Source organism: Ovis aries, chromosome 1 (assembly GCF_016772045.2).
Source record: "Ovis aries strain OAR_USU_Benz2616 breed Rambouillet chromosome 1, ARS-UI_Ramb_v3.0, whole genome shotgun sequence".
Classification (NCBI taxonomy): domain Eukaryota; kingdom Metazoa; phylum Chordata; class Mammalia; order Artiodactyla; family Bovidae; genus Ovis; species Ovis aries.
In genome coordinates, this window is record NC_056054.1 from 124,125,702 (window position 1) to 124,414,059 (window position 288,358).

Sequence of the window (288,358 nt, forward strand, 5' to 3'; positions counted from 1 at the left end):
GTTTTGCTAGAAAAATACGGTTTTTAGCCTTCTATGCTGAAGCTGAAACTCCAGTACTTTGGCCACCTCATGCGAAGAGTTGACTCATTGGAAAAGACCCGGATGCTGGGAGGGATTGGGGGCAGGAGGAGAAGGGGACGACTCAGGATGAGATGGCTGGATGGCATCACGGACTCGATGGACGTGCGTCTGAGTGAACTCCGGGAGATGGTGATGGACAGGGAGGCCTGGCGTGCTGAGATTCATGGGGTCGCAAAGAGTCAGACAGTCAGACACGACTGAGCGACTGAACTGGCTGACCCACTGACTGACTGATTCTGGCATACTATTATACAGTGTTCTTTTATCCTTTCTTTAAAAAAAAAAATCTATTTGCAGGGCAGGAATAGAGACTCCGACAGAGGACAGACTTGAGGGAAGGAGAGGGTGGGGTGAATTGAGATGTTGTCCAGTTGCCCAGTCATATCTGACTCTTTGCAACCCCATGGACTGCAGCAGGACAGTCCTCCCTGTCCCTCACCGTCTCCTGGAGTTTGCCTCAGTTCATGTTCATTGCGTCCATGATGCTATCCAGCCATCTCATCCTCTGACACTGTCTTCTCCTCTGCCCTCAATCTTTCCTACCATCAGGGACTTTTCCAATGAGTTGTCTTTTTCCATCAGATGACCAAAATACTGGAGCTTCAGCTTCAGCATCAGTCCTTCCAGTGAATATTCAGGGTTGATCTCCCTTAAGATTGACTGGCTTGATCTCCTTGCAGTCCAGGGGACTTTTAGGAGTCCAGCACCACAGTTCAAAGGCATCAATTCTTTGGCATCCTGCCTTCTTTATGGCCCAGCTCTCACACCCGTGTGTGACCACTGGGAAGACCATAGCCCTGACCATACAGCCCTTTGTCAGCAGACTAATGTCTCTGATTTTCAACACACTGTTTGAAAGGCTTGTCATCACTTTCCTGCCAAGCAACCATTTTCTGATTTCATGGCTGCAGTGATTTTGGAGCCCAGGAAGGGGAAACCTGTCACTTCTTCCACCCCTTCCCCTTCTATTTGCCATGCAGTAATGGGGCCGGATGCCATGATCTTAGTTTTTTTATATTTAGTCTTAAACCAGATTTTTCACTCGTCTCCTTCACCCTCATCAGGAGGTTCTTTAGTTCCTCTTTGCTTTCTGCCATTGAATGGTATCATCCTCCTATCTGAGGTTGTTGATGTTTTTCCTCCTATCTTGATTCCAGCTTGTAACTCCTCCAGCCCGTCATTTCTCATGATGTGCTCAGCAAATAGGTTAAACAAACAGGGTGACAACAGAGAGCCCTCTTGGACTCCTTTCTCGATCTTGAACCAATCAGTTGTTCCATGCAGGGTTCTGTTGCTTCTTGATCAGCATACAGGTTTCTTAGGAGACAGGTAAGATGGCCTGCTATTCCCGTCTCTCTATAAGCTTTCTACAGTTTATCATGATCCACACAATCAAAGGCTTTAGCATAGTCGATGAAACAGAGATAGATGCTTTTCTGAAATTCCCTTGCTTTCTCTATAATCCAGCAAATGTTGGCAGTTTGTTCGTCTTCCTTTTCTAAACCCAGCTTGGACATCTGGAAGTTCTTGGTTCCCATAATGCTGAAGACTAGCATGCAAGATTTTAAGTAAGACCTTACTAGCTTGGGACGTGTGTGCAATTGTCTGATGGTAAGCACAGTTTTTGGTACTACCCTTCTTGAGATCTGGGAGGAAGACTGACATTTTCCAGTGCTGTGGCCACTGCTGGGTCTTCAAAATTTGTTGACATAATGAATGCAAAACCCTGATGGCATCACCCTTTAGGGATGTGAATAGTTTTGCTGGAATTTCATCACATACACTAGCTTTATTAACAGCAGTACTTCTTAAGGCACACTTGACTTCACACTCCAGAATGTGTGGCTCTGGGTGACTAACCACCCCATCACAGTAATCTGGTTGGTTAAGATCTACACATTAAGATTCAGTTCATTAAGATCTTTACACATTACAGTATGTAACATAGACAGCTAGTGGGAAGATGCTGGGTAACACAGAGTGCTCAACCTAGTGCTCTGTGACAACCTAGAGGGCTGGGGTTGGGGATGGGGTTGAAAGGAGGTTCAAGAAGGACGGGACATACATATACTTATGGCAGAAACCAACACAACATTATAAAGCCATTATCCTCCAATGGGAAAAAAAAAAAAAAGTCTTTCCAACTGCTTGCCTTTCATGGAAGGATAGAAAGTACATCATTTCTGGAGGGACTTTGTAAATGATTTAATATCTTAGATGAAAGCAAATTTATGTCAGATAGATGCAAAGCTAATACTGATTTTTTAAAATTTTATTTTGGCCCAACTCTGCCTGGCCGCAGAGATCTCAAGTGAGAAACTGGTCTTTCAGCTCGAGTGTTCCATGGTGATGCATTCACGGCTCGCCAAGCGAGAAGCAGCTGTCAGGAGTCAGTTTGTCAGTAGAGGTGGGTGAGAAGAGGGTGGAGCAAGGCTTTGATCCAGGGCTTTCTGAGCTTGGAGTGTGTGGAGACAGAGCAGGACGGAGCACCACAGAAGCTGGTGAACTGTTTGGAGGGCTCATCCTGGGAGCTCAGGCTGGGAGAGCTGAACAGGAGGGACTTGCATGCCTGCCTCCCTTCCTTCCCTCTGTGACTCAAGACCTTTGCCTGCCCCTCCGCCTTCTTCAGCAGGACTATAGGGGGCTGGGGAGCCAACCCAGCAAAACTTAGTGACTTAGGATAACAACCAACACCTTTGCTCAGAGTTCTGCAGACTGGGTTGGACCTCGTTGGGAACCTCTGCTGTCACGCCTAGGGTCACTCACGCAGTTATCGTCAGATATCTGGGGACACCACCAGGGCTCCCTGATGGATTTGCTTGTATCTCACCTCCAGTTAAGAATGATTGGCTGGTGAAGATCTCTCCATGTCAAATGGGTGTGCGTGCTAAGTCACTTCAGTTGTGTCCAACTCTGGGCTACCCTATGGACCGCTTGCTCAAATGTATGGAACAAAACACACCTACCGGGAATATGAATGGCCAAGAAAACACAGCATAGTTAGAGTAAGAAAACAGACCTTCAGTAATCAACATGGAAAAAGCGCAAATCAGTGAACTGCCTTCAAACGTATTAAAAACAATCATGGTCCAACAAAGCAAGACGATCATCTCCCAAGGCTTGGACTCCAAGGAGATAATAATACACTGTATAGCATTTCCTCATTTTCAGATCATATCACAGGGGTTTCCTCAATTCAGACCCAATTTTCATCAACTCCACTTTAAGGAGGAAAGAGGGCCCAGGTCAGGGTGCCTAGTGTCCTGGAGAGGACTCCAAGTTGGGCTTCCTGCTTCCTGTCCATGTCCATCCCTGCGCTGGCTGCACTGAGCATCATCCTCAAGAAACCCTTGGGCAGGGGCTCTGTGCCCATGCCCAACACTAGGGAGCCCAGAGTGGGTGAGTAACCTCCCTGTAACCCAGCTGGATGGCGGGAGCCTGTGGGTCCACCCTCCCGGGCTCTGCCGCAGCTCACCTGACTCCTCCCAGAGTCCACCACAGGCCTGCCCACCCTCGCATGCCTTGTTTTACTGCCTGCTTGTGCACCCATTCTCCAGGCAAGAACACTGGAATGGCTTGCCATGCCTTCCTCCAAGGACCTTCCTTACCCAGGGATCGAACCTGTGTTTCTTGTTTCCTGCATTGGCAGGTGGGTTCTTTACCACTAGCACCACCGGGGAAGCCCTGCTGACTTGCTTACAACATCTCATTTTATTGAGGCCCGGTGACCAGTCCAAAGACATCTGTCAAGTTCTTGGAGTGGATCACAAAGACAGGGTCCCTTCAGCATCTTCCAGTGCCAGCCCAGGGCGCTTCTCCCACCCACGGGGACTGGTGGCACACTCAGTTTGGTCTGTGTTACAGTGACAGGAGCTGAAAGCTCATCAGTCCTATGCTTATTGCCGTGATCTGAAGCTGAGACGAGGGATGCTGAAGACATCCTTGAGCATGTCCGTGAGCTGAAGACAAGGGGTGGAGCTACTGGGAAAGACCTGAGGTCCACTGAAGAATGGTCCAAGGACGGGGAAGGTGGGAGTCAGCTCCTCTTTCTGCTGTTGCTGCTAAGTTGCTTCAGTCGTGTCCAACTCTGTGTGACCCCATAGACGGCAGCCCACCAGGCTCCCCCGTCCCTGGGATTCTCCAGGCAAGAACACTGGATTGGGTTGCCATTTCCTTCTCCGTTCCTCTTTCTGGATGTATTCAAGCTCAGAGGGGACAGTCACCGCCCTGGGTGTGGGAGGTGGTCCATCAGCAGAAGGCAGACCACCTTTACCTCCGAGCTCTTCTCTACACAGAGAGGAAACGGGGGTTGTCTCCCATGAGCTTTGAAACTCAGCTGTGAGTGGACCCAATACTGCCCCCTCCTTATGGAAAAGCCAGCTGTTTTGGGTTAAATTGTTTCTGTCTCCCTCAAATTCACATGCAGAAGCCCTAACCTCCAGGACTCCAGAATGTGACCAATGCGTGGACCTAGGGTTGTTGCGGATGGAGTTAGTTACAATGAGGTCAGACTGGAGTAGGAAGGCCCCCCATCCAGTGTGACTATCTTTGTAAAATGGGGAAGTTAGGATGCAGACATGCACACGGGGAGAAGGCCGCATGAAGATGAAGGCAGGGGTGCATCTCCAAGCCGAGGACACCGAAGAGAGCCCAGAAAGCTAGAGGAGGGGCCTGGAGCAGCTTCTCCCTCCCCGCTGCCAGGAGGCAGTGATACTGCCAACCCTTGGACTTCCTCATCTCAGCCTCCAGACTCGTGGGACGATGCCTGGGAGTGGTGGTCCTCCATTAGGATGGCCTGAGCTGACTCCAACTCCAATGCAGGGCTGCTTTTCCAGCCCCCTGGGGAGAGGCGCCTTAGTCACCTTCAACAACAGCCCGCTTTGCTGCCCTGTTACGCCAAAGCATTCAAGGGCCTGGCTGCCAAAGGGCTGACGGCCAGAGACAAAGCCATTCTCCAATGATCAGTGGTGGGGCAGCTGCCTCCTCGGGGCCCTCTGTGCGAAGGCAGCCCTCCTAGGCCCAGGAGTCTCTGGCTCTCCTTATGTTTTGCATGATCACCAGGCCTGCGGTGGGCAGCCACCTCCCGGTCAGAGGTCAGAGGCCCTCTGCTCAGATGAAAGCGCCCACAGAGCCACAGGGACAGAGGGAGGGAGTAGACAAAGAGGCACCTGGGGGACCAGAAGCCCTGCTCCTGCCTTCAAAGGGCTGGCCTTTACAGCTGGGCTCCCTTTATCCAGGCGAGGGTTTCATTCAAGCCACCAGGTCTCTGACTTCGACCCAGATTCACACCAGTAGTGCGGCAGCTGAATGCACTTTAGAAGCCAGGACCCACAGATTTCAGCATCCGGGGGTTGAGCCCCACCTGGGGAAGGCCCGGGATTGGAAGGCCAGGAGTCACGGCCACCATCATCTCCCAGAGCCTCTGTAGTGACAACTCACGTCCCTCCAGTGCTCACTGCATGAGGCACTTCGTGTGTGTGGCATTTTCCATCTAATCCCTGCTGGAAGTGTGGGGGGAGGGGGACCATTAGCACATCATTAGTACACCTTAGGACTTCCCTGATGGCTCAGTGATAAAGAATCCACCAGCAAAGTGGGAAATGCAGGAGACGCAGGTTTGATCTCTGGGTCAGGAAGGTCCCCTGGAGGAGGGCATGGCAATATTCTTGCCTGGAGAATCCCATGGACAGAGGAGACTGGAGGGTTCCTGTCCTTAGAATTGCAAAGAGTCAGACGCGACAGAAGCAACTGTGCAGGCGTGCTGCATCTCACAGAAAGAAGGAAAGTGAGGCCCAGAGGGATTAAGGAACTTGCCCGAGGCTGCAGAGCTCTAGAGCGTGGAGCCAATCTCTGAGCTTGTAACCACGGTGCTAAACAGCCTCATCGTGGCTGTGTCCAACCCACTGGGAGTGTCCTCGGCAGAGGGCGGGCTAGAGTCCCCTGAGTCATGAAGGTCAAGGTCGAGGGCCTGGTTTCCAGACATTTTGTCTCCCTCTGGAGCCTGCTGATCTTGGCATTGGTACAGTCCCCATTTTTTTTTTTTTTTTTTTTTGCAAAGAGGCTGAGGTCTAGTGAGGTGAAGTGACTAGCCCCCAAATCCCAGAGCAAATCAGTGGCAGAACCAGGCCAGGAGTGGATGTCCTGGTTTCCAACCCAGCAATCTTTGTTAAATACCATGTTCCATCTTAGCAAGAGGGAGTCATTTTCTCCCACCACCTGAGAGATTCATAAAGGATGCCGCAAAATTGTTTCTGATCCCTAAGGCCGTGATGTACTTGGTCAGGTCTGCCGTGGCAGATATTCCATGGGGGAGTTTGAGAAATGGGGCAGATACAGCTGCTTTCAATTGAGACAAGTACCCAACCTGTGCTAGGCAGAATCCCCTGAGGAGGAGCAAACCCAGGCTGGATCTCCCGGAACCATATTTTAGGAGTGAGTTAACCTTTTGGTGAAAGTCCATCACTCCTCCTATGCTTATTGTGCTGATCACTGATTCATGTGAGCTGAAGAAAAGGGAATCATTTTAGCACCATATTCAAAGACCACTCAGAGAGAGACAGCAAGTGTTGGTAGTCGTTGAGGCAAGTCTACAAACTTTTTCCATCCATCCTTCTATTCACCTCTCTGTTCACCTCTCCACCCACCCATACATCCACTCATCTTTCCATCCATCCATCCGTCTGTCCATCTATCCATCTGTCCATCCAACCATTGGCACATTCATCCCTCCATTTATTCCCTCTTCCTTACTCTGTGAAAAGCATTCTTCTAGACCTTAGGATTTACGAAAGAACAAGTCTTAATTCCTGCTCTTAGAGGACCTGGGATGCTATTTAGAGATGAAGTCATATAATAAACCTGTAACTACAACTTCATGTATTCCATGAGGGAAATAATTGAAAACCTGAGGAGCCTGGAGAGAGCTTCTTGGAGGGAGTGACATTTAGCTGAGTAGCTAAAGCTACAAAGACGGCCTCTGAATTGCTCTCAGATAAGCAGACAGGCTCTCCCCAGGAGAGGCTGTGAATTGTGTGACAGGCAAAGCAAGCCCCAGGCCCAGGAAAGATGCCACTTCTTCCGAGCAGTCAGAAGTTACTTGTTCCCCAGGGCCCACTCCCCTTTCCCTCCCCTCTCCAGATGGATTTTATAAACAAGATAAAATCAGAACTTAAAAAGCTAAACAGACTCCGCACAGCCTCTTTCATTGGCTAGAGCAGCCCAGGACTGTTTTTCCAGACGTTTTCCCAGCCTGTTTGTAGGAGAGGCCAGAGGTAAGGAGTGTCAAGAGGGAGCAAGTGCTGGAAGGGAAAGGGGGCCTCAGTACCGTCTGGGGGCCAGCCTGGGAGATCTCCGTCACCTGAAAAAACACGGAGCCTCCTACCTTCATGTTTTATGACCACCCCATCCCCACTCTCCTCCCTGCTCTGCCCCAGAAACCCAGCCTGCACCCCCATCACTCCCTTCCCAGGAGAGACTTTAATCCAGCTCCAGGGCAACGTTAGGTCAGCCCTATTCATCACTCGCAAACGCAGGCCAGCAGCATCTGCTGAGAACACCACACCCCGAGGTTTGGCAGCAACGGGCCAACCCCTCTGCTGGAAGAGGGGCAAAGCTACCCTGCATGCAGCCAGGGGGTTGGGGAGTAGTGCGCTGATCATGGGAAGGAAAGTCCCAGGCTGGTGGCGGCTGTTGGGCCAGTGCCTGGCACAAGTCCTGGGTCCCTTTCTGTCTTGCTCAGTGAGGTTTGCAGCATAAAGTAAGGCTTTAGCTTATAGGTCAATATCAAACTGTGAACCGCCCCCCTAAACTTTGGATCGTAGGGGGAAGACCGAAAGGGCCACTGGATTGGCAAGTTAAGCAAGTGCACTCTGTTGTACCTCAAGTGTGGGGGAAGAGAAATCAGCTGATGTAGCTATAAAAATAGTTGTAAAGAAGAAGAAGGTAGAGGAGGAGGAGGGGAAGAAGAAGACTCAGTAAGAGACCAAGCTGGGATCTGAACCCAAGGCAGTCTGGTCTAAGAGTCCATAAGATTAATGGCTCTGCTGTGGAAGCCACAGAGCCCAGCCTTTGCTTTCCCCGATTGTAAGTACTTGGATGTCAGGTACTTAAACAGGCACAGTCAGAACACTAAACCTGTCCAGAGACCCAGAGGGTTGAAAGCTACATCCCCTGCTCCCAGCTTTGGAACTGGAGGGGCTGATGAGGAAGTCCTGCGAGTGAAGGCCAGACTCCAGTCTGGTCTGGGGCTTGGAGGCCATCCTGTAAACTCTGCTTCTCAAAGGGTCACCTGCTGTAGAATCAACCTGAGGGATTGTTCAAAGGCAGGGGTCTGAGCCCAGACCCATAGATTTAGAACTTTGGGAGGTGGGTCTGCATTTTAAACAAACCCTCCTGACCCCTCACCTGCTGCAATGGCCTCAGGGAGACCACCGCTTGAGAAAGCTCGAGGAACACCCAGGTGACTGCCTCCCGGCTCCCCGTTCTGAGCTCACATCTCTCCTCCCAGGGGCCAGGAGCTCTGAGCATGGGGTGTGCATAAGCAGGTGGCATTTGACAGCCGATTGTTCGTTTTTTAGGGAGCGACTGTCACCCATATGGATCGCTGGCTTCTTTGGGCTGTGTATCATTCAGGGTTCTTCAAAAGAAATAAAGTCAATGGGAGATACACGCAGATGGATGGGTGGATTCATAGGTAAATAGATGGATGGCTAGATCAATCGATTGACAGGTAGATAAATCCAGATCTATCTTTGGATTGATCAGCGGATCTATCCATTCACCAATCTATCCATTTAAGGTATTTATTTTTGAAAAGCTCAGATGGTAAAGCGTCTGCCTACAATGTGAGGGAACCGGGTTTGACCCCTGGGTTGGGAAGATCCCCTGGAGAAGGAAATGGCAACCGACTCCAGTACTCTTGCCAGGAGAATCCCATGGATGGAGGAGCCTGGTGGGCTATAGTCTGTAGGGTCGCAAAGAATCAGACACAACTGAGCGACTTCACTTTCATGCAGTTCCGAGGGCTGTCAGGTCCAAAGCTGATAGGTCTTCCTGGGAGGCTGGATATTCTGGCAGAATTTCTTTTTCTCAGTTTTTTACTCCTAAGGGCTTTCCGTTCACTGGATGGGGCTCATCCATCTTATCAAGGGTAATTCACTTAAAATCAGCTTATGTAGATATTAACCACTTCTACAAATACCTTCCCAGAAACACCTAGATTAATATTTGATTAAGTAATTGGACACCCAGTGGGAATTTGCTATATGATACAGGGAGCTCAGACCTGGTGCTCTGTGACCACTAGAGGGGTGGGATGGGGTGGGAGGTTGGAAGGAGTTTCATGATGGAGGGAACATAGGTAAACCTATGGCTGTTTCATGTTGATGTATGATAGAAACTAACACAATATCGTAAACAAATGATCATCCAATTTAAAAAAAACTTTTAAAAATGATGACATGAATAAAAACAAAAACCTGGGCACCAGAGCCTGGCAAAGTTGACATATAAAACTGACCATCACCAGGTATTTCTTAATTGAACATTCGCTGAATAACACACAGTAATATAACTCTACAGTTTATGGTGAAAGCTGACTTCAAAGAGGAAGCAAATACCCACATCTGCTGCCAGGAAGAATCTTTTGAAACTTACCCAAGGCAAAGGGTCACTTCAGGGCTAAGCATCCTAGGTTCAGCGAGCAATGACTTTTCATAATCCCTGTCTCATCCTGTCTCCTGGCAGCCCTGAGCTCTAGTCTCATTAAAGCACTTTAATTAAGATGAATGTTTATAAGCACCAAGGAAAAGTAAAATTGTGCCTTAATTACTTTGCCTCCAACCAAATAATTTTCCTAGGTATTCTTTCTCTCTGACCAAGAATTTTAAAAGAGACGCAAAGGTGGGACCAGGCAGGCACAGCTAAGGGAGGATTAACCTGTTGAGATTGGGGTTCTCAACCTGGGGTTTATAGGTTTCCTGAGGATCCCTGCTTATTATATATAAAAGGTGCATGCATGTTTGTGTATAAGTTCCTTTTTATGAGGAGAGAATCCATACTATCTTCAGAGTCTCAAAATGGTAAATGACTCCCACATGGGTTCAGAAGTTTCTTACAGAGTTTGGAAAGATAACTCCATCCCACTTAGGGGACAGTGAGGTGGCTGATCAACCGAGAACCATTATTTTTTTTTTTAATAAACTTTCTGTCTTAGAGCAACTTTGTGTTCATTGCAAAATTGAATGGGGGGTACAGAGATTTCCTATATACTTCCCACCCCCCTAAATACACAGCTTCCTTCATTATCCACACACTCCAATATTATGGTGCTTTTGTTACCATCAACGAACTTACATTGACAAATGATTATTACTCAAAGTCCATAGTTTATGTTAGGGTTTATTCTCTGTGTTTGGACCAATGTAGGGCCGGTATCCATCATTATAGCGTCATACAGAGTACTTTCACGGCTCCAAGAATCCTGTGTTCTGCCCATTCACCCCTCCTTTCCTTCTATCCACCCATAAGCACTGATATTTTTACCATCTCCATAGTTTTGCATCTTTCAGAAAGTCATACGGTTGGAATCTTACAGTATGCAGAATTTCTAGATTGGTTTCTTTCACTTAGTAATATGCACTTAAGTTTCCTTCATGTCTTTTCATGCCTTGATGGCTCATTTCTCATTAGTGCTGAATAATATTCCACTCTCTACAAGCAAAACAGTTTATGCACTCACCCACTGAAGGGCATCTAGTTGCTTCTGCTGCTGCTGCTGCTGCTAAGTCACTTCAGTTGTGTCCGACTCTGTGTGACCCCATAGACGGCAGCCCAGCAGGCTCCCCCATCCCTGGGATTCTCCAGGCAAGAACACTGGATTGGGTTGCCATTTCCTTCTCCAGTGCATGAAAGTGAAAAGTGAAAGTGAAGTAGCTCAGTCGTGTCCGACCCTTAGCGACTCCATGGACTGCAGCCCACCAGGCTCTTCTGTCCATGGGATTCTCCAGGCAGGAGCACTGGAGTGGGGTGCCATTGCCTTCTCTGTCTGGTTGCTTCTACCTTTTGGTGATTATAAACAAAGCTGCTATAAACATCTTCATGAAAGTTTTTGTGTAGATGTAACTTTTCAGCTCTTTTTGGTGAAAAAGCATGTTTGTGGGGGTAATATGAATTTTATAGATGAATGAGGTTTTCTTTAAGCTCATGACTTAAACTCTAATTAGCCCAGTAAATTGAAAAGCCATTCCTGAGAGTAGAATGACTTATCTGCCTGAGACAGCAGGTTCTCAAACTGGCTGGACAGAGGTTTCTGGAACTGTGCAGTCTGGATTCAGAGATCAGCCACTTATGAGCTGTGTGGCCAGAGCAAGTTACCCACCTTCTCTGTGCCAGTTTCCTCATGTGTGAAAGGGGAACAATAATCGCAGCATCTGCCTCATAGGGTTGTCAGGTCTGAGTGAATTAACACGTGTAAAGTGCAGAGGGTCATTCTTGGCACCAAGTAAGGGTTAGATTTGATCAAGCTTCCGAGTATGTGGGGTCAGCCCTAGAATCGGCCTGTTTAACCAGCTCCCCTGGAGATTCTGTTTGCAGATTACAGTTAACCTCACAGCCGTGGACACAGGACTCAACTGAACGTGCCTATTCACAGAGCAGGCCCTGTTTTGCAAATCAGCACACATGTTGCACAGAATACCTGGGGAGCCTCTGAGCCCTGATGGTGGTGTCGGCTGGTGGTCCTGGCTCAGATGGGCCCTCTCCACTGGGGAGGTGTGAGAGGTGACTCACAGCAGCAGAGTCTGCTTCTGGATGCCGCAGGGAGGCAGAATGCTATCCACGTTTCCTGGCAACAGGGAGGGAGCCAAGATGGCAGGCAGAGCATCCTGAGGAAGACCTGGCGTGTAGCCAGTGGCTCCCTCCAGCCCACAACCACATGAGAACCATCCACGTGGGGGCACCCCCTGCTCATGTGTGCAAGGGCACCCTCCCCAGGTGCCCTCTCCCACCCTCTGCTCCTCTCTCAGGCGGTGCTTCTCTCTCTTTGGCTTTTCACTGTGGTCCCCACTGTGGTGCCAAAGTTATAGAGCACCCAGGGGCATCTCAGCTCAGTTCAGTCGCTCACTTGTGTCCGACTCTTTGGACCCCATGAACCACAGCGCGCCAGGCCTCCCTGTCCATCACCAACTCCTGAAGTTTACTCAAACTCATGCCCATCGAGTCGGTGATGCCATCCAACCAGCCCATCCTCTGTCATCCCCTTCTCTCCCGCCTTCAATCTTTCCCAGCATCAGGGTCTTTTCAAATGAGTCAGCTCTTTGCCTCAGGTGGCCAAAGTAGTGGAGTTTCAGCTTCAGAATCAGTCCTTCCAATGAATATTCAGGACTGATTTCTTTAGGATTGACTGGCTGGATCTCCTTGCAGTCCAAGGGACTCTCAAGACTCTTCTCCAACACCACAGTTTAAAAGCATCAGTTTTTAGGCGCTCAACTTTCTTTATAGTCCAACTCTCACATCCATACATGACCAATGGAAAAACCATAGCCTTGACTAAACAGACCTTTGCTGGCAAAGTAATGTCTCTGCTTTTCAATGTCTAGGCTGGTCATAACTTTTCTTCCAAGGGGGCATTTAGATTCCAAATTATCCTAGAAGGCGATTTCCTCAGCTCTGGTTATAGGGGACCTATAGGCATGTGATGCTTCCAGACAAATTGGCCAGGCTCGGGCCCAGTCACTGAGTTGATGCCCAGCAGAAGGGGAAGCGGAGAGGAGGAAGCGCCTCGACGCCCAGGCCGGCGTGAGTGTGGTCAGAGAAGCCCCTGCACCGGGTTTTGACGTGCTGGCAGGACACGGCCCGAGGTGGCACCAGACTGGAAGGACAGAGACAAGCAGAAAGGGGAGGGGGCCCTGCAGGAAGGGCATTAACTCAAAGGCAAAGAGATGAAGTCTTTGCCCTTCTGGTGGGGCTGGCCCTCAGCTCAGCCTTGCCCACAAAAATAAAGTGGAAATGAAAGTGACAGTCGCTCAGTAGTGTCCGACTCTTCGCGACCCCATAGACAGTAGCCCCTCAGGCTCCTCTGTCCGTGGAAGTCTCCAGGCAAGAATACTGAAGTGGGTTGCCATGCCCTTCTCCGGCGGGGGTGGGGTGGGGGGGTGGGGTCTTCCTGACCTGGGGAATCGAACCCAGGTCTCCTGCATTGCAGGCAGATTCTTTACCATCTGAGCCTCTCAGGAAAATAGGTGGACATCTAGTGACCTAAGCTGTGATGGGGAGACACAGGCCCCCATCAGGACACTGCCTGGGGACATCCAGACAGTAAGTCACAAATCCCAGCCCTAATCACCACCACTGCTACAATTCAGGGCCTGCGTAGGAGCCAGGCCTGCTTGGGGACTCTTGACAACAACCCCGTAAACTAAGCCTTAGTGTTAGAAGCGCCAAAAATCAGGAGTGGGGACTCCAGAGCCAGGAAGCCGGGTTCAAACCCCAGCTCTGCCGCTGACTAGCTATGTGATTTTGAACTAGTTTCTTAATGTCTCCGATCCTCAGTTTCCCAATCTGTAAAGCTGGCATGACCAAAGGAGTTCCTGCCTCTGTGAGCTGCCGTGAAGGTTAAATGGAACGGCCCACATACAGCGTCCAGCAGAGTGCCGGGAGCCCGGGGACTGGAATGGCAGTTGGTTACACAATGTTCCTGTTATATTATGGCTCCATTTAGGTGGATTCTCAGACCTGTGCGCACGTGGCTGCATTAGGGAAAGAAGAAGGGCAGAGAGGTAGGCAGACTGACACTCTCTGAACAAAGGGATCTGGATCCACCAAAAAGAACATGCTTTTAAAAATGCGCTTACGTGTTTTCCCCTGCACACACTTTAAGGACAGTAACTACAACTGCAAACAACCTTCCACGTGACCATGGAGATGCAGACATCGAACTGTGCAGTAGAAGCGCCCCAACTTTCCTCCTTGCAGGGAGACTGTCTGCAGAGGACAAGAGTTTTTCTTTGGTGAAAAAAACAATCATCCATTCAGAATGTCAATAATAATTATACTGAGGGAGGGAGGAAAGTAGGGGAGAAAGAAAAGCAAAATCCTTCAAAGCTTATTACGATGCTAAAGGGTGAATTTCTGTGTGTGTGGCCTCTCTCCCCGGCATGTCTTCTGCACACGGTTGATGGAGCTTTACGATAAAAGCCACCATACCCTAGTATGTATATACTATGCTTGCACCCTTTGGGTTGAGAGTCAAAGCATCCTATACAAAGGTCGTCATTTTGCTATGTAGTTGTAGAAAGAGTAGGAGTCATCTGGACATGGGGGCAAGCAGATATGCTGGTGGATGCAAGCAGGAAGCAAGAGAACTTCCCTGGAGGTCCAGTGGTTAAGAACCCACCTTCTTATGCAGGGGACACAGGTTCGATCCCTGGTCTCAAAACTAGGATGCAGTATGCTGAAGGGCAACTGAGTCCACGTGCCACAACTGCTGAGCCCACGTGCCCCAGAGCCTGCACGCCACAACTAGAGAAGCCCATGGGCCCCAGCAGTGATCCTGCATGATGCAACTAAGACCCAGCGCAGACAAATAAATAAGTTTTTTTAAAGGACAAAACTGAAAGGAAAGAGAAGTAACCCGAATGGGATCCTATACTATCCACATTATTTTGTATCATACAAGATAATACTGATGTAGATACTGACACAGTTCATCTTATAAGCAGATGACAGAAATGTATGATGTGAATAAATACAGTATATGACTGTAAATGTATTTTTTATTCCTTATGATTTTCTTTTCTCTTTATTTTTTAAAAGATTTGTTATTATAGTTGATCTACAGCACTGTGTTAGTTTCACATGTACAGAAAGTGAATCAGTTATACACATACCTATATCCATTCTTTTTTCAATTTTTTTTCCCATATAGGCTACTACAGAGTATTGAGAAGAGTTCCTATGCTACACAGGGTCCTTGGTTAGAACTCTTGTTAGGTCCTTATTGGTTATTTATTTTCTTACGATTGTCTTAACAACATTTTCTTTTCTCTAGCTTACCGTATTGTAATACAGTATATAATACATATTAATATAATGTGCAAAAAAGTGTGACTTGACTATGTTATTGGTAAGGCTTCCATTTAACAGAAGGCTCTTGGTTGTTAAGTTGTGAGGGGAGTTAAAAGTTATATGTGGAATTTTGGCTGCGACCCTGACTCTTTGCTATTCAAGGGTCAACTGTAACATGTTTATATGTACTCAAAAGCAAGTGTATTTGTAATTATAACAATGTTTGTACATATATGAATATATTTATTTAAAATGCATCTGCACAGCCTTCCTCCAGTGGCTAGTGTCCAGGTACCTCGGAGGCACTCCAGAAACACTGGTTGAGTAAGTGTCTGTAGGTTTAGCTGTGGGTTTAGGATCGCAGTCCCAAGCACGGAGCTCCCTGCCTGTCATCCTTAAGGCCCAGGTAGCAGTGAAATGCCTCTTGGCCACATGCTATTCAGACTGTGAGTTCCTAGAGGGCAATGCTTGCTAAGTTGCTTCAGTCATGTCAGACTGTCTTGCAACCCCATGGACTATAGCCCACCTAGCTCCTCTGTCCATGGGATTACCCAGGTAAGAGTTCTGCAGTGGACTGCTATTTCCTCCTCCAAGTGATCTTCCTGACCCAGGTATCAAACCTGAGTCTTTTACTTCTCCTGCATCAGGAGGCAGGTTCTTTTACCACTAGTGCCACCTGCGAAGCCCAGTCCTAGAGGGTCGTTCAGTTCAGTCGCTCAGCCATGTCTAACTCTTTGCGACCCCATGGTCTGTAGCACTCCAGGCTTCCCTGCCCATCACCAACTCCTGGAGCTCACTCAAACTCATGTCCATTGAGTTGGTGATGCCATCCAACCATCTCAACCTCTGGTGTCCCCTTCTCTTCCCGCTTTCAATCTTTCCCAGCATCAGGGTCTTTTCCAATGAGTCAGTTCTTTGCATCAGGTGGCCAGAGTATTAGAGTTTCAGCTTCAGCATCAGTCCTTCCAATGAATATTCAGGACTGATTTCCTTTAGGATGGACTGGTTGGATTTCCTTGTTGTATGTGGCAAATAGTCCACATTGTCTACATGGTAAATTTTTAGACAAATAACGCAGCAAGGGGAGCTCATGACTAGCCAACAGGTGGTCAAGGACATAGTCTCCAGGAGACAGATGACCAGATAGATGAATCTCTGAAAGCCCCAGGGTCATGGGATACACATATATATTACACTTGGGAGAGGAGCCCGGAGGGCAAGGTGGGTCTTCATTGGACAGTCACTTCCATCCCTCAACAAAGCACGCTGGTGACCACATGAATGCCTGAGATGGACACGCCATTCCCCAGGCTCTGGTTGATAATTCAGCATCAGACAAAGTTGCATCAGAGACCTCGGATTGGGGACCAGGGCTGGAGATGGCCTCTGTCACTGCTGTTGCTCCTGGCTGAGAAATGCTGCTCTGTGCAGGGGACAAAAGTCCCCCATCCTCACCCCAGGACTTACCAGGCAGCTTTAGTCAGGGGTGGGTGGGGGGAGCTCAGAGAATCTCCATCTCTTTATCTTCCTTCTTCCTTCCCCTTCCTGCTTCCTCACCCCCAAGACAGCAGGGTGGGAGAAAGTCATGCATTAAATGTTTGGAAAGGATTAGTTCGTAAAGACAGATCAGATGGTTAGCTTTGGGGAAGGGGGAGGAGGACAAAGCTGGATCCTTCTCTTTAACCTAGACTAAAATTAATTCCAGATGGCTTAAAGAATTAAACATAAAACATGGAGTCATTAAAAAAAAAAAAACACTTCAAAGTTGCAGCGGGTTAGAGGATGATCCCACAGATGAATTTCCCAAACATAAAAGGAAGGGAAGGAGTCACAAAGAAAGAATTGTTGGATATGAATACGTAAAGGTACATAAAACTTCTCCACACCAAAAAGTTACCCCCCAAAAATTAAAGGGCAAGTTGCAAAATATCAGCAAGATGTAGGACGTAACATAACAATAGGGTTACTAATATTAGTGTTTACAGAATTCTTACAAAAAAATAAGAAAATAGAAAAAATAGCAAAATGGGTAAGACATGCAAATATATATTTCACAAAAGAAATGCAAATGGATAATATACGCATGAAAATGGTAAGAAAAAACAGCTAGAAATCAAATTAATATGATTTAATTCAACAACAAAACAGCATTTTACTTAGCAAAATTTGGAAAACTTTGTTGTTCTAAGGATATATTTCTGATCATACAAGTACATTACCATAAATGAGTGCAACTTCTCTGGAAAAGCAAGTAGCGATAAGTATTGCTGTTGTTTAGTTGCTATGTCATATCTGACTCTTTTGCAACCCTATGGACCATAGACCACCAGTCTCCTCTGTCCATGGGATTTCCCAGGCAAGAATACTGGAGTGGGTAGCCATTTCCCTCTCTAGGAGATCTTTCCAGCCCGGGGATCAAACCCACGTCTCCTGCTTGGCAGGCGGATTCTTTACCAGTGAGCCACCAGGGAAGGCCAAATACATGCCTACTCTTTGAAAAACAGTTCCTGCTTTTGGAATCTATTGTAAGGAGATAATAGGCTAAAAACGTGGATGAAGACTTATACAACATATTCTGTGTGGCATTTATAACACTGGGAAATTGAGAAAAGCCCAAATGTCTATCGGCTGGGAATTCACTTGAAAAAGGCTCATCCATGTGATGTGGTATCATCTAATCAAGGACACCCATTGCTCAACACTAAATGAATAAAACTATCCCTTTAGAACCCTGTATCATGGGAAATAGATGGGGAAACAGTGGAAACAGTGTCAGACTTTATTTTTTTAAGGCTCCAAAATCACTGCAGATGGTGACTGCAGCCATGAAATTAAAAGACGCTTACTCCTTGGAAGAAAAGTTATGACCAACCTAGATAGCATATTCAAAAGCAGAGATATTACTTTGCCGACTAAGGTCCGTCTAGTCAAGGTTATGATTTTTCCAGTGGTCATGTATGGATGTGAGAGTTGGACTGTGAAGAAGGCTGAGTGCCAAAGAATTGATGCTTTTGAACTGTGGTGTTGGAGAAGACTCTTGAGAGTCCCTTGGACTGCAAGAAGATCCAGCCAGTCCATTCTGAAGGAGATCAGCCCTGGATGTTCTTTGGAAGGAATGATGCTAAAGCTGAAACTCCAGTACTTTGGCCACCTCATTCGAAGAGTTGATTCATTGGAAAAGACTCTGATGCTGGGAGGGGTCGGGGGCAGGAGGAGAAGGGGACGACAGAGGATGAGATGGCTGGATGGCATCATGGACTCGATGGACGTGAGTCTGAGTGAACTCCGGGAGTTGGTGATGGACAGGGAGGCCTGGCGTGCTGCGATTCATGGGGTTGCAAAGAGTTGGACATGACTGAGCGACTGAACTGAACTGAACTGATACAAAGGAGATCCCAGTTTTGGAGTGTCTGTCTCTTTCTTCCTCATTTCTCTCTCTGTCTCTGTCTATCCTTCCATCTCTCTGTCTGTCTCCATTTTTCTGTCTCTCTCTCAGACACACACAACTACAAGGAAATTAACCAAGATATTAATAGAGGTTGTCTCTGATGGGTGGGGCTTTCCTGGTGGTTCCGATGGCAAAGAACCCACCTGCAATGCAGGAGAGCCAGGTTCAATCCCTGGGTTGGGAAGATCCCCTGGAAAAGGGAATGGCCACCCATTCCAGTATTCTTGCCTGGAGAATCCTATGGACAGAGGAGCCTAGCGGGCTACGGTCTATAGGGGTAGCAAAGGGTTGGACATGACTGAGGGACTAACACCCTTTCTGATAGGCAAGTGTGTTAATAATTTTTCTACTTCTTAAAACAAGTATATAATACTTCTATGATCAGAAAAGTAAGCCAGCATACCTATTATAAAGAATATGTATAAAGAAAGCATACATGTTATAAAGAAATATATAAAGAAAAAATATAAAGAAAACATACGTATTATAAATTACACAGTGAGAAAGAAGCCTACCTCTTAACAGTGTGCTGACGGCATGAGTTCTGCTAGCTGTCTGAGTGCACACGTACATGACCGTGGACGTAGCCACCTGGATACCAGAGCCACGGCTGGAGTATTTTAATAGACCACAGAAAATGACGGCAATCTAGGATTCCAGAAAATTCTTCCACGGGGGACTTTTGTAGAAAACGTCATCCTGAGAGTTACCCTATGTAGACTCACATCCCTGACCTTTGAAAAACTGTCAGAGGAAGTGCCTCAGGCTTGAGAAATGACAGTCTAGAGCAGCGGTCAGCAAACTGTGGCCCAAAGGTCAAATCCAGCCCACCTTCTGCTTGGCACCACCACAAGCTAAGAACCATCTTCATATTTTTCAGTGATGATGTAAGTATCTCCATAATATTCTCACAGTCTGACTCACAAAGCCTAAAATATTTACTATCTTGCTCTTCTCCTGACCTTCACCCCTCCCATGGTGCTTGGCTTACCTGCAGTTGGAACCTATGGACAATTTGGTCAAATATTAGAAGCAATTTTCAAATAGTAGTGCCTTTTTTGAAAACTAACAAGAGTGACAATACCCATGGTTTGGAAGAACATGTATGCAGGGAAAATTATCCTCTGGTACTATTGGGAATGGCGGAACTTTTGCATCTCTTTCTTTATGGTAATTTGAAATTACACAGCAAAAAGCCTCCACTAATGCAAGCTCATTTATTTAGCAAATCCATATATCAGAATTTATTCTAAGAAATATTGTATATGTGCACAGAGATCTAGCTATACCAGTGTTCACCGAAGCCTTCCCTGTGGAACTGAAAAATTGCAACCAGTCTCAATGTCCCACAATCAGAAATTTGTTAGACATCCATTGATGTAAAATTAAGTGGCCCTAATTGATAGATATGAACATGTGTTTATGATAAAGCATAGAGTGAAACAAAATAGATTGGAGTGATTGCACAATATAAGCCCACATTTTACCCTCATTAGCACATGTAAAAAATCCTCTAGAAGAATATAAACAAAAATGCTAAGAGTGTCATCTCTGTGTGATGTGACTGTGGATACTTTTTATTTTCTCCTTTTTTGTATATCTGGCCTTCAGGATTTTTATACAAGGATCACAGATTATTTGTGCCTCTGCTCCCTTCCAAATCCCACACCATGACAAAGTAGACCCAAAACTCATAAACATACTGTAACTGAGCAGAACCCTATGGGGCCTTTCCAGAATAGACAACCCCCACCTGCCACATGCTCCACCTGCCTCTTGTGGAGGTAACCTACCTCATTGGGAGATAAACTTAGCCTCCTAAGCCTTCCCTGAGTTCCAAAGAGTAAATTTAACCAGAGAAATGAGAAAAGGCAGAAGGAAAGGAAAAGTCAAGCAAGACAAAATAGTAATAGTTTAGCCATTAAACAAAGTCAAGGACCTTCAGTCCTTGACTAAAGATAGAGATAACATCTTGAATCATATCCTTTGAACAGTTTTGCAAACACTGAAACTCCCACCAGCTGGTAGAGGTTAATGGCATACTGTCTCTAAGCATGTAGATCCCAGACTGGTTGGAACCAGAAGGTTGATAATGTTGATTCCTCATTTCCTCACCACCAACCAATCAAAAGAATGTCCATGAGCTGATTACACATCCCACAAGCCCCCCTTCTCACATCCTATCTTTAAAATCTTTCTCCGGAAGCCTTTAGGGAGTTTAGGCTTTTTAAGCACTAGCTACCTGGGCTCCTTGCTTGGAGTCAGCAATATATGTTGCATTTTCCTTGACCACAACCTGGTGTAGATTGGCTTTATTGCATGTAGGTAAATGGATTCAAGTTTGGTTCGCTAACAATATAATCTTACCAACATTTTGTATAACGTTTTACAGAAGTGTTGATACCATTCAGAATTGACTTTCGTCTGGGTTGAAGTGAAGGATCTGACTTTATCCCGCTCATCACTACCCAAGGCCAACCAACTGCTCTGATCCTTTGCAAACATTTACTGTGCATGTCTTCCTTCCATTCTGTGTGATTTAAGTTTACAAGAAAGCTCCAAGATTCTATTTTCTTTTGCTGCAAAATAATATACCTGAAATTTAGCAGCTTAAAATAGCACTGTTTTATTATGCGCTCAAGATTTTGCAAATTGGATAGAGTTTGAGTGGGGAGTTTGTCGCTGCTCCATGTGGCACCCACTTGGTAGCCTGAGAAGCTAGGGCTGTCTGACATGGTTCAGCTTGGTTCATATGTCCAGGGCCTCAGCTGTCACACTTGGGATCAGGGGTGGCCCCTAATTTCCATGTGGCTTCTTCACATAGTTAGCTTGGCCTTCCTTCTGACGTATTTATCTCTGGGCATTTGGCCCTCTTACATGGTAACTGACTTCCTCAGAGCACAAAAGCTGGAGCTACTTTACTTTTAAAAGATAGAGACCTAGAACTGGCTCATGTTCTAGGTCTAGAGACCTAGAACTATCATGCCTGACACACTTTATTTTTTCACCTTTTTAAAGAAGGTCCAGGCCAACCCAGACTCAAAGGAAGGGGACACTGGGAGGGACCTGTATTCATTAGAAGCCACCAAAGAAACAATCTCCCACACTCAGCAATTACAGGAATATTTTAGCAAGTTCTCTGGAAATGTGTACTGACTGATTACTAATAATTCCTATTACCATATGTAGGAATTTTTAAACTCAGCAATACTGGGAAAGGATAATTTGTTACGTATTTTACTACTAATCTGCATGTCTCATTTGACATAGCGTGTGTTTGATTGGTTCAAATATCTTAAACCAACTACTTTTATATATGCCACTCAACAAGGTAACTGTCATTAAAATATAAACACCTACTTATCATTTCCTTAAAAGCAAATAATGGCATCAATAAATTTGAGTTTACATACTGCTTAGGGGCCAGACTTTTTCAGTGAGGTTCAAGTTAGGCTAAGTATTATGTTGACCAAAAAATTCATTCCAGTTTTCCACAAGGTGCTATGGAAAAGCCAGAATGAACCTGTTGTCCAACCCAATATTTTGGATAAGGTTCCAAAAACTTTTCCACCTAGATCGACATTTATCACAGATTATTAGGAAGGACTAACGGAGGCTATGGACTTTCTAGATGGTTCAGTGGGTAAAGAATCCACCTGCAATGCAGGAGATGCAGGAGACATGGGTTCAATCCCTGGGTCGGGAAGATCCCCTGGAGGAGGGCATGATGACCCACTCTAGTGTTCTGGCCTGGAGAATCCCACGGACAGAGGAGCCTGGCAGGTTACCGTCCATGGGATCGCCAAGAGTCGGACACAACTGAAGAGACCGAACACACACACAAGGGAGGCTATAGATATTCAGCTGAAGTTGAATGTCTGGTTGTGGTGAGCAGGGGACATGTAGTGAGTGGAAGGAAGTGTGGAAAACTGGAGGGTCAACAGTGAAATCTCTTGACCTCCCCACCCCCATCATCTGCACCATCTCCTCCAGGATCTTTTTTTCTTTTTTTAAAAACGTTTATTTCCAATTTAAGGATAATTGCTTTACAATTCCTTCAAGTAAACCCTTCAATTACTCAAATGCTTTCTTTTTATGGCTGAGTAATATTCCATTGTGTATACGTACCACAACTTCTTTATCCATTCATCTGTTGATGGACATCTAGGTTGCTTCCATGTCCTAGCCATTGTAAACAGTGCTGCAATGAACAATAGGATGCATGTGTCTTTTTTGCTTATGGTTTTCTCAGAGTATATGCCCAGCAGTGGAATTGTTGGGTCATACGGTAGAAACGGCAACCAACTCCAGTACTCTTGCCTGAAAAATCCCATGGATGGAGGGGTGTGGTGGTCTACAATCCATGGAGTCACAAAGAGTTGGACATGACTGAGCGACTCCACTTTCACTTTCCTTTCATGGTAGTTTTATTCCTAGTTTTTTAAAGGATCTCCATAATGTCCTCCATAGTAGCTATGTCAATTTACATTCCCAGCAACAGTGCAAGAGGGTTCCTTTTCCTATACACCTTCTCCAGCATTTATTGTTTGTGGATTTTTTGATGAGGGCCACTCTGACCAGTGTGAAATGATATCTCATTGTAGTTTTGATTTGCATTTCTCTAATAGTGAATGATGTTGAGTATCTTTTCATGTGTTTTTTAGCCTTTTTTGGGGCTCCAAAATCACTGCAGATGGTGACTGCAGCCATGAAATTAAAAGACGCTTACTCCTTGGAAGAAAAGTTATGACCAACCTAGACAGCAAATTGAAAAGCGGAGACATTACTTTGCCGACTAAGGTCCGTCTAGTCAAGGCTATGGTTTTTCCAGTGGTCATGCATGGATGTGAGAGTTGGACTGTGAAGAAAGCTGAGCACCGAAGAATTGATGCTTTTGAACTGTGGTGTTGGAGAAGACTCTTGAGAGTCCCTTGGACTGCAAGGAGATCCAAGCAGTCCATTCTAAAGGAGATCAGCCCTGGATGTTCTTTGGAAGGAATGATGCTAAAGCTGAAACTCTAATACTTTGGCCACCTCATGTGAAGAGTTGACTCATTGGAAAAGACTCTGATGCTGGGAGGGATTGAGGGCAGGAGGAAAAGGAGACGACAGAGGATGAGATGGCTGGATGGCATCACTAATCTGATGGACGTGAGTGTGAGTGAACTCCAGGAGCTGGTGATGGACAGGGAGGTACTGCAATTCATGGGGTTGCAAAGAGTCGGACACGACTGAACGACTGAACTGAACTGAACTGATATCTTTGGAGAAATGTCTGTTTAGGTCTCCTACCCACTTTTTGACTGGGTTGTTTTTCTGGTATTGAGCTACATGAAACACTTGTATATTTTGGAGATTAATCTTTAATCAGTTGTCTCGCTTGTTATTATTTTCTCCCATTCTAAAGCTTGTCTTTTCGCTTTGTTTATAGTTTTCTTTGCTGTGGAAAAGCTTTTAAATTTAATTAGGTCCTATTTGTTTATTTTTGTCTTTTATTTCCGTTATTCTAGGAGGTAGGTCATAGAGGATCTTGCTCTGATTTATGTCATGGAGTGTTCTACCTATGTTTTGCTCTAAGAGTTTTATAGTTTCTCAGGACCAGAATCTTGCACCTCAGCTTCCTCTGCTCCTCGCTGCTGTATTTGTGACCTCTCTTTGTCTGTTATTCATCGTCAAAATATAAAACTCAAGTCCATCTCAGATTAAGACTATACCAGCAACACATACTCAGTGATCCTCAACTCCTTGTATCCAACCAAAACTATTGCCATGGCTTTCTTCTTTTGTCACGGCCAACCCCGGACAGAAGAGCCTGCACCCGCTGTCTGCCTTCCCCACCTCCAGCCCTCACCTAGTCTCCAGTTCCCCCAAGAGCTCCAGACAGAGCTCACCCATGACCACTGCCCGTGCATCCCCGATGGGCTCTCTTCAGCCAAGTGGCTGAACCTCTCTAAGGCACAGAACACCTTGAACCTCCAATCTCTTCTTCTTGGGCTTAGTTTTTAGAGCTTGGTTCTCTTCCCATCTGTCAGACCAGCTTCCGTCACAGGCTCTTTTTTTTTTTTTTCTTTTCCTTTGCCCACATCTCTAATATTGATGTTATACTTGACCTTCTTTTTGCCCTTGTTTGTTCCAGAACAGAAGTTCTTAAACTTGAGTCCCAGACTTCATTATGATTCTGGAACCAGAAACCCCCATGAAGAATATTGAGTGTGTTCTCTTTCCCTCTGGAAGGCCAAAGCTTTTAGTAGATTCCCCAAGAGTGCTGTGACCTGTAAACAGGGGCAAAAAATAGACATTGTCTTAGGTCATTTCACTTGCTGTCCTGAGTTCATCCACCCTCTGCTGGATGAAGGTTTGTGAATCTTCATCTCCAGCCCTACATCTTTCTTAAGCCCCAGTCCTGTGTGTCCAACCTAGATTTTGGTGGTCGTTTTTCCATCATTCAGTCGTGTCTGACTCTTTGCAGCCTCATGGACTGCAGCGCTCCAGGCTTCCATGTCCTTTGTTATCTCCCAGAATTACAGTTTATAGTTATTTTATGTCACTCATATTTGACTCTATCTATCCAAAACCCAATCCATTATCTCCCCCTGAAACCTGAATCCTTTTTCCCTCTTATCAAAGCTCCCAAGCTAGATAATGCTCTCTTTCATATTACCATAGTCAATTGGTGATCAGGCCATCAATTCTACTCCTTTTATATAATTACCAGGCCTGTGTCTTTTTGCCATCTCCACCTTATTGCCTTGGTTGAAGCCAGGAGTTGATAAACTTTTTCTATAAGGAGCCAAATAGTAAACAATTTAGGCTTTGTGGGCTGTGCGATCTCTGTCAAAACTACTTGATGATCTCACTGTAGCTCAAAGGGCATCCTAAATAATAGGAAAATAGGGAAATAAATGTGCTGTGTCCCAAAGCAACTACTCTTGGATACTGAAACTTGAATTTAATATAAGTTTTACATCTGACAATATAGTATTCATCTTTTGATTTTTCTCAGCCATTGAAAAATGTAAAATCCATTCCACCTCTTGCACAGATGGTGAGCCAGATTTGGACCGTGGACAATAGTTTGTGAGCTCCTAGCTTGGGCCATCACATCTCTTTCCCGAAGCAATCTTTCTTTGTCCAGGACTCCTGCCTCAGGTCTGCTTTCTATGGTGTTCCTAGGAAGGTCTCTGTGTGTGCCACTCTCCAGCTCAAAACCCTCCGACAGGTCCCCATTAACCTAAGAATTGGGTTTCTCAGCCTTAGCATTACTGATACTCGTGTGTGTGCTCGCTAAGTTGCTTCAGTCGTGTCTGACTCTTTGTGACCCCATGGTCTGTAGTCCACAAGGCTCATCTGTCCATGGAAATTCTCCAGGCAAGAACACTGGAATGGGTTGCCGTGCCCTCCTCCAGGGGGTCTTCCTGACCTAGGGATCGAACCTGTGTCTCTTAGGTCTCCTGCATTGACAGGCAGGTTCTTTGCCACTAGCCCCACCTGGAAAGTTGGGGCTGGATAATTCTTTGGTGGGCAGGGGAGGAGAGCACTGCCCTGAGCATTCAGGATGCTCAGCTTCATCCCTAGCTCCCACCCGGCACATGGCAGTAGCACCCCTACCTCCCTGGCGGTGACAATCAAGAATGCCTTCAGGGACTTCCCTGGTGGTCCAGTGGCTAAGACTCTGCATTCCCAATGCAGGGGGCCTGGGGTTTGATCCCTGAGCAGGGAATTGATCCCACATGCTGCAACTAAAAAATTCTTCTTAGATGTCTGCAGATACTGGGAAACACCCCTAGTGAGAACCCAGACCCTGGGGACAAAGCCGGAGCCGAGCACACAGGTCTTTCCCGGCTCAGCCCTCCCTTGCTGCCCATGCTCTAACTACGTTAGGCTGCCTTTCATTCCCCAGGATGCCAGGCTTCCCATCCCTCTGCTCTCTCCACAATCCCCGCCTTCTTGCCCCGTGGGGTAAATGCCCACTCACATTCCACATTTGGTGCCACCTTGGCATCTTGACATCACGGGAGACTTGAGCTTTTCCTCTATTGTGTCCACATGGCCAGCCCTACATAGTTCTGTCAAAGCCCCTGAAGTGCGTTGTCCAGCCCTGGGTTTTCAACTTGGTCTCCCACCTTAGACTGTGAGCCCCTGTGGGGGCCTGATTCCTTTCTGTAGCCTCAGCAGGTGACTGAATGCATACATGGGTAAACTGAGGCTCACTCAGCACCCGTGATGGGAGAGCCTAAGGTCATGGGTTTTCATGGTAGTGTCGGAGCCAGAAGACGCGCCTCTACCCTCACCCTGCCAGGTCGACCCCCTGAGCCTCGGCTGTGGGTTTAGATAGCTGAAGACTTTGTGCTTTGGAGAAGGCAATGGCAACCCTCTCCAGTATTCTTGCCTGGAAAATCCCATGGACAGAGGAGCCTGGTAGGCTACAGTCCATGGGGTCGCAAAGAGTCGGACACGACTGAGCGACTTCACTTTCTTTCTTTGCACTTACAAATGAATAGGAATGATTTCAGATGAAAAGGATACACGGGGGAAGACAGTTTGGGCAAGTGTTGCTGCGCCCAAGACCATTGACCCGCTATGAAAGCTCTGGGATTCCCAAGCTGTGGCGGTGGGTGAGGACACGAGGGCTGACGGCATGTGACAGGTCTCTGCAGACCAAGGTGACCTTAGGCTCATGGAGGACCGGTATGTCGAGGCAAATGGGAACAGAAACACAGGGTGCATACAGATCCCAGGAACCTGGATCGTCGGCTGTCACAGAAGATTTTCTAGCTCCTGTGAGCTGAGAAAAATTACTATAATTAACCTATGCTAAAGAATAACATTATGACACATGATTTTTGCAGCAGGCTCTTGAGCACTTCAGAGCCACGGGCAGACACTGCCTGCGGCCATCGTGGACTCCTGAGATGAGCGGCTCCAAAGGAGTTCTAGAAAAGCGTTTGCAGTGCCGAGGCATTGAGCATCTGGTTTTTATTTCAGAAACCCGAAACTTAATAAGGCATGGAAGTTGCCCAGAGGATTATAAAACAAAGGCAAGAAAGTGACTAGTGGCCTGGACCCTATGGGGCCCGAGGAGAGTCCTGCTTGTGCTTCTGAGGGGGGTAGAGCCTCGGGCAGAGGGCATCTAGCTGCAATTTTCCTCCACCCAACACCCTAAGCCCCTGATGTGGACACGACAGATGGAGCTCATTCAGGATGCTCCTTCTGCTTGAGTCAGAACCCCCTATCTTCTCCTGAGCGTCCCTCCCATGTGTGCAAACCACCATCAGTCTGTGCCCAGGGAAGGAATCAGGGAAGACGGAGTGCCGTCTCCATTCCCCAGACTCTCCCTGGAAAGTGCACAGCGGAAGGGGCAGACCAGACCTTGACGCCTGGTAGCTGGAAGTCAGGTGGCAACCATCTCGCCACTGCCCACCCTACAGAGGAGGCACCTGAACTCAGGGACAGAAACCACCCTGCCAGAGAAGTCACCTCCTAGAATGGGACTGAGTGGATTCTAAGGCTCTGCTTTCTCTCAAATGTGCAGCAATAGACGGCGGGTCCCTTAAATTATGGTATTTCCCCAAAGTGGAGAACCAAGCAACCTTCGCGAGAACAAGGCGACATGTGAACGGCTGGTATGGAACAATCTTCGAGACACGCTGCAAAGTGAAAAAAGAAAGCAAAGGGCAGAACTTCCACGAGCAAAGAAAGGCTGAAACACAAGAATTTGCTGGGATGCTATAGCAGGTTGAATTGTATTCCCACCAAAGATATGTCCAAGTGCTAACCCCCAGTATCTATGAATGTGACCTATTTGGACATAAGGTCTTTGCAGATGATATCAAATTGAGGATCTTGAGATAAGATCATCCTGGGTTCAGAATGGGCCCCAAATCTTAGTTCCCCAGCCCTTGGCAGTGAAAGCATGGAATCAGAACCACTGGACCACCAGAAAGTTCCCAGGGAGGGAACTTTTTTTTTTTTTTAAGAGAAAGTGAGACTTTGAAAAATTATTTTATTTTGCCTGAGCTGGGTCTGCATTGTCACAGAACGTGGGCTCTAGAGCCCAGACTCAGTAGCTGTGGTGCCCCAGCTTAGCTGATACTCCACACACGGGATCCTCCCAGACCAGGATCAAACCCATGCTCCCTGCACTTGCAGGTGGATTCTTTTTTTTTTTTAAGCCTCCCCCCCTTTCTTTTTTTTTTAAAGAAATTACTTAGTTTTAATTGGAGGATAATTACTGTACAATGTTGTGTTGGTTTCTGCCATACATCAGCATAAATCAGCCATAGGTATACGTTCGGAGTTCCCTGGTAGCTCATCTTGTAAAGAATCCACCTGCAATGTGGGAGATCCCGGTTTGATTCCTTGGTTGGGAAGATCCCCTGGAGAAGGGATAGGCTACCTACTCCAGTATTCTTGGGCTTTCCTGGTGGCTCAGACAGTAAAGAATCTGCCTGCAATGTGGCAGACCTGGGTTCAACCCCTGGGTTGGGAAGATCCCCTGGAGAAGAGCATGGCAACCCACTCCAGTATTCTTTCCTCGACAACCCCCACGGACAGCGGAGCCTGGCAGGATACAGTCCCAGGCATCCCAAAGAGTTGGACATGGCTGAGCAACTAAGCACAGCTCAGCATGCCTATGTTCCCCCCTCCTTGAACCTCCCTCCCACCTCCCCACCCTCCATCCCACCCCTCCAGGGTGTCACAAGGCGCCAGGTTGAGCTCCTTGTGCTATAGAGCAACTTCCTGTTAGCTCTCTATTTGCATATGGTAATGTATGTATTCAGTACTGTTCTTTCAATAGTCCCACCCACTCCTTTCCCTGCTGTGCCCGTAAGTCCACAATTCTCTTCATCAGCATCTCTATTTCTGCTCTGCAAATAGTTTCACCAGTACCATTTCCCTAGATTTCATACATATGCATTAATATATGACATTTGCTTTTATCTTTCTGACTTACATCACTCTGTATAATAGGCTCTAGGTTCATCGACCTCAGTAGAACTGACTTTATTCCTTTTCATGGCCGAGTAATATTCCATTGTGTATATGTTTCACAACTTTTTTATCCATTCATCCACTGACAGACATCTAAGTTGCTTCCACATCCTAACTATTTTAAATAGTGCTGGCAGGCAGATTCTTACCCAGTGAGCCACCAGGGAAGTCCAAGAGGGACCTTTGAGACACATAGAGAGAAGACATGTGAAAACAGGGGCAGAGATTGGAATTATGTTGCCACACGCCAAAGAACCAAAAGCTGATAAGGGCAAGGAACGATGTTCCCCTAGAGACTTCATAGGGAGTGAAGCCCTGATGACGTCTTATATTTAGACTTCTGGCCTCCAGAACTTGTGAGAGAATAAATTTGTGCTGTTTTAAGTCACTAAGTTTGTGTTCATTGTTTATGGCAGCCCTGGGAAACAAATACTGATGCTAACTGATAAGAATATTTTTAGAAGTTAATTTAGATTTTACTGAATACAAGATCAACATGAGAATGATAATCAACAAATAATTAGAAAATAAAAGACTTAAACTCTATCATTTATAATAGGATCAGCCAAGTTAAATACTTAAGAATAAATATAACAGAAGATATGCAGGACTTCCACACAGAAAAAATAAAATACTCAGAAAAATAAAACACTCAGTAAATTTAATTACAAGTTTAAGTAAAGATTTGACAAATGAAGGTATATATTAAGTTTATGGATTGGAAGGTTCAGGAATGTAAAGATATCATGGGTGTGTGCTAAGTCACTTCAGTCATTCCCACTCTTTGCGACCCTGTGGACTGTAGCCCAACAGGCTCCTCTGTCCATGGGGATTCTCCAGGCAAGAACACTGGAGTGGGGTGCCATGCCCTCCTCCAGGGGATCTTCCCAACCCAGGGATCGAACCCAAGTCTCTTACGTCTCCTGCATTGGCAGACATGTTCTTTACCACTAAGACCACCTGGGAAACCCACGAAGATATCAGTTCTCTCCAAATGGATTAATGCAGTCACAATGTAGGTTAAATGAAACCACAATCAAACTCTATGTAGATACTTGTGAAAAGTGTTAAGTTGATTCTAAAATATGTGTGAAAGTTCAAACGCCCAGGAACAGCCAAAACCATCCTGAAGAACTACAAAACAGCTAGAACACTTGCCCTCCCTGGACAAGCAAGACTTGGACTCCCTGGACAGCATGACGTTTTACCAAGCTACTCATTGAAATAGTATGTTATCAGCAAAAAGACAGCCAAACAGACCAATGGAACAGAATAGAGCACCCAGCAACAGAACCACACACCAAAGAACACTTTTGTTTTTTATTTATAACAAAAGATTTGCACCATGAAACTGAGGGGAAACGGGGGCTTTTCAATAGATGGTTCGTGGTCAGTTAGCTATCTGTAGGGAAAAATATTTCTCTTGCCAACCTCCTCACACCATACAAAGAAATCAATTCCAGATCAGGTTTAAGTGATAACAATAACAATTTTGGAAATGCAACTGGGGAATGTCTTCATGACATTGGAGTCAGCACAGATTTATTCAAGACACATAAAACAACAAACATCGTAGAAAATATTGATTTACTAGATTTCACCAAAGTAGAGAGCTTCCGTTCATCAAAGACACTATTAACTATTTAGGGACTTCCCTGGCGGTCCAGTGGGTAAGAATCCGCCTGCCATCACAGGAGCACGGGTTCAGTCTACAGCCTGGGAAGACCCCACATGCCGAGGAGCAACTAAACGCATGCGTCCGAATAACTGAGGCTTGTGTTCCAGCACCTGTGCTCTACAACAATAGAATCCAGGGCGCTGAGAAGCCTGCACGCTGCAACTAGAGAGCAGCCCCTACTCATCACTCACAACTAGAGAAAGCCCAGGCACAGCAACGGAGACCCAGGGCAGCCAAAAGCAGGGAAATAAAACATTTATAAGGTCCCTACTAATTCAACAAGAGCAAAAGGCAACCCAGAGGAAACGAGGAGTAAGAGTCTTGAACAGGCAGGCACATCATAGAAGAGCCTATTCTAAGAAGCAGTATGTTTGGGAATGCATGTAAGAATTAAAGATTTTAAAATTTAAAAAATAAAAAACTAAAATTAAAAAAAAAATATATCGATAAAAAAATAACTTCGTGGTAATTTGCTATGGCAATCCTGGGGAACTAACGTAGATGGCCAAGACATTTTGGAAACAAGTTTAGATCTGAAATTCCCTGTCATGGATCTGCTGCTGAGACCACAGCCAGAAGACTTCAATTAGGTAAAAAAGTAAAGTAAAATGAGTGAAAATAAATCACTAGTGGTAAGGAATCTGCCTGCCTGTGCAGGAGACTCAGGTTTCAAGCCTGGGTCCTGAAGATCCCCTGAAGGAGGGCGTGGCAAGCCACTCCAGTATTCTTGCCTGGAGAATCCCATGGACAGAGGAGCCTGGCGGGCTATAGTCCACGGGGTCACAAAGAGTTGGACACGATTGAGCATCTGAACACACATACTGTTTACCCCAAGACATGAACAAGAATGTTCATAGCCACATTGTTAGTAATTACTCAAAAATGAAACCACCCAGATGTCTGAAAACAAGAGGATGAGTACATTACCATATCTTCATATGATGAAACCCTAGCTAAGAATGAAGGAAAGCAGCACACCTGGACGCAAAACCAAACTGCAGAGGGAAAGAGACCCAGCTCAAAAGAAAACAAGTGTGAAGCATTGAAGCACTAACCAACCTATGGCATTAGAATTAGAGTAGAGGGGAGGAGGTGGCATGGGGAGGAAGCCTGAAGACCTTGCTAAGGACCCCTTTCTTGCCCTGGGGTGTGGTTACGTTCATGCGTCCATTTGTGATCATTCGTCAGACTGTACATTTCTGATGTCTCTGTGTGTAAAGTACAATTTCATGTATGTATCTTAGATAGCAATTAACATTTTCTTTTAAAAGATTTCATCCAATAAAATTAATTTTTAAAAAACTTTAGAAAAGACCAGAAAAGCACCAACATTCAAAAACATAACAAATTTCAAAGGCTTGGGAAAAAATGTTACTATTGGAGGTTACTTTACTGATAAAGATCCATGTAGTCAAAATTATGGTTTTTCCAGTAGTCCTATATGGATGTGAGAGTTGGACTATTAAAGAAAGCTGAGCACTGAAGAATCGATGCTTTTGAACTGTGCTATTGGAGAAGACTGTTAAGAGTCCCCTGGACTGCAAGGAGGTCAAACCAGTGAATCTTAAAAGAAATCAGTCCTGAATATTCATTGGAAGGATACCGAAACTGATATTCCAATATTTTAACCACCTGATGTGAAGAACTGACTCATTGGAAAAGACCCTGATGCTGGGAAAGATTGAAGGCGGGAGAAGGGGATGACAGAGGAGGAGACAGTTGGATGGCATCACCAACTCGATGGACATGAGTTTGATTAAGCTCCAGGAGTTGGTGATGGACCGGGAGGCCTGGTGTGCTGCAGCCCATGGGGTCACAAAGAGTTGGACATGACTGAGTGACTGAACTGAACTGATGGAAGGAGGTAGAAATGAAAGGGCAGTGTGATTTTTTTAAGGGAAATGTTTGTTACACCCCTTTCTTTGTCTTTTCCTCCTTGCTATACAACTTTAGGGAACAGGAACTCCTTCAGTGGGGAGAGAGGAGGGGTTGGAGAGAAGGAGAGAAGGGAAAGATGGGGAGAAAAGATGAGCGGGAGATATGGGAATCAGGAAGAACACCTCTTGCACTTCCTCAAACCCGAGTCCTTTTGCTACCAGGCATCATTTTTTAAAATACAAATGTTCCCAAGAGTCATCAGCCTTTCAGAGTACAGTGTGGATCCATCTTGGATTTTAATCCAAGATTAAAATCTTCATCTCATGCCGAGCTGACAAGTATTCAGGAATGGATCCATGTGAGTGAAAGAGAGGGAAGAAAGTGTGAATTTTAAATAGATCCAGTAGGGAAAGTTCAGGCTTAGAGGCATGATCATCGTTAGGAGTGAGCCAAAGGTCAGGGTGGAAGATCCAAGCACGTTGGGAAGGAGGAAAAAGAGAAAAGCTTTTTTTTTAAAAAAAGAAAAAAAAGCTCAGAAAAAAGAACCCACAGGCTTCACAGTGTGCCAAGTGTCCGCCCAGCTGTAAGTGTCTCAGGCTCACCCTTCTTGGTTCCCCCAACCCCATGAAGGTCATTAGAGAATGGGCTTCATGTTCAGTGCGCCCGTAGGTACCCACTTCTACAGATGATGAGGGTGGTGCCCGCCCAGCTCTGACCCATAGAGCAATGTAACCTACAGGCTCAGCCTGGCCCCACCCTTGAGGGCCTGAGGGTGGATTATTGGAGGTGCTGGAGTCCCAGGGCTCGGTGGGTCTTGGTGGCTTCCTTGTGGCCACCTTAGCCTCCTGGGGACCTGCACCCTGAGCACCCAGCCTCCCCACTGCCGTCATGCCCTGCTCAGCCAGCCCAGGCCAGGCTGGCTGCACCTCCTGCGTCCTCATCCTCCAGCTGGATCCGTACGCACCTGCCTCACTGTGGATGGCTTGCTTGCCTTCCAGGCCTGGCTCAGCCCATCACTTCGGGGCTCCATTTGGTCCAGGGGGAAACTGCTGCTGCTGCTGCTGCTGCTGCTGCTCCTCCCGGTGTATATAGGTTCTGCTGTGTGTGTCAAGCATCGTAATAAGCACGCACAGCGTTATCACGTGACCTCACACCCACCATACGTACTATTTATTAGCATTCTTATTTTACAGATGAGACACTGAGGCACAGAGAGGTTAAGAGACTTGGCCAAAGACACACAGCCGTCACGTGGTGGTACCCACAGTCAGCCTCTTAACCACCATGCTCGGCTGAGTTGGGCAGTGAGGAGGCTGGATCCAGCCACAAAAAAACACCCCCAAAAGGGGAAGTGAGTACTTCCAGAAAGAACTGTTAGGGGCTCCCAAAGGTGGAGCTGGCGTGTTCCTTCCGCTCTGGCTACTGCTGCTCTGGCAGGAGCCCTGCCTCTGCACGCCAGCCTGGGGCCCCAGCCCCCAGCGAGGAAGAAGGCAGGCAACAGGCTCAGCCCTGGGGCCAGCAGGCTGCATGCTGGGCTGTGAAAACTGCTGCCCAGAAGGGTTCTGCTGAGGTCAGGCCCTGCCAAGACCACAGCCCGAAGGCCCCTGCAGAGGGCAGAGGGGGCCAGCCCAGCTACGGCCGCAAGCCGGGGATCTCGTCATTTCCTCCTCGTCCACCATCACCTCTTGTGCTTCCTTCATATTATCTGACCTTGCCTCTCATTAGAATGTTAGTTCTGTGGGTCCACAGGCCTCATGTGGCTTTTCCATCAGCTGGATCCTGAGCACCTAGAACAGTGCTGCGGGCATCGTAGCGGCTCAGAAGATGTGTACTCAAGAAATGAGCGAGAATAAACGCAACACAGCACACACACACTTTCAAACAGGCTCAGATCTCCAGGTCACTCTCCAAGTTCACCTGAGCCCTTTCCTGGCCTGCTCTGTAGCAGGAGGTGGGCTCCCCGCCAACACCACCCAGGCCCTCTTGGCAGGTGGCTGCTGTCACTGCAGCAGTAAAGAAAACCTCGGGAGTGCAGGGGGTGGGGGCCAGTTGTTCTCCTTCCCTTGACCAGGTGACACACCTGCCCTCCCTCCAGGCCTGGAGAGGGAACTGTGTCCTCTCTCATCAGCCTCTGGGACCCACACCCCCCACATCCCGCCCCACTCCCATCCTTGGTCCTTCCTTCATCCCTCCACGACTCAGGAAGCTGAAACTTCACGACAGTCTCTCCATCTGCACCATTTGGGATGAAGTATTGCTCGAATCCCATCTGATAAACCAGTCAACTCTCCTATTCAGTGTATTTGTTGCTGTTTAGTTGCTAAGCTGTGTCGGACTCGTTCGCGACCCCATGGACTGTAGCCTGCCAGGCTCCTCTGTCCATGGGATCTGCCAGGCTCCTCTGTCCATGGGATCTGCCAGGCTCCTCTGTCCATGGGATCTGCCAGGCTCCTCTGTCCATGGGATCTCCCAGGCAAGAACACTGGAGTGGGGTTGCCATTTCAGTATGTTGGACTGGCCAAAAAGTTTGTTTGGATTTTCCATAACATCTTACACAAAAGCACAAAGTTTTTGGCTAACTCATATATGCATTAGGGTATCTTTTATGTATATGCAGTGTGAGCATGAATTTTCTTTCTCTTTTTCTTTAAATGTTTTTTTTTTTTTTAATTTCAAGCATGCTCTGTTAATGACATACAAACTAAAAGTGCCTTGTTTCTACATTGTGGTTGTATGTGTGTGTGTTTGCCATCCAGGGAAATCTTTTATTATAATTATACAAAATTTAGAGCTATCTAAAAAGCAATGTCTTCAACAAGACAAAAAAGCTTTAAAAAATGACAAAATAAGAAAAAAATTGTTGCAAAACGCTAACTCTTCAAAATTTAACCTATGAATTTAGGACTAACCTAATAAAAATATGTTAAGCTTGAATTGAGTGTCATGTAGGGTTTTTTCCCAATTGTTTTTTAAAAAATTAATCAAAATTTATTCAGATAAATGTTACTTGTACAGACTTCTAATAACATTCATGGCATACAAAACCATCTTTATTGTTTTAAGTATATCCGTGTTAAACTTCAGTGATGATCAGAATAATAATGGGCTTTTTTTTTGAATCAAAATTCTATGGCAATACATATTCTAGAGGGTTGGATATTGTGAAAATGATATTCTAATGAGTGTGTCTGTGCTAAGTCACTTCAGTTGTGTCCAACTCTGTGCGACCCTATGGACTACAGCTGGCCAGGCTCCTCTGTCCAGGGGATTCTCCAGGCAAGAAGACCAGAGTGGGTTGCCATGCCCTCCTCCAGGGGGTCTTCCTGACCCAGGGATCCTACCTGCATCTCCTGCACTGCAGGTGGTTTCTCTACGGCTGAGCCACCAGGGAAGCTCAATATACTCATAAGAATTAAGTTAAGAATATACGAAGAAAAGGAATAAATAAGAATTATATTACATAAATCTTTATTTTAAAATACTAGAATATCTCCTTGAATAAGACCAATTGTGGCATCAGTTAAATATTAGTCGCTAAACTAAAAAGAGAGACATCAAAATTTCTTTAAAGGGAAAGCATATGCAGATGCTGAGCTGCGGTTATGGGGATTCAGAACCTGGCTTCTGGGGAAGCTGAGTCAAACCTGCAGGTGACCTCAGACCCTGGAACGCTCACCGCATGACCCTCCTGCTCCCTGGGGAGCCTGGCGACCTGGAGGGGGTTGCCCTGACCCTTTGGGACCTCTCTGGGCTGCGGGTGGAGCAGCAGCAGGAGCACGAGGGCCCCTTGGGAAAGGCTGGAACTTGCAGTGGAGCTTGGCCAGCATCTGCCTCGTGTGGTCGCTTTCTCTCCTTAGCTCCCTGAGCCTCCTCTCAGTAGACACAGCTGCCATCCCCAGTGCTTGAGCCCGTTTCTCATGGACACAGATCTGCTTTTGATGGTAGCGGTTGGTTCTCTCCCGCTCTTTGCCCAGCTCCTCCGCCATCTTCTTATAGAGGTCGCGATCCTCGCTCAAGGATTTCACAGTTTTACACACCCTGGCAAGCTTCTTCTCCGTGTCTAAGCAGCGCAGGTCCTCCTCAAGACATTTTTTCTGAAGTTGTGCTACCTGATCTTCAAACGTTTGGGGCAGAACTTGAAGCTGCAGCCTTAGCCGCCGGATCTCTCTTTCTACCTCTGAATTCTTATCCCGCAGAGATGCTTCTTCCGCTTCAAGACTTGATATCTGTCCTGAAAGCTCTTCATTCCTTTGCCTTTTTTCCCACAGTGGTTGGGCTATTTCTTTAGGACTCCAAAGGGACCCACTGAAGTCACCATCACCGATGACACCTTTCAGATCAGCTTCTGATCGATGGATGGGTGGAGGACCATATTCTGCTTCCTTCTTTCGTGAGACCTTGGGGTTCCCATCCTCCACGTGATGTCTGAGGGGGTCAAGCAAGGGAATAATCTTCAGCATGTGCTCAGCCATCGGTGTCAGTAGGCTGAGCTTACCATTCAGGACCTGTTCTGTCTGTGACTTGGACCGCTCCAACCTGTTTTTCTCCTTCATTTGCTGGACTCTCATCTTCCATCTAGCAATTCCTTGGGCAAGCAGAGCTGAACTTTCTGGAAAACGAGTGATCTTCTTCGAATCAACCATTTTCTTCTGAGATTCTTCTCCACCCTTCTTTGATGCTTTTGAGATGGGTTTTCCATCAGTCACTTGGGAAAACTGCGGAGCCTGACTCTCTTGTGCCTTTTTCAGAAAGTCAACATTGCCCCAAAATGAGGACTCGCTCTGCGTGGCTCCCAACCGACACAGGGTTTGTAAGTTGGGAGGACTGGCCTCCACCCCAGGGGACCTGAGGACTTCATCAGCTTGTGCCGTTGGTCTAGCCTTCTCATCCTCACTACATAGTCCACAGACTTCATCGTGGGCAGAACCCTTTTGGCCCAGCAATTTCGCACTTTTTAAAGTGTATCGCCTCTTCACTATCACAACTATCATCACAGCACATACCAGGATCTCCCAGAGAAAGGCAGTGGGACCCAGGACATCGGTCAAGATTTCAGAAACCACCAGAAGAGCAGCCTGCAGATGCTCCAGGATCAACCAGAAAGTGGATTCAGAGGCAGGCAGCAGGCTTTCCATGGCTTCACAGCTCCACGACTGAGAGCCAGTGGTCCTGTGAACCACAACTGACCGCTCAGAACTGCGGGGTGTCCTGTCTCCAAGGTGAGCAATCGCTCTGTAACCAGGGTAGTTGGGTGGGGGAGGGGGGGCACCAGCCAGGTTCTAGGAAACAGTTCTCCCTAACTGCTCTCAAACAGGAAGAGATCTCGTTTATGCAGGTCCTGGGGGGAGGTGGCAGGGTCTGATCGGAGCCTGGAGGTGGGCCACTGTAAGCCCCACCTGGACCTACAGCAAGCCCAGGGGGTCCAAGCAGGGCCAGGCTGTATCTTTTTCCATAAAGGAGAGCACACTGGGGCAGGTGGGTGGACCTCTGTCCCCAGGTAAAGTCTGTTCTCCTCATTTAAAGTTTCTTATGCAGAGAAGCCTGGTCCTGACCCCTAAAGGTCCCAGGGATCTCTCTTTTCTGTGGCTCCCTCTCTCTCTTGTCTGCAGTCACTGTGGACGGACAGGCAGGGCCACCAGATCGAAAGGTAGTAATGAAAATTCCAATCCTAACAGCTCAGGAGGAATCAATTGCAACTGGCAAGGTCTTCGTTTTTTGTTTTTGTTTTTTAATTGGGGGCTAATTACTTTACAATATTGTGGTGGTTTTCGCCATACATTGACATGAATCAGCTGGGTGTACATGTGTTCCCCATCCTGAGCCCCCGCCCACCTCCCTTCCCTTCCCATCCCTCAGGGTCATTCCAGGGCACCAGCCCTGAGCACCCGGTCTCATGCATCATTTGCAACTGCAGGGTCTTATGAGGTCAGAGATTTCCTTTGGCATCAGTTTTGTGCAATCCAAGTGTTCCTGGGAGGAGTGGATAGGGGGAAATGACTCAACTCCAGGAGTGAGACAGGGACTGGAAGTCTTCATTTTCTTTCATCAAAGTGGCCCCAAGGAGTCTCCAACCCACTGAGTCCTCTTCAGAAGTGGGCTTCTGGGGAGGGAGGAGCCCTCCTTCTGGCTGAATTGCCCCCTTTTCTTTCATTAAACCACATCTCACTTGCCTAACATCTCTCTGGAAGACCAGAGAGGGGACTCGGGTTCCCCTTGTGTATCCCTGGGACTCTGTCATGAGCCTCTTGTCCCCAGTCCCTCTGTCCAAGACGGACACAACAGAACTGTCAGCAGAGGCTGGGGATCCTGACGGGTGTCATAGGGTGTTCCGTTCTCAGGGGCTCCATGGATGGAGAGAGGCGAGGCTCTGATCAGGCTTGGTGATGGGGGGAGGAGAGGGCCAAGTGCTCACAGTGAGTGTTGTTTCATTTTTAAAATTTTAAATTTAAACTGTTTTTAAAGAGCAGGTATAAGATCAAAGAAAAATTGATCAGAAAGTACATAGATTTTACAAATATGCCTTTGTCTCCCTGCAAAATGTCCCCTACTACTAATATCTTATGTTGGTGTGGTACATTTGTGCAACTGGTGAACCAAACTGATTTATTATTATTGACTACAGACCATTATTTACATCAGGGTTCACTCTTTGTCCTGTCCAGTTCTATAAGTTTTGGCAAATAGGTAACGTCCCGTATAGTTCTACAGGTTTTGGCAAACGCATAACGCCTTTTATCCACCAATAGAGCATCATCTATAGTAGTGCCACAGCCCTAAAAATCCACTGTCCCCGCTTATTCATCCCGCTCTCTCTCCTCTGGAACTGGTAGGAACCACTGATTACTTCCTTGCTCTCAAGTTTGCTTTGTCTGATATTTTTATAGCTACTCTTGGCTTTCTTTTAATTAATGTTAGCACAGTGTATCTTCCTTCATACTCTTTGTTGTTGTTTAGTTGCTAAGTCATGTCCGACTCTACAATCCCATGGACTGTAGCCCACCAGGCTCCTCTATCCATGGAATTTCCCAGGCAAGAACACTGGAGTGGGTGGCCATTTCCTTTTCCCTTATTCAGGGGGTCTTCCTGACCCAGGGATCGAACCCGCATCTCTTGCACTGGCAGGCCACCAGGAAAGCCCTTTACTTTTCATCTAATGCCTTTAAAAAAACACAGTATTTCTTTATTTGGCTGCATCGGGTCTTAGTTTCGGCTTGCAGAATATTTGGTTGCAGCATGTTCGCTCTTAGTTGTGAGGCATGGGATCTAGCTCTCTGACCTGGGATTGAACCCACGCTCCCTGCATTGGGAACACAGAGTCTTAGCCACTGGACCACCAGGGAAGGCCCTCTGATTATGTCTATAAAGTAGGTTTCCTGTAGACCATGAATAGTTGGGTGTTGTTTTTTGATTCACACTGATGATGTTGGTCATTTAATTCATGTATTTGGACCTTAGATTTTAAAACGATTATTATTATATTTAGACAAATATATTTGTTGCTATTTTCTGCTCATTGTCTTTTACTACATTTTTGGTCTTTCATTCTCTTTTGCCTTCTCGAGGTTTTCACTGAGCATTTTATAGGATCTCATTTTGTCTCCACTCTTAGCATATCAATTCTACTTCTTTTTAAAAGGTGTTTAGCAGTTGCCCTTGAGTTGCAATATACATTTATAGCTAATCTAGGTCCAACTTGAAATAACATTACGCCACTCTATGTGTAGTACAAGCACCTTAGTGACACAGTATTCCCAATTCCTCTTTTCCACCTCTTATAACACTACTGTCACTCATATCACTTATCCATAAGTTGTAATCATATGATACACTGTTGCTGTTATCATTTTGAACAAACCTAGGTCTTCTTCATTTCAGGCAGATTCTTTACCAGCTGAGTCACAAGGGAAGCCCAAGAATACTGGAGTGGGTAACCTATCCCTTCTCCAGCGGATCTTCCCAACCAAGGAATCAAATCGGGGTCTCCTGCATCACAGGCAGATTCTTTACCAAGTGAACTATCAGGGAAGCCCATTATCAATCAAGAATAAAAAAGTAAAATATTTTATTTTACTTTCGTTTATTCCTTCTTAACGCTCTTCCTCTCTTGTGTGGATGGGTTTTTAACCTATATCATTTTCCTTCCCTCTGAAGAAATTCTTACAACAGTTCTTACCAGGCAGGTAAGTGTGCAGTAAGTGGCAGCTGTCACTGAACGGCCAAGTGTGGGCAAGACAGCCTGACACACAGCCGACCAGACAACAAGCATATCTTACAGTCTTCAAAGTAAGCGTCTGAGCACGACACGCATAGCCAGTGGCTTCTTTGTGTGACCCAGTTGTACGTTTATTAATAAAGCAGGTGTAAACCCCTTTGGCTGGAGGATGAATCAACTCTTAGAAACCACAATAGACTGCTCACATTTCGAGGCAGAACGAACTCAACTCTTTTTCGATGTCTGTTCTTGACACGAGGCACTGAACTCTACTGTGACTTTATCTGAAGGCAGCCCAAACTTGGCTTTCTTATAAGAAGCAAAGCCAAAAACATTAAATCAAGAGTTTCTGTGACCACAAAGAGCAGAATATATTCTGTGGGTGGTAATAAGAGGATAAAAAACGGTCAGGGGGACCCAGTCCTGGGTATGATGTGGCAGACTCTGCTGGCTGAATCACTGGTACTCTTTCCAGTTACTTCTTTGCTGGGGAAAAATAAAAAAATGTTTTCCAGGGTGAGTGGCTGGGGGCAGGGGCATGTACGAACACTCTCCCTACAGGGTGTCACAACTGGCTCAGCCTCTCTGGCAATCACCTCCCCTTTGACCAGTGATTGGTCTGAGTGAGCATGTGACTGACCCAGGGCCAACCAATGAGACATAAGGAAGGATCTACTGAGGACTTTTGGAAAAGCTATTTCAGTTCAGTTCAGTCGCTTAGTTGTGTCTGACTCTTTGCAACCCATAGACTGCAGCACGCCAGGCTTCCCTGTCCATCACCAACTCCTGGAGCTTGCTCAAACTCATGTTCATCACGTTGATGATGCCATCCAACCATCTCATCCTCTGTTGGGAAAGTTTACTTCCTGATCAAAAGTGAGGCAGGGAGAGCTCCTCTTCTACCTTGAGGCATTCACTCTCTCCTCTGTCCAGTCATTTGTGGGACATCTCCAGTCCCACGTGCCAAGCTTCAAGAGAACAGCGGTGATGTCTTAGTCGTAGCTTTACCCGTCCAGTTCCTGATTCAGTTGAGATGAATAAATCATGAGGTATCACAGACCTGTGCAACACATATCTGAGGTTTGAATAAAATCATTCTGCAGTTGCGCCCTCGGTTGGGGCTGATTTTGCCCCACCCACACCCCCAGGAGATGTTTGGCAATGTCTGGAGATGTTTTTGGTTGCCATGACTGGTGGAGGGGATGGACCCTACTGGCATCTGGTGTGGCGAGGCCAGGGATGCTGCTAAGTGCCCTGCAAGGCACAGGACCAACCTGAGAACAAAGAGTGATCCAACCAGGGCATCAGTAGTGCCCAGGCTGAGAGACTCTCCTCTGTAGACAAATCAGCTAGCGAGGTTTCCTCTTGACTGTCAAAACAAGATAAATATTTGAAAGCAAGATTTTTTCTAAAGGGTGGAATCTTTTTTTAATTGAAGCTCATAATATTGTGCTAGTGTCAAGTGTGTAGCAAAGTAATATGTGTGTGTGTATATATATATATGGAATCTAAAAAATGATACAAATGAATTTATTTATAAAACAGAAGGAGTCACAGATGTAGAAGGCAAACTTGCTCTCTCTCTATATATATATATGTGTGTGTGTGTGTGTGTGCGTATATGTATGTGTATATATATATACCTGTGGCTTCCCAGGTGGCTCAGAGGGTAAAGAATCTGCCTGCAATGCAGGAGACACAGAAGATGCAGGTTTGATCCCTGGGTTGGAAAGATCCCCTGGGAGAGGGCATGACAACCCACTCCAGTATTCTTGCCTAGACAGAGGAGTCTGGGGTCCATGGGTCACAAAGAGTCAGACCCAACTGAAGCAACTGAGTATGCACACACACATAGTCTATAGTATACAGGTTATATATATATATATATATATAGTATAATTTGTACCTGTTAATCCTATACTTTTGCTTTGTCCCTTCCCCTCTACCTCCCCCATCAGTTCAGTTCCGTCACTCAGTTGTGTCCGACTCTTTGCAACCCCATGAATCGCAGCACACCAGGCCTCCCTGTCCATCACCAACTCCCGCAGTTCACTCAGACTCACATCCATCGACTCAGTGATGCCATCCAGCCATCTCACCCTCGGTCATCCCGTTCTTCTCCTGCCCCAATCCCTCCCATCATCAGAGTCTTTTCCAATGAGTCAACTCTTCGCGTGAGGTGGCCAAAGTACTGGAGTTTCAGCTTTAGCATCATTCCTTCCAAAGAAAAGCCAGGGCTGATCTCCTTCAGAATGGACTGGTTGGATCTCCTTGAGGTCCAAGGGACTCTCAAGAGTCTTCTCCAACATTACAGTTCAAAAGCATCAATTCTTCAGCATTCAGCCTTCTTCACAAGCCAACTGTCACATCCATACATGGCCACTGGAAAAACCATAGCCTTGACTAGATGGACCTTAGTTGGCAAAGTTATGTCTCTGCTTTTGAATATACTATCTAGGTTGGTCATAACTTTTCTTCCAAGGAGTAAGCATCTTTTAACTTCATGGCTGCAGTCACCATCTGCAGTGATTTTGGAGCCTCCCCAAAATAAAGTCAGCCACTGTTTCCACTGTTTCCCCATCTATTTCCCATGAAGTGATGGGACCGGATGCCATGATCTTCGTTTTCTGAATGTTGAGCTTTAGGCCAACTTTTTCACTCTCCTCTTTCACTTTCATCAAGAGGCCTTTTAGTTCCTCTTCATTTTCTGCCACAAGGGTGGTGTCATCTGCATATCTGAGGTTATTGATATTTCTCCTGGCAATCTTGATTCCAGCTTGTGTTTCTTCCAGTCCAGTGTTTCTCATGATGTACTCTGCATAGAAGTTAAATAAGTGGGGTCATAAATTTGTTTCTATGTCTGTAAGTCTGTTTTTGTTCTGTAAGTTCATTTGTTTCATTGAGTTAGACAAGGATCTGGTCCTAGTGTGATTAGATTGATTAGTTTTCTGTGAGTATGGTTTCAGTGTGTCTGCCCTCTGATGCCCTCTTGCAACACCTACCATCTTACTTGGGTTTCTCTTACCGACGGGCAGGTCATTGTGGAGAGGTCTGACAGAATGTGGTCCACTGGAGAAGGGAATGGCAAGCCACTTCAGTATTCTTGCCTTGAGAACCCCATGAACAGTATGAAAAGGCAAAATGATAGGATACCAAAAGAGGACCTCCCCAGGTCATTAGGTGCCCAATATGCTACTGGAGATCAGTGGAGAAATAACTCCAGAAAGAAGGAAGGGATGGAGCCAAAACAAAAACAATACCCAGCTGTGGATGTGACTGGTGATAGAAGTAAGATCCGATGCTGTAAAGAGCAATATTGCATAGGAACCTGGAATGTCAGGTCCATGAATCAAGGCAAATTGGAAGTGGTCAAACAAGAGATGACAAGGGTGAATGTCGACATTCTAGGAATCAGCGAACTAAATGGACTGGAATGGGTGAATTTAACTCAGATGACCATTATATCTACTACTGTGGGCAGGAATCCCTCAGAAGAAATGGAGTAGCCATCATGGTCAACAAAAGAGTCCAAAATGCAGTACTCGGATGCAATCTCAAAAATGACAGAATGATCTCTGTTCGTCTCCAAGGCAAACCATTCAATATCACAGTTATCCAAGTCTATGCCCCAACCAGAAATGCTGAAGAAGCTGAAGTTGAACGGTTTTATGAAGACCTACAAGACCTTTTAGAACTAACACCCAAAAAAGATGTCCTTTTCATTATAGGGGACTGGAATGCAAAAGTAGAAAGTCAGGAAACACCTGGAGAAACAGGCAAATTTGGCCTTGGAATGCGGAATGAAGCAGGGCAAAGACTAATAGAGTTTTGCCAAGAAAATGCACTGGTCATAGCAAACACCCTCTTCCAACAACACAAGAGAAGACTCTACACATGGACATCACCAGATGGTCAACACCGAAATCAGATTGATTATATTCTTTGTAGCCAAATATGGAGAAGCTCTATACAGTCAACAAAAACAAGACCAGGAGCTGACTGTGGCTCAGATCATGAACTCCTTATTACCAAATTCAGACTTAAATTGAAGAAAATAGGGAAAACCGCTAGACCATTCAGATATGACCTCAATCAAATCCCTTATGATTATACAGTGGAAGTGAGAAATAGATTTAAGGGCCTAGATCTGAGATAGAGTGCCTGATGAACTATGGAATGAGGTTCATACATTGTACAGGAGACAGGAATCAAGACCATCCCCATGGAAAATAAATGCAAAAAAGCAAAATGACTGTCTGGGGAGACCTTACACATAGCTGTGAAAAGAAGAGAGGCGAAAAGCAAAGGACAAAAGGAAAGATATAAGCATCTGAATGCAGAGTTCCAAAGAATAGCAAGAAGAGATAAGAAAGCCTTCTTCAGTGATGAATGCAAAGAAATAGAGGAAAAGAACAAAATGGGAAAGACTAGAGATCTCCTCAAGAAAATTAGAGATACCAAGGGAACATTTCATGCAAAGATGGGCTCAATAAAGGACAGAAATGGTATGGACCTCACAGAAGCAGAAGATATTAAGAAGAGGTGGCAAGAATACACAGAAGAACTGTACAAAAAAGATCTTCACGACCCAGATAATCATGATGATGTGATCACTAATCTAGAGCCAGACATCTTGGAATGTGAAGTCAAGTGGGCCTTAGAAAGCATCACTACAAACAAAGCTAGTGGAGGTGATGGAATTCCAGTTGAGCTGTTTCAAATCCTGAAAGATGATGCTGTGAAAGTGCTGCTCTCAATATGCCAGCAAATTTGGACAACTCAGCAGTGGCCACAGGACTGGAAAAGGTCCGTTTTCATTCCAATTCCAAAGAAAGGCAATGCAAAAGAATGCCGCACAATTGCACTCATCTCACATGCTAGTAAAGTAATGCTCAAAATTCTCCACACCAGTCTTCAGCAATATGTGAACCGTGAATTTCCTGATGTTCAAGCTGGTTTTAGAAAAGGCAGAGGAACCAGAGATCAAATTGCCAACATCCGCTGGATCATGGAAAAAGCAAGAGAGTTCCAGAAAAACATCTATTTCTGCTTTATTGACTATGCCAAAGCCTTTGACTGTGTGGATCACAATAAACTGTGGAAAATTCTGAAAGAGATGGGAATACCAGACCACCTAACCTGCCTCCTGAGAAATCTATATGCAGGTCAGTTAGAACTGGACATGGAACAACAGACTGGTTCCAAATAGGAAAAGGAGTACGTCAAGGCTATATATTGTCACCCTGCTTATTTAACTTATATGCAGAGTACATCATGAGAAACGCTGGACTGGATGAAACACAAGCTGGAATCAAGATTGCCAGGAGAAATATCAATAACCTCAGATATGCAAATGACACCACCCTTATGGCAGAGAGTGAAGAGGAACTAAAAAGCCTCTTGATGAAAGTGAAAGAGGAGAGTGAAAAAGTTGGCTTAAAGCTCAACATTCAGAAAACAAAGATCATGGCATCCAGTCCCATCACTTCATGGGAAATAGATGGGGAAACAGTGGAAACAGTGTCAGACTTTATTTTGGGGGGCTCCAAAATCACTGCAGATGGTGACTGCAGCCATGAAATTAAAAGACGCTTACTCCTTGGAAGAAAAGTTATGACCAACCTAGATAGTATATTCAGAAGCAGAGACATTACTTTGCCGACTACGGTCTGTCTTGTCAAGGCTATGGTTTTTCCTGTGGTCATGTATGGATGTGAGAGTTGGACTGTGAAGAAGGCTGAGCACCAAAGAATTGATGCTTTTGAACTGTGGTGTTGGAGACTCTTGAGAGTCCCTTGGACCTCAAGGAGATCCAACCAGTCCATTCTGAAGAAGATCAACCCTGGGATTTCTTTGGAAGGAATGATGCTAAAGCTGAAACTCCAGTACTTTGGCCACCTCATGCGAAGAGTTGATTCATTAGAAAAGACTCTGATGCTGGGAGGGATTGGGGGCAGGAGAAGAAGGGGACAACAGAGGATGAGATGGCTGGATGGCATCACTGACTCGATGGATATGAGTCTGAGTGAACTCCAGGAGATGGTGATGGACAGGGAGGCCTGGTGTGCTGCGATTCATGGGGTCACAAAGAGTCAGACACGACTGAGCCACTGAACTGAACTGAACTGAAGTTCATTTGTACTATTTTTTAGATTCCACATATAATTAATATCCTACTCTACTTCTCTTTGTCTGTCTGAGTTACTTCACTTAATATGATAAAAATCTCTAGGTTCATCCATGATGCTGCAAATGGCAATAAACCATTCTTTCTTATAGCTGAGTCATATTCCTGAAGGGAGGGATCTTAAGGTACTAGACTGCAGACCATCATCACTGATTAATGTACAGCCCGCATCAAGAGTTCTCTGTTAGTAGGGAGACCCTGTTCACTTCAGAATTAGTCTATAGCTTCTCAACAGACTGGCAGCCTCGAACAGCCAGAGGGCCAAGGTTTTCCTTTTTAGTTTTAAATTTTAATTAATTTTTTTTTAATTACAGCATTGTGTTAGTTTCCTGTGTATAGTGAAGTGAGTCAGTTATACATATACATGTATCCCTTCTATTTTCGATTCTTTTTCCACGCAGGCCATTACAGAGTACTGAGTAGAGTTCTGTGTGCTATACAATAGGTCCTTATTAGTTATTTACATATAGTGGTGCATATATGTCAATAGCAATCTCCCAATTTATCTCTCCCTCTCTTCCCTTCTGGTAACTATAAGCTTGTTTTCTATATCTGTGACTCTATTTCTGTTTTATAAATAGGTTCATTTGTACCATTTCTTTCGATTCCACATATGAATAATATCATATAATATTGTCTTTCTCTGCTTACTTTACTCAATATGACAATCTCTGTATGTATGGAATGTTACTCAGCCATAAAAAAAAGAATGAAATAATGCCATTTCCAAGCTTGTTCTTTGATCGAGGGGCCAGTGTGACTGGGATCTCCTCACCTTGAGGTCAAGTTCTGTAGCATCCAGGTGAGGTGCGTAGTGGCAGCCAAGTCCGTGGGGTGGAATAGCCAGGGAGGCGGATGGTGGTAACTCAGACCCTTTTCTTCATTTCCCAGGGAAAAGATCTCCCAGCTGGAAAAGTAGAGCCTGGAAGAAGCTCCCTTCATGTGGCTTTTAAAGCAAAGACGGTCCAGAGGAACAAGTTGGAGTGACTGTCCCAAGCTTGCGGGGCCTCCAGTCTGGTAGGACAGTGGCTTGGGGGCTGGTTGCAGTAGATCAGAAGGTGGTGTGGCTGCTTCGTGCTGAGCAGGACCCAAGGCCCAGCCTCAGGCAGCAGAGAGAATCCTCAAGGGGCCTGAGGATGCAGATCCCGTGAGGTCTTCCCACCATCCTTGCCTCTTCCATCCGCATCCCACTTTGTATGGGTGGCTTGTTTTTGCTTGTTTGTTTCATTTCCAGGAAAACTGCCCTTTGCTGTCTCTTTCCCCTGATTTCACGGTGTAGGCTGATTGTTGAGCCGCTACACTGGCCCTTCCAGAAATTGCATCTCTGGCCTGTGCTATACCAACAGAATTTCTCCTGGAAGCCCCTTTCTACCTGTGGCTTCTCTCCCTTCCCATTGGCCAGCCTGCAGTGGTTTCACTCACAGGTGGGGTGCAGGGGGGCTATGTCTTCCAAGGTATGTAGCCCATACGTCCTTCTCCTCCAGAAGAAGGGGCCTGGGAGGGAGGGGGGGCAAGAGTTCCCACTCTGCTCCAATCGGAGGTAGAAATGCAAGGGGAATTCATACTCTTTTTAGAGAAGACCCCCAGGAGGAATTCACACCTGGGCCTTCTGTGGAGTTCATGCTTTGTTTAGAATTTCAGGGACCACTGCTGGGGTTAGATGAAAGTCCAGAACACTGGAGAATCCCCAAGGACCCTTCGCCCTCCCTGTCTCCTCTCCCAGTCTGGCCCCTGGCTCGCCTGCTGCAAAACCAGCTCCTGGGAGGCAGGTTCCTGATGAACTCATTCCTAGGGTGACAGTCGTGACATCATGCTGCCTTCTCAGGGATTTGCAAAGCAGCGCAGGGCATCTAAGAGGGAAATTCTAGACTCTGCAGTCAGAGTGGAGATTCTGTGTTTTAGGTTCTGGGAAACATTCCTTAACTTTTCCTCTCACTGAGTTCTCAGTTCATCCAACCAGCAGCTCCCTCTTCATACAACCTGAGTTCCCCCAACACCAGATTGAGAACCCCAAAGATCATATAAGGTCCAATAAGTGAAGGTCTTACTTTTACACTTTAGGAGGAGAAAGGAGAGAAAGGCTTCAGCTACACTTGGTGCTAAGCTGTGGAAGGACCCTTTGGTAAGACATTTGTGGCTCTTATACAGGGACCGTGGACCGAGGATACACACACACTCACACATACACACACACACACACACACACACGCACGCACACGCACACCCCACAAAGCTGGAACTACAGGCCATACAGCAGGGTGGGAAGAAATGAGTCATCTGAGCTAATGATTTGGAAGAATTCCGTGGCATGTCTTAGCCTTCTCTCCACCCAGGGACAGCCCTGGATGGGCCAGGCAAGGGATGCTCAGGGGAAAGTTCTCTGTAGCTACAAGAGGTTTGCAGCTGCTTTGTCTATGAGGTGAAGGGGCAGAGGGAAGGCACATGGAGGCCTGGGCTTACAAACCCTTACCCAGGGCATGGTCTCCTGGAATGTGCCTTGAGAGATGGACAGGCCTGATGTTTCTCGTTTGCCTCTGCCCTTCCCCACTCTTCTCTTCCCACTGCGAGGCTGGCCCACATGCACTGTGTTGCCAGCCTCCCCCCAGCTGGTGTTGGCCAGTGGGAGGCAGCACCGGAGTTAGGCGAAAGGATGGAGCGTGGGCCTCGGATGTTCATTCTCCCGGGTCCCTTTCCACTGCGGGGCTCTGGTTTGGCTCCATTGGTCATCGCTCTTTCTCAGTCGTGTCTGACTCTTTGCGATCCCATGGACCATAGCCCACAAGGCTCCTCGGTTCCTGAGATTCTCCAGGCAAGAATACTGGAGTGGGTTGCCATTTCCTCCTCCAGGGGACCTTCCTGACTCAGGGATCGAACCCGCGAGTCTTGTATCTCCTGCATTGGCAGGCGATTCTTTACTTTTGTGCACCTATGGCTCTGTCCATCTAGCAAATGTCACTGCCCCGTCTAGAGTTCCTGCTGCTCCACTGTCTCTTCGCCTGGAGGTGACCACTCCCTGCCCCTCCCTACGGGCACAGAAGGCAACGGCTTCCCACTGATGCTGCCTCCTAGGGTTCTTTTTCTAAATCAGCCCACACCTTGGAGGCTGTCCTTTCAGTAAACATCCCTCAGTGACCCAGCCTGAGAATGCTTGTTTCCTACCAGGATCCTGATGCCACAGAGAGAGGAAATGAGCCACTGGCATTCAGACTGTCCATGGAGTCTGGTGTGAACCATCTCTGATTAAAATGATGGAGAGGTTTTCACCCTTCTAGCTTATCACCTGATGCTGACTTGGTCAGCAAAGCCCCCTGCCCATCGTAATTCTGTCTTCTCCTCCTAACTGGACTATCCATACTCATTTAAGAAACAGGCAGGGTGTATACTCTCTGTCGTGGGTGAAGATAGAATTCCAACTTCTCACATGTCAAGCAAGAACCTTTGCTTTGTAGAGGCAAAAGGTTGTAGAATAAGGGGAAAGATTTTTACAGAGAGGAAAAACAGTCCATAGAAAATTCTATTTCACTCCTAGGGAGGATATCTTCCCCACAGGTCTGTGCCCTGAAATTGTTATGGTCTCAGTGGCCTTGGCCTGCAGTGGCTTGAAGCAGGATTTTGGTTCCTGGCCAGAGATTGAAGTTGGGCTGAAGAGATGGGAGCGCTGAATCCTAGCCGCTAGACCAGTGGCCAATGACAAGGCTCTGGTCTGTCAGCTGCGCAGAAATGAATTTCTACATAGAGACCGGAAGTAGTAAGACAAGTGAAGTGGAGGGAAAAGGGTACGTGTGGCTAGGCACACAGGCAGGCTCAGAGAGAGAGAGTTGCATGCACCCTCATGGCATTTTAAATCACTTATATGGGGCATTTCTTCTGGGTTTCCTTTGGCTAATCATCTTGTTCTGCCTGATTCTGAGTCTGTATTTGGCTATCTAAGGGTTCTTCCCTTTGTGCACATGCATCTTGTAGCCAAGATGGATCCTAGCGAAGTGGCCTATGAGTAAGTTGACATCACCTATGATGAGGTGCTGCTCCTTCCCTTTTTGACCTTCGAGGAGCCTTTCTCATGTATGGTCAGGAAGATCTCCTTGACCTTGAGAATGAGAAATATGTGGTCTCCTATCGGGCCAGGCTCAGCTCCTTCTCCTCTTCATCTTGGAGTATCTGTCTACGGGGACAGACTCTCATTGTCCATCCTGTGTGCCGGTTGCTCAGTCTGCAAAAAAGAAAATTCATATGGTTGAACTTGACATTTCACTTGAATGGCTGAACTTGACATTTCATTTGAATGGTTTTGCTTCTCTTTAATTAATATCTGTGTTTGCTTGTCAGAGATAAAAGCACCTGAACTCAAATGAAACCTAGGCAGTACTGATTTGGGACACAAAATGAGATATATTTAAAAATGAGCTGGTCCTGATTCAGAAAGGGCACGGAGACCCTGCCTTTCATGGGTGATGACTGAATGGAAGCTCCAAGGGGCTTACTCTTCTGTTTGGGCCAAATCATGAACTAATTCTTCACTAAATAACAGATAAAAGATGCTAATCTGAGTCTGCTTTTCTAATTCCCCCTGTAACGTAGGAAAGGCTTAACTGGATTCATGTCTGCTGCTGCTGCTGCTGCTGCTGCTGCTGCTGCTGCTGCTGCTAAGTCGCTTCAGTTGTGTCCGACTCTGTGCGACCGCACAGACGGCAGCCCACCAGGCTCCTCTGTCCCTGGGATTCTCCAGGCAAGAACACTGGAGTGGGGAGCCATTGCCTTCTCTGGGTTCATGTGTGAAATCCTTGGAACTCCATGAAGGTAAGTGCGCTTCAGTCATTTCTACTTCTTCATTGGTAACTGGAGATCTGGCCCCAGTGGGCACCGGTGCAGGGCCAGCAGGAGGAAGGGAAGGGGATGATGGAGGAGGCAAGATGCACAGTTAGTCACAAGGGAAGAATTAAGCTTCCATCCTGTTTCCTCCCACTATTAGCTGGTCTTTGCTTGTGAAGCTGTGAAGGCTGGGAGCTGTGTACCGAGAGCCTTCACCTCTGCACCAAGACCCAAGTTCAGAGGGCACAGTCCCCACCCTGAGGTTTGATAACTCATTAGGAGAACTTACAGAACATACTGAACTTTTATGCTCATGGTTACAGTTTTTAACAGTGAAAGGATACAGATTAAAACCAGGCAAGGGAAGAGAAGCATAGGGTGGAGACCGAGAAAGATGCAAAGGCAGGGACTTCCCTGGTGGTACAGTGGATAAGAATCTGCCTGCCAGTGTAAGGGACATGGGTTTAATCCCTGGTCCAGGAAGATTCCACATGACTCAGAGCAACAAAGCCTGTGAGCCACAACTACTGAAGCCCATGCATCTTAAGAGCCTGTGCTCTGTAAGAAGAGAAGCCACTGCGAAGGGAAGCCCGCACACCACACTGAAGAATAACCCTTGCTTGCCGCAGCTAGAGAAAGCCTGCGTCCAGTGTTGGGACCTAACAAACGCCATGATAGGCTTCAGGGACTAAGGTAGGACTCACGGGAAAGGCTGAGTCATTGCCCAGTGAGGTCATCCCTGCGGATGCCAGGACTTGTCTAATCAGCATACTCCCCGTAACCTGGTTTGAGTTTATCAGGATGTAAAAGACATCCCCCTGCAGCCAATAGCCAATTAGTAAATACAAAACCCCTGCAGCCAATAAAGATTAGCCAATTAGTAAATACTAGGAAACTCCTGCGGCCAATCAGCCCTTGCCAACGCTCTGTTCTAAAACCTATAAATACTGCTGTAAATCTGGGCTGGGGGCTCCTTGCTCCACTCCACTGCGTTGGATGTGGCAGGAGCCCTAGCTCGAGCTATAAATAAAACCCCTTCATGCTTTTGCATTGCTGTGGACGTCTTATTCTCTCAGTTTTGGGGACTCGGACTCTGGGCATAACATCCAGCAACAAAGACCCAGTGTAGCCAAAAATAAGCAAGATTTTAAAGAAAGGGGAAGAGCCAGATGCAAAGTTGCAGCTGTTATCTCCCAGCAGAGTCAGGCCAGCACCACTCTCCCAGCACAGATGTGTGACAATCCGCAGTACTGCCAACCAAGAAAGCTCACCAAGCCTCGGAATCCATAGCCTTTACGGGGGCTCCATCATTTAAACCTGGTCGGCGCCCCCACAGATTGATTTGTCTCCAGCTCCTCCAGAGGTTAACTGATAACCGTGCCATGGAAAGCCCCCACCCTAAATCACATTGTTGGTGTGACTCGGCAAACCAAAGAAGCTCCCATCAAGCATGACATCCCAAGGGCTTAGAAGTCTCCCCCAAGAAGCTGAGGAAAAAGGCCAGACTCTCTCTGGGCAAGGCTGAATTCTTTACACACATCCTGCCACTCGTTCCAGCCATTTCTCTTCCCTGGGCCCCGTCAGTCTCTGTGTATGTGTGTTAGTCCGGCAGTCGTGTCCAACTCTTTGCGACCCCATGAACTGTAGCCCGCCAGGCTCCTCTGTCCATGGAATTCTCCAGGCTAGAATACTGGAGTGGGTTGCCATTTCCTACTCCAGGGGATCTTCCTGACCCCAGGATCGAACCTGGGTCTCCTGCATTGCAGGCAGTTTCCTACCGTTTGAGCCACCAGGGAAGCCCATCAATCTGGACAGACTCAATTCCTCAGCCCATTTGTCTTTTCTTGATCAGATGCCACTTCCAAACCCTAATCTAGATAAGCCCTGAGTCCTTAGAGTCCACCAGTGATGTGGGTGGGGGTTAGCAGAAACAGGGTTAGTGTACCTCTCTGAAATCTTCCACGTAGGTGGTGTCTAGACGCCTTAAGTACGAGACAAACCTGATTCACTGTTTCTTTTCAGATAATCATGAGATTTTGTCATCTAAAATGCAGGTCACGAGCAGATATAACATGAATCTGTCGTATTATTTTGAGGATGTTCAAAGTGAGAGTGAGACCATAAAGAAAGCTGAGCACCAAAGAATGGATGCTTTGAACTGTGGTGCTGGAGAAGACTCTTGAGAGTCCCTTGGACTGCAGGGAGATCCAACCAGTCCATCCTAAAGGAAGTCAACTATAAATACTCATTGAACACCCAGACCTGAGGCTGAAGCGGAAGCTCCAATACTCTGGCCACCTGATGCGAAGAGCCGACTCATTTGAAAAGACTCTGATGCTGGGAAAGATTGAGGACAGGAGGGGAAGGGGATGACAGAGGATGAGATGGTTGGAGAGTATCACTGACTCAGTGGACATGAATTGAAGCAAATTCCGGGAGATGGTAGAGGAGAGAGGTGTGCTGCAGTCCGCGGGGTCACCAAAAGAGTCGGACATGACTCAGCAACTAAACAACTTCTCCTTAATATTCTCCAAAATTCTAAGATGGTTCCAAGAGAGAGTTAAGGAAAGAGACGAGGACCAGATGCTCTGGGAAAAATTAAAATGACAAAAAAAAAAAAAAAAGGATGTTCAACCTCACTAGGAACTGCAGAAACAGAAATTAAAAACAACAATACAGTTTCCTAGGAGGGTTTTGAACAACTCAGGGAGGTGGTCTCCACTCATTTCAAGTGAGGAAACCTTTTCACTTATAACTCCCAGGGTTTACCTCAAAATGGACATGATTCTGATTTGGTGTTTTTTTTGTTTTTTTTTTAATGATAGCAAAATAAGACCATTATACCAACAAAAGTGGCAGGTATTGGGGGATTTAATAAAAGCGTGGTACCCAGGGTTTATTGAAATCATAACTCATGGCAGTCTTAAGAGATGACAGTCACTTTTTCTTTGCCATTGGTCACATGGAGATTTCATTTGGAGAAATCAGAGCCAACAACCAGCACCGAGTTTTGCAAGAGGAAATTATTCCATCTCCATATCACCCAGACCCTTACCGCTCTTCCTTCCTTGGGTTCCCCTCCCCTCTGCCCACACCCAGACCTGCCTGTTCACATAACCACTGAAGTTGGGCAATAGAACTTAAAAGCTGTCAAAACCTGGGTACCTATTTATTAGCAGACCTTCCACCTTTGCTGCCCAGAGAAAACTCAGATTTGGAGGTTCAGTGAAGAACTTCATGGCTGGATTGCCCTCTGAAATGAAGCTGAAACCACCTAGCATCACCTATGAACACACATAGGCAAGATGGAATGTCCTAGGCATCTTTACCTTTTACCTGTTGAAGGACATGTTTTTATTCCATACACCAGAGGCCATTTTCTATCTCCTTCCCTTCTCAGTGTCCTCCTATTCCCCCAGGAAAGAGGAAAGTTCAGAACTGAACTTGAAACTTCCAGCATTGCAGAAACACCATAAGGCAGTTCGTTCCCTTGTGAATTGGTCTATCCAGAGCTTACCTCCCAAAGTCACAGCTCTGCAAAACGTCAGGGATGCAGGGTGAGCAAGGGCTACCGTCTGCCGGAAATCCAGGAGATCCCTTGGAAGGTTCTGCAGTCATTCTGAATGAGATGAAAAGGTGGAAATGCTTGCATTGGGATCCTTAAGACTTCTGGACCCATTTCCCAGAACTAATGCAAGATTTGATAACATTTCCCTGGCCAACACCACTGTTGTTCTGTCGCTAAGTAGTGTCCAACTCTTTGCGACCCCACAGCCTACAGAGCTCCAAACTTCCCTGTCCTTCACTATCTCCCAGAGTTCATGCAAATTTATGTCCGCTGAGTCAGTGATGTGATCCAACCGTCTCATCATCGGCCACCCCTTTCTCCATTTGCCTTCAATCTTTCCCAGCATCAGGGTCTTTTCCAAGTGTTCTCTCTTCGCATCAGGTGGCCAAAATATTGGAGCTTCAGCATCAGTCCTTCCAATAAGTATTCAGGGTTGATTTCCTTCAGGATTGACTGGTTTGATCTCCTTACTGTCCAAAGGGACTTTCAAGAGTTTTCTCCAGCACCACAGTTCGAAAGCATCAATTCTTCAGTGCTCAGCCTTCCTTATGGTCCAACTCTCACATCCATACATGACTACTGGAAAATCCACAGCTTTGACTAGATGGCAAACACCGTCTTGACCATCAAAGAAGTTCACCAAAACATTTTAATCAAACAGCAAGTCGATGTGAAACAGAAATGCTGGCAAAACCTCCTATGTGGAGCTTCTTTTGTAAATGGGTCTAACTCATTACAATGGTATGTTTTGCCCCAAGTCTCTGAAACTAACAAGCTGGGTCTGTGGCTGGCAGGGAGGACCACTGACACAGACTTTGCCGTGAATTCCTGTCCATGTCCTCCTGGGAGCTGTTTGACCCCACATGGATGGGGACAGGCTGGGCGCCACTGCCGCATGCCTATCCCAGCACAGATGAGGATGTCTGAGATGCTGCCTTTCATCCACAGTTTCCCTGCCCTTTGCCAACGTGAGGTCCTCTGGGAACCTCCACACCCATCACGCTGAAAAGAGCAATGCCTGGGCTCCTCCTGACATTCACACTCCTGGCTCAGACTCGCTGAGGCTGCTGTCAGCTGCCAAAGAGAGAGGTCAGGCTGGGGGAAATACACAGGGGGATCCTGGAAAACCCCAACCCCTCAGCCACAGTGCCAGGTGCATTTGAGGCTGCCAAGGTAGGGGTCCCCCATCATCCATGCAAGCACAGAGGCAGGAGGAGGCTGCCTTCCAGGCTTGTGTGTCTTGCAAATGTATTTGGTGACCAGTCTTCATGGAGGATGTTACAGATTCCTCAAATCTATGCTGAAGCCCTAACCCCCATGTGACTGTGTTTGGAGACGGGCCCCCTAGAAGGTAATTAAGGTTAAATGAGGTCATAAGGGGCTTCCCAGGTAGCTCAGTGGTAAAGAATCCACCTGCCAAGTAGCAGATGTGTGCTCTATCCCTGGGTCAGGAAGATCCCTGGGTCAGGAAGATCCCTGGGTCAGGAAGATCCCTGGAGAAGGAAATGGCAACTCACTCCAATATTTTTGCCTGGAGAATTCCATGGACAGAGGAGGCTGGTAGGCTAACAAACAAGTCTATGGGGTCAAAAAGAGTCGGATATAACTTAGTGATTAAACAACAAGAGCAAAGTGAGCTTTGGTTATGGACACTGATTTCAGACTTCTGGCTTCCAGAACTGTAGGAGAGTAACTTTTTGCTGTTCTGAGCCACTGTTTGTGGTCTTTTTTTATGGAAGCTACAGGAAGCTAAGCCAGGAGGAATATGTAATTACGGGGCAGAGATGTAAGGGCCCCAAGCAGTTAGGGCTGTTTCATCCAGCGGGAACAGCAAGGGCAGCTGCCGATGTCCTGAGGTCTAAGTGCCCTGGATTTAATGTAGGGGCCAAACAGTCGCTACGAGAGTAGCTCTTCTTCTGCAATCAACCATTGCTAGCTTGACCCTCACTCAGACCAAAGCAAAGCTCCAGCTTCTGTCTTCCCTTTTGAGCCTCAAGACCACATGTTGAAGGCTTCCTATGGACCTGCTATCGCGATATTTCCAAGTCTGGTGGCTTACTGCACCAATAAGCTGAAAAAGAGCCATCACACACCAAGTCTCATTTTCCCATTCAACGGCCGCACGCCTGGTCATCAGGCTCAAGGAGTCACTCAGGACACAGGAGACCCAGTGACCTGCTGGCCTCACAGGCTGGCCAGTCCACTCATGGCAGGGAAACCACAGCCCCTCCAAGGAGCAGGAAACTGCCAAAGATAATGGTATTTATGGAGAGGTTTTAGTGACAGGGCCAAATGCTTTTGTTATGTATCTGTATTTTGTTAAGTAAACAAAGCTGGGGGCCACAAAAGATTGCATATGCAATTAAAAAGAAAAAGAAGATTAAAAAACTCATATATCTTGTTAACTGTGCTGTGGTTATAGAAGATGTTATCAGTGGGTACAACCATTAGGATGGCTCTTATGAAAAAGACAAAATATAGCGCGTGTTGACGAGGACGTGGAGAAATTAGAACCTTGTGTTTTGCTGCTGGGAGTATAAAATGGTGCAGCCCCTGTGGCAAACAGCATGGCAGTGTGTCAGAGAACTAAACAGAGAATGACCATGTGATCCAGCAATTCCACTTCTGGGTGTGTACCCAAAAGAAGTGATAGCTGGATCTTGAAGAGAGATTTATACACCCACATTTATAACAGCATCATTCACAATAGCCAAGAGGTAAAGAAAGTGCCCATCAGCAAATGAATAAAGAAAATGCAGTACAGTCATACAACCTCAAAAAAGGAAGGAAATTCTGACACAGGCTCCGACACAGACGAACCTCGACGCCATTGTGATAAGTGACACAAGCCAGTCTCAGAAGGGTGAATACTGTATGCTTCCTCTTATGTGAGATCCTTAGCAGAGCTGATTCAGAGACGGAAAGTAGAACGGCTACAAGCAAGGGCTTGGAGGAAGGAAGACGGGCGTTCTGACTTAATGAGTCTGGTGTTGTAGTTTTGCAAGATGAAAGAATTTCCAAAGATGGACAGCAGGGATGGTTGCACAACAATGTGGATGTATGTAACAACACTGAGTGGGACACTTAAGATGATGCAAAATTTATGTTGTATTTATTTTACATGACTTTTTAAAAATAAGGGAATTCTCTTGGTTAGGTAGCCCAGGGGTTAGGACTTGGCGCTTTCACTGCCTTGGCCAGGATTCAATCCCTGGTTGGGCAACTAAGATCCTGTAAGCTTTGCAGTGTGGCCCAAAAGTAAAAATAAATAAAAGTGATATCGTCATGGGAAAACTGAGGGAAGGTAATTGAGAACTCTCCATACTAGCTTTGCAACTTGCATGAGCCTAAAATTATTTCCAGATAAAAAGTTTAAAAATAATAGTAAAATAAGCAAACCCTGTGAAGGGTAAAAAATGTGTTTATAAGTGCATAGGAATGAATTACAAATGTTTTTAGGCATGGGAGCTGGGGAAAACATTTTTTTCCTTTTTTTTCTAACCTTCTAGGCTGTATTATTATAATTAGGGGGGAAAACTCTCAGTTTTAAAAAGCCTTCTGCTACTTTTCCAGTTAAATATAGAAATGTGAGTCTCTTTTGATATTTAAGGGCCAAAGCAGAGCCTCATTGTTAGATCTCTAGCAACGCACTTTTTAATAAACAAATATGTATAGATTTATGTCTATAAACACAAATTTGTATTGAAGGAATTATTAATATAATCACCATCCCTTTAATCAGTGGTGAGATGAAAACCAGAGCAATGGCTGAAAAGAAAACAAAGGCATCAGTCTCAGCCCAAGCTAAGGACAGGATGGTCTGTTCTGAACTGTTCTATCAATGTCATGAGCTAGTAGCCTTGTCATTGATGATCAGCAAGCTTTTCTATGAAGTTCAATCACAACATGGGAGATCTGGTATCTTTCATCAGACTCCTCTGTCCCTTTCTACCCACAGCAACCCACCCCACAAAATGCAGAGAACGTTCTTCTGCAGAAGAAATGTCATTTTGAGCAAAATTCTCATTTCCAGTTGACTGGCTATTGTAGGTTAAATTTGACCCCTCTCCCCCTAAAAGATAAAAGCCACCCCCAGGACTTCAGAATGTGACTTTATTTGGAGATTATGAGAGTTCCCAGAGAGATAATTAAGTTAAGATGGGGTTGTTAGGATGGGCCTTAATCCAAACCGATTGGTGTTCTTAAAAGAGGGAATTTGGGTACAAGGACAGACATGCACAGAGGGGAGGCGATGTGAAGATGGAGGGTGACAGCCGACTGCAAGCCAAGGAGCGCCTGAGGCCACCAGAAACTGGGAGAGAGGCCTGGAGCGGGTTCTCTGCCAGAGCCTCCAGAGGAAACGAAACCTGCTGCCACCATGAACTCAGACTTGTGGCCTCCAGAACTGTAAGACAGTATATGCCTGTTGTTTAAGCCTCCCAGCCCGGGGTATACACGAGAGCCTTTGAAAACTCACACACTGGCCTTCGTTGCATTTTCCAAGCCAGCTGCTTTCCTGACAAGCCCACATCAGGCCACCAAAGGGTAAGCTCTGCATTTGGATCGGCCGTTGTGAAACCCTCCTTTCCAGACCCAAATCTAAAACAGCTGTTTACAAGTTTGTCATTTGTGTCCCTCCAGCCCTTTTGCCTTATTATTTTCCAGTCTGATGAACTGCTCATGAAAAAACTGACTTATAACACTAATACCTACCCAGAAGGCCCCTCCCCAAATTCTACCTTGCTGCAGCCCAGAACAAGGACCACAGGGCCCGATGACCTTCAGGATCTGAGATGCTGGCCACACTGGGAGGCTAAAGGCAGGACATGTGACCTTGTGGTAACCTTGCTAACCCAGAGTCATACAGCTTTACATCTCCTAGGTCAGTGGGGTCACAGGCATGGCTCTGGATCAGGGCTCCAGGTTACCACTGTGGGAGAGCTGGATGGTGGCTTCAAACCCACAGCTGTGGCTTGGCCCAGAATCAGGGGAATTCACAGCCCATTCACCACAGTGGGGAGGGTGGTTGGTGGGTCCAAATCAGATCACAAAGTCCAACTCTGTGTGGTTTGGCAACATGCAAAACTGGCAATACGAATACATCCAAACCTCATACCTCCCCTGTGTAGGGAGGAAGGACCTTCAGGGAGCTGAACGGCTGCCTGGACACCCCCAACCTCTAGCTCTTTGAAAATGGTGCCTGTTGCTTCTCTGGGCTTGGAGGGATGGGTACAGGAGAGGGAAACAACTTACTGTGCCCTTTCCTCTCTGAACTACTACATTCTTGGACAATCTCAATATACGTCAAGTCCAGCCAAAGGTCCGATCTTAAAATCAGGGTGAGATCTCCATTCATTACATTATTCAACAAATGTTTGCTGAGCGCCTATTATGTTCCAGGCACAGTTGGTATGGGCAATACAAGGTGAGAAAGATAAGATTCCAAAGCTTGAAGAACAGCTGGGGTGAGAAGGGCAAGATACATGCAGAAGTAGACGCCTACAGACTAACAAAATTTAAGTGATGAGGATATGCACCACAGTTACAGGAGAATCAGAGCAGGGCATTATGGTTGAATATGGATGTGAGAGTTGGACTGTGAAGAAAGCTGAGCGCCAAAGAGTTGATGCTTTTGAACTGTGGTGTTGGAGAAGACTCTTGAGAGTCCTTTGGACTGCAAGGAGATCCAACCAGTCCATTCTAAAAATTGGCCCTGGGCGTTCTTTGGAAGGAATGATGCTGAAGCTGAAATTCCAGTACTTTGGCCACCTCATGCGAAGAGTTGACTCATTGGGAAAGACCCTGATGCTGGGAGGGATTGAGGGCAGGAGGAGAAGGGGACGACAGAGGATGAGATGGCTGGATGGCATCACTGACTCGATGGATGTGAGTTTGAGTGAACTCCGGGAGTTGATGATGAACAGGGAGGCCTGACATGCTGCGATTCATGGGGTCACAAAGAGTCGGACACGGCTGAGCAACTGAACTGAACTGAATGTCCCTCCCCAAGATATCCATATCCTAACCTTCAGAACCTATGAATGTTACTCTGTAGGGCAAAGAACTTTACAGATGTGTTTAAATTAAGGATGTAAGGATGTTATCAAGGGGAGAGTGTCCTGGATTATCTAGATGGGCCCAGTCTAATCACAACAGTTCTTCCAAATGGAATGGAAGCTTAGAGTGAGAAAAAGGGGGTGTGGTGAAGGAAGCAGAGATAAGAGACATGTACTTTGAAGTGGCCCCAAGCCAAGGAATCCAGGCAACCACTAAAAGCTGAAAAGGCAGGCAAACAGCGCCTCCAGAATTTCATTCAGTCCTGACAACACCTTGATTTTAGGGGTTGCTCCTGGCCACAGGACACATGGTCCTTCTAAGGAGAGTGTATGAGTCAGGCTTCTTCAGAGAAGAGCATCAGTAGAATGTTTATACTTATGTGTGCTAAGTTCCTTCAGTCGTGTCTGACTATTTGCGACCCTATGGACTGTAGCCCGCCAGGCTCCTCTGTCCATGGGATTCTCCAGGCAAGAATGCTGGAGTGGGTTGCCATTTCCTACTCCAGGGGATCTTCCCAACTCAAAGATCAAACCCACGTCTCCTGTGTCTCCTACACTGGCAGGCAGGTTCTTTACCTCTAGAGCCACCTGGGAAACCCCCATATACCTATGGGGTTGCAGAGAGTCAGACACGACTAAGCAACTAACACACACACACACACACACAAACACACACACACACACACACCTATATAGAGAGAAACTGAGGGAGAGAGATTTATCATAAGGAATTGGGGACTGAGAAATTCCACAGTTTGCCCTCTGCAAGCTGAAAACCCAGGAAAGCTACTGATATAAGTTAGTCTAAGTCCAAAGACAGGAGAACCAGGGACCATCTCGTATATAAACCCCAATTCAAAGGCCAGAGAAGATGAAATGGGATGTCGCACTCTGGCACTTAGGCAGGGATGAAAGGGGAGACTCTCTCCTTCCTCGACCTGTTGTTCTATTTGGGATTGGATAATGCCCACCCATTTCAGGGAGGACCATCTGCTTCACTGAGTCCACTCCCATTTCAATGGGAATCTCATCTGGAACCACCCTCACAGACACACTCCAAATAAAACTGAATCTGGACACCCAATGGCCAGACAGGTTGACAGGTAAAATTAATCACATAGACAAGACAGACTCTTTGCACTGTGAATATCTGTCCATCCACTGTAGTGGATTTCTGTGTATCCAAAGGAGTGGCCCAAGAGACTTGCGGAAGTCAGAAACTGATTTTTAAAGGGACTTGCTGTAACCTGCTTCTGCCTGGCACCAGCAGGATTTCCCACACCACGCAGGCAGGTCTGTGCCAGGGGGCTGCAGAGGACGTGCATGTCTCTTCAAGCCTGAGTAAAAGTGAGGGCAGTTTTTAAAAGCAAAGAGTCTCCAACTTCCTATAAAATAGAACAATGGGCAAGTTAGACATGTGACATTAAAAAAAAAAAAAAAAAGCATTTGGAGCAAAAGCCAAGAACAGATGGCAAAGAAGAGAGTTCTTGATTGTCACGAAAGGCTTAAGAAAGGAAGGAGGTTGTTCAGCAATGGAGAATGGGGAGTTGCCTTGTCACTCAAAAGAGCAGTGGAAATGTTGAAAGATCTGCACGCTGGACAATTAATTGTGAGCATGATGGCTGAAGTGTTACAGTCAGATGGAAGTGGACTTGAATGCCAGGGAAATTTCTGTGAAAACTTGCCAAGAATTTTGATTGATGAACTTAAAGCTAAAAAGCCTTGGCATTTGCTCAGATTGTTCAAGGGGGGTTTGAAGAAATGAAAGAGCACACATGTTTTTGAGAAAAATAGTGACTGATCATGGAACATGGTGTTTCTATTATGATCCAGAAGCTAAGTGTCAATATTCATGGTAGAAAACTTCAACATCCCTAAGATTTAGGAAAAATGCCCTGTTTCCAAAGCAAAAGGGAAGTGTTCATTTCTTTCTTTCACATCAGTGTCATCGTTCTTGCTCAGTGCAGCCCACAAAAGCTGAGAGTTGATCATGTTTTTTCATGCACAAACACAAAAGTCATTGGGAAGTGTCAAATACTTCTTTAATAAGACTGACTGTGATTTGCTTCTCAACTATGCCATTGCCTTGGTTCAGTCCTTACTTTGTTCTGTCTCATAGTTTCCGATGAAAGAGGTTATTTAACTCCTTCATTACCAATCTGTGTCACCAGATAAAATAGCAAATGGTGTTTGGTTATTAAAATACCTTTTCAGCATTTATTGTTTTATTTTTTGGCTGCGCTGGGTCTTCATTGCTGCACGTGAGCTTTCTCTTGTTGTGGAGCACGGGCTCTAAGGGCTCAGGCTGCAGTAGTGCTCCGTGGCATGTGGAACCTTCCTGGACCAGGGATTGAATCCCTGTCCCCTGCACTGGCAGGCAGATTCTTAGTCACTGGACCACCAGGAAAGTCCTAGAATATTTTTTAAACCTGCTCACAAAGGAATTGGACTTGGCACATTCAAAAGAGCGTCATGAATCACGGTTCCTTGGAAACATGACCGATTCTAGGACTGAAGCAGGAAAAGCCTGAGCTGAGTCTGGAGCATCATAGAATGACAGAAAGTGAGGGAGTGCTCAAAAAGCAAAAGGGAGGAAGCGTGCCGATGGAACACAGAGCCAACCTGGAAAGTTCTCAATGGCCAAATCTGGAACAATTTGGGCAACAAAATAAATCGTGTGTATTGAATTATAACCTAAAGGAGATATACCTCTTTCCCCCCATTTGTTTGCTTATTCAACCACTTATTGATATCAGCATGGACTCATGGCTTATAAGTTATAATTCAATAGAGGGAGCTTGGGTACCCCTCTTCTCAGTCACTAGCTTCCAAAAACTAGAGTAGCTGCTGCTGCTGCTGCTGCTGCTAAGTCGCTTCAGTCGTGTCCAACTCTGTGCGACCCCATAGACAGCAGCCCACCAGGCTCCCCCGTCCCTGGGATTCTCCAGGCAAGAACACTGGAGTGGGTTGCCATTTCCTTCTCCAGTGCATGAAAGTGAAAAGTGAAAGTGAAGTCGCTCAGTCGTGTCTGACTCTTCATGATGGACTGCAGCCTACCAGGCTCCTCCATCCATGGGATTTTCCAGACAAGAGGACTGGAGTGGGGTGCCATCACCTTCTCCAAGAGTAGAGAAAGGGGAAAACAGTAACTAGACACCAAAGAAACCTGGCAACTCTACCTTAAGCAAATCATCGAGGTTCGCATCACGCTGCCGTGTGGCTCCCAGGCACACCCTGATACAATGTGATGAGAAGGGCACTTCTTCTCTGCCTTCTCTGATCCTTACAAAGACCCATAGTCCAGTCTAATCATGAGAAAGCCAATAGAAAAATCCATGTTAGGAGACATTCTACAGGACACCTGGCCAGTACTCCTTGAGACCCTCAAACAAAAGATTGAGGAACTGCCACTGATCAGAGGAGACTGGGAAGACGTGATAATGAAATGCAATGTGCTATCCTAGACTAGATCCTGGGACAGAAAATGTCCAGTTAATGGGAAAACTGATGTGCTTTCCATAACATCTGGAGATGAGTTAATAGTAATACACCCATGTCAGTTTCTTAATGTGACAAAAATACGCTGATAATGTAAGATGTATAACAATGGCAGAAATGGGGTGAAGATTATACAGGTACGGAGAATTGTCTGTAGTATCTTTGTGATTTTTCTGTAAATCTAAAACTTTTCCAAAATAAAAGGTCAATTAAGGACTTCCTTGGTGGTCCCGTGGTTGGAATCTATCTGCCAAGGCAGGGGACCTGGGTTCAATCCCTGGACTGGGAAGATTCCACATGCCCCAGGCCACTAAGTCTGTGCACCATAACCACTGAAGGGTTCTAGAACCCATGCTCCACAACAAGGAAAGCCACCGCAGCGAGAAGCCTGGGCAACGAGAGAGCAGCCCCCACTAGCCGCAACTAGGGAAAAGCCTGCGCACAGCTGCAAAGACCCAGGGCAGCCAAGGTAACACAGAATAAAACTCTTCTTTAAAAGTCAATTAAGAAAAGAATATTATGAATTCTGAGAGAATTCCCCCAAACGGAACTCCCCCAAAGCATTTTGAAAAATGGCAGCTATGCTAGAACACGAGTCTAGTTTCCCAAGGGGCTGAAATCAGGGTTTTGTTTTATTTCAGCGAGAAGTCTCTTCCTAAAGAGTAGGGCCGCTTTCCATAGCTCTTCACTGCAGATTGAGAATGAGGACCCAGGCCCTTGATTCTGGTGCTTTGCACAACAGCATAGCATGGCCGTCACAGGAGAGCTGACACATCTCTAGCACTTGCTTTGTATCAGACTTTTCTAAGGGTCTTTCATATATTAACTATTTCCCCCTCATTTACCTCGAATTTCTATTTATAGAGATGATTCTGGATTTTCTGCATCTTCCTCTACACCCTGCTAAACAGCATGAATGGAGAGTGGGTTTCATACCTCCATGTGGAACTGGTACTAGCCTTCACTAGCCCTCCATCTTTGGGAGGGGGAGCTAACAGGATTTGTGAATGGACGAGACATGGGATGTGAGGAGGAGAGTGTGGTCCAGGAAGCAAACTGGACAAGGAGACATCGGTGATGTCCTTCACTACAAGAAGGAGCCCAGGAGAAGCTGGTGTGAAGAATGAGATCACTTGTTTTGGGAGACACTGAGTGGAATACGATCTTTTCCTGGGGCTTGATAAATGTGCCTGAAGTTCAGAGCACATTCTTATTGAAGACAGAGTTTTAGGATGAACAGTATGTTGAGCCATGGATTTTGTGGAGAATCAAGATTTCATAAACCCCTGGAAATCAGTCCTGAATAGTCATTGGAAAGACTGATGCTGAAGGCGAAACTCCCAATACTTTGACCACCTGATGCAAAGAACTGACTCATTGAAAAGACCTGATGCTGGGAAAGATTGAAGGTAGGAGGAGAAGGGGACGACAGAGGATGAAATGGTTGGGTGGCATCACTGACTCAATGGACATGAGTTTGGGTGAACTCTAGGAGTTGGTGATGGACAGGGAGGCCTGGCGTGCTGCAGTTCATGGGGTCACAAAGAGTCGGACACGACTGAGCGACTGAACTGAACTGAACTGAACTGGACACAGTATTCTCACAATTCAGCATCCGCCCCAGGTTGTCTCTCTCTCTGTCTATGTCAGGGACTTCCCTGGTGGTCCAGCAGTTAAGAACCCACCCACCAATGCAGGGGACAGATTTGATCCCTGGTCTGGGAAGATCCCACTTCCCGCAGGGCAGCCAAGCCTGTGTGCCACAGCTACTGAAGCCCGTGTCCCCTACAGCCCCTGCTCTGCAATAAGAGAAGCCACCACAAGGAGAAGGCCCCACACTGCAACTAGAGAGGAGCCCCCACTTGCTGCAACTAGAGAAAGCCCTCACAGCAGCAAAGACCCAGAGAGCACAGTGTTTTTTAAAGAAGTTTATGTCAGAACGTAAAAAAAGCATCAACCTGGCCCCAGGGTCTGCCTTCCTTGGGGTGAACCTGCCACTCAGTCCAGATGTGGTTTCCTGTCTTTCCCTGCCCCGTCCCCAAGCATCCCAAAGTTTTCAATCAAAACATCACTTCCTAATATCCTCAGTTCTGAACATCTTGAGACTTCACAGAGTTGACTCCCCTCTGGTGCCCAAGACCCCGTGCTGGGTCCAGACTTGCCAGGTTATTTGCTCTGGTGATGGCAGAAGAGAGCCCTTAATGAGACTAGTGCATCATATATTGTCTCCCTTGAAATTCACATCCACCTGGACCCCTAGAAATGTGACCTGATTTGGAAATAGGCATCTCGCAAATATGATTAAAGATGAGGTCCTGCTGAGTTAGACAGCAATCCAACGGCGGCTGTCTTTCTAAGAAGTCTGTGTAAAGACACACAGGGAAGAATGGCAAGTGAAGACGGAGGCTGACTTTGGAGTCATGAGACTACAGTCCAAGGATGCCAAGGATTGCCAAGAATCGCAGGAAGCTGAAAGAGGCAAGGAAGTGTCCTCCCTGAGACCCTTCACGGCCCGGCCGACACCTTGATTTCAAACTGTCTTCTCGAGCGCTGTGAGAGAACACATTTCTGTTGTTTTTAAGCCACCAAGCTTGTGGTCATTTTTTTACGGCAGCCCCGGGAAACTAGCACAGCCAGGTAAATGGGATGAGAAGACCTATGCGATGCAGGATAGACAAATGGAAAAATGGGACTCTGATTTTCAACCTCTGCAAGAGCCAGCCTGTGAAATCAAACCATTCCCTCTGCAACGGTCAGTCCCACAGGTCAGGACTTGGTCAGCGACCGCCAGTTTCCCTAGTTTTACCTCTGCTTCCAACTGCAAACTAACTGGAAACAGCCACCCATGCTCCCCCACCCAGTCACATAGGGTGCCCTGCTTCTCGTTAACCTGCCTCCAGCTTCTCCATGGCAAACAGCCTCCTGTCGGGGCACACCTGATGCCTTCCCTTGATTCCCCCATGAAGCTTTCCCACTTGGCTGTAGAGATGATCCTGACTCCCTGGCTACAGTGAGCTCTGAGAAATAGCCTCTGCCTGTCCTCATGGGGGAGGGAGGGGTCTTCATTGCTTCCACACCTGGAATCTGTGGGTGTATTAGCTTGCAATGACTCCTATAGCAACAGGGGAGCTAAAGCAGCAGAAATGTATTTGCTCAGAGCTTGGAGGCTGGAAGCCCATGATCAAGGGGCTGGCAGGCTGGCTCCTCCCGAGGCCTCTCTCCATGGCCTGCAGACGGCTGCCTTCTCCCTGCGTCCTCATGCCGTCTCTCCTCTGTGCTCTTGTATCCCTGGCATTTCTCTGCACGATCAAATTTCCTCTCTTTATAAGGACACTAGTCACATTGGATAAAGGCCCACCCTAACGGCAGCCTCATTTTAACTTCATTATCTCTCTAAACAGACCTTATTTCCAGATATATTCAGAGCCTGAGATGCTGGAAATTGGGACTTTAATATATAGATGGTGGGAAGACAGGATTCAGCCCATAGCAGAGGGGAAGGGACCAGGTCAACTGGGGTGAGATGGAGTTGGAAGAATGCCAACTTGACTAGACATTCTATCTCCCTTGTAAGAATGCATTATCTGTTTGTAGCTTTCAGATGATTTGTGTGCAAGAGAGCTGAAAGACTGGGGTGGTGAGACATGAAAATTAATAAGAAAAAGCACTTCAGAGTCAGCATGAGAACACACCGAAGAGTTTGGGCCTCAGTGAACTGGCCTAGTAAACAAGCAGGAGGGTGGAGAAGGTGAGCCAGGTACTGTCCCAGCTTCTCTCATCAGCATCTCACCTTCGTGCCAAGTCTCCACCCAGTCACCAAAGGAAAACAGTCAAGCGGACATACGTGCATTGGAGAAACGGGGTAATGGCTCACCACGCACCCAAAGCCCATGGTTACCTGTTGCCGGGGTGGCACATGGACCAACACTAGGAGGAGTCGGCACTCTGGCCAGCTTCTGTGGAGGATGCTGGTACCCAATCTGTGAGCCCTATTTGTCTCCCAGACCCTCTACTTGAATGTTTATATTCAGGGGCTTATACTCTGGATTGGGAGTATTCTCCTTTCCCTTAAGTGCCCTTCAGCCATCCAGTAATCAAAGTCACCTGAGTCGTCTTGACAGTCACTCTTAATACAGTAAATCCCCTACATACGAACCCTTGCGTGGTGAACTTTCAAAGAAGCAAACGTGCGTTCACATGTCCGATCACCTAAGTTAGTTCACGTGTCTGGTGCACGTGGTCGTCGGCGTGCACCCTCTGCAAGCAGTTGTGCTTTGGTGTACCTTGCTCTTCAGTACTGCAGAGAGTCTAGTAGTTCAGTTCCTTTCTTTCAAGCTCTGTGCCATCAACTTTTTCAGGCAGGAGTAAAACGGCAGCTTGCCCTCCTTGTTGACAATCCTTCAGCTCTGCCGTCTCCCACCTCCTCTCCCTCCCCCAGTCAGTAACTCTTCTTGCCTGTTTATATGATGCCAGCCCCTGTATGCCAGCTGTTGTACTGTACCACTGTACTTTTCAAGGTACTGCACTATAAGATTAAAACTATTTCATTTTTCTAAATGTATTGTTTGTGTGAAAAGTAGTATAAACCTATTACATTATAGTACTATAGCCAATTGTGTTAGTTGGGTACCTAGGCTAGCTTTGTTGGACTTAAGATCAAACTGGACTTACTAACATGCTCTGGGAACAGAACTTGTTCATATGTAGGGGACCTACTCTATCGTTCATGCATCAGCTCTCCCACCCACCCACCTATCCATCCACCATCCACCCACCCATCCATCCACCATCCACCCACCCATCCATCCACTCACATCCACCAACCAACCCATCATCCACCCACCCATCCATCCACCATCCACCCACCCATCCATCTATCACCCCCCATCCATTCATCTACCATCCATCACCCCATCCATTCATCCACCACCCACCCATGCATCCATCCATCCACCATCTACTCACCCATCCATCCATGTGTTGGATGTACTCATGGAGAACCAGGAGTATGCAGAGAAGGGCAAGTCAAATCATACTTGGGAAAGTGGAAAGAGCAGTTGGACATACCCTCTTCTTTCAAACACTCCTCACAAATCAATTTCCGTCTTTCTATTATGGTCGTCTCCAGGTCCACCCTCTCTGTGGCCCAAAATTTGCGAAGGGGAAAACACGGACTCCAGACGTCATGACAGCCCTAAGAATCTCCAGGCCCCATTACTTCTGGTCTCTTCACCCAGCGTGGTGAGAAGAGAACTGACCGTGGAGGCAGATGTTGCCAATGACAAGCTTGTGTTCTTCATGCCTCATTTCTCCGGTCTGGACTCAAATGCATCATCTGTAAATGAGGAAAGTTGACCCTGACTCTGCCTCTTAAATTATCCCCTGAAATGTCCAGAGCAAAGACAGGCAGGGGTGGATTCACAATATTTACACTAATTTTGCGTCTGAATACATGACATGTTAGTTTAAGTCAAAAGGAAAATTTATTTTTGGTTATCAGTGGACTATAAAAACTCTGCTCCAAGAAGCTGCTTTGTGTTTATCCTGAGAACCTCTGTTTATCGTTGCTCTTTTTGGACTGCTCCAAACTCCTGGGGGGACTAAGCCCAGGAACTAGGTGACCCCAAGATCCTTGTGATTTTGTGACTTGGGCTCCAGTGCTCTGAAAGTGAGTATGGCTCATGTCATTGAAGTGGCCACGGGTGGGAAGGGCTCTTCAGGGCTCTCTGACTCAGAGAGCACGATTCATCTTTCAGTGGAGGGGACGCTGGTCCAGCCAGTGGTGACGCCACGTCATTCAGGTGTGAGTAATGGCTGTGATTCGTCTATGAGGCATTACGCAGCTCCACGTCAGCTCCAGATTTAGACTTGTTCCCTTAAAAGTTGACTAAGCTCTCTCTCTTTATGAGCAAGCAAGAGCCCATTTTAGAGAGGCCATTCACAAAGAGAATGGAAAACGGCTTGAATGGGATGTGATTTGAGCACTAGGGCCACGCTCTGCTCTGTAGGATGAGTCCGAGAGTGGCGCTAAGTGGCAGCAACAGACTGGTGACCAAGATGTTCCCCCGAAACATTTTTGCGCCCTATGGATGGCAACCAGAGCTGGGAATCTACCGAGAGCAATACAGGAGGAAGCTCTCGGTTTCTCTTTTTTTAGTATATATTTTTATTACTCAACTACTTTGTTAATCATGGTAATTTTTTTTTAATACCACACAATGTGCCTGGTATTAGTCCCCTGACCAGGGATCAAACCTATGCCCCTTGCTTTGGAAGCAGAGTCTTAACCACTGGACCACCAGGGAATTCCCAGGAGCTCTCAGGTGACTGGACACATCTGAACATCTGTGGTGTGTGACTGCATTAGTGCTGCTCATGTGAACAGGGCAAGCTGCCTGTGGTGCGGTATATGCTCAGTCTGATTCTTTTCAACCCCATGGACTGTGGCCCATGACGCTCCTCTGTTCTTGGGATTTTCCCAGCGAGAATACTGGGGTGGGTTGCCATTTCCTTCTCCAAAGCTACCTACACATGCTTCTAAAATTAAGACAACTTGACCATTCCACAGGGTCCACGTGAGGATTAAAGACGGAGGCCTGAGGATCAAAGTCTGTGTGGCCTGTTTTCCCACCAGAAAAAAAGTGGTTTCTACATTTTTAAAAATTTTATTAATGTTTGTCTGTGCTGGGTGCTGGTTGCTGCGTGGGCTTGTCTCTAGTCATAGCAAGCAAGGGCTCCTCTCCAGTCGCTGTGTGCGGGCTTCTCACTGGGGGGCTTCCCTCGCTGCGGGGCTCTAGCATGTGGCCTTCAACAGTTGCAGCACGCGGACTCAGTAGTTGCGGCTCGCAGACTCTGGAGTGCAGGCTCAGTAGTTGTGGCTCACGGGCTTAGTTGCTCTGAGGCACGTGGGATCTTCCCAGATCAGGGATCCAATCCATGTTTCCTAAGGACTGGCAGGTGGATTCTTTACCACTGAGCCACCAGCGGAGCCCCGGTTTCCACATTATTCAAGGGTCGTTAAAAAGGAAAACACAAAGAAGAATACACAATGGACTGCGTGATCGTCTGCTGAGTGTTTGCCACCTGACCCTTTACAGAAAAAGCATGTGGGTCTCTGGATTGAAGGAAGAAATACCCTTGAAAATAACTGGCCTAGGGCCTAGCACATAGGGGATGCTTGGAAAAGGTGGAATTTCACTACGAAAAAAAGGACAACTTTCTGGGAGTAATGTAGTTGCAAGAAAAGGGTAAATGAGATTCAACATATGGGACAAAAATCTGTAGGATTTGTAGCATATATAAATATTTCTATTTGGCCGTCCCCTTGTGTTAGTCTGCTGGGGCTGCTGTAACCAAATACCACAGACTGTGCAGCTTAAACAACAGACATTTATTTTCTCACAGCTCCGGAGGCCAGAGGTCCAAGACCCAGGTGTCTGCAGGTTGGGTTTCTCCCGAGGCCACTTTCTGTGGCCAACAGATGGGTGCCTTCTCACTGGGTCTTCACATGTTCTTTCCCCTCTCTGGTGTCCCTCTGTGTGTGTCCAAATTTTCTCTTCTTATAAGTACACCAGTCAGACTGAATTAGGGCCCACCCAATGGAGAAGGAAATGTCCACCCATTCCAGTACTCTTGTCTGGAGAATTCCATGAATGGAGGAGCCTGGTAGGCTACAGTCTGTGGGGTCACATAGAGTCAGACATGACTAAGTGACTTCACTTTCCAATGGTAGCCTTTACCATTGGACTGGACTTTCCCATTGTTACACAGTTATGGCTCCTCTTCATGTATAAGGAAAGTGAAGTCGCTCAGTCGTGTCTGACTCTTTGTGACCCCATGGACTGTACCCTACCAAGCTCCTCTGTCCATGGGATTCTCCAAGCAAGAATACTGGAGTGGGTTGCCATTTCCTTCTCCAGGGGATCTTCCCGACCTAGGGATCGAACCCAGGTCTCCTGCATTGTAAACAGACGCTTTAACCTCTGAGCCACCAGGGAAGCCCACATGGTAGCCTTATTTAAACTCAACTCTTTTTTATGTTTATTTATTTATTTACGTATTTTGTTAGCTGTGCCTCATGGCATGTGAGATCTTAATTCCCTGACCATGCCCCCTGAAGTGGAAGCATGGAGTTTTAACCACTAGACCACCAGGGTAGTCCCTAACTCACCTCTTTAAAGGCCCTATATCCAACCACAGCCACATCTGGGGTTAGGTCTTCAGTATATGAATTTTGGAGGGTATGTACAATTCAGCCTATAACTGTCCTCTTAAATTAAGAGAAGTGTTAATAATTAACAATGCTCATCCCTTTATTTAGGACAAATAATCCTTATCCTTGCTGGAGAAGACTCTTGAGAGTCCCTTGGATTTCAAGGAGATCAGTCAACCCTAAAGGAAATCAATCCTGAATATTCACTGGAAGGACTGATGTTGAAGCTGAAGCTCCAATATTTCATCCACCTGCTGTGAAGAGCCAACTCAATGGAAAAGACTCTGTTGCTGGGAAAGACTGAAGGCAAAAGGAGAATGGAAGGGCAGCAGAGGATGAGATGGTTAGAAGGCATCACCGACTCAAGGGACAAGAATTTGAGCAAACTCTGGGAGACAGTGGAGGACAGAGAAGCCTGTAGCACTGCAGTCCATGGGGTTACAAAGAGCTGGGCATGACAGAACAACCAAACAATGAACAATCCTTATACATGAAGAGGGTCCATAACCATGTAACAATGGGAAAGTCCAGTCCAATGTTAAGGGACTGTTAAGACAGACATCTGTACTTCCCCTGTGGCAGAAACATTAAGCACACCCAAAAGATGCATATTGCTGTGAAAGTGCTGCACTCAATATGCCAGCAAATTTGGAAAATTCTGCAGGGGCCACAGGACTGGAAAAGGTCAGTTTTCATTCCAATCCCAAAGAAGGGCAATGCCAAAGAAAGTTCAAACTACCGCACAATTGCACTCATTTCACATGCTGGCAAAGTAATGCTCAAAATTACCATATGCTGCTGCTGCTGCTGCTAAGTCGCTTCATTCGTGTCCGACTCTGTGCGGCCCCATAGAAAACAACCCACCAGGCTCCCCCATCCCTGGGATTCTCAAGGCAAGAACACTGGAGTGGGTTGCCACCTCCTTCTCCAATGCATGAAAGTGAAAAGTGAGAGTGAAGTCGCTCAGTTGTGCCGGACTCTTAGTGACCCCATGGACTGCAGCCCACCAGGCTCCTCCGTCCATGGGATTTTCCAGGCAAAAGAGTACTCCCTCACATTTCTCAGCATCTTGCTCCACAGGAAGGCCCAGAGGACTAGTTCTGGCCTTTATGGAGCTCTCAAGGGCCAGTGCAAGCTCTCCAGCTTGCCCTTCTTTGGCTGTTTTGTTGTTCAGTTGCTCAGTCGTGTCTGACTCTTCATGACCCCATGGACTGCAGCACATGCCAGGCTTCCCTGTACGGGAAGATTCTTGGCTATGGCAGTCAGAGAAGCTTCATTCTGCATGGACAGAACCGCAGGCTGGAAGCAACCTGGATCCCTGAGCTACCACGTGGAGGAGAGCTGCTCTGGCATCTCTGGCAACTGCATAAACACTGTGTAAGTAAGAAATAAAGCTTTATTGTGCAAATCACAGCGACCTGGGGCTCAATCTATCACACCAAAACCTGATCTATTGCACACACTGGTTGTCAGAAGAGAGCTGAATGCTGGGGAAGGGTCACAAAAGACATGTCCATCTCAGACCTGCCGCGAATTCACTACCTAATCTTGCACGGGAAGCCTTATTCCTAACAAATGCTTGCACTCTGCCCTTGGTTACCTGGCTATGGTAACAAAGCCTAGAAAGAATAGTTTGTTATTCCTGAGGCTTTATATATACAGTATCAGCCAAAGACTTTTCTTTCAAAATAGCTATTAGGCTGGGACTTCCCTCGAGGTCCAGTGGTTAAGAATCTGCCATCCAACGCAGGGGACCTGGGCTTGATCTCTGGTTGGGGAACCAAGATCGCACGTTGTTGTTTAGTTGCTCAGTTGTGTCCATTGCTTTTGTGACCCCATAGACAGTAGCCGGCCAGGCTCCACCATCCACAGGATATTCCAGGCAACAATACCAGAGTGGGTGGCCATTTCCTTTCTCCAGGGCATCTTTCTGACTCAGGAGTCAAACTGCATCTCCTCCACTGCGGATTCCTTACCCCTGAGCCACCAGGGAAGTCCGCAGGCCACGGGACAGCTAAGCCCATGTGTCGCAACTACTGAGGCCCTGCTACAATTAGAGAGCGCACAGCAAAGACCCCACATGCAGCAACTAAGACCCGATGCAGCCAGAAATAAATGCTAGGGAAAAAAATAGCTTTGGGCCATCGCCTGAGCAAGGAATATGTTGTGTAACTAGCTCAGGCCTTTAAATCAGAGCCATTTACTTCCTTATTTCATCTGTAAATAATGCATCTCCCTGCCATTGTCCACTCTCTGCTGTTGTCATTGGTTAGTGCCTGAGCTTCCAGCACATCAGTCTGTTCCACATACTCAGAGCTGCCGCCCCCAAAGGCCTCCTTATGTGCACCCCAGTTCAAAGGCTGATATACATGTTTGAAGGAAACTGCAAAGGCTACAATGTTCCCCACTCTTCACCACCCCAAGACCTTGGTGCCACAGACATCAGCTCTGAGAGATAGTGTCCTGAAAAGAGGTCCGCAGAAAAGAAGTACAAATATAGGCCCACATTTGTCTTTGGAACCAGATGTCTGAAGCACTCCCTTGACAGGAAAAAAAAAAAAAAAAAAACTGCCACAAATAATACACTCATTTACTACTCAGGAAATATGCTCCTTTCACTGAAAAGTGATGACATGAAATTGAACCAGCTCCCAGTCCTGCTCTGAATTATTCTAACTGTGCCTGTAGCACAGAGAGGGTCTTATAGAGAAAACAAATGCAATAATCGAGAGGCTTCCAGACGCCACCACCCCCCCCTAAAAATATCAGTCTTGCATTCTTTCTGAATTGGTCTCATTTTATGACATGGTTATATAGTAAGTATTTTATTGACTTAATCTAGTAAAACCCAGCAGCCTTTTAACAGCTAACGTAGATAAGGAGGCGATCCAGGGTGGCTGCTTACTTGGGAGACCTGTTGAGAAAGAGTCTTTCTCCCGGTTTAGGAATTGATGGTAGATGGCGGAAAGGCTGTGATGCTCAGAATCTCAACAAGCCATATGATTTTGAGAATGACTTAACACTGTGAAGACCTGGTCCACACAGACACTCAAAGATGTGTGCTATAAGGACAGCGTTGACTTCCCCTCTGCCCGTGGTGGCCAAGCTCTCTGAGGTCTGTGTTCATGGAGGTAGGGGCCATGTTCCCCGAAACCCCTCTGGGACCAGTTCACTCAGGACCCTGGAGTCCCTAAACCATTTGGGCCCCCAGTTTTCTCTTCTTCAGAAAAGCTGGGGTTGCACCCCATGGAACTCTGCTCAATGTTATGTGGCAGCCTGGATGGGAGGGGAGTTTGGGATAGAATGGATACATGTATTTGTATAGCTGAGTCCCTTCGCTGTTCGCCTGAAAACTATCACAATACTGTCAATTGGCTATATCCCAATAAAAAATAAAAAGTTCAAAAGCAAAAAGAATTTTTTAAAAAGCTGGCTTGCACCAGATAATCTCAAGTCCCTTTCTGTTCTAAAATGCTCTGATTCCTGAAACAAAGAAGGATTTATCATTCAGTCGTGTCCGATGCTTTGCAACCCTATGGACTGGAGCCCTCCAGGCTCCTCTGTCCATGGGCTTCTCCAGACAGGAATACTGGAGTGGGTTGCTATCATCATCAATACTAGCTACAGCTTCTGGTCCCCACACCCCCACCCCATCCAACTTCAGAAAGCTTCAGGAAGCAGAAACCATGGGCCTCTCGCTTTCCACCACACTATACTGCACAGGGAGGCCACACAGCTCAGGGGACACAGGGCTTAAGCAAGTCCATAAATATGAAAAATGTTTTGTGAACAGTTATAAAGGAAGTCGGAGCTGGGCCAATCCAAACACCCCATCTGGACTCCCCCTTCATTCTACTCATCACCTCAATTCCCCCTCACCCTCACCAAGTCCTGAAACAAGGACCAGATCTAGAGGGGACGTTCACTGATGTCATTCTTCACGTGTCGTTTTCAGAGCCTTAAGCTTGTCTGGGTCTAGCTTAAGCAGACATTCAAATGGGCTCAAGCATGTGAAGATTTTATTAGGGCAGATGCCTGTGAGAAAATGGGGAGGGAGGCCAGGGAAATTCAGGAATTCCGGGGCTTCTTTGGTGGCTCAGACAGTAAAGAATCTGCCTGCAATGCAGGAGACCTGGGTTCAATCCCTGGGTCGGGAAGATCCCCTGTAGAAGGAAATGGCAACCCTCTCCAGTATTCTTGCCTGGAGAATTCCATACACAGAGGGGCCTGGTGGGCTACAGTCTATAGGGTCACAAAGAGTTAGACATGACTGAGTGACTAACACTTTTACACTCTCACAAGGAAGAACCTGAACATTTCCCCTGCAAAAGAGAAAAAAAAATGCTGATTCACTTTGAATGACCATTTACAGTACATCGGGCAGATAGAAGTCTGCAGGCACCCCTGTAGCAATAAGGCAAAGCCAAATATGCCCTGAATACCCGCACCTCGATCCCTCTTGTATTCTGTCCGTTGCTGGGCCAAGAACCTTGCTTAGAAGCCGACACCACTCTTTGGCAACATACTCTTAGTTTTCAGATGTATCAGTCAATAAACGAAGCAGTCATAGTGAGGGAAAAGTGTATTTCACAGTTGTTATAAAAGTACATATATTTCATACAGGTGACATAAATACAGTCCTTACTTATGACCAAATCGTACAACCAAAGCCAACTTGACTTCCGGATATCACACGATGATAGCCGTCACTTTCGGCAGTAACTACACACAGGCTGACTGAGCTCACGGGCGCAGACTAACAAGAGACAGCCATGGGTCCAAGAGACAAAACACGCTTTGTACTTACCAAAGAGATACTCAAGGTCTCCATATAAATATAATAAAATAATAAAGAATTCAATATTTCTCCTCTCACTCGATTCCATAGATTTGTCGGGCGCTCACACACACAAAATACAGGTTCTCCCCTTCCTCACTGCCCCCTCACCTCTCACTGGGCTTGGAAAAAACCTGAGTTCACAGTTCAAGTTGCCAGTGGTGATGCAGACGGTCGGCTATTCTGGAAGCGTGCCAGGATTGGGGGAACACGTCCCAGCAGGCGAACACAGCGACACAGAAACGTTCATGGTTTCGAGGCAAGTAAAACACGAGAGACGGAAAGAGCTTAGACCAAGTTCGCACGCACGCAGCCTGCAGGCCCGCGGAGCCACACTTGCAGCTGGGAACCATCTTCAAAGAGGCTCCTTCACTGATCAAAAACCCAACACTCCGTGTCAAATGGAGAAAGGGACTTCTCAGCTGCTTCTTTTCTTCTCTCTGCTTAAAAAAAAAAAAAGCTCTATTTTTCAATGGAAAGTTCCAGAACCTGGTCTGGAGCCAACCAAAGGAGTGCCACCCACAGTGGGGAGTCTGACCTCCTCCCAACAAGCCCCAGGGCTGGGGCAATCCCCAACAAGGCGAGGGGAGCAGCTGCCCAGGTTCTCGTCAAGATCGGCCAGGACTGGGCACAGCCAGGTGTCCACCCTCTCTTCACTCAGTCAGGGACATGTGGGGCAGAAGGAGGTCACCAGTGTGGAATGAGAAGAAAGGAAGACCCACCCCCAGCGCGCTCAGGCACAGGCTGGCTGCCGGTGGAAGCGAAGGCAGGCTCTGCAAGGCTCCAGGGTCACAGACTTCTTTCGGATCAGTGGGCTGGGAAGACTAGCCCTGGGGTGGCCCCAGCGGCGGTCACGCCCGCACCAGCCAGCAGTTGAAGACTCCAAGCCACAGTGGAACCTGTCTCCGAGCTGACCTGCATCCAACCTGTGCCAATTCTACTTTTGCCAATTCTGTTCACGGCCGAGTGGTCCCCACCAAGGGCCAGGGCCCCGGCCCCAGTGGAGACAGGTCCCGGCAGGCTCCAAACTAGACGCGGTCAGACAACACTGGGGTCCACAAAACACATACACAGGGACGGCACGGACACAGACCTAGAGGTGCATCTTTGGTTGCATCCATCCTTGTAAAGGGTGTGAAAACCGACCGCGGATTCAAAGCCTTGTTTGAGGAACCCTGCTTTCCTCAGAGAAGATACAGTACTGTGCTTTGAACGTGAGTCCCTCCACACGAGTCTCTCACTGCTCACGGCAAACTGGCTGAGCTCTAAACCACACTTGTTGCCTTGGCAGCTTGAAAACTGCATTGCACAGAGCTAACGGTGCCTTCTGGGCGCGTCCATATTCAACCTTACCTGTCTTCTCTTTCTAAATAACCGACTGTAACTATGCTCTGCACCTTCCAGAAGGACCCGGGCTCTGGTGATCCAATGGGAAGGACAGGTGGCCGGCTAGGGTCACGTCCCCTCCTGCAGGCCACCATGGGCCAGCCCCACTGAAAATGTCACCTGGGCAAGCCTTGATGCCCTCCATGCTCATCCTCTCGTGAGAACAGGAGTTTGGTGAAATCACTTCCCATTTCGCCACCCAGGTTTCTAAAAATCATGTTGGCTCGATTTAATGACATCACATAAAGAACAATCACCTTTGGAGAAGATACTAATAATTCAACTGTTAGCAAGTTTCAACCAAGTGAAAAAAAAATTCCATCAAGACCCTGCTTGGCAAATGAGGGTCCCCCATTGGTCCTTTCCATTCACTGGGGACCCCGCTGTGGGGATCAGTCTTGGACCCAGTCAGAGGGGGTGGTGCTGGTTTCTAAGCTTCCTGCCCATCTTCCCCAGGGGGTCCTGAAGCTGGGTTCTCTGGGTGACGAGCTCTTGCCACCCTGCAGGGAGTTCTCTCGATTAAAGGAGAATCTGTGGCCTGGGTGAACCACGTTGTGCTTCCCCTGCCATGTGACTGCTGAAATGAGACCAACCCACTGAGAGGCACACACAGAGTACAGCGTGGAGAGACAGCTCAGAAGGGTGTATGGTCTGAGAAGGCTGAGGCCAGCACAGGGTTCTCCCTGCCAGCCCGGCTGAGGGAGGTGGGTGGAGGGCCAGTGAGCAGGTGGGAGGAAGGAGGCCATGGCTGATGGAGTTGGCCACACAGCCAGCCAGCCCTCCTGGGAGTCTAAGCATCTCCAGTGGGGACCCTACGTGAGACCGGGGAGTACAGGCTCTGGGTCTGTGGTTTCAGCTGTAGGGACAGCAAATGTCAGGAGGAGATGAGGCTGTGAAGGGTACTCCAGGAGAGGCGTTAGAGTCTTCACACCCTGATGGATACGTGGAGCTGCTCCACTGCTTTCTTTAGAAATGCCCGGATCCCCTTTGCTGGCCCAGGTTAGCACTGGCCTTTAACCCCATCAGCCAAGTCAAAGGAGAGGCTTGTGGGGGTCAGGGGCTGCAGCGGGGGCATGCTGGCCTCCAGGGGCCTGTCTGCAGGGGGCTGCAGGCTCTGATGCCGCTTCCTCAGCATCTGTCCGATGCCCATCATGGGGAACCTGCCTCGGCTCTTGACACAGTTGGGACTCCCCAGGGGTTGCACGGGGCTGTTACCGGGCCCCGGGGCTGGGGGGCACGTGCCCTCCTCTTTGGGGGGGCTGTTCTTATCTTCATGAGCAAAGGAGACCAGAGTGGGGTGCAAAGGAGTTTGGAGAGGCGATGGGCTTCCAGGCAGCAGGACGGGCGAGAGTGTCCGCTCACAGCGAGCCAGACCCCCGGGAGAGTTCAGAATTCTATAGTGATGGGACGGGGAGAGTAGTTCTGTCTGGTCGTCGCGATCCACGGACTCGAAGGAGCGCACCATATCCAGCATCAGGGGGTCTTCCTTGACGGGGAGGCTGGTGCTCCCAGGCCCCTGCTGAGGGGGCTCCGGTTTCTTCACGATCCTGGGGGTCCTGGGGGGTGGCACGGGGATGAACTCCATGGAGGAGGAGGCCACACAATTGGAGTCCGAGGTTTTGCGAAAAAGATTGCGGCAGCCGAAGGAATCTGTATACCAAGAAAGAAAAGGAGGCGTGAAGCTGCCACACAGTCAGTGCCCACAGCCCTGTTCCCACGCACTCGGACCCCCAGTTGTACTGAGACGGGGCGGGAGGTGCCCGGGGAGGTCAGACAGAGCACATGGCTTCCCACTCTGCCCGCGGGGAAGCAGACGGTCTTCCTGGAGTGCAGGGGACAGAAGGCCAGGGACAGGAGGCCTCCTGGATTCTGACTTGCCTCACAGCACCAGCTTAACTTCTGCTCTCCTTTCGGTTCCTTAAAATTCTGGACCCCGCCCAGGAGCCTCTGAATGAAAAGGTCTGTGACTCAGCAGAATGACCACAAAACTGCCGGAAGCACGTGGATCCCAACTCCCTGAGGACTTGCAAGTTTGGTCCTCAGATAATCAAAACCGGAAGGAAGGTTTCTTCGTAACTTAAAAAAAAAACTATGGTAAAAATTACCTAACATAAATTTTAAACTATTTATTACTTAACCTCTTTTAAGTGTACAGGGCACTTAAGTACATTCACATGCTAGTAGAACTCTTCACTTGCAGATCTGCTAGCGGTTGCCTGGGGCAACTGGTCTACACAGCTGACTACTCTAGCTCCCTCCTGTAGGTGGAATCGACAGCATTTGTCCTTTAGTAACTGGCTTGTTTCACTGAGTACAGTGTTCTCCAGGTTCCTCTGTGCTGCAGCATGTGTCAGAATGTCCTCCCTTTTTCAAATTTTTATTTGTTCATTACTTTTGGCTCTGCCGAGCCTTCATTGCTGTGCGGGGGCTACTCTCTAGCTGCGGTGTGCAGGCTTCTCATTGTGGCGGCCTCCCTTGCTGCAGAGCATGGGCTCTGGTGTGTGTGGACTTCAGCAGCTGCAGCTCAAGGGCTCTAGCGCACGGGTTCCCAGTTGTGGCGCAAAGGCCAACTTGCTCCTCGGCATGTGGGATCTTCCAAGATCAGGGGAAACCTGATCAAACCTGTGGCTCCCGCATTGGCAGGCGGATTCTTTACCACTGAGCCACCAGGGAGGCCCCAGAATTTCCTCCCTTTTAAAGACTCTCTCGTGACTTCTGGCCTCCCCGGACCCTCACCCAGTCCTGAACAGGGGTGAAACACTCTTCACCTATAGATTTCAGGCAACCAGCCAGCTCCCGTGGCTTCCATCTCAAGCTGGCACAGGCTAGAATCCAGGTTTGCAAGCTTTGACAGAGAAGGAAGGGAAAACCCCCAGTGTTTGGCGCTGAGGGAAGTGAGGCCAGGTTCAGGCCCTGTCTTGGGTGGTTCTCCTACCATCACACCTGACAGCCCTGTTGGAGCCTGGAGGCAGGAACGAGCTGTTGCCACCGGCAACAGCCAAGGGCACTGGGAATCCTCCTCCCCTCACATAAATATATACACAGATCCCAAATAAGTCTCCTCCTGGGGCCAGCACAGATGCCTGAGATTCACGGGCAGAGAGACGGGAAATTTCATTGACGGCTAACGTCTCCAGTGTTCCAGCTGGCACGCGAGCCCCCTGCCTCTCCCTGAGATGGCTGTGTGCCTCAATCTTGTAGCCCAGCTTCTCCCTCCACCCCCTTCTGCTTCCTCTGCTTGCCTAGAGGTATAAACCCTGGCAGGATACCTCCCACAGGCACCCTATTTATCCCCACCCCAGAGTCAGCCCTGGGGCAGAGACCTGGACCCTGCATGGTCCCCAGCGAGAAGGGCAGAGTCACCCGCCCAAGCCCTAGGTATGTCGGCTGGCTCCTCCTCACCCCATCCTTCCCGGGAAGGAGTCAGCTACCCTGGTCAGCAGAGAAAGCTCTGGAGCCAGGCTGCTGGGCTGGAAATCTGGACTCCATCACTTACCAGCTCCCTGACTTTGGACAACTCTCTGTGCTATTTCCTCATCTCTAGAAATGGGGGTGAGAATGATCTCATGGGTTGAGGTAAGAGCTGCAGCAGTGCCCGCCACCCCATGAGTGGTCAGTATGAACAGTTAATACAGGATCCTCAGCGCTTCTCGGCACAAACTTCCAAATCCCAGGACAAAGACAAAATGCAAAGGAACAGATGAGAGTTGGCCCAGGAAAGTACCAAGGAACAGGGCTACATGAGTGAGTGAAGCTGCTCAGTCATGCCCGACTCTTGGCGACCCATGGACTGTAGCCCACCCCGCCCCCCGCCAAGCTCCTCCATCCATGGAATTTTCCAGGCAAGAATACTAGAGTGGGTTGCCATTTCCTTCTCCAAGGGATCTTCCCAACCTAGGGATCAAACCTGGGTCTCCCGCATTGTAGGCAGACGCTTTACCATCTGAGCCACCAGGGAAGCCCAATACAAAGTTAACCCCAAATTGCAGCTACTACCTAGACCTTCCTTCGGGGAACCCACAGGATGCCATTGTTGAGGGCCCAGATTCACTGCTGGTTCCAAAGCCAGAAAGGAAGGTCTCCCGAGGAGGGACAAGCACAGTCTCTCCAATGGGGCCCCTGCCTTCCTGACGCCTGCAGAATGAAATGGAACCAAGTAGATTTGCTCCTCCCTGGGTGACAGCTGGTCCCTCCTAGAGTCAGAAAGACACATGCTACTGTTTTGAATGTCCCCAGTACTTTGCCAACAAAGGTCCGTCTAGTCAAAGCTATGGTTTTCCCAGTAGTCATGTATGGATGTGCGAGTTGGACTATAAAGAAAGCTTGAGCATCAAAGAACTGATGCTTTTGAACTGTGATGCTGGAGAAGACTCTTGAGAGTCCCTTGGACTACAGGGAGATCAAATCAGTCTATCCTAAAGGAAGTCAACCCTGAATATTCACTGGGAGGACTGATGCTGAAGCTGAAGCTCCACTACTCTGCCCACCTGATGTGAGTCAGGTCACATCACCTGCTGCTGGGCAAGATTGAAGGCAGGAGAAGGGGGCGACAGAGGATGAGGTGGCTGGACCGCATCATCAACTCAATGGACATGAGTTTGAGTGAACTCCAGGAGATGGTGAAGGACAGGGAGGCCTGGCGTGCTGCAGTCCACGGGGTCGCAAGGAGTCAGAGATGACATCGTGGCTGAACAGCAACAGTGTGCTTTCCTGCTGGTTAATGTCAGACAGCCAGAGCCCTCCTGGAACCTTAGTTTCTTCACATTTAAAACAAAGGGGTCAAAGGCTGGACTGCACCACCCATCCGCCCTCTGTCAGGAGAACGCTCCTCTACCCCACAGTTGGCTTCAGGACACACTCCCTGGCTCCCTGCGCCCCTCCAGGCTCTCAGGGTGTGTTAAGTCTCCTTTCCGCATCCCTGGATGCCTGCTCCAGAGGAGAGAGCCCCATATCCATCAGTTACCTCATGCGCTGGATGACGAATGAGGAGGAGAAGCCCACACGTGTTTCTCATTGAAGTGAAAAGTGGAAGTGTAAACCACTCAGTTGCATCCAACTCTTTGTGACCCCATGGACTGTAGCCCGCTAGGCTCTTCTGTCCATGGAATTCTCTAGGCAGGAATACTGGAGTGGGTTGCCATTTCCTCCTCCAGGGGATCTTCCTGATGTAGGGATCAAACCTGGATCTCTTGCATTGGCAGGCCGATTCTTTACCATCTGAACCATCAAGGGGGCCCTTATCTCACTGGATCCACCCAATAGCTCTCTGACAGGCAGGTTTCCTTTCACAAGGAAGGGAATCAGTAAAGATCCTCAGAGGGTGAGGAACTTGGGGCATCAGCAGCCTCGGAGCTGGGTTTGAGCACCCTACCTCCACCCAGAGCCCAGACTCTGTGGACCACATGTCACTGCCTCTCAGGGTGTACTTTTTGGGGAAGGCTCCCTCAAGAGCATGCCCCATCCCTGCTCCTGAACCTCAATCTCTGCCCCCTAAAACTGAACCCTGATGCCTGGCTCGATGATACACCTCAATCTCTGCTACCTCAATAAAATACCAAGCACCCCAGCTTCTACTCCCAAAATCCCATGCACCCTGGTATCTGCTCTCCCACAAAACCATGCACCCAGTCTCTGCTCCCATAGTACTACCCACCTTGACGTCTGCTTCTGCAAAATCATCCCTCCCAATCTCTGCTTCTGCACCCCATCTCTATTCCTGTACCCCATCTCTGCTCCTACTCTCCAATCTCTACTCCTGCACTCCATCTCTACTCCTGCACCCCAATCTCTGTTCCTACATCCTATCTATATTCCTGTACCCCATTTCTGCTCCTGCACCCTGATCTCGGCTCCTGCACCCCATCTCTGCTCCTGCACCCTAGTCCCTACTCCTGTAATACTCTACACCCTGACTTCTGCACCCACAAGCTCCTGCACCCCACTCTCTACTCCTGCAATACTTTACACCCTGATTTCTCCACACACCCCATCTCTGGTTTCTCAAACACCGCCCACACAGGTGGACCACACCAAGCAGTTAGGACCTTGCTTGTTCTCACATCGCCTCTCAAACATTAATTCTGCTTTCCCATGGGCACAGGAGTCGTGTCTGTCCCAGGGGCCCACACAGACACCAGCATGGGATACACAGCAGCCACGCAGTTGAACACAAGAGGCCTGGAGAGTCCCACACGCTGACCCACCTTTGTCGGGGAAGCCAGGCTTGGAGGCCTTGCGATCCTTGAGCAGGGCCCTGGTGCTCTGAATCTGAGTGATGAGCGAGGCCGACGGCTGTTTGTGCGATGGCAGATTCTTGTCCAGCTTCTTGGAAAATGGTCGATGAAGAAAATCCCCTCTTTTTTCTTGTTCTTTGGGCTTTTTATCCTTCCAATCAGAAGCAAACATAGGTACTCAGATGCACACAAGAACGCACAACAGGATCCCTCTTTGAGGAGTTACCAAAGTAGAGTTAAGAAACCTGTTTTCTAAAACTCTAGGCTCTCAGCTGCATGTTGAACAAGGGAAGTGCCCAGACCTAGAGGACGCTCCAGGGAAGCCACGGCCCTCTCCCTAGGCCACAGTGGGCTTAGTGGTCCCCAGCTCCCCACACTGTGCTGTCTGACATGCTCCAACAAGGACAGGGATATCCATGGGATATCCAAGGATATCCATTTTCCTAGAACAAGCTCAACAAACCGAGGTAAAGCCTATGAGGACTCCTGGTAACCTCCCATCTTAGCTACAGCAGAGTCCTAAGATTTGCAGAGGCAAAAAGTGCTCCATCATAACCTCAGTGTTTATGTGTTCAGTGAAGCCAAGGAGGTGGACGACCAACCCATGGAGCCCTGGGCCTGCCTGGGTTAATTTCTGAGCCCTGTCTTCCTCTGCTCACGTGCACTCTTGCTGTAGTTGTTTAGTCACTAAGCCATGTCTCTACTGTGGCTCACTCAGTTATGTCTGACTCTCTGGGACCCTATGGGTTGTAGTCCGACAGGCTCCTCTGTCCATGGGATTTTCCAGGCAGGAATACTGAAGTGGGTTGCCATTTCCTCTTCCAGGGGATCTTCCTGACCCAGGGATCGAACCCGTGTCTCCTGCACTGCAGGCAGATTCTTCACCACTGCTCCACCTGGGAAGCTCACGTGGGCTCTTACCTGTGTACTTAAATTGGCACAATTCGGCCATTTATGCTGTCAAGTGTTGCCCTGATTGAACTCAATTATAATCCCTCTGATGGGAGTGAATTTGACTGTTTTAGACATCTTCAACCCCACAGCCTCTGGCATGAAGCCAGGCACGGAGAGAAAGCTTATCAAATAGTTACTGAAATTAAAAAAAAAAAAAAAAACAAAAAAGCCAGTGGAAACAGAACTGAATTAAAATTAATTGGGTTCAAGCTTCTGGGAAGGGTGATGCCACAAGGAAGAAGCTTTTCTCTGGCCCTAAAGTCTGTGTTTGATGTTTACTGTTAAACAGAGGCAACCGAATCCCTGACCTCACCAGGAGTGGGGGGTGCAGCGGGGAAAGAGACCAATTTTCACATTTTTTGCCTTAAACCTTAAGAATATTTGCAGTTCAAGAAAGCTCATCTATTTTTCATGGACGCTGTTGAAAAGCTTCTCAAGGAAACATCCCCTTGCACTTGGGTAGCCCTTTCTAACAAGGATTTTCAAAGCATTTCTGGATTGGGGTTCATTGTGTCCAGGTTTTGAGTGAGAAAGATGGCAGGAGAGAAATGGGGTGTGGGGGCACCCACCCCAGCCTTGAGTGAGTGCCACCTCAGGGCAGCACCTGCTGGGAGCCCAGCCTTCGGCTGAGGTGGCTTGCTCCCGTCCATGGGCGGGTGAGCAGGAGGAAGGAAGAGGTGAAGCTCCTGCAAACACCTTCACCAGCGTCTTATCAGCCACCACCACCTTTACTGAGGATACTTGGAACGCCAGACACTACACGAAGAGCAAGACCCATGATGAGGCAAATGCTGTTATCCCTTCTTCCAGAGGTGCCTGCAGTAGCTAAATATACCCAGACAATTCAAAAAGATACACGCACCACTGTGCTCACAACAGCACTATTCACAACAGCCTAGGCCTGGAAACGACCTAAACGTCTGTAGACAGATGAGTGGATAAAGAAGGTGTGGTTACATACACACCAGGGAACGCTGCACAGCTGTGAAAAGAGAAGGCCACTCGCAGCAACACGGATGCAACTAGAGAGTCTCATCCTGCGCGAAGCGAGTCAGAAGGAGAAAGACAAGTGCATAGGAGATCCCTTATACGTGGAACCTAAAATGGGGCACAAGTGAGCCTAGGTACAAAACAGAGACTCATAGAGAACACCCTGTGGTTACCAAGGGGAAGGAGGAAGCGGAGGGATGGAGCGGGATTTGGGGGTTGGCAGATGCAGACTGTTACATGTAGGATGGATGAACAAGGGCCTACCATCGAGCACAGGGGACTATATTCAATATCCTGTGAGAAACCATAATGGAAAAGAATAGTCAAAAATAGGGATGTATACACATGTATGACTGAGTCACTTGGCTGTACAGCAGACATGGGCACAACACTGTAAATCAACTCTATTTCATTTTTTTAAAAAAAAGAAGTCACTCAGGAGCCTGACAGCAACTCAGATTTTTGCAGCCCTCCCTGAAAGTCGATGTGTTCTTAACCCTTGACTCCACGCTGCCCTCTGGAAGCTGGAGCAGGGCCAGGCTTGTTCTAGTGGTAGAGAGAAAGGCTAGGTGCAACGACTGGCTGGGGCAGGGACCACACTGTAGTCCAGGGCATCCAGGATGCTACAGATGAGACCATCAGCAGGGTGCTATAAAGGGTGGAGCAGAGAGGGTGGGCATCCGCTCCAGGTCAAGGCCAAGTCCAATTCTCCACCGCCTCCCTTTCCCTCTTTCTATCAAACACCAACAGGCCCTCTGCTCTACAGCAAAGAAGAATGAATGAACTTTCACCATTCCCAGCCTCTCCCCCAGCAACAAACTGCCTGTCCCCAAAAGTCTGGCAGAATTCCATCCCAAAGTCTGGCTCCATTCTACCTGTTTTTACCAGCAAACCCATCAGTTCTACCTGATAACACCTTAAACAGGAAAACAGAAATCAAATGGACTTTTGTGATACATTGTAAAACAATATTTGGAAGAAAAAATAAAACTGGAGTTCCCTGCCCCCCCACCGCCCCCCACCTTTTTTTTTTCTTTTTAGGGCAGTGAGTACATCTTCCTTTGGGGTACCCTGCATTTCCTACTCTCAGAGGGCCCCTGCCAGCAGCCTCCTGGGTTCATCTCAGCTCCTTTCTAACTCTCTGTGGCTTCTCAAAGATAAAGGATCAAGATGGAAACTTTCAGGGGGGCCAGTATCACCACCCAGAGCTCATAAACCAAAGGGTGTCCAAGATGTGAGAGCTCTCTGTAGGACGAGATCAAGGTTGGCTCTAGAACTCTCTCCTGCAACCCACAAAGGGATGGATCTTTGGCAATAAGCAGAGCTGACTCATTGGACAAGCCTGATGCTGGGAAAGATGGAGGGCAGGAGAAGCGGGCAACAGAGGATGAAATGGTTGGATGGCACCATCAACCCAATGGATACGAGTGTGAGCAAACTCTGGGAGACAGTGAAGGATGAGGAACTGTGCTGCAGTTCATGGGGTCACAAAGAATCAGACACGACTGAGCTACTGAACAATAACAACAAGAAAGGCCACGATGGGGACAGAAGAAAGGGGACATGGATTTAGGACTAGAGTCTGGGGAACCTTACTCACATCGCCCTGTTGATCCTGTACCTTGGCATTGTTCAGTTGCTCAGCTGTGTCCAACTCTTTGTGACTCCATGGAATGTGGCATGCCAGGCTTCTGTGTCCTTCAACATCTCCTAGAGTTTGCTCAAACTCATGTCTATTGAGCCGGTGATGCCATCGAACCATCTCATCCTCTGTCGTCCCCTTCTCCTCCTGCCCTCAATCTTTTGCACCGCACTACTTCCTCCAAACTACCCCCATCCTCTCCCCCCACCCCCAGAGCATTCTTCTCAGCCTGAAAGAACAGATGACTTCATAGCGACTGGTTTCTAGGGAGATGCCGAGCATTTACTACCCATCTGCTCCTTGGAGGTGAGGGACAATGTCCTGGGTCTGTCCCGGTGACCCCTCAGGAAACCAACTTGTTTACAAGCAGCCATCTTCATGTCTTCCAAGCAGAGGCTCATAAATGCAACCAATTTTCCAATTCTACCATTTTCATTTGCATGGCCTATTTTCTCCAGGAGAGATTTCCCAGGGAGAAGGATGCTAAATTGCCTTATGTAACAGAAACAGATCTTCAGAAGGACTAATTATGTTCCCCCTCCGACATGCCTGCACCCACTCCCGCACCCCACCCAGCAACGCTGGCTGCCTGCAGGCCTCTTCGGTTTCCCTCTGACTCTCATGGGTGGGCAGTGTGCCCCTCATCCACAAGTGCCTAGGGGCTGGTGGTGGAGCTGAAGCTTCTGAGGTCTTCTCTGCCCCCTCATGCTCAGTCCATACCCTCCAAGGCGGATCCAGGAGGAAACCAGAAGCCCCAAAGGCAAGCAAACCCCACATGAAACAGCCTCTTCTCTTTAAACCATTTTCCAACCACCACACATGTGCATGGATGTTTTTCAAAAAAACTGGATGCCTTGAATATGCAGACCCAGATGTCCCTGGTGGTCCAGTGGTAAAGAATCCGCCGGCCAGTGCAGGAGACGTAGGAGATGCGTGTTCGATCCCTGGGTTAGGAAGATCCTATCTTGGATGAGATGGCTGGATGGCATCACCGACTTAATGGACATGGGTTTGGGTAAACTCCAGGAGTTGGCGATGGACAGGGAGGCCTGGCGTGCTGCAGTCCATGGGGTCGCAAAGAGTCAGACACGACTGAGTGACTGAACTGAACTGAACCTGGAGGAGGACGTGGCAACCCACTCCAGTATTCTTGCCTGGAGAATCCCCACAGACAAAGGAGCCTGGCAGGCTGTAGTCCATGGGGTTGCAAAGAGTCAGACACGATTTAGCGGCTGAGCACAAGCCCAAGCCCGTTCTGTAAAGGAAAGCCACAGAGGCCTGATTCCGCCATAGGAAACAAACAAATGAGCAGAGAATAAAAAGGGCTTGGCTCATAAATTAGGCCACTGAACCAGGACGCCGTGGACTGTTCTAAACCCCACCTCTTTACAGGTAGAAACCAAATGCACAGCTAAGCTTGTTGTTATAGCAAGATGAATAAAAAAAGGTGAACTGCACAGGTGGCTCTAGCGGTAAAGAACACACCTCTGCAGGAGACATACATGGGTTTGACCTCTGGGTTGAGAAGATTCCCTGGAAGAGGGCACGGCAACCCACTCCAGAACTTGGAGAATCCCATGGACAGAGAAGCCTGGTGGGCTACAATTCATGGGGTCAAAGAGTCGGACATGACTGAGTGACTTCACACACACATAGAGAAAGCTAATCTCATCTGAGGGGATTCTGACAAATCCACTTACAATAGGATTCTGCATGTCTGCATTCAGGACAGGATGAGGAGTGTGCAGGGTCCAGAGCTCTGGGCAGGGATTCACTAATCTTCAGGGTCACATGCAATGGTGACTTTCATGTGTCAAGTTGGCTAGGCCAGGGCACCCAGTGTCTGGTCAAACACCAGTCTACAGTTTGTGGTGAAGCTTTGTGTTAGATGAGAATGACATTTAAATCAGTAGGCTTTTGAGTAAAGCAGCTTATCCTCCACAATCTTGGTGGGTCTTGGGCAATCAGTTGAAGGGCTTAAGAGAAGATGTTTGGCGGAAACTGATACAATAGTATAAAGCAAATGTCCTTTGATTAAAAATAAATTAAATTAAAAAAAAAAAAAAGAGAGAGAGAGAAGACTGAAGTGTCCTGGGAAAGAAGGAATTCTGCCTCCAGAAGACTTGGGACTGGAGCTGAAACACAAACTCTTCCCTGCGTGTCCATGCATCACACAACACACACACACACACACACACAATTGTTCCATTTTTCTGGAGGACTCTGTCTAACCCATCAGAACCCCCCCCAATTTCTTACCTGCACAGCATGAAATTCAAGGTCTCTTGTCCAGGTGTCCAGGGAGGCCTGCAAAAAAACAGCATTTTTCAACAATTCAAGAAGCTGCACTTGTTGCTTATTCCCTAAACTCACCCCTCCCCACCTGCAGCTCTGGTTGAGGGTTACCCATGTCAGTGCTTGCAGACAAGAAACCAAACTGTCCCAGACGCAGGCAGCAGATGTCCTAATTCCTGCCCTGGAGGGATTTTCCAGGTAAGGTTTATATTAAAGCCTAGGATGCATGATGGAGGGGTGCTCTGATGATGAGTAAGCCGTTCACTCGGTTTTCTCAATCAACAAAAGCATGAGTGAAAACGGCGCCTGGATCAAGAAACAGAACCCAGCCAACACTCACAAGTCCCTCGTTCCCACATTCTCTTCCTGTCCCCGAAGGTAACCACCGTTCTGATTTACCACAGCAGAGACTTGATTCTAAACTTGATTGTTAATTTATGCAGGGCTTCCCTGGTGGCCCAGTGGATAAGAATCTGCCTGCCAGTGAAGGAGACGCATTCAATCCCTGATCTGGAAAGATTCCACACGGCTTGGAGTGGCTGAGCCCATGGGCCACAACGTCTGAAGTCCGCGAGCTCAGGCCCATGGACCATAACTACCAGAGCCTGTGCGCCACAGCGAGAGGGGCTGCTGCAAGTGAGATGCCCACACAGCACAGTGAAGGGCAGCCCCTGCTCCTTGCAACCAGAGGAAGCCTGGGCACAACCACCAAAACCCACTGTGGCCAAAAGGAACACACATTTTTTAAAAGGTTTCTTTTAATGTGTACAGATTTTGAAATGACACAAAGAAAATACTATAATATTTTACCTTTAAACTTATAGTTCCCATTATGCCTTTATTAGTTCCCATTATGCCTTTAATTACGATGGTGGTGGTGGCTTAGTTGCTCAGTCATGTCCAACTCTTTGCGACCCCATGGACTGCAGCCTGCCAGGCTCCTCTGTTCATGGAACGTCCCAGGCAAGAATACTGGAGTAGGTTGCCCTTTCCTTCTCCATGGGATCTTCCCGACCCAGGGATCGAACCCACATCTCCTGCATCTCCTGCTGGGCAAGTGGGTTCTTTACCACTGAGTCACCTGGGAAGACCACATTTCATCACATTCCTCCAAATTCAGATGTTGGAGTCCTAACCCCTAGACCTCAAAATGCAGCTTTACTTGAAGACACGGTCAGGAGGTGCCTGTCCTATCCGCTCTGAAGCCTGGTGGGAGGTACAGGGGAGAATGTGAAAGCTTGCTCTCCTTGGCCTTTGAGATGGAACCTCTTCCTGGTATTACCATTTCAGAGGTGACCAAGTTAAGATAAGGTCATCAGAGTGGGTTCTAGTGCAGTGTGACCGGGAATCCTTATAGAAAGGGGGTAAACTGGTCATGGACACACACACACAGAATGCCACATGAAGATGAAGGCAGTGATCAGGGGGATGCTCCTACAAGCCCATGAATCCTGAAGACTGCTGGCATCCACCAGAAGCTAAGAGGCATGAAAGATTCTCCCTCACCATCCTCAGAGGGAATCAGTCCTGCAGACACCACGACCTTGACCTTCTGGACACCCAAACCGGGAGACGACACGTTTCTTTCGTCTAACCCAGCGGTCCCCAGGGGCAGCGGGAGCTGGTTCCATGGAAGACCATTTTTCCAGAGACCAGGGTGGGAGATACTTTGGGGATGATTCAAGCGCATCACCTCTATTGCTCACTTTATTCCTATTATGACTACATCAGCCCCACCTCAGATCATCAGGCATTAGATTCTGGAGGTGGGGGACACCTGGTTTAAGCCACTTGGTTTGTGGGACTTCATGATGGGAGCCCTCGCAGACCCAGGCAGTCCCTGTGCCACCGTCTGCATGACTTAACTTCCAAAACTGCAGTGTTGGATACCGCAGAAAAGCCCTCGTGTTTCTAAGTGACATTTTGCTATATATCAGCATTATTTTTCAAGACTTGGACAACGCTGGCTTCCTGCTCTCTGTGGCTTTACTGAGCCAGTTTACTAGTGATGACTGTCCTGCCACGACCCTCCATGGTGCCCCTCCCACCACCCCCCTGGACCTCTCTTTTAGGAAAAGGAGTCTCTGGGGTATTAGCCCAAGGTGAGACAAGGGTCCCCCTTTTCCAGATGTGATCTCTGACTGCTACAGTAAGAAGATGGGGGGAAAGGGGCCAAGTCATACTATGAGAGCACTAGAATCCTGAGAGGGAAATGTTTTCTGCTTAATTCAGCTCCTCTGTTTCCTAGGAGAAAAATAACTGGGATCCAGAAGAAGAAAGAGGCCAACACTTGCCCTCAATGCCCAGACACGGCCCCAGAGCCACCCCCTAGCACGCTCGTGTACAACCTTGAACTTCACTCTGCTGTTCCTGTTCACACCACCCATCCCCTCTGCTTCTCCTCCTGGACCAGCTGGGCTGAAGCCCACAGGGGCCCGGAGTGGGCTCTCCCTGGAGAATCTGGCCTCTTTCAGCCTTTCTCACCACTTTTTCTAGCTGGCCCCATTCCACTTTGCTAGGTTCTAGCGGAGAGGAGCTGGGTCATCTAGCCAGAGCCTGTAATTTAATTAGCTCAAGTATCTCTGCGGTTTGGAGAAAACAAATGGAAACTAGAAAATTGAAATGCTGTTTTCCCCATTAGTGTTTCTATTGAAACTTTAACCATTAAATATTGCCACAAATGTTTTAAAACGCTTACCATGTGTTTTCGGGGCAAATGCAATAAGCAGCCGAGAAAAATAATCTAGATGAAAAAAAAAAGAGGCCCCTTTCACATCGCGGCTCTGACACTCTCGAGCACACAAGCAGCGGCGGGTACCAGGGCAACCAAGGACATGGGCACCAGCCGAGGGGCTTAGAGGCCGCCTAGGATACACACTTAGGGGATGTGGTACACCTAAGGCTGCATTATTACCTGAGGCCCTGAAGAGTCAAACAAGAGGCAGGGGAGCCTAACGGCGACTTCTGTATCCCCTGGACCCCAGCCGAGGTGACCACCCCCAGTGCAAGTGACCGTAAGAAGTCCCTCCCAAAGGGCAAGGCCATCAAGTGTTAGTAATTCAGCTTGAATGCTGCCATGCAGGTGGCCGCCCTACTTTAACCAAGCTAGGTGTCCCAGCTGGAATGTTTGACCTTCCTAAGACACTGACCCAATTCCATTTTCTGAGACTCAGGCCAAGGTCCACTTGATTATTTCATTTCTTCGTTCAGCAAATATTTATTAAGCCTCTACTGTGAGCCAGGCATCAGGCAGGTTCTGGAGACACTGTGAGGAACAAAAGGGATGCTGTCCCAGGGAACCTCCTGATAGTCCAGTGCTTAAGAGCCCAGTGCAGGGGAACTCGGGTCTCATCCCTGGTTGGGGAACTAAGATCCCACGTGCTGCAGGGCAACTAAGCCCAAGCGCTACAACTAAGACCAAGAGCTGACAAAGAAATAACGGGGATGCCTTCCCTCCTCTTAAGGAATTCACAGACCAGCGTGGGAGAGAGATGAGAATCAAATCATCTCAGAACAAACAGAACCTCATCCAGGGGATCAGCCCCAGGAGGCAGGAGGTATGCGACAGCCTGCACTGGAGAGATGCGACCCAAAGGTAGAGGGCAGAGAATAGCAGGGGTCCATGATGAAAGTGAAAGAGGAGAGTGAAAAAGTTGGCTTAAAGCTCAACATTCAGAAAACGAAGATTATGGCATCTGGTCCCATCACTTCATGGCAGATGAAACAGTAGAAACAGTGTCAGACTTTATTTTGGGGGGCTCCAAAGTCACTGCAGATGGTGACTGCAGCCATGAAATTAAAAGATGCTTACTCCTTCGAAGGAAAGTGATGACCAACCTAGATAGCATATTCAAAAGCAGAGACGTTACTTTGCCGACTAAGGTCCGTCTAGTCAAGGAACTATGGTTTTTCCAGTGGTCATGTATGGATGTGAGTTGGACTGTGAAGAAAGCTGAGCATCAAAGAATTGATGCTTTTTAACTGTGGTGTTGGAGAAGACTCTTGAGAGTCCCTTGGACTGCAAGGAGATCCAACCAGTCCATCCTAAAGGAGATCAGTCCTGGGTGTTCACTGGAAGGACTGAAACTCCAATACTCCAATACTTTGGCCACCTCATGCAAAGAGTTGACTCATTGGAAAAGACTCTGATGCTGGGAGGGATTGGGGGCAGGAGAAGGGGACGACAGAGGATGAGATGGCTGGATGGCATCACCGACCTGAAGGACATGAGTTTGGGTAGACTCCAGGAGTTGGTGATAGACAGGGAGGCCTGGCGTGCTGCGATTCATGGGGTCACAGTCAGACACGACTGAGCGACTGAACTGAACTGGACTAATGAGGACATGACCTTGCTGTCACATATGAAGACAGAGATTAACTCAGCAGAGAGAGATCGGGAGAACATTCTGGAAGAGAACAGGGTGTACACAGCCCTGGAAGCCGAGAGAGCACAGAAGTCTGAAGGCCCATGGGGCTGAGCATGAGCAAGAAGCAGGGGGACGTCCCTGGCGGTACAGTGGTTAAGACTCTGCACTTCCAATGCAGGGCCCACAGGTTCCATCCCTGGTTGGGGAACTAAGATCCCACATGCCTCAGGGAGTGACCAAATGAAAATTAAAACATCATCATAATAATAAGGGTAAGAAGCAGGTGCTAGGGTGGGGGAAAGTGAAAGTGAAGTCGCTCAGTTGTGTCCGACTCTTTGCGACCCCATGGACTGTAGCCCACCATGCTCCTCTGTCCATGGGATTTTCCAGGTAAGAGTACTGGAGTGGGTTGCCATTTCCTTCTCCAGAGGATCTTCCCGACCCAGGGGTGGGGGAAGTGGTAGCTAAAAGATAAGGTTGGAGTTGCTGACAGAAGCCAGTCCGATCTGGGACATGGTGGCCATGTCGCAATTTGTCTTCCATGGGAAAGGAGCCTTTGAAGGCTGTCAGGAAGCATTTAACAGGAGGCTTCCTGTGTGCTGTTCTGGATCTGTCAGGAATTCTCTGTTCCTGCTCCCGGGACTGAGGAATCCAGGCATTTCCTTCATTAGATTTTCTATACAGAGATAAGTACCCTCTTCCTTCTTGTGAACCATACGGTAAAAGTGATTGTTTACAACTCTCTCTCTCTTTAATACAGATTGTTTTGTAAGTCTGGAATTTTAATCTTTATCTTTGCTAAGAATAACTACCTTGTAACTCAGTATATATGCCCACACCACGTTGATTAAAACACCTTTGCTCCATCAGAGCATAGTCCCTGTGTCTTTCTTTCTCTTTCTCTCTCTCTCAGGCTATTTCTTTGGAGCGCAGAGGCCCTCTGAGTTCACTTTCCTGCCTGAGCTTCTAAGATCCTCTAGAGAAGGCACTCTGTGCTTTCACCCCATCGAGAGCGTGCCTGAGGCCTCCATGAACAGAGCAAGCCCCGTGCTGGGGGCTTTAATGGCTTTCTATGTAAACCAAGGAATATCAGCCTCTTTCTCTCCTTTACTTTCTTATCGTCGACTCTGGACCACCAGGTTCCAGTCCATTAAAGGACCTCAACAAAGGCTTCGAGCGGGGAAGCAATATGGTCTCATTTTGGGGAGAAGATAATGGCACCCCACTCCAGTACTCTTGCCTGGAAAATCCCATGGATGGAGGAGCCTGGTGCGCTGCAGTCCATGGGGTCGCTAGGAGTCAGACACGACTGAGCGACTTCACTTTCACTTTTCACTTTCACGCATTGGAGAAGGAAATGGCAACCCACTCCAGTGTTCTTGCCTGGAGAATCCCAGGGATGGGGGACCCTGGTGGGCTGCCGTCTATGGGGTCGCACAGAGTTAGACACGACTGACGCAACTTAGCAGCAGCAGCAGCAGCAGCAGCTCACTCTGGCCTGTGTGCGGACAGCGTGTAGTCATGACGGCATTCATGCTGACGAAGGGGGGACAGTTAGGAGGCTGTGGCTGAGATCCTTGCAAGATGTGACAGGGGCTGGACTGGGGCAGGAGGATGGGGCTGGGAGCTCCAGGAGTCAAGCTGCCAGAATGTGGTGACAGACCGGCTCTCAGGGGCGAGCTTGCCATGTGCCTGCTCAGTCACTCAGTCACCTCCAGCTCTTTGCAACCCCATGAACTGTGGCCCACCAGGCTCTTCTGTCCATGGGATTTTTTTTTTTTTTTTTTTTTTTTTTTTTAGGCAAGAATATTGGAATGGGTTGCCATTTCCTTCTCCAGGGGATTTTTCTCGACATGGAGATTGAACCTGCGTCTCCCGCATTTCAGGCAGATTCTTCACCACTGAGCCACCTGGGAAGCTCTTGGGGGTAAGGGAAAGGAATAAAAAGGACTCTGCCCAGTAATGAGGGTGAGGCTGCCATTTGGAGACAGAGAACAGGGGCAGGGCAGGAGGGCTGCTGTGGGGTTGGTTCCTGTGTGCTAGGTTGGAGACCTACACTCATGCAAGAGGAGATTTGGTAAGCAATTGGCCGGTAGGGTCTGGAGCTCGGGGGTGTCTGGCCCTTCACCGTCTCTATCTTCCGCTCATAACCCAAAAGCCATGCCTGTGCTTCCTGCTCAGAACCAACCTACACAACCCACCCCACCAAAGGCTCATCTCCACCTTCACCATGCTGGAGCCTCACAGTCTCAGAGGAAGGGGGCCTCCAGTCCGGGGTCAGGGCTAGACCCGACCTGGGTTGCTCTGAATGCTGGCCCGTCCCCACCCTCCACTGCCGTTTCTTCCTCTGCCCCCTAAGCTGACTCCTTCCCAACCCCATGCATCCTTCAAGCAGAGGTGGTCATGTCCCCCCGTATTCATTGCCAGCATCATCCACAGAGAGATCTATGCTCACTGTCTTCACTCCCCCCAATCCAGGCAATCTCTTCTCTGCCCTTCCACTTCCTCCATGACAAGCAGCTGCTCAGCCATCACCATGGGCCATTGTATACTTGACCTTTCCCACGTCTTCCCCAACATCCTTCCCTCCAGGGTCTCCGGCTGCCCTAGTACCTTCGCTCGTTCCTCTGGCATCAGCATCTCCTCTTCTCCATCTGCTTGAATCGTGCCATCCCCCAGGCTCTGTCTAGAGTGATCAGCCTCCCCCTCCCAACCCAGCTGCCTACCCCAGCCCCGCCTCGATGCTCGGGGTGGCTTCATTCACACACGGCAGCTCAGCACCCCTGTCACCCGTATCACTGCGGTGGTCTGGGCCATGCCCCACTTGCTTTCTGCTGCCACGATGAAGCACAGCCCACCGGGCTCCACATTCTATGGGAAATCCCTGAGCAGGCAGGGGAGCCCTCGCTGGACAGAACAGTGAATGAGGGGCCCTGGGGTGGGGGACCCTCACCCTGTGCTCCAGGCTCTGGATCTGGAGATCCTAGCATATCTCTTAACAAGCATGGATTTGGGGTCTGAATTTTGGGTAATACTATACTAGTCTTTACTCTGAAACCAAAGAATCTTGGTATTTTCTCTCAGTACGTCCTAGGTAGCATCAGGTCACCAGGGACAGCAGACTGGAAAGGTTCTCTCCTGATCCTTTGTCCCGATCCTCACCTTCCTTACTTTCTTCTCCCGATGCCAAGGGTTATCTTTTGGTGATCTGACAGCAGATTCCAACTGTGGCTCCATTGGGAATCATCCAGTGAGCTTTAAAAGATACTGACCCCCTGGATGTGGGACTTGCCTGGCAGTCCAGTGGTTAGGACTCCGTGCTTCCACCGCAAGGAGCATGGGTTCAATGCATGGTGGAGGAACTAAGATCCCTCACATGCTACATGGTGAAGCAAAAAAAAGAAAACATCGACCCCCGCCCCACTGCTGGCCCCTGAGTTTCGATGGAATCCGTCTGAAGTGTGGCCCAGGCATTCACAAGTTGAAATGCCCCCTGGGGATTCTACTATATGACCACAGCTGAGAGCAACAGTCTGGACACTGAACAATGGTGGCCCCTCTCTAAGCCATTTCTTACAAAGTGAAAGTGGGAGTCACTTCATTATGTCCAACTCTTTTTGACCCTAGGGACTGTAGCCCGCCAGGCTCCCCGTCCATGGTATTCTCTAGGCAAGAATACTAGAGTGGGTAGCCATTCCCTTTTCCAGGGGATCTTCCCCACCCAGGGACTGAACCCGGGTTTCCAGCATTGCAGGCAGATTCTTTACCATCTGAGCCATCAGGGTAAGCCATTTCTTAAGGACTCAGTAAAGTGAGTAAGCATTTGTCTCTGGCTACTCCCATGTCCCACAACAACTGGCTTCCCTTCCAGTCCTCTTCCCATAAAGGAAATCCACTCTTCCTAAGAGGTCCTGGGTTTTGCTCTGGGGAGCCACTCACCTCATAGGGCTCCTTGGTGGGCCTGCACCTGTCTATCTGGTAGAGCTGGGTCTTGTAGCAGACGTTGTCCTGGAAGTCAGATTTCTACCGAAGAAGAAAAGAAAAAAAGCCTGGCTTAACTCTCGGAAAATAGGAATGTCTATCAAGCAGTCATTAATTTTTAAACCAGCGCTTGGCTGAGAAACGACAGAATGCGGTTGGCAGGGCACTTGACAGCAGTGGAAAGACTCCTCCGAGGAGAGCCCACAGGAGCATGGGGAGAGACAGGACGCAGCTTCCTGGCTCTGCCGGGAAAGGGCTTGGTGGCCCTGGGCACGCCACTGCTCCTGCTGCACCTCCGTTCTTTCACCTGTGCGATGAAGGCCATGCTAAGACGTGAGCTCAGAGGCCAAATATGTGATCTGGGGAGAACAGCTTACTTAATGGAACTACTGAATGGGATGCAGGTCTTGCTTATTTAAAAACAGGCTTAAGAACTTCCCTAGTGGAACAGTGGATAAGAATCCACCAGCCAATGCAGGGGACGTGGGTTCAATCCCTGGTCCAATAAGATCCCACAAGCTGTGGAGCAACTAAACCCCTGCAACCACAACTACTAAAGCTGTGCTGTAGAGCCTGTCTTCTACAACAAGAGAACCACCACAATGAGAAGCCCATGCACTGCAGCTAGAGAAAAGCTTGCATGAAGCAACACAGACTCAGTGCAACCAAAAATAAATTAACTTATACAATAAAAACAGGCCTAAAATGGATAAACAACAAGGACCTACTATATAGTGCAGGGAACTAATTATCTGATGTCTTATAGAGTTTTGCCAAGAAAATGCACTGGTCATAGCAAACACCCTCTTCCAACAACACAAGAGAAGACTCTACACATGGACATCACTAGATGGTCAACACTGAAATCAGATTGATTATATTCTTTGCAGCCAAAGATGGAGAAGCTCTATACAATCAACAAAAACAAGACCAGGAGCTGACTGTGGCTCAGATCATGAACTTCTTATTGCCAAATTCAGACTCAAATTGAAGAAAGTAGGGAAAACCACTATACCATTCAGGTATGATCTAAATCAAATCCCTTATGATGATACAGTGGAAGTGAGAAATAGATTTAAGGGACTCGATCTGATAGATAGAGTTCCTGATGAACTATGGAATGAGGTTCATGACATTGTACAGGAGACAGGGATCAAGACCATCCCCATGGAAAAGAAATGCAAAAAAGCAAAATGACTGTCTGGGGAGACCTTACACATAGCTGTGAAAAGAAGAGAGGCGAAAAGCAAAGAAGAAAAGGAAAGATATAAACATCTGAATGCAGAGTTCCAAAAAATAGCAAGAAGAGATAAGAAAGCCTTCTTCAGTGATCAATGCAAAGAAATAGAGGAAAGCAACAGAATGGGAAAGACTAGAGATCTCTTCAAGAAAATTAGAGATACCAAGGGAACATTTCATGCAAAGATGGGCTCGACAAAGGACAGAAATGGTATGGACCTCACAGAAGCAGAAGATATTAAGAAGAGGTCGCAAGAATACATGGAAGAACTGTACAAAAAGATCTTCATGACCCAGATAATCACGATGGTGTGCTCACTCACCTAGAGCCAGACATCCTGGAATGTGAAGTCAAGTGGGCCTTAGAAAGCATCACTATGAACAAAGCTAGTGGAGGTGATGGAATTCCAGTTGAGCTATTTCAAATCCTGAAATATGATGCTGTGAAAGTGCTGCACTCAATATGCCAGCAAATTTGGACAACTCAGCAGTGGCCACAGGACTGGAAAAGGTCCGTTTTCATTCCAATCCCAAAGAAAGGCAATGCCAAAGAATGCTCACACTACTGCACAGTTGTACTCATCTCACATGCTAGTAAAGTAATGCTCAAAATTCTCCAAGCCAGGCTTCAACAATATGTGAACCATGAACTCCCTGATGTTCAAGCTGGTTTTAGAAAAGGCAGAGGAACCAGAGATCAAATTGCCAACATCATTGAAAAAGCAAGAGAGTTCCAGAAAAACATCTATTTCTGCTTTATTGACTATGCCAAAGCCTTTGACTGTGTGGATCACAATAAACTGTGGAAAATTCTGAGAGAGATGGGAATACAGACCACCTGACCTGCCTCTTGAGAAATCTGTATGCAGGTCAGGAAGCAACAGTTAGAACTGGACATGGAACAACAGACGGGTTCCAAATAGGAAAAGGAGTACATCAAGGCTGTATATTGTCACCCTGCTTATTTAACTTGTATGCAGAGTACATCATGAGAAACGCCGGGCTGGAAGAAGCACAAGCTGGAATCAAGATTGCCAGGAGAAATATCAATAACCTCAGATATGCAGATGACACCACCCTTATGGCAGAAAGTAAAGAGAAGCTAAAAAGCCTCTTGATGAAAGTGAAAGAGGAGAGTGAAAAAGTTGGCTTAAAGCTCAACATTCAGAAAACAAAGATCATGGCATCCAGTCCCATCACTTCATGGGAAATAGATGGAACAGTAGAAACAGTGTCAGACTTTATTTTTGAGGGGCTCCAAAATCACTGCAGATGGTGACTGCAGCCATGAAATTAAAAGACGCTTACTCCTTGGAATAAAATTGATGACCAATGTAGATAGAGACATTACTTTGCCAACAAAGGTCCGTCTAGTCAAGGCTATGGTTTTTCCTGTGGTCATGTATGGATGTGAGAGTTGCACTGTGAAGAAGGCTGAGTGCCGAAGAATTGATGCTTTTGAACTGTGGTGGTGGAGAAAACTCTTGAGAGTCCCTTGGACTGCAAGGAGATCCAACCAGTCCATTCTGAAGGAGATCAACCCTGGGTGTTCTTTGGAAGGAATGATGCTCAAGCTGAAACTCCAGTACTTTGGCCACCTCATGCGAAGAGTTGACTCATTGGAAAAGACTCTGATACTGGGAGGGATTGGAGGCAGGAGGAGAAGGGGACGACAGAGGATGAGATGGCTGGATGGCATCAGTGACTCGATGGACGTGAGTCTGAGTGAACTCTGGGAGATGGTGATGGACAGGGAGACCTGGTGTGCTGCGATTCATGGGGTCGCAAAGAGTCGGATACGACTGAGCGACTAAACTGATGTCTTATAAGAACCCATAATGGAAAATAATCTGGAAAAGAATATATACGAATACAGGTATAACTGGATCACTTTGCTGTGCACATGAAACTAACACAACACTATGGATCAACCAGACTCCAAGTATTGAAATAACAGTCTCAGTTCCTGCTCCCAATCCCAATAAAAGTAACAGCAATTCATAATATAGCTTAAAGAAGAAGACATGTAGCCACACCTAAGATGGTCTAGGCGTACGATTTAGGTGCAGTTCTCTCTGGTGACAGCTGAAATTAAATGACTGATTAATGTATTAGTCAACAAATATTCCCGGAAGGCCTTTACAGGCTCTCCAAATTAAAATCCATGCATCTAGGTTTTAGAAAAAGGAAGCAAGAATCAAGGGAGAAGGGAGAAATGGCAATTAAAGTATAATATTTTACTTTTTAGTTCACTAGTTGCCCTTTCAAAATTATATACTTGTTAGTAATGGGTTCAGTTCAGTTCAGTTCAATTCAGTCGCTCAATCATATCCGACTCTTTGAGACCCCATGAATCGCAGCACGCCAGGCCTCCCTGTCCATCACCAACTCCCGGAGTTCACTCAGACTTACATCCATCGAGTCAGTGATGCCATCCAGCCATCTCATCCTCTGTCATCCCCTTCTCCTCCTGCCTGGGACAGTACCTTGGGCGCAATTAAATTAGCCTTGCATGGAAATTACTGAGTGGACTAGCTATAGTTATTTGTGGGGAATAATTCACTCTTAAAAGCAGTCACCCACTGAGGCACTGGTTCTCAGACCAGCTATGTCCTGTGATTTAAGGGGTTAAGTGTGAAACAGACAATAAAATAAGAACTGTTGCCTGTTAGAACTATGTTAGTTTCCATCAGGAACTTCTCAGCAGTGTGTGTGTGCCTGTGTGTGTGTGTGTGCGTGCGTGCGCGTGCACGTGCTCAGTCGCTCGGTCACGTCCACTCTTTGCACCTCCATAGACTGTAGCCCTCCAGGCTCCTCTGTCCATGGGATTTCCCAAGCAAGAATACTGCAGTGGGTTGCCATTTCCTACTCCAGCTTCTCAGTGGACAAAACCACAAAGTTTGCCACACTGCAACATTTGCAGCTCTGATGCTGAGCGATCACAGAAGATGGCAAAACACCTGGAAAAGGCAGGACACAGCCTGAGCTTCACACAAATGTCTCTTACTTGGGATGAGCCCCGTGATTGTTTAAGAGTGTGAGTAACCAGGTCTCTACAGAGGTAGACGCAAGAAACTATTTTTTAAAACAAAAGCCCCTCTATCTTATCGATCAGTATTCAGAGAACTGATTCTGCCGAAAGAAGGATGTTTGAATCTGCTTGCTTGCTTAGGAAAGTAGCAGTGTCATCCTTTAAACTTGTGGAATTATGAACTTTACAGGCAGTTTCCTGGAAACACTGTTTAAAACTCATATTTGAGCGGCATTCATCATTTCAAAAAGAAAATCAGTGTGACCCTCCTCTGCCCCTTTTACTTGAGAACTGCTTGTCTCTAGCATGGTGGTGTCTAAATGGTGTGACCTTGAGCCCGTATGGGTGAAAAAGTTGTCAGCAGGCATCAACAATATGTGCATATTTATTTTATAAATTATAAGCATGTTCTGTAGTAATATATCATATACATTATAAAATATGCAATAAAATGGGGATTTAAAAGGATAAGGAATATATGGGACATATGGTTTTTTTTACAAAACCACTAGGGCTTCCCTGGCGGTCCAGTGCTTAAGAATCCACTTTGCAACACAGAAACACAGGTTCAATTCCTGGTCCAGGAGGATCCCACTTGCCATAGGGCCACTAAGTCCATGCACCGTAGCTACTGAGCCCACGTGCTGCAACTACTGAAGCCTGTGTGCCTAGAGCCAGTGCTCCTCAAGAAGAGAGGCCACCGCAATGAGAAGCCCAAGCATTGAAATGAGACAGTAACCCATGCACAGCAACGGAGACTCAGAGTGGCCCCAAATGAACAAATCACAACTTCTTTTAAAGAAATAAAAGAGAGATGAGAAATGGCTTCAAGTCTAACATGTCTTTTGAGTCCATCATCATAGGTGAACAGAGGACCTCTGTTCTCTGGTGTAAGAGAATTTCTTAATCCCTCCTATCACATAGTAAAATGACATAAATAATACATTATGGGTCAGGGGTCCAGTCTTTCTGACTTCCACTTCTCCCCTGTGGCAGCTTTCCTGTGACCGTGGTATTGTCTCTGAAATCCAGGTGCATTTCTGCTCCCTTCCAAAGTTTCATTCCACCACTGCTTCTAGAGCATTTTTTTTTCCTCCCTCATGAAACACTGCTCTCATTTCTAACAGCCTTTTACTATAATGTTTCTTCTTATCAAAGGAAAATACCTCTTTCCTTTGTGAAAGTGTTAGTCGCTCAGTCGTGTCTGATTCTTTGTGACCCCATGGACTGTAGCCCTCCAAGTTCCTCTGTCCATTGAATTCTCTAGGCAAGAACACTGGAGTGGGTAGCCATTCCCTTTACCAGGGGATCTTCCCAACCCAGGGGTCAAACCTGGGTGTCCTGCACCGCAGGCGGATTCTTTACATCTAAGCCACCATGGAGGCCCTATATCTTTCCTTTGGTGGCTCACACAAAATGAAACATTCTTCCGTGGATAATTTCACATCGAAGCCAAATCTAGGAACTCAGTTCAGTTCAGTTCAGTTCAGTCGCTCAGTCGTGTCTGACTCTTTTCGACCCCATGAATCGCAGCACGCCAGGCCTCCCTGTCCATCACCATCTCCCGGAGTTCAATCGACTCATGTCCATCGAGTCAGTGATGCCATCCAGCCATCTCATCCTTGGTCGTCCTCTTCTCCTCCTGCCCCCAATCCCTCCCAGCATCAGAGTCTTTTCCAATGAGTCAACTCTTCGCATGAGGTGGCCAAAGTACTGGAGTTTCAGCTTGAGCATCATTCCTTCCAAAGAACACCCAGGGTTGATCTCCTTCAGAATGGACTGGTTGGATCTCCTTGCAGTCCAAGGGACTCTCAAGAGTCTTCTCCAACACCACAGTTCAAAAGCATCAATTCTTCGGCGCTCAGCCTTCTTCACAGTGCAACTCTCACATCCATACATGACCACAGGAAAAACCATAGCCTTGACTAGACGGACCTTAGTCGGCAAAGTAATGTCTCTGCTTTGGCATATACTGTCTAGGTTGGTCATATCTTTTCTTCCAAGGAGTAAGCGTCTTTTAATTTCATGGCTGCAGTCTCATCTGCAGTGATTTTGGAGCCCAGAAAAATAAAGTCTGACACTGTTTCTACTGTTTCCCATCTATTTCCCATGAAGTGATGGGACCAGATGCCATGATCTTTGTTTTCTGAATGTTGAGCTTTAGGCCAACTTTTTCACTCTCCTCTTTCACTTTCATCAAGAGGCTTTTTAGCTTCTCTTTACTTTCTGCCATAAGGGTGGTGTCATCTGCATATCTGAGGTTATTGATATTTCTCCTGGCAATCTTGATTCCAGCTTGTGTTTCTTCCAGTCCAGTGTTTCTCATGACGTACTCTGCATACAAGTTAAATAAGCAGGGTGACAATATACAGCCTTGATGTACTCCTTTTCCTATTTGGAACCCGTCTGTTGTTCCATGTCCAGTTCTAACTGTTGCTTCCTGACCTGCATACAGATTTCTCAAGAGGCAGGTTAGGTGGTCTGGTATTCCCATCTCTTTCAGAATTTTCCACAGTTTATTGTGATCCACACAGTCAAAGGCTTTGGCATAGTCAATAAAGCAGAAATAGATGTTTTCTGGAACTCTCTTGCTTTTTCCATGATCCAGCAGATGTTGGCAATTTGATCTCTGGTTCCTCTGCCTTTTCTAAAACCAGCTTGAACATCAGGAAGTTCACGGTTCACATATTGCTGAAGTCTGGCTTGGAGAATTTTGAGCACTTCTTTACTAGCATGTGAGATGAGTGCAATTGTGCAGTAGTTTGAGCATTCTTTTGCATTGCCTTTCTTTGGAATTGGAATGAAAACTGACCTTTTCCAGTCCTCTGGCCACTGCTGAGTTGTCCAAATTTGCTGGCATATTGAGTGCAGCACTTTCACAGCATCATCTTTCAGGGTTTGAAACAGCTCAACTGGAATTCCATCACCTCCACTAGCTTTGTTTGTAGTGATGCTTTCTAAGGCCCACTTGACTTCACATTCCAAGATGTCTGGCTCTAGATTAGTGATCACATCATCATGATTATCTGGGCCGTGAAGATCTTTTTTGTACAGTTCTTCCATGTATTCTTGCCACCTCTTCTTAATATCTTCTGCTTCTGTGAGGTCCATACCATTTCTGTCCTTTGTCGAGCCCATCTTTGCATGAAATGTTCCCTTGGTATCTCTAATTTTCTTGAAGAGATCTCTAGTCTTTCCCATTCTGTTCTTTTCCTCTATTTCTTTGCATTGATCACTGAAGAAGGCTTTCTTATCTCTTCTTGCTATTCTTTGGAACTCTGCATTCAGATGTTTATGTCTTTCCTTTTCTTCTTTGCTTTTCGCCTCTCTTCTTTTCACAGCTATTTGTAAGGCCTCCCCAGACAGCCATTTTGCTTTTTTGCAGTTCTTTTCCATGAACTACTCTAAGCTAAATCAGCTTAGAAACATCTATCCTTCCACTGCATTGTTTAACAAACTTCCCATTAAGCTTCTTGATCTGTTTAGCAATGCTTTCTGGACGTCTTCCAAAGCTATTTGCTAACAAGAGACACGTTCTAACCATCTTATCTTCTGGGTGTTGTTTTGGTCATTTCCACCTCACCAGGAGAATACCACTTCCCCAACTGTCAGTGAATTTTCATCTTTAGCTCTAATTGGGCTATCACATAACTTTATGCATTTTTGTAAATTTTTATTGGAATACAGTTGTTTCTCAATGTTCTGTTAGTTTCTGCTGTGTAGCAAAGTGACTCAGCCATGTGTATACATGTATCCCCTCTGTTTTTGGATTTCCATCCCACTTAGGTCACCACAGAACACTGAGTAGACTTCCCTGTGCTGTATCTCATTAGTCATCTATTGTATACACAGTATGTGTGCTCAGTAGCTCAGTCGTGTCTGACTCTGTGACCCCGTGGACTGCAGCCCTCCAGGCTCCTCTGTCCATGGGATTCTCCCGATAAGAGTACTGGAGTGGGTTGTGCTTTCCTTCTTCCAGGGGATCTTCCTGACACAGGGATCAAACCCAGGTCTCTAGCACTGAAGGCAGATTTTTTACCATCTGAGCCACCAGGGAAAATAGTAAATATATGTCGATCCCAATCTCCCATATCATATGACTTTAAGTAGCACTGGAAAACTCCAGAATTCCGTCTTCATTTTCTGGATTCTATGTCTTCCTAACAGTGATGACCTCACACAGTCAGATCTCAAGGCGCACACACACAGGGTGAAGACCATGCTTCAAGAGAGTGGGTGTGAAATCACACTTCAGATGGGCTTCCCAACAGCTGCAAACTTCTCTGCCTGACTTCTTGTTAGATCTGGTCAGCCCTCACCATTCTGAGTAGGAAAGACAAGCAGAATCCCCACTGCCTCTGATCTAGCTTTCTTTGCAGATTTCTTTTTCAGTCATTGTTCAATTGGAAAGAGATGATTTACGAAGGGCTTCCCAGGTGGCGCTAGTGGTAAAGAAGTCGCCTGCCAATGAAGGTGACCTAAGAGACCTGGGTTCAATCCCTGAGTCAGGAAGATTCCCTAGAGTAGGAATCGGCAACCCACTCCAGCATTCTTGCCTGGAAAACTCCATGGACGGAAGAACTTGGCAGGCTATACAGTCCATGGGGTCGCAAAGAACCTGTCACAACTGAAGCAACTTAGCACGCACAGCACAATTTAGTCAAAACCCTCGTAGCTCAGTACGTAAAGAGTCTGCTTGCAATGCAGGAGACCCGGGTTCGATGTGCTGCTAAGTCACTTCAGTCATGTCCGACTCTGTGCAACCCCACAGATGGCAGCCCACCAGGCTCCACCGTCCCTGGGATTCTCCAGGCAAGAACACTGGAGTGGGTTGCCATTTCCTTCTCCAATGCATGAAAGTGACAAGTGAAAGTGAAGTCGCTCAGTCATGTCCGACTCTTGGCGACCCTGTGGACTGCAGCCTACCAGGCTCTTCCGTCCATGGGATTTTCCAGGCAAGAGTACTGGAGTGGGGTGCCATTGCCTTCTCCAACACACACAGACATGGAAACATGTAAATTCCCTCTCCTGGGCATTTATAAACTGCAGGCGGCAGAAGCATACATGTGACCAAAGCATGAGGGCACCACGGTTCAGCACAGACTCCCAGCTGCACCTCCCTCACCTGTGACACAGGATGCCTGGTGCCCAGACTAGGTGAAGAAGCTGTGGTCAATTTCACTCTTGTTTTCTAGAGAAGTCAATGTAAAGAGTGGCTTTCTCATCTACCCTGCTTTAGAGGTGAATGTTTGAGGGGCTCTGCTCCCCAGTTTTTATGACCACACAAGCCCCAGTGCCCCTAAGTGGGGACCCCAAGGAGCCAAGAGAAACAGGAGCAAAAAAGGCAACAAGAAGCTGAAGGGAAAAGAAGCTTGAGTCTCTTGCGAGTTGGCCCAGAGCTTAGCTCTGTGGGAGAATGTTTTAAAAACACCTCAGATAAAAAGTGCTCCCCGAGAAGCAGTTTTTGCTCCTCTTTTCTCCCACGTTCAGGAAACTCAACCTCACATGAGTTTCAATTAACAGCTCAGATCAAGTGTCGGCCATTGGGAAACACTCCAGGTTTCAGAGCTCTCTCTCTCTTTTTTTTTTTTCCATAAAGAGCTGAGAAAACCAGTATGGGGCCCCACTCACCCCTGACAAGTAGCGCTCGAGCTTCTTGTTCAGGAGGAAGTAAATGGCGAGGATGTGGCAGGCGCGGTTGGAGAGCACGGTGTTGATCACATCGCTGTTCTTGTAGCCCAGCTTCTCGGTCATGTGCAGCACCACGCTGGGGCTCAGGTCTTCCAGGGAAATCCTGCTCGACAGAGGAACAGAGAACCAGTCACTGTGAGGCTCCAGGGCCCCCTTAGTGATGCTCACAAGCATGGCAGCACAGAAACCCCCTCCCACCCTCAAACACCCCCTCCCACAAGGGCTCCCTCCTGGATAGTCAGTCCACTCATTCATTCACTTGACTTATTATGAACCATTAACATACACAACAAAAGAAAGGGAATAGTCTAATTACCCTATGTGTACATGCTAAGTTGCTTCACTCGTGGCTGACTATGCGAGCCTACGGACTGTAGCCTGCCACGCTCCTCTGTCCATGGGATTCTCCAAGGAAAGAATATCAGAGTGGGGTGCCATGCCCTCCTCCAGGGATCTTCCTGACCCAAGGACTGAACCCGCGACTCTTGCGTCTCCTGTATTGGCAGGCAGTTCTTTACCATTAGTGCCATCTGGGTATTACCCTATGTGTATACCCAATAAGACATTACTTTGTCAACAAAGGTCCTTCTAGTCAAGGCTATGGTTTTCCCAGTGGTCATGTATGGATGTGAGAGTTGGACTGTGAAGAAGGCTGAGCGCCGAAGAATTGATGCTTTTCAACTGCGGTGTTGGAGAAGACTCTTGAGAGTCCCTTGGACTGCAAGGAGATCCAACCAGTCCATCCTAAAGGAGATCAGTCCTGAGTGTTCATTGGAAGGACTGATGCTGAAGCTGAAACTCCAATCCTTTGGCCACCTGATGTGAAGAGCTGACTCATTGGAAAAGACCCTGATGCTGTGAAGGATTAAAGGCAGGAGGAGAAGGGGACAACAGAGGATGAGATGGTTGGATGGCATCACCGACTCAATGGACATGGGTTTGGGTAGACTCTGGCAGTTGGTGATGAACAGGGAGGCCTGGCATGCTGTGATTCAAGGGGTCGCAAAGAGTCGGACACGACTGAGGGACTGAACTGAACTGAACTGAGTACCTGGTTGAACTAATTGTTAGCACTTTGCCTTTCTTTCTTTCTCCCTTTCTGTTTTCTTTTTCTTTCTCCTGTTCTTCCTTCTTCCCTTCGCTTCCCTCTTTCTTCCTTTACTAAAGTATTTCAAATCACAACATTTTTCCCTAAACACCTCCGGATGCATCTTTAAAAACCAATGACATCTCCTGCAGGATCATAATACCTTCAAAATATCCCCAAAGTTTTAGAAATCTCTTAATATTCTCTAATATCTAGACTATATTCCAATTTCCCTATTCATCCCAAATTTCTTTACAATTTGACATTTTTTCCCCTTAAAATGTATTTATTGAAATGGGTAGAGCCCACGTAGCTTGAGTGGATGTTGGGTTGGGAAAGAAGGGTATTCAGGAGTCAGCCCAGACCATGTTTAGAGGAACAATGTGAGCTCACAAGTTCACAAAGAGGGGATCTGGGACTCAGCTGTGAAGTTGGATGCTCTCAGAGGACAGGTTAAAGCTTCTATACAAGAGTGATATGAAGATAAACTCCCTTGGGATAAAATGCCCCTAAAATGAATGCCAGGTGAGTATTTATCTCATTTGCTCATTCAAGCCCCTGCTTCATGGAGTTTACAAGGCAATGGGGAAGAGAGAAAATAAATCCATTTATTCTTCACAATAGTCTTACGAGGGTCCCAGAGCTTCCCTGGTGGCTCAGTGATAGAGAAACCACCTGCCAATGCAGGAGACATGGGTTCAGTCCTTGGGTTGCAGAAATCCCCTGGAGAAGGAAATGACAGCCCACCCCAGTATCCTTGCCTGGAAAATCCCATGGACAGAGGAGCCTGGCGGGCTACAGTCCATGCAGTTGCAAAGAGTTGGTCATGACTTAGCAACTAAACAACAACAACAAACCATTATTATCCCCATTCAACAGATGAAGAAACTGAGGCCCGCAGCAGGAAAGTAACTTTTCCAGGGGCACACTGGCAAGAAGTAGCAGCGATGTAGAACATGAAAGTAGGAGAAGGGCATAGGGAATATATGTGTTGGTAGTGGAGGTGTGTCATCAGATACAACATTCTACATTCCTGAAGAAAGAGGCAAGGACAGTAGTCTGTGAGCAGAAAGCAGGCACATCTGGCTAGAAAGCTCTGTAGCCCCGCCAAAGAGTCTGGAGACATTTTTGGTGGAACCTCTGAACCATGACACTAGGAAAAACCACAGGTACAACCCCATAGTGGTGCAGAAGAAGAGACCGACTTGCCAAGCTCACAGGGGCAGCAAGGGCAGACCTGGGTCTGTTGGCCATTGTAACTAGGTCAGCTCTCCCTCCCCTAGGTCTGGCTAAGTGCCACCCAAACAAAAGGTGTCCGAGAAACCACAAAATCTGCCTTCCTCACTCCTATTGGCTACAAAAATCGCAAATTCTAGAAACCGTTTGGAGTAGGCTTGCTATGATTAATAGTTAAAAATAATAACACTTGTTTTAAAAGGATATGATTACTTGAAGGTTGCCAAAACACTTAACACAGAAAACACAACTGTTTGAAACTACCTGGTAATACCCACGTGCCCCTGGCCATGCCCTTGATCAATGAAACCACGCCTACTTGACCCCACTCCTGGCCAATGAGATCACTGCTCTTTTATGTTGGCCCATCAGGCCACAGCCTCATGGCCACTCCTGCAGCCAATCAGACCATGATTTTTGTGACTCCACCCCAGCCAATCATCCATGGCTGCCATTTGGATGTCTCCACCCTCTACCTGGAGCAGGTCCTGGAAGGGAGTGTGCTCTGGGTGTGAGATGCCACCAGGATGGGGCTGGAGTCAGAGGAGAGAGGAGAAAAGTGAGCAGTCTCTGCCCTTCCTACCCACTGTCTTCAAAAACAGGTGAGCTCTGCCAAACGTAGACTGTGGACTGGCTCTTGACTAACAGCAATATTTTGAACGTTTTCAATATGCAATGTATATATTGAGTGCCTGAAGAATCCCATGGGCAGAGGAACCTGGCAAGCTATATATAGTCCATGGGGTCACAAACAGTAGGACACGACTTAGCAACTCAACCACCACCAACCATACTTGTATCAGTTGTTGAATTTGTATTACCTCTCCAAGTTTTGATGATATAAACAACATTTTTAAAGTGTTCTTAGAATACGAGGTATAATTTTGAGTCAATATGCATTAAATTCAATTTCATCCCAGTTTGGTCTAATTCTGTCCTTTGTTACCAATGACCTGCTTTCCCTCCCTTCCATCTCCAGAGCTAACCTCAGGTGTGCGAGACAGTCCCAGGCAGGGTGATGGAGGAGGCAGCCAAGATCTGCTCTAGAAAAAAATGTCTGCTGCTGGAACAGAGAGGTGAGCCTGGTATACAGCAGACAGCTGTAACTGACTGGCATGAACTTATTATAAAAAGTTTCCTTTTAAAGATATTTTCTTCTTGCCTCTTGCAGGTCAACTCAGAGGCTTGAATGAATTAATAGAAGGCTTTACAGAACAGTGATAGAAAACATGAGACCTTTATTTTCTCTCTTTCCCAACCGTAAAACGCTGACAACATCTACAATAATTAAATCTGGGGCTACATACGTTGAGAAGCTATAAAATAGACTTCAAAAAGAAAATATTCCTTTCTCCAGTTGCATGTTTTTGTTTATCTGTGTCCTGGCAAATTCAGAAAAATAATTATCAAGGGCACTTTTTTTTTTTTGCATTCTATCTTTTTCAAAATAAAGACTAAGGAAGATGTGTCTTTTCTAATAGTTCAGATTTCTGGTTTCATTACTTTAAAAATTGGACATTGGTTGGCCTCAAAAAATTGGACATTGATTTGCCTCATTAAATGAGTAATGAGCCCTACCTAAAGAGAAGGCATTGAGCTGCTGCTTTCCTTCATATGCAAGTTCTCAATCATTTTTACAATCTACCCAACTAGATCTTGAACAGCCTTTATGCCTCTGACCAAGTCCAAATGCAAAAAGGACCAAACTGGCAGAGCCAGTACAGGTAACTACAATTTAAGATTTAATCTACAAAAGGCTGTTTATAACCCGTGGAGAAGTGACAAAATGAGCCAGGCATGAATCTCTGAATGAAGATGCAACCAGCAAGGAGGGAGGGCTGTGTCTATAATAGCTGCTTCACGCCTTTCAACACCTGCTGCACTGAGGGGGTTGAGTCTGCTCATTTAGATGGTGATTACATTAGGTTAATGACTCATTTGGCCGCCACCAGTGCCTGCTCCCTTATAGAGAGCATAGCTGTGTACTGCCAGGCAGCGTGAGCCTGGTAATGAGGCTCGGCCCCTTGGCTTCGCTTTCCATCTCACGTTGGGCTAATATTTCTGGTGTCTATTTCAGGTACTAGCCCACATTGAGCCAGCGCTGGAAACCAGCAGTCTGTTTCGAGGTTCCCTTGGTAACCCAAGTCCCCTAGACTTTGTTTAAATTACCTCTCATGAGTCAAAGGCTAGAATTCTAGATGGCAGCTCTCTCTGGCCAAAGCAAGTGTCAATGGGGCCCAGGAGCCAGGTTGCAGGTCCCAGCACTGTCCACCCACGCCCTAGGAAGCCCCTCAGAGCCTCCTCCCCAGGACGGAGCTCTGCCTGCCCCTCTTGTTTGGAGAAGCTGGTGCTGCAGCTTTCACAGGGCTCGGGGCCTGTTTCCAGACCGTCCTGGGCGGACGTCACCCCCTTCCCTGCCCTGTCACTGCTCTACGAGTCCCCCTTCTTCAGTGGCCCCCACATCGTCACCTGGGCTTCAGATCTAGAATGTGTAGGCCCCTCTAGGTCTGAAGGAAGAAGGACTCTAGGTGGGTCTCAGTCCTGGAAGGTATTTGACCCCTGGGGTCTTCATGTTTGCTCTAAAGTTACCAAAGGGTGGGGGCCTTCCCTGGTGGTGCAGTGGTTGGGGCTACGCCTTCCAAGGCAGGGGGTGCAGGTTCCGTTCCTGGTCAAGGAGATGGGATCCCACATGCCTCAGCCAAGAAAAACCCAAAACATAGCCCAGAAGCAGTATTGTAGCAAATTCATTGAAGACTTTAAAAAATAATGGTCCACATTAAAAAAAAAAATCTTAAAAAAATTTTTTACAAAATAAAGTCACCAAGGGGAGGGTCCTTATTCCCCTAACTCAGACTAGTGAGCAGTATGTCAAACGAGTAGGGGAAAAGTGCAAGGAAGTATTTTCCTGTGTGACTCTTTGCCACCCCATGTCGCCCTCCAGGGTCCTCTGTCCATGGGGTTCTCCAGGAAAAGAATTCTGGAGTGGGTAGCCATTCCCTTCTCCGGAGGATCTTCCCGACCCAGGGATCAAATCCGGGTCTCTGGCATTGCAGGATTCTTGACTATTTGAGCCACCAGGGAAGCCCAGGATTTTCCTGTACTTGTTTACAAGTCTGTAGTCGATACCCCCACTGGGGGACACGTGGGCCATCACAAGGTGTCCCTCCATGTTTCCATACTGTGGGCTCCTGCCTGGAAGCTTCCTCGTGGACTCCTTCTCGAGCAAATGGCACAGGGAAACACGGGCTAAAGCCTTTCCCGCCTTTCTTCCTGCCCCCAACATTTCAGAGCAGGGACTCGGGGCTGAAACAAACATCAGAGCAAAGAGGTGGCAGAAGAGGAGCCTGTGGGTCATTTTGAAGGGACGGGGCAATTCCACTGGATTCCAGCCTATGCTGGCAGGACAGCTCTTGAGTGAACACACACACACACTCATACACACTCTCAAACAGATACACTCACAGACACTCCAACAGACACATGCATACTCACATACCCTCACACACTCAACACAGATTCACACACTGAAACACATACACTCAAACACACAAACAGGCATACTCAGACACACACACACTCAAACAGATACACATACACACTCAATACAGATTCACACACTGAAACACATACAGACACAGACATCCACAACCAGGCATACTCAGACACACACACACAGTTACACTCACAGACACTCCAACAGACACACATACACACTCACATACCCTCACACGCTCACAGATTCACACACTGAAACACATACACTCACACACACAAACAGGCATACTCAGACACACACACACTCAAACAGATACACAGACCCTCCAACGGACACACATACACACTCACTTATCCTCACACACTCAAACACAGATTCACATACTCAAACACATACACTCACACACAGACACTCACAAACAAGCATACTCAGACACACACACACACACACACTCACCTGCTCACTCAGGCCTTAGCTCGTCTAAACAGTCCCTCTGTGTGAATTGGAAAGAGGTGCCACTCAAGAAAGACACAGGCCTTCAGCAGCAGGTTTGAGGAGGGGAGAGTAGCCTGGACTTCAGCCCCCACGTACCCTCTGGCAGCTGCCCCCTGAAGGGTGCACTCTGCACAACCATGTGGGATGGCCCTGCCTACACTTCTCCTGGTGCATGGAGGGGAGCCCCACATGCAGACCTGTGGGTGCAGAGAGGGGCAGGGCAGCCAAGAGAAGATGTGGCCTTCCCTTGAGTCACACAGAGCATCCTCTCCACAACTATTCAGGGCTTGTAAGACAGGCCCCATCTCGCCTGAGGAGGGGTCCCTCTGCGTGCACTTAGTACCTGTTGGGATAGGTGATGTTACACGGCACTTTGCCCACGTAATTCTCATTCAGCCAGCGATTCGCCAGCGCCTGCTGAATGTTGGGCCTCTTCACAGGATCTGGTTCCAGGAGAGAACGCAGGAAGTTCACGGCTCCTGTGAAGACATTGGGCAAACGTCACACGTGTTACAGGCTGAAGGCAGACCAAGGCAGGTGACCCACCACACCTCCCAGGCCACTGCTCATCTATTTTCTGGATCTTGGGGGGCCACCCATCCAGAGTATAAGATATCTGTCCAAGGAGGTATCTGGAACATGGTAAAGCAGGAACTGGTGTGAATCTCCCCACATACCATACTTCTCCAAACCCCTTGTGGTTTCTCTCATGGTTCACCACTAAAGGTTAGCCAAAGAGGAATGGACGAATGTAAAAGGACAACGCTGGATCTCAAGGTGGGTTTTAAGGAATTTATACATAGGCCTTTCAGGTGGCACTGGTGGTAAAGAACCCACCTGCCAATGCAGGAGATATGAGAGATGCAGGTTTGACCCCTGGGTCGGGAAGATCTCCTGGAGGAGGGCATGGCAACCCATTCCAGTACTCCTGCCTGGAGAATCCCATGGACCAAGGGGCCCAGTGGGCTACAGTCCATGGGGTCACAAAGAGTTGGACATGACAGCATCTAAACCACCATATATATATATATGGAATTCCCTGGCAGTCCAGCGACTAAGACTCTGTGCTCCCAACACAGACGGCCTGGGTTCAATACCTTGTCAAGGAACTAGACCCCACATGCCACAACTAAAAGATCACGCATGCCAAGACTCAGATTCTTTTCCAGATTCATTTCCCTTATAGATGATTGTAAAATACCGAGTAGAGTTCCCTGTGCTACACATGCATCCTTTAAGATTATTTCAATGGAGACAAGAACACAACACTGAAGAAAATGTTTATAATGCACGTGAAGGTCACAGGCTCCAAAACTGTTGAGCATGAGAATATGCAGGTCCTCATATGGACAAAGACTGCCAGGGATTCCCTGAAAATGAAGATGCTCTCTCTTGCTTGAGTTTGGGGACCAGGATGTTTTCTTATGTATACTCATTTTATAAAGCACTGTGATAGTACCCTTGCAATAGAAAAAATATTCTTTTATGGAACTTTGTACATGATATCCCATTTCCAATATACCAAATAAAACTTTGTGGAAACGAATCTTAATTTGCTTGGTCACCAAACTTTTTAAATCTTTTTCTCTAAAGCTATTTTTTAGTTTCCTAAGATAATCCATATAGTTAAGGCTATTGTCTTTCCAGTAGTCATGTACAAATATGAGAAATGGACCATCAAGAATGCAGGGCACTAAAGAATTGATGTTTTCAAACTGTGGTGTTGGAGAAGACTCTTGAGAGTTCCTTGGAAAGCAAGGAGATCAAACCAATCAATCTTACAGGAAATCAACCCTGAATACTCATTAGAAGGACTGATGCTGAAGCTGAAGCTCCAATACTTAGGCCACCTGATGCGAAGAGCCAACTCACTGAAAAAGACCCTGATGCTGGCAAAGATTGAGGGCAGAAGAAGGGTGTGATGGAGGATGAGATGATTGGATGGCATCACTGATTCAATGAACATGAATTTGAGCTAGCTCCGAGAGATAGTCAAGGACAGAGGAGCCTGGCATGCTGCAGTCCAAGGGGCTGCAAAAAAGTTGGACATGGCTTGGCGACTGAACAATATCAACAGGATAATCTAACCTTTCAAAGAAAAGTCGTAGAAGTTGTCACTTTCTCACAGGCTTCAGTTGTCATTTTAAAACTGTCCTTTGAAGAATGATGGGTATCATGGTCAACCATCTTTGCAAGGTAAAAATGAAGCTGTCAAGAGGGGCTACGTCTGATGCCAGAACCAACCCCAAAGAAAAAACTTTTGCTAGGTCAGGCCACCAGGTAACCCTTCCACGAAGGTTTCCAAACAGTGGATGAGGCCACTGGAAGGCCATTTCCTTTTGAGAATGCAATGGGTAAAAATATATGTGTAGATGACAATGCAGACATGAGAGGTATTTAATATTCTAAGTTTTATAGCTGGGTCTCCAAATACAACTTTTCTACAATGTTCTTCAGTGCTCTGAAGAGCAAATGGGGCTGTAAAAGAGGGGTCTCTCTTGTTGGAACCTCCACCTCCCTTCTCTCCACTTCCCTATATTGTAAGGTCATTTGGATACTTAATTGGTCAAAGAAAAAAAGACTGTGAGCATAATGAGTTGCAACCAGGAGACTCTTCAGTTAATGATGTTTCTGAGACATCTCTGCTGTTGTCATTGTTTAGTTGCTCAGTTGTGTCCGACTCTTTGCGTCCCTGTAGACTGCAGCACACCGGGCCTCCCTGTCCATCACGAAACTCACATCCATCGAGTCAGTGATGCCATCCAACCATCTTGTCCTCTGTGTCATCTTCTTGTCTCTTCTTGTCATTTTGTCATCACTTCCTTGTCATCTCCTCCTGCCCTCAATCTTTCCCAGCATCAGGGTCTTTTCCAATGAGTCAGTCTTCGCATCAGGTGGCCAAAGTATTGGAGCTTCAGCATCAGCCCTTCCAATGAATATTCAGAACTGATCTCCTTTAGGATTGACAGGCTGGATCTCCTTGCAGTCCAAGGGATTCTAAAGAGTCTTCTCCAACATCACAGCTCAAAAGCATCAATTCTTTGGTGCTCAGCCTTCTTTATGGTCCAACTCTTACATCCATACATGACTAATGGATAAACCATAGCTTTGACTAGACAGACCTTTGTTGACAAAGTAATGCCTCTGCTTTTTAATATGCTGTCTAGGTTGGTCATAACTTTTCTTCCAAGGAGCAAGCGTCTTTTAATTTCATAGCTGCAGTCACCATCTGCAGTGATTTTGGAGACCCCCAAAATAAAGTCTCTCACTGTTTCCATTGTTTCTCCATCTATTTGCCATGAAGAGATGGGACCAGATGTCATGATCTTAGTTTTTTGAATGCTGAGTTTTAAGCCAACTTTTCACTCTCCTCTTTCACTTTCATCAAGAGGCTTTTTAGTTCCTCTTCACTTTCTGCCATAAGGGTGATGTCATCTGCATATCTGAGGTTACAGACATTTCTCCTGGCAATCTTGATACCAACTTGTGCTTCATCCAGCCCAGCATTTCTCATTATGTACTCTGCATATAAGTTAAGTAAGCAGGGTGACAATATACAGACGTATTCCTTTCCCAATTTGGAACTAGTCTGTTGTTCCGTGTCCAGTTCTAACTGTTGCTTCTTGACCTGCATACAGTTTCTCAGGACGCAGGTAAGGTGGTCTGGTATTCCCATTTCATAAAGAATTTTCCACAAGTACTTCTCTGCTATCTTCTTGATCGGTATTTTCATCGACGGGAGAATGTTGGATCCCACCAAAAAAAGATATCCCACATCCAAGGGCAAAGGAGAAGCTCCAACAAGACAGTAGGAGGGGTGAAATAGTGTTTAGAATTAAACCCCATAGCCACCAGAAATACTAAGAGGGCTCAAACAAAAGCTTGTGTGCACCAGGACCCAGATACTCCACAAGAGACCGGGCCAGACCTGCCTTTGAGTGTTTGCATGTCTCCTGTGCAGGCATGGGTCAGCAGTGGCCTGCCATGGGGACAGGGGCTCTGGCTGCAGCAGGCCTTGGAGGTGCAGCATGTGGCTTAAGTCCTCTTGGAGGAGATCGCCATCAGCCCCACCATAGAGCTGCCAACCAGACAACCCACAAACTGGAGAACAGTTATCCCAAAGAAGTTCTCTCACTGCTGCAAAAGTTCTAGGGTCCACAGCAGACTTCCCAACCTGGGGATCTGGCAAAGAGACTGAGAACCCCCAGGGAATTTGACTTGACGGCCAGTGGGATTTGATTACAGAACTTCCACAGGACTAGGGAAACAGACTCTTAGAAGGCACAAACAAAACCTTGTGCACACCAGGACCCAGGAGAAAGGAGCAGTGACCCCACAAGAGACTGAGCCAGAGTTACCTGTGAGTGTCTAGGAGTCTCCAGCAGAGGCATGGGAAGACACTGGCCTGCCGCGGGTCAGGGGCACTGAATACAACAGTTCCAGGAGCCACGGTGTACTGGCCTAAGTCCTTTAGAAGGAGGTTGCCATTACCCCTGCCAAACTACAGGGAGGGAACACAGACCCACCCATCAGCAGAAAACTGGACATCTCTGTTGCTTACCCTCAAAGGACCTAAACAGCAACCCAGGCTTTTTCAGAGTATGATTTTACCCCAAAGAGCTAAGAACAGACTGGATGTGAGTTTTTGTTCTATTTTCAGAACCAAGCACTCTGTGCCATCACAAATCACTGATGAGCACAAGTAATTTTAGTTCAGATCTTTACCAGTGAATTTTCTTTCTTTGGACATTGCAAATATTGCATTAGTATCCAAAAAGGATTTTGAAAACATCTTTGGAGCTCTTTGAAGTCTGTGTGAGGGTCTTGAATATCCCTATGACTCATGAGCAAAAGGCATAAAAATATTTTCCACTGTTCTGGAAAGCTGTGGGAGCCATGGCTACACATCCCACCCAGAACTTCTAAGCTAGCGCTTGGGGTCTCCATTCGGAGCCAGGCATAGGGATGCCCCACCCAGGGTGCGGTCCCTCTCTGCACCCCGTGTCACAGAAGGTACACACTCCTCTGGTGCAAAACCTGCTTCCTCCAAGCATCAGCTTTCTGGAGCCTGGGCTGGCTTGTGTGAGCTCCAAGACCCCGTGCCTTGGGAAAGATCCCCATGAGGCAGGCGAAGCCATCAAATTCTTTGTTCTGTTGCAGCCCGTGGGATGTTGAGAGAGATCTCACCTGTACCAGAGGCTCCTTCCCCATCAGCTCCCAGGAGAAAGCAGCAACAACAATTATTTGATGATTGAGACTTCTCGGAAATCCTTTTCACCCTATCTATATAAATTCTTTTTAGATTCTCATCATTATAGTTTATTACAAGATAATGACTATAGCTCCCTGTGCTATACAGTAGGACCTTGTTTATTTTATATATAGTCGTGTGTATCTGTTAATCCCAAACTCCTAATTATCCCTCCTCCCTTTGCCCTTTGGTAACTATAAGTTTGTTTTCCACATCTGTGAATCTGTTTCTGTTTTATAAATAAATTCATTTAAATCATTTTTTTTCGATTTCACATATAAGTGATAACATATGATATTTGTCTCTAGCTGTCTGACTTTTTATGATAATCTCTAGGCCTACCCAAGTTGCTGCAATGGCATTATTTCCTTCATTTTTATGGCTAAGTAGCATTCCAGTGGGGTGTGTGTGTGTGTGTGTGTACCACAATTTCTTTATCTAGTCATCTGTCAATGAACATTTAGGTTGCTTCCTTGTCTTGCTTATTGTAAATAATACTGCTACAAACATGTATCTTTTCAAATTAGAGTATTCTCCAGATACATGCCCAGGAGTGGGATTGATGGGTCATATGGTAATTCTGGCTTCCCCAGTGGCGTGTGGGTAAAGAAACCACCTATGATGCAGGCAACCCAGGAGATGTAGGTTCGATCCCTGGGTCGGGAAGGTCTCCTGAAGGAGGGCATGGCAACCCACTCCAGTATTCTTGCCTGGAGAATCCCATGGACATGGCAGCCTGCTGGGCTCCAGTCCAGAGGGTCGCAGAGTCAACAAGACTGAAGTGACAGCACACATGCACACGTGATAATAACTAGTTTTAGTTTTTAGGGAACCTCTATACTGTCCTCCGTAGTGGCTGCACCACTTCACATTCCTACCAACAGTGTAGGATGGTTCCTTTTTTTCCCACATGCTCTCCAGCATTTATTATTTGTCGACTCTTTGATGATGGCCATTCTGACCAGTGTGAGGCGATACCTCATTGTTGCTTTGATTTGCATCTCTCTAATAATGAGTGATGCTGAGCATCTTTTCATGTAAAATCAATTGGCACTGACACATCCCTCGCAGATGCTAACATCCTGCCTTTAGTATCACCTCAGTGACTTCATGGGGCAAAACCCACTTGATCTAAGTGAGTATCTGGAATGTGTTCAAAATGCCTTCCTTGAGGTGTAGTGATGAAAAGGTAAACATGGAAGCTGTGAAAGGCATTCATGACTCTGTGATGTACAAGCACCAACAAGCACAAAGAGAAACTCTGGAAGCCAGAATTGGAAAGATCCCAACAGCTTAAGCTTTCGAACTACATGGTGGGGAAGAGGGACGATTCTTGGAAAGCATGCAGAACAGACTCAAAGGGCAATAACACTGTGCTCTTTTTCAGCTCAAATTTGGCAAAAATTCTTCCAACTTCATCTAAAAAAAGAGTATTGTTATACAGTGGAGAGACCATTACAAGTATGAGTGATATAAATTGATAAAGATGTGGTAATGAGACACTTAATAAAATGGCACATTCTCAATTTGGATATTTCGGTTTTGATATTACTCAAAACATGAGGACAATAGATAACACTGCCAAATCTGCAGTGGGGAAGGGAGGGGGGGCATCTTACACAAAATAAAGTAAGAAAAAATAGCAAAGCAACCCTTTATACATAGCTCAGTTGGTAAAGAATCCGCCTGCAAGGCTGGAGACCCTAGTTTGATTCCTGGGTTGGGGAGATCTGCTGGAGAAAGGATAGGCTACCCACTCCCGTATTCTTGGGCTTCCCTCATAGCTCAGCTGGTAAAGAATCCGCCTGCAATGTGGGAGACCTGGGTTCCATCCCTGGGTTGGGAAGATCCCCTAGAGAAGGGAAAGGCTACCCACTCCAGTATTCTGGCCTGGAGAATTCCATGGACTATACAGTCCATGGTTGCAAAGAATCAGACACAGCTGAGTGACTTTCACTTTCACTTTCAAAGAAGCAACTCAGTACAGGAGGGAAGTTCAGATTTAGGGGTCAAGGGGAAGTAAATAAAAAACTGGAGAAGCTATATAATCTTGCTGGGACTCAGTTTCCTCCTTGATAAATTGGGAATAATAGAGCTTAACTTACAGAGTTGTTATGAGAACAGAAGACACTATGAAAAGCACTTACCCATGGCCATTCAATAAACGGCAGCCACTCCTGTGCTGGAAGCTAGTATTCTGGGATATGAACAAGCTGGTGTCACATGGTACCACAGATGAGGGTGCGCCAGCATGGTGGAAGGAAAAAGTGGTCAACTTGGGGTGCAAATAACAAAGAGCTGGAGAAGCAGGGGGCTGATGGAAAGCAGTGGCTGATCCCCAGAACTCATGTCCTTCACTCTATAAACCAGAGAAGATGACCTGAGCGTCCTCACCATCAAGGGTGCAGTTCTGGGCCCTACTGGATCGGGCCAGATCTCATAGCTGAGTAGCCAAATAAGTTTGTGGGCTGGCTTCCCAGACCACACACTTTAACACAAGGGCCAGGCCAGGGACTCAGATTCCCTGAACAACTACTATGTGCCAACACTATGCTTGATAGCACAAACCTGGCACAAAAGGTTAAAGCCTGAGATGGGTAGATATTTACATATCTTACTATTGGAGATCAGTCCTGAATATTCATTAGAAGGAATGATGCTGAAGCTGAAACTCCAATCCTTTGGCCACCTGATGCGAGGAACTGACTCATTTGAAAAGACCCAGATGCTGGGAAAGATCGAAGGCAGGAGGAGAAGGAGACAACAGAGGATTAGATGGTGCGATGGCATCACTGACTCAATGGACATGGGTTTGGGTGGACTCTGAGAGTTGGTGATGGACAAGGGAGGCCTGGCGTGCTGCAGTCCATGGGGTCGCAAAGAGTTGGACATGACTCAGCAACTGAACTGAACTGAACTGAAACATCTACTCATCTCAGGCTTTAACCCTCTGTGTCGGAATAGTAAGAGAATAAAAGAGGGGAGTGAAAGTGTTAGTAGCTCAGTTATGTCTAACTCTTTGCAATCCCATGGACTGTCCCACCAGGCTCCTCTGCCCATGAGATTCTCCAAGCAAGAATACTGGAGGGGGTTGCCATGCCCTTCTCCAGGGGATCTTCCCAACCCAGGGATCGAATCCAGGTCTCTTGCATCGCAGGCAGATTCTTTCCCACTGAGCCATTAGGGAAGTCAAAAGGGGCGGAGGGCATGTCCAAATTCCTGTATCATAAAATCAGATATAAAAATGCATTTCATGCTTGTTCATGCTTGACCAATCAAGACTATAAGGTCCTGTACAGATATGAAGATCTCTAAAAAGCACACACAGAGTTTAAGTTCAGTTCAGAGTTTAAGGCCAATGTCAAAACTGTTCCAAGCAAGAGCTACGTGAGACTGGATATCAACTCCAATGATACCAAAATTGCTTGGAACATTTCTAATATTTCTCCTGTTCTCTTCAGACTTAAAAAAAAAAACAAAAGATATTTTCAGGGTGCAACTTTTACTTCTTTGAAGGCAAATTGAATTGTCACAATAAGAAGGCACCTAGAGCCTAGCCTGCTAAGTAATAGTACTGGGATAAAAACAAGGTTGGTTCAGAAGCAATGAAACTGATTTCCTTGCGGTTTTAGTCTGCCTGTCCTTGCCTCGCTGCCCGACCCACCCCAGTGCCGATGGCAGGGACCCCCTCCTCCCACAGCCTGTGGCTCACACGAGTAATGCCACTTAATCAGATATTTCTGGCTTTTCACCTTCCAGACACATGGTAGGATTGCATTTCCTCAGCTCCTTTAGCTGGGTGAAGCCATGCGAAATGTTTTAGAAAGTTACAAGTTATGAGTGGAATGTTGGTGGGAGATTTCACTGCTGAAAACAGACCTCCTAGATTTCTGTTTCCCTCTGCTCAGATCAGACACATTTGAAATAGTGGCTGCCCCACTGGTCTGGGAGCCTGATTGACAAGAATGAGCAGGGAGGGATCAACTTCTGATCCAACTCTCCACAGATATATAGCATGAATGAGACATGAATCTTGGTTGAATTCCCTAGTTGTTCAGTGATTAGGACTCCGAGCTTCCAAGGCAGGGGGTATACATTCAATCCCTGCTCGGAGACCTAAGATTCTGCATGCTACATGGCACAACCAACAAAAAGAAAAGAATCTTTGTTGTCTTATGCCACTGAGATCAGGGGGCTATTTGTTACTGCAGCATAACCTAGGCATCCTGACTAGTAAGTACAATGAGAAGCAGCTCTAGCTCTTCAGGGTCTCACTGGAATTCAAAGTGAACACTGTCTGCTTTTTCCAGGCATGAAGTTAGAAACAACCTCCTACCTCCTATTATTCTTTGTATTGGGACACTTTAGACAAAACAGGCTCTGAACAATAAGAGGAACTTCAAAATCACTCTGAAAAATGGCAGCCCTATGATTATAAAACTCTTAAAGAGACTACATTGAAAGACTGCATTTATTTTTAAGTGTTAAATCTTACTTGTTACCACAATGAGGTATCATTATATCCCTATCAGAATGGCTAAAATTAAAAACAGTGAGAGTACCAAATGCTGGCAAGGATGCAGAGAAACTGGATCACTCATGCCTTGCTAGAAAGAACGCAAATGGTAGAGCCACTCAGAACAGAAATGTAGCAGTTGCTTACAAAACCAATTATACGCTTATTATACAACCCAGCTATGTCACTCAGACAAGTGAAAACATGTTCTCACAAAACCTGTATATAAATATTGACAGCAGATTTATTCATAGTATCTGGAAACAACTCAGTATACTTCTGTAGGTAAATACATACACTATGGTAAATCTATACCATGGACTACTACTCAGCAAGAAAAAAATAAACAAAGGATTGGTGTGTGAAACGACTTGGATGGATCCCAAAGGAATCCATGAATCATACGTGAAAAGAAGAGATACAACTATATTGGATTTTTGAAAAGACAAAATTACAGAATTGGAGAACAGGTTAGTGGTGGCCAGGGGTTAGGCAAGGTGGGAGGCAGGGGGCTGGCTGAGGCTACAGAAAGGTAAGATAAGGAATTCTGGTCATGGAATTCTGGTCATGGAATTGTTCCATATCTTGACTTAATCATCACATGAATCTACACATGTGGTGATGACACTGCAGAGAATTAAATACACGCCAACACAAGCACATGTTCATCTGAATAAGGTCAACGGCCTTTAACCGAGTCTTAGTGGCAACCCTAAACTGCAGTTATTTGAGAGACTATCAACGGGGGGAACTGGGTGAAGCGTAAACATATCTCTGCATGATTTCTCACAACTGCATATGAGTCCACACTTACACCACAACCGGAAGTTTTTTATAAACCTTAAGTGGCTAAAAAACAAACAAAAACCCAACTGTATCTTTATTCTCCGTCCCCGTATCCTGGTTTATCTTCTTTATTTTTGGCTGTTCTGCGTCTTCATTGCTGCACGGCGTTTCTCTAGTTGCAGCGCACAAGCCTCTCTTTCTTGTGGAGCAGAGGTTCGATGGCATGTGGGCTTCAGGAGCTGCGGTGCATGGACTCAGGAGCTGCGGTTTCCAGCTCCAGAGCACAGGCTCAGTAGTTGTGGTACAGGGGCTTAGTTGCTTTGAGGCAGGTGGGATCGCCCCAGACCAGGGATTGAACCCGAGTCTCCTGCATTGGCAGGTGGATTCTTTACCACAGAGTCACTGGGGAAGCCCCTTTCCAACTTTCTTTAGAACACTTAAACTACTAAACATCACGTGTGTTTATCTGTTATTTTTTGCCTCCTCTGCTGATATGTAAGCTGTGCATGGATAGAGACTGTTTTGTCTTCCTGGTGCCTAGAACATCTCTAGCACCAAGTTGATGCCCAGGATCGACTTGTGGAATAAGTGAGTAAATGTGAAATATGAATGAATGAATGTGCTTCCAATGCAGCACTTTCAACATTCTGGCAAGCTCTAAAACCTAAACAAAACAATTGGATCAACATTTTGCACATTTTCTAACTCCACAAGTTACAGGTCTCAGTGCAGAACTATTCCTTTTATAACAACAGAAACGTAACTCATCTTTCCAAGTACATAATGCCTGCTTTGCTTTCAGCCTCCAGAGATTCAACACGCCTCAGCAGAGGTGAAAGAATGAGCCAAATTAGATAATTATAGAAGAATGCATTTCAGCTTGGGTGCTATTTGGCAAGCATAAATTCTAGGTCAGCTTCATGGATGCTTTATAAACTCAAGCAAAAAAAAAAAAAAAAACACCAAAAAAACTAATAGTAGTCAAACAAAAATGCCATATTTGAACCATGTATCATAAGTTGAAATCAAATAATTACTTTTTTGGCCACATGCCTTATCTCAGTGAAGCTGAGTTTATTCTAAAGAGCCAATTAAATGACCATCAAGGCCAAGCGGAGGCCAGGAACTTGAAGTGAACTGCAAACCAAACAAAAGAGCAAATTGCACTCACTTCCTGGATCTGAAAGGAAACCTTAACATGAGCTGTTTGCTGAAATGTGAACCAGCTCAAGTTTGAGAGTAATTTCCAAACACACCTGAGGATTCAGTCTAATCAAGTAACCGAACCCATATATATTTAAAAGCTTCTGAACAGACTTGGAAACTCACAGTACTAAACAAATCCCAGAATAAACTCGAATGAAACTAATAGCTGTTTACGGTGAGCTGACTAAGGAACACACAATAGCAATGTGATGATCGACCTTCTTTTTTCTGAGTCAACATTATAATATGGTGAGTTTTAACGCAACTCAGCCTGCAATTATTTTTCCAAGGGAGACTATACAATCCTTTTGACAGGTGTGTACTGTGTGCAGGAGGAGGAAGGAGGAAGTTAGAGGGGTCAGGATTATAACGGACAAGGAAAGGACTCAGAGGAGATGAAGGGAAGTGTGTCCTTAGAAATGGGAAACCCAACCGTTTCTGGAGACTTCGTTTTCATTCTAGGAAGAGACAAAGGCAGTCACAGGGTCGTCCAGATCCCAAAGCTGCAGGACCCTGGACCCTGGAGCGGCAGGCGCGTTACCTGTGGAGAGCTGGGCGGGGAGCGGGTTCATTTCTTTGTCCACCATCTTCTGGTACAAGGCCCTCAGGCTGAACGGCTCCACTGTGAAAGGCAGGGTCCCGGTCAGCATGGCATACATGTTCACACCTCTGAAAGGAGAGACGCACCAGAGCGTGAGACCGGAAAACGACCCGGGAAGAAGGCAGAGCGGCCAGGGCCGTCGGGGAGCTGGGTCCCGCCGCCTCCGCGTCCGCCTCGGCGCTGCTCGGCCATTCCTAGAGCGCTCAGCCCTGCGCTGAGACAGGAAGCGTGGAAGGCGCGAGCGGAAGCCCAGCTGCGGAGACTCGGACCCTGGTGACAACAGGGGCTTAAAGAGCGTCGGGGTGACACAAGTGAGCTTATTATAAAACAGGGACAGACTTAGAAAAGAAACGTGGGGTAACCAAAAGGGAGAGGCAGCAGGATAACTTAGGAGTTTGGGATTAACATACACACACTCCATAACATAGCACAGGGAACTCCACTCAATATTCTGTAATAACCTATATGGGAAAGAATCTGGAAAAGAATGAATCCATGTATCTGAATAACTGAAGCACTTTGCTGTACACCTGAAACCATCACAATACTGTAAATCAACTATCTTTCAATATAAAATAAAAATTAAAAAAATAAATTCAAGGACTTTCCTGGAGGTCCTGTTAAGACTCCACACTTCCACTACAGAGGACATGGGTTTGATCCCTGGTCGGGGAACTAAGATCCCACGGGCCATGGGGCACAGCCAAAAATTTAACTAACCAACTTTTAAAAAGTAAATAAAGAGCTTCAGAAGCTACCCCCATAAGGAGGGGAAACTATGTCCTTTTCTTCTGGAAGGAAGTCTAGACCAAATGATGTGAAAAATGCCTGGGGAATCTTGTGTAAGTACGAACCTAGAATAAAAGTAGTTCCGCCATGATGTGGTTTTCAAGTGTTTACAAGGTGGAGCCCGGAGGAGACCAGATCAAAAAAGTACATGGCAAGACCCTCCACGGGAGGGCAAGTCGCAGTCTGGCCAGCCTGCTTGGCTACTCCTCAGCCCTTGGAGACAGAAGCCTCACACCCCAAACTGGTGTTTCGCTCCTCTCTTGAAATCCGTTTTGGCCTGTACCTAGAGAAATTCCTCTGGAGGTGGGGAGGAAGGGAGATCTCTTTCCCACTCTTATTTTTCGTATCATTTTTTATTGGGAGATTCTGCCATCCAGCTCACATGTGGTCAAAATGCCTTCCGAATGGGCTTCACTACCTACATCCAAAACCAAACTAGAGAACAGCAACATCTCTTGGAGGATTTTTCTTTTCCTGATGTGCAAAACCTAATGCCATTTTGATGAGATTTCCTGATGGGGTGAAATGCCTGGCCTGCCAAGAGGTCTCGAGTGCTCAAAAGTGCCCCGGGGAGCGTTTTAAAAAGAGGCAACAAGCTCTCCAGTCAAAACAAATCCAATGAGACTGATTGAAATGAAGACCCATGGGGCCTGTTCCACTGAGGTGCCTCTGAATTACAGCACTCTGGAGAGGGACAGGTCCAGAGTCCATAGGCTCTGGCTAGAAGTCATTCTCGAATTGCAGACGTATACTAAGACCCAGTTCTTGCTCTGTAACTCGAAGTGGAGTTAGGGAGACGGATACATCACCATTCACTTCTCAAATGCTTGCAGGCTGGCTCTCAGTCTCAGGCAGCGCATTGATGGATGGCCCCCGGGGGGGATACCAGATAAGGAGCTGCCATCTCAGACTTAGAACTGGGTGAAGGCAGACAATCAGCAAATCAACAAATAAATAAGTTCAAGCGTTTCAGCTAGTGAGTGCAGAGAGGATAAGAAAATGCTGAACTCTGCTGCTCTGGACCCCAGACGAGTTCAATTAAGGGAGAGAGACGACTATAATAAGTAGTTGAAGATGGGAGCCCTCTCGGGGTAAGTATACGTGTGTGAGTTTATCTGTCTCGGCCAACTAGTTATGAGGATCAATTATGTGGACCAAGAAGTGGAGACAAAAGGGCTTCCCTGGTGGTCCAGTGGTTAAGAATCTGCCTTGCAATGCAAAGCACACCAACTCGATCCCTGATCCAGGAAGATTCCACGTGCTGCAGGGTAACCAAGTCGATGTGCCACAACTATGGAACCCACTCGCTGCAACCACCGAAGCCCGAGTGCCCTGGGGCCTGCTTTCTGCAATGAGAAGCCTGTGCACCGCAACTAGAGAGTAGCCCCCACCCGCAGCAATGAGAGAAAGCCCTTGCTCAGCAACAACTACCCAGCACAGCTAAATTAAATATTTAAAGTTTAAAAAAGGAAACGCAGGTAAGAACGAACAAAGCATATGCAGCACTGTGTAAAGCAGCATTTCCCTGTGTGTGCTTAGTGGAACACCATCCTCGAGACAAGACTAGATGTTGGGTGAATAAACTTTCTGCGGCCAAATAATTTGTGGGGCAGTCATCTGGCATGAAGTGGGTGAAAGGGGCTCAGAATGGGGACCAGCAGACTGAGGCACGTTGTTCATTAAGTTCTGAATGGGAGGGGCAGCATACGGTAGCAAGAGAGAGGAGGAAAATTAGCAATAGGGACGTTTGAAGGGGAGACGCCAAGACGCAGCGTGGAAAGCCGGACGATGGTGGCGATATAACAGAAGCCAGGAAGCCAGGAGGAGAGGTAGTCTGGCGGCAGAGGAAAAGGGGATTAGGGGATCTAACCTGCTTGAGAACCTTCAATGCATTGCTGCACTGTGCGTATGTTTGAGGCAGAGCCATCCTTGCTTGGAGGATTCTTGGAGACTGATAAAGAGGGAAAGCTAAGAGGGCCCTCCAAATTGTACCATCTGTGCATTTAAAGGGGTCTTAGACACATGGCTCTTGGGGATGGAAACCCCTTGGGACACTCCACAAGGTTGTTGTTGGGGACCCCGGTAAAGCTTCAGAGTCAAGCTCTTCCAACCCCCTAAGGCAGCTCAGGCCATTCAGGGCAACACTATGCATGGGCAAGGGCTTCAAATACTGAGCCAGAGTCTACAACTCCTACCCATCAGCTGTGGGACCAGCCAGTCCTGTCCCCACTCACCTCGGTGTGCATTAATTCTCGCTCTGACCCTCATACGTAAAGCTGAAGAGTCTGGCACTTAAACAAAATGATTTTTCCCGCAGGTGTTTTTGTTTTTGTTTTTGTTTTTTTTGATACTCAATCCATATAGTAGACTTCCCTAGTGGCTCAAACGGTAAAGAACCTGCCTGCAATGCAGGAGACTCAGGTTTGATCCCTGGGTCAGTATGATCCCCTGGAGAAGGGAATGGCAACCCACTCCAGTATTCTTGCCTGGAAAATGCCATGGACAGAGGAGCTTGGAGGGCTACAGTCCAAGAGGTCACAAAGAGTTGACACAACTCAGCAACGAAACAACAACAAACTGAATATTTGACCAAATTCACCCCAGATTTCCACTTCTTCCAGAGAAGTTTATCATCAACAAAAACAGTCATAAATCTGTAAAGAAGACCCAGCTCTCTATCCAGCATCTCTTACCTATAAAACATGGATAATAATAGACCCTACCTCTCAGGTCGTATCAGGGTCAAATGAACTAAGCCACAGAAAGTATTGAATGCCATGCCTGGCATAATCTTAGTACTTGATAAATGTGACCTATTGGTTCATCACAAAACTTTTTAAAAACAAGAGATAAAAAGCTACAATTATATGTGTACCCTACTACCCTACTGCCAAATAATAACGGAAATCTACATAATAGTCCTACACAGTACATTTGAAAAGGGAAACCAGACTGAGCATCTTAATCCCCCTCCCCTAGAGTTTTCATACATGTTTAATATCTGGATAAGGAAAATCTAGCCCCTTTGACATTTCGGAAGGATGTGAGAATACCAAGGGAGAAAAGTGGAATGTGGTGTATAAACCTCCGTAATCCCACAGAATTAGTAGAAGTTTCAAAACACGTTCAGAATTTCCTGATGTGTCTTTTGAAACATGGCCCAGGGGCTTTCTCGCTTCTCCCTGGCAGACATGGGGCCCCCAAGAACCACAGAGAGTTTGAAAGAAAGTAACGAGATGTTGGGATGAAGGAGGGCGACACGCGTGCATGCTCAGTCGCTCATTCATGTCCGACTCTTTGGTCGGATTCCCATGGACCATAGCCCACCAGGCTCCTCTGTCCATGGGATAATACTGGATATGGGTTGCCATTTCTTCCTCCAGGGGATTTTCCAGACCCAGGGATCGAACGCACATCTCCTGCATTGCAAGCAGATTCTTTACCACTGAGTCATGAGGAAAGCCCAAAGGAGGGCAACAAGAAATAAAATTCAAGGCTTCCAAACAGAGAGAAATAAGGGTGAGTCACCAACGGATGCAAGCAAATCCAGAGACACTGACTAGGTGGAATACTCTGATGTCAAAAGAGAAAGAAAAAGTGCACCAGAAGGGTAGCTGGAAGAAGAGAGGAAGAGGTCCCGGGAAATGTAGAAGTGGAATCTTTGGGATTAAACCAGGGGCCAGGGGACATCCCTGATGGTCCAGTGGTTAAGAACTTGCTGTGCAATGCAGGGGATTCGGGTTCAGTCCTTGGTCAGGGAACTAAGATCCCACATGCCAAAGGGCAACTAAGCCTGTGGGCGACAGCTAGAGACCTCATATGCTGCAACTACTTAGCCTGCACTCTACTGCCCTTGCGACACAACCAAGACCCAACACAGCAAAGTAAGTAAATGAAAATAATTTTTTTTTAAAAAATTAGGAGCCAAGTAGTGGTCCTTATACTTAGTCTAATACACAAAAATACTCCCTGGAGGGAAAGCTAGGGTATCACTTGGCATCTCTGAAAGGAAAGACAGAGGGACTCAGCTCCCTGGAGAAGTCAACCAGCAACTTTAACAAGACACAAGAGACAAAGTAACTGGCAGAGCTCTGGTGTGGGGGAGGGTGTGAATACTGGTTCTCACGGGGCTGGTGGGCAGCTCATATTATACCGGAGTGAAGCTGAGAGAACCTTCAGCTGACATGCCTTGCTTCCGTGTGATTCTTCGAGAAAGAAACTGCCTTATAAAAATTAAAAATAATTCTCTGCCTAAAAGCAATAGCCTTCGACATTTCAGTATCAGCTTTCAGTACAACCTCCAATTTAAGGTCTTAAAAATAGAGTGGGAACAGATCCATCCATTTGGAAAATCAGGAAGTTCACTACTACTCCATTATATGGTCTGCGTTCAGCAAAAGATTATTTTCTTGTGGATTTTAAGAATACTCCCCCTCTTTTCCTTTCTTCCCTCTTCTTCTAAATGTGCGTGCTAGCTCCCAAAACAAAAAGTCTTGGATTTTGTAACTGAAAAATCTCTGAAGCTAAAGAAAGTTTCTCTTCTAAAAGTCAATGTGCATGTAACCTGAGGAATCCCTCCTCCCTCGCCTAGCTTTTAAAAATGCTTTGCCAAAACCCTTTGGGGAACTCGAGGCTTTTTAGGGCATAAGCCACCTCATCTCTTTGCATGGCCTTGCAATGAACCTTTCTCTGCTCAAAAAAAAAAAAAAAAAAAAAAAGTCAAAAGCTCTAAACTACCCAAAAGAAGTCATCAGGCTGTTCTTTCTGTCTGTTTCTCCTGCCATCTTTCATTTGAAGGGAGTCTGAATGGAGACAAAATGCTATCCTTCCAGATTTGAGTCCTGGAAGTAGCTGGTGGTGTCTGGTGTACTTTTACAAAACAGTTTTGGGGACGAAAATGAATTCTCCAGCTCTTCCTCCTGAAAGCCTAGGTCTACACAGGGATAGAAGAGCTGGAAACAAGGCGCCCCTCAGCCAACTTGTCTACCCAAAAGGAAAGCACTGGGGCAGATTTTTCCCACTCAGTGTGCCTGGGAAGATGGTCTGGATATGTTGTACAGGGCACTCAACTAAGCACCAGGTCTTCACACAAATGCTTCCCCCACTCCAGATGGCCCCATGAGAGCCAAGAGCAGCTTTGGTGAAAAAAATGTTGTATTCTCAATCTCCAGGAGACAGAACTCTCCATTCCCCTTTTCTCTACCCTTAGAGACTCTCCAAAGTTCTCTAGAGAGCACTGTAATATTTTGAAAATCAAGTTAGTTTTGATTCTTTTCATCTAAAAAGTATATCTGCATTCAAGTTTTTTTTTTAATTAGCATATATGCCACTTTGAGGAAAAGCCAGTCAACAATAAAAAAAGGTTCATTGCAACAGAATGAACATTTAGTTTTTGCCTCTGAAATTTCAAAATTCATTGGAGATAAAGATATAGATATTTCATTCATATGGATTAAAGGGAAGAAGTGAATTATTTTAGAGATATTCGTATATGGTCCAAATACAAAAACACTGACCATTGAAAATAATGGGAATTCCCCAAGATGTTGCTGTTGTTCAGTCACTAAGTCGTATTCTGACTCTGTGACCCCATGGACTGCAAGCACGCCAGGCTCCTCTGTCCTCCGCTATCTCCCAGAGTTTGCTCAAATTTATGTCCATTAAGTCAGTGATGCTATCTAACCATCTCATCCTCTGTCACCTCCTTCTCCTCCTGCCCTCAGTCTTTCCCAGCATCAGGGTCTCTTTCAATGAGTCAGTTCTTCGCATCAGGTGGCCAAAGTACTGGAGCTTCAGCTTCAGCATCAGTCTTTCCAATGAATAGTCAGGGTTGATTTCCTTTAGGATTGATTGGTTTGATCTCCTTGTTGTTCAAGGACTGTCAAGAGTCTTCTCCAGCACCACAATTTGAAAGCATCACTTCATCAGTACTCATAATTAAGACCCTAAAAATATTGCTTATTGCTGAGACAGCTTGTATTATTATATGTAATAGGATGTTAAAAATGGGACCCCGCCCCTTTTTATTTTCCTCTCTCAATTTAGGCTGAATCTTCAGGATGATAAATGCTGCTGATTCTTATATCCCAAAGTGAGACCTGAGCCTTCCTGAGCAGGACTTGCAATGGAGAATCTTCTTTATGGTCAAACTCTCACATCTGTACAAGACTGCTGGAAAAATGGTAACATTGACTAAATGGACCTTTGTTGGAAAAGGGAAGTCTCTGCGTTTTAATATGCTTTGTAGGATGGTCATAGCTTTCCTTCCAAGGAACAAGCATCTTTTAATTCAGGGCTGCAGTCACCGTCCACATGCTCACCATTTTCCATTTCCATTGTTCCTGATTCACTAGAGGAGAAGTCTCCTAGGGGCCCCACTGGTGGGGAAGAGTTTTCTTTCTCACGGTTTCCTTGAATGATAAGCTGGTTTTCTTCCTGAACCAGTATCAGAAGTCTTAAAGAAAGGCCCCATCTACCTGTCAAGGTCACAAAAGAAAACAAAAGCACGTCTGGAGATGGGAGCCTGCTTTTGGTTTTGGAAGTGGACTCTGCCTTCTGTTGTTGTTTCAGAGCTATAAAGAGGGATGCTCTGTAATAACAGTGTCTGACCCAGGGAGAAAATTGGTCCCAATTTCACTCTTTTTCTAAACAGCCTTTCAAATTAAATTCTCTTTGGGCTTTCCATTTCCAGTGCTGCCAGCCAAGTTGTGGGCACCAAACAGAAACCTACCCAGCATCTCAGACACAACACCCCAAAGTGGTGGGAAATTCATCTCTTAAAGAAGGCTCTGAAGTTGTGTTTTCTCCAAGATTAAGAGCAGAAGGAATCAGGCTTTTCATGCCTTCCTGCCTTTGCTCAATTGTTCCCTCTGCCTGGAAATTTTCTCCTCCTCTTCTCCACCTGACAAACTACTTCATCCCTCAGAAGTAGATTCAACTCTCCTCCGATGACTCTCTTTAAAAAAAAAAAATTTTATGTGGACCATTTTTTAAGTCTTTATTGATTTTTTTGTTACAATACTGCTTTGTTTTATGTTTTGGTTTCTTGGCTATGAGCCCTGTGGGATCTTACCTCGCCAACCAGGGGCTGAACCTGGACCCCATGTATTGAATGGTGAAATCTCAACCACTGAACTGCCAGGGAAGTCCCTGATGCCTTCTTGAATTTAACCTACCTGAGCAACCACATTTGTTCTCTGCACAGTGTCTCCTGACATGCTCTATTGGTTTAAAGGTGAGACTTCTAGGTCACCTATAAGCAAGTGTCTTAGCTTGACTACCATAACCTGAAGGGGTGGTTTAACCACCAGAAGTTAATTTTCTCACAATTCTAGAGGCTGGAAGTCTGGATCAGGATGCCAGCATTGTCAAGTTCCACTGAGGTTTCTTTTCCTGGCTTGTAGACAGCCACCTCGGAGAAGGAAATGGCAACCCACTCCAGTTTTCTTGCCTAGAGAATCCCGTGGACAGAGGAGGTTGGTGGCCTGCTGTCCATAGGGTTGCACAGAGTTGGACACAGCTGAAGCACCTTAGCATGCATGCATGCGTTGGAGAAGGAAATGGCAACCCACTCCAGTGTTCTTGCCTGGAGAATCCCAGGGACGGGGAGCCTGGTGGGCTGCCGTCCATGGGGTCGCACAGAGTCGGACACGACTGATGCGACTTAGCAGCAGTAGCAGTAGCTAGCCACCTTCTCTCTGCGTCCTCACATTTGAGAGACTAAGCAAGCTCGTCTCAAAAGAACACCAATGCCATCATGAAGTCTCCACCCTCAAGACCTCCCAGAGGCTCCGTCTCTGAATACCATCACATTGGGAGTGAGTGCTTTAACATATGCATTTGGGGGAGACACCATTCAATCCGCAGCAGAACATGTTTTTGCACACGTGCTCAGTCGTGTCCGATTCTTTGCAACCCCATGGCCTCTAGCTCGCCAGGTTCCTCTTGTCTATCTACAGAATTTTCCAGGCAAGAATACTGGAGTGGGTTGCCATTTCTTACTCCAGAGGATCTTCCTGATCCAGGGATCAAACTGGCATCTCCCGAGTCTCTGGCATTACAGGCAGATTGTAGATAGCAATAGCTAGTGTGTTCCATTTTTTAAAATAACCACAAATTCCACGTTACTCTTTCCATCAAGGAGTAGAAAATATCTCTCCTCCTGACCCTGGGCTTGGCTATTGGGCCATCTGTTTTGCCCAAATAGACACGAACAAATATGACTCAGAGGACTCTTCAAAAGTATTTCGGCAGCAAGGCTTACCCTCTCTTACTCCAGAGACTTTTCCACCATCATGTAAACGAAGTTCTACACACTGGGGGTTTTCTTTGCTTTCTGGGTTTCATATAGCCAATAATGCGTTGCCTATAGGGCACAGCAAGGACTGAGACTTCTGTTTTATGATTCGACCATCTGATGCCCTCTCTTGGGGGGCCTGACGGAGGCTTACAGTCCACTGGGGGCGGGGATGAGGGGTAGCCGAGACTTCAGCTTGTCCAGTTCATCCGTCAGGTAGTGCACTGGACTTCATAAAGGAAATATTTCACACTCGGGAAGAGATTGGCTCTTGGGATCTGGACCGGTCAGTTCTCACTCACCTTTGACCTTTCCTGAGAGGGCAGAGTTTGCATAACAGAAATTTATCATCTCACAATTCTGGAGGCTCGGAGTCTGAGCTGAAGGTGTCAGCAGGGTTGGTGTTCCCTGCGGGCAGTGAGGGAGGGTCTGCTTCCCGCGGCCCCCGAGCCTCTGCTGGTTTGCTGGCCATCTGGGGTTCCTTGACGCAGATGGGTCACCCAGGTCCCTGCCTTCATCGTCGCATGGCCTTCTCCCTGTGTCTCCCTGGATCTAAATCTCCCCTTTATATGAGGACACAGTCCTATTGGAACAGAGCCCATCCTAATGATTTCATTCAACTCATTCAAGACCCCATCTCTAAGTAAGGTCATATTCTGAGGTCCTGGGGGTTAGGACTCCCATATGTCTTTCTCTGGAGAGACACAGTCAATCCATAACATTTCGTTGTGCATCTGTTTACAACTGTCCCATAGCCTCTCCCTTCCTTTAGGGCAAAATTCACACCCCTTCCCACTCCTTCCCACGCTACGGCCTACACACATCCTGTTCTGTCCTGCCTGGAGCCTCTGCCCACATCTTCTTCCTCTCATAGCTGATTCTTCTCATCCTCAGATTCGGCTTTGAGGTCTTCTCAAGAGGCCACCCCCATCCTTGTTCCCTGCAGCCCTCCCACTTCCTCCAGAGAGGCTACTGCAGTGAATTTATAGCTTTTTAAAAAACTGCCTGCCTGCCCCACTAGAATCCTACAAGAGGAAGAGCAACATGGCAGAAGCATCTACTGGGTCACCCTCTACGGGTGACGATTAAAGGCAGAACTCTAGAGGCAAACCACCTTGGCCCATCCTGGCCCCATCACCCATCAGCTGTGTTATCTGGGCGAGTGTCTACAGCTCTTCACGCCCCAGTGTCCTCATCTGCAAACTGGGACAACACAGCATTCGACCGAAGACTTCTGAAGCAGACGAGATGAGATGAGCTGAAACACACAAAGCCCTTGCACACTGCCCGACACTCGGAGGGAGGTACGCAAGGGTTAATCACGGTCATTACAGGAGCTGGACAGACTGTTGTGAGCTCAGAATTCAGCCCAGTGCCTGGCTCCACAAATATGTGCCTAATGAACAAATCTCTCATAAGCCAGCGTGTGGCTCACGAGGCTTCCTATTGTTTTTTTAAGCTTTAGTTTATAGCATCCCTGTGAATGAGGTGTGGATCATGGGGGTCTCATCCCCCTGGGGAATGTTCCAGGGAGTCAGCTAACACAGAGTTGCTCTGGGAAAACCTGGTTTCTAGAAAGAGTAAAACATGGTCTTTGGTGGCTGAGCAAGGGTGAGAATTTATTCCACCTCGACTCCCCATGCTGGGGACAAAAACAAAGGACTCAGGGGGCTGGGGTATCTGGTCTACCTGGACATCCCCCATGGGCCTCCAGAGTGTTGCCAGGATCAACTGGAAGCCCAGAGTCCGTAAATTACATAGTCACTTAACAAAGCCTTTCGTGTACGTTGCTTGACAGCATTATGACCAAGAATGAGGCCTGATGAGAGCTTTCAAGAGACCTTCAGTTGCACATCATCATCTTGAAAAAAAAAAAAGAAAAATGCAATTAAGTGGAAGTTAGCAGAGAAGTGCCCCACTGCCCCAGACACAGTCCTGCCAGCAACAAGGGTGGAAGAGGGAGGCGCAGGTCTGGGCATCCCAGTCTCAGGGCATCTCTGCTTCTTCTGCAGTTTCTTCTGAAGCTTCACCTCTGCTTGGATGGAGCCACTGGACGGATGTGGACACAGCAGGTGGCAATGGCCCAAGCCCCTTTATTTTAATCCCAGGGCCCCAAAACTAAGAAGGGGAGCATCTAAAATGGTCACTAAACGTGGATTCCTTTCCAGGGTCCAGGGACTCAGAAGAAGGGACAGGAACAAAGACTGAGCTTAACACTGACCTAGGATCCTTCTGCAGCCTGTGCTTTTCATTAAAAGTTAATTTTTACTTGACTATAGTTGCTTTACAACGTTGCGTCAGTTTCTACTGTACAGCAAAATGAATTAGCTATATGCACACATATATCCCCTCTTTGCTGGATCTCCTTCCCATTCAGGTCACCACAGGGCATTAAGCAGGGTACCCTGTGCTGTACTCTATGTTCCCATCAGTTGTCTATTTTATACACAGCATCACGTGGCACTGCTGCTGCTGCTGCTGAGTCGCTTCAGTGCGACCCCACAGATGGCAGCCTACCAGGCTCCCCCGTCCCTGGGATTCTCCAGGCAAGAACACTGGAGTGAGTTGCCATTTCCTTCTCCAATGCATGAAAGTGAAAAGTGAAAGGGAAGTCGCTCAGTCGTGTCCGACTCGTAGCGACCCCATGGACTGCAGCCTACCAGGCTCCTCCATCCACGGGAGTTTCCAGGCAGGAGGACTGGAGTGGGCTGCTGTTGCCTTGGCACTAGTAGTAAAGAATCCCCCTCCCAGTGCAAGAGATGCAGCCTACCCAGGTTCGATCCCAGGGTAGGTAAGATTCCCTGAAGAAGGGCATGGCAGCCCATTCCAGTATTCTTGCCTGGAGGATCCCACGGACAGAGGAGCCTGGCCAGCTACAGTTCATGGGGGTTGCAAAGAGTAGGACGTGACTGAGCAACTGACACACGCACCCATCAGTCGTGTGTAAGTGTCAGTCCCAATCTGCCAATCCATCCCGCTCCCCCTTTCTCCCTTAGTGTCCATACGCTTCATTTCCCTCTGTATTTCTCCACACAAGGTGAAGAATCAGTCTCCGTCTTAGTGTTCCCAGGAGAGGCCCCAGGCAGTTATAAGGCCAGGTGGTCTCCTACAGCTCTGATAGCCACAGGCTCCTTCCTTCCTTCCACCAGCAGTTCCAGACTTTGTGGAGATGCCTGTTTTGTTAGTCATGGGCCAGAAAGGGTCCCACTATACAGGCTGAGCTTCGTCACCATGACGACCAGCGATGGCACTGTACTGTCCAGCCCCTTCGAGAGCAGGACCCCAGGAGCAAACCGTCACATCTTTTCCAAGCTCTTTCCCTTTCTTTGATCACTGTCACCCGGCCCAGTCCCCATCACCACAGTTCTGTGACACCCCTGAACCCCTGGTCTTTCAGACTACCCATTGTCCACGTGGTTTTTTTTTTCTTTTTTTGGAGGGAGGGGGTTTGTTGTTTCATTTCGTTTTGTTTTTTGTTTCACATACCATTCCTCTCAAAGCTTTCCATTTAGCATAAATACATTCCCTAAATGCTGAGGAAAGAGAGTGATTATAGACTCAGACTTTCATATCCACCCATTCATACATGCGTACGTGCGTGCTCAGTCACTTAGTCATGTCTGACTCTTTGCAACCCCACACAGACTGTAGACTGTCAGGTGGCTCCTCTGCCCCAGGCAAGAATAGCGGAGTGGGTTGCTGTTTCTTCCTCCAGGGGATCTTCCCGACCGAGGGATTGAACCCGCATCTCCTGTGGCTCCTGCACTGACAGATGGGTTCTTTACCGCTGAGCCACCTGGGAAACCCCCATTCATACATAAATAACTATTATGGGCAGATGACATGCCACATACTTACGAGGGCATGAATGGATTTCACCTATTGACTCTAATCCACTGAGGTTGGCTGCCTGGAGGACTGTGTTGAGAAGGATTCTGAGGCCCGTCTGGGCACAGCATAAAGAGAGTCTGTGAGTAGCAATGCTGGTAACATCACCCAGGGCACCTCAAAAAGGAAGCACCCTTTGCCTCTGCTCCCTACTACCACTCCCCTGCCCCAGGGGACCCCAGTGAGTCAGCTGTACAAAGCACCCTCTGCACACGGCACCCTCTGCACACAGGCACCCTCTGCACACAGGCATCCTCTGCACACGGCACCCTCTGCACACGGCACCCTCTGCACACAGGCATCCTCTGCACACGGCACCCTCTGCACACGGCACCCTCTGCACACAGGCATCCTCTGCACACGGCACCCTCTGCACACGGCACCCTCTGCACACAACACCTTCTGCACATGGCACCTGCTGTACACGGCAGCCTTCTCACATTCTCTGGAGAACTGGGAGGAACCCAGAGCTCAGTCTGAGGCTTGAAGAGCCCTGAGGGCTGAGCGCAGCTCCCCAGCCTACAGGCTGAGTGGCCCTGGGCCCCACTAACCACCAAGCCACCCTCCTGTCTGCGTGAAAAAGGGTAATAGACGGCCTCACAGGTGGTCCTGAGGATCAAAGGAAACAGCGGACTCAGAGCCTCAGCAACGGAGGCTGACCCCCACTAACATCTCACCCCCCGGCTGAATGAGCTGAGCTGCGCTTCCAAGGAGAGCTGGCCCTTTCTTGAACGTTCAGGGGATTCTGGTGCCCGCGGATTCTCATTTCGTCTTTGGTTCCTCTGAATAACCTCCAACCAGATCTTCTGCAATTCCCTCACTCACTCACATTCTTGTTTGCTTCCTCTGCCGCTTTAGCGCTGACCCTCTAGCTTCTGGGCCTTCCCTGGTGGCTCAGACGCTAAAGAGTCTGCCTGCAACGTGGGAAACCTGGGTTCGATCCCTGGGTAGGGAAGATCCCTGAAAGAGGAAATGGCAACCCCCCCCACCCGTATTCTTGCTTGGAGAATCCCATGCACAGAGGAGCCTGGCGGGCTATAATCCATAAGTGCATGCGAAGTCACTTCAGTCACATCCGATTCTTTGTGACCCCAAGTAGCCCGCCAGGCTCCTCTGTCCATGGGATTCTCCAGGCAAGAACACTGGAGTGGGTTGCCATTTCCTCCTCCAGGGGATCTTCCCCACTACTAACACTTTCACTCTCTCCAGCCTCTGTTCACCTGGTTGAAATACCTGTCCTGCCCTCCGTCCCTCCCTTCTCTCCTTCTTCTCCCTCCTCCCTCCCTCTATCCTTCCTTCCCTCCTTCCTTCATTCTCCCTCTCCAGCCCAGGCTCCATGCCATGTGCTAGGCATCCCCAGAACAAGAGACGGACTCCACAGTGGTGACACTGATCAATACCGGAACGTGGAGCTGGACGGGCCATTCAAAGAGCTGGGAAACAGCATTCCAGAGGAAAGCACCACTGAGTGCTGGCCTGGGCCAGGGGTGGGGTGAGAGGTGGAACAAAACAGATGAAGGGATTCAAAGGTACAAACTTCCGGTTAGAAAATAAATAAGTCACGGAGGTGTAATGTACAGCATAGGGAATATAGTCTAACACGACAGTAACTCCATACGGTGACAGATGGTTCCTAGACTTCCTGCGCTGGTCAGTTCGCAATATATATAAATGTCAGATCACCGTGTTGTGCACCTGAAACTAACATGATATTGTACGTCAACTACACGTCAGTGAAAGACACAGCGACTGCAAAGCCCAGAGGCAGGGAAGACAAAACAGAAGACAACTTGTGTAAAGAACCGTGAGCAGCTGGGGAGGGGCGGGGGGAGTGGGTGAAGAGGCAGGAGAGGTGGGCTGACCCTCAGTGAGGTGCAGGGCCAGGGCCGAGGCTGGGATTTACGCCGATGCTGATGGAAAGCAGGGAAGGACACGAGTGACTCATGAAACCAAAAATCGTCTTGGCAAGTGCTTGGTTGTTTTCTTCTCCCCCCTGCACCTTGTGGAATTTAAATTTAGGGCCTCTTGGAGCAGTTGGTGGGAAAATGACAGAAAGAACAGTGGCGGAAAGTGGAACCCCAAAGAATCACTGTGTATATATCCCAGAGCTGATAATCCATGCTCATTAAACACTCAAAGGTTATCTCCTCAGAAAGGGACCATGCAGACAGTAGGAGGGAGATAGGTCATAAGAGAGCCGTTTTAGAAGCTCAGTAACTCACATGGACCAGACATCGATTTTGGGGCCGTATTTCTTCCTGGCAAGGAGTTCGGGAGCGGCGTATGCAGGACTGCCACACTGCGTGCTGAACGGGTCGGAATGGCCCAGGATCCCTGCACAGTTGCTCAAACCAAAGTCTGCGAAGAGGAGGACAAAACCGGCTCAGATGTAGAAAACCGTGGACGCGAACAAGGAGGGAGGTGGGGGGCAGGCAGCGGGAAAGGAAACATTCTCTGGGGCTAACACATCATTTCGCATCCACCAGGAAACCCAGCAGCTGTGAACTGTAACCTCTGGATATGGGTCTCAAGACAGAAGAATGTCAGGCGGTGGTTCCCTGGCCGAACTGGAAATATTTTCTAGCTGGGCCTCACAATCAAATCCAGTGAGAGCTAAAAAGTATGCTGAACCAAAACATATTTTCATCAACTCTTGGGTTATGAGTCATCCAGGAAAACAAGACAGGCTTGCTTGCTTTCGAGGACTCAGGCAGGAGGAGAAAACGAGCCAACAGTCGTTGGAGTCAGCCTGCTCGCTTCCAAGTGGCCAAGGGGGTAAGAGGCGAAGGAAGACTGATATTCTCTGGCGGGTGTCAGTGTCACCCCAGATGACACACGATCCCACCCGATAGAGTTGACTTTTTTCAGCTGAATGTTTTCCTTGCATGCAAGTCTCTTAAAAAAGAATGTTCCCAATGCACGAGGCAACATATGGTGATTTGAAGAGAGGGGGAAAAATACACCCAGTGATTTAGACAATGCCGAGCGTTGGCTGGAAAAAAAAAAGCCAGAAAAATAGCAATGAGAAGTAGACTAAATGGCCTCCTAGCAAGGATCCATTGCTTGGATCCTGGGTGATTAAGGCAGGGGGGCAGAAGAAAGAAGCACTCAGTGCATCCAAAGCCGCACTGGGCCCATTATGCCCTCTGTGCTCTGTTTACTTTTGATTTTATAGATAGGGCAGCTGACAGATCATTAGGGAGCAATTAGTGTCTGGTCCTCATCTGATATCATTCCTCAAACTTTGTTGAGTGGAGAATTAAGATCATGCCTCCTCCTTTGAACTTCAGTGTAAATATTTATGGTTCTGGTCCCCAAAGAGAAGACTCGGCCCACCGGGCTCAGACAGAAAGGGGCTGTGGTCCGAGACAGGCTCCACATCGAGAGAGAAAAAAAGTCCTTGCACTTTCTCAACTGGCAGGACATACATCTAACTTCTTGTTTTCCTTCACGCTAACACGTCTCCACCTGCAAAGCCATGCCTCTTGTGAAAGCTGTAGAGAAGCTCATGAAAGAAAAAACCCGCTGGGAGCCGGGAAGGCAGAGTTGTGAGTCCATGAAGTTACTCACACACCATGGGTCAAGATGCACCACAAACATTCCCCCCTACGATCGTTGGGTTAAGCTGTACAATGAAAGAGCATTTCTAAATAGAACCTCATCCAGGCAGAAAACACATCAAGGCTCTGAAGGTCACCCAAACTCTTCAGCTGAAGGTTGGAATGAAAAATCAGAACCCAAATCGGGATGGGCAAACCCACCAGGAGCGCTGCCTGTTCACACACTTGACTCTTCTTTTGTTTGGAGAGTTTTGTTTTCTCTCTCTTAACCTCTCTCCTCCTGCCTTCCTCTGCTCCCTACTCATCCACTCCCGCCTTCACAAACAGGAGAACAAAAGGGCCCTATTTGCTTTCCCTTCAGCCCAGCTTGCATTAGGAGGCCCTTTTGGGGGGCCCATGGCTCTCTTGGATTCGTGTTTTAGGAGGAGATCTCTGTTCTAGAGACTCTGAGGGCCCCTGCTCTCAGGGCTCTGCTCTGTAGTATCACTGAAGTGGGAGAACTGGGAGGTGGGGTCAGGAGTAGAAAAATGATTCTGAGCTTTCAGTCGAACAGCCATTTAAAATTCGCTGGTGGCCCAGTGGTTGAGACTTCACCTTCCAGTGCAGGGGCTGCAGGCTCAATCCCGGGTCAGGGATCTACAATCCCACATGCCTTGTGGCCAAAACTCCAAAGCATAAAAGAGAAAGCAACACTGTCCATGGGATCGCAAGAGTCGGACACGTGTTAACGATGAAACCACCACCACCACCACCGACAGGGTAACAAATTCAATAAAGACTTTAATAAACGGTCCACATCATTAAAAAAAAGTCTCTAAAAAGAAAAAAAATTTCCCAAGGGAAATTTAAGGAGAACATCAATGCGTACAGAGCACCCACTATGGTAAGATGGAGAGACAGCACCTTAGAATAAACATATTAACTGGGCCAACATTTTAAGAATAATTTTATAAATAGTCATGTTAGAGGCCCAGTCTCCTGAGAACCCATAAACTAAAAGTCTCACTTCCTGATCTCCGAGGGTTCCATTAACTCCTTCAATTTACTCCCTCAGCTCTTGATTTGGGGCTACAACTAAGTGCTTGATCTTAAAAGAGGGCAGGGATGGGGAGGGGGGAAATAAGAGACCAGATTCCTCACTTGCTCCCAGGCAAGCTTGTGAACACTGGCGTCTTGCCTTGTCTTAAGCTCACTTTCAAAAAGATAAATGAACAGAGGTCTGTGGGACAGAGAAGATAAAATCTACATTTTAAGTGACTTATGTAGACCTGGCCTAAAGGGTTTAATGTAAAATATATTGTGGAGAAATAACTAGTTTGTTTCACATGCACAACTGTAATTATTAAAATTTGACACATATGCCTATAATTAGAATTGTGAAACTAGGGGGAAGTTCACCTCCCAGTAATGTCACACGGGTCTGCCTCAATTAGATTTGGTATACACATAAGCCAATTACCACTCAGTTTTCTGAGAGTTATGAAATGAATCTCAAAAAACACCCAAACAAACGCTATCTTGGAAAACTGACATGCAAAATTGTTTTAAGTTGTGGCTGTTACCCTTTATGATTATACTAAACTAAAAACATCAGACTGCTTTCTTTTTTTAAAAGGGGGGAAAGGACCCTAATTAAATCAAATCTTATTCCAGTTAATTCTAGTTAACTTGAACTGTGGCTTACATGGCTTAAGTAAATTTATTTATATCAGATTATTTCAAAGAAAGTGAAACTGTTAAGAGAAAATGGTAATAGCCATAATCAACCTTTGAATAAACAACTAGGTAATTCCTTTGAAGAAAAGGTTCAAAGGGCTTTCAAGTTGCAAGAGGGCAGCTGTAGGGATGTTTGATCCAAATTGCCTAACTCAAAAGCAAGAAAACACCTAGGACACTGGGCTTTCTTTGCCTCAAACATCTCCCCTCTTCTCCCACCTACTCTGTATGAAAAAAATGAGGAAATGCAGATTCTGCTAAACAAAATACAGTTCCCAGTTGCCCTCTGGGATGGCATACTGTCTCTTTCCATTCACATGTACGTTAGGGCTGTTTGGTTTAGCGGGTCAGGAGAGAATAGGCGCCAAGTGAGAAGTTCTAACAAAGGGACACCCAGTTATGAAAGCCTCCTTTGCAGCTGTTTTGGGAATTCTGGTTCCTGACCCCTGGTTTCTGACACAGCCCACTATGTCCAGACGAGCTACGATGCCTGCCTGGGTACCAGTTCAGAAGCTGCCACGCTGAGAGGTGATGACTCTGCCTAAAATGGTCCTGGTATCTAAAGGGTCCCCCCACCCATCTCAAGGGCTCTAATGTCTGTCTGCCGTGTCTTCATCTTATTTGTACAGGTCTCCTCTAAGAGGGTTTATTATGTGGCCAGTGTGTGTGTGTGCTCATGCGCGCCCAACTGTGTGCTGCCCCACGGGCTCCTCTGTCAGGGGATTCTCCAGGCAAGAACACTGGAGCGGGTTGCCATTTCCTCCTCCAAGGGATCTTCCCAACCCAGGGATCAAACCTGCATCTCCTGCATTGCGGTCAGATTCTTTACCGCTGAGCTACTGGGGAAGCCCGGCCAAGGTGTGAGCTGCTTGCAAATGCACCCACTATCTGCAGAGACTGGTTCTTCCAGAATCTTCTCAGCAGTGGAAAGGTCTGTGCTTTTCAACACTCTCCACTCTCACCGATGATTGTCTAGGTCTATCGCTTGAAGAGAAAGAAGCGAAAACACACACAGGGGCAGAGAGAGAGGCAAAGTGAAGGGCAGAAACAGCATGGGGGTGCTGGGTGGGTGAGGGGACCACCTGGTGGTGGCCTACACTGTGCTGGGGTCACCGGCCTCGGCACAGAAAATGCGCAGGGGAGTGAAGTGCTCTAATTCAGACCATAATGGACACCCAGCCTTCACACCGCCTGCTCTCTTACACACTCTGCAGCTTCAGGGCAACTCTGTGACTGTTCCCCACACATTTTCCAAAAACAAGTGCCAGGTCACCCTTTCAGGGAACCCACAAAGAAATCTCCTTGCCTCCATTCCTCACCCCCCAGTCCCAGCAGGACGTGCCTTTGTTTAATGCTGCAGACTTCGGAAACCAGGAGCAAAAAGACATCCTGCAGACATTCCAGAGTCTGCCTTGTTTAAGGCTGCTGCACCCGGCTCTCAGGACAACTCAAGTGCAATAGTAAAACAATCTGATTTAAGGAGAAAAAGAAACTTGATCATCCAAGAATCTTCTAAGAATACATCCTAACACATTTGAGTCAGTTCTAACTAAGTGGATGAACCTAGCACCTATTATACAGAGTGAAGTAAGTCAGAAAGAGAAGGACACATACCGTATATTAATGCATATTATGTGGAATCTAGAAAGATGGTACCAACAATCCTACGTGCAGGGCAGCAAAGGAGACACAGATGGAAAGAACAGACTTTTGGACTCAGTGGGAGAAGGAGAGGGTGGGCTGACTTGAGAGAACTGCACTGAAACATATATATTACCAGACGTAAAATAGATAACCAGTGCAAGTTTGATGTGTGACACAGGGCACCCAAAGCTGGTGCTCTGTGACAAGTTGGAGGGATCGGGTGGGGGTGGGGGAGGTTCAAGATGCAGGGGACACCTGTATGCCTATGGCCAATTCCTCTTGATCTATGGCAAGAACCACAATATTGTAATTATCCTCCAATTAAAATAAATAAAACCCAAATACATCCTATAAAATCCCTGAGGCGGGCAGGGGGGGAGGACTGGTTTCCTCTTAATTGTTAATGTCCTAATAATGGGTGTATTTATCAACACCTGTCACTGATGCTTAATCACCCAGCCAAGAGGCCTGGAGTCCCTGGCAGCCTCTTGCCTGTTATTGGGTTGGAAGCCATCTGGGATCCCAAGGAATATAACTGGTCATTTGAATGATGTGTTTTAGAGAGTCTGGAGATGGTTTTCAGCATTTGCGAAACAAAATTTCCTTCTTGGGTACAAAAGCTAAAATTCACAAAGGTCTGTTGATCCTTCTCTTTTCTTCTAATAGAAAGTCTTTTCAAGCCCTCGAGGCAGAAGAAATTACTTGTACATGGGGTGAGAAAAGAAAGAAAGGAGTAAAAGATGAGGCTAACGTCTGAATGGAGACATGATGCCCTATGATTTTGCCAAGAGCAACCACACAGGTAAACAAAAGTAGAATATTTCTGGAGAAGAAGCCATGGGGTGAATTCGCTTACGGACCCTTAGTGGTGAATCAGTTATGATTCACTCCACCCTGGAATTTCCTCCTGATTGGCACAGACCTCTAAAGCAGCCCTCTGTTTCACTCTGTACCATCAACCGGTATGACAAAGCTAAAGCAAAGACATTAAAAAGAGGAGGTAAGCTGCATTCCCTCTTATTTCTGTGCCCCTACATTCACTGAAAAGTGGAATAAAGCGTGGTCAATCTAATAGCAGCATCTTTGAACCAAACTATGTTCCCCTTTTCTTAAGAAGATTTCAGGTGAATTCAAGTAAAAAGAACCCCTCCACAAGTTCAGCTCCATCTGAATGAACAGAGAAGCAAAAGTCTGAAGATTCCTAAGAACATGCTTTATGTTTAAATTATTCAAAACCATGCTTAGATGTTGCAGGTAAAAGGAGATGAGCTAGAAGTATTGTCTGGGGATTAGAAACAGACCATGGTAATTTTCAAAGTCAGAAATAAATAACTGAGAATTGACAACACAGCATTTAAAGGATAATCTTGCTTTAAAAAAAAAAAAGTCATACCTATCAGCTTGATATTATTGTCTTCATCTAGCAGCAAGTTTTCTATCTTCAAGTCTCTGAAACAAACAAAACCATACAACATTTCAGATAAGCACTTGAAACAGTAGAATAACATTTTGCTTCCAACGGGAAACGAACTGTTGAGAGCCACTTTGAACCAACCCAGAAGGCTTGCTGCCAAAACTCACACAATCAATAAGTAAATATTTATGAAACATGATATACGTAATTGCTGCAGAGTCAAAAAGCTAAAGGATTTCAGAGAAGACAGAGAGCAAGGAGGGCAGAACCAATCAGTTTCCAAAAGAAGTGGGGCCAGAGCTGAAACTTAGAAGTTAATAAAACCAGGAGACAGTAGAAGACATCATTCAAGACAGGCACTGCTAGAACAGCTGAGAAAATACAAATGTGACCATGTTTTTGTGAGATGGTGAGCAAAACCAGCCAGAGTAAGGAATGTTCAGGCAAACAGTTTCTTTTTTTTTTTCCTCTTAATTGAAAATATGATTATCAGTCCTAGAACCTCCATGCTTGGAGCCCAAGTGAAGTGAAAGTCACTCAGTCATGTCTGCCTCTGTGACCCCCCTGGACTACACAGTCCATGGAATTCTCCAAGCCAGAGTACTGGAGTGTGTAGCCTTTCCCTTCTCCAGGGGGTCTTCCCAACCCACAGATAGAATCCAGGCCTCCCACATTGCAGGCGGATTCCTTACCAGCTGAGCCACCAGGGAAGCCCAAGAGTCATCCACATATTGGCAAGGGATGATAAACTATTTAGCAGGTAGCTATTATGGTGGACAGAAAAATAGACCCCAAAAATGTCAGGGTTCTAATCCTCAGATATGTAAACATTACATAACCAAAGGGAATTAAGTTTGCAGATGGGATGAAGATTGCTAATCAGATGATGAGTGGCTTTTGACCATGGACACTGAGATAACTTGGGAGGTGGGAGGGAGAAACATGCTCCTGGTCATGCCGAGTATGAGGGGTTGGTGGTATCTGTACAAGCTGTCAGCCCCTTGAAGGTATGAAACATTCTGCCTTGCTTACCACTCTGCCCCAGTACCTTTGCACATTCCATAACCCAGTAAATACCAATGAAACTACATTATTAAAGAGATCACTTGGGATTCCAGAAGAAAAAAACGTGGGTGAAGGTATGAGCCATCTATGTCAGTGATCATGAGCACCTTAAGTTGCAACCTGTCAGCTCAGACACACCATGAACATTAAATGTGTGAGCATATAGTTCCCTTCTATATATACACAAAATGCTTTTTTCCATTGTTTTGAAACACAGCATTCTTGGCCCAGCTTTTATGTTCACACTTCTGAACACAGACATAGCCAAAAGAATTATTTTTGTCCTCTTATCTCTGTTGTTAGGACTAGAAGATTGTGGTCATGATAAACAAAAATGGTGACTGATAGCACTTCTTGGAAGTGCAGAGATGAGGGGAACAGCACTTGCTAGAACTCTGGAGGCCCAGGGGGCCAAAGTGCCCCATCTGTGTCCCATCTCCTGGGGACAGGGGTTTACAACTTGGTCCCAGCACTGCCACTTCATCCCGTCTTCCAAGAGTGGCCAGAAATCTGGATTCAATCCCAGGTTTTCAACGTTGGCAACAAATTCACAATAACAACCACAGTGCATGGGCCAACCTTACAGGCAAGATCCAGCCTACAGACTCCCGATTTTCAACCTCAGTATGGGAGGAAGCTGAGCCTTCAAAGGACATGAGACGCCCAGGGAGAGGGCAGAAAATGAGGCGCCAACATGCTGGCAGGAACAAGGACCTTCAGAGCCAGCTAAGAAGGAACAGTCAGGCAAGTATTGGCATAGGAATGACAAAAGGGCAGCACTTCAAGATGACAAGAGTTAAGGAGTCGAGTGCAGGAAAAGGGGAGCTCCAAACAGTCACCACTGGATTTCAAAACTGGAATCCTTGACCCATGACTCGTAGCCTTAAGGCTGAATACCTGAATGAGAAGGGAGACTGTGTTGAACCGAGCAGCTGGGGAAGGTAAATAGATAGTCCCCAGTGCACACGCGGGCTTCCCAGGTGGCTCACTGGTAAAGAATCCGCCTGCAGTGCAGGAGACTCGAGTTCAACCCCTGGATCGGGAAGATTCCCTGGAGAAGGGAACGGCAGCCCACTCCAGTATTCTTGCCTGGGGAATCCCATGGACAGAGGAACCTGGCGGGCTACAGTCCATGGGGTCTCAGAAGAGTCGGACACGACTTAGCAGTTCAACAACAAATCCATACACATTCACCAATGGGAAGAACTGTATACATGCCCTTCGATTCAAATAAAACCATACATTCAAAAAACTGTACCAGTCTTTAAAAGATGTCACCTATGTCCAAATGCAGGGTTACCCCCCCCCCCCACTACCACCATATAAGGTGATCCTTCTCACTTTTCCAATAGGAAGACTCTGCCCCTCGGAAGGTTTTTTGAAAAACACAAATATATAACTTTTAGAAAAGCACTGAAATGATCAAATGACTATTGACACTATTTATCTATGAAGCTGCACCATCCTATTTCAGAACATATACTATCTTCTTAACATAATTACTTTAGAAATATTGTTCCCACGCCCTCATATCTTATTGAAACAATTTCATTCAGGCTTGTGGCAGGCAAGAGCAGGAGTCTCCAGTGTAACACGACCTTTCAATTGAGATAAAGTCCATTCGAATCTGTATGTGATGTGCTTGTTGGAAATATTATCCCAAGCCATTTAAATAATAAGAGCCCATTTAAAATCTCTATAAATTATCCACTGAGTCAATTGATTTTAGAGTGGACTCACAAACTCTCACCACTGTGAGTCATATCCCTGTAGCAGCTGTTATTAAAGCCACGCAAAATGCTGTCGCCTCCCTTTCCACTGGTTCCCTCAGACTTCTAGAGTTTCCAAGGCCATCAGTGAGTCAGGTCAAGGTTAACTAGCATTTTGCTGTTGAAAATAATGGAGATTGTGCCCTGACAATATGAGAGACTTTGCAAGCATTCTGTAAGGCACTTCTTCCTTCCTGAAAATGATAGACTATGTCTTACCCTTATATTCAAGCATATATGGTAATTCCCAGCCACTTGCATGGACTCACAAAACAATGTGCCAACAACGGTCCAAACTGTAAATTCTGTGAAAACTGATTATAAAGCAGCAGCACTATTTTAATCTAAAAGAGGGCCACAGTTTATTTCCAGCAAAATTAAACCTCTTTCCCTGGGAAGCATGGAAGCCACACGAAGGCATTAAAGGAGAAATTTGGTTCAGAACAAATATTATGAAGAAAAACAGCTTAAAGAGGTGAGGTCAAAGAATGCAATTGCCAAGAATAATAAAACTAAGCTGGATAACTCCAGGGCCACAAAAGACCAAGGAACAACCAACCACAGTGATTAAAAGAACAATATAAATGAAAGGCTAAAATTAAGAGAAGATGCAGAAGAGAAAAAAAAAAAAAGGCCCACTTTTAAAATAGGAGAAATGTCATAAAACCAGAAAGTATTAAAATGTAATTATTACGCTCAGTCATGTCCAACTCTTTGAGACCTCATGGTCTGTAGCCCACCAGGCTCCTCTGTCCATGGGATTCTCCAGGCAAGAAAGAATACAGGAGTAGGTAGCCATTTCCTTCTCTAGAGGATCCTCCCAACCCAGTGACTGAACTTGGAACGTTAAATGCATGTTTCTAAGTAAAAGAAGGTTGTCTGAATAAACTATGATTCCAACTCTATGACCTTCTGAAAGACTGTAGATTTAAAAAATGTTCACAACTTAAAAGTTGACAGTTATGTTTTAATCGGCAGGAATTTTTAGGACTTCAAGCCCAGGAGGAAATATCTCAAATAACCCTGAAGGAACTGCTCCAAGGAGGTAAGGAGGAGAGCTAGGTTATGTAGAAGTTTTGCAACAAAGGCAGGTAGTCTGAACGTCAAAAGAGTATTATAAATTAAAGAAAACCAGCTGGTCGAAAGATTATTATAAATTAAAGAAAACCAGCTGTCCCAAGTTAAGGAATTTAGCACCTTGCAGCGTGTGGTAAGAAGCAAGAGTCTGGCCTCACTGAACTCATTCCTTTGATGTGCACTTCTGCTCTCAGGGGCCAGGATCCTGTATTTTCACTTCTTGAGGGTCCTCAGGGCTCACTGCGGGGAGTGGCTATGGTCTGATGGCTACTAGATGGCAGGTATTCTTTCCTTCCTGGGTTCCCTCAGGGCTCACCAGCTCACCATTTATGGTGGCTGCAATTACTGATGACCGTGATATCCTTTGCTTAGTGATATGGCAGGAAATATTCCATTTCTCAAGAGAAAACTACAGACAAGGAGAAGATCACCAGTTGCCTAAGGTTGCGGAAGGAGGGCTAGAACGCACAGGTAGAACACATTATTTTAGGGCGGCAAATTTATCCTGTATGGACTTCCCTGCCTGCGAATGCAGGAGACTCAAGTTTGATCCCTAGGTCAGGAAGATCCCTTAGAGAAGGAAATGGCAACCCACTCCAGTATTCTTGCTGGATAATCCCAAGGACAGAGGAGTCTGGTAGGCTACAGAGCACAGAGTCACAAAGAGCCAGACATGACTTAACAACTAAACAACAGCAAACTATTCTGCACACTACAGTGGTGGCCAGATGGCACCACGTATCTGCGAAATTCATACAGTGTACAACACAAAGAACATCCTAATGGACTATGTGCCCTGAAGAACCCGAATGTGAACTGTGTACATTGGTTATCAATAATGTGTCAATACTGATTCAGCGATTGTAGCCAATGTCCTATACTATCACAAGATAGCAATAATAGGGAAAACACATGGAAGGGAAGTGGGAACTCTAGTTCTGCATGATTTTTCTGTAAACCTAAAACTCCTTTAAAAAATTAAGTCTATTAACTTTTTAAGTAACACTTGGATATTTTCCCCTTCCTATAAGATCAGTACTAGGAATGGTATGAGGATGTTTCCTGTGAAGCATCCTTACCACCTGAAGTTAATTATGAGTCCATTCAGCACAGCGGGCCACTCAGACCCTCTGCCCAGCTACTCAACAATGACTCTAAAGACCATGAATGATCTCATGAGGCCAAAAATTGAAGCATAACTTCTTGAATAATAAAAGAAGGACAAGGGGATTTCCTGATGGTACAGTGGTTAGAACTCTGCACTTCGACAATAGGAGGCTAGGGTTCAATCCCTGATTGGTGTACTAAGATCCTATAAGCCATGTGGTACAGCCAAAAAAAAAAATTAAAAATCAAAAGGATGAATTTATTCACAAAGTTTTAGTGTTAGTATATTACAATGTACCGTGTGTGTGTGTCAGCCAGTCAGTCATGTCTGACTCTTTGCAACCCCATGGACTGTAGCCCACCAGGCTCCTCTGTCCATGGAATTCTCCAGGCAAGAACATTGGAGTGGGTTGCCATTCCCTTCTCCAGAGGATCTTCCCAACCCAAGGATCAAACTGGGATTTCCCACATTGCAGGCAGATTCATATATATATATATATATATATATACACACACACACACACACTGGCAGGCCTCTGTAAACCAGAAAACCTCCCCATGGTGCATGTGAAAAGCATGGTTTTTAGCTCCATCCTGAGAGCAAAATATTTGTCTGTGTTCGGTGTCAGGTTTGTGAGATGGGAGAGAAGGTTCTGACAGCTGACCAGTTTGCACCTGACATAAGGCGATGCTCAGTTTCACATTTAACAGCCCTTGATGGGATCAACCACCTTGCGGAGAAGAGGCAGACGTGGAGGGCTCTTCCTCCCGACCCGCAGTGGGACAAGTTTCTCTCTGCGGTCAGCTGACTGCAGGTGGTATGAATGAGTTACTGAAAACCCCGGGGAAGGGAAGAAAATGGTCCCTGAATGGATAGGAACTGGTTTTGCCTTGACCAATAGGGCTTCCAAGAGGACTCAGGACAAGTAAGAAACGGGACAGGGCATGTGTGGCGGAACCGGCTATCAGGACAGTGCTGCGGGGCTGGGGTGGGAACACTGTGTCCTGGGAGCGAAGGAAAGCAGTCAGTGGAGGCCCTTTGCCCGCCCAAGAGAGCACAACCCAGAGGCTTCTCAGCCCTTCTCTGATGACTGGGCAGTCCCAGGAGAAATGCCCGGTGGGGCTCCTCATGGCATCCATCCCACAACTCCCCAACCCTTGCCCCGCCAACCCAGCACTGGGTCCAGTTCTCTACACTGTTTGAGGATGGGGCGTGGTGGGGTGGGTAGGCATTTTTCTAGACATTGAGAGGAAGGCCCAAGGGGAGAGCCCTAATCACCAGTCCTTTGTTCTGGGTTATTTCAAAAGCACAAGCTCCAACAGGCCTGACTAACAATTAAAGCTTCGCCCACAGGCTAGCAGGCATCCCTCCCCCTCCACACACCCACCCACCCAAAGGCTCCTTTAAAGGTATCCCTTTCAAGATGGTAATCTCTAAGGTTTGGAGCCAGGCCATGGGGAACTCTGCCCTCCCAGACCCAGGGGGTGGAGGGGAGGACCCTGTTGCCATAACAAAAAAGGGGGTCCTGGGGCGCCCTGGGGGAGGGGAGGTGCAGCTGCTGGGGAGACAGGGCAAGGGAGTGTGCGTGCACACAGGCTTTCAAGGGGAACACACGCTCATGCGTGAGAGTGCGCGTGTGTGCAAGCACACGTCTGTGTGCCTGTGTGCGCATGCACAAACATGCTTCCCAAATACCAGGATGATGGGGCCTCACCTCTCGAGGCAGTGAAAGTCAGGCCTCTAACAAACCCCAGGCCTAAACTGGGGGCAGGAATTCTAGAGAGCTCGCCCATGGGGGCCATTCCGGGCTAAGACCCAAGATGAAAGGGAGGAACTACTGCTGCTGCTTAGCTAAATCGCTTCAGTCGTGTCCGACTCTGTAAGACTCCATAGACGGCAGCTCCCTAAGCTCCCCCGTCCCTGGGATTCTCCACGCAAGAACACTGGAGTGGGTTGCCATTTCCTTCTCCAATGCATGAAAGTGAAAAGTGAAAGGGAAGTCGCTCAGTCGTGTCTGACTCTTAGCGACCCCATGGACTGCAGCCTACCAGGCTCCTCCATCCATGGGATTTTCCAGGCAAGAGTACTGGAGTGGGGTGCCATTGCCTTCTCCTAAAGGGGAGGAACAGAGGGGCATAAGCAGAGGCTGCCAGGGAGGGGAGAGGAGGTCAGAGGGCTGCAGGGGAGGGGGATGGGGGAGAGCTGGCAAAGGCCTAGTGTGGAGGAGGGGGGCGAACCTGGGCCAGGACGGCAGCCTGAGAGTAGGGCAGACAGGCTCCAGAGGCCAGGGCTTGCAAATGGACCTGCTGAGCCGCCCTGGAAGAGTCACTCCGAGCTCCTGATTCTTTGGAAAATGGTATCCTAAGAGGGGCCACCTGGCAGGCCCGATTGACAGGCAGAGATGACAAAAACGGGCCTCTTCCAGCTGCACAAGCACTGACAGATACGAGGTGAGACGCTGATGTGGCCAGGGGAGACGATGAAGCTAAAGGTTCTAAGACACAGGGAAGGGGAGACTTGGAAACAGATTTCAGATAAGCAATCCCCTCGGTGACAAGCAAACAGTTGTTGTTCAGTCGCTCAGTCCCATCTGACTCTTTTCGACCCCATGGACCGCAGCATGCCAGGCCTCCCTGTCCTTTGCTGTCTTCCGGAGTTTGCTCAAACTCATGTCCATCGAGTTGGTGATGCCCTCCAACCATCTCATCCTCTGTACCCAGCCCCCTTCTCCTCCTGCCCTTAATCTTTCCCACCTTGGGAGGCAAATGAAAGGTCAGATTGAAGGGGCCCAAGACAGGAGATGGGGAGCCTGGACCAGACTCAGAGAGGACTAGGTCTGGGGGAGAAAGTTGTGCCTGCAGAGATGGCCACAAGATGGATTTTGGTAATGAGCTAAGAATAAAGCATTCAAGAAAAGCACATAACTCCCCAAGGCAACAGGCATTTTGCAGTGAACAAGTTTTTTTGTTTGTTTGTTTGTTTTTGTATATTTTTTAGTTAGGTTTTATCATCAAAAGCACTGTATTAAAACTAAATATGGGAAGTGGGAAGGCAGTTCAAGAGGGAGGGGACATATGTATACCTATGGCTGATTCATGTTGTTGTATGGCGGAAACCAATACAATATTATAAAGCAATTACCCTTCAATTAAAAATAAATAAATTTTTAAAAACCAGATGATTTTTTAATCTTTGACTTATTTATAAGATGAGCAATTTGGTTAAATGCAAGAATAATGTGTTAAGCATGTACCTGATTTATTTATTCAAAATGAAACCTTTATTGAATTCCTACAATGCTCCAGAAACAAATTCTGCTCATAAAATGGAAGAGCTATTCATTCGCTAAAAAGATGCCACCTGACAAAATGTGACCTGAAAACTAAATAAAGTGGTATGAAGTCAATGAAGAAACTCCCTTAAAATTCTACAGAGAATATGGAATATTCCAGAAAGAACATGAATTGGTGACCAGAAAGCTTCCATCCCAGTGCTAACTCTGACACTAACTGCATTCATTCGATTTCCTTTCACTCATCCAACAGAGTCTTACTGTGTCTGAACTGGGTTGGGCGCTGGGTTAGATGGTGGTCTGTGCAAAAGATAGAGAGGAAACAAGCCAGTTATTTTGTGAAGCTGAAGCTGAAGCTCCTCCAATACTCTGGCCACCTGATTCGAGAGCCGACTCGCTGGGAAAGAGTGAGGGCAGGAAGAGAAGTGGGTGGCAGAGGATGAGATGGTTTTGATGGCATCACCAACTCAAAGGACTTGAGTTTGAGCAAGCTCCTGGCATTAGTGAAGGAGTTAGTTGTGTCCGACTCTCAAAGAGAGCGACTGAACAACAACAATCTCGTGAAAAGCATTTGGAAAACAAAATAGAAGGTGCTGGGGAGTCTATGACCAGACAAGGGACTCCTGGAGGAGGTGAGCTTCTGAGCTGGGACCTGAAGGATGAAGACAATTCAGCCAAAGATTTCAAGAGCCTGGTGGCTCACCTGATAAAGAGTCAGCCTGCAATGCAGGAGACCTGGGTTCAGTCCCTGGGTGGGGAAGATCCCCTGGAGATGGGAATGGCTACCCACTCCAGTATTTTCGCCTGGAGAATCCCATGGCCTGTATAAGTCCATGGGGTCGCAAAGAGTCGGACACTACCAAGCAACAAACACAAGCAGAGAACAGCTCTGGGGCCTTGAACGCACAGACTCGGCCTCCACAGATAAAACGAATGAGGTGGACTCAGTGGCAGTTACAGTATACATATCCTCAGTACTTCCTGAGGGTCTCGAGCTAAGCACTTCACAGGAATTGAGTCATTTAATCCTCACAACAAGCACATGAAGTGGATAATCCCTTACCCCTATTGTGTAGTTCTAGAAAGTGAGGCACAGAAGCCTGAGAGATTTGCCCAGTGCAGCTTTTAAGTGGTAGACCCGGAACATAGATACAGGCAGTCTGGCTTAGAATCCACACACTGACCCCAGCGCACCCCAACTGGTCAGGCTGGAGCTTTGTGAAATCCCACATTTCTTATCATGTTTTCTCAGTCCCCATTAAACAAAAGAAACTTTGATCTATATAACCAGTGTCTCCAAATACGTGCTCAGACCCTGGGATCTCCAACAGCCCCCTCCCCCCAAGTTAAGCAGAAGTCACCCCTTTCTCATCCGCCTTCCCCTCTCTCCCCTCTCCAAAGGAAACCAAAAAGGTAAAAGAACTTCGTAAAACCCCATCAGCACTGGTGGGATCTGCTTCTTGTCAGGCTCACGAGAACAAAGAAGGGTCCCCTCTCTTGCCCGGCATTCCTCGGAGTGCAGAAGGCCCCTTCCCAGCGCTGATGAGTGACTGGGGTCATGGCTCTGGGAGCAGACGTGTTGACACACGGGCGCCTGGTCCCTTTGATCACGCATCTCTCTCACTCCCAGTCCTGCTTGTCTCTTCCTGCTTAGGGATGGCGGTATTGTGTTACCCGGCTATGTTTTGTCTGTACGGCTTGATTGGACTTTGTTATTTTGAACGAACAGTTGAATCTCAAATGAGCCTCTCGGCAGAATCGGCATTCCTGATGATGGATGGTAAGGTCGATGCTTTTTGTATGATAGAAAAATCATCAGATGTTGGTGTGAGCCCAGTTGAGAAAAAGAAAAATGGGAAAAAAGAAACCCTTGTTGGAATTTAAACCCAAAGTTATCTCAGGCAGTCCTCAGAGGGTGTAATGAAGATGTGAGGTCCACATTCTAATTTTGCATAAGTGAACCACCACACTGTTGCAGCAGATGACACAAAAGGTATATGGCAGGTCTTTTTTTTTTTTAATAACTTAATTTATTTTTGGCTGTGCTGGGCCTTTGTTATTGTGAGAGCTTTTCTCTGGTTGTGGCGAGAGGAGACGACTCTCTAGTTGTGATGCACGGACTTCTCACTGAAGGGGCTTCTCCTGTTGGGGAGCACAGCCTCTAGGGTACCTGGGCTTCAGTAATTACACCATGGACCCAGTAGTTGTGGCTCACAGGCTTTAGAGCACAGGCTCAATAGTTGCGTTTCGAGGGCTTAGTTGCTGTGCAGCATGTGGGATCTTCCCAGATCAGGGCTCAAACCGATGTTTCCTGCATTGGCAGGCAGATTCTTTACTACCAAGCCACCAGGGAAGCCCAGGTTCAGTTTTAAATGAAGTCCTCTGCCAGCTAAGGAAATCTGCTTTACAGACGTTTGGTTTCCTTTTTTCCCTTCTACTTGTAATAGTAACATGATTTCTAAAGATCCACTTCCTTTAAAAGATATTTAAATAGCTCTGGATCGATAATTAACTATTTAGATTTAATTTCACAGGAAATGAGGGCTCTGCCACGCATTAAGCTGATGATGATATGACAATACAGTATCAGACTCATCAGGAACTATGCTTTTTAAAGCAGCCTCTAACACACATCACCTAAAGCCCTTTAAATCACATAATGTAGCCACCAAAATTCATCCTAAATCCTTTTGGATGATCCAATCTGTTTGCTCAGAAATCTTCCCGCTAGGGACACCAGGAAGTCTCTGAAATGCTATCTAAACTCTCTTCCTCATTTGAAAACTCTAACCTCGAAATATGCGTGTATGTTAGTCCCTCAGTTGTGTTGACTCTTTTTGACTCCATGGACTGTAACCCACCTCTCTGTCCTCTCTGTCCATGGGGTTCTCCAGGCAAGAATTCTGAAATGGGTTGCCATTACCTTCTCCAGGGGATCTTCTGAACCCAGGGATCAAACCCAGGTCTCCTACATTGCAGCCAGATTCTTTACCATCTGAGCCACCAGGGAAGCCCAACCTTGAAATCATTTATGAATTCATTCCACCTCTGCAGCATAAAGGAGACAATTCTCCACCATTAAAAAAGGCTACAGTGTATTACCAGATTATGGCTGCTAGAAATGAGACATTCAAAACCTTTGAAAATTCAAGACATTCCAGATATAGCCACCCAGGAATATATTGGAAACAGTTTCCTGTGATGTCTCCACCACCTAATTACCTGTGCCCACGTGCGCTGACACTCATTAACGGGATTTCTAGAGGAGAAAATGAAGAACTCCTCCAAAACGACACCTGTATTTCCAACCTTCCCTAACTTCAAAAGATCTGAGCCTTTGCCACTATTGGCTGATGAATATATTTCCGAAGAGATAGGGAACGAAGCGGAATGCCGGAGATCAGAGAGAGAAAAAGCGCACCCTCGTTGCTATCAAAACATTATTAAATGCATTCCTTTGACGTTCTGACAGTAATTGCACTGAAAGGGATTGGATTTTGTTAAAATTACTTTAAAAGGGTTGCTGAGAATTTCCTGCGGGAGGGACCAGCAAGCAGTGCACAGCCTTCGCTGGCTTTCCCTTTGTTGTCCCCGAAGCTCCGAGCCAGGGCGTATCTGATTTTTGACAGCACGAAACCCGAGTAATAACACCCTGAGTCCCTCGGAAAGCTCCACCCCCAGTTCTCTTTTCCTCCACGACCAGCGGAGTGGGTAACCCAAGCTGATTCATTCGCGAGGTTTCTGCCTTTGTCGTCTTCATCACCAAACCAGGCATCCTCCGATCATCATGTCCCCCATCGTGGCAGAGCTCTGACACCGCAGGTTACACAAGGGGGTTGTTAACAGCCAAAAACAAGGTTATTCACTTACAGTTTCCAAATGTTCCCTTCCTTGCTGATCGAAACTCAAAAGAGCTCTGATGAATCGTGATTTGCTGACAGTGTGTCTGACTGAAAATACGTACATGGAGAGATTTTCTTACCTTAGTGAGGAAATGATCTGCCTGAATGGGGCCTGGCCAAGGCTGGCACCTCCCCACAGTGCCCCCTCCCCCAGCCCGGGACCTCCCCCCTCCCCCCAGGTCCCACCAAAGCCCGGGACCTCCCCCCAGTGCCCCCCTCCCCTAGCCCGGGACCCCCCCCTCCCCCCAGTTCCCCCCAAGTCCTGATCTCCTGCCCCCTCTATGCCCCCTACCCCCAGCCTGGGGCCTCCCCCCAGTGTCCCCCCCCCCCCCGACCCGTACCAGAGACTTCCCCACAGTAAGTCCCAGTGAGTCCCAATCCAGATTGGGACTTCCCCTCAGTGTCTCCCTTCCCCCTCCACCGAGACCTCCCTACCGTGTCCGGATTCAGGCACACGGGGCCCATTGGTAAAGTTAACTGAAGGAAGCCACTCATAAAAGACCATGTCTTGTTTCCATTTATATGCAAGGTCCAGAATAGGCAGATCCACAGAGACAGAAAGAAGACTAGTGGTTACGCCAGGGCCTGGCGGGAGGGGAGGGAACGCAGAGTGACTGCCAGCCGGCACCCAGCTTCTTTTCGGGGTGATGGAAATATTCTAGGATTAAGGCAGTGAGTAGAGTTGCACAACTCTGAATATACTGAAAATGACTGAATTGCACCCTTTAAAATGAGAACTAATGGGATGTGAGCTGTATTTCAATACAAAATTTTTAAATATATGTGTGTGCATATCTATATAATTCCTTGATCTTGATTTTTTAAATGAGAATCAATTAAACATGAGCCCTAATTTTTCTCAACAACCCAGAGTAATTATGAATTATAACTCCATGAAGGAAGAAGTATGCATTTACTGATGAAGTCAACACTTTTTTGGGAGGAAAAGAGGACACTTTCATTTTTTTAAATTTTACTATATTCTATTGACCTTATTCGGAGAAGGCAATGGCACCCCACTCCAGTACTCTTGCCTGGAAAATCCCATGGACAGAGGAGCCTGGTAGGCTGCAGTCCATGGGGTCGCTAAGAGTCGGAGACACTGAGTGACTTCCCTTTCATTTTTCACTTTCATGCATTGGAGAAGGAAATGGCAACCCACTCCAGTGTTCTTGCCTGGAGAATCGCAGGGACAGGGGAGCCTGGTGGGCTGCCGTCTATGGGGTCTCACAGAGTCAGACACAACTGAGGCGACTTAGCAGCAGCATTGACCTTATTTTAGTCTAGCACCAAAAGTCGGCCCCCACCACCAACAGCAACACTGCCAAGAGTTCTGTCTCCATTCAGTTTGCTTGCAAAGCTCCTCCTCAGGAGGGAAAAAGCTATTCCAAAAATAAGTTTGCTTTTCATAATTATTTGCAAGTTTAGTTTGGCTTATGGGGAATAAGCCTCACTTTCAAAGGCAAGTTCACAATTCATGTAGTGATTCAATTCCATTGAATAAAACAGCTATTGAGCAACTACCACATGTAAAGCAAATACAGTGAAAGCACCATTAAGCATTGCTAAAAAACAGTCTCATGCCATCTTAACACTGATGCTTCTTTCGGGCACCTGAGCAGGAGTTTTTATTGTTTTGGAAATAATAATAACAAGAGCAGCCAACACTTAAAATGCCCCTATTACATACCAAACGTAGTTCCAAGTTCTTTCCATATAATAACTCATTTCCCTTAATACCAACTATGAGATGAGTATCATGATTATTCCCATTTTACAGAAGAAGAGACTGAGGTTCAGAGTGGTTAAGTAACCAGGCTAGGGTCACATAACTATTTAAAGGACAGAGCCAGGATGATTCAGCCTTGTTTGCCTTGCACTGTAGCACGGCACGGCGCGTCTGGCCCAGAGGTGGTGGCCAGCATCTCGGCGCAGCCCTTACCTGTGGACCACCCCGACCCGGTGCAGGTGCTCCACCGCAGAGATGAGCTGCCGGATGTATCTACGGGCTTCCGCCTCCTCCAGCCGCTTCTTCTCGTAGATTTTGTGCATCAGGTTGCCCCCGGGGCACAGCTCCATGACCAGGTAGTAGCTGTTCTCTGTCTCTAAGATATCGAGGAGCTGGGTGATGTTGGGATGGCGGATCATCTGCTGGATCTGCCCCTCTCGCCGAAGGTTTTTGGTGACGTAGGTGTCTTTCTTGGCTCGCTTCTTGTCGATGACCTTGATGGCCACCTAAGGAGACACCAGGGACGCAGCTGTTACCAGACACTGCAGGTGAAAGTTTACCCCCTTGACTAGCCACAAAATCCTAGGAAGACACATCGCCTCTTCTCCGCACCAGGAGCAAAACCTGATCTGAAATAGCATCCAGGGAGAAAAGAAAAATGTTACATCAGCAAAGGTCAGAAGAATCAACCACGAAGGAAGAGAATGACATTCACTCAGGCCACCTCGAAGAAGTCTGGAAGGCTCAGTGAAGAGTCAGTGTCAAACCTGGTGTTTTATCCTGCGGAGAAAACACCAAGGTCACCTCCAGCCAAGGCCCCTCCCCACCCCCACCCCACCCCACTCAGAGCTCGTAATTGCTCCAGGTTGGGTGCCCCCAGGCTTTCGTTTCTGAAACAGCCAAATCTGCCTCCATCTTCGGTTCTGGGGCGTGTTTAGGGAGCTGAGGGGTGCAATGCCCAGGGATTTGGTAACCCTGCCCTTCCTCCCTACCCTTCTCTGTTCCACACCGGGCCCTCAGGTCTGGCTGCCCCTGGCTTCCAGTGGTCACCTCTTTCCCTCTGAATCACGATGCAGGGACTCTTGGCCCCAAGTCAGGCCCAACCTGTCGCTGCTCCAAAGCCACATCTCCGCTGCCTCCTGGACGCCCCTCCTGGGTCACTTCCCCTGCAATCAACGCGTCACATGTATAGACCCTCCAGCTTTGTAGAAAGGGAAGGAAGGAAGGAGGAAGGGAGGGAAAGGAGAATGGGATAAGGATGGAGGGATGAAGGGGGAGAGAAGACTTCTGCCCAAGTCTCCACCTTCCTACCATTCCTTCGTTGGCTATCACCAATTCACTTACCCAGCCTTAAAACGCACCACTGTTTTGCCCTCTTATTTTCTTACTTGCATCTTCTCTCCTTTCTAAGGCGACCAGCCAGTGACACCTCACCATCTGTTTGTGCTAACTGCCTCTCTCATTTTTCCTTCCTCTCTGTTCCCATGCCAGGCTGCATTTATTTGGGACCTTGCCTCCCAGCGTTCAGATGCCCTGAGTCTGTGTGAGACTCTAGCAACCCAAGGGGCATTCTTCTATGAGGCTGTCAAGCCACTGGGCTGCAGGACAGAAACACTGGACCTTCCATTTCTATTTATTTCTTTTTTGTGTAATTATATTTTGTAACTGCTTCATAACGCATTCAGTGTATAGAAGTGTGATATAGATTAATTAGTAAATGATTAATAGATGATAGATAGACTGATGCTGGGAAAAGAGTGAAGACAGGAGAAGAGGGAGCCGAGGATGAGATGGTTGGATGGCATCACCAATTCAACGGACATGAAGTTGGGTGAACTCCAGGAGATGGTGAAGGACAGGGAAGCCTGGCATGCTGCAGACCATGGGGTCCAAAGAGTTGGACATGACTGAGCGACTGAACAACAACAGGCAGGCAGATACATGTTTGTACAAAGGGGCTCAAACGTTCTTTTCTTTTCTTTTTTTTTTAACACTAATCCTCTATCCTAAGTCCTCCCAGGTCCTGGCAACCACCACTCAAATTGTAATTTTTTAATGGGAGGATGATTGCTTCACACTGTTGTGTCAGTTTCAAATGTTATTTTCTTGACAAGTTTGTGATAAAAATAAAAGTCTGGCCACGCTGCTCTGGACTGTGACATCAATGTCCTCCCTCTTTTCCTTGATACTCGAATTCGTACTCTGCCCTGCCTTGATATCAGTAGGTCTAGAACTCTGATTTCTTGCCTGAAGCTCTTTGGGGGCTCCCTACTCCCCATCGGGCAAGGTCCACAGCCTCAGCCCAGCGCTGAAGCTTCTTCTCCATCAACCCCGACACTGTTCACCGCAGACTCCCAGCTCCCCAGAGCAGGTCTCCTCACTCCCCCTGCCCACACGTTCAGCTACCCTACACCCTCTTTACACCTTCAAATCCTCAGACGCTAACTCCCGTCCCACCTTCCTTCCAGAAAGCCTCTATAACACTCCTGTCATATGCTCCCATCATGCCTACCGCTTGTGATACCATTTAAAGCACCAATCCCTCCCCTTAACACACAGGGACCACTCCCCACTTTGACACACTACAGTGCTTTATAAACGACGAGTGACCAGCAGGTCACTAGCCAAGCAAATCAGTGAACCTTTTTCTTAATCACTGAAGCAAAACTAGCTGAAAACAGCTTGATCTAGCTGTAAACAGTTTATCATTTCTTCTAGAACAGTCTTTTTCTAAAAAAAAACTTGAGATGTAATTGACATATAACACTGTATTAGTTTTAGGTATGCAACATAAGGATTTGGTGTATGTCTCTATTGGGAAGTGTTTACCGTAATAAATCAGGTTAACATCCATCATTATAGTTATAAACTTGTGTGTGAGAGAGAATTTTTATGATCTTCAATATTAGCAACTTTCCAAACATACAATATGGTATTGCTAACTACTGGAGGAGGAAATGGCAGCCCACTCCAGTTTTCTTGCCTGGAGAATCCCATGAACTGAGAAGGCTGGTGGGCTATAGTCCACGGGGTCACAAGAGTCGGACACGACTGAGCAGCTAACACTTCCTTTCACTTTCCTTGCTAACTTCAGTCACCATGCTGCCTGTTACGTCCTTCGGACTTATCTTACAACCAGAAGTTTGTGCCTTTTGACCGCCTTCGCCCATTTTAATGGAGATTATCAGGCCCTTAAGCCACAGATATGACCAAGGGGGACAATCAGCCACTGGACCAGATAAATCAGAACCTGCTACGTCCCAGGGCCACGCGAGGCCGATGCTATCTGCCCACAGAAGTGGGCTGTAGTTTGGCCAACCAGTTCAGTATATACAAAACCAAAAGCTTTAAAAACTGTACTCATTTGTGACAAAATATATGTATATATGCATAACACAGGCACATATATATACACACAAATATATATCCATCATCTTGTGGGGGCAGAAAGAGGAGTGCTGAAAAGTACAATTAGATTCTGTCTGCTCAACTCTATGTTGCAACGTTTTAAAAATTACACCCTTTGGCAGTGAAATTCTTAAAAGTACTGTGAATAAACAACAGTCTGAAAGCCTGGCAGTAATACGATCTGCCTTTCTTAACAGAGCACACAATTATTAGGAGGATAATTTATTTAGCTCTTTCATTGCCTGGAGTAGGTGATATAATGGCCACCCAAAGACATTAAGCCCCCACGCCTAGACAGCGTGAACGTGACTTTATTTGGAAAAAGTGAAGGATGCTGAAATGAGATTAGCCTAGATTATCTGGGTGGTGCTAAAGGTCACCACAAGTGTCCCCACAAAATAGAGGCAGTGGGAGATTTCACACAAATACACAGAGAAGTCCAAAGTGGTGAAGCGGGCAGAGATGGCAGGGATGGAATAATACGGCCACCAGGCGCTGGGATAGGCTAAGGACAGACCCACCTAGAGCCATCGGAGGAAGCACAGCCTTGTTGACACCTTGACTTTGGTCCAGTGAAATTGACTCTGGACTTCTGGCCTCCACAGCTGTGAGAGAATAAACTTCTGTTGTTTTAGGTTACCAAGTTTGCGGTAATGCATTACAGCATGTATGTGTGCGTGCTAAGTTGCTTCAGTCATGTCCGACTCTTTGTGTCCACCAGGCGCCTCTGTCCATGGGATTCTCCAGGCCAGAATACTGGAGTGGGTTGCCATGCCCTCCTCCAGGGGATCTTCCCGACCCAGGGATCGAACCCATGTCTACTAGAGCCACCTGGGAAACCCATGCATTACAGCAGCAACAGGAAACTAACACACCAGGGTCCACCCCACCAGCATCTGACATCTTGGTTCCCAAGTTCTACTGATTCTGAAAGTCCCTTTGTGAAAACCCTGAACCTTTAGGCAGACCCACCTATAGAAGCTATCCTATAAAGGCCCCTCTCTATTTTTAAACACCTTTACTTGGAAGCGTCGCTAAACTTGTAAACTCTGTATTGATAATACTGAAGATGGAATGACGTTCTTCTTGATTACACAAAACCATTTAATCAGCTTCATCTGTAACAACTGAAATGGGGGGGGGATGAATGGGAAATTAAGGAATTGGCAGTGATCAATGATCAGCAAAGGGAGGCATCTAATTTAATTTGACAGTAATCAGAGATTTACAGGCACTAATTCTACCCAGGGGAAGCCCAGTGTGATGCTGGGTCTCTAGCTGAAAAGATAAGCTGCTTCAGTCAAGAGAGTTTTAAAGAGTAAAATTAAATCTGCACAGACGGACTGAGGACCCAAGTTGATGGACCAGACTAGAACTCCCAACATGGTCTTTGAGTTTGTGATTGGGGTGTGGGGCAGGGGGGTGGGAGGTGCTGTCAGGGGAGTTTGTGAGTTTCATCCTGAGCATATGGGGAAAGAAGTTTTGCTGTGACAGGTCAACAAAACAAAGTTTCCAACTTTTTGATGGCTTCAAGTTGCATAGCTTCCTGAAATTTTACAGCTTTCAAAGATTGCCCCCACATTTCCAAGTAAGTAGCAAAGTCTGAGAAATTACTAGAGAGATGAACACAGCACCAGTGGACCACAGGTGAAACTGATCATTCATCAGCTTCTCATTAACAAGACACCACACTTCTCACAGTATGGCAACACCCACCCCATCACCACTCCCAGGCTCCTGCAAGAAAATAAATAAATAAATACCTCTCAGTGTATAAAATCAGCAAACTTTTAAATAGCTAAGCTCACACAAAAGAAAAGGAAATATCCCAAGGCAAAAAAAAAAAAAAAAAGAATAGATCCAAGATGAGGCTGCGGCAGCTATGGTGTAGAGAAACAGAAGATACAGGGAAGAAGGGGTGATGGCAAGAAAGGAGATCCTCAGAAAGCAAAGGAAGAGGCTGGTCTATGGGGAAGGGAAGCCCGGCTCCCTCCCACGCGGGGAAGGAGGAGGAGAGACAGCGTATCCTAATTCCTCCGGAGAGGGGCCAGCTGCAGAAAGGCATTCATGCCTAATGACCCCTGTGACATCTTAGGAGAAAAATTCCAATGTCGAATTTTACTTAGAATGAGGGACGCACAAAGCGTGTGGCCCTAGTCTCGGCACACACTTCCACAGACCCATGGGTGTGTAAAGATGATGCTCACAAACCACTCAGTAAAATGTCTGGGACTTAATAAGAGCTCCTTAAAAAGATGTTCCTATAATCATTATCGCTTTGCTTTCACTGAGGCCACCTGTAGAGGGTGAAGAGCATTCAAAACTTAGTTCAGCCAAAAAAAAAAAAAAAAAGCATCGCCTTGACCTGTCACCTTAGCATATTAAAAAAAAAAAAAAAAAAGCAGCAGCAGCAGCAGCTTGAATCACATCTGAGTGTTTCGAACTCTCTGGAACAGAGCTGCTTTTAAATCCCAAGGCGGTGGTTTAATATTAGTCTACTCTCTCTTCTCCTTTAAATATTGACTTCATTGAGATTGCCTACATAGGATCAGACTTAACCGGATTTAAAATAATTCATCCCTTCATCTTGGATCACCCTTCCCTGCCTTTAAAATTCATTCCTCTGAAATACATCAAGGATGGGTCACGCATCCAATCTCCAAAATGAAAAGGCAGATGTAAAATGGATCCTCATATGATGGAGAGAAGGAAAACACTGATCAAAGACACTACTCTTTAATATCACAGAAACATGCATATGCTTCAGCCATTTCACAATGTACAATGTGCTTCTGTACGTTCAGCCTTCCCTTCATCATCCCTTTTATTCGTGATGTTTTAAATAATCAGAACGCATGGAGAATAGGAGGCTCCGATCCGAATGAATTTTCTTTTTACATAAAAATGAGCCAAGAACAGCTTTCTTTCCAGAATACGTTGGTTTCTTAATAAATACACTATGTTAAACTTGAGTGAATCTTTTCTTCTTTAGCAAATTCTTATTAAGGCACCTAAAATATAGTTGACACTGTTATACACACCAAGCATACGCTCTGAAAGAGACATGGATCTTCAGGCCTACTTGTGGCCATAACTCAGATTTTTAATAGTGATTTAAGATGACCATCTGTCACAGGCTGAATCATCTCCCCCCCACACCACACCCCCAAATTCACAGTTGAAGCCCTAACCGCTAACTCTGGAGAGAGCTGTATGCAGTAAAAACGTTAAACGGGCCCGAAAGGGTGGGGTTAACTGTTGCTGTTCAGTCAGTAAGTTACGTTCGGCTCTTTGTGACCCCATGGATTACAGCACACCAGGCTTCCCTGTCCTTCACTGTCTCCCACGGTTTGCTCAAACTCGCATCCCATAGAGTCATGGTACCATCCAACCATCTCATCCTCTATTGCCCCCTTCTCCTCCTTCCCTCAATCTTTCCCAGCATCAGAATCTTTTCCAACGAGTCAGCTCTCCACATCAGGTGGCCAAACTACTGGAGCTTCAGCTGAGGGTGGGGACCTGATCTAATTGGATTGGTGTCCATATAAGAAAAGGAAGAGATGCCAGAGACCTCTCTCTCTCTCCACACTTGCATGGAGGAAAGGCCATAAGAGGCCACAGCAAGAAGTCAGCCACCTACAAACCAAGGAGAGAAGCCTCCTGAGAAAGCAACCCTACCGGCACCTTGATCTGGGATTCCCAGCCTCCATAAATGTGGGAAGATAAATGTCTGTCACTTAATCCACCTGGTCTGTGATCTTCTGTGGCCACCCGAGCAGACTCATGGACCACCGAGCATCACACAATCCTACGAGATGCCCTTACCCTGCAGAAGAGCGCGACTGTACGTAAGAATCGAGGGCGAGTGTCCATCCTCCAAGGGCTGAGGTAGGGTCTGAGAGTTCCTTTCCTGCTTTTTTTCCACACGCTGGCAGCTCAGAGGGTGGCAGACCACAGCAGCCAGACACTCAGGTTCCCAGGCTGGGCACCTGGACTTCAAAGCTGGCCCCTCCCACCTGGTGCCTTGGACTGTGCTAAGCTTCAGCTTCCTCACTGTTGCAAAAAATGGAGGGGTGATCATAGTGCCTACCTTATGGGGTGGTGAGCCCTGGGAACATTCCTGGAAGCCCTGGAAGTGTCCACTGTTGGGTCTGTGTGTTTTGTGTAGGAAGAGTGTGTAGAACCAGAGGCCAGGAAGCCCCCCTACCTGGCTCCCACCCCTGCCACTCCCTGAGGTCCTCACCAGGGTCCCCAGGGCGTCCTGACCACCCAGTCTGTGAGGCCACTCTCCCTCCTAGCCTCCTGCTTTTCCTCCCAGCCCGATCTTCCCAAGATGCTGCCGCAGGCCGCCTCCCTCCTCACATTAGCAACGTACCGTCCACCTCCTCCACTTCCGGGATGCCTACAAGCATCCATTTAATGGCCAGTCCCACCACCTACATCCTGCTTACACCTCTTTCCCAAACTTTTTTTTTTAAGTTATTCATTTTAAATTGGAGGATAATTACTTTACAATATTTTGCTGCTTTTTGCCATACATCAACATGAACCGGCCATAGGTAGACATGTGTGTCCCCATTCCCCTCTCCCCGATCCTGAACCCCCCCTCCCATCTCCCTCCCCACCCCATCATAAAGCACTGCCCAGGACATCTCCATGTAAATGGTCCTCTGGCTCCCCAAGAACTTCCCAGGTGGCACAGAGGTAAAGCCTGCAAATACAGGATACTCTGGGTTCAATCCCTGGATTGGGAAGAGCCCCTGGAGGAGGAAATGGCAACCCACTCCAGTATTCTTACCTGGAAAATCCAAAGGACAGAGGAGCCCAGCGGGGTACAGTCCATGGGGTTGCAAAGAGTCAGACACAACTGAGTGACTGAGACACACACTGGCTCCCCAAACCCATCACTTCCTCCTACTCCCCCTGAAGCAGTTCCATCCACAGGTGCCCTTGAAGCCCAAGCATGCGTCCTCCTCCGTCCATCACACCCCTAGTCCCACACGTAATTATTCACCAGGGCCTCCACCTCTTAAAGTCTCCGCACGCCCTCTCCTCCCCCACCCCCCTGGGCAGCTGGCTGCACCACCATCCCATCTGGAGGTCTCCCACCCCTGCCTGGAATTCCCTCCCACACAGGGCTTTCGGTCAGAGCAACTCCCAACTCCTCTCTCTGACCTCAGATTTCATTTTTTTTCTCCAGCCCAGAGTGGCTCGAGCCACCCTGCAATTCCCCAGCTGTCAACCCATCACAGACACTCTTAACGGTGGGGGACACCCTCCACTTTCATTTCCAGGAAGGCAGCTATCTGGCCTTCCAGCACTGCGCTTGGCTCATCCAGGGCGAGGACAGGAGGGGAAGAAATAAAAGAAAAAGGCTGCTGCAGTGGCTCATCTCTATGCCTGCCACGGGTAAGTTGGCCACTTGAGCAACACCTCCCCTCCACCTTCTCAGCTTCAACACAGGCTGACCAAAGCCTTCTCTTTGACCACGGAAATTACAAAATGTGAAGCCACCTGTGCACGTGGTTTCAGCTCATGTGTGACTGTGATGCAGAAACACTCCTTCCCACTCTTACCCCCTCTCCAAAAGTCTCAGGTCAGAGACTTCCCTAACCAGCCTAATTAGAGCTGCACCACGGCCTCCACCCACTACCCTCCGTGACAGCAATCCACAACCCCCTTACTCCATTCTGGTTTTCCATTGGTTCCATTACGGCTTTCTTCCTTCATGGCACAAAGTGCTCCCTGATTTGGGGACTGGTCCTGCTGAACCCTTCTCACCACTTTTCAAACCTTCTCCTTTTTGTAGAATAGCTCAAATGGTAAAGAGTCGGCCTGCAATGCAGGAGACATGGGTTCAATCCCTGGGTCAGGAAGATCCCCTGGAGAAGCAAATGGCAACCCACTCCAGGATTCTTGCCTGGAGAATCCCCTGGACGGAGGAGCCTGGAGGGCTACAGTCCACGGAGTCATAAAGAGTCAGACACAACTGAGTAACTTCACTTTCTTCTAGAGCCCAATCCCCACCATCACTTCAAACAGAGCTCACTCTTCTGCGCCCCATGCCTGGCAGTGTCAGGAACGCAGAAGAGGCTCAGGCAACGTGTACGAGGCCACTGACACAGCCAAGGCTTGTGCAAGGTAAGGAGAGGAGAAGGGAGTGAGAGAGCTAAAGGGAGAAAGGATAGACAGATGGACGCTCCATGCCTCCCCAGTTAACGCGCAAGCCTCGTGGGTTCCTGGACAGAAGGCAGACAGAGGACACGAGATGCTCACACTAGAACAGAGATCTGATGACGCAGAACAAACAGCAGCCGTGGTGGGCCCTCTCAGGGTGAGAGAGAGCACAGAGAGACGTTCAGGATCACTGCCAGCCTACGGGGGGCGGACTACGGTCCCCTGCTCCACTGGAGGCGCCCTGCTGGCCTGCTGAAGGAAGCATTCTCTCCCTTCCTGAGAGCCTGGCTGGGAGAAGTCACCAAGGGGAAGGAGAGCTGGAAGGACAGCCATGACCAGCAGTGAAGTGTGCCATCTGGGCACCTGGTGTCCATCACAGAAGGAGCCTCCTGCTTCCCCTTTGTGCCCCCTAAGTCCCTCCCTCCCAGTGTCTGGGCTGTGCCCCTGCCAGGCACCCCTCCCCCCTCCTCATCTTGTCTGAGCCATCTGCATCTTTTCCAGAATAGCTACTCCAGAAGGACAGGGTGTGAGTGTGTGTGTGCCAAGTTGCCTCTTTGAGACCCTGTGGGCCGTAGACCACGAGGCTCCTCTGTCCATGGGATTCTCCAGGCAAGAATACTGGTAGAGTGGGTTGCCATGCTCTCCTCCAGGGGATCTTCCCAACCCAAGGATTGAACCCATGTCTCTGAGATCTCCTGCACTGGCAGGCGGGTTCTTTACCACTAGCTCCATCTGGGAAGAAAGCCCCCCTAAAGCAAAGACCAACCAGACACACCCAGAATCTCCACTTCTCCCAGAGAGTCACAGTCCTGAAGGTGCCTGGAGAACGCATCACGCACCTGCCTCCTTCTCTGACCACATCTCCCTGCCACCCCCTCTCAGCCCCTCTGCTCACCCGCGGCCTTCCCTATAGGTCCTCTGATGAGACAAGGGTATTTCCGCCCCAGCCACAGGCTCTCACCCTCACCTCCAAGTCTTGCTGAGGTGGCACCACTTACACAGACTCCCTGACCCACCTACTAACAGCCAAACCCTCACTCTGGGCCCCAGCATCTCGTGGCAAATAGATGGGGAGAAAGGGGAAGCAGTGACAGGTTTTATTTTCTTGGGATCCAGAATCACTGCAGACGGCAACTGCAGCCATGGACTTAAGACCCCTGCTCCATTGAAGAAAAGCTCCAGGAAGCTGAGACATCGTCTTCAAAAGCAGAGACATCACTTTACCAACAGAAGGCCCGTCTAGTCAAAGCTATGGTTTTTCCAGTAGTGATGTATGGATGTACGAGTTGGACCATAAAGAAGGCTAAGCGCTGAGGAATTGATGCTTTCCAATTGTGGTGCTGGAGAAGACTCTTGAGAGTCCCTTAGACCACAAGGAGATCCAACCAGTCCATTCTAAAGGAAATCAACCCTGAATATTCACTGGAAGGAGTGATGCTGAAGCTGAAGCTCAAATACTTTGGCCACTTGATGCAAAGAGCCCACACGTTGGAAAAGACCCTGATGCTGGGAAAGATTGAGGGCAGGAGGAGAAGGGGATGACAGAGGATGAGATGGTTGGATGGCATGTCAATGGACATGAGTTTGAGCAAACTCCAGGAGGTAGTGAAGGACAGGGAAGCCTGGTGTGCTGCAGTCCGTGGAGTCACAGTCAGGCACGAGTGAGCAACTGAACAGCAGCAAAGCCTCACTCCAGTCTATTCCTCCCCAGGGTGCACAGCACCTCTTGAACCCCACAGAACTCATCCACTGAGTGTGGAGTCTGCCTGACCCATGGTGCTGCAGACAGTGCTCTGCCTCCTTTCCTGTCACGCTTTCTGCAACCAGAATATTCTCTGGTTCATAGACAACACCCAACAAACATTTCCTGGATGAATAAATGAGTGACTGAATGAACGAATGAAAGCACAGCTGGAAGGAAAAGGTTCGATTTTAACTACATCAGAACCTGTCATGGACTGAATTATGTCCCCCCTCAAATTCTTATGTTAAAGACTTAACCCCAACGAGACTACTAGGAGATGAGTTAAAGGTTAAATGAAGACATAAGGGTGGGGCCCTAATCCAACAGGACTGGTGTCCTTGTAAGAAGAGGAGGAGACACCAGTCATACAGGGGACAAGCTATGCAAGGACACAGCAGGAAGACGGCCATCTGCAAGTCGAGGGGACAGGCTTCAGGAGAAATCTAACCTGCTGCCACCTTGACCTCGGGCTTCTAGCCTCCAGAACTCTGAGACAATGAACTTGTCGTTTCAACCACCAGGCTGTGCTCTTTTGTTACGGCAGCCTGAGCGGACTGATACAGAACCTTCATGCAAGTTATTAGTGATAGGTTGGCTCGCCGTGAAATCTCATCTACATCAGTGAAATCTAGATGTATAGAAATCTAGACAATGCTGGATGAAGTAAACTGAGCAGGCGTGAGCTGGAGGGGATGCCCCAAAATTCAGGAAGAAAACGGCATGGGGCTGAGGGCTCTGAGGCTCCAGCTCAAGCCTGAATTCGGTGTAAAAGGGCTGAAAACTGTGGCAATCGGCACGACCCAGTGGGAAGTTTTGAAAATAAATTGGTTTTACGCCTTAAACGCATCGCATCAGAGTAGAGCGTGAGCCTGTGTGGAGTATACTCATTTAACAGAAAGCAGAAAATATCTTCTGCTTGCTGTATAATTAATTTCAGCATCACTCTAATTCAAGGAGAAATGACGCTGGACAGCAAACACAGATCGCAGTCTTTTATGGGGGCCCATTAATTGCTCTAATTTATGTCACAGAGCAACACAGCTCTGACCCCTGGCTCCTTGCCAGCCACCCTCCCGGGACTCTACACTAAAATCTGTCTTTGTGGAAATGAGGGGGGAAAGTTTCCTTCCCCAGTTTAAACAACAGAGCTCATTAGGGCTGCTCTTGGTGATGAGAGCAGAACCCAGGGTTGGGAGACACTCCCACCCCCACCTCGGGAAGTTCTGAAGCCACCATCACCAGGCTCTCCAAGCCCTGACTCCAGCTCCAACTCAGAAAGCAAGTCACATCCTGACACCCTAGAAACATCCTGCAGGTAGGAATCCAGAAACTGCTTCCTGCAAGGAGGAAAAGGACAAAACAGAGGATGTCTGAGAGAGCTAGGTGGATGGGCCAGGCTGCCCAAGAAGGGCAGCAGTAGTGCAGCTGCTGCAATTCCTATAAATCCGTCTACTGTCTACCTAGTTACAGTATGCATGCTTCCTTTGTTGTCAAAATGTATTTATGATCCACAAGGATAAAAGGAAGCCCAAATTCCCTGCCCAATTGGAATTCACCAAAACTCAGAAATCCTAAGGGAAGATGAGGTACAAATTTTAAAAGATGAGGTACAAATTAAAACAGGTAATGCTAGAATCATTTCTCTTTGGTTTTGGAAAAGCATCAAAAAGCCCCAGCTCAGCAACAGCCGACAAGTTTTTTGAGAACATGGGTAATTCATCTTTGTATTCCCCACAGCGTCTGGCTCTGAAAGCACCAAATATACTACATCAATAAATACACTGATTAAAAGATTCAATGTCCATTTGTCTCAACTACCCTTTAACTCTGATTCCCCAGCAGCCCCCTTCTGCTCCAATTCTCTTCCAACTAGGCCCAGCTTTTTCAATTTATTTATTTTTAATTGAAGGACAATTGCTTTACAATATTGCGTTGGTGTCTGCAATACATCAACATGAATCAGCCAAAGGTATATATATAATGGAGCTTCCCAGGTGGCAGGAGTGGTAAAAAAAAAACCCACATGCCACTGCAGGAGATGTAACAGAGGCAGGTTCGATCCCTGGGTCAGGAAGATCCCCTGGAGGAGGGCATGGCAACCCACTCCAGTATCCTTGCCTGGAGAATCCCATGGACAGAGGAGCTTGAAGGGCTACAAAGAGTCCAACATGACTGAAGCGACTTAGCAAGTGAGCAAGCATACATATAATGAATCAGAATGTAACTTGGGGCCAATACAAAGGAAGGCTCAAATTACATCACCTAGAAGGAAATCGATCCGTGGAATACAGAAGATAATGGGATGGTTAGGCTTGACTACTCTTCATCAGCCATCACTGTCAACGGGCTGCAAACAGCAACTCCCCGGTGCCCACGGGATACTCTACTCAGACAGCCTGCGTCCAACCCTCCCATCGCAGCTGCTCCAAGACCATACCCGCCACACTCCTCTTCTGAGATAGTCGCTCCCCTCGTTATTGAGCCCATCATTATCACTACCTACCTGAATATTCATTGGAAGGACTGATACTGAAGCTGAAACGCCAATACTTTGGCCACCTGATGCAAAGAACTGACTCACTGGAAAAGACCTTGGTGCTGGGAAAGACTGAAGGCAGGAGGAGAAGGGGACGACAGAGGATGAGGTGGTTGGATGGCATCACCGACTCAATGGACATGAGTTTGAGTAAACTCCGGGAGTTGGTGATGGACAGGGAGGCCTGGCGTCCTGCAGTCCATGGGGTCACAAAGAGTCGGACATGACTGAGCGACTGAACTGAACTGGCTGAGCACTTGACTCCCTTCCTCCCCCAAAAACCCATCCCCATGGCAAGCAGTCACCCAATCTCATCTGGAAGTTTCCTTCCTCCCCACCTCCACTACCCCTGACCCAGGCTCCTAAGGATTCCCTGAGGTTCCCTCAAGTCTCCACCTTCCTCCTTCTCGACCCACTGAGGCATCCCGGCTTTCTTCCCCACTCAAGCCTTTATTGAATTTGTTACAGTATTGCTCCTGTTTTACGTTTTGGTTTCTTGGCTCTGAGGCAAGGGGGATCTTGGCTCTCTGACCAGGGATTGTATCACAAGGTGAATCTTAACCACTGGACCTAGGGAAGTTCCTAGGTTTTCTTTCTAAGGACGGTTATGACCATCTTCTGTGCTCAGAAACGATTAAAAGAAACTCAACTCCTTGAGGAGAAATTAAAACTTGTTCATGATCTGACACCAGTGCCCCCTTATCTACTTTTTCTTTTTTTGAAACAAAATTTTGAGCAGCTTGAATTCTATCAACTTTCATTTAGCCCGAATGCTGTCAGTCAAATGAAGTTTTCATGCTTTAAATGTTTTCATATAATAGTCGTAATGAGACACATGGTCCTGAAGATTTTGTTTGTTCTTCATTTATTTTTATTTGGATAAAAGAAATCTAATATGAAATCAAGCATTATCAAGTACACCATCCAGCGGTATCAAGTGTATTCACGTTGTACAACCATTACCACCACCCATCGCCAGAACTCTTTTCATCTTGCAAAACCGAAGCTCCTTACTCTTTAAGCAATAGCTCCCCATGACTTCCTCCTCTGGTAATCTCCTTTCTTTGACTTGTCTTTTTTTTTTTTCTTTTGAGATTCCATATGAGTGAGATCAGGCAATATCTGTGTTTCTGTGTCTGACTTATTTTACTTAGCATAATGTCCTCCAAGTTCATCCACATTGTCACAGGTGTCAGGGTTTCCTTCCTTCTCATGCTCAATAATACTTTATCACACATGTGTGCTGCATTTTTTTAATCCATCTGTCTGCAGATACTTTTTTCCACATTGTGAATGATCCTTAACAAACTGTTTCACATTCTTTTTTTCATACTAAGTCTCCGAAGGCTGACGTGGATTTTAGACTCACAGCACACCTCAGTTCACACCAGGCACATTTCCAGGGTTCAACAGGCGGATGTAGCAGGTGGCCAGGATCGGACAGGCAGTCCTGGTTCCACGGCTTTGACCACTTACTCTCTGAGCTCTGGACCCAGTATAGTCTCCCTGAGACAGAGCACTCACAAAAAGGTCTGGTGAGCGAAGACAGGAATGAAGAGATGCTCGTGGTCTTCAGCTGCACAGTGTGAAGGACAAGGCCAATCACACAGATTCGGAGTGAGAATAAAATCACACCTATTGGAGCCAAACCAAGGTTGAGGTCTAGAACTGAGAAACCCCATGCAAGAAAATTCACTTCAATAAACCTCAAATTGTTGATTGGTCAACTAGGGGGTGATAGTGGCCAGGATACACCGCATACAGGGGTTGGCATTAAATGACTATTCCCTAGTTGCAGTTAAAACTGAGCAAACAATAGTGACACCACAGTGGGGAAAGGACCTGAGGGCAGTAATCAACCACACCACGATTACAGGGCAGGGAAGCCTGGCGTGCTGCAGTCCATGGGTTCGCACAGAGTCAAACGCAACAGCAACAGTCACAGCACGCTTTCAGGGAGGCGAAGAAAGGAAAAAAGGGAGAGGGGACCACAGTAAAGAGGCAGGGAGTAAAGTAGGAAGCAAGGGAGAGAGGAAGGGATGAGAGGAAAGAAGGGAGGAAGGCCTGCTGGGGAGAGGGGGCGTCTCACGGAAACCTTCGAGGAGAGAGACGACCTGCTCGAGGTGGAAAAGTTCACCAGCCCCCAGAAAACTGGGGGGAGGAGGGCAGGGAAGATGTGGTGGTTCCAGAAAAAGAAACTCAGTAATAGTTGTGCACCCACCAAGCCAAGGAATCCTTCCCAGCCCTCCCACCTCCAGCCGCACGGACGGCTGCTGCCCCTTCCCAAGAGGGCCTCAGTCCACATCTGCTGACCGGTTCCCAGCGCCACCTGCACACAAAGCTGCCTTCCTCTCTGCATAAATCACGTGTTAAATATCAGGGCTGGCCCCAGCACCCATGCTCCTTGGAAAGAGAAAAACTAGGTCTTCCTTCCCAGCTCGTGCTCTGATTTATATGCCTCCATTTATGGTGTCAGTCGGCGTGAAAGCAGAATTTGTGTTCCTGCAATGACACCATAAATCCTCCCAGCTGCCCCTCCACTTGCTGGGAATCCTGAAAGCTCAGCTTTGGCTGACAGCAGATAAAGGCTCTTAGGGCCAGCCAGAAATTCACAAGCAAATAACAAAAGGGCTGGGTGGGCAGTGCGAGCATGTTCGCAGGCACTTGGGCACAGGGCACGGGCTGCAAGAAGAGCGCCTGGGTGAGACCAGAATGCTCCAGGACTTCTTTTTAATACAGGCTGTTCTTTCCATCGTCTGAATTAACGTCTCCCAGTATATTCGTTTGCAAGGGCTGCCATAACAATGTCAGATGGGGCGGCTTCAACAACAGAAATTTATTTTCATCCACAGAGGACTGGATAAAGAAGATGTGCTACATATATACAACGGAATATTACTCGGCCATAAAAAGGAAGGAAATCGTGTCATTTGCAGCAACACAGATGGACCTAGAGATTATCTAAGTGAAGCAAATCAGAAAGACAAACACCACATGATAAGACTTATACGTGGAATCTTAAAAACGATGCAGATGAACAAACTCACAGACTTAGAACACAAACTTAAGCTTACCAAATTGTCTTTTTTTTTTTTTTTTTTTTTGGCTGCCTTTAGTGATACACAAAGTTTAGGAAACACCAGATAACTACACTCTCTACTCCATACCATTTGTCCCTTTAAAGTCTAGCAAAAAATAAAGAGACAGAAAAGGGATGTGAGGATGGATTCCTAAAGATTTCCTGAAATGAATCCTGGTTGAAATTTTCCAGGATTTCAATATGTGCACATGAAAATCCAATCCTTTGTGGTGAACAGTCACAATCATACTAGACGGAGAGCTGTGATTAATTGTTCAGCCTATGGGGGCAGGAGGAAGGGGTGTGGGTAGAGATGGTTCTAGGAAGGAACTGAATTGGGTTTTGGCTCCATCCTCCTTAAAGTGAAGTCACTCAGTCGTGTCCGACTCTTTGCGACCCCGTGGACTGTAGCCTACCAGGCTCCTCCCTCCATGAGATTCCCCAGGCAAGAGTACTGGAGTGGGTTGCCATTTCCTTCTCCAGGGGATCTTCCCAACCCAGGGATCGAACCCTGGTCTCCCGCATTCCAGGCAGACGCTTTAACCTCTGAGCCACCAGGGAAGCGCCCCTCCTCCTTAAAGAGGTCTTTAAAACTCTGTGCTGTGCTAAGTCACTTCAGCCGTGTCCGACTCTTTGCGACCCTATGAACTGTAGCTTGCCAACCTCCCCAGCCATAGAATTCTCCAGGCAAGAATACTGGAGTGGGTTGCCGTGTCCTCCTCTAGGGCATCTTCCCGACCCAGGGATCGAACCCACGTCTGTGTCGCCTGCATCTCCTGCATTGGCAGGGGGGTTCTTTACCACTAGCGCCACCTGGGAAGCCCTAAAACTCTTTCAGTAACTATCAGGTGAGAAATTCACACCTATCCCCACAGAGGCTATTTTTCCATTGATAGCATTTTGTTTTCTTAGATGGTATCAAAGTCCTAAGAGTAACATCATCTGAATCAGCTATCCAAAAAGAGAAGAAACCATTTTAAATCAATATGATTCATCCCATTAGATACAATCTGATAATTTTTTAGAAAGACTTAACCTCAAACGTTTCTTTTTTCTCTAAAATCTTGCTCATCTTGTCAAAGTATTAATACAGTTTTCGAAGCACAAACCCTCCTAAAATGTGACCGCTTAAGAGAAGGCGATGGCACCCCACTCCAGTACCCTTGCCTGGAAAATCCCATGGACGGAGGAGCCTGGTGGGCTGCAGTCCATGGGGTCACTAAAAGTCAGACACGACTGAGTGACTTCACTTTCACTCTTCCCTTTCCTGCATTGGAGAAGGAAATGACAACCCACTCCAGTGTTCTTGCCTGGAGAATCCCAGGGACGGGGGAGCCTGGTGGGCTGCCGTCTATGGGTCGCACAGAGTCAGACACGACTGAAGTGACTTAGCAGTAGCAGCAAAAAGGCAGTGGGAGTTTAGTTCTGTTTCTACTGATGACAGGAGGTAAATTTTATTTAAAAGGAGTTTGGGGCTTTACCGAGGGTGACATTGACAATGTGGCACACTGGAATGAAATTATCCCAATTTTATCCAGGACACCATTGTTCACAATCCTTTTAAAATTTAGACTTTTTATTCATCATTTACTCAATGGCCTGCAGCAAAGGTGAATTTTGGGGGCAAGAGTGAACTAACGTGGGGACTTCCCTGGTGGTCCAGTCGTTAAGAATCTGCTTTCCACTGCAAGGGACATGGGTTCAATCCCTGCTTGAGGAACTAAGATCCCACAGCCTCAGGCAGCTAAGCCCACGAGCCGCAACTAGCGAGCCCTCTCACCACAAGTAGAAAAAAGTCCGGGTGCAGCAAAAAAGACCCAGTGCAGCCAGAATCATAATAATAAACTAATCTGTTTGGCCAAGAGTTAAAATTATTTTTCAACTTAAACAATTATTTTTCAACTAGTTATTATCTGTACCTAGCAAACATTTTTTGTAATTCCAATGGCAAAACAGCAACTAATGAAGCAACGCGAAATGTGCACACACAGCAACATAAATATTTATATAGTCAAGTTCAATAAAAAGAATCATTTCAAGAGAATAGACTGTCACTGACTTCAAAAGGATGTTTCTCACTTAAAAAGAAAGTGATCACTACGGAAACACATTTTAAATTCTGAGATTATTTTGTGCGGGTGGAGGTGTGCCTGTGATGGGAGTTATTACTCAGTTTGATTTCCTATGGCACTGGGTCTTATACTGTGAATTTGGGTCAAGTACTAGTTATCTCTTTCTTCCATTAAAATTAATGGCACTTTGTTATGTCAAAATCAGAATGGAAAGATTTCAATAGTGTTTTTCATAGAAGACAAGATTCCTGGTTGCAACCTTTCCCCTCCCTCTCCATCAAAAGAAAAAAAATAGATACTCTGATCATTATCATACTTTTTAAAATGGATCAGTAGTGATAATCTCATTATATTGAACATATTTTTTATCATTACATAAAGAAAAGATTCATAGTATGAACAGTATTAAAAATTCATGTTGTAATTAGGATTGGGTCTCCATGGTCCAGATAAAGTGATCAATCAATGTAGGCAGCTGTCTCAAGAACTGAAGCTACATAAATATTTGAACTAGCTGGGGAGCCATTCGATTATGTAAATTGTCCAGTTTAGTTGTCCATAAGCATAAGATTAATGAGCTATTGGGCAATCACCATTTCTTCATTAACTGCATAGTGTGGAAATAAATTAAAAGACCACAGCCACCAAACCACGGAAAGTTCATACTGGGACTAGTCCTACTTGTTAGGCACTTGGCAAGCAAGAAGCTGCAAGACGTTTCACATGCATCGTCTCATGCAACTCCCACAGATTCCACTATTTTCCCTTTTTGGGGGGGCCTCTTCACAGCATGTGGAATCTTAGTTTTCTGACCAGGGATCAAACCTGGGCCCCTGCGGTGGAAGCACAGGTCTTAACCATGGGACTGGCAGGGAAGTCTCTATTCTCCCTTTTTACCAGAGTGGAAACTCGGTTTATACAGAGTCCCACAGGCAGCCCAGCTGGGACGAGGCGCAGCCTGAACTTGACTCTCAACCCACAGCTAAGCTGCTTCTTGCCGTGTGGAGGGGCCACTGGATCTGGGTTGAAGCCCGAGCTGTCTTACCCAGTGGGTTATTAGATCATTATAAAACAGCTCAATGCAACCAAGAAAAATGAAAACAAGTTATCGTACTATCCACATTAGTCTCTTTTAAAACGTAAATCCTAAGTCTCTACATTATGCCATTGCCTGGTGAAACAATCCTATGCCATCTGTCCTAACAAACAGGAAGGGGTTCGGCCACACGCGTGACCAGAACCCGGTGAACAGCGGAAGCAGTGGTACAGGTGAGACGGTGTAAACGGAGAAGTGCCAAGTCGTAAGTGTAAACAATAGCTGAACACGGACGTGACTGATGCTGGAATCAACGCTGAGGCCTCTGAAGCTCCCTCAAACAGGGCCTTCCCATTCCTGATGACCTCTGCCTGGATCCAGAGGCCTGGTGGGCCCCTCTGGCCACCAGCCTGAGTCCACCCCCCACAACCCCAGGGGAGAACTGCTTGCAACGCACCCACAGCCAGGTGCATAGGCCAGAGTTATCTCCCAGGGACTAGAGGGAAGCAGGGGCTTCCCAGGTGGCGGTAGTGGTAAAGAACCTGCCTGTCAATACAGGAGATGTAAGACACACAGGTTCGATCCCTGGGTCAGGAAGATCCCCTGGAGGAGGAAATGGCAATCCACTCTAGTATCCTTGCTTTAAAAACTCCATGGACAGAGGAGCTTGGCGGGCTACAATCCATAAGATCGCACAGACATGGACATGACTGAAGCACTTAGCACACAGAGGTGAGCAGAATGGATGGGAGTGGTCAGCCCCTTCTCCTCGCCTCCTTCATCTCTCAGGGTACCTCCCTCCAAATTCATTGCTTTACCCAAGTCAACCTAGCTGACACACTCCAGGCTCTACAGGCTGTTATGGGTTGAAATGTGCCCCAAAAACATTTATGTGAACGCCGGCCCCTCAGTGGGCTTCCCTGGTGGCTCAGACAGTAAAGAATCCGCCTGTGATGTGAGAGACCTGGGTTCCATTCCTGGGTTGGGGAGATCCCCTGGAGGAGGAAATGGCAACCCACTCCAGTATTCTTGCCTGGAGAATCCCCATGGGCAGTGGAGCCTGGTGGGCTATGGTCCATGGAGTCACAGAGTTGGACATGACTGAGCAACTAAGCAGCTTACCCCTCAGTGCCTTATAATTTAACCGTCTTTGAAATAAAGTCCCAGCGGATGTCATTAAAGATGAGATCACTGCTCGTGTGGTAAGTCACTTCAGTCCTATCCGACTCTTTGTGACCCCCATGGACTATTAGCCCGCCAGGCTCTGTCCATGGGATTCTCCAAGCAAGAATACTGGAGTGGGTTGCCATGCCCTCCCCCTCAGGGGATCTGCCCGACCCAGGGATCGAACCCGTATCTCTTAAGTCTCCTGAATTAGCAGGGGGGTTCTTTACCACTAGCACCACCTGGGACGCCTACGATGAGGTCACTGCTGCTGCTGCTGCTGCTGCTGCTGCTGCTGCTAAGTCGTTTCAGTCATGTCCAACTCTGTTCGACCCCATAGACGGTAGCCCACCAGGCTCCCCCATCCCTGGGATTCTCCAGGCAAGAACACTGGAGTGGGTTGCCATTTTCTTCTCCAGTGCATGAAAGTGAAAAGTGAAAGTGAAATCTCTCAGTCGTGTCCAATTCTTCGCGACCCCATGGCCTGCAGCCTACCAGGCTCCTCCATCCATGGGATTTTCCAGGCAAGAGTACTGGAGTGGGGGGCCATTGCCTTCTCCAGATGAGGTCACTAGGATGCTAAGCCAATGACTGGCATCCCTATAAAAGGGGGGAGGGGGGACCTGGACACAGATACACACGGGGAGAAGACCAAGTGAAAGTCGGAGCGCTGCTGACACAAACCAAGGAACTGTCAGAGCTGGGGGCGAGGCCCGGCGCACGGTCTTCCCTGGAGCCTTCGAAGCGGAGCCTGGCCCTACTGACACCTTCGTTGTTGGACTTTTGGCCTCCAGGACCGTGGGAAAACAATTTCTGTTGTTCTAAGCCACCCAGGTTACAGTTCTCTGTTACACAGTCCCAGAAAATGAATCCAGGACACCGGGGTTACCAGCACCCAGTCCATCCTGAAACCTCTGGAAAATCCTTCCCAACCACACCTCACCCGGCCCAACAGGAAGTTAAAAATAAACCACCGTAAACTGGCGGCCGACTCTGGATAAAGGCTTACTTCCAGAGTACTGATTAACTGACGTCTCACACAGGGCTCAGCGGAGTCCGGCTGTCAAAAGGAAACCTCTGGACGGTCACAAAGCCCCAGAAGGGCAGCCAGAGCCCCCACAGGAAGACCTTGAGTCTCCCGCGCTGCCAAGTCCTGCCGTGCATGAAACATCAGGAAAGGCACAGAGGAGTCTTTATGTCCAGTCACTAAAACCTGGTTCTGGGCTTCCCTGGTGGCTCAGATGGGAAAGAATCTGCTTCCAATGCAGGAGACCCGGGTTCGATCCCTGGGTCAGGAAGACCTGCTGGAGAAGGAAATGGAAGCCCACGCCACTATTCTTGCCTGGGAAATCCCATAGACAGAGGAGCCTGTGGGGCTACAGTCCACAGAGTCATAAAGAGTCAGACACGACTGAAGCAACTTAGCATCCATGCACAGTGGTCCAGTGGATACAAATCCGCCTGCCAAAGCAGGGGACACGGGTTCAATGCCTGATCCAGGAAGACCCCACATTCCTCAGAGCAGCTAAACCCATGAACCTCAACCACTGAGTCCAAGCTCTAGAGTCCATGCTTTGCAATGAGAGAAGCCACCACGTGCAACTACAGAGTAGCTGCCACAACTGGAGAAATCCAGCTTGCACCAACGAAGACACAGTGCAGTCAAAACATAAAAGGAATTCATTTAAAATGTATTTTTTAAAAGTCTTAACCCTGAACCTCAGAGTGGGGCCTTGCTGATAAACAAGGTCATTGAGGGTGTAATTAGTAAAGACAAGATGAGGTCCCACAGGAATAGGCAGGGTCCCTCATCCACTGTGGCTCGTGTCCTTACAGGAAGAGAAGGGACACGGGGAGAACACTGTGAAAACAGAGAGAGATGGGGTGATGTGGCTACAAGCCAAGAAATACCAGAGACTGCTGCCAATCCACCAGAAGCTGGAAGAAACTGCTAGTCACTCAGTTGTGTCCAACCCTTTGCAAATCCGACCCATCAACTGTAGCCTGCCAGGCTCCTCTGTCCATGGGAGTCTCTGAGCAAGAATACTGGAATGGGTAGCCATTCCCTTCTCCAGGGGATATTTCCAACCCAAGGATCGAACCCGGGTCTTCTGCATTGCAGGCAAATGCTTTACCATCTGAGCCACCGGGGAAGACCAGTGAAGCTGGGAGAGGGGCAAGGAAAAGCTCCCCTCTGGGTTTCACAGGGAGACAGGCATTGCTGACGACTGATTTCAGAATCTTTAAGTCTCCAGAACCTTTGGACAACACATTCCTGTTGTTTGAGGCCACCCTGTTTGTGGCGCGGGCCCAGGAAACAAATATGAATGTGGAAACTGAAGATGTGAGTAGGGTTAGTTCATCAGGAAATCTCAACTAGCCCTAAAGTCACTTCCTCTGTAGCAGCAAGTACGGAATCAGCTTTCTCCTGGGATAGGCCTATCACAACAGCGGAAGAGGGTGATAACTGACAATCACTGAAACTGCTTCCACTACAACGCACATCGGTGTCTGTAACATCGCACCATAAATGAGAGGAGGCTCACCAACGGCACTGGTGAGGGCTCCCACCAAACTGCAGAAGCACACTGACTGGATGCTCTGAGAATATCAAAGGCTTAGCTTTCAAAGCCAGTCTCTTTGAGTATCCACAGAAAGTGCCTTCCGGCCAAACTTTGTGAACCCATTACTTTGCACATTGGTCTGACTTTAATCACCCTCCACCCCACCCCCCGCCCTGTCCCACTCCAACCCACAGCAAAGTTCAATGCTGGGCCTCTCCCAGGGGTGACCCAGAGATAGAGGGGTGGCCAACAGAGGCTGGAAGAAGAGAGAACTTGCAAAATGCATATTCCATACACTTACTTTTGCCTGGTGTGCGTGTGTGTGCTCAGTTGCCCGGTTGTGTCTGACTTTTTGTGACTCCATGGACTGCAGCTCACCAGGCTCCTCTGTCCATGGGATTGTTCAGGCAAGAGTACTGGAGTGGGTTGCCATTTCCTCCTCCAGGGGACCTTCCAAACCCAGGGATCAAACCCAAGTCTCCTGCACTCCAGGCGGATTCTTTACCATCTGAGCACCAGGGGAGCCCTGATAAAACCATGAAATACAAAGTCTGTCATGATACTAACGACAAACCATAAAATGGTTCTGCCAGCTGGGGATTCATCAAGGGTCACGTGCGTGAACGTCAAGGTTAAGAAATACAGGACCCAGATTCGAGCTGGGGTCCCCTCAGGTGGACAGGCTTCTGTGGGAAGGCAGAGGGACAAGCAACACAGGGCACTTCTCATCCCCTAGTCTTATGAAAACACCTGTCCTGCTGGATCAGGGCCCAACCACGAGACCTCATTCTATCGTAATTACCTCTTTAAAGTCCTTATCTCCAAAAACAGCTCCATTCTGTGGTCCGAGGGGTTAGGACTCCAACACTGGATTTGAGAAGGTGGATAGGAGTGAGGGTGGACACAATTCATCCCAGAACAAAAACCCCAAGAGATACAAGGCTTGCACCTCTAAGTAAGGATGCTCAGGATGATAGCAGCTCACAACCACTTCGAACACCAAACACCACCCGACAAACCCTTTCAGGGGCAGAGCACACTGAGCAACTCTACTGAAAAGGTCGCTGATGCCCAGGCACCAATGAGGCATGGCCCACCCAGCTGTTTGTAATAAATCACGTTACTTTCCTAATGTTGAAATTTTCCTCTGTCACCCTGAGATGGATGAACCTCTCAGATTACACACAGAGAAATCCAACACCATCATGTTCCTTTCCCAGAAAAAAACAACAACAAAAACCAACTCTGTTTTAAGGCTCTTGCTTTTCATTCCCTCCACTCTCATATAATTGTCACTGACCCTTCATTAAATGGTCACACTATTTACCCATCGAAGGTAAGTACTGTGCCGAAAGAGCTGAGGTCCAATCAGCACTTTGGGGGAATATTTCTGCCTGAACTCCTGCAGCAGGGTCTATAGGATCCCAGTTGAACAGCTGCTACAGTTCTTAACACACAGGAAGTTTGAGCCCTGGGCCTCTCCATTGCCTTGAATGATGACTCAGGAGACAGAGGGGTCAGAGGTCTTGAGGCTCCACTGAAGGGCATTTCCCCCAAGATCTTAATGTTACATATGCCAGAGCATGTCTTCTGTCTCCCAGACAGTGAGTAACACAAACACAACTGAATTTATTTTTCACCCAGATGCTTCATCTTGCTTGTCTTTCTTTTATGGAGCAAAGTAACACAGTGGATGTTTCCATAGAGGAACCAGGACTGATTCTGCAGAATTTTAATTGTGGTTCCTTAAAACCCTATAATGCTTCATCAGTCACTCACTGAGGAAATTTTCTTTTTTTAATTTTATTGATATATAGTTGATTGACTGACTGACTCAGTTTACGTAAGTTCTTTTATATATATTCTTTTCCATTGGACTTCCCTCATAGCTCAGACGGTAGGGAATCCGCCTGCAAGGCAGGAGACCTGGGTTCCATCCCTGGGTTGGGAAGACCCCCTGGAGAAGGGAAAGGCAACCCATGCCAATATTTTTACTTGGAGAATCCCATGGAGAGAGAGGAGCCTGGCGGGCTACAGTCCATGGGGTCCCAAAGAGTCGGACAGGACTGAGCAACTAAGCATAAGAACAATTTTTTTTCATATTCTTTTCCAGTATGTTTATCACAGGATGCTGAACATACTTCCCTGTGCTATACAGTAAAGTCTGTGGAAACATTTTCACTGTAATACCATAAGTTCTGTATTTGTGTTCATGGTTCAGTTCTGATCCTAGAACCCAATTTTCCTGAGGGCAGATCTGGTTCTTGGGTCTACTCACAGTGCATTTGGTGCCTTAGACACACACACACACACAAAGATGCTCACTGGAGGGGCCATTTGGGACAGAAACCCAGACCCCACTTGGCTTGCCCACCCGTGTGCCCTCGAGGCGGGAGCTGTAGCCACTCAAAGGGGGCGCCTTTTTCCAACTGGTCTACCAGGGGAGACTCCTCTTTCTAAACAGTCTGCCCAGGGCAACATCTTTTTCTAACCAGTCTGTCTAGACATTCATGCTTTTTCTAATTTGTACAAAAGCCCATACAAGTTGCCAGCGGCTCTGCATAATGAAAGAAATCAATAAATGTTTGAACGAAAAAAATACGTGATCATCTGCAACGGCCGAGTCAAGGTAATGCTCTCTTTAAGAACTCACTCACAACCGGGAAATTTCTCCAGCCATGAGCGTTCTGACCTCACAGTACACCTAGCAAATGGCTTCAGATGAAGAGATAAATCTTTAACAAGAACATTATGAAAATGGAAAGAGTTTTCCATGAGTGTGGAGGGAATGACTCAGAAGAGGGAGAAGAAGCCATCAGCTGTTTTCTCTTTTTTCCCTTCTTTATCTTCCTTTCCCTTCCCCTCGGCCTTGAATAACCTTCCCTTTAACAAAGAGATCTTAGAGTATCTTCAAAAGTTGACATTTAGTACTTTAAACTCCAAAATTAGCTGTAATTCAAGAAACATTACTGTCCCACAGGCAACAGGAAACAATCAATATTCTATTCTCACATCACAGAACGACTGGGAGCCAAATGCAGCTGAAAAAGTAGATGAATAAAGTTGCCTTTGAAGAACGGAGGATAAGTCTGGGGGGGCACTATAGGAACTGGAAAGACATTTTAGCAATAATAATCCAGTAAGAAATTCTCAGTGCAATCCTCGACTCTCAAGAGATCTTAGATCACAACGGAAATAATGGGAACTCCTGGCAAAGGGACAGCTAACAAATATAGGTCCGTATCTCCAAAACCATTCATGTAGAAGAAATCAGAATCCCTAAAGGAAGAAAAATATTCTACTGAGTGTTGAGGAAAGAGCTAGCTACCAAATCAAAAGCATGGAGCATGAAGTGGCCTGATACATTTTTCTAATCCATACCAATCTGGTAAGTCATGGGGAAATCACCTATACATTGAGTCTTTCTTCAACTTTTCAAGAATGCTCAGTGCCAGAAAGGTGACAAGAAGGTCAAGGCAGTATGGATTCAACGGTCAGAACTTCCAAGCACTATGTCACCAATTCAAGACATGTCAAAGAACCAAATAATACTTAGAGCAGAAAGGAAAACCAGGAGGCAGAGAAGCCACAAGGCAGAGAGAGAGGAAGGTGGTAGATAGAGGAATATTCCCTGGGAACCTAGGAAGCGCCAGGTAGAGGCAGAGGAGGAAAGCAGAATGTTTGGAATGCAGACATTGGGCCCCAAAGCGGTGCTGCAGTCCTTCCGATCCTCAGGGAGGTGTAGGCAGCAGAGATGAGAGATGCAGCCCAAGTCTTTCTTCCTCACCTTCCCTTTATCCTTAAACTCCATCTTCCATGATGAACTGAGTGGGTGTCCATTTCTAGTTTTCTGAAAGAGCCTAATTAACAGAAGGGTTGAATATAAATGTGAAAATCTAACAGAAGAAAATTACCAACTGCCTTTTTTTCACTAACGTATTGAATACATTTTCACGCTGTGTGCTTTACACATATATCCTCGTTGTTGTTGTAGAATTGCTAAGTCATGTCTGACTCTTTTGTGACCCCGTGGACTATAGCCTGCCAAGCTCCTCTGTCCATAGGATTTCCCAGGCAAGAATACTGGAGTGGGTTGCCATTTCCTCCTCCAAGAGATCTACCTGACCCAGGGACTGAACCTGGGTCTCATTGAATTTGTGTCTCCTGCACTGCAGACAGATTCTTTACAGCTGAGTCACCAGGAGAGCCCACCACATATACACAAGATACACATGTATGTATATTATATAATTGGTATGCATTTTATATACACACATATATATTTAATCAAATTTCCATTGAATTCTCATGAGATATTATCATCAGTTTACAGACACAAAAATTGTAATTTAGAGTATTTAAACACCTTGCACAAGATCATGCAGATACTAGATAGCACCAGAAAAGCCATAGGAACCCAAGGCTTTCAGTCTGTAAGCCTGAGCTTTAATACATGACCCCATTGTCATGCAACAGGTCAGAAAATTCAGTCAAAAATCCCTATCCAACACAAAGATTTTTCTGCAGACAACAATGAAACATTGGCAAGCCTCACTGATAATTTATAAGGTAAAACCAACAACAAACCCTCTAGTTTACTTTAGCATAAAAAAATAAGAGAAAAACTGAAAAAAAAAGACTAAGTGGCTTAACTAGACAAAATATAAAATTTTTCTGTACTCCTCTCCCGAAAAAAATAGTCATAAAGTGAATCAAAAGCCAAATGCCAATTGGGAGAAAACATCTGCAGCATAACAGATAAAAAAAAGCTATTATCTTTAATATGTAAAAAGTTTGTGCAAATCAATAAGACAAACAGGAGGATCCTGGGGATAAATCATTAACAGTAGTTAATAAAAGAGGAAACACACTTTCAATCAAATACATAAATTATGATAAACCTTACTAATTATCAAAACACACTTTTTAATGTATACATACACACACATATGCATGTGTGTATATGTTTACATCTCTATCACATGTAACCAGCCCAAACACCTAAACCCGTGATTATTGCTGGGTAGTATGATTACAGATGACTTTTACTTTCTTCTTTGTGTTTCTGTTTATTTTCCACAAGGAACTGGGGATGGGGATCATATTTAAATAATCAGATTTAAAAATGATAATTTTTAAGGTATCTAAAACAGAAGTAGGGTATATAATGAAACATGTTTAGTCAAATGTGGTAGCAAATAAGTGGCAACGCAAGAACAAAATATCAATCCATGGCAGTTAACAAATATTAGCCTTGGGTTTATTTTGATTAACTGAAAAAATAGTCTAGAATGCACCTGTGACTAGACTAGCTTAAAGAATTCTAAAACATGAGCTACTTAGTCCAAAGTACTTTAAAAAATTATTTTAGAGATATTTACAGTTAATCATAGGAAAACAGACTTATATTAGATGATTTAGAGATATATTTTAAATAAATATACCCTGTTGGAATCTGTAGAACATTATTCTAAGTCTGATTATTGGAAAGAAACTATCTGTTACGCTACGAGCTCTCAGGCACTTTAGTTTAACGGCTTCTATGATAAAAAGCTCATTCTTGATCTGGGAAAAGGCATCTCAGGGTAACAAATTGGGTAGGAGTGCCGTAGCCACAAAGCACCTTCCCTCCAAAGGGAAATTCAAGTTTCATTATGTCAAATTGGCCTTGAAATTACAACTGCCGCTCACAAATGTTAGTTTTTAATGGAATAAAATGTCATCCTGTGGGACTGACACTTTACAAACCTGAAGAAGTGTTTTCAAGTTTTTTATTGGTATTGTAAGTGTAAATGTTCAACTGAGAACTGAGTCATCGACTAGTTTCTCTAATTAAATTTTTAACCAGGAATAAAGAATGCACTTTAAAAGCTTGACTGCTACTTCAGAGCTGCAGTAATTCCAATGAAAGACCAGATTACGTGAGTGGTAACACTCATCTGTAGCCATTTGGTTTCACTAAAGTAGGGCTCAGATAACGTGCTAGAATATTCGGATCCCGGACTTTACAGCCACTTTCCCTAAACCTGCATTTTCTCTCGGGACTTCCTCCTTCCATTTGCCTCCGACGTCCCTTCTCAGTCCAGATGAGGACAGACCAAGAGCTTAGAAAAGTTAGTCTAGCTCCACCCATCTGCATAGTAAGCAAGGCCAAGGCACTGGGTATTTTCTTTGTTTTCAATAAATAATCTGTGCTCATTCTTGAAGAGGGGTGAATCTAACAAGGAGGCTATTAGCGAATGTTCAGTGAGCCACCTAAGATATGTACTTGCAGCTTCACCATTTAATTCAAAATCCTCATACAGAATTTTCTGCCTCCAGTACAAAGGAAAGGTACTAAAATTAAGACTGAACGGTAACCAGAGCTACTCAAAGTGGGTACCAGTCCTCATCACTTCATTCATTAAGAAAGTCTGCTGCCAAAAAGTTATGCGTGTTGATATTTAGTTTAGTATTACGATTTTTTTTTAATGTACACACGTACTGTGGAAACAATGTCAGACTTTATTTTGGGGGGCTCCAAAATCACGGTAGATGGTGATTGCAGCCATGAAATTAAAAGACACTTACTCCTTGAAAGGAAAGTTATGACCAACCTAGATAGCATATTCAAAAGCAGAGACATTACTTTGCCAACAGAGGTCCATCTAGTCAAGGCTGTGGTTTTTCCAGTGGTCACGTATGGATGTGAGAGTTGGACTGTGAAGAAAGCTGAGCGCCAAAGAATTGATGCTTTTGAACTGTGGTGTTGGAGAAGACTCTTGAGAGTCCCTTGGACTGCAAGGAGATCCAACCAGTCCATCCTAAAGGAGATCAGTCCTTTGGGTGTCATTGGAAGGACTGATGCTGAAGCTGAAACTCCAATACTTTGGCCACCTCATGCGAAGAGTTGACTCATTGGAAAAGACCCTGATGCTGGGAGGGATTGGGGGCAGGAGGAGAAGGGGACGACAGAAGATGAGATGGCTGGATGGCATCACTGACTCGATGGACATGAGTTTGAGTGAACTCCGGGAGGTGGTGATGGACAGGGAGGCCTGGCGTGCTGTGATTCATGGGGTCCCAAAGAGTCTGACACGACTGAGTGACTGAAGTGAACTGAACTAAACACACACACCAGGCTCAAGCTCTTCATCGCACAGTGAACTTGTAAAAGATGGCAGACCAGGACCTCTACCCACACTCAGGAGACTTGGAGTGCACTGTGAGCCTAGCATATTGGAGCTGTCAGTTCAGTTCAGTCACTTAGTCAAGTCCAACTCTTTGCGACCACCTGGACTGCAGCACGCCAGGCTTCCCTGTCCATCACCAACTCCCAAAGCTTGCTCAAACTCACATCCATCGAGTCAGTGATGCCATCCAACCATCTCACCCTCTGTTGTCCCCTTCCTAGGGGTGGAAAAAGCCCTCTCACTACCCAGGACCACACATGGAGGTCATCATCCACAACAAGCAGTCCAGTTAACCCCAGGGCTTTAGGTTTGGTTTCATTCATGGCTGGTTCATGACCTGATTCACTGCTCTTTAAAACTTTTATTTGAGGGGAGTTCCCTGATGGTCCAGTGGTTAAGAATTCACCTTCCAGTGCAGCGGACATGAATTCAATCCCTGGTCAGGGAACTAACACCCCACATATGGCAGAGCCACCAAGCCCACGTGCCGATACTACTGAGCCCCAAGCTCTGGAGCCCCCATTCCACAGCTACAGAGAAGCTGCAGCGAACATCCCTTATGCCACAACTAAGATCCAATGCAGTCAAGTAAGTAAATATTTTTAAAATACTTTTATTTGAATACCCTTAGCAGCATTACAAACGCTGATGAGATTTCTTCGTTTTGCCATTTCCTAAGGAGGTTCTCAAAATGCAAGACTTTGAAGGCCCTTGGGCACCCCGGACAGCTGGTCAACCTAAGGCTGCAAAATCGGGACACAAGTGCCTACTACAGAAGGCCATTATAAGGGATAAATTCTATTCTGCAGCAAAGCATCTAGGGCGTTGCCTAGCAGACGGTATGCGATCCATAAATGTTAATGATTACTATCGTTATCAGTATTAGATACATCCTTGTGGTCAAAGCAGAGCAAGCACTCAATCCTTTCCTGTAGACTTTTGGTGATTCAGAAGGACACAAAATCCTGCTTTGTTCCAGGTTGATAAAGAATCACTGGGATTCTAAACGGTATCCCATCATCTGGAACAGAGGTAGCAAGCCTCCTCGTGGGTAGCTTCATCTTCCACTTCCTCTGACTCTCAGCACCATGCTCCATGCCCGGAGAGCATCTGTCACCGCTGTTCACCCTCGCCGTGCGCTTGCACAGAGCTCTGGCGAAGAGTAAGTCACGACGAAGAGAGGGGCTTCCTGGAAGAAGAATGTCTGAGCCGAACACCTTACCAGAAAGCCGTGAGACTGGATGTAAGATGACAGAAACTCTGTAGGAGATTAAAATGGCAGAGCTACAACATGGCCAATTATTAGAGAAATGCAAATCAGAACCACAATGAGGTGTCACCTCATACCGGAGAGGCCATCGTTAAAAAGTCTGCAAACAACAAATGGTGGAGAGAGTGTGGAGACAGGGGAACCCTCCAACACTGTCGGTGGGAATGTGAATTAGGGCAGCTACTATGGAGAACAATGCAGAGGTTCCTTAAAAAACTAAAAACAGAGCTACCCCAGGATCCAGCGATCCCACTCCTGGGCATATAGACAAAACTATAATTCAAAAAGATGCATGCACCCTCTTGCTCACAGAAGCGCTATTCACGATAACCGAAACATGGCAACAAGCTAAACGTGCAGCAACAGATGAAGGAATAAACATGCGGCACAGGAGCCCCCGGGGGGGCCAGGGGCCAGGACTCGGGGGGGCCAGGGGCCAGGACTCGGGGGGGCCAGGGGCCAGGACTCGGGGGGGCCAGGGGCCAGGACTCGGGGGGGCCAGGGGCCAGGACTCGGGGGGGCCAGGGGCCAGGACTCGGGGGGGCCAGGGGCCAGGACTCGGGCCCTTTCACTGCCACAGCCCCAGGCTCAGTCCCTGGTCGAGGAACTAAGACCTCACAAGCCACAAGGTACTACCCCCCAAAAATATATATACATGTGAGATGTGATATATGTACAATGGAATACTACTCAGCCATAAAAAAGTAATGAAACGATGCCATCTGCAGCAACATTGAAACAAACAGAGATTATCATACCACCATGTGATATCATGTATATGGGGAATGTTTATGTATTATATGTGCTATCATGTATATGGGGAATATTTATATATGATATGTGATATCATGTACATGGGGAATATTTATATATGATATGTGATATCATGTACATGGGGAATATTTATATATGATATGTGATATCATGTATATGGGGAGTATTTATATATTATATGTGCTATCATGTATATGGGGAGTATTTATATATGATATGTGATATCATGTACATGGGGAATATTTATATATGATATGTGATATCATGTATATGGGGAGTATTTATATATGATATATGATATCATGTATATGGGGAGTATTTACATATGATATGTGATATGCCAAGTCTAAACTACAACACAAATGAACCAATCCATGAAACAGACACAGAATCACAGATACAGAGAACAGACCAGTGGCTGCCAAGGGGCAGGGGGGGTTAGGGGAGGGATGGAGCGGGAGGTCGGGGCCAGCAGATGTAAAAATGGATATATACAGAATGGATATATATGTATCTTTTATATAGAGAATGGATAAACAACAAGGTCCTACTGTACAGCACAGGGAACTATCTTCAATACCCTATGATAAACCATAATTTAAAAGACGATAAAAAAGAACGCATATATATGAAAAGTATATATATATATATATATATATATGAAAGTGAAAAGTGAAAGTGAAGTCGCTCAGTCATATCCAACTCTTTGCGACCCCATGGACCGTAGTCTGTCAGGTTCCTCCATCCATGGGATTTTCCAGGCAAGAATACTAGAGTGGGGTGCCATTTCCTTCGCCAGGGGATCTTCTCAACCCAGAGATCAAACCTGGGTCTCCAGCACTGCAGGCAGACGCTTTACCATCTGCACTACCAGGGAATCATATACATATATATGCCAAACATTCTGTTGTACAGCAAAAATTAACACAACATTGTAAATCAACTATATTTCATTTTTTTAAAAATGACAGAAAAACTCAAGGAAAGGGATGAGAACAAATCAAATGGCTCAGAGAACAGGCAAGAGAAGTAAACAGGTTTGCTAAATGTTTTGGCAGCAAGCTGGCTAAGAGACTGATAAACTTATTAAAAAAAAAAAAATGTGTAGTCAAAGAGACAGAATCCAAAGCTCCATATATCTCCATGGGAGACATCCAAAGAAATGTATGTTTGCAAATAGCAGCGTCGTCCATCTGTTGTGGTGTCGGTACATTTTCTCAGCAAAGAGCTGAGGGTCCTTTAACATTCCTATGACACTGCAGAATATTTTTCTGCCTCTGGTAGGTCCCTCTAATGCCTAGGTGGCTTCCTTAATGAGTCTCCGAAGAAGGCACAGCTGTTCTGGGTCTGGAATGTTTCCCAAAGGGCGCTAGCTGGACCACCTGTCCCATCTACCCACCGCTCACATAGGCACAACCAGGAAAGGCAAGCGAGTGAGACAGACAGGGCTTTCAAACCATTCCCGGCCAACTAGAACATCATTGTCATCCAGAAGGTTGCCCCCATGTCCTGGGGAGATCAAAGCATCCTTCAATCCATTCAGAAAACATTCACTGAGCATCCTTTCTCTACCAGGTACTATTCTAGCCACCAGGCATACAGCAGTTCTCCCTTCCTCTTGGGGCTTCCAGTCTAGAGGGGAGACAAATAATAAACACATGAACCCATAAATATATACCACGGGGTCGGGTGATGCTATAAGTTGGAAGGAGTCTGCCCCCAATTCATCAGTGGAAGTCTTGTCTTAGTCTGTTCAGGCTGCTACAACACGTACCAGAGGCTAGATGGCTTATAAATAGCAGAAATTTATTTCTCCCAATTCTGAAGGCTGGGAAGTCCAAGATCCAGGCTTAGATTTGGTGTCTGGTCAGAGTTCTCTCCCTGGTTCATCGACTGACATCTACTTACTGTGTCTTCACGTGGCAGAAATGGCAAGAGCTTTCTGGGGTCTCTTTTTTTCTTTTTAAATATGTGTGTTTGGAGTATAACTGCTTTACAGCGTTCTGTTAGTTTCTGCTGTACAACGAGGCAAACCAGCTATCTGTATACATATATCCCTTCCTCCTGGGCCTCCCATCTCACCCATCTAGGTCATCATAGGGCACTGAGCTGAGTTCCCCATGCTACTGGGGTCTCCTCTTTAAGACCACGAATCCCACCCACGAGGGCTCTGCTTTCATGACTAATCACCTCCCAAAGGCCCCACCTCCTAATACCATCACCTCAGGGATGAGGTTTTAACCTATGAACTCTGAGGGGACACATTCAGGCTAACCCCCAGGACCTGAGAACGTGACCTTAACAATGATCTTGCCAGAGGTCATCACGTGAGGTTATCAGGACGGACCCTGATCCAATACGACTGACATCCTCGTAGAAAGGGGAAATGCAGAAGACACACACAGAGGGCAATGACGTGAAAGGACACAGCGGGAAGACAGCCATCCACAGACCAGGGAGAGGGGCCTGGAGCAGACCCAGCCCTGACCTGGGCTCTGGCCTCCAGAGCCGTGTGGCAATAAGTCTGCTATTTAACCACCTAGCGTGCAGTACTTAGTCACAGCGGCTCTAGCAAACTTACACAGGTGATGGGACGCACTTTGAGGAAAGACAGAGCAAGGTGGGGAGCAGAGAGCAACAGGGGACAGGGACAATACAGAAGGTCATCAGAGCGAGCCCATGCTGACCCCCAGGATCCCAAACAGGCCTGGTTGTTCACTCTACCGGGACCAGCCCTCAAAGGGCTTCTTGGGTGGACAAAACAGCCCCAAAGGGCCCCAGGCGTATTTTTACACCTGTGCTTACACCTGGCTCAGTGCATTTTATGTCCAAGTTAAACAACAGCTTTTGCTCCTTAAGAGGGTTTCACTTCTCCCAATGCTCCCTCTTTTTCTTTCTTCTCATCCACTCACCACACACTCTATCCATCCTCTTTGCCAGGAAGAAATAACAGGACACAATTCAGAGTTGCCCGAGCAAGAGTCAAGCTCTCCCAAAGATCCGTCTACACTCCATCACATCCTTTCCCTGGGATCCAGGCATGGCAGGGGCAGGAAGGAAGAAATCAGGCATGCCGAGCCAAGGTCATAGTCTCAACCGTACACCTGCCTCACCCAAGTGTAATCCTCAACTCAAACTCAATTAGCACAGGTGCTAACACACCACAGTGACCCAAATCCTCATCCCAACACACAAACCTCCATTCAGACAGCACTGCTGACAGGGAGGAGCAACAAAGCAGTAGCTCTTAACATTTTGGGGGTAAATAATTCCTTTTAGAATCTGATGAAGTTATGGATCCTCATCCCAGAAATATACATATACATATACAATTTATAGGGATCCACAGAACTTTAAAGATTGAAAACAGGAGGAGAAGGGGATGACAGAGGATGAGGTGGTTGGATGGCATCACCGACTCAATGGACATGAGTTTGAGTAAGCTCCAGGAGTTGGCGATGGACAGGGAGGCCTGGCGTGCTGCAGTGCATGGGGTTGCAAAGACTGAGTGACTGAACTGAACTGAACAGAACCTCAAAGCTCCTCTATGGTCCCTTGCTAGTTAATGGAATCCAGGGAACTAACCTCTGTGAGAACTACCAAGAAACAAAGACCAAGAGGAAACAGGGAGCAAGCAAGATGGGTCAGGCTTCAAAATACATCAAAAAGAGGATTCAAAATACATGAAGGAGGACTGATTGCCTTAATACATAGAAGTGCTTATAAATCAGGAAGAGAAAGACCAACAACCCAAGGGAAAATGGTGAATGGTCACGAACAATGAACAGAAATGAAGTGCAAATTGTTGTTGGACATATGAAATACGTTCAACTCACAAACATGATAGCCTACATGTAACACAAGATATTAAGTTTAACCAACTAGATTGGCCAAGATCAACAAGTCTGACAGTATCTTATACTGATAAAAATCTGGAAAGATATCCCCACACCAGGTTGATGAGAGTATAAACTAGGACAACTTCCTTGGCAGGCGATTTGGCGAGACTCATCAACAGTTTAAACATCATATCCTTGGGAATTCCCTGGCAGTCCAGTGGTTAGGACTCAGTTGGCATTGTCATTACCAGGGCCAGGGTTTGATTCCTGTTCAGGGAACTAAAATCCTGAAAGCCACACAGTGTGGCCAAAAAAAAAAAAAAAAAAAATCAGACATACCCTTTCACCTAGAACTAGGAATTTAAACCTCAGATATACTTGAACATTTACAAGATGATACATAGGCACGGATATGTACTACAGCACAATTTGGGGATACAGCAAGTCCCCTACATACGAACCTTCAAGCTGTGAACTTTCAAAGATGCAACTGGACAAGCACGTGTCCAACGCTGCAAGTAAGTTCACGTGTCTGGCGTACATTGTCACGTGCGTGCATTCTCTACAGATGGTTGTGCTTTTGTGTACTTCACTGCACAGCACTGTATAGAGTCCAGTCGCTCAGTATCTTTATTTCAAGCTCAGAGCCTCTGCCATCAACAGGAGTGACACTGTAGCTTGCCCTTTGTCTCCTATTGCTAACGATCCTTCAGCTCTACCATCTCCCACCTCTAGTCAGTAACACTTCTTGCCTGTTCACTCAACGCCAACCCCTGCACGTCAGCTGTTGTACTGTGCTATACTTTTCAAGGTACTGTACTGTAAGACTAAAAAGGCTTTCTTTACTTTTGTGTTTGTTTTTATGTATTCTTTGTGTGAAAAGTATTATGAACGTATTACAGCACAGTACTATATAACTGACTGCATTAGTTGGGTACCTAGGCTAACTGTTGGATTTCCTAACAAAGTGGACTTACTCTCAGAATGTGCTCTCAGAACAGAACTCAATTCATATATAGGGGATTCACTGTAACAAAAAAATGGTATGCAACCTAAATGCCCATTCTTTAATTGTGCTTAATTCTTTAACTAACGTCCATTGACTTACTCATTAAGGAATGGCTAAATAGATATGGTACCTCCATGTACTGAATGGGCGTCCACAGTGGCACAGAGGTAAAGAGTCCTTCTGCCAATGCAGGAGATGCAGTTTTGATCCCTGATCTGGGAAGATCCCCTGGGGAAGGAAATGGCTACCCACTCCAGTATTCTTGCCTGGAAAAACCCATGGACAGAGGAGCCTGGCAGGCTATTGTCCATGGGGCTGAAAAAAATCGGACATGACTTAGCAACCAAACAACAGCATGTACCAAAAGCATGTACTAAAAGCATGTACAAAAGCATGTAATAGCATGTAATAAATAGCATGTAGTAGCATGACTTAGCAACCGAACAACAGCATGTACTAAAAGCATGTAATTAAAAAGAATAAGACAATTCTTTAGGGGAAAGGATGTTCAAGACATATTGCTAAGTGAAAAAAGCAAGACACTGAACAGCATGTATGGTGTAAAAATATCGGTTCCTGTATCTATCCATTTACAAATGTATGCGTACAGAATATCAAATGTATGCACACTTGGATGCAGATGGAGTATGTGTGGAAGGAGACACAGGAAGCCAGAAGCGGGGTTGCCTCTGGGGAGAGGAACCCAACACACACCAAGGCACCTAGGTGGAGGTAGAACTACCTCTCACTGCACCCCCTCTGGAGACCTTTCCATTTACGACCACGTGTCTGTATCACCCATTCCAGACTTTAACCAAATGACCCTTAAAACATACACACACACAAGTGATTAAAAACCAAAAAGGATTCAGTAAGTAGAAACCGCATAGCTAAGGAGGGCAGAGAAGGCAATGGCACCCCACTCCAGTACTCTTGCCTGGAAAATCCCATGGATGGAGGAGCCTGGTGGGCTGCAGTCCATGGGGTCCCTAAGAGTCAGACACGACTGAGCGACTTAGCAGCAGCAGCAGCTAGGGAGGGCAGAGCCATTTCAGTGGAGGTGGTAACAGGATGTCAGGAGATGGCGCTCACCTAGCAACCCTTCTGTCACCCAAATGTCCCAAACCAGGACTCAGAGAACTATCCAGTTTCCCACTACTCAAGAGTGATTGAAAGGGAGGGTCTCTCCCACTGTCTCTTGATTAGACCCACTGGTCGACAAGTTACCCCAACTCTGTGGCCATGACATCCTCAAGGGAAAATACATAGAACTGTATCTCAAAAGCACCCACAAACCTAACAGAGAGTCCTGGGCATCCTAGTGAAAAGAAACATGATGCCAGAATATTCCCATGATGATGCGCAGTGTTGGGAACTAGCCTCTGAGGCTGTTCCCTCATTCCAGGGGGTGGATAGCACCACACTAGGTGGGCAAGGTGGGGCAGGGAGGCCCCCCCACTCCCTTATTGGAACCGGCCTGGATTCAGATCAAGACCCTGAACTCTGGCCCGTCTCCCACAGGAAGCCGTGGACACCTGGCCCCGCTGCCCCGCTTCCCCTTCTGGGCCAAGAACTTCCTCCGCAGCTGCTGAGCTCTGCTGCAGCTCGCCCCAGGAACTGCCCTCGGCCGGTGTCCAAGGCCACACCCCTCTCCAGGGCCGCTCTCAGCCAATGATCGTCCAGGGCCCACGGGTATAAAGCCCCCATCCCCTCCCCACAACCCGGACCCCTCCCTAGAGATAAAGACATAAAGCCCCCTGCTTGGACGTCTCAGCTCCTGGAGCACAGCATGGCGTGGGTGGAGGACTTCAGCTGGGACTGCATCAGGGTCCAAGGCTGCCTGACTTCTCCCCTCGCCTCTCCTCCTCTGATGGTGCTGATATACACTGAGCATACACCCCAAGACCACACTCCTCCTTCCCGAGGTCTGCTTCCCAAGAAGTCACCTACAATCCAGTCCTCATCATCTAAGAAGCTGTTGTGGGTTGAACTGTGCCCCACAGAGAGATGCATAGGTCCCACCCTTGGCACCTGTGAATATGGCCTTATGAGAAATGGGATCTTTGCAGATGCCATCAAGGCAAGCTCCTACTAGTTTAGGGTCGACCCTAAATCCAATTGAGCTGGCTTCCCTTGTGGCTCAGACAGTAAAGAATCTGCCTGTGATGCAGTCCATGAGGTCGCAAAGAGTTGGACACAACTGAGTGACTGAATTGAACTGCAATGCCGAAGACCTGGGTTCAACCCCTAGGTCCAGAAGGTGCCCTGGAGAAGGAGATGGCTATCCGCTCCAGTATTCTTGTCTGGAGAATCCCATGGACAGAGGAGCCTGGCAGGGGCTTGCAAAGAGTCGGATGCAACCGAGCGACTGACACTTTCACTACTTTTCTAAATCCCATGGCTGGTGTCCTTATAAGGAGAGGGAGATTTGGAGACAGGGAAGACTCACAGGGGACAGAAGGACCTGCGAGGACAGAGGCAGACACTGAGATGCTGCAGCCCAAGCACAGACATGCCAGGGGTGGTTGGCAAGCACCAGAAGCTCCCCTAAAGCTTTCAGAGGTTCACCCACACCTTGATTTTGGACTCTGGGCTTCCAGAAGTCTAAGAAAATAAAATTTTGTTGTTTTAAGTCCTCCAGTTTGCGGTCATTTTTTAAAAGAAACTTCTTATTTTGTACTGCAAAAGGAGACGGGGGTGGCAGAGGAAGATATGATTGGACGGTATCACCGACTCAACGGACATGAGTTTGAGCAAACTCCAGGAGAAAGTCATGCTGGACATGACTTAGCAACTGAACAACAGTAGCCAGCTAAGCTATCAACGTCATAATAGCTTCAGATGCACAGCAGAGACACAGCCATATATACACACCTATCCATTCTCCCCCAAACTCCCCTTGCCTTTGGTCATTTGTTAGGGCTTCCAAAGCAGAAGACACAGGAGACATGGGTTAGATCCCTGGATCAGGAAGATCCCCTGGAGGGAGGCATGGCAACCCACCCCAGTATTCATGCCTGGAGAATCCCATGGACAGAGGAGTCTGGTGGGCTACAGTCTACAGTGTCGCAAAGAGTTGGGACATGACTCAAACGACTTAGCATGCGCACACCCTGACAATAGAGAAGAGAAGGTCAGAGGAAAAAATCCACCCAAGGCAACCTCCTCTTGGTGAACGCAGGTAAGGATACCAGAGAGGTGGTTTTTATTTGCTCAGGGTCACTTCAAGCATCTAATGAGAAAATGCATGGAAGACCCTGGATACGCCACAAAGCACTCTACCGCTGAGCTGGCATTCAGGAAAAAGGAGGGGCAACAGCTCTCTCTGCCTTTGTAGAAGCCTCCACCTCCTTGGGTACCATTCAGGCCCTGTGGCTCACCTCTCTCCTGCCGGTCATCCTACCAGCCAGCAGCACTACATCAGAGAACGTGAAATTCAATTCAGATCAGCACTTGAAAGCAGCCAGGGCCCAGGCTGAGTGGGGGAAGCGGTTTCGCCAGTTTGCTAAAAATAAGGCTCAGGGATTATCTATAGGTTTCAATTAGCCAGGAGAGCAAACAGGTTGCTCGCTTATCATGAATAATCGAGATGGGGTGTATAGCCCAAGATAAATGATACTTCGTGCCCAGCCCACCCTTTCACAGGGGACACCCAGCCTGCTCCCTCTCAGGGCAGACAATGGGGGCCACTCTCCACACCTCCCGGGAGGAGAACCCTGGACGTGGATGACTGCCACGTGGCCCGGGAACAGCCTCCAGTGTGCACACCGCTGTAGTTGAGCCCAGCCTGTAGCAATGACTCCACACACCCGCAGAGAAAATTTCGGGTTGTGCTCCTCTTCATGGGCACGGTTCAGCACGGTTGTGCTGACTCAAAGCGCCCTTTGAAGTCCTTGGGACTTGAGGATCAACGAAGCGAGCCCTACGTGCCAATTTCCATCATTCACAGGGACTTCAAAAAGATGAGGCAGGGCAGGAAGTTCAGAAAAGACTGTGCCTGCGAACTGCAGCATGCAATCTCCGAAATTATAGGCGCAGCCTTGTCACATGCGACTCTTGGAGCAGGTGCCTTCTGCCCGATGCCTCTCACTTGCCAAGAAATCCCTGCTGAGGGTTAATAGGAATATCCAGTTCCCTAAGCATTTCTTGTGTCTCAGCGCTATTACCCCTAGATTTCTAGCACTTAAAAAAAAATTACAGGATTTAGCACCTGTTTGTCTCCGAAATACTTGCTAAAAACGGAACTGCCAAAAGGCCACCTCTAAAATTAGTCATATTTCCTGCTCTGAAAAACATAGTAAATTCTATTTTTAGTAACTCCTTCACTCCAGGTACCTGGCGTGACATGGTGCTGTCATGCTCGGGCATAATTATTGGCAACTTACGAAGCAGGCAACCCTTATTTTTAGCCCCAAAATAGCTCCAATGAAAATGATTAATAGGCTTAAAAAAAAAAAAACTAACCAATCATTTTACGTACCTAACTTCACAGAGACTTAATCACAAAAAAAGTAATTGCAGCAATAACTATTCTCCCCTTTCTGCAGTTTTGCCTGTCGGTGAAAACAGCTCTATACCTGAAGGCACCTACGCTCATCCCTGTCAGCCTCTCCAACTATACTTTCTTCATGTTTTAAATGTGATAAGCTTGGGCCTTCCTGTTGGTCCAGCGGTTAAGGATCCACCTGCCAATGCAGGGGACCCGGGTTTGATCCCTGGTCCGGGAAGATCCTGCAAGTCGCTAGGCAACTGAGCCAGTGAAGCATAACTACTGAGCCCATGCTCTAGAGCCCATGTTATCACCACCGCACTCACGTGCTGTGACTACTGAAGTCTGTGCACCCTCGACCCCGTGCTCTGCAACGAGAGAAGCCACTGCAATGAGAAGTCCGTGCGCCGCAACAAAGAGGAGCCCGCGCAGCAACAGCGGCCCAGTGCAGCCATAGGTAAAGAAACAAATGTTTCTGAAAAATTCAGTACAATAACCTATCAAGTGCCAGAGAGTCTGCATTGCCCAGGTATTGGGGACCAGCATCAGAGGCTGTGAGCACACCTTCCCTCTGGGTCTTCACAAGTTATCACTTCATACTCCTGCACAGCAACTTCACTCTTTGTCTCAAAGCCACTGAGAATCCTTTTCAAAGTTTGATCCTATCATCATTTTTTTTCCTCGTCTAATCATCAACTTAGTCAAAGACAAGACTGAGAATGTGCCAGTTAAGAGTTTCACATGATCTAGTGAATTATTGACTTTTAAAGCCACATTAAGGCAGGCTGCACCAGCTGAAAGCGCCTAGAGGACAAAGTGAGGCCCTGCCCAAAGCCGTAGGTTTTTTTCAAGCAGTAAAAGGGCCAACTAGATTCAAATGACTCTCAAACAACTTTGGAAAGAGGTATGTGAAAGAAAAGCCAGGGCGGTGGGGGGTTGGGGGGGAAGGGGGATACTGTCCTGCAGGCAGTGATGGGAAAAGGTGCCTCTTGATAAGATAGAATTGAATGAAAGTCAGGGAAAAGTGTCTCGTTTTCCAACCTGATTCAGACAGTAATTCCCAGCATGCCATGGAGGATGGCACCCAAAGCTTTTTGGAAACATGCACAAGTCAAAATGCAACACACACCAAGTGCCCTAAACCAGTGATACTCTGGATTTTGGCATAAATCACCCAAAACAACATGCCCAGTTTGAGACTACAACTGCGGTCGTGGGGCGCCTCCTCTTCTTCCTTTTCTCCAGCCCCCTTTGCAGATTTTTCCTGAACTGATTCCTCAGGACAGATTGCCCTCGATCCTTGCACTTTGGGGGTGGTGTGGGGGGCAGGGGCAGGGGAGAATACATCGATTCCCCCCCACACACATCTTAGTACAGCATTTATGATTTCATGTGTGGTCTGTGGTCCGTGTCCTCTCAAAAAGAAAGGAAAAGAGAAAAGTGAAGAGCTTTCTCCAAAAAGTATGCACCTCCCCAAAGGGGGAATTATTGAGAGGAGAGGGCCTCCTGGGACACTCACATCACCCACTCTGGGGACATTTCATTTCCCTTCTTCCAGGTCCTGTCACCTCCAGGTGTCCCCTGGCTTGGCTCTCAGGAGTAACCACTCTCTGGGTGAAATCTCTATTAATAGGTCACCTTTTAAAGAGACCTGGAAGGCTACAAATTGTGTGAGGTTGAGTTCACCTTTGTTTTGTTCTTAATAAGACAGGATACAGCACATGAGTGGGGCTGGGGAGGCATCAGCTCAGCAGTCCTTCCTGGGTAGTGGCATCTACACGTGCGCACACACACAGACACACACACACACACAAGGTAGAGTCACGTACACACACACACACATTTTAGCCTCTACAATCTGCCAAAACCCCAAATCTACTAGTTAAGCATTAAGGCATTATTAGGAGAAGGCAATGGCACCCCACTCCAGTACTCTTGCCTGGAAAATCCCATGGACAGAGGGGCCTGGTGGGCTGCAGTCCATGGGGTCCCTAAGTTGGACGCAACTGAGCGACTTCACTTTCACTTTTCACTTTCATGCATTGGAGAAGGAAACGGCAACCCACTCCAGTGTTCTTGCCTGGAGAATCCCAGGGACAGCAGAGCCTGGTGGGCTGCCGTCTGTGGGGTCACACAGAGTAGCAAACGACTGAAGCAACTTAGCAGCAGCAGCCGCAAGGCATTATTGAATCTGTGACGTAAAAGCTATGAATGACACCCATCGTTTCTTTAAAGCTGGCCATTAAGTGAACTAAAATCCAGACTTCTCAGGAGGCTTGCAGTCCCGGAGCCCCTGATTCTACCGACTGAAGTAGGGCACTCATCAGAAATATCTCCCAGTCTCCTCCACCACTCTAAGATCCACCTTCCTTAACTAGATTCAATCAGTTAGTCCAGCCCAATAATTTTACGTCCAATTAATTGGTCCTCCTCTTGCGGAGAGGAAGTGAGATGCAGCGTTTGAAAAAGACAAGATGAGATAAACGGGCATGAGCCTCTAAGGGGTGCGGCGGGGGGGGGGGGGGGGGGCAGGGTCGGGGGAATCCTCACTGGACCCCATCCGGGCAGGAATTCCTCGCATTCCAGAGTGCCTGGGGGCCCAGCCCTGAGCTCCAGAACCGCAGCACCCGGCTAGGGACTGAGCTCAGAGTGCAACCCCAGGCAGTTCAGCCAAAGCACATAGCCTGATATTAGGCGGGGGGGGGGGGGGGGGGGGGGGGATCAGCGGCGAGGAACCGAGCCATGGGAGAGAGGAAGGCAGCCCGAACAAGCTGAGCGGCCGGACAGGGGGAGCGCGCGCGCGCGCCTAAACGTTGCCCATTATGCTGTGAGCAAAGCACCTCGTCTCTTTCTGCTGCTGCTGCTGCTAAGTCGCTTCAGTCGTGTCCGACTGTGTGCGACCCCATAGACGGCAGCCTGCCAGGCTCCCCCGTCCCTGGGATTCTCCAGGCAAGAATACTGGAGTGGGTTGCCATTTCCTTCTCCAATGCATGAAAGTGAAAAGTGAAAGGGAAGTCGCTCAGTCGTGTCCGACTCTTAGCGACCCCATGGACTGCAGCCCACCAGGCTCCTCCATCCATGGGATTATCCAGGCAAGAGTACTGGAGTGGGGTGCCATTGCCGTCTCTTTCTGCCAAGTTTCAAAGAGGAAACGGACGTAACCAGACTGACTAATCTACATTTCGAGTGAAAAGAAAGTTCTACCACCCGTGCCAGGCACGGGGAAGTGAGCGCTCTGTCATTAGCTAGCCGGATCCGCGGGCATCCCCGCCTTCGCCCAGACGCGATGGGTTAAGTTCCCAGCCCACTGCGAACCCAGGAGTAAACGGCGCTGGCGCTCACTTTGGACTAGAAGGAGGTTTGGAGGGGTTTTTTCCTTCTTGAAAGAGCCCCTCCATTCAGTGAGTTCCTCTCCCGAACACTCCCCCTTGTGCATGGAAATTCAAGCCAGAGGCACTTTGAAAACTACTCACTGCTAACCCCATTTACCCGAAACAAAGGGGCATCCCACCCTGAGAGACTGTAGGAAGGAAACAAGTGACAAGGGTGATGAAGACCTGCAGTCACATGCCAGGAGCTCCAGCACACAGGAGAGAACTGGCGAGAGAGATTAAAGGCAGGAGAAGCCGGGGGTCAGAGGGCAGGGCAGTTCCCCCTAGGGTCAGAGGGCCCACAGCAGTGTGTCTGGGACCCCCAGGCTGGCAGAGGATCCCAGGGCAGAGAGTGGCTAGGCAGGTGGGAAGCCCGGAACCTCCCTGCCTTTCCCAAACTGCTGGCGTCTCTCTCTCTGAATGGGCCACCAAAGGGGGCTGCTTCCCACCCGACCTGGGCTGAGCAAGCCCCAGCCTGGGGTGGGGGGTTGGGAGGGTGGCTGGGGCGGTGGGGGGTGGGGGTGGTTTGAGTCTGAGATGCTCCGGCCTGAAGTGGCTCCAAACTTAGGGTAACTGTCAGGCTAGCTTGCGCCGCAGCATCTCAAAAGTAAGTCATCCTGTGTTGAGTTTCTTCTCAGACCTAAGTGAACAGCTGAGGTCCAGCAGGGCCTTGCCTGACAAGGGATCACACCCTGCTAACTTTTCAAGGTCTGGAGGGGCTGCCCCTTCAGGTGTCTGGGGGACTTGGGGGCGGGCGGGGGGGAGGTCTTCATTTGCTTCCCTTGCTTCTAGAAGATGAGAAGGTATCTTCCAACATCTGAAGTCTGGGGGTATCAGTGCCAGTAGCTCCCACCCCAGCGGCGGGAGTGAGGAGGGAAGGAGGGGGTGGGATGTCTGGGGGTGCGGTGGGGGCGATTCAGGACGCAGCGGGGGGAAAGGTGGATGGTGGGAGGGGCGGCGTGTGAAAACCCTCCTGTGACCAGGTAAAACGTCCCCTAACTCTGCACCCCACAGGTGGGAATGTCCCTGGCGTCTCGGCCGTTCCCTACTTCCTCCCCAGAGCCCGCGAGGGGGATCAGGCTCTAAATTGGCCCCAAAGGGCTGGCTAATCGGCTCTCCCACCGTCAACATCAGGGCCCACGCACTCCAGTCCTGGGTCCAGCTTCTCCACTGATTTTGCCGCCCCTATCGGCCCGAGAGCAGAGGTTCCCTCCTTCCTCCGCCACTGCACCCCAACCCCGCGCTGGTGCCCGCCAGGCGGCGCCCTTCGAGATGCAAAAAAGCTGCGGGCGTCTGGCTTCGCGGGGAAACCAGTCGCCCCCACCCCACTAACCAGGGAGAGTGACCCCAGATCGCTCCTCTGGGAAATGCCAGTATCCTGGTCTGCGAGAGCTGGCGCGCGCGCTTGGCTCGACCCCGCGTTCAACCCGAGAGGAAAAGCAGGCGGAGCGGGGAGGTGCTGGGCCGGGGCTCCGCAGCCAGACTCGCAGCGCAGGGTTTCCCGTAGGGTCCCCGCCCCGATCTCCCATCCCGGGGCGGAGGGGCGGGGGGATCCGGGGGCCAGCGCCCTGGGAAGCTCACCTTCTCTCCGGTCAGCACGTGCAGTCCCTCGCGCACCTTGGCGAAGGAGCCCTCGCCCAGCTTTCTGCTGCCGATGAGGTAGTTGCCCACGCGCTTGTGGTGCTGGAAGTCGCGGAGCCGCTCTCGGGGCACGCCGCTCACCCAGGCCGGCAGGAAACTTCCTTCGCAGGCAGCCGCCGGCCTGGCCGCGTCCTCGGCGGCGCCGCCGCCGCCCCCGGGCGCCGCCGGCTCGCCCAGGAGCCCGTCCCCCGCCGCCGCCGGCATCGCGCCGCTCCGGTCCGGCTCCCGCGCTCGCGGCTCCTGCTTCTCTTCGGCCGGCTCCCCGGGCTCCTCCCGCCGCCGCCGCCGCCGCCGCAGCTGCCTTGGGCCCGGCCCCGCCCGGCCCGCCGCTCCCGCGCCCCCGGCCGCCGCCGAGCGCCGCGCGCAGACAATAGCGGCCGCCGGGGCCACGGGGTACCGGGGACCCGCCCCCCACCCCAAGAAGTTCTTCTACTGAGGCTCCTTGCGGAGACCCTGCCCCGAGTCCCGTCCGGGCGGCTAGTGACCGTCTCCCTGCTCGGGTGCGCGGGGAGCGCGCCGGCCGTGGAGGGGCGTTGGGGCGGCGAGGGGCGCGATCCGGTGCCGGGTCCCGGAGCCCGGGGCTCCTCGGCCGCCTCCGCCCTCGCCGCCGCCGGCTGGCCCGCACGGACGCGAGTCTGCCTCGCTGGTTCCTAGCTGCGCGCCGGGTGGCCGCTCCCGCCCGAGAGCCGGCGCGCGCGGCGGGCTGCAGGCGCCCTCTGGAAGGCAGCAGAAGAAAGCCCCATTCAGTTTGAATTTGCAGAAATTTAATCCGGTCGCGGGCGGCGGGAACAGATGCGAGCTCCACTCCGCAGCGTGTGCAGTTTCAAATCCCTCGTAGCCCCTCCTTCCCCGCGCGCAACAGCCAAACTCGACCCTCTCCGGAGAGGGGAGGGCCCTGGGAGGGGGGCGGCGGGGCCACCTGAGCTCCAGACTTGGGGGGACCCCGTGCGGCCTCTGAGACGCGCGCTCCCGGGCAGCCCAAGTCGGGCAGCCTCCGCCTGTGCCTCTCGCCCGGCTTCTGGGCTTGGGCTTTCTGGACCTTTCGGCGAAGAAATCCGCCACCAGCAGCCGCACCCACCCGGGGCAGGAGGAAGGGAAGGAGGCGCTCTCGAAGCCGGTGGACTGTGGTTTAAGTGCCCGGTATCCAGCCCCGGGCCCCGCACACAGTAGGACCCTCTGGACCCCGGATGGATGGATAGAGGGATGGGTGGATGGATGGAAGGATGGAGTGGCGAAAGCCTGGGCTCACACCAGGCGGGCACGCGGTGTTGGAGGAGGAGCAGCCGCGACAATAATAGTAGCAGCAGCAACGTAGGAATCAGGGCGTTTGCTCCCTCTGCTTGTACGTTTACACCTTCGCTGCTTTCCATTGAAACGATGCGGGTGATTGCAGGACCCGGTGGACCAGCGCTCCCTGCTCTTGGAGGCTTTTGTTCTGAGGCTCCCGGCCCCTGCTCATCTCTGGTAAACAAATGCAGCCGCCCTGACCACTCTGATCCTCTCCGGGATCCCCAAAGTCTTCTCAAAGCAAAAAATGAGGGCAGGGAGGTGGGGGTGGCGAGTGAAGGGCCGGTAGGGGGAGATACCCCCCTTTTGTATTACAAAATACTACCTGTTGAGCAGCCAGATAAAAGGCACCAGCGTTTATGCATACTTAACCCCCCGTCAGAGTTACAGCATCAGAGCCGAAAGGCAGGATTTGGTCCTAACCAAGTTCCTTTCACTACTAATTCCTTGGTAAACAATTATGGCATGATCCACGTCCCTGCTCTGAGATTGGGGCGGGGCAGGATGAGAAAGGGATGCTCGGCAGTCATTAATCCAGTGTCTCCGGGGCTTTCTGACCCAGAGAAACGCCTATTTTAAGTAGAACTCATTTCAAAAATGCTATAATCAGCTACTCACGGGTTATGACTGAGGTTGTTTTCCGTCAGTCTTCTCATCGTTCCCTTTTCTAATATTAAAAATACACTTTAAAAATGTTTTTCTTGGGTCGGGCAAAAACAAATAAATAAATAAAAATGTTTTTCTTGTTGTGCTTAAGGGGCTTCTTCACCACCACTCCACTCCCATAATTTCTGCAAGGCCAATGTAATCACAATAATGTCTCAGATACAGTAATCAAATGTTAGGACAATGGAAGGCAGGAGAGAGAAAGGCTGTATGACCAGCACCGTGCCTGAAGGGTGAATGTTCAACAAACATCTCATGGATGACAAATACGAAGCTCACTTTGACAGCGAAACCATTCTGCCTCTTCTTTCCAAGAAAGGTTTTAGAGTTTTCCCTATTAATAGCATATGTATTAATAGAGTATTGCTGTTCGGTCACCAAGTCTTTGCCACTCCATGGACTGCAGCACACCAGGCTCCCCTGTCCTTCACTGTCTCCCGGAGTTTGCTCAGATTCGTGTCCATTGAGTCGGTGATGCCATCCAACCATCGCATCCTCTGCTGCCCTCTTCTCCTGCCTTCAATCTTTCCCAGCATCAGGGTCTTTTCCAATGAGCTGGCTCTTCGCATCAAGTGGTCAAAGTATTGGAGCTTCAACTACAGCATTAGTTCTTCCAATGAATATTCAGGGTTGATTTCCTTTAGGATTGACTGGTTTGCTCTCCTTGCTGTCCAAGGGACTCTAACTTTCTTTAAATTTTTGGATAATTAGCTCTGTATGAAAATGTAGAAATTACTTTCTTATAATGTAAGGCAAATATCAGAGACAGTTCATCAAAGTGTCTTTATGGACTGAAAAAAAAAAAAAAAGCTAGCTGATTCTTCCAAACATGGTGGAAGACATTTACAATGAAATAGAGATTTTCTTTCCTTTTGATTATCCTCTTGGGGTGGAGGTCAGCAAAGCGGTGAAGAAGAGAGAAAATCCAAGCCCATTAAATCTTTTTCAATCCTGATGCCTGGGTTTGATTCAAGCTCACTGCTAACTCCACTAGCTGGGATGGATGCCAAAGAGAAGTCCAGATCCTACCCTTCCTGGGCTTTGTAACTGGTGTTTGAACTACAGGTCCTGTTCTCTGAAGTGGCCTTGTTTAATAAGGAATAACCCCAGAAATCCCTTTATGGAGGACAGATGAGTACCCAAAACAATGGACTGCCCTCATATGAGACAGAAATGCAGAAAACACCTGGCTGAAACACAGTCCAGCACTGAAGAATCTACTGATTATCTTGAACTCTATATCTTATCTGCCTGTGAGACCTCCCTGAGCACTACATTTCAGCTGCCTTCATCCGGATGGGGGTTCCTCACCTCTGCACCTTTGCCCCTGCCATGAACTTGCCCAGTCGGCTGCCCCAACCCCATTTCTAACCAACACAGACTTTCCATTCCCCATGAAGTCCTCCACCATCACTGAGCTGCAAGAGGCTAATCGCTCCTCCTTCTTTCTTGTTCCATATCACTCCTTATTGTTTTTTAGTCACTAAGTCATGTCTGACTCTTTTGCGACCCCATGGACTGTAGCCCACTAGGCTCCTCTGTCCATGGGATTCTCCAGGCAAGAATACTGGAGTGGGTCACCATTTCCTTCTCCAGAAGGTCGTTCCAACCCAGGGATCGAACCTGTGTCTCCTGCACTGGCAGGTGTATTCTTTAACGCTGAGCCACCAGGGAAGACCCCCAAAGTCCTATGTTACTTCCTATTGAGTGTCTTGCTTCTCTTTTAGACTCTTTGCAAATGGGAGCACCCTTATTTTATATTATATTGATATTTGCCCTAGAGCACCTAGCACAGTGCCTGAGACAGGGCCATTTCTCAGTATATCTTTATTGCATAAGTGAAAGCAATTGTTCATGGATTCTCAAATGAGTGGAGTTTCATTGCTCCAGACAGCAAGATTCCCCTCTGTCCTGGGGGAAGACGTTTCAAACAGCTTTCTAAAGCGTTGGTTGCCTATGGGTGGTCAACAAATATAATTGTTTGTCTTGTTAGAGACGGACAATTCTCGAACTTAGATGCATTAACCCTTTAAAAAAAAAATTTACCAACCACAGTGGGCTGGAAAGCCGTGAAAAGCTTTCTCAGTTGACTTGTACCAGCTGCTTCCTTCCTCCCTGTCTCCTCCATCTCCTCCCACCATATGGCTGGGAGACGGTCTGTGTGCTCCCACAGAACGCCAGCTAGGAGACCCAGCTGGAAGCAGTCAAAGACAATTAGAAGTAATCAGGCTGGCATGGCCAGGAAATGAAAGTTGGCTGGAGGGAGTTAGGCTGGCAGAGCCGGCTGGTGACTGGAGAGGGAAGCGAAGACAGCAGGCACCAAGAACCTTTGCCTGGAAGACAATTCTCTGAACGCTACCCCTTGATTCTCCCCAAAGAAAGCTGTCGGTTAATCAGAGGCAGGACTCAAACTCATGGTCCCCAGAGTTCATGTCCACCGTGATCTTTTCACAGCACAGAGGCTGAGGAAGGCAGGGTGCCCTCTGGCACAGGCTGGGGTAGGGAGGCAACTTCGCCTGGCTCTGGAGAGCGGACCTCGTGCGGCACCTCGCAGTGAACTCCTCGTCTGAAAGTGAGTCGTGACTCATCGTCTCCCTGTGCCCCAGTCTCCTCCAGCTATAAAACTGGAGTATTGAGGAAGCGAGAGGATTCAGCGACAAGATGCTCACAGAGCTTTCAGCCCAGAGCCTGGCGCTGAGAAGCCCCTGGTAAATTTTAGCTCTCACCCCTTCAGTCAATACTGGCATCATCGCCACACTTGCAGAAGTCACTCCAGAATGCCACAAACACAACTGCCCTTATCACAGAGGAAGCCAAAGCATTTCCTCCAGTTTGGATCACTTCCCCAAGTCCAGAGTCCTGTGATCAACCCCTTTCTTCTCCACCAGGCTGTCTGAAAGGATCTCAGACTTACACTGGGCTCAGCCCCCCCGCGCGCGCGCACACACACACACACACACACACACACACACACACACACACACACACACACGCCGCCCTACTCCTATCCTAGGGCTTCACCCAAATTCGCCCCCAAATTTAAGAGTCATCCTCTGCTTTCTCTCCTTCCTGGGTCTCATATTTAGTCCCTCAGCAAATGTCAGTTCCGTTCAGTTCAGTTGCTCAGTCGCGTCCAACTCTTTGTGACCCCATGGACTGCAGCATGAAAGGCCTCCCTGTCCATCACCAATTCCCAGAGTTGACTCAAACTCATATCCATTGAGTTGGTGATGCCATCCAACCATCTCACCCTCTGTTGTCCACTTCTCCTCCCAAATTCAATCTTTCCCAGCATCAGGGTCTTTTCTAGTGACTCACTTCTTCGCATCAGGTGGCCAAAGTATTTGAGCTTCAGCTTCAGCATCAGTCCTTCCAATGAATATTCAGGACTGATTTCCTTTAGGATGGACCGGTTGGATCTCCTTTTAGTCCAAGGGACTCTCGAGAGTCTTCTCCAATATCACAGTTCAAAAGCATCAATTCTTCGGTGTTCAGCTTTCCTTATAGTCCAACTCTCACATCCATACATGACTGCTACAGTTTTTCCAGTAGTCATGTATGGATGTGAGAGTTGGACTATACAAATGTCATGGGTTTTATTTTCACAACACACCCACATGTGACCACAGCTCATCACCTTCACCTCTGTCACCCTCTTCAAGCCAGCCACCAGGCTCTCTATCATCCTAATCCATGTCCTAAAGGAAATCAGCCCTGAGTATTCATTGGAAGGACTGATGCTGAAGCTGAAGTTCTAATACTTTGGCCATCTGATGCGAACAGCCGACTCATTGGAAAAGACCCTGATGCTGGGAAAGATTGAGGTCAAAAGGAGAAGGGGACGACAGAGGATGAGATGGTTAGATAGCATCACCGACTCCATGGACATGAGTTTGAGCAAACCCAGGAGATAGTGAAGGACAGGGGAGCCTGCATGCTACAGTCCATGGGGTCACAAAGAGTCGGACACAACTTAGCGACTGAACAATAGCAACCATTTAAGGTTTGGTCCCTTCCTCCAAATTCCAGAGGGAGGCTTTGAGAAGGAATGAAAGTTAAAGTGTTTTTTAGAGAGGCCCTCACAGCTCCTCCTCCACCGACCATTTCTCCTTGCTTGCATTTCTCATTGTCAGTCAACACCAACAACATCCTCACTAGCAACATCCCTGTGGACTACGAAGCCCTTCCCCCTCTGTGACCTCTTCCCTTTACTTCTCTGACCTCAGCTCCCCTTTCCACTCTAGTGAAGCCACACCAGCCTGCACGTTGCTGCCACGCGTACCAGGCTTACTCCTGCAGTGGGCCCTTTAAATTATGCATTCCCTAGAAAAACTTCCTCCCAAATACCTGCTTCTTTGGGTCTTGGTTCAAATGTCACCCCCTCTGTGAGCCTGGGTCTGACCCCTTCGTTTACAATGCAGACCTCCCCCAGACTCTCACCTCCCCAACCCCCTCTTCCCCTTCTCTGCTTGATTTTCCTTCCTAGCACTTAACACCACGCAACAAATCATGCATTTTCCTTGTTTACTTTGTTTACTCTCTGTCTCCTTTCCTAGAATGGAGGCTCCATGATGGCTGGGACTCGAGTTCAGGGCTCTCTGCCTGGGGCCAGGCCTACAGGAAGTCCTCAATACACATCTGTCCTGATTGAATGAATTTGTAATTCACAGGTTCTCCCACAGACACGAGAAAGCAGAAAAAAAGAAACACAGCGAAACTGAGTTTTGCTAGTGAAAGCATACATCATCAAGACAGATTTGAAAGAAAAAAAAAAAAAAAGAATCAATAACCATGCCACAAAGATAAACCTCCGAGCAAGCTCATTTGTAGTGTGGCAGGAAGGGAAAGGCTATTATAAGCACTAAGGCTGAAAATTGATGACCTCCATTATGGGTGCTAACCCTTGTCCGGTTCTTGCTGGGGACTGGGCTGCACCCGGCAGCATCCTGGGGTCTGCAGTGACCCCTGAGGAGTGAGCCCACACAGTGGAGCCGCTCTAGAATGTGAGTGCTGGCGGAGGGTCAGAGAGGACGGACACTGGGGAACTGAGTCCGCTCATCCGTTGCAGGTCGGGCACTCAGGCAGGCTGACTGCACAAGCCTTCTCTGGGCGGTCCAGTGGCCGCACTCAGACAAACAAGAGTCAGGCGCCGCCTACTGGCGACTGGGCTCTGATTTCCCTCCACTCAACTGCCCAAGGAGCCACAGACAGAACACCAGTCTGGAAACCAGAATCGACCCTCACCAGCCCGTTCGGTGACCCTGAGTAGGGTATTTACTATCTCAGACCTCCCTTCTCTCCGTCTCTAAAGGGAATAGCTCCTTCCTGTCACGCCTAGTCCCCAGGACTGTCGCCTGGATAAAATGAAGCAAATTGGCGTGAAGTGCCTCTCTTAAATGGAAGCTACTTTGGTCATTGGTGTCTTAAGCCAAAACGCAAAGTGTCTGGGGCATACATTCTCATGGTTGTTCATTCTCTAAGTCAGGTCTGACTCTCTGGCGATCCTGTGGACTGTAGCCCGCCAGGTTCCTCTGTCCATGGGATTCTCCTGGCAAGAATACTGGAGTGGGTTGCCATTTCCTTCTCTAGGGAAACTTCCAGACCCAGGGATCAAATCCAAGTCTCCTGAATTGGCAGGCAGATTCTTTACCACTAAGCCACCAGGGAAGCCCTGGGTATACATTGTATGTATTAGCCACTCAGTTGTATCCAACACTTTGCGACTCCATGGACTACAGCCCACCAGGCTCCTCTGTCCATGGGATTCTCCAGGCAAGACTACTAGAGTGGGTTGCCATTCCCTTCTCAAGGGGATCTTCCCAACCCAGGGATTGAACCCAGGTCTCCTACATTGCAGGCAGATTCTTTACTATCTGAGCCACCAGGGATATACCTTTGAAAACAATAAATTTAAAATAAAATGGAAAGTGAATGGTTGAAAAGATGTGGTCATTCAGAGCCTCTGCCTTTCAAGGCAGAGGCTTTCTGGGGAGTACTGACATGGGTAGAGACATCTTCATCTGTGCCTACGATCGTAGGTCCATCCACATACCCCACCTCAGACCTCCTTGAATGATGACCTTCCAATGTTTCTCCTTCCAGTAATATTAGTTGCTCAGTGTCCGACTCTTTGTGACCCCATGGACTGTAGCCCGACAGGTTCCTCTATCCATGGGATTCTCCAGGCAAGAATACTGCAGTGGATTGCTATTCCCTTCTCCAGAGACCCCTCATCAGCTGACAAGCCATCTGTTATTGCTGATGAGTCTGTGTGTAGAGATAGGACATAGATGATTGACATATGTTTTCCATCTAGACCAGCAGATGACCAGATACACCACTGAAGCTCCACCCATTAGAAGGAAGGCCAATCCTGGGGACAGTCATAGCGAATCACTGTGTGTTTTTGGCTTGTAACCATACACACCAACCAACACCCAAGCTCGTTCTTTTTCCTCCTCCATCAGTGAGCCACCAGATCCCCCTTCCAAATGTGGCCGTAGATGTGAGCTGATGGAAGGTTGCAGATTTCACAGTAGTAGAGTTATTTCCACACAGTCAAAGGCTTTGGCATAGTAAATAAAGCAGAAGTAGATGCTTTTCTGGAACTCTTGCTTTTTTGATAATCCAACAGATTTTGGCAATTTGATCTCTGGTTCCTCTGCCTTTTCTAAATCCAGCTTGAACATCTGGAAGTTCATGGTTCACATACTGTTGAAGCCTGGCTTGGAGAATTTTAAGCATTACTTTACTAGCATGTGAGATGAGCACAATTGTGCGGTAGTTTGAGCATTCTTTGGCATTGCCTCGCTTTGGGATTGGAATGAAAACTGACTTTTCCAGCCCTGTGGCCACTGCTGAGTTTTCCAAGTTTGCTGACATATTGCGTGCAGCTTTTTCACAGCATCATCTTTTAGGATTTGATATAGCTCAGCTGGAATTCCACCACCTCCACTAGCTTTGTTTATAGAGATGCTTTCCAAGGCCCACTTGACTTCTCATTCCAGGATGTCTGGCTCTAGGTGAGTGATCACACCATCGTGATTATCTGGGTCATGAAGATCTTTTTTTGTACAGTTCTTCTGTGTATTCTTGCCACTTCTTAATATCTTCTGCTTTTGTTAGGTCCATACCATTTCTGTCCTTTATTGTGCCCATCTTTGTCTGAAATGTTCCCTTAGTATCTCTAATTTTCTTAAATAGATCTCTAGTCTTTCCCATTCTATTGTTTTCCTCTATTTCTTTGCATTGATCACTGAGGAAGGCTTTTTTATCTCTCCTTGCTATTCTTTGGAACTCTGCATTCAAATGGGTGTATCTTTCCTCTTCTCCTTTGCCTTTCACTTCTCTTCTTTTCGTAGCTGTTTGTAAGGCCTCCTCAGACAACCATTTTGCCTTTTTGCATTTATTTTTCTTGGGAATAGTCTTGATCACTGCTTGCTGTACAATGTCATAAATCTCCATCCATAGTTCTTCAGGCACTCTGTCTATCAGATCTAATCCCTTGAATCTATTTGTCACTTCCACTGTATAATCATAAGGGATTTGATTTAGGTCATACCTGCATGATCTAGTGGTTTTCCCCACTTTCTTCAATTTAAGTCTGAATTTGGCAATAAGGAGTTCATGATCTGAGCCACAGTCAGCTCCCAGTCTTGTTTTTGCTGACTGTATAGAGTTTCTCCATCTTTGGCTGCAAAGAATATCATCAGTCCGGTTTCAGTATTGACCATCTGGTGATGTCCACGTGTAGTCTTCTCTTGTGTTGTTGGAAGAGGGCATTTGTTATGTCACCTCACATAGTTGGCCATCTGTATATCTTCTTTTGAGAAATGTCTATTCAAATCCTTTGTTGTTCAGTCACTCATTCACGTCTGCCTCTTTGCGACCCCACAGACTACAGCACACCAGGCTTCCCTGTCCTTCTCTATCTCTCAGAGTTTGCACAAACTCATGTCCATTGAGTTGGTGATGCCATCCAACCATCTCAAGCTCTGTCATCCCCTATTTCTCCTGCCTTCAGTCTTTACCAACGTCAGGATCTTTTTCAAAGAGTTGGCTCTTTGCATCAGGTGGCCAAAGTATTGGAGTTTCAGCTTCAGCATCAGTCCTTTCAATGAATATTCAGGGTTGATTTCTTTTAGGATTGACAGGTTTGATCTCCTTGCAGTCCAAGGGACTCTCAAGAGTCTTCTCCAGCACCATAGTTCAAAGGCATCAATTCTTCAGCCTTCAGATTTTTTCCTGTCCAGCTCTCACACCCATACATGACTACTGGAAAAACCATAACCTTGACTATATGAACCTTTACCCATTCAGATTTAGATCCTTTACCCATTTTTCAATAAGCTTATCTGCTTTTTTGTTATTGAGTTGCATGAGTTCCTTGTATATTTTGGATATTAATTAACCCCTTATCAGATATGTGATTTGTAAATATTTTCTCCTATCCTATAGTTACCTTTTCATTTTGTTGATTGTATCCCAGGAGAGTACTCCCAAATTGATAAGCTCTCCTTTATCTGACTTCACGTTCCACACCCTTCATCCAGCACCCCATCCACACCCCATCATCTGAGAACTGGCTTCCTTCTGTTCTTCTGCTTCTGCCAGCACGCATTGGCTAGGTCCTACAACATATGGTTGCATTGCTCCCTTATTCAGACCAGCACTTCGCCAGCTATGTTATGTTGTGACTTAATCCTAGCTACTGATCTCTTGGCCAGGAGGGGAGGTTGGACCAAGGCTTCTGCATCGTGCCCAAACGAGGAAATTGTTAGCCCTTAACAGGGGGATGAGACCACAATAGTAAAGAAAAGTGAATCCTCCACGTCAAGATGGATGTGAAAAGTAAAAGAAATGCAATATATGTGGAGAAAACCATATTTTCAAAAAGATACTTGCACTCCAATGTTAATTGCAGCACTATTTACAATGGCCAAGACATGGAAGCAAACTAAATGTCCATCCACAGAGAGGTGCGTTTTAGATTCCACATATAAATGACAGCCATAATACTCAGCCATAAACAAGAATGAAATAATGCCATTTACAACCACATAAATGGACTTAGAGATTATCATATTAAGTGGAGTAAGAAAGAGCAAGGCAAATACCATATGATGTAACTTATATGTGGAATCGAATATATGACAAAAATGAACATATCTACAAAACAAAAACAAACTCACAGACCTAGAGAACAGACTTGTCGTTGCCATGAAGCGAGGGCAGATGGATTAGGAATGTGGGATTAGCAGATGCAAACTATTAAATATGAAACAGACAAACACAGCTCAGTTCAGTCGCTCAGTTGTGTCCGACTCTTTGCAACCCCATGAATCACAGCATGCCAGGCCTCCCGGGGTTTACCCAAGCTCGTGTCCATCGAGTTGGTGATGCCATCCAACCATCTCATCCTCTGGCATCCCCTTCTCCTCCTGCCCCCAATCCCTCCCAGCAGCAGGATCTTTTCCAGTGTGTCAACTCTTCGCATGAGGTGGCCAAAGTATTGGAGTTTCAGCTTCAACATCAGCCCTTCCAATGAACACCCAGGACTGATCTCCTTTTGGATGGACTGGTTGGATCTCCTTGCAGTCCAAGGGACTCTTAAGAGTCTTCTCCAACACCACAGTTCAAAAGCATCAATTCTTCAGTGCTCAGCTTTCTTCACAGTCCAACTCTCACATCCATACATGACAACTGGAAAAACCATAGCCTTGACTAGACGAACATTAGTTGGCAAAGTAATGTCTCTGCTTTTGAATATGCTATCTAGGTTGGTCATAACTTTCCTTCCGAGGAGTAAGCGTCTTTTAATTTCATGGCTGCAGTCACCATCTGCAGTGATTTTGGAGCCCAAAAAAATAAAGTCTGACACTGTTTCCCCTGTTTCCCCATCTATTTCCCATGAAGTGATGGGACCAGATGCCATGATCTTCGTTTTCTGAATGTTGAGCTTTAAGCCAACTTTTTCACTCTCCTCTTTCACTTTCGTCAAGAGGCTTTTAGTTCTTCTTCACTTTCTGCCATAAGGGTGGTGTCATCTGCATATCTGAGGTTATTGATATTTCTCCCAGCAATATCCTACTATATAGCAGAGGGAACTTTGCTGTACAGCCAAAATTAACACATATACTATACTTCAATAAAATTAATTTTTTTAAGTAAAAGAAATGTGAAAACTAAATGCTAGTTTTAGATCAAAAGCAGAAAACATAAAATACAAACCAATCTCAAAAGAGAATCAATAAAAAATATTCACATTAAAGCGTATACAAACAAATCTAAATGCATAATAGCAAATTCTGAGTCCAGCCTTGTACCCAAAATGTAATAAAAGATTTTAATGCATTCCACCTTAATTAAAGTCAAAATTATAGCTTCTTTGGTGATACAGTACAGTGTGCAAAAGAAAACAGGCATAAAAATAAGGTTGTGGGGGCTAATCTATGGTGTGCCTTCCTGAATTTCAAGAGAATGCTGAAGCCTGCCAAGGAAGAAAGTCCAGGCACCAAGGTAAAAACAACTCCATGGGAATGTTCTGAGAAAAAACACTGGGGTTTTTTCCCATTTAATACACAGAAGAAAAGAAATGTGACATGTCATTGATGAGCTGGGATAGGAATGTATTTCTATTTTCATTTACTTATGCAATTAATGAGTTTCTAGACTTCCTGGGGTTTCTTTCCTTCTAGTTTTATCGACATATAGCACTGTATAAGTTTAAGGTGTACAACATAGTTCAGTCAGAGATCATGATTATGGCAATAAATTTCATGAACATCCATTGTTTCACATTCAGGTAAAATTAAACATTAAAAATTTCTCATTTCTTTTTTCTTTTTTTTTAATTTTTAATTTTTTTTTTTTTACTTTACAATACTGTATTGGTTTTGCCATACATCAACATGAATCTGCCACTGGTGTACATAAGTTGCCACTCCTGAACCCCCCTCCCACCTCCCTCCCCATTTCTCATTTCTTGTGATGAGAGCTCAGCATTTACTCCCTTAACAACTTTCATATATAACATATGTGTGTGTGTGTGTGCGCTTCAGTCGTGTCCGACTCTTTGCAACCCCATGGACTGTTGCCCACCATGTTCCTCTGTCCATGGGGATTCTCCAAGCAAGAATACTGGAGTGGTTTGCCATGCACTCCTCCAGGGGATCTTCCCAACCCAGGAAGTGAACCCCAGTCTCCTGCACTGCAGGCGGATAACTTACTGTCTGAACCACCAGGGGAGGTGAAAGTGGTTAAAAAGGATAAAATTCCAGTTATCAGATAAGTAAGTTCTGAGGATGTAAAGTAGAGCATCCTGACGGTCATCAACAATACTATGTTGTACATTTAAAAAGGGCTAAAAGAGTAACTCATACTAAGATTCAAAATTGTAGCTATATGACATAATGGATATTAACCAAACTTACCACAGTAATCACTTAGCAATATATACAAACATCAAATCATGATGCACAATATAAACTAATAAAACCTTAAATGTTAAATGTTGATTATATTTCAAAGTAGGGGGAGAAAACTACTATATATCATTTTATTTTTAATCTAAAAATTAGAAGCCTTTTAGTATTTTATTCCACCAACGATGTTTGCTGTAAGAGACATGAGCAGATATGGATTTTACAGGTTATCTCCCTGATACAGTTGAAGTAAGTGGCCATCGCACTGGCTCACTTCAATATAAGGTACTGTGAAGCCAAATGATTCATAGAATGTGCACCTTTTAGCATGTAGAACGCACAGTACAAGCTTAAGGAGAGCTTGATTATATACAGATGACCAATCGTAGATGCAGCTACAACAGCATCATGTGGTGTGACAGCCAGTTTCTTTATTCTGCAACTCTAGTGAGACTGCAAAAGTTAGATTGTGCATCAGGATAACACCCACCATTAATACAACGAGAGGTGTGCCACCGTGGAAAAGACAAGATGGTCCCCAACCAGATTATAACTCATAGAACACAACTGTGTTCTAAGAGATGAAATGTCATATCGCTATCATAAAACTGAAAACTGAAATCATCTCTTTGTGTGCATCTAGGCTCCGGGTTTTTGTTCAAGCAAGTTTGCAAGTCATGCAGCACAAGTAATTTGCTCCAGTGACGTCTCTCACCCTGCAATTTTCTCTGCTACACAGAACCAAGATGAATTGGTTTGCAGGGGGATCCAATTACTAGGGACACATTTCATTTTCAAATCTGAACATTTTTGCAAAGATGGCTATTTTTAGAAAGCCTCTTGAGATTTCTTTTCAGAAGCACTCCTGATTTTATGGGAATTAAAAAAAAGCAAAAGTCATAAAGATCAACATTTAGAAGAGATAAAAAAAATACATGCATGCTTTATTGTTTTAAAGACAAGAAATCTCATTTAAAACTTGCAAGTGCATGAACCTAGAGTCTGTCATACAGAGTGAAGTCGGAAGGAGAAAAACAAATATCGTTTATTACTGCATATATATGGAATCTAGAGAAATGGTATAGATGATCCTATTTGCAGTCAGCGGTAGAGACGCAGACATAGGGATTGGACTTGTGGGCAGTGGGGAGAGGAGAGGGTGGGGCAAATGGGGACAGCAGCGCTGACATAGGCGCGATACCAGGTGTAGCGTGGACGGCGGGTGGGAAGCTGCTCTATAGCACAGGGCGCTCGGCTTGCCTCTGTGGCGACCTAGAGGGATGGGACGGGAGAGGGTGGGAGGGAGGCCCGAGAAAGAGAGGAACGATGTACGCGATGTACGCGTATCGCTGATTCACGCTGTTGTACTGTAGAAACCAGCACAATTGTAAAGCAATTATACTCCAATTAAAGCAAAACCATGCAAGGATGATTTTGTTAACTCTTCAGTTGCAGTTCCTCAGAAAAAAGGAAAATCATAATGTAGGAATATCTGTGAAAGATCTTGAAAACGTGCTTACCTTCTGACCCACAGTGTTGCTTCCAGGAATTTATTCTGAAAAGAAATCTCAAAAGACATATAAAGACATGCACACAAATATGTCTATTGCAGACTTTGCTTATAGCAAAATATTAGGAAACATTCAATTGTCCAGCATTAAGGCTCAAATGCGTTAAATATGGTACCTCTGAAAATGCCATATTGCATGCATGCGTGTTAAGCCACTTCAGTCTCTTTGAGACTCTATGGACTGGAGCCCACCAGGCTCCTCTGTCCATGGGATTCTCCAAGCAAGAATACTGTAGTTGCCATGCCCTCCTCCAGGGGATTTTCCTAACCCAGGGATGTCTTACTTCTCCTGCATCAGCAGGGAGATTCTTTACCACTAGCACCACCTGGGAAGTGTGGGAGAATATTTATGGACACAGAAAAGGTTTAATATTAAGCAGAAAATATTATAAGGCTAGCGTCCATGCATTGAAAAAAAAATAGCAAAGGCATATTTTAATAGTGATTATCTCCAGGTAGTAAAATAAGGGGGATATTTCTTTCACATGGCTTGAGCTTTCTGTTTGTGCAATCGACAAACATTTGTTGTTTATCTTCTGTGTGCTGGGACTGTGTTAGCTGCTGAGTGTATATGAGATGGTTTGAAAACGTCATCTTAATTTTTTCTTCAGCTTTATTGAGATATATCTGATTTTCAACTTTGTGTAAATTTAAGGTATCCAACATGATGATTTGATATGTGTATATATGGTGAAATTATTACCACAATATGGTGAGTTAGTACATCTATCATCTCACATAGTTCTTGTGTGTGTGGGTTGGTGAAAACATTTAAGGTATATCTTCCTAGCAACTTTCAAGTATACAACTTTTACCTATAGTCACCATGCTGTACCTTAAAAGCTCAGAACTCACTTATCTTTTTTTAATTTTATTTTTTATTTATTTTGGCTGCACCCAGCCTTAGTTATGGCATGTGAGCTCTTTAGTTGCAGCGTCTGGGAGTCTAGCCCCTGACCAGCGATGGAACCTGAGTGCCCTGCATTGGGAGAGCAGGGTCTTAGCCACTGGGGAAGCCCGGAACTTACTCATCTTACAGTTGGAAGTTTGTCGGCTTTTACCAGCTTCACACGTTTCCTTGCCCCTCCCCTGTAACCACCAAGTTAAGCAAGTCTCTTCCCCCAGTGCACTCAGAATGCTCATCATCCGGATGCTCCCACCCTGAACCCAGTTACTGTGCCATGAGACACCCTAGTCATAACCAAGACATGTGGAGGTGCTGGGCTCTACAGTCCCAGTGGAGCCCAGCTCTCAGCGAGCCCGGCTCAGGCCCCAGGCAGGTCAGGGAAGGAGCCACCCAGATGCGCTTCCTGCAGCCTTTGCTCTTTCTGCTCCAGCCTGGAGTCCTGCCAGCTGACACCAAGCCATCACGCAGCAGAGAAGACTCATCCACACAGTGCCCTTTCCGAATACCTCACCCACGGAAAGTGTGAGCACGATAAAGTGATTGCTGCTAAATGCCACCCAGGAGCTTCAGCTCAGTTCTCAAGAATCTGCCTGCCGACGCAGGAAACATGGGTTTGAGTCCCTGATCTGGGAAGATTCCACATGCTACTGAGCAACTGAGCTTGTACGCTGCAGCTACTGAATCTGCTCTAGAGCCCAGGAGCCACAACCACTGAAGCCCGAGTTCTGTAGAGTCCTCTCTCCATGTCAAGGGAAGCCCCTGCAACGAGCATCTCATGCGCCGAAACTCACTCTAGTATGCTTGCCGAATACCCAGCCCCGCCAAAAATAAAGAAAGAAATAAAATTAGTTTTCAAAATGCCACCAAGTTTGGGGTGCTTTGTTACACAGCACAGATAACCGGAACAGTGTGTCACAGTGACAAACACACTGGCAGACCAGGCAGACAGCAGAAAACTTATCCAGCAAGCTGTCTGCCTTCTCTCCCAGTGGGTCTCTGTCACTCATGGGTTCTCTAGTTGGGGCGGGTGGCGGCTCCTCGCTAGGTGCAGTGCTCCAGCTGCTCATTGCAGAGCCTTCTCCTACTGCAGAGCACGGGCTCCAGGGTGCTCGGGCTTCAGTAGTGGTGGCACATGGCTCTAGGTGTCTTTCCAGTGGGAGGCAGATGGCCCACCTGGAAGGGAAATGGGAACTGATCCAACGAAGGGACTTGTTGGTCATTCACTCGGTCGTGTCCAACTCTGCAACCCAGTGGACTGTAGCACTCCAGGCTTCCCTGTCCTTCACTATCTCCCAGAGTTTGCTCAAACTCATGCCCATTGAGTCAGTGATGCCATCCAACCATCTCATCCCCTGTCGCCCCCTTCTCCTCAGGCCCTCAATCTTTCCCAGCATCAGGGTTTTTTCCCTGAGTTGGCTCTTTCATCAGGTGGCCAAAGTATTGGAGCGTCAACATCAGTCCTTCCAATGAACACCCAGGACTGATCTCCTTTAGGATGAACTGGTTGGATCTCCTTGCAGTCCAAGGGACTCTCAAGAGTCTTCTCCAGCACCACAGTTCGAAAGCATCAGTTCCTCAGCGCTCAATGTTCTTTATGGTCCAGCTCTCACATCCATACATGACTACTGGAAAAACCAGCAGAGGATAAGCCATAAAAGCGTGGGCTGCTCTGGGGGGAGCCAGGAGAGAAGGGAAGCCCTCTGAGACTTAGGAAAGCAGAAGCAACTCTCAGCCTGGAGAAGTGAGAGGAGGCAGGGATGTCAAGCTGTGAACAGCAGCCCTTCCTGTCCATGCTCCCCTCCGCTGGGGCCTCCTGATGCCCAAACCCAGTAGGAAGCCAGAGGGCAAGGAGTTAAGTTGATGTCATTTGGGAAATTGCTTCTGTGATGCCAGGAGGGTAGAGGGGCTGAGGGCAGTCCCAGGGGGAGAACTGGGGGGCCACCTCCCCTGGCCTCACAGAGCAGCAGCAGATCCTTGAGTTTAAGATTTTTCTGGAATGAGTCAAACACCAGCCAACAGGTTCCCCCCTCCACAGCTGTGGGACACAAAGAACAAGTGCTCTGGGTGGGCCCACAGGATTACCTTTCCCTAAACTTAGGAGGAAGAGCAAGCATCCCTTCCTCCCTTTTAGGTTGGAGAGACTCCAAATTCATTAACCACTCTCTCTCAGGAAAATCATCCTCTAGCTTCATGGAAAAAGTGACAGAATTTATTTTCTTGTTTTCAAAAATCACTGCAGATGGTAATGGCAGTGAATGAAATTAAAAGACACTTGCTCCTTGGAAGAAAATCTATGACCAACCTAGACAGCATATTAAAAAGCAGAGACATCACTTTGCTGACACAGGTCCACATAGTCAAATCTATGATTTTTCCAGTAGTCATGTATGGATGTGAGAGTTGTATCATAAAAAAACCTGAGCGCCAAAGAATTGATGCTTTTGAACTGTGGTGTTAGAGAAGATTCTTGAAAGTCTCTTGGACTACAAGAAGGTCAAATCAGTCACTCCTAAAGGAAATCAACCCTGAATGTTCTTTGGAAGAACTGTTGCTGAAGCTGAAGCTCCAATACTTTGGCGACCTGATACAAAGAGTCGACTCATTTGAAAAGATCCTGATGCTGAGAAAGATTACAGGCAGGAGGAGAAGGGGACAACAGAGGATGAGATGGTTGGGTGGCATCATCAACTCAATGGATATGAGTCTGAACAAGCTTCAGGAGATGGTGAAGGACAAGGAAGCCTGGAGTGCTGCAGTCCATGGGGTTGCAGAGTTGGACGTGACTGAGCGCCTGAACAGCAACAAGCTTCACTCTTAATTCTTTTGTGTACTCTATATGTCTGAGAAACAGGTTCATAACACCTTTCTACCAACCTTGCCTGGTACTCCCACATGAAAAGTGGGATGTGGAATCTCTTGAGAATCCAGGTTAAAACTAGATAAGACAGCTCCATTATCACTTCCTGTCAGCCATGTAGAGGTGGCAATTTAATGTTTGACACAATGGATATTTAAATAAGGAAAAAAACAGCCATTCAATAAACGAGGATGCGATACCTGATTATCAACGAAGGGCAAGACTTAAATCCCCACTTCACACCATTCATACAAATAAATTGCATCAGGATTACAGCTCCATTTTAAAGTATTAGCTGGAAATAGAGGATAATACATTCATCCTCAACCTTCTTAAGGTTGGAGCCATGGGGACAGCCTGGATCCAGCAGCATGTAAAACCAAATCCACCTCTGGGCTCTGCAGCTTTGAAAGCCAGTATTATTTCCTTTCACTAAAAGTTCAGTTCAGTTCAGTTCAGTCGCTCAGTCTTGTCCGACTCTTTGCGACCCCATGAACTGCAGCACGCCAGGCCTCCCTGTCCATCACCAACTCCCGGAGTTCACTCAAAGTTATGTCCATTGTGTCGGTGATGCCATCCAGCCATCCCATCCTCTGTCGTCCCCTTCTCCTGCCTTCAATCTTTCCCAGCATCAGGGTCTTTTCCAATGAGTCTACTCTTCGCATCAGGCGGCCAAAGTATTGGGGTTTCGGCTTCAACGTCAGTCCCTCCAATGTGTGAATCAAGTAATTTTTGCCACTTGCACTGCAGAGTAGTCACAGCTTCCCTTTATGTATCTTCTTGCACAGATAAGCATCTTTATTCCAGCAAGAATATCTGTATTTTTTCCTTCATATTTTTGCAGAAAGGGGGAACCCATAGATTCATACAGAGCATGATATGATTCTCTTAATCCAGAGACTTACAGAATTCTGTAAGTCTATAAGTTGGTCTCATTTCAATCAAGAAAAGTTGTCATGGTAGTCTAGAATCCATTTCATTTCTTCATTCTCAGCAACCCCCTTTGAGACTTCCTCTTGGTGGACAATTAGTTTTACATAGGATGGCTCCAGATTACTTTTTAAGCCCTGTTTTATACAATCTGGCTCCAGAACTAAGCTCCTCAACTCCATGGGATTTACATCCTGGCTTTCTGATGATGTGAATTTCTTCTAAATCCTTAGAGGTGCTAGGCCTTTTTACCTTCTAATATTTTAGAATGCATTTTGAAAAGACACAATCAATGTGGGGTTAAAGGAATGGATGTTGTGATTTCTTTACCCAGTAATGGAGGGAAGTTTTTACTTAGTTGTGGTAATAAAAACCTTGAGATTATCCTAATCTCATCTCCGCTTAACTCATAATTTGAAAAAGCACACGATCATGGACTTCTATTCAGAGAGAATGGTTTAAAGGGTTGGAATTTGAGAATACATTGGGACAAGATTATTTATTATATAGAATTGTTTAATTGACAAATATTTACTGAATACTATGAGGATGAGATGGCTAGAGGGCATCACGGACTCGATGGACATGAGTTTGTGTGAACTCCGGGAGTTGGTGATGGACAGGGAGGCCTGGCGTGCTGCGATTCATGGGGTCACAAAGAGTCAGACACGACTGAGTGACTGAACTGAACTGAACTGAACTGAACTGATGGCACTTTGCATAATTATTCTCAAATATTTGCCGTCACTAGCTATGGAAAGATAATATTTCCCCGTGCCTGAGACATCAGGCAAAACTGTACGACTTGTTTTAGCCACTGAAATGTCCAAAGCAATTACATGTAATTTTCAAGCCTAAGCTGTAAGAGACGATGTAAGTTTCACCACGTTCTGCTTTGACCCCTGCCATGGGCCAGTGACGTTTTAGTTCATGGCTGCTCTGTCAGCTTGAGTCCCAAAGTAGAATGATATGTAAACAGAGCCACGAAAGATGAGCGAAGGACATGCAATACAAGCAAGAAATAAAGCTTTTGTATTGTAAGCCATTGAGATTAAGGGGTTGTTTGTTATAGCAGCTTAATATAACCTACCCCGAATAATACACAGTACCCACTTGCGCTTATCATTGTGTTGGATGAAAAATCAACATATACATACAACTAAAAGCCCCTGGCACCCAAATATCATTGCTTAATAGGAACTTCTTTTAAATAAGAGCTCTATGTCACAGAAGATTTCAAACATTCTCTAAGCAACGGAACCCCCTTACGCAGAACACCAGCTATTAAACTGATACCAGCAGAACTGCGCTGGTTGAAAGAGTGGGGGCCAGGAACTTGGCAGGTCTATCTCCCCAAAGACCATACTCAAGCCAGTGCCAGACATCTGGCCGGCACTCTGTGAATATTTGCTGAATAAATAAACAGATAGATTATTTCCTGCAGAACTCTTTGAAGACACTCTGGGGAACTCTATATAGGTCCATAGAACAGAGCTGAAGTTTTCCATAGTAACAGTACGGTCCTGTAGGAGGTTTCAGATTTAGTTGTCACATTTCTATATGTAGACTAAGAGAATAAGCATAGATGGTAAAAAATTCCGATTTTATTTCAGCCGATTGTTCCTACATCTTTCCAATCACAGTTCTATCAGAGATGCCAACGACAGTTATTCAAATATTGAGCTGACAAAAGCATTTGCTTGGATTTTTCCATGACATCTGGTGGCTCAGACAGGAAAGAATGTGCGTGCAATGCGGGAGACCTAGGTTGGACCCTGGGTTGGGAAGATCCCCTGGAGAAGGGAATGGCTACCCATTCCAGTATTCTTGTCTGGAGAATTTCATGGATAGAGGAGCCTGGCGAGCTACAGTCCCTAGGGTCACAAAGAGTTGAACACGACTGAGTGACTAACACTTTCACTTACAGAAAAACTTGAGCCAACTCTTTGGCCAACCCAATAGTTTTGTTAAGAGTTGACATCTTTTCCATGATCCAGTCAACAGAAGAGATGCTAATAAATAGAGGGGAAAAAAAACAAAAAAGATCTAATAATTCACTCATTGGATTAGTTCAGTTCAGTTCAGTTCAATTCAGTCGCTCAGTCGTGTCCGACTCTTTGCGACCCGACCCCATGAATCGCAGCACGCCAGGCCTCCCTGTCCATCACCAACTCCCGGAGTTCACTCAGACTCACGTCCATCGAGTCCATGATGCCATCCAGCCATCTCATCCTCTGTCGTCCCCTTCTCCTCCTGCCCCTAATCCCTCCTAGCATGTAATTAGTCCTAAAACAATAATCAAGCCCCTGTTCTCAGACTGCATGTGAGGGAAGATGCTAAAAACCTGGTAAGCTTAGAGAAATGGCTCAGCATTATACACTCAATGTAACAAAGATTCCTTTCCTTACCAAATCTCTCTCTTCTCATGAGTGTAGCCTGCTTGACATAGGAGCCCAACGCTCATTTTACTCCAGTAACAGTGTGTGCATGTGTTCACTTGGTCAGTTGTGCCCGACTTCTTGCGACCCCGTGGACTGTAACCCACCAGGCTCCCCCTCCATGGGATTTTTAAAGGTGAGAATACTTGAGTGGGTTGCCATTTCCTCCTCCAGGGGATCTTCCCAACCCAAGGATCAAACCTGACTCTCCTGCATCTCCTGCACTGGCAGGCAGATTCTTTATCACTGAGCCAACCTGGGAAGCCTGCCAGTAACAGTGATCTCCTAGTAAAAGACTTTTTAAAAAGAATCATGTGGTGAGGATGGGGGGTAAAGTCTACCAGCAAGATGATAGGCTAAGATAAGATAAACCACCCTCAACAAACTCTTAGACCTGCTGCTTAAAATATAGTTTCTAAAAATCCTTTTAAATGTTATACCTGAGCTCACAAAAAAGAAAGAAGAAATCCCAGGGCCATGTAGAAGAGAGAACTGAAAAAAGTTATGTGAGTTGACACTGTAGATACGAGGTTGGCAAGGGGTGGGGTCGAGGGGGAGGTCTTCTCCAAATGACCAAATGACTTGAGTTTCAATGTTTATGTGGGGATAGAAACTGAGGCCAGGGTGAGATGAAGAAGGAAGAGTCAAAAACCACACGGAGAGTTTACCTGTCAAATAGCAACAACCTCAGCAAAAGAGTAGACCAGGAACATTCATTCACCAGCACAGGCAGTAGTAGGGAAGAAAGCTCATCTGTTTTCTGCTCAGGCTCTGGGTAAAAAAATAAAAGGAAATCAAAACTTTAAGTCATTGCCTCATGTATCTGAGATTCTAATTTATACTAGTAGAGTCCAGAAAACATCAGACTGGAAATTAATATAAAAAGTGGTCCTGAACCAGGGAGGGGAAAAGCAGGGGAGAAGAAAATACAAGATGATTTCTCAGATTCTCTGCAGAGAGTCACACTAGACTGCCATAAAATAGAAGCCTTGCTAAGGCGAACCTGCATATGTATTACATTATATGGTATATACACATTTGTTCACATGGGGCTTTCCTGCTGGTTCAGATAGTAAAGAATCTGCCTGCAATGCAGGAGACCTAGGTTTGATCTCTGGGTTGGGGAGATCCCCTGGAGGAGGGCATGGCAACCCACTCGAGTGCTCTTGCCTGGACAATCCCATGGACAGAAGAGTCTGGAAGGCTAGAATCTGTCCAGAGTAGCCCTGTCTAAGGTTGCAAAGAGTTGGACATGACTGCTGACTAAGGTCCGTCTAGTCAAGGCTATGGTTTTTCCTGTGGTCATGTATGGATGTGAGAGTTGGACTGTGAAGAAGACTGAGAACTGAAGAATTGAAGCTTTTGAACTGTGGTGTTGGAGAAGACTCTTGAGAGTCCCTTGGACTACAAGGAGATCCAACCAGTCCATTCTGAAGGAGATCAACCCTGGGATTTCTTTGGAAGGAATGACGCTAAAGCTGAAACTCCAATACTTTGGTCACCTCATGCGAAGAGTTGACTCATTGGAAAAGACTCTGATGCTGGGAGGGATTGGGGGCAGGAGGAGAAGGGGACGACCCAGGATGAGATGGCTGGATGGCATCACGGACTTGATGGACATTAGTCTGAGTGAACTCCGGGAGATGGTGATGGACAGGGAGGCCTGGCGTGCTGCGATTCATGGGGTCACAAAGAGTCGGACACAACTGAGCAACTGAACTAAACTGAACTGAAGCACCTTATCATGCATGCACACATACATATATTCATGCATTTGTATTTATGTAAACACACACCCACACCATCCACAGGGACCATTTGTTGTTCTGTCGCTCAGTCATGTCTGACTCTTTTTGACCCCACGGACTGCGGCACACCAGACTTCCTTGTCCTTCACTATCTACTGGAGTTTTCTCAAATTCATGTCCATTGAGTCAATGATGGCATCTAACCATCTCATCCTCTGTCACCCCCTCCTCCTCCTGCCCTCAATCTTTCCCAGCAGCAACAATCATAAGACAAAACAAATAAGAGGATTAGAGACCCTAAGATGTTAAAAATCAAGAATCTGGAAAATAGCACAAATTAAATATGCTAGAAATCAGTAAAGAATTAAATAGGGAACATGAAACCCTATAAAGTGAACAAACAGCTATAAATGACAACAAGGACAATAAAAAAAATACACAGATTCCAGACATGCCAAATATATTAAATGACATCGTCAGTAAGTAGAAAAGCAACAGATTAGACACAGCTAAAAGGAGAACTGGCGAAATGGAAGACAGACATGATGAAATTACTTAGGATGCAGTATAGAAAAACAAGACCAAACATGATGCGGTCTCTGTGGGATACAGTACGGAGGATCCTCAGAAAACTAAAGACAAAACTACTACATGATCCAGCGACTCAACTTCTGGGAATATATCCAAAGGAAATGAAAACACTAACTCCAAAGGATAGCTGCATCTCCACGTTCACAGCAGCATTATGTACAATAGCCAAGACATGGAAACAACCTAAGTATCCAGCAACAGATGAATAGAAAAAAAATTGGGTAAACAAATTATACATATCTATGTATAATGGAATATTAATTAGCCATAAAAATGAGAAAATCCTGCCACTTTAGATAACACAGATGAATCATGAAGGTATTATGCTGAGTGAAACAAGTCAGACAGAGAAAGACAAATATGGTATGATATCACTCACATATGAAATCTAATATTAAAAAATAAAACACATGGAAAAAGATATCAGACTTGTGGTTACCAGAGGAAGAAAGTGGGGGAAGGGGAAATTGAAGGAAAGTAGTCAAAAGGTACAAAGTTTAGTTACAGCATAAGTAAATGCTAGAAATGTAACAGATGGCATGAAGACTATAGCTAATATTGCTATATGATAAATAGGAAAGTTGTCAAGAGAGTAAATTCTGAAAGTTCTCATCACAAAGAGATTTTTTTTTGTCCTCTTTATTTTTCTTGTTATTGTATCCATGAGAAAATGGATGTTAGTTAAATATATGATGGTAATCATTTCCCAATATACATAAATCAATATATACAAATATTTAAATATCAATATATGTAAGTATTTACACAATATATGTAAACCATCATGCTGTACACCTTCAGTTCAGTTCCGTTGCTCAGTCATGTCCAACTCTTTGTGACCCCATGGACTGCAGCACGCCAGGCCTCCCTGTCCATCACCAACACCCAGAGCTTGCTCAAATTCATGTCCATAGAGCCAGTGATGTCATCCAACCATTTCATCCTCTGTCGTCCCCTCTCCTCCTGCCTTCAATCTTTCCCAGCATCAGGGACTTTTCAAATGAGTCAGTTCTTCGCATCAGGTGGCCAAAGTACTGGAGCTTCAGCTTCAGCATCAGTCCTTCCAATAAACACCCAGGACTGATCTCCTTTAGGATGGACTGGTTGGATCTCCTTGTAGTCCAGGGACTCTCAAGAATCTTCTCCAATATTACAGTTCAAAAGCATCAATTCTTTGGCGCTCAGCTTTCTTTATAGTCCAACTCTCACATCCATAGATGACTACTGGAAAAACTATAGCTTTGACTAGACAGACCTTTACTGGCAAAGTAATGTATCTACTTTTTAATATGCTGTCTAGATTGGTCATAGATTTTCTTCCAAGGAGCAAGTGTCTTTTAACTTCATGGCTGCAGACACCATCTGCAGTGATTTTGGAGCCCCCTGAAATAATCTCCCACTGTCTCCATTGTCTCCCCATCTATTTGCCATGAAGTGATAGGACCAGATGCCATGATCTTAGTTTTATGAATCTTGAGCTTTAAGCCAACTTTTTCACTCTCCTCTTTCACTTTCATCAGGAGACTTTTTAGTTCTTCTTCACTTCCTGCCATAAGGGTGGTGTCATCTGCATATCTGAGGTTATTGATATTTATCCCGGCAATTTTGATTCCAGCTTGTGCTTCCTCCAGCTCAGCGTTTCTCATGATGTACTCTGCATGGAAGTTAAATAAGCAGGGTGACAATATACAGCCTTGATGTACTCCTTTCCCGATTTGGAACCAGTCTGTTGTTCCATGTCCAGTTCTAACTGTTGCTTCCTGACCTGCATACAGATTTCTCAAGAGGCAGGTCAGGTGGTCTGGTATTCCCATCTCTTTCAGAATTTTCCACAGCTTGTTGTGATCCACACAGTCAAAGTACACCTTAAACTTCCACAGTAATGTATATCAATTATGTCTCAGTGAAACTGGAGAAAGAAGTGAAAGAAAGAAAGAACAGCAGATGGGAGAGTGGTTAAGAGACTTCTAGGATAAAGTCAGGATATCTAATACAGCTCCTCAGAATTTCATGGAAAGAGGAAATATTGGAATGTAAAATCGATGAGAATTTCCTAGGACCTTTGTGTCTTAAATATGACACTAAAAGCGCAAGCAACTCAAGAAAAAATAGATAAAATGGACTTCATCGAAAGTAAAATCTTTTATGCCTCAAAGAACACCATCAAGAATGTGAAAAGACAGGGGCTTCCCTGGTGGCTGAGCAGTAAAGAATCCACCTGCCAATGCAAGAGATGTGGGTTTGACCCCTGGTCAGGGAAGATCCCACATGCCACAGGGCAGCTAAGCCCGAGTGCTACTACTGCTGAGCCTGAACTCGAGAGTCCATGCTCCGCAACAACAGAAGCCGCTGGGCTGAAGCCCACGCCCCACAACTAGAGTAGCCCCTGCTTGCTGCTGCGAGCGAAAAGCCTGTGTGGCAAGGAAGACCCAGCACAGCCAAAAACACAAATAAACAGAAAATTTTTTAAAAAGAATGTGAAAAGACAATCCACAGAATGGGAGAGAATTTTTGCAATTCATCTATCTGATAAGAGATTTGCATCTACAATATAAGAAACTCACAACTCACAAAATAAAAAGACAATTCAATTAAGAAATGGGCAAATGATTTGAGTAGGTAGTTCTCCAAAGAAAACATCAAAATGGACAATAACTACATAAAATCATGTTCAACAATATTAGTCATTGTTAAGTTGCTTCAGTTGTGTCTGACTCTTTGAGACCTCACGGACTGTAACCCAATAAGCTCTTCTGTCCATGGGATTTTTTCAGGCAAGAATACTGGAGTGAGTTGCCGTGCCCTCATTCAGGGGATCTTCCCAACCCAGAGGTCAAACTCACATCTCTTACGTCTCCTGCATTGGCAGACAGGTACTTTACCACTAGGGCCACCTGGGAAGCCCACTACATATATACATATATTTTTCTTTAATTTTTTTTTTTTTTCTGCATCGTGCAGTTTGTGGGATCTTACTTCCACTACCAGGGATTGAACCCAGGCCCTCGGCAGTGAAAGCACTGAGTTTTAACCACTGGCAATGCAAATCAAAATCACAAGCTACACCCACTAGTATGACTACAATAAAAAAGACAGACAATAACAAGTGTTGGTGAGGATGTGGAGAATGGAATCCTCATACATTGCTGGTGGGCACATAAAATGGTACTGCTACTTTGGAGAGCAGTTTGATAATTCCTCAAAATAAGCACAGAATTACCATCTAATTTACTAATTCCTCTTCTTGATATTCATCCAAAAAAACTGAAAACAGATGTTTCAAAAAAAAGCCTTGTACATGAATATTCACAGCACTATTATTCATAATAATCAAAAAACTGAAATAACCAAAATTCTCATCCACTGATGAACAGATAAACAAAATGTAGCATATTCATACAATGGAATGCATTTTTGTCCATAAAAAAATATTAATACATGCTACAACCTGGATGAATGTTGAAAGTATTATTCTATATGAAAGAAGCCAGTCACAAAAGACTATATAATGCATAATTTCATTTATATGAAATATCCAAAATAGGCAAATCCATAGAAAGAAATAAAGTAGTGGTTGTCAGTGACATAGAGAAGGGAGGACTAGGGAGTGAGTGCTTAATGGGTGTGGGATTTCTTGGAATCACCAAAATGTTCTGAAATTAGACAGTGGAAATGATTGCACAATTTAAAATTTTTTTTTAATTTTATAAAAAGTGACCTAAAGTCAATGAATTGTACACTTTAAAAGGGTGAATTTCAGGATATGCTAATTATATCTAAATTTTTTACAGGTTAACTACTACAAACACAGAAATAGACAACCCTAAATACAATAATGTTTTGATTGAAAAATGTTTGCCAAAAAAAGAAAGAAGTTATGAGTTAATCTTGATGTTTAAATGCACACCACAACTGCAGAGCTTCCAGTTCTCAACTCACACCGATACTGGTTTTCAAGGAGTAGTGATCAGGACTGCCGCTCTGTGGTGGTACTAAACTGGAAAGAATTTTTTCTTTTATTTTTGGCTGTGCTGGGTCTTTGTCGCTGCACGCAGTTTCTCTACCTGCGGCCACTGGCGGCTGGGTCTTTGCCGCTGCACGCAAAGTTTCTCTAGCTGTGGCCAGTGGGGGCTGGGTCTTTTCCGCTGCACGCAGTTTCTCTAGCTGTGGCCAGTGGGGGCTCCTCTCCAGTTGCAGTGTGAGAATTTCTCATTGTGGTGGCTTCCCTTGTAAATGCAGCTTCGGTAATTGCAGCTGGTGGCGGGCTCAGAAGTTTTGGCACGTGGGCTTAGTTGCCCGGAGGCATGTGGAACCTTCGCGGACCAGGAATCAAATTCATGTGCACTGCATTGGCGGGCAGATTCTTCACCACTGGACCACCAGCGAAGTCCTGGAAAGAAATTACTGATTTCTAGGAGCTGAGGCAATGGTAAAGGGAAACAGCCAGCCCAGTGCCTGACAGGGAGGGAAAAAGATGAAAAAAGACCCCAGGTTCACCCTTCTTCTGCCTGCTGGCCTCCTGCAGGGCATTCCAGTGGCCAAACACAAACGGAATCCAGAGGTCAGGAAAGCCCACTGATGGACTCTGTACAGATCAGCTTTCTAAGACACTGAGCAGTGTGGATGGCTGGAGGAGGTTAACTGGAGGAGGTTAACTGTGAAGAGTGCACAGTGCCCACTCTAACTTCGTTCAACATAAAATTCAAGTTAGAGGAGAATCCAAGTTGCCCGGTTTGGACCTGGTTCTCACCTCTTGGGTAGGGAAGGGCAGACCATCTTGATTTGCTATGACCTTAAGACTTTAAGCAAATCGAGTTACTTTTAGAAAAATAAGGCAACATTGTAACCAGACAGTGATATCTATCATGGAAAGCATTTGAAACTTAAAAAAAAAAAAATAGATTTTAGTACTTTTGTAATCCCAAACAACTGGCTACAACACAAAAATGAAAATGAAATGGATTGTAAAACTAACTGGCACTTGATCACTGGGTCTTCCATATTTGTGAAAGGTGAAAAATTCAGTGCAAGGTTAAAAATGAATCTCTGCAAATAATGATAAAGGAATTGCTTCCCTCATTGGCACAGCTCTGTGATAGCATCTGCAGGGGAGGAGCAGTGTCTGACAGCTCAAGTCTGGGTCACAGAGTTGTATTTCTTCATGCCATCCAAGGAACAGACTCCCAGGTTCCCTCTATCAAGCACTGGCTAAGAAAGTACGGCACATGGTGGTCAAAGTGAGACAGGCCTGGGACCTGGGACACTGCAGCAGCACCGCAGTGCTTGCACCTGGACACAGCTCTCCTTGAGCAACAAAACACACAGAAACTATACGGGACTAAAAATAACTGTGTGCATGCGCCATTGGGGCAAATTCCGGACCAAAAAGACAAAAAAGGAAAAAAAAAATCCAACTGCCATTTCTGAGGAACCAAGAGCAAAAATGGAGTGTTGGAAGCAAATGTAGAGTATTGTGCCTGCCCCGCTGCACGCAACACCACAGAGAGAGAGGTGAGCAGACCACGTAAGCCACCCCTCCAGCCCAACCCCTGGGCACACTCCCACCCTGCCCCATACACGATACAAGCTTGCCCGCACTCAGGGAGTCAGCAAGTAACGGAACCTGTTATTTATTCTAACTCCCCCTTGCTGCACAGGGGCCCCAATAAGTCTTGCCTGAATTTCCCTGTTTGGCCTCTAGTTAATTTCTATCAATCGGGGAAGGCAAGAACCTTGGTCAGTATCAAAGACAAGTTGTCCAAGATGACTCAGCTGGTATGTGGTTGATCCAAAATCAATTCTTCACCATGCCGGACTACCTAGAGATAACCTCGTCAACAGTAAGCTCTAATGGCTAATGAGGCAACTAGGGACGAGAGAGAGGAGAGTTGCCCAATGTCACATAGCTAGTTACTGAGAAAGCCAGAATAAGCTGGTCTTCGGATTCCTCAACCAATGTATTTTCCATTACACAAGGGAGAATGGAGAGAATTTCATTATTTCACGATCGCCTGTTCTTCCCAACATGAAATGGAAGCAAAAGGGATGAGTGAGTAAGACCCAGAAGAAAATGTAACTGAGCTCTCTATTTTATCTAAATCCCTCTAGTTTCTTTGGGGAGGCATGAGCAGACCTGACATGAATAGCTTTCCACGTGCTTCAAATACTGGAGGGCACCATATAGAACAGCAAGTGTATGCACCGTCAGAAGCTGTATGCAAATTCGGGCGTGGGGAAAACTCATTTGATTCTCCATCTGTCTCCCTGTTTAATTACTTAGCCATAAATTAACATTTTTTACTAGCTAAATTCAGTGACTGTGGATCAATTCATTGATTTTAATGTCAAATATGGAATATTTTTGACTTTCAAGTATTTAGCCTTTTCATTCACGTTCACATTTGGAAATCTAAATGAACTATCAAAATCTCCCCAAATACAATATTGGGATTTTTTTTTCCCTATTTGTCTTCTCATTAAGGTATTTTCTAGTTTGAACAGTAAATGAGATGTTTTCTTGGAAATACTGCTGTTACCCCTAAAGGGTAAGAAAGGAAAGTGTTTCTAATATTTAAAGGATATAATTAGGAAGGCTATCATGGATAGTGTGAACTCAGGGCCTTAAAGACACAAGAGTCTGTAACTCCGCTTGAATTTGTTTACAGCCTGACAAGGTGAGCACAGACTGCCTTCCCTACCTTATCAGACTTTCATCAACAGAAAAGGAATAGCACCTTCCAGCCCCATCTTGTGCATGTTTTCTTAAAGAGGGCAACCTTCCAGCTTGTCTGTTGGTGAGATCATCCCTTATTTACTGTTCAATCACAATGAATCAAGCCATTATGTAAGCCCAACAGAGAAATAAAGAGGAAGAGATGACTTCTGGTATTAGAGCATCAGGATGAGAACAAGCCGATATGAGTCAAAAAATGTTAAGGAAACATAATAAAATAACTATAAATATGTATATTCATGTACTGGGCGTCCCTGGTGGCTCTGTCAGTAAAGAATCCATCTGCAATGCAGGAGACGTGGCTTCAATCAGTGGGTCCGGAAGATCCCCTGGTGGAGGTCATAGCAACCCACTCCCATTCTTGCCTGGGAAATCCCATGGACAGAGCATCCTGGTAGGCTACAGTCCATGGGGTCACAGAGTTGGACATGACTTAGTGACTAAACCACCACCACATTTGCATGTACTAGTATACACTGTATTGATATCCTGCTCCTTCTTATTCCTTGCCCACAGAATCCGAGTTCTGTTTCGGAAGATAATGTACCCGGCTCTGAGAAATGGATCAGGATTGGTTGAAATCAGTCATGACAACCCTGCTCCCTAAATTCCCAGATCTCTTGCAACTACAGAGAGCCAGGCGATGCAGGTCTAGCTGACAAAACAGAATAGGAAGACTTCTGTGGGCTTCTAGAGAAGCTTCTGTCTCCTTGATATAAGCTCTGAGCTGCCTCTCCCACCCTTTCCTGTTATGAATGTAGATGTGATATTTGGAGTGATGAAGCCATCTTGAGATTGTGAGTGAAAGGCAGAAAGAACTGCCAAGATGCCAGCCCTGAAATCTTTGAATGCCTGAATTAATGCCAGGAACCACCTACCTTCGGACTTCTCATCGTAAGAGAAAAATAAATCTTTTGTTACGTGCAACTGAATGCATTCCTAACCAGTATGTACATACGTTGCAAAATATAAGTACAAAAGTACTAAAATACATTCATAAAAGGGGAAGAGTTACTGGAGAGCCAAGAGTCTATTCAAAGTCTGCTATCCAATTAGCCTCAGAACACCCAGCTGGTCCAGTTTCAGTTCCTCAGTTGGGTGCTGATTCATCAGCCCACTGAGACAGTGGGTTCTAAAGTATGGTCTCCAGGTTGGAACAGTGCAAGAGAAAGACGTGGTGGTATTTTGAGTGACGCACTCAGACAGTCACTGAATGTTCTGACTGGCTACACCGTTCCAAACTCACCATCTCACCATGGACAGAGTGCTGGGAAGTTGCTGAGCCCTCTGGCTAAGAAGTTCCAAGGTTAACCCCTCTGGAATCTGGTGAGAAGCTTCTACAAATTCAACACAATCCCTATCAAAATTCCAACCGTCTTTCTTTTCAAAAAGAAAAAGATCATTTTCACATTTCTATGGAACCTCTGGGGGTGTGGAATGGGGCTCTAAATAGTTAAAGCAATCTTGAAAAAGAATCAGGTCAGAGGACTCAACACTTCTGTTCCAAAACTTACTACAAAGACTAAGTAATCTAGTATTGGCATAAGAATAGACACAGAAACCAGTGGAAGAGAATTAAGAGTCCAGAAATAAACCCATATATATATACATGGGCCAATTAACTCCAGACAAGGATTCCAAGACCATTCAATGGGAAAACAACAATCTCTTCAAAGGATGGTGCTGAGATAACTGGATTTTCATATGCAAAAGAAGAAAGCTGGGCACGAATCTCATACTATATGCAAAAGTTAACTCAAATGACCCAAATTAAATAGTTAAAACCATACAAGTCTTAAAAGAAAACAGAGGTAAATCTTCATGACCTTCAATTGGCGATTCTCAGATATAACACCATAGCAAAGGCCACAAAAGAAAACATAGATTAAACTGAACTTGATTAAAATGAAAAAAATCTTTCCATCAAAAGACAAAAAGACAACCACCTACAGAATGAGAGAAAAGATTTATCAATCATATATTTGATAGAAATTTAATATCCAGAATATATAAAGAACTCCTACAACTCAACAACAACAAAAAAAGACAAACAACACAGTTTCGAAATGAGCAAAAGACTTGAATAGACATCTCTCTAAAGAAGACATATGAATGGCCAATAAACATATGAAGAGATGTTCAGCATCACTGATCATGAGGGAAATGTCAATGAAAACCACACTGAGATACCACTTCACACTTAATAGGATGACTGTAAGACAAAAACAAAAATTAACAAGTGTTAGTAAGAACCTGGAGAAACTGGAAGCCCCACACATCGATGCTGAAATGCAGACTGGCGTGGCTACCGTGGAAAACAGGTTAGTATTTCCTCCAAAACTAAGCATAGAAAGAATTACCACATAACCCAGCAACTTCACTCTTGTACCCCTTAAAAATGAAAACAGGGATTCAAACAGATTCTTATACACCCATCTTCACTACAGCAGTATTCACAATAGCCAAAAGGTGGAAATGACCCCAAGTGTCCATCAACAGATGAATAAATAAACAAAATGTGATCAATCCATGCAATGAAATATTATTGAGCCATTAAAAAAAAATGAAGTTCTGGCACATGCTACAACCCAGTTGAGCCTTGAAAACATTATGCTTAGTAAAATAAGACAGACACTTGTACAAATATTGTATATGATTCCATTTTCACGATGTGCCTGACGCACAGAGACAGAAGGTTGATTAGAGGTGAATGAGGGCTGTGGGGGGCAGAATGGACAGTTATTGCTTAAGGTACTGGTTCAAAACCTCAGGGGTCTCCCAGGTAAAAGCAGCCTCTGTACACACAAGACTGGGTGAGACCAAGGAAGAGGCAGACCGCTTGAGATCGGTAAGGGGCAGTTTTGATAAGCAAGGTTTTTCTTGGGCATCTACAAGATAAATAGATCTCTGCACTTGTCCACCAGACTCTTAAAAGTTTATACAGAGGCTTCATGGGGTGCAGTCACACATAAACCATCCAGATGGTCTCAACAACACATTGCTCTTCTAATTCTGTGTCCTTCAAAATCGTTCCCATGCTGGAAGCAGTGAACAGAATGTGCATTCCAAGGAGAGGACAGAAGGCAAGGAGCCTCTAACTGCCGAAGTCCAGCTCACGGGGCAACAGGCGGGCACATCCTCTCAATGACCTCCTCCAACAAATGGGTACGAAGTGTCTGTTTCAGGTGATGAAAATGTTTTGGAACCAGAGAGTAATTATTGTTGCACAACACTGTGTATGTACTTAATGCCCACCTTAAAGTGGTTCTGTTCAGTTCAGTCGCTCAGTCGTGTCCGGCTTTTTGCAGCCCCATGGACTGCAGCACACCAGGCCTCCCTGTCCATCACCAACTCCCGGAGTTTACCCAAACTCATGTCCCTTGAGTCAGTGATGCCATCCAACCATCTCATCCTCTGTCATCCCCTTCTCCTCCCACCTTCAATCTTTCCCTGCATCAGGGTCTTTTCCAGTCTGTCAGTTCTTCGCGTCAGGTGGCCAAAGTACTGGAGTTTCAGCTTCAGCATCAGTCCTTCCAATGAACATTCAGGATTGATTTCCTTTAGGATGGACTGGTTGGATGTCCTTGCAATCCAAGGGACTCTCAAGAATCTTCTCCAACACCACAGTTCAAAATTATCAATTCTTTGGTGCTCAGCTTTTTTTATAGTCCAACTCTCACATCCATACATGACCACTGGAAAAACCATAGCCTTGACTAGATGGACTTTTGTTGGCAAAGTAATGTATCTACTTTTTAATATGCTGTCTAGGTTGGTTATAATTTTTCTTCTAGGGAGCAAGCATCTTTTAATTTCATGGCTGCAGTCACCATCTACAGTGATTTTGGAGCCCCCCAAAAACAGTCTCTCACTGTTTCCATTGTTTCCCCATCTATTTGCCATGAAGTGATGGGACCAGATGCCATGATCTTAGTTTTCTGAATGTTAAGTTTTAAGCTAACTTTTTTACTCTCCTCTTTCACTTTCATCAAGAAGCTCTTTTGTTGTTCTTCACTTTCTGCCATAAGTATGGAATCATCTGCATATCTGAGGTTATTGATATTTCTCCCAGCAATCTTGATTCCAGCTTGTGCTTCATCCAGCCCAGCATTTCTCATGATGTACTCTGCATATACGAAGAAGGCAATGGCACCCCATTCCAATACTCTTGCCTGGAAAATCCTATGGACGGAGGAGCCTGGAAGGCTGCAGTCCATGGGGTCACTAAGAGTCAGATACGACTGAGCGACTTCACTTTCATGCATTGGAGAAGGAAATGGCAACCCACTCCAGTGTTCTTGCCTGGAGAATCCCAGGGACAGGGGAGCTTGGTGGGCTGCCGTCTATGGGGTTGCACAGAGTTGGACACAACTGAAGTGACTTAGCAGCAGCAGCAGCACTCTGCATATAAGTAAAATAGGCTCGGTAACAATATACAGCCTTGATGTACTCCTTTCCCAATCTGGAACCAGTCTGTTGTTCCAGGTCCAGTTCTAACTGTTGCTTCTAGCCACCGGACCACCAGGGAAATCCTGATCTCTTCCTTTTTTAGCCTTGGTTTGTGTTTTGATGTGTTTTGTAATACTGATATTAGTATAGTAACACACATCTATTATTGACAAAAATAGATATACATATATACTAGAGGGGCATACTTACCATCTTTCTTTATTGATAAACATATTTGCTCAAAAAATAGGTAGGACACCAGAGATTTAGGACCTTTTGGGGGAAGATTTGTTGCTCATCCCTTCCGAGCTGTAATTTGCTATGGACAGGTATTTTGTGATTCCATTCATATGAGGACTCTAGAATAGGCAACTTCACAGAAAGTGCATTTTGTGCTGCTTCCAGCCTGCTAACTCTCGGTCCACTTTCCATGCTGGTCCTTGGGCTGGGTTTCTTCTTTATCCACAAATGACTAATGGCACAGACCAGTTTGCAAAACAGAATTTTGGAGGGTTTGAGGTCAATAGAAGGGGATTAATACCCATAATCGTAAGCAACTTAAAATTAAATATTTGACATTAATCTTCTGGAATGTTCCTTGTTTATTCTCACCACTGGGAACTTTGCTCCACCCATCTGGCCCTAGCCTCTTATCAAGTGTCTGGGCCCATCTTCCCAGGAGAAAAGCCCTTTCCATCTTTCTAGAACCTCCTCCCTTATAGGCTTCCAATAATTTCCAGGCCCCTGACACTTGATTACACCTAACAATGCAGCTCCATCACTGCTCACATCTCCTCTTCCAGACTATGTAAAGACTTTACCAAGGACACCCTCACTCTGCCTATGAGAGTGGTTGTTTTCTTAGGCAGACTCTGCAGTCTTCCCAAAAGGGGATTCCCAAAGCGTGAGCCACAAGCATCCGAATCACATAAGCAGTTATTTAAAATGCAGATTCCCAGCCAAGAAGCCAATGTTACTGAATCCAGTGGTTGGTGGGGGTGGCCTGGGAAGCTGCTCCCCCATGATTCTGGTGCACAATGAGTTTTGAGAACCACTGGCCTCTCAAGTAGATGATTCAACCTGCAGATACCTGAACAACACAGGGGTTGGGGGACCCACCTTCCGTTTATAACCAGACCTCCATATATGTGAAGAGGAACTAAAGAGCCTGCTGATGAAAGTGAAAGAGGAGAGTGAAAAACTCAGCATTCAAAAAAAGAAGATCATGGCATCGGATTCCGTCATTTCAAGACAAATCGATGGGGAAACAGTGGAAAGAGTGACAGATTTTATTTTAGGGGGCTCCAAAATCAGTGCAGATGGTGACTGCAGCCATGAAATCAAAAGACGCATGCTCCTTGGAAGAAAAGCTGTGACCAACCTGGACAGCATATTAAAAAGCAGAGATGTTACTTTGCCAACAAAAGTCTGTATAGTCAAAGCTATAGTTTCTCCAGTAGTCACGTAAGGATGTGAGAGTTGGACTATAAAGAAAGCTGAGTGCCAAAGAATTGGTGCTTTTGAACTGTGGCGCTGGAGAATATTCCTGAGAGTCCCTTGGACTGCAAGGAGGTCAAACAAGTCCATCCTAAAGGAAATAAGTCCTGAATATTCATTGGAAGGACTGATGCTGAAGCTGAAGCTCCAATCCTTTGGCCACCTGATGCGAAGAACTGACTCTGGCAAAGACCCTGATGCTGGGAAAGAATCAAGGCAGGAGGAGAAGGGGACAACAGAGGATGAGATGGTTGGATGGCATCTCCAACTCTATGGACATGAGTTTGAGCAAGCTCCGGGAGTTGGTGATGGACAGGGAATCCTGCCGTGCTGTAGTCCATGGGGTCGCAATGAGTCGGACAGAACTGAGTGACTGTACTGAGTTGAACATATATGCGGGCTTCCCCAGTGGCTCAGATAGTAAAGAATCTGCCTGCCATGCAGGAGATCCGGGTTCAATCCCTAGGTCAGGAAGATCCCCTGGAGAAGGGCATGGCAGCCCACTCCAGTATTCTTGTCTGGAGAACTCCATGGAAAGAGGAGTTACAGTTCCTGGTGAGCTACAGTCCATGGGGTCAAGAAGAATCGGACACCATTGAGAGACCAACATCTTCATTTTCACTCCATATACATGATTCTTTTTATCCACGGTTCAACCAACCAGTGGATCTTGTTGTACTACTGGAAAAGAAAAGCCCTGTTTAAGTGGACCTGCTCAGTTCAAACTCCTATTGTTCAAGGGTCAACTGTATTTGTTCTTTCTGTTAGAGCTGACTTACTACTGAATGTATTAAGACAAAGTTATCTTTTGCCCTGTTACCCATCCCACACCTGTGTTCAGACTACTTCTCCAAACTGTACCTGGGATAAGTATTTAAATGTGCCCTCCAGGTATATGAACCCAGTTCACATGAACACTGTTTACAGGGGCCCGTGAAAAAATTAGCAAACAGCGTCACTCACTCTGAGAATACAGCCCCACGCAAGGGTGAGGCACTTGCCAAGGAGATGTAGGCTGTGTTTCAGCTGGGAACTCTTTTTTTTTTTTTAAGAATATAATTGCTTTATAGTGTTGTGTTAATTTTGCTGTACTATGGTGTGAATTAGCTATATGTGTACATATACCTGCTGCCTCTTGAGTCTTCCTCCCACCCATCCCCCATCCCAGCCCTCTAGGTCTTCACAGAGCACTGAGCTGAGCTCCATGTTCAGCTGGGAACTCTTATCAGAAAGCAATTTGGACACCCCTGCTTTGGTATAAACCCACCAACATAATAATTATCTTAGCTCTGCCTCTCTCAGATTTGGGCTCCCTGGAGCAAAGTGGGCAGGAGCTAGCGCCTAAGCTTCCTGCGACCAGCACAGCAAACAGCTGAAGCATCTGCAAGCAAGCTGTTATGAAAGGCTTGTCTTCTTGATGACTGTTAACGAGTAAATTGTTCTGACACTTGTTAAAATGGTAAGGAAGACTTTATTTGGGGTTATTGCAATGCGTGTCAGGACTGTCTCAACAAGAGAGAGAGACTGGGCTCACCTCTGAATGCAAAGATGGGTTGGAACTTACAGGCAAGGTGCAGGGTGAGGGGGCCAGTGGATGGGGAATTACTAAAGGAGACTTCAGTAGGACGTCTTGGGACTTCCTTGGTGGTCCAGTGGCTAAAACTCCTCACTGTCAATGCAGGGGACCAGGGTTCAATGCCGGATCAGGGAACTAGATCCCCCATACCACACTGCAGCTAAGAGCCAGCACAGCCAAAATAATTTTTCAAATAAAATAAAACCAGTTGCCTAAAAAAAAAGAGTAGGGGGTTCTTGCTGAAGGCAGCCAAGGTGAGCAGGTATCAAGTGTTGGGGTGAAGAATCTGATCACAGATGGGGGGGCAGATATTGAGGGGGGGTTCTCTTTAAATTACCGTAGCAGGATTCTTGCTACATCTAGGCTATGCAGACCTGGAAAAGGAGAGAGGCCAAGGTGGAGGCCCAGCTGAGAAAGCTCAGAGAAGCCTGACTAAAGTTTGGTCAAAGCGAGAGTCCTTGTCATTACTCAGCAGAATCATCGTTTGTCTCCCTGATTACTCCATGGTGTCATTCTGGTCTGGAACACAGCCAGGGGCTACTAAGTTATGCTGGGAGGGATGGTCCTTCACCAGAGGGCCCCAGGAGATGGCTTCCCAAGACCTCTAGGCTACCTCTAATATTGTGGTTGTCACTATCCTTCTCATTCTGTTAGCTGGCATTTTTGCTCTTGTCATCACACTTGCCTCGCCAACTTGCTGCTTCCAGTCTGCTGTAAACTAGAGAGCCAGGCTGCCAGCTTTGTGTGAAATGTTTCTAATTACAATGGTGAGAACAGAATGCTAGGATTCCAGTTGCTTGTTCTGGGAGACCTCTGGTCAAAATCCCCTTTTGAAACCTGGCATTACTCATCTTCACCATTTATGATTTTTCTCCCTCCTTCTGGGAGAAAAAAGATTAATATACTTACGTGTTGTATTGGAGATATAAAAGTTGGGTGTATCTCCTTCAGAGTTGTAAATTTCACAGCATTGCAACAAATTAAACACATGGATGATCTCAAATCTTTTGTAAGAAATCTGTTCCAAAGAATGGAAAGAGGCAGGCCCATTAGGCCTGCCCAACTCAGGCAATGGAGATGTGATTGGATGCTGTTGCTGTCAATCACATTTGCCCCAAGAAAGTCTACAAAAGGTCCCACAGGTTCCCCTTCCAAGCAGACCTCAGTTTCTGGATGCTCTGCTAGCAGGGCGATCCTGGTTTGCTCATACCCCTGCAAACACAAATCCTCTCATCAACAGAACAGAAGTCTGCTTGATTATCTCTAAAAGATATATCTTTTAATAGGAAATAAGGGGGTGGGATTTCCCTTGTGGTCTAGTGGTTAGGTTTCCAAGTTTTCATTGCTGTAAGCCTGGGTTCAATCCCTGGTGGAGGAAGAGATTCAGCAAGCCACGTGGAGCAACTAAAAAAAATTAAATGTTTTAAAAAAAATTTTCAGGGGAAAACAAAATGACTCTTTGAGGATTCTAGGTGTCCTGAAGCATTGATTGACCTCACGACCTCATTGATTCGAATAAGGCTCAAATCAAAAGAGAGAATTTACTCTTGATTTTGGCTAACAAATGCAGTGCTTTTTTAATGTTTTAAAGTAAAACTTTTTTCCCCAACTATTAGGGCCAAAAATAAGAAGGGAGAGATGGAATGAGGACCAGAGGAGCTTTCCTGTGAACACAGTTGGTAAACTTTCGGGGATGGATTTTGTGAGATTGAAGCTTACTGACTTGTGAAGTGTGTCCAGCTCCCTGCCAGGCTTCTGGGTTGATTACAAATGGTTGAGCTCACCAGGTACTGAGTTGTTCCCTTTTGTTGTTTTTCAGTTGCTAAGTTAAATCCGACTCTTCACAACCCCATGGACTGTAGCCCGCCAGGTTCCTCTATCCATGGGATTTTCCAGGCCAGAATACTGGAGTGGGTTTCCATTTCCTTCTCTGGGGATCTTCCTGACACAGGGATCGAACACCTGTTTCCTGCAGCTACTGTATTAGCAGGTGGATTCTTTACCAGTGAGCCACCTAGGAAGCTCAGTTGCTCCCTTGAGGGGGAAAAAATTCAGTATAAATAATTTGCACTTAAAGAGTGTTGCATTGTTCTAACACACATTCTTTTGCCATGGTAAAATTCCAGGTAAGAGTAGATTTTCCACTGCCAAGCCAGGGGCTTCTCTTTGTTGCTGGTAGGGACCCAGGCAGCCTTTGCTGGCTCAGGTAGTGGTCTGTGCCCCATTGTCAGCGCCCTCACCTGGATGGCCACAGATGGTCTCCATAGCTGACTCCCTGACTATGGAAATGAAGCCTCACTCTAACTCAGCGTTCTTCAATAATTCTAGGCTATAAATCCATATTCAGAGCGTAACTGTGTAAGTGTGTGATGAAATTAAAATTCCACAAAATAATACTTAACGCCTTTGCTATTTTTGCTAGGGTTGCCATAACAAAATTCCACAAACTGGATGATGTAAACAACAGTTTATTTTCTCACAGTTCTGAAGCCTGGAAGTTAAGATCAAGATGTGGACAGGTTGGTTTCTTCTGAGGCCTCTCTCCTGGCTTGCATGTGACTGCCTTCTAGCTGGTTCCTCACGTGGTCTTCCCTCTGTATGTCTGTGTCCTAATCTCCTTCTTATAGGCATACCTGCCTATTGGATTAGGACACAATCTAATGGTCTCATGTTAACTTAATTACCACTTTAAAGACTCCATCTCCAGGACTTCCCTAGTGATTAAGGCTCTGAACCTCTACTGTTGGGGCATAGGTTCGATCTCTGGTCTAGAAGCTAAGACCCCACATGCTGCATAGCTGAAAAAAAAAGAAAAGACTCTGTTTTTCCAGTGATGATGTACAGATGTGAGAGTTGGACCGTAAAGAAGGTTGAGCATGAAGAATGGATGCTTTTGAACTGTGGTGTTGGAGAAGACTCTTGAGAGTCCCTGGGCTACAAGGAGATCCAACCAGTCCATCCTAAAGGAAATCAGTCCTGGGTGTTCATTGGAAGGACTGACGCTGAAGCTGAAGCTCCAATACTTGGCCACCTGATGCATAGAGCCAGCTCATTGGAAAAGACCCTGATGCTGGAAAAGATTGAAGGCAAAAAGAGAAGGGGGCGACAGAGGATGAGATGGTTGGATGGCATCATCAACTCAACAGACATAAATTTGAGCAAACTCTGGAAGATAGTGAAGGACAGTGAAGCCTGGCGTGCTGCAATCCATGGGATCACAAAGAGCTGGACACAGCTTAGGGACTGCACAACAACAATAACAATCTCTGCATATAGTCACTTTCTGAGGTACTGGGGTTTAGAACTTCCACACATGAACTTTGAAGGGAAACAGTTCCCTCATAACACTCTCTGCATGCATCCAGTGCAGTCAGTTATTTTCTATTCTGTTCTGTGTTCCAAAAATACATAGTGAGATGCTCTAAAATTTGATTTCATGACCCACTAATGAGACACAAGCCAGATTTTGAAAAACACCATTTAACACATTGGCGTTACTCTGTGGGCTGATGACTGGCAAATAAAACCTTGAAAAGGAATCAGAACACATAAACCCTCAGATCCTAATGGAGATCCTTGCCTGTCCTCAGGGAGCAGTGAAAAGAGCAAATGCTTTGAGTAAGTCACCCCCAAATAGAAATTCCAGCGTTATCACTCACCATGCAGACTTCATCCAACCAGAGAGACCGGTGAAACATTCAGGCTTCCTTTGTTCCCAATTTCATGAGTCCAAGATGGTGAACTCTGAGATCCTGATTCCAGAATTAAATGTTGGTCCTGCTATATCCTTTGATCTCCCCGGAAACAATCACACAGATTATCAGCAGAATGGGGCAGTACTTCATCAAGGGAAATTGTATTCCTCATCCACAAAAATTCTCCCATAAATCAGAAACTTTGTTTTCTTCAGGTCTCCTTTATAGCTATTCCTTTGCCCCATGCCTCAGAGAACTTGGTTTCCTGTTATATAAAGGAGTTCCTATAATTAGTCTTTCTAATTTGAATTATTTTTTAAAAGGATTGTTAACATCTTTGCCTTTTTTTCAATTTAATTCCCAGTGAATTAATTCTAAGTGAATTTCTTTTGTGCATAATTAGGTTTTTTTCTTTTGAAAATAAAGTCTTTAGGTATTAAAAAAAGATGAGCTGGTTATTAAATATGAATTTAAATTCTTGCCACCTACATCTCAATCTTCAGTGAAGTTTCTTGGGCCCTCCTCGACATCAAATAATCCTGCTCTCCAAGAAAGGTGGACCGGTGCGATGCATGAAGATGAAGCTGTGATATATTCCTGGGAGAAGTTAGGTGCACAGGATAGACCTGAACTGGAAACCTGCATGTTAAGAGAAAAGGGCAATTCAGAGACAAGAACCCAGAAAAAGCAATGTACACAGGAGAACCTAAAGGAAGCTCTCATCTGGACAGAAAAGAAATATGGACTCCGTGGCACCCTGAGCTGCTAGGACAGCAGATACTTTCACCAAAGCCCACATTGGAGCATTTTCCACTTTCTGGCTGAGGAAGTGAGGTGAAAGGTGCATTTGAGGAGAAGATGATGCCAGCACCATTTTTAAGAACAGAAAGGCTACCTGTGGTAACCACGATAGAAAGCATTTCTTAGCCACCTTTTGATTATATGTACCTTCCTTCTTCTCCATCTTCACCCACTTCTTTTCTCTACAGTTCCACTCCATTCTCTCATTCCACTACCCAATTTCCAAAATTTTCTTTTCTTTCTCTCTTAAGTTTTCCATCTCCTTCTCCTTTTTAAAGGCGTCTTTAAGCGTTGTTACACTCCACCGAAGCCCTTAACCTTCATTCATACAGTTCTGCCCCATGATGTGGAATTTAAGGCATCAGAGGCGCTTGACTTGGATTCCAGATTTTGTGGTACACATACTGCTGTGCTATGCTACACATTGGTCCCTACTGTCTAAGAGCTTACATCTATAATAGACAATATGTAGTAGTCAGCTTTTGCTGAGCAACAAACAATCCCCCAAACTTCAGCGGCTTCTAGCATCAAACCTTGATTTATCACTCCTGTTATAGGAGGCCTACAGGTCAGCAGTGCCCTTGCTCCAGGTGGCAGGATGACTTCAGGTCAGCTTCACGTGCCATCTCACTCTGGGACCCAGAAAGGAGGAACAGCCCCATGCCTCATGCAGTTCTCTTGCAGAGGGCAGGAACACAAGCTGCCAAGCCAAACCACATAACTGCACCTAAAGCTTCTGGTCTGAAGTGGCCTCAATCATGTTCACTCACATTTCATCAGCTATAACAAGTTGTACGGCTGAGTCTTTCAGTATGTTCCACCTCCAGGGAGGGAACAAATAGTTGTCACCAAAACTAAACCTACAAGTGTGTGGACATATGAACAAGCAGAAGATTGGTACCATGCAAGAGCAGACATCCAGTAGCTGATGATTAATGAATCAGTATTTTCACCAACCTGGGTAACTGTCTTCAAAATTAAGGTGTTATGTTCTGGGTAAAAAAAGAGAGAGATTAATTGCGGTTATTATAAAAAGTTTGGAAAGTATGGAAGTAAAAGAATAAACAGTATAGAAAAACTATAATTACCCAGACACAATTTTAGTGCATTTCCTTCAGGAATTTTATCTAGAAGTGGGTGTGAGGGAGAGAGGACAGTTAAACTGTGATTAAACTTTAGAGTCGGCTTCCCTTGTGGCTCAGCTGGTAAATGATCTGCAATGTGGGAGACCTGGGTTCGATCCCTGGGTTGGGAAGATCCCCTGGAGAAAGGAAAGGCTACCCACTCCAGTATTCTGGCCTGGAGAATTCCATGGACAGTATAGTCCATGGGGTCGCAAAGAGTCGGACACAACTGAGCAACTTTAGAGTATATCTCACTTTTCTTTATTAATACCGTGCGCCTTTCCTCATAACAGTAAAAATCTATCATAAATCTCATACTAAATAAATGTGCTATTTTTATAATGTAGAAACAGTTTGGGCTTTCCCAATGGCACCAGTGGTAAAGAACTCACCTGCCAATGCAGGAATCATAAGAGGCTCAGGCTTGATCCCTGGGTCGGGAAGATCCCTTGGAGGAGGGCATGGCAACCCACTCCAGTACTCTTGCCTGGAGAATCCCATGGACAGAGGGGCCTGGCGGGCTACAGTCCATCATGTGGTCACAAAGAGTCAGACACGCCTGAGCACACATGCAATGACTAACTATATTGAGCATTTTTTCCAAGTGTTTATTTTCCACCCATTGATCTTTTGGGTGAAGTATCTGGTCACAGTTTTTGCCCACCCAAAAATGGTTTACTTTCTTATTAATGAGTCTTGAGCTTTCTTTATATATTCTGTATACAAGTTCTTTATCAGAAATATGATTTGAAAACATTGTCTCCCCAGTTGTGAGTTGTTTTTTCATTCTCTTACAGCGACTTCTGAAGAACAAAAAATTAGTAATTTTTTTAAAATTGAGAGACTTCCCTGATGGTCCAGTGGTTAAGACTCCACGTCTCCACTGCAGGGGGCCCAGATTTGATCCCCGGTCAGGGAACTAACATCCCACACGTGTGAGGTGCAACAAGTGTGAGGTGAGTCCTCCTGTGGTTTTGATTTGCCCCCCCGCCCCCGATGATTAGTAACATTCAGATTTTTTTTTATCCACCTGTTGCACATTTGTTTGTCTTCTTTGGAAAAAAATGTCTATTCAAACCCTTAGCCTATTGTTTCATCAGGTTATTAATTTTTTCAGTATTGAGTTATAGAGGTTCCTTATACATGTTGGAGGTTATCCACATATAAGATACGTGCTTTGCAAATATTTTCTCCAACTCCATGTGTTGCCTTTTACTTTGTTGATTGCTCCTTCTGCCGTGAAGAAACTTTTTAGCTTAATGTAGTCTTGTCTGGTTTTGGTTTTATTGTCTGTGCTTTTGATATCATTTTCATAAAATCATTGTCAAGATCTATGTTATGATGCGTATTCCTATGTTTCTTCTAGGAGTTTCAAAGCTTTTGATCTTATGGTTAAGTGTTTCATCCTAGTTGATTTTCTTACATTACGTATGAGTACATTTTCTTTCATTTGCATGTGGATATCCTGTTATTCCAATGATGTCGAAAAAACTAAAACATTCTTAATTTTGATGAAGTCTGACTTAATAATTTTTCTTTCATGGATCATATTTTAGGTGTTTTGTTCTTTTTTATTCTACATTATATAATACTTCCTTATTCTGTGAATTTTTATTTACTTTATTTTGTTTTATGATTAATTTGATAATGTAAATTACTTTGTTGATGTTCAGTGTGCAGTGTTAAATCAGCTTTGCATTCCTTGTAAATCCCATTTAGTCACAATATATTATTCCTTTTACATATTGTTGAATTCAATTTGCTAAAACTTTTTCCTATTTTCTTTTTTACTGACATACAGACAATTTACAATATTATATTAGTTTCAAAGTGTACAATATAGTAATTCAAAAATTTTATATAGGTTATATTCCTTTTAAAGTTATTATAAAGTATTGGCTATATTCCCTGTGTTGTACAATATATCCTTGTAGCTTATTTGTTTTATGATAGTACTATGTAGTTCTTAAACCCTTAACCCTATCTTGCCCCTCCCCACTTCCGTCTCCCCATTGGCAACTACTAGTTTGTTCTTTATACCTGTGAATCTGTTTCTTTTTTGTTACATTCACCAATTTGCTTTATTTTTTATATTCCACATATAAGTGATATCATACAGGGCTTGTCTTTCTCTCTGACATTTCACCTAGTGTAGCACCCTCCAAGTCCATCCCTGTAGCTGCAAACAGCATTATTTCATTATTTTTATCCCATCGTATATCTGTACCACATCCTCTTTAACCATTCATCTGTTGATGAACACTGTGGCTGCTACTATATCTTGGCAATTGTAAGAATGCTTCTGTGGACGTTGGGATGTGTGTATCTCTTGAAATGAGTGTTTTCAAGGTTTTTGTTTTTGTTTTTAGATATATGCCCAGGAGTGGAATTGCTGGGTCATATGGTAGTTCTTTTTTTAGTTTTTTGAGGAACTTTCATATTGTTTTCCACAGTGGCTATAAATTTAATTCCCATGAACAGTGTATGAGAGTTCCCTGCAGGAAACTTTTAAACTGAATATTAAATTTCATTAATAGACATAGTGCTATTTACATTACCTACTTCTTCCTGGATGAACTTCAGTATTTACCAATGGTGTCCTTTTCATCGAATTTATCAAATATATTGACATAAAATTATTCATAATATATCCCTTAAATATCTGTAGCATCTGTAGTGATTTAGACCTCTTTTATTCTTAATATTGGTATCTCTTTTTTAAAATAAACTTTTAATTTTACAACAGTTTCAGATTTACAGAAAATTTGTGAAGATAGTACAGAAGCTTCCATATGCCCCACCTCCTGTCTCCTGTTATTAACAACTTCCATTAGTATAGCAAACTTGTCAATTAATGAACACATGTTGAGACATCACTATTAGCTGAAGTCCATATTTTATTCTGTATATTGTCACCCTGCTTATTTAACTTATATGCAGAGTACATCATACAAAATGCCGGACTGGATGAAGCACAAGCTGGAATCAAAATTACAGGGAGAAATACCAATAAACATCAGAAATATCAATAACCTCAGACATGCAGATGACACCACCCTTACAGCAGAAAGCAAAGAACTAAAGAGCCTCTTCTGAAAGAGGAGAGTGAAAAAATTGGCTAAAACTCAACATTCAGAAAACTAAGATCATGGCATCTGGTCCCATCACTTCATGGGAAATAGATGGGGAAACAGTGGAAACAATGAAAGACTTTGTTTGGGGGGGTGTCCAAAATCACTGCAGATGGTGACTACAGCCATGAAATTAAAAGACTCTTACTCCTTGGAAGAAAAGTTATGACCAACCTAGCCAGCATATTAAAAAGCAGAGACATTACTTTGCCAACAAAGGTCCATCTGGTCAAGGCTATGGTTTTTCCAGTGGTCATGTATGGATGTGAGAGTTGGACAATAAAGAAAGCTGAGCACTGAAGAATTGATGCTTTTGAACTGTGATGTTGGAGAAGACTCTTGAGTCCCCTGGACTGCAAGGAGATCCAACCAGTCCAGCCTAAAGGAAATCAATCCTGAATGTTCATTGGAAGGACTGATGCTGAAGCTGAAACTCCAGTACTTTGGCCACCTGATGTGAAGAACTGACTCACTGGAAAAGACCCTGATGCTGGGAAAGACTGAGGGCAGGAGGAAAAGGTGATGACAGAGGATGAGATGGTTGAACGGCATTACCAACTGGATATGAGTCTGAGTAAGCTCTGGGAGTTGGTGATGGACAGGGAAGCCTAGAGTACTGCAGTCCATGGGGTCACAAAGAATCAGACACGACTGAGCAACTGAACTGAACTGAACTGATACTTTATTCAGTATAATAACTTTTTTAAAACTCATCATTTTTCTGTTCCAAATTCCAACCAGGATACCACATTACATTTTGTCATCATTGCTTCTTAGGCTCCTCTTGCTGTGACAGTTTCTCAGATATTCCTCTCTTTTGATGACTTTGATACTTCTGCAGAGTACTCACTAGGAAATTTTTAGAATGTACCTCAGTTTGAGTTTGAAGTTTCTCTGAAGTTTGTCTCTGACTGGACAGGGGTTATGGATTTGGGGAAGAAAAGCCAGAGAGACAAAGTACTGTTTTCATCACATTGTATCGGATGCACACCATCAATATGACATCACTATTAATGCTAACCTTGACCACCGGCTAAGGGACTCTACACTGACAAGTTAGCCTCATCTCCTCTGTTTCCACAGCTTACTCTTCAGAAGAAAGTCTCTGCACATTGCAAACTTAAGGAGTAGGTTGTTTCGCTCCATCTCTTTGAGGATACAGTAGCTACATAAATTATTTGGAATTTTTCTGCACAGGAGATTTTTTTCCCTCATTTATTTATTCCATCACGTATTATATTAGCATGTACTCATGGATATTTATTTTATACTTTGGGTTATAATCCAAAGTACTTTCATTATCTTGTGCTCAGGTTGTCCGGCTTTGGCTATTGGGAGCTCTTGCAACAGTTTTTTGTTTTTGTTTTTTTTTGTTGTTGTTTTGTTTGTTTGTTTGTTTGTTTTCACAAACCTCCATCATTGACAGGGTGGCAGTTGGAACACGAATGTTTGGTAAGCACGTCCTTATGTTCTAGCACCACAAGATGCTCCAGGTTCATCTTGGATATTTCCTACCTCAGCCTTAAAAGCAGATATCTTTTTCCACTTTATCAGTCTAATAATAACAAATTAAGTTCAGAAGGGAAATATCTCCAGACTTGGTTAATATGGAGGCTAAACAACATCAAGGACCTGAAACCACGCAGGGCCCTGTGGGACTTCCAGGCACTGAGACCCCTTCTCTCCCCACTTTCTTTAAGGCAAGACTCCAGCTTCCCCGACTTCCCTGAGTTCCAAAGGGTGGATTCCAACAGTTGCTAATCATGGGAGGAGCAGCCAAGAAGTCTCCTGAGGCTAGACTAAAGAGATCAGAGAAGCTCATCAAGATTAGGAGACCCAGCCTCCTGAGCTTTGTTGTTGTTCAGTCACGTCTGACTCTTTGTGACCCCATGGGCTGCAGCGCAGCAGGCTTCCCTGTCCTTTACTATCTCCTGGAGTTTGCCTGAACTCGTGTACATTGACTTGATGATGCCATTCAACCATCTCATCCTCTGAGATTAAGGGACTGCAAACTCTGTTCACACCCTCAGCTTGTAAGAGACCCCACCTATGACTCACTGTTACAAAAGCCCTCATCAAGTTCTCTGGGATAGGGACACATACGTTTTCCAGGCAGAAACCCAGTGTGTCTCGCTTTGCCTGGCAGTAAAGCTATCCTTTTCTGTGATTGTGCAGTAGTTTGAGCAATTACACTCATCTCACACACTAGCAAACTAATGCTCAAAATTCTCCAAGCCAGGATTCAGCAATACGTGAACCGTGAACTTCCTGATGTTCAAGCTGGTTTTAGAAAAGGCAGAGGAACCAGAGATCAAATTGCCAACATCCGCTGGATCATTGAAAAAGCAAGAGAGTTCCAGAAAAACATCTATTTCTGCTTTATTGACTATGCCAAAGCCTTTGACTGTGTGGACCACAATAAACTGTGGAAAATTCTGAGAGAGATGGGAATACCAGACCACCTGACCTGCCTCTTGAGAAACCTGTATGCAGGTCAGGAAGCAACAGTTAGAACTGGACATGGAACAACAGACTGGTTCCAAATAGGAAAAGGAGTATGTCAAGGCGGTATATTGCCCCCCTGCTTATTTAACTTCTATGCAGAGTAGATCATGAGAAACACTTGGCTGGAAGAAGCACAAGCTGGAATCAAGATTGCCGGGAGAAATATCAATAATCTCAGAAATATCAATAATCTCACCACCACCCTTATGGCAGGAAGTGAAGAGGAACTAAAAAGCCTCTTGATGAAAGTGAAAGAAGACAGTGGAAAAGTTGGCTTAAAGCTTAACATTCAGAAAACTAAGATCATGGCATCTGGTCCCATCACTTCATGGCAGATAGATGGGGAAACAGTGGAAACAGTGTCAGACTTTATTTTGGGGGGCTCCAAAATCACAGCAGATGGTGATTGCAGCCATGAAATTAAAAGACGCTTACTCCTTGGAAGGAAAGTTATGACTAACCTAGACAGCATATTAAAAAGCAAAGATATTACTTTGCCAACAAAGGTCTGTCTAGTCAAGGCTATGGTTTTTCCTGTGGTCATGTATGGATGTGAGAGTTGGACTGTGAAGAAGGCTGAGGGCCGAAGAATTGATGCTTTTGAACTGTGGTGTTGGAGAAGACTCTTGAGAGTCCCTTGGACTGCAAGGAGGTCCAACCAGTCCATCCTAAGGAGATCAGTCCTGGGTGTTCTTTGGAAGGACTGATGCTAAAGCTGAAACTCCAGTACTTTCGCCACCTAATGGGAAGAGTTGACTCACTGGAAAAAACCCTGATGCTGGGAGGGATTGGGGACAGGAGGAGAAGGGGACGACAGAGGATGAGATGGCTGGATGGCATCACTGACTCGATGGACATGAGTTTGAGTGAACTCCGGGAGTTGGTGAAGGACAGGGAGGCCTGGTGTGCTGCGATTCATGGGGTCGCAAAGAGTCAGACACAACTGAGTGACTGAACTGAACTGAACTGAACTTTCTCAGTGAAGTTGGTGAATCGTGTCCAACTCTTTGCGACCCCACAGACCATAGGCCACCAGGCTCCTCCATCCATGGAATTTTCCAGGCAAGAGTACTGGATTTGGGTTGCCATTTCCTTCTCCAGGGGATCTTCCAGACCCAGGGGTTGAACCCAGGTGTCCCACATTGCAGGCAGACGCTTTACCATCTGAGCTACCAGGGAAGCCCAAGGGATCCTTTTCTACATCACCCAAAACTCTTGGTTCAGCAACTGGTGCACAGAGAGGTCAAGCCTTTGGTAGCAGACTTTAGGTGGGCTCTTCCAATGGTCCCAAAAAGGCTACCATGGTTCCAGGCATCACCTTTTCACAGTCCACACAAGAAGCTGAAGAAGGAGCACTCCTACCTCTTTCAAAAGCAAAAGAAAACTTCCCCTTGTAGCTCAGTCGGTAGAGAATCTGCCTGTAATGCAGGAGACCTGGGTTTGATTCCTGGGTTGGGAAGACTCCCTGGAGAAGGAAATGGCAACCCACTCCAGTATTCTTGCCAGGAGAATCCCATCGACGGAGGAACCTGGCAGGGTATAGTCCATGGCGTCACAAGAGCCATGGGGTTGCAAGAGTTGGACACGACTGAGTGACTAAACCACCACCACCAAGATCCCTACCAGACCTCTCCTCTCATCTCATTGGTCCAAACTGTGTCACCGACTCATTCATTAACCAAACCCTGGGAAGGGAAAACAAGATTTCCCTGTTCTGGATCTGGGACCACTGCAAGGCCATCCAAATCTGAATAGCTTCACCATACTTTGGAGGGTAATTAAAAACGGGATTCTGCTCACATGGAATAGGGAAGGGGTTAACAGCTGTTTGTAGAGTCAGACACGACTGAGCGACTGAGCGACTGAACTGAACTGAACAGTAGGCAGTCAAAGCATCTGCCTGCAATGCGGGAAACCTGGGTTCGATCCCTGGATCAGGAAGATCCCCTGGAGAAGGAAATGGCAACCCACTCCAGTATTCTTGCCTGGAGAATCCTATGGACGGAGGAGCCTGGCGGGCTACAGTCCACGGGGTCGCAGAGTCGGACATGACTGAGCGACTTCACTTAACCGTGTCCACCATAGAAAGCAATAATAGATATCTCAGAAATGCCTCTGCTCTGAGAGAAGAGGCATCAGTCAGCTGCTGGGATTTAGGCAGAAAGAGTAACCTGGCGAGCTGCAGTCCATGGGTCACAAAGAGTCGGACACGACTGAGCGACTGAACAAGAACAGATGTGTTGGGTTGGGGAGGGGTCACAGAGTCTTTACTGGGTGCCGTGAAACTCCCGAGTGTTACAAAAAGCACTCTTTCATCCTTTCCTTCCCTTTCTTACATTGTCTTTGTCATTTTAACAACTGCCCTGCTCCACCCCTCCAAATTCTTTTATGACTTTTCTTGCTTGAGGTCTTTTTTCTTCAAGTTTCTAAATCACCAGCCTCCCTCTGGGCACAAACAAAATGGCAAGAAAGCCTCTGTAAAAGGCCCTCGGGAGCACAATGAAGGAGTTCAGGTCTCTGCCCTCTGTCCTGGAATATTTCTGATCACTGAGAAATACAATGAGACTCAACAAAGGAGAAATTTCTTTATTCCAAACCAATAGGCACGAAGCACGTGGGCTTAATGTGGGCTCAAGGAAAGTAGGAAGTGGGTAGGAGGGGAAAAAACAGGAAAGATGACTCTGTCTTCAAGATTTACAACACATAAAATAATTAGAGAACAAAGCCATGTTTCCAGTGGTGGCCACCACAACACATTACACGCCAGATAAGTTCCCTCTGCTTCCCGTTTTCTCCTCATTGTGCTTATTATAGCAGTGAGCATGTGGTCAGCTAGAGGCAATGAAAACCTAGGGGTGGCTTTTTTCCTATATTAAGAAACCCAGAGGGAAAGCCTTGCTGCCCTCAGTTCAGCTCGTTAAAAACACAACTCTTTCCACCCTGCCGCTCTCCATTGGTTCGCTTCTTGCCTCTGTTGCTTCACAGCTGCCACAGCACCTGCATTTACGGCTGCTTTCAGAGTCAGGATGCAGTGAGGCAGCCAGATAGAGAGGGCTGATCTTCCTGCCGTCCATCAAGGGACTCAAAATACTTTTCACAAGCCTTTTCAACAGACTTGCCTTTTGTCTGATTAACCAACTTGGTCACAGGACCCTTTACTGGCTGTAGCAAAAATGAGTGCCTAGCAAACAGTTTTAACTTAACCATGATTGCTTTAAAGGTAATCACGATTTATTTAGAGCTGGGCACATTGCTACCCTCAACAACAACAACAACAACAAAAGCAGAGAAAGGGCAGGTAACCAGGTCTGCCAAGCCCATCTACGCATGTGCCTTGCATCCTGTTCACCTCATCTGTAGAGGCTTCACGGACCTCCTCCTCTTACCTAGGATCAGTTCATACTTCAAGACCGCAGCTGACTGTCCTGCCTTTAGGACACACCAAGCACCTACAGCCCCACCCCAAGAGGAGGGCTCAAGCTGAGCCAGGCCTCTGGCCCAGTGTTGTTGTTCAGCCGTTCAGTCAGGTCTGGACTTCCTGTCCTTCACTGTCTCCCGCAGTACTCATGTCCATTGAGTCGATGATGCCATCCAACCATCTCATCCTCTCTTGCCCCCTTCTCTTCCTGCCCTCAATCTTTCCCAGCATCAGAGTCTTTTCCAATGAGTCGACTCTTCAACATCAGGTGACCAAAAATCAGTCTTTCCAATGAACATTCAGGGTTGATTTCCCTTAGGATGGACTGGTTGGATCTCCTGCAGTCCAAGGGCCTCTCAAGAGTCCTCTCCAGCACCACAGTTCAGTGGAAGAGGCTGATTTCCTGGGTTTGAATTCTTAGCCAAGTCTCTCTCTAGTTTTGGCCTTAAGAAATTGTTTTGACTTCCCAGGAGTGAGGACATTTCAGTTTCCATATGTGTCCAAAGAACACGCATAGAGGGACTGGCCCAAAGCTAGCTGCCTTCAGTTTTTAAAAACTGATTGGGTGGATGGGTGGATCATATCTATCCTCATAGAATCACTGAGAAGATTAAATGAGAGGACATATATGAAAAGACTGAATGACTCCTGGCACATCAGTCAGTCAGTCAGTTCAGTCACTCAGCCATATCCGACTCTTTGTGACCCCATGAATCGCAGCACGCCAGGCCTCCCTATCCATCACCAACTCCTGGAGTTTACCCAAACTCATGTCCATCAAGTCAGTGATGCCATCCAGCCATCTCATCCTCTGTTGTCCCCTTCTCCTCCTGCCCTCAATCTTTCCCAGCATCAGGGTCTTTTCCAATGAGTCAGTTCTTTGCATCAGGTGGCCAAAGTATTGGAGTTTCAGCTTCAGCATCAGTCCTTCCAATGAACACTCAGGACTGATCTCCTTTAGGATGGACTGGTTGCATCTCCTTGCAGTCCAAGGGACTCAAGAGTCTTCTCCAACACCACACAGTTCAAAAGCATCAATTCTTCGGTGCTCAGCTTTCTTTATAGTCCAACTCTCACATCCATACACGACTACTGGAAAACCATAGCCTTGAGTAGACAGAACTTTGTTGGCAAAGTAATGTCTCTGCTTTTTAATATCCTATCACTATCTTGCTTCAAAATTTTCAGTTGCTTCAGTCACCCTTATAGAAAAGGGTCAAGTCCAACCTGCTTATGCAGTCTGGCCTCTGCTACCTTTGGGACTCAGCTGTTTCCTGCTTGTGGCTGCAGTGACCCTTACTCACCAGCACACCTGCTTCTCCCACCCATTCATCCCTGCCCTGGTCCAGAACTTTCTTCCTCCCAGGACCATCCTCTCTGCTCCTCTTACAAGCCAGGCCAGGTAAGTTTCCCAGAGCGATGAGAAGTTGGAACATCTGAGAACTCACTCAAGGAAGACTTTTCGGAGCTGGCCAGCAAGAAAGCATCCTCTCAGATCTGCACCGCCAAGACTACCTTACTTAGTATTTGACTGCTGCTGCCAAGTCACTTCAGTCGTGTCCGACTCTGTGTGACCCCATAGACGGCAGCCCACCAGGCTCTGCTGTCCCTGGGATTCTCCAGGCAAGAACACTGGAGTGGGTTGCCATTTCCTTCTCCAATGCGTGAAAATGAGAAGTGAGAGTGAAATCACTCAGTCGTGCCCGACTCTTAGCGACCCCATGGACTGCAACCCACCAGGCTCCTCCGTCCATGGGATTTTCCAGGCAAGAGTACTGGAGTGGGGTGCCATTGCCTTCTCTGAGTATTTGACTAGTATGTGAGTATTTGTAAGAATTCCCTGGTAGCTCAGTCGGCAAAGAATCTGCCTGCAGTGTCAGAGACCTGGCTTCAATCCCTGAGTTGGGAAGATCCCCTGGACAAGGAAATGCCAACCCACTCCGGTGTTCTTGCCTGGAAAATCCCATGGACAGAGGAGCCTGGCTGGCTAAGTCCATGGGGTCGCCAGAGTCAGACACAACTTAGCAACTAAGCCACAGTACCCCAGGCTAAATAAACTCCAGAGAAGTTCTGTGTCTGGGAAGGAGTAGGAAGCAGCGCTGCAACTCAGATCGTGATACCCTGCACAGTGTGGAACTGTTTACACAGAGGAGCAGGTTCCTACAGGAACCAAGCCCTTAGAACCTGGAAAGACCTCACAATTACCCAGAATCTACAACGTGCCAAGAATTACACGTGCAATCTCCCGAGATTCCTCATTTAGTAATGAAGTATTTTCTTATATTCCTATGTATATATGCAGAGCTTCCCTGATAGCTCAGTTGGTAAAGAATCCGCCTGCAATGTGGGAGACCTGGGTTAAGTCCCTGGGTTGGGAAGATCCCCTGGAGAAAGGAAAGGCTACCCACTTCAGGATTCTGGCCTGGCAAATTCCATGGAGTGTATAGTCCATGGGGTCGCAAAGAGTCTGACACGACTGAGCGACTTTCACTTTCACTGTGTATATATGCAAGGTTAACCTGTTCACCTCTGCTTTCTTCCAGCTCCTTCTCGCCCACTCTCTCTATCTCTGCCCATGCCTGTGCCACCGCCCAGCCTCCCAGGCATCTTTCCTCCTCCTCGAGCTTCCTTGGGATGGTGGTCCTTACACCCTTCACACCATACCGCCCCTCCACCGCCCCACGGCGCATGCTCAGATCCTGTTCCCACTCCAGGCTCTGTACCTCGAGCCCCGCTCCCTGCGTTCGTAGTTCCTGCCTGCGGAGCCCAGACCCCTTCGTAACCCACCACGTTCCCACTCTCACCAGCCTGCTCAGCCACCTTCACTGGCTCCCCAGCGTCTTCCTTCGGTGCAGACGTCCGACCTGAACCTCTGGATCCTGCAGCCAGTGTCCAGGTGCCTTTCAGTCCATCTCTCACGTGGCCTCCACCTGCCCCCTTCTCCTTTATTTAGAAACATGTCGTACATTCTGGAGTGCTCCTAAGAGATGTCCGAATTGATCTTACAGAGATCACACCTGTGAAACCACCATTCACGGTAAGACTCATGGGGGTCGTCGCGGCCGCTGGACGGCCACTCACCTCTCTGCTCCCCGCTCCCTCTCCTGACTGCAAGAGCTGACCCTCTCCTGACACCTGCAGAACCATTCCCTTGAATTCTTTACAGGTTTGCCACCTAGTCCTAAACGCCGTATTTATTGTGCTATGACTTCTGCATGGCCTTTTGCTAAGATACGATTCATATACCATGCAGTTCATCCATTTAAAGTGTGCAATTCAGTGGTTTTAGTATATTTAAGTTAACCATCATCTCAATCTAATTTTAGAAAACTTTATTATCCCAAAGAAAAGCCCTGCCCCCCAACCCTGGACAGCCCGTAATCAACTTGCTATCTCCATAGACTTGCCTATTTTAGGCTATTTCATATGAAAGGAATTATGCCCATTTACCCCCGCCCTCCTTTTTTTTTGGCATGTGGGATCCTAGGTCCCCACCCAGGGATGGAGCCCACACCCCTGCAAGTGGATGGGCGGAGTCTTAGCCACAGGCCGCCAGGGAGGCCCCTCACTTGGCCTTTTGCACACTCTGCGCTCTCAGGGGACTGGGCCCCTTTGCTCCCCTCTTGGGCAGAAGGAGCACTTCCTCATTCTGTCTGGAGAGCCTCCCTGCCCATTGCTACCCAGCCAGGACTGTCAGCTTCTGCAGGACCCAACCCCAGACCTGTCATCCGTGAAGGCATTCCTCTTCCCTCCCCAACCCTGGGTGGTGCTTCCCTCATCAAATTCTCAAAATACTCTGCGAGTCCGTTTGTCTAGGAGGGCAGGGAGTCCAGTGTCTCCCCATCAGCCGGTCAGCCCTGGGAAGGCTGAGGGCCTTGCTGGCTCAGCTTTCTGTTGGTCCCCAGAGCCAACTCTAAGCCTGGCACATGGCAGGTGTCCAGTGGGTGTGTTTGCAGAGAGTGAAGGACATGTATGTCACTCTCAGATCATTGTTCTGTGTGTGTGCGCACACTCAGCTGTGTCCAACGCTGCATTCCCCATGGACTGCAGCCTGCCAGCCCCCTCCATCCATCGAATTCTCCAAGCAAGAATACCAGAGTGGGTTGCCATGGCCTCCTCCAGGGGATCTTCCTGACCCAGGGGTCAAACCTGTGTCTCTTGCGTCTCCTGCATTGGCAGTCGGGTTGTTTATCACCAGGGAAGCCCGGATCATCATCAAGCATGCGTATAACCCGTTCTCCAGAGAGACATTCACGAGATACAATCAGGAGATGTTTTCTTTCCCTGCCTTGCTCTGTGGTTGGCTCTGCTCTGTGTTGACTCGTCTCCTGCTCCCAGATGAAATCTCAGGTAGTCCTAGTGCTTCCTGCTCACTCTCTGAAGATGAATCCCCAGTGTCCACTTCATACAGGAGTCCAATCACCATTCCAAAGTTGAAACTCCTGCCTAGCTCAGTTGGGGTCTCCTCTACCCAGCACGTGGAGGCAAGTGGTTGGTTTCTTCACTCCTTCCCTCACCTTGCTGACCGCACCTTGACCTCTCCAAGGTCAGAAGCAAGAGGAGGCAGAGGAAAACCTCCGCTGGCCAGGGCCCCTTGTGACACCTGCTCTGTCTCTGAGCCTCTCTCCTGCTCCCCACCCCCCAGACTGGGGATATTTCCTGCCTGTCACGCCCTCACCTCAGGCAAATGCATCTCATCTAGTTCTTTACCTAAGAGCCTTGGTCTCTGGAAACCTAGCAGTACCTCTCGATTCCCCTGCTGCTCTTGGAATTCTCCAGTACAGTCCCACAGGGGTCTCTCTCACGTGGTTCACCCCTGCTCTGCAGTGAACTTGCATCTTTGTCTCATGGTCATTGGAAGTGCAGGCACACAGCCGTCTTCTCTGTGGCTTCAGCCAACCCCCTACGTGAGAATCCATATGGCCGAATCTGACTCTGGTCCCTGAGTTACCTAAGTTCGCAGTGAGAAACCTTTCCAAAAGGCATCTCTGAAGCTACCCTTATAGACCGAGAAAAGAAGATAGCATCCCACCATCCTTCCGTGAAGAAATAAAGCTTATTGCACAAGACCTATTGAAGAAACCCTCTCTGTAATCTCCAGCCCCTCTCTCAGCCTTGCTGATGTTTTGTATAGGCTTCAGCTTGACTATAAAAAAAGGTCTATATAGTCAAAGCTATGGTTTTTCCAGTAGTCATGTATGGATGTGAGAGATGGACAATAAAGAAGTTGAGTGCCAAAGAATAGATACTTTTGAACTATGGTGCTGGAGAAGACTCTTGAGAGCCAGGAGATCAAACCAGTCAATCCTAAAGGAAATCAGTCCTGAATATTCACTGGAAGGACTGATGCTGAAGCTGAAGATACTTTGGCCACCTGATGCAAAGTGCCGACTCATTTGAAAAGACCCTAATGCTGGGAAAGATTGAAGGTAGGAGGAGAAGGGGGATGACAGAGGATGAGGTGGTTGAATGATATCACCAACTCAATGGACATGAGTTTGAGCAAAGTCTGGGAAATAGTTCAGGACAGGGAAGCCTGGTGTGCTGCAGTCCATGGGGTCACAGAGTCGGACATGACTAAGCCACTGAATAATGATAATAGGTATCAGCTGAAGGGCTCAAAGCTTGTTTCCAACGACCTCCTTTGCCATCCTGCCCAGAAACCACACACCTCACTTTGGAATGTGATTGTTCTCACCACATACTAACTTGGGACCTTGGTCAAAACTGAGACTCCTCCCTTTTGAGGGGTGGCTGTGTAGAGTCTTGGTTGCGACATGCAGGATCTTTTGTTGTGGCACTCAGCACTCAGGTTTGGTTGCCCCATAGCAGGTGGGATCTTAGTTCCCTAACCAGGGATTGAACCCAAGTCCTCTGAATTGGAAGGTGGGTTCTTAACCACTGGACCACCAGGGAACTCCCCAAGGGTCCCCTTGGGTTGTCCCAAGACATCCCATCCTTGTCTTATCCTCGAATAAGACTGTACGCTCCTGGAAGCAGGCGCTCTGCTCATCTCATCTGTTCTCATCTCCATTCCCTACCCCCCTTGCCTCGTGCTTGGCAGTGCCACACTCCAGGTACTGGGAGGTATTTTAGAGAAGAGTCACCGAGGTGATGAGCCAGCAGCACGATGGAGCATGGAAGAAGGAAAGCAAGAAGAGGCCAGTGCTGGGGTGATTACTCAAAGGGAAGGCTTTAGAAGTTATGTTTTAGAAGTTACTCAGGCTGGGAATCTATTTTTCAATGAAATCAGAGATCTCACCGGCCCAGCTGCCTCTGGCACTGAGTCAAAAGAAACTCTGTAGTGTAAATAATGTCATACAGCGAGGCCTTGCGATGCCAAGCACATACAAAATGGGAACACTGAGCTTTAAAAGGGGACAAAGGCGCACTCTCACTGGATCTAGTTCCCTCCAGTGATTTTTCTAGATAATCTTGTTCCTGAACATCAGATCTATCACCCAGGGTTTCTTTGGGATATTAGGAAACACATTGGTCCATGTGTTTAGCCCTAGAAAAGGTATGTGCTCGATCTTGAGCACATAAAAAGGCAGAATTTATAAGCAGGAGAAAGAGTTCTGGGATAAGACACAAAAAGTGTCCAACTCTTAGCCTCATCCTGGGCACTATGCTGAGAACTGGGTCTCATTACTCTGCAATCAAGGTCTCTGTTAACATGCTAAACTTAAGTGGGTTACGCTCATTTGTTTTTTGGGTATTTATTGACACTAGATTTGGAGAAACCTGTCCTTTCCACTAAATTCCCTGCCTGCGTGTCAGCCGTCAGCCCTTTGTCAAAAGGTCCACTGTAGATAAGTCCAGAGTTATGACTCACCTCTCCTCCCCTCGTTGGAATCTACCATCCAAATACCTTCCCAATCTACCACTGCCTCTCTATCCCCACCATGGCCCCCAGTCAGGTCTTCACCATCATCTACTGAGTGGACTTGTACAAAAGAGCTTTACCGGCCTTCCCCAGCAGCACAGTGGATCAGAATCTGCCTGCCAGCGCAGGGAACCAGGTTCCATTCCTGGTCCAGGAGGAGTCCACATGCCACAGGGCAACTGAAGCCTGCGTTCTGTGACTACTGAAGCTGGCGCTCTAGAACTCAAGCTCCACAACAGGACACCGCAACCAGATGCCTGCACACCATAGTCAGGGAGTAGAGCCCCCCGCAGCCAGGGAGTAGAGCCCCCCACCGCAGTTGCAGAGAAGAGCCCCCCACCACAGCTGGAGAGAAGAGCACCCCCCACAGCTGGAGAGAAGAGCCCCCCCCCACCACAGCTGGGAAGTAGAGCCCCCCACAACTGGGCAGAGAGGCAACGAAGAGCCCTTTGTTCTACAACAAAGACCCAGGGAGGCCAAAAGTAAATAAGAAAAGAAGCGATAATGGAGTGCTTCTCTCTCTCTCTACCGCCCTCCCTGCCTCTTTCTTTCCCTCTGTTTCCCTCCCCACCCCTTCTTCTCCCTGCTTCCCTTACCCCCATCCTGCCATGTAAGGGCACAAGAAGCAGCCATCTGCCGATCAGGAAAAGAACTCTCACCAGCAGCCAAATTGACCAGCACCCTGCCTCCAGAACAGCAAAAAAAAAGTTCATATCTGGTGTTTAAGCCGTCTCATGTATAGTGTTCTGGCATGGCAGCCCAAGCTGACAAAATCACCTGGGTGGCTGAATGTTGCAGAGGCGACCTCCCACTGTTTTAACCAAGGACAGTGGTTTCCTTATGCAACCGCTGTCTGACACCCTGTCTCAGGCGATCCCCATCTATCTCGTGTTCCTGACACTGATGAGCTCTCTTGGGTCCTTAGAGCTTTTCCAGGTGTATAGTATCATCTGAGCTGTAATGCCTTTCAAACCACTTTCTCCCTTAGGGGCTTCATAATTGCATCTGACTTTTACTCAAAAGTATGCTTTTTATTTTTTCCACCCTGGAAATTCCTTGGGCCTGTTTTTTGCCAGGAGCCTGTTTGTGTAAATCAACCTTCCCAGTCCCCTCCCTCCCTTGTCCTAGGTCTTTGCCAGTATCACTGGATTATAGTCAGATTATTCTGTCCTAGGGCTTCTCAGATGGTGCTAGTGGTAAAGAACCTGCCTGCCACTGCAGGAGACATAAGAGATGCGGGTTCCATCCCTGGGGCAGAAAGATCCCCAGGAGGAGGGTATGGCAACCCACTCCAGTATTCTTGCCTGGAAAATCCTGTGGACGGAGGCGCCTGGCAGCGGTGGGGGGCGGGGGGAGGGGGGCAGTCAGGTGGAACGGGCTACAGTCCATGAGGTCACAAAGAGTTGTAAACAATTGAAGCAACTCAGCATGCATGCAGAGAGATGGTACCTTACACAAAACTTAAACCCAGCCTGACTGCCCTCCTGCATGCAAACCCAGGGCTCTCCAAATTCTTCTCTGGTTATGTAATTGTAATTCCCACAAGCTTTTTCCCAAAATGTTTGTAATACTGTACCTTCAAGCACAGATAACTCTTAATAACTTGCATTAGTTTAAACATACATGAAACCGGAATAGAAATATAACCCACCTGGGATTCAGGCACTTCATTTCAGGGCTGGCCATCGCCTCCCCCTCCACGTAAGCAGATAAACCTGTTGTGTCAACAGAGAAAACGCTTGGCAAAGAACTGAAATTTTCTCACCAGTATCACTCACATTTCAGTAAGCCTTTCCCAACCCACCTTCCCACTCACCTTACAAAGGAGTCTGAGAGCTTGGGAGAAACTGCAGGACAATGAACCGAGTCTTTGCTTATTTTCTCTGGTGTCAAGGAGCCTAGAGAAGGGTGATGAAGTGAGCCTGGATCACCTGAGGAGGAAAAAAGTCAACTGAATTGAGATTTGGAGGAGTAGCGGGGGAGGAGAACACGGGTTCTACAACTGTGGCTTCAGCACCAGAGCCACTAGCCACGTGCCACTCTTTAAACTGACGTTAGTTAAAGTGAACCAAAAGAGAAGATGCCACCTTTTCAGCCCCACTAAGCACATTTGAGTGCTAAATGATCACCTATAGTGGCTACTGTATTCGACGGGGCAGGTATAGAATATTTCCAACATTGTGGCAAGTGCTATTGGGCAGCCAGAGCATACAATGTAAGTAATGCTTATAAAGAAACCCAAAACTCAAAGTTCCTATCACTGAAATGAGGGTTGGGATACTTTCCTGGTAGCTCGGACTCTGTGCTCCCACTGCAGAGGGCACTGGGTTGATCCCAGGTCCGGGAATTAAGATCCCCATAGGCCTCGCAGGGCAGTCAAAAAAAAAAAAAAAAAAAATGTGTTGGAAAAACATGAAGTGGACTTGGGTGACTGCGTTGAGTAAAATATAATTTTTTTAAAAAGGCACTCTTAGGTTTTCTGTCCACAATGGTGAAAGATATAACTGTAAATAGAATGGAGCCTTTAAAAATGCATAAACTATTAAAAGTTTTTTAAAACAAAAAATATTAGGGTTTCCATGGTGGCTCAATGGTTAAAAAAAAAAATCCACCTCCCAATGCAAAAGACACAGATTCGACCCCTAATCTGGGACAATCCCAAATGCCACAGAGCAACTAAGCCCATATCCCACGTCTACTGAGCCCGTACGCCACGTCTACTGAGCCCATACACCACATCTACTGAGCCCAAGCATCACGTCTCTAAGCGCGTACCCCACATCTACTGAGCCCATACCCCACGTCTACTGAGCCCGTACACCACGTCTACTGAGCCCAAGCACCACATCTACTGAGCCCAAGCACCATGTCTACTGAGCCCAAGCACCACATCTACTGAGCCCAAGCACCATGTCTACTGAGCCCAAGCACCACATCTACTGAGCCCGTACACCATGTCTACTGAGCCCGTACACCACATCTACTGAGCCCGTACACCACGTCTACTGAGCCCAAGCACACTGGAGCCCATGCTCCGTAACAAGAGAAGCCACTAAAATGAGAAGCTCCTACGCTCCGCAACTAGGAAGTAGCCCTCACTCGCTGCAACTAGAGAAAAGCCCATGGAACAATGAAGACCCAGCACAGGCAATATTAAATTTATTATTTTTTTAAAGAAGTTTTTTCTTTTTTTAAATTTTTTTTAATGATGAAAGAAAGATGGAGGGCAGGGAGAAGAAAGGAAGATCTATGGTTATGAACACTAAGGTGTCTCACTGCAGATCAAGAGAGTCCATCATCCCCATAGCACAGGAAACCCAGTGTCCAGGGGCCAATTTGTCTGAAGCCTCATCGGGAACTGACAGGCACTTCCCCATCTGAAGACACAGTTTCAAAGGTGTGACCATGCAGGCATGGTCATGGGCCATTCGAGTGTTTGATGTGGCTCTTGAAAACCCTAGTATGAGGGATTGGACTATAAAGAAAGCTGAGCACTGAAGAATTGATGCTTTTGAACTGTGGTGTTAGAGAAGACTCTTGAGAGTCCCTTAGACTGCAAGGAGATCCAACCAGTCCATCCTAAAGGAGATCAGTCCTGGGTATTCATTGGAAGGATTGATGCTGAAGCTGAAACTCCAATACTTTGGCCACCTGATGCGAAGAGCTGACTCATTGGAAAAGATTTGAAAGATTGAGGGCAGGAGGAGAAGGGGACGACAGAGGATGAGATGGCTGGATGGCATCACCGACTGGATGGACATGGGTTTGGGTGGACTCCAGGAGTTGGTGATGGACAGGGAGGCGGGGCGTGCTGCGGTTCATGGGGTCGCAAAGTCGGACACGACTGAGCGACTGAACTGAACTGAACTGAGTATGATGGAGAAAGATAATGCCGTCTTTAAATAGCTCCCAAACCCTGCTTACACGTCACTTCCTTTTCTTAAGGCCATATTAGATGCCTCACCATTTGTGCAGTAACCTATGTGGGTGCCACCGCTGGGGAAAAAGAAACACCCACAGGCAAAGAAACTCACTGCACTTGTTTAAGATGCCAGGAAAGAAACCCCAAGAATCTGTAATCCCAAGGAGTCTTGGTAGTCAGATTCGGGCTCATGACAGTGAGCGGCCCCTTTGTTCCAGGCTCCTTTAACCTCCCAGGTCATCTATCTGTATTTTTCAGGCTTTGTTCAGTTTAGCAAAGCTCCATCCCCTTCACTGCCAAGCAGTTAGTGTCCATTCTACCGCCATATTGATTTTTCTAGACTCCTTAACAGCAATCCTCCAAGAGTCCCCTTGACTTCAGGGCTCTGTAAAGTCTAAAGAAAATCAGCTTTGCTGACTCCTCACTCTGTGCGCCCTCTCTGGTGGTCCGGCCAAGAATGGAATTATCCGACAAGCCCTGGAACTGGGCAGGCAGGACCACTCACGTGTACTTTTTTATTCACGAAATCCTCGCCAAGTGTGGGGCCTCAAAGAGCTGTTCCTACTCTACTGCTTAGCAACAATGGCTAGGTGAACCGTTTCTAGGAGTTCCACAGATTGGCAGGATGTCGTAAGACCAGTTATTGTTAGTGGTGAAAGCCGGCTATAATCCCATCTGCCTCTCACTCTGACCGGGAGAGAGGCGCTGACGAGAGGCAAGCCCAGGCCTGGAAACCAGCCCCCCTCCCAGCCTGGGCTCTGCGCCTGCACACAACCTCCTTCCCTCCCCTCCCTCAGCATTTCAGCAAAGCAAGGAGCAGGAGGACGTGTCTACACATTCAGGGGCTGGCAAGCTTTTTCACCACCCGAGGTCCAGGGTATAACCATCAACTCTCAGGGATCTTTCAAGAAGGCACGCGCACACACAGCATAGCCACACTCATATTTGCACCCATTCCCCAAACACCCCTGTACATGCATACATGATCATATACACATGTACACACATATGTATATAAACACATTCTACACCCACACACATACACAGTACCAACTCGCACACATATATACACATGCATGTATGCATACGTGCAACACACACCCTTACACACATGAAAACAATGTACACCCCCACACATACGTACACACAACACAAGCACACAACTACATACAGACATGCTCTTGAGAGTTCAGCCATTGCCAGCGCTATTTTGCTTGGCTAACCAAGCTTTAAGCTGCCCAAGAATAGGAAGCAGGCTCAGGAAGTGGGACCCCAACTCACCCTTTCCCTTTAGAAGCAGCTCTGGAAAGGGCAGAGGGGAGCTTGTACCTTCCCCACTTGTGTCCCATCCCAGAGGCATTAGGAATCAGCTTGGACTCAGGGTTGTCATGCAGTGTTTTCAGCTGTACTGTGGCGTCAACTCCATCTCATTACAGGACCTGCATTATCTACTGATAGAGTGTCATACAATTTATGATATTACATGTAGATAACAATATAAGAAAGATTAAAGGATGTCTATGAACAGGTCAACCAGAGGAGAGGCAGGGAGGAGAAATTCTCTCTCCAACAGGAAGTGGACAGCCCACTTAGAAATTGACCCTGCAGTAAGTCAGACACAGAGAGACAAATCACATGTGATATCATATGATGTCACTTACATGGAATCTAAAAAAAAAAAAAAGGGTACAAATGAACTTATTTACAAAACAGAAGTAGAGTCACAGATGTAGAAGACAAACTTATGTTTACCAGAGGGTAAGGGAGGGAGGGATAAATTGGGAGATTGGATTGACATATACACACTACTATATACCTAAAATAGATAGCTAATAAGGACGTACTGTAGAGCACAGGGAATTCTACTCAATACTCTGTTGTGGCCTATATGGGAGAAGAATCTTCAAAAAGAGTGGATATGTGGGTATGTATAACTGATTCACTTTGAATCTGATTCACACCTGAAACTAACAAAACATTGTAAATCAGTCGTGTTTGTGCATGTGTGTCTGTCTGTTAGTCACTCAGTCGTGTCCAGCTCTTTGCAACCCCATGGACTGGGCTGGAGGAAGCGCAAGCTGGAATCAAGATTGCCAAGAAAAATATCAATAACCTCAGATACACAAATGATACCACCCTTATGGCAGAAAGTGAAGAAGAACTAAAGAGCCTCTTGATGAAAGTGAAAGAGGAGAGTGAAAACATTGGCTTAAAATTCAACATTCAAAAAACGAAGATCATGGCATCTGGTCCCATTACTTCATGGCAAATAAATGGGGAAACAGTGGAACTGTGAGAGACTTTATTTTCTTGGGCTCCAAAATCACTGCAGATGATGACTGCAGCCATGAAATTAAAAGAAGTTTGTTCCTTGGAGGAAAAGCTATGACCAAACTAGATAGCATATTAAAAAGCAGAGATGTTACTTTGTCAACAAAGGTCTGTCTAGTCAACGCTATGGTTTCTCCAGTAGTCATGTACAGATGTGAGAGCTGGACTATGAAGAAAGCTGAGCACCGAAGAATTGATGCTTTTGAACTGTGGTGTTGGAGAAGACTCTTGAGAGTCCCTTGGACTGCAAGGAGATCAAGCCAGTCAATCCTAATGAAATCAGTCCTGAATATTCATTGGAAGGATTGATGCTGAAGCTGAAACTTCAATACTTTGGCCACCTCATGCAAAGAGCTGACTCATTGGAAAAGACTCTGATGCTGGGAAAGATTGAAGGCAGGAGGAGAAGGGGATGACAGAGGATGAGATGGTTGGATGGTGTCACCAACTCGATAAACATGAATTTGTGCAAGCTCTGGGAGTTGGTGATGGGCAGGGAATCCTGGTATGCTGCAGTCCATGAGGTCGCAAAGAGTCAAGACACAACTGAGTGACTGAACTGAACTGGACTGTAGCCCTCCAGGCTCCTCTGTCCATGGGATTCTCCAGGCAAGAACACTGGAGTGGGTTGCCATTCCCTTCTCCGGAGATCTTCCCAACCCAGGGACTGAACCTGGGTCTCCTGCATTGCAGGCAGATTCTTTACTGTCTGAGCCACCAGGGAAGCTCTAAATCAATCATACTCCAATTTAAAAAAAAAAAAAAAAGCTTTAATGTAGTAATAAAAAAAAGAGAAGAAATTGGCCTGTTCCCCACCAGTGATGCCAGCTGGGTCCTGGGCTGTTTTTATGTAATCCCTTTCACACACAGGTCAGGCCTTGTAGCCTCTTCTATTCCACTGAGTGGCTCAAGTTAAAATCTGCAGGAATCCAGTGATTTCAAAGGAATGGAGAAAAAAATGGGATGAAAGGGCAGAAGTGTGAATTTTGAAAGGTGGCACACACTGGCTAATGATACCTGGGTTTTGAGCTCTGCTGTGTGCGCTCTGAGGTTTCTGCAAACATGAGCTAATCAGCCTGTTCTCAGAGGTGGGTGCGCATGTGAATTGTTACCATTCACGCTTGCAGAACCACTTAGCTCTGTCACACTTCTTGTAGCAACATGCCAAGTAAAAACACCCGGGGTTTAAAATACCTGGATCTGAACTGATAGAGCTGGGGAATCTGTGAAGGCACTTGCGAATTTGAATTAGAATTCTCCCTCTTCTCTGCTAGCTCTTGGCCGCTGTACATCCTTCTAGACTGTGATGCCCATTCAGTTGTCTCCCTCCTCCCCAAAGGAGGCTTCCCCAACTACGCTTGCTTGAAAATCAAGCTTTCTCCATAATGACCAACTGTCCTGGTTTGCCCAGGACTATCTCAGTTTTAACACTGCAAATCCCATGTCCCAGGAAACTCCTTAGTCCTGGGCAAACTGGGATGGCTGGTCACCCTGAGACTCTCACTACCCTGCAGGATGGGTAACAGGTGATTTTGCTATTAATTACATTGCATGCTGTCTGACTGAGGCTTCCCTGGTGGCTCAGTGGTAAAGAAGCCACTTGTCAATGCAGGAGATGCGTGTTCGCTCCCTGGGTGGGGAAGATCCCCTGGAGAAGGAAATGGCAATCTACTCCAGTATTCTTGCCTAGAGAACTCCATGGGCAGAGGAGCCTGGCGGGCTACAGTCCCTGGGGTCATAAAAGAGTCAAACACGACTTAGTTACTAAACAACAACCACAGCAACAACACTGTCTAGTAATAAAACCTACTGGTTCACAAGCTGAGTTTGTCTCAGGTGCTCAAAGTGTCTTTTCTTTCTTTTTTAAATATTTATTTACTTCTTTGGCTGCATTGGGTCCTGATTGTGGCATGCAGACTCTTCGTCACATCATATGGAATCTTCCATCACAGCACATGGACTCTCTCTCTAGCTGTGGCATATGGGCCCTGGCACTCACCGGCTCAGTAGTGGTGGCGCATGGGGTTAGTTGCTGGGCAGCATGACTTAGTTCCCTGGCCACGGGTCAAACCATTGCATGGCAGATCCTTTACCACTGGACCACCAGGGAAACCCTGTCCTTTCCTAATCTCCCTGGTATACCTAATTTGGGCACCAAGAATTGGCATCTTGATTTCGTTTCTTTAAATAACAAGTCTCTACTATGACATACTACAAAATAAGACTCCCCAAAGGTTTCACCTCTAATGACAACATGGAGCCTCCCCACTAAGAAGTGTCTTGAGCTATGAGCCTCAAGATTGAAGGTCCAGACCAAGAAGATTCCAGACCTAAGGATTTTGTCCTGATTTGTAGAAGAGCCCTGAAAGGTCAACCCTCTCAGCTGGCTCCAACTATTGTTTAAATGCAGGTTCCTATAGTCCATCCTTGTCACCCTGCTTATTTAACTTCTGTGCAGAGTACATCTTGGGAAATGCCAGGCTGGGTAAATCACAAGCTGGAATCAAGATTGCCAGGAGAAATGTTAACAACCTCAGATATGCAGATGACACCAACCTAATGGCAGAAAGCAAAGAGGAACTAAACAGCCTCTTGATGAAAGTGAAAGAAGAGAGTGAAAAAGCTGGCTTTAAAACTTGAAGAACTAAGTTTATGGCATCCGGTCCCACCACTTCATGGCAAATAGATGAGGAAAAAATGGAAACAGTGAAACTTCATTTTCTTGGGCTCCAAAATCACTGAGGATGGTGACTGCAGTCACAAAATTAAAAGATGCTTGCTCCTTGGAAGAAAAGCTATGACAAACCTAGACAGCATATTAAAAAGAAGAGAAATCACTTTGTCAACAAAGGTCCATGTCGTCAAAGCTATGGTTTTGCCAGCTGTCATGTACGGATGTGAGAGTTGGACTGTAAAGAAGGCTGAGCACTAAAGAATTGATGCTTTTGAACTATGATGCTGAAGAAGACTCTTGAGAGTCCCTTGGACTGCAAGGAGTCAAACCAGTCAATCCTAAAGGAAATCAATCCTGAATATTCATTGGAAAGACTGATACTGAAGCTAAAGCTCCAATACTTTGGTCACCTGATGTGAGGAGCTGACTCACTAGAAAAGACCCTGATGCTGGGAAAGATTGAGAGCAGGAGGAGAAGTGGACAACAGAGGATGAGATGGTTGGACAGCATCACAGACTCAATGGACATGAGTTTGAGCAAACTCTGGGAGAAGTGAGGGACAGGGAAGCCTGGCATGTTGCAACTCATGGGGTCGCAAAGAGTCAGACTCAACTGGGCAATGGGACAACAACAATAGTTGATTAACAATGTTTTGATAGTTTCAAGTATAAACCAAAGTGATTCAGTTTTACATATACATTTATCTAACTAAAAAGCCTCTTGATGAAAGTGAAAGAGGAGAGTGAAAAGGTTGGCTTAAAGCTCAACATTCAGAAAACGAAGATCATGGCATCTGGTCCCATTACTTCATGGCAAATAGATAGGGAAACAGTGGAAACAGTGTCAGACTTTATTTTGGGGGGCTCCAAAATCACTGCAGATGGTGATTGCAGCCATGAAATTAAAAGACACTTACTCCTTGGAAGAAAAGTTATGACCAACCTAGACAGCATATTGAAAAGCAGAGACATTACTTTGTCAACAAATGTCCATCTAGTCAAGGCTATGGTTTTCCAGTGGTCATGTATGGATGTGAGAGTTGGACTGTGGAGAAAGCTGAGCACTGAAGAATTGATGCTTTTGAACTGTGGTGTTGGAGAAGACTCTTGAGAGTCCCTTGGACTGCAAGGAGATCCAACCAGTCCATTCTAAAGGAGATCAGTCCTGGGTGTTCATTGGAAGGAATGATGCTAAAGCTGAAACTCCAGTACTTTGGCCACCTCATGAGAAGAGTTGACTCATTGGAAAAGACTCTGATGCTGGGAGGGATTGGGGGCAGGAGGAGAAGGGGATAACAGAGGATGAGATGGCTGGATGGCATCACCGACTCGATGGACATGAGTTTGAGTGAACCCCGGGAGTTGGTGATGGACAGGGAGGCCTGGCGTGCTGCGATTCATGGGGTCGCAAAGAGTCGGACATGACTGAGTGACTGAACTGAACTGAACTGAACTGAATCTTTTTCAAATTCTTTTCCCATTTAGGTTATTAGAGAATACTGAGCAGAGTTCTCTGTGCTATATAGTAGTTCCTTGTTGGTTATCTATTTTTAGATATTGTAGTATATGCATGTCAATCCCAAACCCCCTGTCTATCCCTCACCCCACACACCCCTTTCCCCCCTGTAACCATAAGTTCATTCTCTAAGTCTATGAGTAAAACAGGACTTTTAGACTCTGACAACTTGAGTAAAAATAGAGATTATATTTGGTCTGGAAGAAGGTTCACAAGATCTTATTACTGTGTTTCTAAGTTTCCACTAAAGTTCTTCCCTTTGGGGCAGAAACCTCTTTCTTGTTTTGTGTGTTGTTGTTGTCTTTGGGTTTTTTGGTTATTGTTTTAATTTCTTGGCTGCACTGCATGGCACGTGGGATCTTAGTACTCTGATCAGGGATTGAATTGGAAGCCGGGAATTTTAACCGCTGGATCGCCAGGGAAGTCCCCTCATTTGATGTTTTTGTACTAGTTTACACTCTTCCCTCCATTATCTGACAGCCTGGCTTGATAGCTGCAGGTTTTGCTACAGAGAAGTGATTAGCTATCCTCCTGCTCCCAGATCCAGAGCCTCAACACCTGTTCCCCTGCCTCTGCAGGGCCTTCAACACTGACACTGTGCTTCCTCGGTCCTTATACATTTCCAGGGCTCTAAAGGTAGCCTCAGACCTTCTGCTGAGACTAGAGGTGTTTGAGGAACACCATCTAATATCAAGTGGCACTAGTGGTAAAGAATCGCCTATCAATGCAAGAGACACAAGACATGCAGGTTCAGTCCCTGAGTCAGGAAGATCCCCTGGAGGAGGAAACGGCAGCCTGCTCCAGTATCCTTGCCTGGAGAATTCCATGGACAGAGGAGCCTAGCAAGCTACAGCCCACGGGGTTTCAAAGAGTCAGCTACGACTGAGTGTGCACACACACACATCTAATACCACATCAAACATACAGGTCACGACACCTGACCAGGAACCCCAGGACATCTCAGGCAATCTCAAGCCATTTTCCCCATCTTTTGGAAACACCCAGATACCTACTGATCACAGCCAAAGTGAGCTGGCTTTGCCTCCCTGATTTGAGCCAAATTTCTCGAGCAGGTATTTTTGAAGCTCAATTGTAAATCTCAGGGATCTCTTTACTACTTCTCTAAGGATATTTGGAATCTCACACAAGTAGGATTTCTGATTACCTCTGGTATCCCAGTATTTCCAGGTAGACAGACAGGTTAGGCCTACATGTTGACCCTCACATGCCATGAGACAAGCTGTGCGGTCAGTCGTGAGGCAAACTGTTCTGCTTGGCCGTGGACAGTACCAGTTTTAGCACTGACAGTCTTACACCCTAGAAGAATCCTCAGGCCTGGGAAAACTAGGACAACTGGTCACCCAAGCAATCAGTCAAAGTGAAAACAAAAAGACTGTCTACAAGTTGCGATCAACTGCAGGTTAAGCTACAATGATCCAGTGCTCTTAGGGTTGGCACAAGTAGGGTTTCATTCCCCCTTTGTGTCTACACACAGTGCATTTTCTCAGATCTGCCAAAATGCTGAAGTAATTAAGTCCCCTCTTTGTCACAGCTTGAAAATATTCATGGGCATCCTGGAGCCAGCTTTCTTCAAGCCAGCTGATTGCTTAGTGAAGCATTCCCTGCTTAGCTGCTTCAATCTTTCTTCGCATCATTTTAGCTGATCTCTTCCGAACTGCTGCCAATCTGTCTGCATCTTCTTGATGCCATGGTACTCTGGATTGAACACCAGGTATATGTATATAGACTCTCACCTCCTTGTCTCATTAGATGCCTTTGGCAACAAATACACCACAATCAGGTAAGCATCTTATCCAATTGTTGTAATTGCTTTTAGGACACATACACACAGGTGGATATTCTGTCAAGAGAATTAAGCACCTCTGAAGGTCAAAAACCACATCTCTCTTGGTGAGAAAAGGCAGAGCAATAATCTTGGAACATTGATGAGCATAACAATAGGAAAAGAAAGGGATGGAGTTCTGAGAATCTTGTTAGAGGTCCAGTTCTGCTGGGAAACCCTAGAGAAATCGCTTCACCAGCCTGGCTCTCCATTTCCTCATGAATGAAAATGAAGTGTTTAGAGAGGTCACCACAGAAGTCCTGAAGTGCTGTTTGGGAAAAGACAGATACTGCTTCAAGATAACATTTCACCCACTGGATCTCAGTGAGGGCAGAGCTGAATCAGTTTTGCTAAATATACCAGCTTCTCCAACCCACTGCCTGCCTGACCTCCAAGGCATGTCAGCATTTGGAGAAAGGAAAAAGAGGCATTTCCGCTTTGTGAAAGCTTTATCTACAGGTGATGCAGGGGACTGTGGTAGGCTAAATAATGTCTCCCTCTTAATCCCTGGAACCCATGAATATGTTAGTTTAGGTGGCAAGAAGGAATACATACATATATATATAAAACAACATATAGATAGAATTAAGGATAGAATTAAGATTAAGAATTAAGAAGGATAGAATTTTTTGCTAATCCACTGAGTGTTTTTTTTTTATAAAATGTAATTTTGGGGGGAATATAATTGGTTTTTTTGGAATATAACTGCTTTTCAAGCAATTTCTGCTGTACAGTGCAGTGACTCAGCTGTGCGCATGCCCGTGTCCGCGCTGTTGAATCCCGTCCGCTGGCCCCGCCCTCTGTCGTCACAGTAGGCTCCCACTGGCTCTGCCTCGCGCCTGGCAGTGTATAGATGTCAGGGCTGCCCTCAGCTCGTCCCAGCTCTCCTCGCTTGCTGTGTCCACGTGCCGGTTCTGTGTCTTCAGCTGAACTTAAGGTAAATTATCCTGGATAATCCAAGTGGACCTGATGGAATCACAAGGATCCTTAAAAGCGGAAGAGGGGTGGAAGAACAGGTCAGAGTATTTGATGTGAGAAGGCCCCCGCCTGCCATTGCTGGCTTTGAAGATGGAAGAAGGGTCGCAGACCAAGAAATGGGGGCAGCCTCTGGAGACTGGAAAAGCCAAGGGGTGGAGTCCTCCTCCTAGAGTCTCCAGAAGGAACCCCTTGATTTTAGGTCATTTGTGAACTCACTTTGGAGCGCTGACCTTCAGAAACAGAAGATAATACGTTTGTGTTTCAAGCCACTGCATGCAACTCATCTCTGTTACACCTGCAAGGCACAACAATTACAGGGACCTCTAGGGCCAAGGTGCAGACACATACACTCACTCTCACATAGAAACACACACTCTCACACACATTCACACACACTCATGTGGTCACAGTCACATACATATTCCCACCAACCCACACTCTCTCTCATACACACACTCATGTACACTCTCTTGCACACTCACACACGCTGATACACACATTCCACACACTCCCATGTACTATTCAATCACTCACACACTCATGCACATACACCCTAACTCCTCACAAACACACTCCCTCACATATGCTGCCTCACAAACACACACTCATTTACACACATACTCACACACTTGTCCTGAAGAATGAATTCTTTCAACTGCCCTGGACTCTCTGGAATAACACCTGTGGACTCTTTAGTGTCCCCAGGAGAACATTTTGATCTCTTAACCATCATGCTCATTTGCTTGTGCTCCATCAGTTAACCATGTCTGACTCTTTTCGACCCCATGGACCAAAGCCCGCCAGGCTCCTCTGTCCATGGGATTTCCAAGGCAAGAATACTGGAGTGGGTTGCCATTTCCTTCTCCAAGGAATCTTGCTGAGCCAGGGATCAAACCCGAAACTCCTGCATTGACAGGCAGATTCTTTACCACTGAACACCATGGGAGCCATCTTTTAACCACACAATGTGTTAATCACTCAGTCATGTCCCATTATTTGCAATCCCATGGACTGTAGCCAACAGGCTCTTCTGTTTGTGGAATTCTCCAGGCAAGAATGCTGGAGTGGGTTGCCATTCCCTTCTCTAGGGGATCTTCCTGACCCAGGGATCGAACCCATGTCTCCTGCATTGCAGGCAGATTCTCTACTGCCTGAGCCACCAGGGAAGCCCTTTTAACCATACAAGAAGTAATTTGCAGTGAAACAAGCTATGGGACTTGAGGGGTTCTGCCAACCCTTACGTCCGCCAGCCTCACTCTTGGTGACTATGCACGCTCCACCCACACTCTCCCAGGGGAGAAACTCTCTTTCCTCTGATTTCCACTCCAGCCCCCTCCCTACTTCACCACCTCCCAGTCCTGCCTTGCCAATCTCCCTCTCTGGGCCTGAAAGCAGTTCCCTACTTTCTGTGCCACTCAACACAGCAAACTGTTAGATTACGAGGATAACCAGCCATAAAACTGGTGTAGAGCACTCCCCCTGCTCCTTTCCTCCCTGACTCCTGCCTCCTCCAAGATGCACTTGACATGCTCTTCCTTAAACACCAGGATCTGATTTCTTTTTTTAATTTGCTTAAAACTCCCCAGGCATTTAGTGCACAACTTAGTACTGCAGCTGGGGGCACTTGTTGGGGTCGGTGGAGGGCTGATCTGATGGGGAAAGTACTGGGCATGGAGTCAGGGGGCTACAGCTAGTCCTGGCTCACACCATTATGCTGTGGTCTCTTAATTACAAAATATGTCACTCTCCACCAAATAAATTAGACTGCTGGTCTCTAAACCCCACATGAAATGTGTCATTATGGGTGTGTTTACATTCAGTGGGAATGTTCTGAGTCCCCTAGAAATTAAAAGTTCCTTCGGGGCATGATTTGAGCTTCTATTTATTTTTAATTCAGCCCCACAGCTAGTAAAATGTGCCACACCCTGTGAGAGTCCAGTAAATGTGGGTTGATTGACTGCTGGCCTCAAAGGAAGAAAGAATGACTCAATTCAAATACTGCAAATCCAAACCTTTTAGGAAAGGAAACTGCTCTGTGGGCGTACATTTGGATCCTCTTCACATCACCAGTGACATTTTGGGAATCTATGTCTAAATGTGTAAAACAACTTTTAGCATGCTATAAAATAATTATTAGCATCATTGTAGCTTTGGGCTGTAATTATGTTTTTATAGCAGAAAGTATTTCATGTGTGAAAATTAGAGCTTATTTTATTTAGAAGGCAAGGGTTATGGGCTAAATTGTGACCCCCCCCCCCCTTCATGGATCACAGCATTGTCATGGCGAAAGGGCTGCGTAACTCAGCGAAGCTGAGCCATGCTATGCAGGGCCACACAAGATGGACGTGTCATAGTGGAGAGTTCTGACAAAACGTGGTCCACTGGAGGAGGAAATGGAAAACCACTCCAATATTCTTACCACAAAAACCCCACGGACAGTATGACTTGGAAGGGCTGATGCTGAAGCTCCAATACTTTGGCCACCTGATGTGAAGAACTGACTCATTGGAAAAGATCCTGATCCTGGGAAAGATTAAAGGCAAAAAGAGACAGGGGCCACAGAGGATGAGATGCTTAGTATCACTGACTCAATGGATGTAAAACTGAAAAAACTCTGGGAGCTAGCAGAGGACAGAGGGGCGTAGCGTGCTGCAGTCCATGGGGTCACAAAGAGTCAGACACGACTTAGTGACTGAACAAATTCATGTGCTGAAGGCCTGATACCCAGGACCTCAAAGTGTGATTGTACTTAGAGATAAAGTCTTTAAAGAGGTAATTAAGTTGAAATCAGATGATTAGAGGGGCCCTAACTCAGTATGACTGGTGTCTTCACAGGAGGATGAGATTAGGACACAGACACATACGGAGGCAGGACCCTGTGAAGACACAGGGGGAAGACAGGCTTCTATAAGCCGAGGAGAAAAGACTCAGAAAAAACCAACCTTGCTGATATCTTGATCTCAGACTTCCAGCCTCCAGAATCGTGAGAAAATTAATTTCTATTAAGCTACAAGTCTGTGGTACATTTTTATGGCAACCCTAGCAATCGAACATAGCAAGTATACAGATGAATTTTGTGTATTTTAGATGCTTGTGGAAAGTATATTCACTTTGAAATTACATACTTAATACCTGATTGTTGTAAAAAAATTTGGAAACAGAAAAGAGAATGAGAATTTGATGAAACTTCAGTTTCACCCTCCCTCCCCGCTGGTGCATATCCTTCCAAAGCTTCTTAAAAAAGAAAAATATACATATATATATAT

The 288,358-nt window shown here is 46.6% G+C and overlaps 1 protein-coding gene across 2 annotated transcripts; it reads right to left on the reverse strand.

Moving 5' to 3' along the window:
• Positions 1–78,249: 78,249 nt before the first annotated feature.
• On the reverse strand, positions 78,250–212,428 carry HUNK (hormonally up-regulated Neu-associated kinase). Of its 2 annotated transcripts, XR_006055609.2 has the most exons (12): positions 211,537–212,428; positions 164,465–164,757; positions 150,289–150,344; positions 144,198–144,333; positions 128,943–129,070; positions 116,986–117,121; positions 110,269–110,431; positions 100,326–100,409; positions 91,984–92,031; positions 86,109–86,289; positions 79,242–81,555; positions 78,250–78,959 (listed from the first exon to the last, which is right to left on the reverse strand). XR_006055609.2 is itself a non-coding variant. In XM_004003742.6 (11 exons), exons 1-11 carry the CDS (start codon positions 211,798–211,800, stop codon positions 80,906–80,908), a joined length of 2,139 nt encoding a protein of 712 aa, XP_004003791.4. In that variant the 5' UTR covers positions 211,801–212,428; the 3' UTR covers positions 78,250–80,905. The 2 variants fall into 2 exon arrangements, 1 of the variants encoding a protein (XP_004003791.4); XM_004003742.6 differs by having other exon boundaries at positions 78,250–81,555.
• Between the last annotated feature and the right edge of the window lie 75,930 nt (positions 212,429–288,358).

Excerpts from the sequence above, each read along its gene's own strand:
- HUNK (XM_004003742.6), bottom strand. The coding sequence starts at position 211,800 with ATGCCGGCGGCGGCGGGGGACGGGCTCCTGGGCGAGCCGGCGGCGCCC. Across the intron at positions 164,758-211,536 it reads ACGTGCTGACCGGAGAGAAG|GTGGCCATCAAGGTCATCGA; the intron begins GTGAGCTTCCCA and ends GTGTCTCCTTAG. Across the intron at positions 86,290-91,983 it reads TTGAATTTCATGCTGTGCAG|GATAAAAAGCCCAAAGAACA; the intron begins GTAAGAAATTGG and ends TCTGATTGGAAG.